The sequence below is a fragment of the Urocampus carinirostris genome, chromosome 3 (assembly GCF_059441175.1).
Source record: "Urocampus carinirostris isolate Australia breed hairy pipefish chromosome 3, RoL_Ucar_1.0, whole genome shotgun sequence".
Taxonomy (NCBI): domain Eukaryota; kingdom Metazoa; phylum Chordata; class Actinopteri; order Syngnathiformes; family Syngnathidae; genus Urocampus; species Urocampus carinirostris.
This window is the reverse complement of record NC_142351.1, coordinates 19,626,778-19,866,201: the sequence shown is the minus strand read 5'-3', so window position 1 is coordinate 19,866,201 and position 239,424 is coordinate 19,626,778. Positions and strand designations below refer to the sequence as shown.

Here is a 239,424-nt window from a genome sequence, read left to right as displayed (position 1 = left end):
TGTCTGTCTCTGTGTGCCCTGCGACTGGTTGGCAACCAGTTCAGGGTGTCCCCTGCCCACTGCCCGAAGATGGCTGGGATGGGCTCCAGCACCCCGGCGACCCTACTGGGGATTAGTGGTGCAGATAATAGATAGATGGGTGCACTGTTTAGACAACACAAAAAATACCAAATTGCAAATACACCTGCAGGTACTAATTTTTTTAAGAGTTTTAAAGAAGCTTTAGCTCCTCTAACAACTAATATCCAGGTAAACATTTTTTCAAAAAATCAAAAGCAGGACGACTTTTAAATTGTTTAAATATTCATTTAAATTTGTGTTGTTACTCGTTTGCGAGTAGCTGGAGATGCCTCCTGATATGACTCAGATAAAGCACCCTCATCATCTGGTCGCCGTTGTCTCTGATGTAAAGCGTCATTCTGCTCTTCAAAGATGAGCCGGACCTCAGAATTGACGGACAGAGGTGTGTGGAAATCCATCCATCCATCCATTATCTGCAACGCTTATCCTCAGTAGGGTCGCGGGGGTGATGGAGCCCATCCCAGCTATCTTTGGGCAGTCGGCAGGGGACACCCTGAACCGGTTGCCAGCCAGTCGCAGGGCACACAGGGACAGACAATTCGCTTGCTCATTCACACCTAGGGACAACTTTGGAAAGTGGGAGGAAACCGGAGTGCTCTGAGGAAACCCACGCAAGCACGGGGAGAACATACAAACTCCGCACAGGAAGTCCAGTAGCTGGATCTCAGAACTGTGCTAACCACTGGGCCGCCGTGCTGCCTGTGTGTGGAAATATTACCCTCTATTTACCTTGATCGGATACCAAAATTCCAAGTATCACCCACCCCGTTTTGGACACTCCTGGAGTAAAGCAAGACATCTGAAATACAAGCACGCACGAGAGAGAGACCTCTAATATCTCATTGGCTGTTAAACTTGGAGCTTTTGTCTAAAAGCAAGGAGGTGAGAACAACCTATAAGGAGACCTGCACCCTGCCCTCGCATCCCCCCAATGCCTTGCACCTTTTCTCCTATTCCTAGCAAGTCTTAGTTCCCTTTCACTATTTGTGACACATGACGCAGTCCACGTGGGCCCACGCAGCTGCACAAGCCGACTTTCCACGCCCTTGAATCCCCTCCGCATGCATTCTGCTTTCTTCATCACCCTGCACCTCTCAAAGTGGCGGACACTTTTTGCTCGAGGGGTGCTCGTTGTTCCCAGGATCGATTTATTCTGCTTTTCCTGATTATTCCAAAAGTAACCGACGATGACGAGTTTACCGGGAACCGTGCCGCGGATGATGCGCCCGGCCTCCGGACAGAATTACCCACGGGGCAGCTTCCCACTGGAAGGTACCCACGATATTTGTTTATATAAGGGTATGATAGACTAATAAAAGGATGGGGTGAATCTTTTATTCTTTTAAATTATTTTTGATTTAATATTGTTTATTTTTATACTACTGCCCTTAACTTATTGTTTTGAATCAGAATGGCTCTTTTTATTTTTTAAATTAAAAAATAGAACCTTACTTAATATTTTAAAATGCAGTATTTTATCTTATAAATTTTATTGCGTCATCAAGATGTCTTTTTTTAAATTTCGTTGTGGATTTCACAGGTTACAATAACTATAAATTCTATTCTATTCTATTCTATTCTATTCTATTCTATTCTATTCTATTCTATTCTGTTCTAAAAAAAAATACAACCTTGTCAAATTCTACGAATCTAAAAGATGAATGTCAAGGTCTCAAATTGTAGCATCGGAACCAAAAATATATTTTACATTCTGAGGCAAGAATGATCGAAAAAAAACTGTACGTATTTTGAATAATTATACTGAAGAAGATTAATATATCAAGAGTTTCTCTGGGTGTTATATGTTGTAGCATTCACTAGCGATACTAGTATAAGTTTGAAATGCCGTTTCTTTGTTTTCTAATTTTCCTTAATAGGGTAATGTTCTGTTTTCTTGTTTTGATTTTAAATATGTCCTCTCTGCAAGGACAAAAATTATCTAGGGGTCTGCACGTAAAAGCCTCTGCTTCGGCCTACTGCGGGCCGTTGGGCACTAGTTTATGTATTATAGTATTGTATCGCATATTTGTGTTTTGTGCCAATAGTTTATTCTTTCCTTTTACTAATTAAATATGTTTGTTTTTGTTTGTGTGGTGCACCTAAATAAAAACTCACACACAAACAATAATAATTGGTTGATAATATACAATTTAACTACCTTTTTTCAATCGAAAATCGACCTGTGAGTTGATTCTGTCGAGTTTGAGACCCCTTAAAAATATGATCCGTTCTAGGAGCGTACATATGAGAAATCACACAGGCGCCTGCGTTTTCAATACAATTTCGTTAACCTTTCTCGTGAAATGAACACGAATTTGCAAGCCACACACGAGTTTTTCCTCTCTTATAGTCTATGGTCAAATGATCAAAAATTGTCAAACATTTTCGTGTGTTTCTTGTCTCACCACAAACGATTCTGCTAATAGTTCTTACGAAATGAACGTGCATTTGCAACCGAAACTCGAGGTGATGTTTTTCTTCCATTTTCGATTTCATTTAAATAAACAACAGATTAAATTTTGCAATACCTTTCTATGTATTTATTGCAACACATCAAACAACTCGTTAACATTTCTCACGAAATGATCGCGCATTTGAGACCCACATTCAATACTACTTATTTCTCTTCGCATTTCTGTAAGTCATCATTAAGGAAAATTCCGGATCATCTATTGCTCCCACTTTTTGCATATTTTTGTAACATCTCAACAATTGCATCCACACTCAAAATGATGTTTTCCTTCATATTTCAATTAATTTGTGTATCATATCACTGAAAGAAATAACTTGCCTATGTTTGATAAAAGACCATTCTGTTTTGATATCCATTTTAGAAGCTTTAATCTTTAAATATGATAATTAAAATACAAATATTTTCTTTACCAAACGAAAATATGAATTCAAGTCTAAGAATGTTTTCGTTTAATATCTTAATAATAGTGTAGGCCTAAGGCCTTTACTTGAATAAAATAGAATAGAATAGAATAGAATAGAATAGAATAGAATAGAATAGAATTGAATTGAATTGAATTGATCAACGTGGTGAAACATTGTATGCAACGAGATTAGACATGGCACTCCATCTAATAGGCTCCAAAAACTAACTATGATGAAAGAGAGTCAGAATAAATCAGGGAAAATATTATAACGTTATAGAGACTGGCCCATTAATAGTACAATTAAAGAGGTGAAGTAAAAGAAGGAGTCATAATAATAACAATAACAGTTATAAAATAATAATAACATTAGTGACATATTTATCGATTTACAATTGATATAAAGATGAGGATGCATTCTTTCTTAATTCCTGTGCCACGCGCAGTGTCCACGCCTTTAGGCCAGGGCCGTGTCAATCAGCTGGGGGGCGTCTTCATCAACGGCCGACCCCTGCCCAACCACATCCGCCACAAAATCGTTGAAATGGCTCACCACGGCATCCGCCCCTGCGTCATCTCCCGTCAGCTGAGAGTGTCCCACGGCTGCGTGTCCAAGATCCTGTGCCGCTACCAGGAGACTGGCTCCATCAGGCCCGGCGCCATCGGGGGCAGCAAGCCTAGGGTGAGTCTTGGAACCTCGAGAAGGGCGCATGCGCACAAATCTGGAGAAAAGCCAAAACGTGCATTTCAAGTGGAATTCTTGAAAATCTGGAGAAAATAGCTAAAACGTGCAATTAACATTAGTGTGCATCGTGTCAAGTGACGTGGTCGTGTGTGTCGTAATGCAGCAAGTAGCGACGCCTGACGTGGAGAAGCGGATCGAGCAGTACAAGAGCGACAGTCCGGGAATTTTCAGTTGGGAGATCCGAGATCGGCTGCTCAAGGACGGCGTGTGCGACAGGACCAGCGTCCCTTCAGGTGAGACTCTCGCTGGTAAGACGCTTCACCTTCTTCTTTTCTTATACTTTCGACTTGCAAAGAAGTAGTAAGGCTCCTATAGAGCAGGGGTCAGGAACCTTTTTGACCCAAAGAGCCATAAAAGCAAAACATGTTTTAAAAATAAATTGAGAGAGCCACAGCATATATTTTCAGACAAAATTGACAAAACTGCCAAACACACTCTCTAGTCAAAAGCTAATTCTTCAGCACATTTTATTTCACTGTGTTTCATTTGATGATTAAATCAAATGTATGAAATGATAATAATGCCAAATCCTGTGTCTCAAATCAATGTAAATATGCCATTTACAATTTGTCTTCCACCTTCAGTTAAGCAATTTTTTTCCCCTGAAATTTGTCCTTAATAACGGTTTCAAAACAATGTGCATGCAAAGTTCTTTTGTAAAAATGTCACAAATTACTGCAAACGATAAGCATATCGTCATATTCACTTTCGGTGTAGACTGCACTGAGTGAGAGAGAGAGAGAGAGAGAGAGGGAAGTTCTTGCGCTGTGGGCATGGATCCGCCCACCTGTACTGCTCACCCAATCAAAGTCGTTTGCCGGGTTTTTATTTATCAGTTTAAATGGATAGATAGATAGATAGATAGATAGATAGATAGATAGATAGATAGATAGATAGATAGACAGATAGATAGATAGATAGATAGATAGATAGATAGATAGATAGATAGATAGATAGATAGATAGATAGATAGATAGATAGATAGATAGATAGATAGATAGATAGATAGATAGATAGATAGATAGATAGATAGATAGATACTTTATTCATCCCCGCAGGGAAATTCACATTTCCAGCAGCATCCCTGCGCTGAGAACAATACAATAATAAAGCAAAAGGAATACAATATACAAATACCCAAAGTGACGTGCTAATACCCACTGTAGCGTGTTGTGTAGAGTATTTAAATAGTACTACATAAAATACACACTGCAATAAAAATACGGTAATATGCAATGTAGGGGGTGTGGTTTAATGTGGGCCTTTACTCCTCCGGGTGGAGTTAAAGAGCCTCATGGCATGAGGAAGAAAAGATCTCTTCAGTCTGTCCGTGGTACAAGACAGTACAGTCAGTGGCATAGCACTGTATGCGTCCTTAATATTTGCATACATAAGGTTTCTTATCGAACTTCTGCATTAAGTAGCTTCGGCTTTACATGGACCAAAATCGGGATGAAATCACTTGACTTTGGAACGCCACAGAGGGATGAGCCATAGTTACATTTTATTTCGGAGCCATATGTATTCATGAAAAGAGCCATATATAGGATTTTTGTTCCCAAGCGGGTTAAATCAGTAAAATAATGACAATATTCAGTACTATGTTCTATCATCCAGCCCAGTGCCGTTACCAGACATGCATCTCAGGGGGGTGTATCAAATGCATGGGTGGGCACAACTAGAATGACCCTTTTCCCTCTTGTGATTGGCCAACACGCATTTTCCATGGATTCTGTGTGGTTGACTTTAAAATGTGTTGAGTATTTGAAAGGGTAAAATTGGTTTGTGTTTTTTAATGGATTTGCAAAAACATTTATTTATGATTTTAATAGTTTTTCCAGGTATGTGTTTCATTATAAGCTTTTATTAAAAAAACAACAACGGTATAGTTCATCCTATTTTTTGGTAGTTCTTTTTTGTTGTTGCACTGAAAAGTAACATTTTTAACTGACATTTCGTTGTGTGTTTTTCAGAGTTGCTTGACTTTAAAGTTGATTAATGTGAAAAAAGTTAAATGATATAAACGTTTACTGGGGAGTGAAAAAAAGCTACTTTTATAACTTGGTAGACTATATAATAATAATTCGTAATCTATTTTGTATGAAATGAAATAATCTGCATTTATATAGCGCTCTTCAAGTCAATGAAGACTTCCAAAAGCGCTTTACAATGTGCTTCACACTTACCCATTCACACACACTCACACACCGATAGCGGCCGTGCAGCCATGCAAGGCGCCAAGGGTCTATTAGGGTCTATTTTGTACATTGTATTACATTATTTTTGCTAATATACTGATCAAAAAGACCCCCCCAAAACTTGTCTTTTTTCTTTGGATCTTCTTATTATCTTTTCTTCCTTTTATTCTTTTTTGGTGCTTTTTATTGAATTATTATTTATTTCTTTTTTCGTTTATTTTTTCCAAGCTTTTCATTTCTTTTTTTCTTTCTTATTCTTTCCCTTGTTTATTTTATGTTTTTTCTTCTTCTTTTCTTTATCTGCTGGGAAGGCTCACACTCGTCCGTATCCATGCGCGCACGAAGACGTGCACGCGCGCACACACGCACGCGCGCACACACGCATTCTAACGGGTTCCCACTAACAGATGCATGCACGTGCACGCGCACAAACATCAACTCCAATGACAATTATAATGATTCTCATATAATAAAACTAATAATGACAATAAAAACAATAGCTATATAAATAATCACAATCATCATAATAGTAATATTAATAATAATGTTATAAGCATGATAAATGAAACGAAATGAAATGATAAAGAGCTTCAGGCCAAATAATACTATGAAAAATTGAGGCCTTACGATGCATGAATAAATTAAATTATTACGAGGAGTAAACAGGTACACACATATAACTACTTTACTGACCTCAATAAAATGCATTCTTCTTCCTCCGCATGTACAATTGATAAATGTTTTTAATCTTGATCTATACCTTGTTCTATTTTTTTGTAGCCCCAATGTTGGTATTTTGTCGGTAAATGCTTTGCTAATCTGCAAATTACCGTAATTTCCGCACGCTAAGGTGCACCGGATTAGGAGGCGCACCCCTAAGAAAATAGTCATATATTTTCCATATATAAATCACAACGGTCTATGAGGCGCTAAGGCCCATGACATTGAGATTACAGTAAGAACTACCGTTTTTATTCGTGTTTAACCGTTCGGCTGTTCATACTATTATAGCATATAATTCTGCAATGATCAATCAGACGATATATCGCTGATTAAAATCGCAAAACATTGTTTGAGACGGGAATCGATCACAGATTGCGGCGGTGAAGGCGCTAACACTGTACTACCAGAGCATTGGTGTTAAAGCTGATATTCAAATAGATATTATATGTTATCGGCACCTGTATGATGCAGCAGGGGTAAACCAGTGAAAGCTGTCGGGCCCTGCTGCTGAACAAAAGAGTGTGTTGTGTCACCCTGACCCGAGTGACATGGCCGCTTTCTGGTGTCCCATTTCATCTGGAGGGACGAAAGCATGACCAAGTTGGGTGCCGAGTTGCCTAACTTGTTTGGGTGTTTGGGCAATTGGGTTGGCCATGGTCCAAAAATTTTTGTGTATTTTTTTGCTATTTATTTCCCTTTTATTTTCTTTGTTATTGTATGTGTGTGTCTTGCTGTCGGTCACCCCTCTTGAGGGATATGACCAAGGTAGATAGATAGATAGATAGATAGATAGATAGATAGATAGATAGATAGATACTTTATTCATCCCCGCAGACCCTCACACTATTTTTACTCATGGTACCAGAAACACTAATCTGCACAGTGCATTCTGATAGCCTCAAGAGTCTCTCCACTCTTTAACATGTGTGTCAATAACCTCTCTGTTTAAAATATATTCGTTCGTAAAAGAGTTTCTATCATATTTTGTTGAAATATTTTCTGTATGCTGTTTCTGTCCTCCACAACGTTATTAACACAAGTGAAGTAGTGGGGAGGCACTGTGCAAAATAGTGTTTTTTGCATTGGGATTAAAAATAGTGTGATAATGAGAAATGCTCCAATGCCTTTTGGTATCTTCGTCATCTGTACCCGTGGGGTTCTAGTCGTGAAGTGTCAGAGCCATCACAAAAACGACCGGGGTCCTAATCCCATTGCATATAAATAAATATATAAAATCACAATTCATGGATCCCTTACCCACCTAGCTTGTCAGATGAACACTTCCTGTGGTGTGTCTTGGGCAAGTAAGGCCGACCCACCCCTCTCCCTGCCTTTTTGGAGTAGAGGATTTTTCCTCATGTGGAACCGGTAGTAATTGTTTCCATGGTTACTATACTAGCCCGTAAATCTTCTTGGTCTGACTCAGATGCAGCACCTTCATCATATGGTTGCCGTTGTTTTTTTTGCTGCAAAGCATCATCCCGCCCTCAGCTCAGTAGCCTAGATGGTAAGGCGCCCGCTTTGAGACTGGGAGGTCGGTGGTTCGCGCCCCGGCCGAGTCATTCCTAAGACTTAAAAAGTGGTCGGTGGCGCCCTCTGTTGGCTGCGGCTGCATCGGCTCGCTACAACGGGTCAGGTGCAATCGACATTTCGTTCTGTGTACATTGTTACACAGAATGACAATACAAGGAAATTATTATTATTATTATTATTATTATTATTATTAGAGATGACCTTGGCATTGACTGTCAGCGGCGTTTTATCATGTTTTTTTTAACGGAAGTATATTATTTAATTATCTAATAATGTCATGGTTGCCATGGCGCCTAATTGGCCCCGCCCGTGTGTCTCCAGATGCGGCTCGTTGAGAGGTTGTCTTTCTGTCTATATTAAGCCCAGCGCTCTCTTGCTTCCTTTGTCAGCCCGTCAAACGAACTTCTGCCCCACAAGACGTGGATTCTGACTCGGTCCTGTTTTCCTGTATTTCCAGTCCGGTGTTGTTCACGTTTATTTTTGTCCTGTTTAATTTCAGGTTCCAATTTTGTTTCCGTCTGTTTTTCTCCTGTTTGTTATTTTCTCCAGTTTTTGTTCCCGTCTAGTTTCTCCTGTTAATTTCCGATATCCCGATTCCTTATCTATATTGTCTGTCCCGTCCTGTCTGGTATCAACCAAGGCAATTGGAATCGATCTCGTCGGTCTCTGGCTTCCTGTCTTTCCACGCCAGACCAGCTGCCTAACGTGCATGACTCCCCATCTCCTGTAAAATAAAAGCTTGTGTCAGAACGTCACGTGATTGGGTCCTGATCCTGTTCTGGTTCTTGACAAATGTATTTTTTTATTTGAAAGGAACCATTTTATTTTTATCCATCTGTTTGTTTGTTTTTTTAATACATACATTATTTGAATCCAAAAAATATACGAAACACAAAGTTATTTACTGGACAAAGAGCATTTGGGCCTTCAATATGTCACAAAAGCAGTGTATCCTCTTCCAATCGTATCCATTATAATCTGCCGTATATAAGGCGCTCTAGGATATTAGGCGCAATTTTAAAATTCAGGCCAATTTGGGGTTTTCAGTTGCGCTTTATAGTCCGGAAAATACGGTACATCACGATTGCTTAGTTTTCCAATAAATAATGATGCTTCGGCCTCCCATCCCCCTGCAGTGAGTTCAATCAGTCGAATCCTGCGAGCTCGTTTTGGAAAAAAGGACGACGAGGACGAGGACGAGGACGACGAATGTTTCAAAAAGGACGAAGGGGAGGACAAGAAAACCAAACACAGCATCGATGGCATCCTGAGGGACAAAGGTAAGCCCGCCCTGCTCCCCCTTCAGGGATTTCCTGACAAATTGGGCAAAAGCAGGGCTCCATTTGATGACACATCCCGCCTTCCCCCAAAGGACCCCTCTTTTTTTCTCATGACTTATTGATGAAGTGTCGGGCCTGCGGGAAACTGCTTCCACGCTTGTGCCAATATCAATTATCTTTTTCGAAACTGCTGAACGAATATTCAAGAACATCGAACACAAGAATTAATAAATGTTATTTATTTTCATTTCAAAAATATAGCGAAATTGGAGTGCTGTATGTACCGTATTTTCCGCACTATAAGGCGCACCGGGTTATAGGGCGCACCCCCAAAAAATAGTTTTTGGTCCTATATTTTCCATACATAAGGCGCACCGGATTATAAGGCGCTACAATGGTAACGTTGACAAAACAGTCAGATAGTTCAGTCAAACTTATTACCCCCCTAACATTCCGAAAGCTTGCAAAGAAGCAAATACGTGTCTCAGACATGTACGGAAACAGTGTCTGTACGATGTCACCAATCACTCAAATGCATCGTTCCAAATATCATTCGGAATGTTAAAGTCTTGGGATTCAAGAAATTTTAAACATTTCTTAGTTTCCATTTTATTTTTTGCTGGCAACTGTGTGGACAGCAAAGTAAGAATTTTATTGTGCAGGGAAACGGGGTTCTTTACTGTGTATGTGACAATAAACACTTTGAATTGAATTTAGTTTAAAAATAGACTCATCACAGAAACATCAAGATCGTTCTAAAACAAGATACCGGGAAAATATAAAGCCGCACAGCTCACCTAAGTTTTCTTGCAGCCATCACGTTCATTAATGATACGTAACCATGGTCTTCTTACAACCGTGAGTGTAGTAAATCCAGGAGAATAAAATATTTACAAATACAGAATAGTAAAGCATGTTTTCTCTATGCCGTTGTGCAACCCAACGTGTGATTCACATTCATTTTTTTCGGCAAATTGCAGGCTTTGTTTCGCCCCTTTAGCCTATGTGAGCCTGTAAATGATAAAAAGGATCCGCCCCCTTTACCTCCGAATAACTTTAGCCAATAGTGACTGATTAAAATGATGATTGACACATTGGTTAGGAAATGAAACGCCGGTATATAAATCCCAGCATACACCTAGGACGACTTCGCCTTCGGGGGAAAATCTAGTTGGTGGCTGCTTGCCTTAGTTGCAAGACTTTGCGACTTAGTATTGATCCATATATAAGGCGCACTGTATTATAAGGCGCATGGTCAGCTTTTGAACAAAATAAAGGCCTTTAGGTGCACCTTATAGTGCGGAAAATACGGTAACTTGTCTTTGATGATGTTTTGGGGAGTAGATGTCCATCAGGGAGGGGAAAGGGCAGCGTATATACATAAATATACAAATATATGTATATATGTGTGTGTAAGTAATTCTATTATGTATTGACCAATTTTAGAAATGAAACGAACTGCTCTGCTCTAACTAATCTGCAGTCCTCATTTCAAGCGTCGCAAGCGATGCTGAAAAGATGAGCCCCCGTGTGTGTCTCTGTCATCTTCTAATCACGGCGAGATTTAAAGGACTACAGCTGCTAATGAAACTGTTGTCTGCTGAATAGGCGGCTGTGTAATAGCCCCAAGGCTTCGCGAGAAATATATTTATCCCCTATCAGCCCTCACTCTTACACTTCCAGGCACATGCGGGGCTCCAAAGCAGATTAAATTGAGCTTTTATTTCTTTTCACTTTCATCTTTTTGGGCAGCTCACTTCATGGTGCCAAGCCCACGGCGGGAAAAAATTCATGAGGGTTTAAGGTTTCCTTCCGTGTGCTTTGGATTGCGGGAGCAAATATTAATTCCAGTTATTGCTCTGTTGGTTTCTTCCTGTGGGAGGAAAATGCATTTCATTGGCAGCATGCACACAGAACGATATGTGATTTTGTTTATTGAGCATGATTCGGAAAAAAGCAATTATTTGGAGACATAAATCAGCAAAAATACTCAATTGAAGTGACATTTGCCTAAAACAATTTAACCGTATACAATTTTCTTAATGTTCATTTTTATATTGCAAAGTTTAAATACTCATGAGCTTCTATTTAATTGACTGTATATAAATGATCTTTTTCAAAATCCTGAACGAATGTTCAAGAACATTCTATCTAGTACAAAAATTATAAATGGCATTTTTTGTCATTATAAAAGTATAACCAAATTGGAGGGGCTGGATTTCTTTAATGATGTTTAAGGCTCTGGTGAGATACCAAGTGGAGTAGATGTCCATCTGGCAGGGGACAGGGCAGGATGTGTGTGTATATATGTGTGTGTGTGTGTGTGTATATATATATATATATATATATATATATATATATATATATATATATATATATATATATATATATATATATATATATATATATATATATATATATATATATATATATATATATATATATATAAATATATTTAAATGCCATTTTTGCCGTTCCATGTATTCCGTTACTTCCCAAGCCTGGACAAAATTTAGTCATTTTATTCATATTTAGTTTCTTTTGTCTTTTATTAGCATATTTGGTATTGGAGTAATCCAAAAGTAATTGAAAGTAATCAAGTTAAAGTAACCCTACCCAACCCTGTTTATAATTGCCTTTTCGCAAGCGTGTCGAAGTGGAGTTGAGAGCGTGAGTACTCGGGATGGGAGGAAAATGGTGGCCGGTGGCCGTAGATGGTAGCAGTTCAGCGGCGGTTGTACTGCAGCTATTATTGATAGCACATTTTCTTTTCCTAGCTGCTATCCTGGATTGCAATTGTAAGGGAACCCAAATGTTGGCTGGAGATAACACAATGGTCACAGGCTCCATCCTGGGCTCTGCTTCAGTGTTTTTGAACTAGGATTAACCTCCCTTTTCCATTCCCCCCCTTGCTGTCTCACACAGAAGAAAACAGGGGCATTTAAATGCATGCACGCTCTCGTGCAGACCAGGCTCTTAAAGTTCTCAAGTGAATGTGGATTTTTTTCCCCTCGGAACAGCCCGAATGAGTTTCATGTAAGAGTTACATTTACCTGATTTACGCTTTCAAAGGAATTTATTATCACACTATTTACACCTCGTTTTTGTTGTAAAGGGCTCATTTGCAAGTATATGTCTGTCATAATTACTGATTTGAATAAGCTGTGCCCGCTCATTTGGCGCCAACCGCTGCGGGCTCTGATTGGCTCCCTGTCCCTACTTAAGCCCTGTCCTGTCCCGGTTATCAGTCCGCCTGCAAACCTCTATTTATACAAGGCAAACCTATTTCGACCCTGACTCCCACCTGTCCCGTTTTTGCTCCCGTCTGTCTCTGGCTACTACCTGTTTTGATCCCGACCACATCTGCTCTCCCGTCCCGGATTAAGACCCATTTTTGATCCCGACTACGTCTACTCTCCCGTCCTGGCTTATGACTCGTTTCCACCCCGACCACGGTTTGCTCTCCCAGTCCCGGCTACCGACCAGTTTTTCCGTCCCTGACACCGCCTTTGCCCGCTAGGGAAGATCCACTTCCGTATTCGGATCACAATGTGATTGCGAGAGCGACTTGCTTCCCGCGTCCAGCGAGCATCGGATCGCGGGCGCTGTCCTTCCTCTTTCTTACAATAAAATTGTGAGAAAATGTTACGCGATTGGGTCTACCCTGTGTGCTGGTCGCGACATTGTCATTTTTTTCGGCATTTGTTGGGCGGAAAATAATAGAAAAGCATGTGGATGGTTTGCTTTACATGAAATAATACACTTCAGTTTCCTCCGGGCACTCCGGTTTCCTCCCACATTCCAAAAACATGCATTTCAGGTGAATTGGCCGGTCCAAATTGTCTTAGGTGTGAATGAGCGAATGAGTTGTCTGTCCCTTTGTGCCCTGCGATTGGCTGGCAACCAGTTCAGGGTGTCCCCTGCCTACTGCCCGAAGATGGCTGGGATGGGCTCCAGCCCCCCCGCGACCCTAATGAGGATAAGCGGTACGGCTAATGAGATGAGATGAGTTTCATTCAATAGAAAAAAAAATCCACTTATCATTGAAAAAGTGAGTTCTTTCATTTTGCTGTCAACGCCTCTCAGTTTGATGTTACATACAGTTCAGTGACGTGCCGTCAGGGGAGGCCGGTGAGGCTGTTCCTTTCCTGTCATCCTGGAAATATAACATTTAAAATGTATTAAATCGATATATTTGATCAGTGTTAAAGACCTTTCTCATTTAACTTCACTATTTTGGGTTTTTCATTTTCTATATTTTTACATTTTCAAAATTTAGTATGAATATTGTTCATATAATCAGTGTGTAATGTATTACTGCTCTGAATGTCTGCAGAGTGAGGCACGCTATTCCTTTGCCTCAAAGCAGAGGGCGATTGTGACACAAAGGATTTCGATTCGGCACACACCTCAGCCCCGAACGATAGAAATATTACTGAAGTAACAGCAAGTCAAGCCATCAGTTAATTTTTTTCTCATTGCATGGACTTTATGTTGAGGATCAGACAGACAAGGACCACAATTGTGTCACGTTAAGAAAGTTTATTCAGGGATGGAGGGAAATGGGAGAGAGGGTCTTGGAGTTAAGAGAAATCTCTAAGTGGAGATTTTGGACTACCTTTAAGGAGGATGGCTTGAAAGATGGAACGAAGAGCAAACCGAACAACAAGGCTGGTGTGGCAGGTCTTGGAGTAGCTAAAACACGTGTCTGGAAGACCCGGGCAGAAGAGAAGACAGAATAGCTAAACAGGTCCAGATTGAGAGTCAGAAGCGCAGAGAAACAGGTTCCGGGTGTAGGCTTTGCAGACGATCTGACGAAGGTCGGCTGTAAGGCAGGGCTTTAAATACAGAGCTTGATTGGCAGGGAATTCAGAATAGCTGGTGGTAAATGAGAATAGACAGGTGGAACAGATCAGGGTGCTCTGACAGAGCAGGGAGGTGATTGGTGCTGGTTGCCCGATAGAGAGAGAGAGAGCTCATGACACTTTATTTTTTTAATCATGGAGGATTGAATAGTTTTATTCAAAAGAAGCAGGGCACAGACTTAATTCATAAGTTAATGGTAGTGTCCATAACTTTAAAATATTTTACCTGCTGACGCCGGGCAGCACGGCGGCCCAGTGGTTAGCGCGTGTGCGGCACAGTTCTAAGGTCTTGGGAACCTCCTGTGTGGGTTCAAATCCAGCTACCGGGCTTTGGACTTTGCGGAGTTTGTATGTTCTCCCCGTGCTTGCGTGGGTTTCCTCCGGGCACTCCGGTTTCCTCCCACATTCCAAAGACATGCATTTCAGGTGGATTGGCCGGTCCAAATTGTCTGTAGGTGTGAATGAGCGAGCGAGTTGTCTGTGCCTGTGTGCCCTGCGATTGGCTGGCAACCAGTTCAGGGTGTCCCCTGTCCACTGCCCAATGATTGCTGGGATGGACTCCAGCACCCCCGCGACCCTACTAAGGATAAGCGGTGCAGCTAAAGAGATGAGAGATGAGATGAGACTTGCTGACGCCTTCTTCTGGCTGAAATCATTACTGCAGCTCCTTCTGTTGCCCGTGCAAGGATGTTAAATTTTTAGATGCGCTTGTATAAACTCTTTTTCATGTTTTTGTGGTTTGGGTTGGCATTTGGACTGTGTTTGAAAGAGTGCTTTTCTTACTTTCACCATTTTTATCCTGGGATTAAAAAAAAAAAGAAATGAGACTACCCTTGTGAGATCACTCGCCTTCCTGTATCCCCCTGCTTCCTATCCTCCAGGGTAATGTGTCACTGAAAAACAGAGGGGGAAAGTATGTTAAAAGCAGATAGGCACGTTGGGTATGGATATAAAGGCTCTTTGAACTTAGTTGGGCATTGTCACCACATACCTAATAGAGAAAATATTTAATTTAAATTTTTTTAAGGACACCACATCAACGCACCCCACCTTTAATTTTGCGATCTGACGGCGTTAATAAAGGTTTTGTGCGGATATGAAAGTTAGAAGTAATGCACACAAAAAGAAGACAGCATGCTGGTGTGAAAGATACCATGGGAGGGGTCTGCCGCAATTGCGACATTGGTGCCAAGGAAGGTGGCGCCATCCGTCTAAATTCTAATGCAGAATATCAGTGGTGACGATTGTGAATGTCCTCTGGTTTGTGTGAGGCTTGAAATGGACAACCGTAGTCACGGTTCAACAGCGATGGTGATGCGTGGTGGGTTCGAGTGACACGATTTACTGTACAACACCAATTTTCATTGTTTCTTTAACAACTAATGCCCACCCGTTCCTGTTTATTCATAACCAATCAACGCCCACCCTTCAACAATTTCATGATGTCCTTTACTACCTCTGCCTTATAACAACACCCACACACACACCCTACTATAGCACATTTAGAAGAAAATGTATTAGCTTTAAGTGCCTTGTAGCCGTGAAAACATGGTACTTTTTCCTCACATACTGTGGCCTCTCTACGAACAAGATTAATTTGTTCCGGGATAGAGCTCATATCTTAAATTTGTTGCATCTCGAACAAATTGTCCACATATGAAATAATAGAAAACCAATTAATCTGTTCCAGGCCACCGAAAATGCCTAAATGTAACCCAGATCAATGTATCTGTAATTTTCCACGGGTCTGAGCATTCACACAAAGTTGGTGAGCAACGCTTGAAACAACAGTCATCAAGTCAAGTCAAGTCATCTTTATTTGTATAGCCCTAAATCACGAAGAGTCTCAAAGGGCTTCACAGATTATTACACTATATTACACAGACTATTTTTCAGCCGACGAGAAGAGTAGGTTATTCATATGCTATGGAGTAGAAGTGAGTTTTAAGTTTAGATTTAAACATTTCCACGGAGGTTGCAGATCGGATCTCAGGGGGAAGAGCATTCCACAGCACCGGTGCCCGGATGGAGAACGCTCTCGAACCAGCAGAACACTTCTTTGCTCTTGGGATCACCAGAAGACCGGCACTCTCAGATCGTAGGCTTCGGACCGGGACATAGGGGCAAATCAGATCCGAAAGATAAGAGGGAGCAAGTCCATGTATGATTTTGTACAATACTAAGAGAACCTTGAAGTCACATCTATGGCTAACTGGGAGCCAATGCAGGTTAGCCAAAATCGGTGTTATGTGATCGTACTTTTTTGTCCTAGTTAAAAGCCTCGCTGCGGCATTTTGTACCAGCTGAAGAGACTTGATTCTAGACTTCGGGAGACCAGAGAGTAGTGCATTACAGTAATCGAGACGGGAGGTAACAAATGCATGAATTATAATTTCCGCATCAGACTGAGACAGTATTGAACGGATTTTAGCAATGTTACGAAGATAGAAGAAAGCGGTTCTAGTAATTTTCTTTACATGCATTTCAAAGGATAGATCAGGGTCAAATATGACACCTAAATTTTTAACTGAGTCACTCTGTGTGATGTGACATTTGTCAATGTTCACAGCAGTTTTTGAGAATAAGTCACGGCATTTAGATGGACCAATGACTAACATTTCGGTCTTTTCAGAGTTAAGACGCAAGAAATTGAGTTTTGGGTAGATTTTCTTGCGCACTGAGAATGTGCGGGCAGTGCGCAGCTTAGAGGGAACATTGACCCTAATAAGATACATTTTCCTTATCACTAAAAACACATTCAAATATAATTGAACATACAAGTTTGATAAATATAACGAATAAGATGATAGCCCCACCCCGGTCCAGACCTCCATCACAGGCTTGCCTTGATGTCATCCGTCCATCGCATCCCTCAACACCACCCCACTTCACCACCCTGGTTTCTCCCTAACTTCCTGCCCGTGGCTGCCAGTCCATCCCTGGGGCGTAAAGGGAAGGGGTGCATGCACGGTGAGCGTTCCCACTAAAAACCACAACACAAGGTCGCGGGATCAGATCTATATGGCAGGAAACAGGTGTTAACTGGGACGAGCATATGCTAGTGTAGAGCGGTCTCGAGCAGTTTCTAGTGGTAGCGACTGGAAATTGTCGTAACTTTGGATTTTTGCTCGAAAGACATCTCGTATCTTGACTTTGTCATGTCTCGAGGAGCTTGTACGTAGAGGGGCCACTATATGTCTTTATAGTGATGAATGAATGAAACTTATTTCGAATATGACAAAAACAAAAAACAATACAAGACAAAAAATACAAAAATACAAAAAAAACACAAACAATGTTAATGTACATGTTCGGAAGGGAGTAGGAAGAAACATATGCTCATTAAATCCTTCCCCAAGACTTCCTTAACAATTGCATCCCACATCTAGAACCCCTGTGTATTTATATGCAAAAATAACTTATGAATATACATATTTACATTGGCTCTGTGGGTACAGAGTCTTTTCATTATCATCACCATGACTACTTCCAACCCTTTTTTTTTACAACCATCATTATCATCATTTCTGTCTCCATACATTTTCAGCATACTATATAATTAGAGTATCTATTATGATAACAATAGATCTCTTGGGTGCTCACGGTGAAACTGTTTATGTGGTGTGTGTTGTCCGTCATACAAGTATCTTTGGACCTGCTACCTTAGGGGGTCCGCCCGAAACAGCAGGACCACCATTCTCGAAAGTCCTGATCTTTGCATTAAAAAGACAAGGTACGGGAGCTTGAGCCAGATGCCTCCAGCATCAAGCTCCCACTTGTCTGCCCAAACTATGAGATCTGCAGTGTAGGTTTTGTTTTGTGTTCTTTTTATGATGTATATCCATGTTAATATATCCCCATTTATTTAGTTTTTGTTTGTTTTTCACCACCCTCACCAACATATTTATTCACCTCATAGTTTTATTATTTATAAATTTAGGCCCACATTGTGATAGATTTGCATAATATGATGGTGGCAGTTATATAAAAACAATGTTCAACAATAGCAGAATACAATAAAAATACATACAATACATACAGTTAATAATGATAATAATAATAACAACAATGAACATAATAGTCATGATAGTCGATGCAATAATGATAACCTTAAATATTAGCTTGACCCATCTATTGACTGTATAAGGCTTCTGCTCACTTACATTATTTGGATACCAATAATACAAATATTGATAACAATAATAGACACATAAATGTTATACTAATAATAATCATAATAACAGTTATAATACTACCAGATTAATTTAGTTTTACCCATCTATTACCTCTATAATGCTATAGAGATCCCATTGTTAATAATCAAGATCAGTAGAGTTGCTTTAAATGCCATATCACTATTTGGCGTGTGATGAATATGCATTATGCAATCCATTTTTGGACTATAAAATAATCTTTTGGACACTATCTTTAAAACAGTGATCAGTATCAAACTGAGCCACTTGTTGACACATTCCCACTGTTGTCTCCTTTCGGTCTTATCTGGGACGTCTCACGGAAAACAAATATTTATAAACCAGAACCGCTGAGCTTGAGGCAAGAGGGGGCATTTAGGAGAAAGCGCTCCTGTGCACAAGGAAGCTCGTAATCCGCCTTTGGTTTGGCGGAGAGATGCCGTGAATCTTGTCCGAAGACCCCACGGGAGGCCGATTGGGCCACAAAGGCGGAACGGCCGACAAAGAACAAATAGTCAAAGTGGACTTGAGGGATGTCGACTGCGGGATTTCATTAACCGCCTGTAGAAGAATGGCACCGAGAGAAACGACATAAGAATATTGCAAGTGAATGTTGACAATATCTGTGTATTTTTATTTAATGCTACATCCATTGCAACCTGGTCATTTTTTTAATATACTTTAACTCATTTCATATTTATTTTTTTATTTTATTGTTTGTTATTGCAACTTCCGTTGCAGCCTGGTCATCCTGGAAGGGGGATTGTCCTAACCTTCTCAAGGTTTCTTCATTTTCCTCATGTTGAAGTTTTTGAGTTTTTCCTTGCCCTCATGTAGGTTTTAGATCAGGGGATGGTGTAATAATAGTCTGTGGTTTGCAACTATCTGTGGTCTGTGCAGCCTTTTGAGACTCCTTGTGATTAAGGGCCATACAAATAAATAAACATGACAAGAGCTACCAGCCTAACTCTGAGGAGTTTGCATGTTCTCCCGTGCCTGCGTGGGTTTTCTCCAGGCACTCCGGTTTCCTCCCGCATTCCAAAAACATGCAAGTCAGGTTAAATGGCCGGTCCAAATTGTCCCTTGGTGTGAATGAGCGAGTGAGTTGTCTGTGTCTGTGTGCTCTGTGACCCGCTGGTAACCAGTTGAGGGTGTCCTCTGCCCACTGCCCATAGACAGCTGGGATGGGCTCCAACTCCCCCGCGACCCTACTGAGGATAAGCGGTGCAGATAATGAATGGATGGATGGACAAGGGTAACCCGTAGTTGTCCTTTTGTGACATGTGTCTTAACAAATGTTCAGTTTCACATTAATCGATTACGGAAGGGGAATTTCGCCCTGTCACAAGATTTTCCAAAATGATAAAAATAAGAAACAGAACAAGAAAGGTTTGCTTTCCAGCAGTCTCAGGTTTTTAGATGACTCTGATGAAAACCCAAAGGCCAAGAATAACCTTGGCAAAAAGAGACTTCCTACTCTTAATGGTTATCTGCATCCTTTTAGTGATTTAAAATTTTTCAGTCAAGCACATTTGGCCTTAGGGTCGGGTGTACGCCCCGGGACTGGGAAGTCGCAGGTTCAAACCTCGGCTGAGTCATACCTAAGACTTACAACATTGGTACCCATTGCCTCCTTGCTCAGCCCTCGGCATTAGGGATTGGAATTGGTAGCTTGGTCACCTAAAAAGTCAGGAAAAATCCAACCCCATCAGATTTTTTTTTTTACAAAGTACGCCTGGTCCGAAATAAACTATAATTAGGCATGTTTAAAAAAAAAAAAAAAAAAAAATAGAAAATAAGTTATTAACTACACTATAAAATCACTTAGCATCATAGCTCAAATAGGGTAAACAATTGTTGTTGTTGTTGTCTTTTATTCTGAATATGCATTTCAATTATTGTCAAACTATTTCTCAAAACAAAAACCTGTAAAAATAGAAAAGAAATGAGGACGCTACATAAACCAGAAAACAAAGGAATAAAACGATCAGTTTCCTACAAAATATATCCCTTAACTCAGTTGTTTCAATTGCGATATTTTAGGTGGTTATAACAACATTTTGATCGAATCTTATTTTTTTGGTTTGGTTTAAAACAAGCTGACCCGTTTTTTTGTGAGGTTTATTTATGATGTTTGTTTAAAAAAAGTGACACCATTTTTTTCTGCTTTGTTTTGAAAATAAACAAGTCAATAAATCAAGCCGGTCTATAGTATAGTAATTTTAATCAGACCTTCCGACATTTTTTGGTAAGAAGAAAATCCGATTTCTTATATCGTTTCAAAGGGATAATGTGTAGAATTTGACCATTCGGTGTCGCTGCACAGCGTAGTGCAAACGAAAACGAGTGCTAAAAAGCACAACAAAGTGAATGCTGGAACATCCTACCCTGTCAAGACGTCCTACCCTAATTTAATTTTCTTTGTAATCAAGAACAGATCATTTACCGATGATATAAAATGCGGGTTGCCATGCATACATACACTGCATGGTTACCAGGGTTGGGTAGGGTTACTTTAACTTGATTACTTTCAATTACTTTTGGATTACTCCAATACCAAATATGCTAATAAAGACAAAAGAAACCAAATATGAATAAAATTACTAAATTTTGTGCAGGCTTGGGGAGTAACGGAATACATGGAACGGCAAAAATGATGTTGGCAAGCTGTTTGGATTTATTTTCATTTTGTTTCTGTCTCATTTTATGTTAGTTTTGCCAGAGATCAAAGAGATCAAAGCCAGGAGAGAAAGCTTACCACGTGTTGTGAGTCATCATTTTATTCATATTTAGTTTCTTTTGTCTTTTATTAGCATATTTGGTATTAGAGTAATTGAAAGTAATCCAGTTATAGTAACCCTACCCAACCCTGATGGTTACAGTAGTCAACAAACACTCTGCTAAAAAACTATCTGCGAAAAACTCGCCAGGCGTGAAACAGCATTTCAAAGCAATGAAAGAATAAAATAAGGAAGAAACGAAAATCAGAAGTTCTCACAGCTTTAAACTGAATGTAGTACAAAAACAGACAGGGTAGGAAGGGATTTCAGAACACCGGAGCATATTTTTTCTCTTTTTTTGCCCAGACTTTTGCAAGGTCTTGATTTTTTGGGTCCCCTTAGAAACAACATTCATTTCAGCTTCCTCTAGGTGAGGCTCATGATATATGAAATAAATGCCAATTTCTCTACCAACAAGGATTGAAATGATCTGCATTTATTTAGCGCTTTTCAATTCAATGAAGACTTGCAGCCATGCAAGGCGCCAACCTGCTTATTGGGGGTGTTAGGGATTCTGTGTCTTGCCCAAGGACACTTAGACATATAACACTGAGGAGCCGGGAATCGACCCTGTGATCTCTTGATCCCCAGACGAGTGCTCTACCTCCTGAGCTAATGTACTCCATCTAATATTCAGCACACCTTAAAGGGACGCTGAGTAATATTTGACCACTAGATGTGGCTGTATTGTGCAGTGTGGTGCAACAGAAAATGTGTTCTACCAAGCACAAGTATGAATACAAACTACAGAGACTCAAAGAGACCAAACCGCACCATTTTTCTTGCATTGCCTTTCACAAGGTTTTTGTTTTTTGGGGTACAGGAAGATTGTGTCAGCTACTTCTAAGTGAGACTCATGTTATGTTAAATAAATACAAATGTATTGATTTTATAAATTCAAGTCAAGTCATGTTTATTTGTGACGCCCTTAATCACAAGGAGTCTCAAAGGGCTGCACAGACCACAGATTATTGCACACCACAGACTATTATTCCACCATCCCCTGATCTAAAACCTACATGAAGGCAAGGAAAAACTCAAAAACCTCAACATGAGGAAAATGAAGAAACCATGAGAAGGGGCCAGGCTGCAACGGATGTTGGATTAACAAATAATACACAGATATTGTCAACATGAAAAATAGGTCCTTCATAAGCTATCGAATAGAAGTGTGTTTTAAACCTAGATTTAAACAGTTCCACTGAAGTTGCAGATTGAATCTCAGGGGGAAGAGCATTCCACAGCACCGGGGCCCGAATGGAGAACGCTCTCGAACCTGCGGATCTCTTCTTGGCTCTTGGGATCACTAGTAGACCAGCATTTTCAGAGCGAAGGCTCCAGACAGCCTGTGTTTTGTTATTATTTAAATCCATATTGTTTTTTGGTTTTATGAATAAAGTCCGTTTTTAAACAACATACACACTATCTCTTTGAGCAAAATTATCCTTTTTTTTAGGAGGGGAGGTGGTGGTAATTTTGAGTGCAACCCTTTAAATGCAAGAACTTCTGTCCTATAGGACATCGTCCTACATCTGTTGAAATATTCCACCGGTGCTGGAAGTTAAAGACGATGCCGGGTTATTTAAAAGCATTTTATTGCCGAACACTTCAAAGAAGTGACATGTGTTGAATGTCAGCTTCAAATGCGGCAGGGAAGAATTCATTTCGTCCTTGGAAATTACCGTCAGTGAGCCCGCCAGACAACATTCAGGGATATTTCTCGTCTTCTCTTTCGCAGTAACCACAGGATAGGAGATGGAAAAATTGACTTTCTGGCGGAAAGAAATAATTTAATTCTACGTTGAATTAACAATGAAAAAGATCCCCTATAGTGTTTTTGTGTTTTGTTTTTGTTTGTTTGTTTTTTCTCTCTTTTCTTTTCTCTTTTTCTTTCATTTTCCCTATCTCTCTCTCTAACTCCCTTTCTTTTGTTTTTATCTTTTTCTTCTTACCCTCGCTCTCATTTTCTCATTTTTTCTTTTTCTCTCTCTCTCTCTTTCTCTTTTTTCCTCTATTTCTCTTTTGCATTTTGCTTTTTTTCATTTTTTCCCTCTTTTTTCACTCCCTTTCTTTCTATCTCTCTTTCTCACGTTCACTGTTTCCCTCTCTCTCTGTCTTCTATTCTTCTCTCATTTTTTATCTTTCTTTCTGTCTTCATTTCTTTCTATTTCTTTTTCTGCCTCTTTCTTTCTCTTTTTCTCTCCTTTTTTGTCTATTGCACTCTCTCTCTTTCTCTCTCTTTCTCCCTCTCTGGCTCTTTCTCTCTGGCTCTACTTGTTCTCTCTTTTTTAATGTCTATCCCCTCTCTCTTTTGTTCTTTTTCCCTTTCTCTTAAACGTACTAGTCCAGCCCTCAAGGGATTTCCTTTCTAACATGTGGCCCCCAGGTAAAATGAGTTTAGACACCCCTGATCTAGAGCCTCCCAATGGTTGTAATGGGTCATTATGGGGAATAATTCAGCCAAAACAATCTGTACAACATGGTACTGTAAGTATAAATAGAGTATAAATGTGATCAAATTGAATGCTTATTCCTATGACATCTAGATCCCTCGCAGTCTAGTCATTACACAGTGGATTTGGGGTTTACATTATAATTATCACTATTGTTTTTGGTATCGTTATTATTACTAATGTTATTATCAGGGTTGGGTAGGGTTACTTTAACTTGATTACTTTCAATTACTTTTGGATTACTCCAATACCGAATATGCTAATAGAAGACAAAAGAAACTAAATATGAATAAAATGATGACTCACAACACGTGGTAAGCTTTCTCTCCTGGCTTTGATCTCTTTGATCTCCGGCAAAACTAACATAAAATGCGACAGAAACAAAATGAAAATAAATCCAAACAGTTTGCCAACATCATTTTTGCCGTTCCATGTATTCCGTTACTCCTCAAGCCTGCACAAAATTTAGTCATTTTATTCATATTTAGTTTCTTTTGTCTTTTATTAGCATATTTGGTATTGGAGTAATCCAAAAGTAATTGAAAGTAATCCAGTTAAAGTAACCCTACCCAACCCTGGTTATTATTGGGCCGGGCCGTGAGACTATAGTCCGTGGTACAGAAAAGGTTGCTGACCACTGCTCTACACTATATAACTTTACCCAAAGAGGTGAGTTAGTCCTTTTCTTGACTAACTTGACCATGTATTAGTAATATTTTATCGTCCATAATAAAAACAACTACGCTGACCCATCTACTCATGCCATCCGAGACGACATACATTGTGTCCATCCCAATATTGTGCGCTATCCAGCCGTTAGGGGGAAGGGGTGCGAGTTGCTCCAAGCAAAAAAAGGAGACAATGTCAAGCGAAAACTTGAGGCACGCTGGCTGACAATTTCTAAAGTGGCACGCATTGTGGCCCGAAGGCAGATGCTTGAATACCTTTGAAAAGACTCCCTCACACTGACACGATTGAAGTAGACAACAGCAAAACGCTGAAAGGAAAGCTTAGAGCGCGCGCTGCCAAGCTGATCAGCATTCCTAATGCTCCCACTTGGAATTCATGTACATCTGCAGTAGGAGGGCTCACCATGTCCACTCGCAATCTCGGCCCTCCGATGCAACTACTGGTAACCCTCGGCCGCTCCGCCCGCCATCCGCCCAGAGTAAACCAAAAGAAAATCTGACTGAGTTCGACTTTGATCACCTTGTGTTCTAATTTGGTGAGCAGATGAGTCGCCGTGAATGTAAATGTATTTGTTGGCACCTGTTGTGCGATAATAAAAACGTGTGTTATCGTTTTAAGTCAAAGTCTGGTGAGCATAATTATATATATATATATATATATATATATATATATATATATATATATATATATATATATATATATATATATATATATATATATATCACAGCCATATCCCCCTAGTGGGAGGTGGCTAGAGTCATTTCTGACTCTTTTTTTGGGAGATTGATTCAGAGGAGGGGATTCCCAGCCCCCTCGCTCAACGCAACTGAGGTGTTGGGAGTCATTAGGTAACCAAACCCCCCAATTCCAACCCCTAATGCTGAACACCAAGCAGGGAGGCAACATGTACCAATGTTTTAAGTCTTAGATATGACTCGGCCGAGGCTTGAACCACAAACTCCCAGTCTCGGGGCGGGCTCCATACCCCCAAGGCCACCGAGCTGGTGGTGAGCATAATAATTCCCCCGAAAAATGACTAAAGTAGTCGTGAGGGAATTTCCAGTTCTTTTTAGAAAATCGGCTCTTTTGGTCCCCAAACGGCTCTCCAGATTGTTTTTGTTGCTTTGATCCATATAGTGTCAATTATTCTGTAACATTATGGAAATGACTTAAGAGGAGGGGAAATAAAGCAAAAAAGACAACATTGAAAATAGGACACAAAGAAAAAAAAAAGAGGAAAAAAAAGAACAAAGTAAGAAAGACGTAAAAAGCTAGCAAGAAAGAAACCAAAGAAAACTGAAAAAATGAAAAAGAGAAATTGAAAAAAAGCAAGGAAAAAAAGAGGGTTTTAGGGGTCTCAAAAAAGGATAGTGAAACTTTGTAACACAATGCTTCTCTGCAATCGTAGGGAGGCAAGCTCTTGAGCGGGCTTGGAATGTGGGAAGGCAAGCTCTCGAGCGGGCTTCCCGGCACTAAAGTGAAGGCCTTGTTTAATAGTTAGCAGGCCCCAAAAGGATACAAATGTTGCTAGAATACAAACAGCACCTGGATATAATCTTTGCCTTCGTTAAGCCACTTTTGAAGATAACATCATTCAAAGGCACATTTAAACTATTATCAATGTTTTCAATTACACTGGCTTTCATTTATCCTTTGTGAAACATGAGTAATGCTTTAGCAACACACTTGTTTGTTGTGAAATTGTTTTCAGTTTGTTTCATGTGCATGTGCAATGGTGGTCTAGGCACAAAACGAGCAGCACAATGTCCATTGAACTCAGGCAAAAAGAAGTCAGAAAATGAGTTTATTCCTTACATTTTATGACATTGTCATTTCTTTAATTTTTAACATGCTGTGCGTTTTTATTCACCTCGAAAGTATTTTTTCTTAATAAAACTTAAAAGGAGAACGCTACAACTGTAATAGACAGATTTCCATCGACAGAAATCAGAGACATTTAACTTCGTTCCATAAATGAAATGAATGTTTCTACTGTGTAAATTTGATTCTTTGAGCTCTCTTATATAGATTGGTGTTTTGACTGGTTAATGAAATATTGTGTGAAGTAAATAGTCTTGTTTAAAAAAAACAATAAAACACACCTTTTAGGTCTTTTACAGCTTGAAAACCTTGAAAATGTTCGAATTTTTGTGTTTTCAAGACTGGAAAAGTGCTTGAATTTTGGGTGAAGTGCTGGATTTTTGTGTGACTGATATGAAAATAGATTTAGTCTGATTCTGAAATCCTATCGGTCCGCATAAAAGTAAATTTTTTTCGACTAATAATAGGTTTATCAATCGAGTACAGGACTTGTCATTATGGGTTTCAACAAACTTTATTGACACAAACACACTACATCACACTCCAACAAGGTGGCCCAATTTAGACATTACAAACATTGCTTATTCGAATATCATTACTAATGTTTCAATAAAAAAAATAATTGTGGTAGGATAACAAGGTTACCATGACAAATGAACAAGTACTGAAATAGAGGAAAACAGAATTATTAAAACAATATTAACCAACATTATTACTCGGATCCCTGCTCTAGTTGACATTGCTATTGTGATAGAAATATTTCTATTGATATTGGGGCGGCAGAAGCTCAGGAGGTAAAGCGCTCGTCTCGGAATCAAGAGCTCGCAGGTTCAATTCCCGGATCCTCCGTGTTATATGTCGAAGTGTCATTGGGCAAGCCACTGAATCCCTAATGCCCTTGATAGGCAGGTAGTTGCCTTGCATGGCTGACGCTGCTATGGGCATGTGAGTGTATGTGAAGGTCTTCATTGACTTGAAATACATAAATCCAGACCATATCTTTATACTGTTAAATCAAACATTATTATTGCCTAAAACCTTTGTGCTGTGTTTATAAACTAAATCAAGAGGGGTTCAAATATTCAATAATCACAAAATTTCCAAGCTAAAGGTACCGGTATTGGATCTGTATCGATTGATACTTCATTCTTTTTACTTAGATCAGATCAATATCAAAATTCACAGTATTGCCCAACCCTTCTCAGGACCAGAACGGAAACAGGACCTAATTGTGTAACGTACCACAAGTTTTATTGAAGGAAAGAGGAAGGGCTGCGCCCACGATCCGGTGTTTGCTGGACGCGGGAACTAGGTCGCTCTCGTACTCTGATTGTGATCCGAACACGGAAGGAGATCTTCCGTAGAGATCGATGGCGGTGTTATTGACGGAAAAACTGGTCGGTAGCCGGGACTGGGGGAGCAAGGCGTGGTCGGGGTTGGAAACGAGTTGTAAGCCAGAACGTGAGAGTAGACATAGTCAGGGACAAAAATAATTCGTAAGCCGGGACGGGAGAGCAGACGTGGTCAGGATCAGGTCGTGGCCGGAGACAGACAGAAGCAAAAACGGGACAGGTGGGAGTCAGGGTCGAAAAAGGCTTGCCTAGTATACACTGAGGTTCGCAGACGGACTGACAAAAGGGGACTGACAGGACTGGGTCCAAATAGTAACAGGGAGCCAATCAAAACCTGCTGCGGTTGGCGCCAAATGAGCGGGCATAGGTAAGTCACATCAGTAATCATGACAACCCTACCCAACACACTCATGGTCAGCCCAGCAAATGTGAGTGAACCCCAAAGTGTTTTAGCCAGCAGGCACATATCATTGAATTCTCAATTCCCGATCTCACAATGAAACAATTTCATTTCCCTTAAAAACATGCCGCTACCGCTTTCTTTAAGCCCGCGGCTGTGTCAAGCATATCTTCAGAGGGCTTCTTCTTATCACGTTTGCTCACAGCTCTAATACATATCAGTGTTTATTAATAGTCTGCCATTTTCTTTTTGTTTACGGCTATTTTTTTTTATTATCTGCTAAAAAAAGACTTGAGCACGCATGAGTCCAAGGAGGGAAGGAGATCAAGGCTTTGCATTTACTGTTTGCTAAGACATAATGCCCACAACAAGCCAGCATCTTTGTGTGGGCCGGATTTAGTTCAGTGCCACTTAAAAATAGATATATATAGAGCTTTAGTGAACCTGAATTGCCGTCCTGTTAAGACACCAGACGTGTTGTTGGTGCCATCGCCATTCGGGCCACAAAAGTTGCGATTTTCCCAAATATTTTTCCACCACAGCAGTATAATGCGGTGCAAAGTTCCTAAATCTGTTGGCACGTATTAAAGTCGTGGCTGTGAATCTGCATATTGCCGCTTACCGTCGACTTTTGCTACACGCGGCGAGTCTAAATCAAGAAGCACTGACACAAAAGCAGGAACAATGCTCAAGTGAAACAATACGAGCGTCGTGGCGCAGGTTTTGTCGACGGGGATACTTTTGGTGCCAAGTGGAGGTTTGCTTTTGTTGGAACACTTTGGCCTCATTTGGGAGCTAGCGAATTTGGAAATCAAATGTTGCACTGTAGGAAAAATGTAACTTAGTCTCTACCGCGTGTTGAAAAATCCAAAGTACATTTATTAGAGGAAGCTGTTTCAATTTGTGTGGCAGAGCAAATATGCATTTTAGCTGAGGATGCTTGATAATTATAAAACCAATATTTATTGAACTAATACTGAAAAACATACCACCAAAATAAGCGATCAGTCATTTTATCGGTGCTGTAAAATATTGTTCTGATTTTAAACACATAAAAAACTCTCACAAAATAATCACATTTTTATATTTGTTTTTTTAAATGCATATAAAGTAAATAACATTCAAATTATTCCTTGATTGGAAAAAAAACTTCTTTTTGTGAAAGTTTTTAATATTTCAATATATATATTTTCTTTAATAAAATTATAAAAATGCCATAAATAAGGTTTTTTTATTTGATTTATTAATTTAATTTGACTATTTGTACTTAGATCACAAAAACCCTACTTAACGTGATTAAAAATCAGGTAATTTTGCAAAATTTATATATTGTGTTTTAATCTTACTAGAATAAAATTTAACACCTATCTATCTATCTATCTATCTATCTATCTATCTATCTATCTATTTATCTATCTATCTATCTATCTATCTATCTATCTATCTATCTATCTATCTATCTATCTATCTATCTATCTATCTATCTATCTATCTATCTATCTATCTATCTATCTATCTATCTATCTATCTATCTATCTATCTATCTATCTATCTATCTATCTATCTATCTATCTATCTATCTATCTATCTATCTAGCTATCTATCTATCTAGCTATCTATCTAGCTATCTATTTATCTAGCTATCTATCTAGCTATTTAGCTATCCATCTAGCTATCTATCTAGCTATTTAGCTATCCATCTAGCTATCTAGATATCTAGCTATCTAGAAAGCTTGCTATCTAGAAAGCTTGCTATCTAGCTATCTAGCTATTTAGCTATTTATCTAGCATTCCTTCCATATTTAACTCTGATGTTGCTATAATTGGGCATTGCTACATCCATCATATATGCTGTCTTTTGATGTTAGTCCACCACGACTATGTCAGGTAGGTTGACCATAAATGAATAAATGAATGAATGAATGAACATGACAGAAGCAAAAACAAAACAACAAATCTAAAAAAAAATCATCACCATCGAATCACTCTGGATCACTTTTTCTCTGTGAACTTTGGGGGTGCAACTCATCTGCACCCTTGGACCTCCATTCCATATTCACTAGAGAGGTTCTTGTGCAATATGCCCAATACCTGGTTAGGCCTTTCCCAATATGCCTTGCCTACCAACATCTTGGACCTTGCTATGTTGTGTTCAACCGTCTCAGAGTTTCTCCAGACAGCCTGCTCTTGGGTTCCTGTTTGAAGTGTAGCCCCTGCCCTCTATTGCTCTAGTGTTCAAGGTATGTTCATTTGGAACCATGAGCAGTGCCTCTGTGTTGACTTTCAGTTCATCTTTTTCCAGGCACTGGTATGTTTTCTCGATATCAGCTACTCTCTCAATTTGTTTGTCGGTGGTGCATCCTATGCAAGGGCTTATTCTTACATGTTACCCTTTCCAGTTCCTGGTCCTTACTGGCCTTTTGTTGCCTGAGGCATTCATGCAAGTGTTTGCCATTAGGGGCTATCTTGATGTATCCCTGGAGGTTCACCATTTCCTCCTGAATAGTTATGATACTTACAAATCCTCAACCCACCTCCTTTCTCTTTGTGTATAATCTTCAGGTGCATGGGAAGTATATTCCTAGTATTTACACCTTTGACTTGTATCTCTCCCATTGGCCGGAATATCATGCCGAAAAGGTATCGAATCACTGGCAGGACAAAGTGTTTAAATGATTGGATTTTATTTTTGCCTTACTCTTTGCTGGCGTTTGGTTGCGGCTGACTTTCGAGCTGCAGCATCACAGTTTCCTAAATAGGAGTCCTGGGTATTTGTAGCCATCCTGCACATTTGTAATGTTTTCTTCAGCTAGGTAAACCGCTTCAGTTTTGTCTTCTGAATCCAATCCAGAGACAACTACAACTGTTCTTCCCTTGTCTCTGCTCTTTGCATTGATTTTGCCCAAATATCTTTTTGCAGCATTCTTTGATGTTACCTGCCGGTTCTCTCTCTCTCTCGTTTGCACCTCAGCTATACAATAAAAGTCTTATTTTAATGAATCTTTGGTCTACAGATTTCATTTTTCCCAAAATGAAATCTCAAATCTAGTTTTTTTCAGTCATGTAATTTGTCATCATTACCTGACCTTATTTGTGTAAATGACATCACCTGACCTTATTCTTGTAAACGGTGCCCTTGAAACCTTTGAGTCAGTCTTCAAGAGTTTGCTGAGGTCCTATGGCGTGTTTGCTTGCAGCCTTTGTTGCCGACAACCCCCCAAGGTGCGTCTTGCATTCACCCTGAAACCTTGGAGGACACTTGCAGCGCTCTCTCTCTTTTTTGAGCCGAGAGATCCCCAAGAGACATCCAAAGACTGTGACAGCTTGTCTCTACTTCATTATTTGGCCATCTATTCACTACACCGACCCAGTCTTGTTCAGGACCTTCAAATGGAAGAGTTGAAAATAGGATAACTTCACATTGAAGCTCTCAGTATTGCAACCGTAAATTAATGTTCCTAAAATTGTATTTCAAAATAAATAAGAAGCCTAAATTTCTCGTTGAAAACAATGTCAGTATTGTCTTTTCAATTATCACTCAAGTCAAAACTCAAAGAACAATCACAATGATTCTGTCCATATTTCGAAAAATGTAATGCAGCGTGTTTGAGCTTCTCCATTAAAGGAAAGATTAAAAAACGAGAAGAAGCCTTCGCCACAGAGGCGCAGAGCACTTTCCCCGTCTGAGTGATCACTCAACATCTCGATTACGTAACTCAAAATTGATATAATGATGTTAACTCGAGCAGCAAAATTGAATTCTTGTTATCATCATTAAGTAATTGGAGTGGGCCATTAAAAAAAACAATGAAGAAATGGCTTTGGCGGGAATTTGCGGCTCTAAATGAATTAGACGCGCTCTTTTTTTTCTATTGCAAGTTTTTGTGGCTGCGCACAATAGCAGGGATTTGAATAAAATCAACGCTGGCCTAATCATATTCTGACTGCGACAAGTCAGCGTGCTTGTTCGTTCCATTGTCAGTCTACTGCAGCATATTTGCAACATGTGTGTGAATCTGCATCGAGCTTCCTAATAAGACCTGTCGCACGTTGAGCCGGTCTATCTGCTCGGAGCGTCATTCTCACGATAATCTCTGGGACACATTACAATTTGAAAGGAGCGCCCCTTCTCTTCTCACTCTCCCCCCCTTCCACCAGGCTGTCAAACTTTATGCTAGGAAACCGTAACATTTATGACAATAGACTGTGTACAAGCAAATGATAGAGGATGATCTCCTTGATGTGGTCAAAATTGCTGCCTCGACACTTTTGTGTCATGAAAAGCTGTTACCAGGAAAACGATTGTATTCTCATTAATCTCCTTCCTTGGTTGTATACTGCCTAAAAGGGATATTCCATACTACATTTTCTTCAGACTATGCGCAAATCTTGAGCGTACATTGACACTGACAACACTTACAAAAAGCACTAATAAACACTTATTCCTTTTGGGCAAAAGCGACTGATGTTTAAAACAAAATATTTGTATTTCTTGACAAAATATTTTTCTTGATTTTACATTTTTCTAACGGCAATTGAATATTGTTTTTGATTTAATTGCTAAATAGCCTGTTGGCAGCTGGTACTTGTATTAGCTACCATTGCAAGTACCTATACTCTACGTTAAAAAGGCATGTATCAGCACAATTACTGACACCTGGTATCGGTACTTCCATCCGTCCATCCATCATCTGCACCGCTTATCCTCAGTAGGGTCGCGGGAGTGCTGGAGCCCATCCTAGCTCTCTTCGGGCAGTGGGCAGGGGACATCCTGAACTGGTCGCCAGCCAGTCGCAGGGCAACTAAAGACAGACGCCTCACTCACTCATTCATACCTAGGGACAATTTGAACCGGCCAATTAACCTGAATTGCATGTTTTTGGAATGTGGGAGGAAACCGGAGTGCCCGGAGGAAACCCACGCAAGCACGGGGAGAACATGCAATCTCCAAACAGAAAGGTTCAATCTCATGACCTCAGAACTGTGCTGCCCCGGTACTGGTACATGTCTGTCCCTAATTAAAGTGGATGTGTTTTTTCTAAGAGGACACTGATAAGTTTATAGTTTGGTTGACACTCAAAATAAGGAGCGAGGCTATGCATTCTAAAGATGCAAGGAGAACAGGAGAGGACTGTACAAAAAAACATCACAATGCCAAATTCCAAATCTGTTCTAAAAGCCCTCTCCTGAGCTTTTGTTTTGATGAAATTTCCTATGTTACAAAAAGCATATCTGCCTTAAAGACTGTGTGAATTAAAGAACAGCAAGATTAATGGTCAATAGTAAAACAAATATAAACTGCATAATAATCAAATATACAATCCAAGGTGTCCAATAATAAAAACAGAATAAAATTATCCGACACATATTGAAATATACATCTAAATAATTCTATCTAAATCATTTTTGTCCAACTTCAAAGCCTGACAGTGATAAAAAGGATTTTTCCAACCCAATGTTGCCTTAGAGATGAGTTTTTTTTTTCAAATAGAATGGAAGTAAAAAAAAAATCTTACCGTTGTGCAAAAGTAGAACAAGTATAGTTTTGTAAAAAAAAAGTAGTATTTGTTGTACTTTCAAAAGTATACAGTTCTGCCCATTCTTTTTTTTTAAATCTAATTTTTCCATTTGTTTAGAGTATTCTTAGGGCTTTTTATTAATATTTTCACCACCCTTAACAAGTGGGCATATGTATCTTGCCTTTTGTATTGAAAAAATGGGTATTCATATATTATTTACCGACTTATTTGGGAATTTTGTTTCTGCTTAATGTTATTGATCTACTTTTTGTTGCGCTATTGTTACCATGCACTATTCTTAATTGCACTATTAAAACGAAAGAAAATTGCACTTACAACTTAGGCCAGTCTCCAAGCACTACTTTGTAAATATTTTTGCTTATTTATCATGAGGTTATTATATCTCAATTTTCATTTTGAGGTCTTTATTACATGTTTATCTTGAAGTACCATGTCTCGTCTGGTTGCAAATAATGTTCACTACGTTGTTATCAATAAAGACTACGGTATTCTGTTCTATTCTATTCTATTCTATTCTATTCTATTCTATTCTATTCTATTTGTACTTTATTGTCTTATATTGTAATCTATTCTATTCCATTCTATCCGTTTCTAGTCTATGCGTTTCTATTCTATTTGTTTCTATTCTATTCATATTCGTTTCTATTCTATTTGTTTCTATTATATTCCAATCTATTCATTTCTATTTGTTTCTATTCTATTCTATATTCAAAGATAAATTATTCAATTCAGTTGTTCATTCATTCATAACACGTCTGGTAGTCCTGATTCAATGCAGTCATAGAATGTATTGATGAGTCTAATCATAAAAATCGAATTGGAAATTGATCTTGAATCACAATGCAAAAAAATTAAATCACTAACCACGTTCCTAGCAATTAAATGTATAAAAACATGCCAGTACAAAGTAACCGTGACTTTAAATGTATTTATTTATAACAGGCAGTCGAATGGACGAAGTTTCAGACGTGGAGTCGGAGCCCGACCTCCCCCTCAAGAGGAAGCAGCGCAGGAGTCGCACCACCTTCACGGCTGAGCAGCTGGAAGAACTGGAGAAGGCCTTCGAAAGAACACACTACCCCGACATTTACACCAGAGAAGAGTTGGCACAGATGACTAAACTCACGGAGGCCAGAGTGCAGGTAGTAAACACACACAAACACAAAAAACGGGATTTCTATCAGACCAGCTGTGACGTGTGCAGACATTTCCAGGGGCTGAAAAAGTAAAAAACATTTGTTTTAACATCAGATTTTACTACCATATTTTCCAGACTATAAGGCACACCTAAAAACCTAAATTTTGCCAGATTTTTGATAGTACGCCTGATGTACACCGCAGAATGTGGTGGATAAGATTGGAAGTATAAGCAGGGTTGGGTAGGGTTACTTTAACTGGATTACTTTCAATTACTTTTGGATTACTCCAATACCAAATATCCTAATAAAAGACAAAAGAAACTCATCTCTCATCTCATTAGCTACACCGCTTATCCTCAGTAGGGTCGCGGGGGTGCTGGAGCCCATCCCAGCAATCATCGGGCAGTGGGCAGGGGACACCCTGAACCGGTTGCCAGCCAATCACAGGGCACACAGGGACAGACAACTCACTCGCTCATTCACACCTAGGGACAATTTGGACCGGCCAATTCACCTGAAATGCATGTTTTTGGAATGTGGGAGGAAACCGGAGTGCCCGGAGGAAACCCACGCAAGCACGGGGAGAACATACAAACTCCGCACAGGAAGTCTGGAGCTGGATTTGAACCCACGCAGGAGGTTCCCAAGACATGAACTGTGCCGCACATGCGCTAACCACTTCGCCGCCGTGCTGCCACAAAAGAAACTAAATATGAATAAAATTATGACTCACAACACGTGGTACGCTTTCTCTCCTGGCTTTGATGTCTTTAATCTCCGGCAAAACTAACATAAATTGCGACAGAAACAAAATGAAAATAAATCCAAACAGCTTGCCAACATCATTTTTGCCGTTCCATGTATTCCGTTACTCCCCAAGCCTGCACAAAATTTAGTAATTTTATTCATATTTAGTTTCTTTTGTCTTTTATTAGCATATTTGGTATTGGAGTAATCCAAAAGTAATTGAAAGTAATCCAGTTAAAGTAACCCTACCCAACCCTGATTATAAGTGTGCGTTACTACATGAGTTTTCACAGTGTACTATTGTATTTGTTTAAAACCCAGTGAGTAATCTTTGAACACTAGATGGCACTGTATTGTCTTCTGTGAACAAAAAACAGTGCCAAGAACACAGCAGAGCAGCAAGATGCCAGAAAAACATGGCGGCAACTTCTAGGCAGGGATTCCACTGTGTAAAAGGACAACAAATTTCTCGACCTAGGATGTTTTAATAAAGAATAATATTGGTATGTTGAAATATAGTTCATGTATTTTTGTTTTTATTTACTGAATGAAACTTTTTTTGTACCACTAGGAGGCAATGAATACTACACACTCTCCTTTTAATATTTGCTCTATCCATTAACAACGCTGACCATTATCAAATCATTCTATGCGTACAATTAGACCAACCATGGTAGAGATAGAAAAAGGTATTAGAGCTGATCTCATTATCACACTAATTTTACTCACAGTGCCAGAAACAACGATTTTCATAATGCATCTTCTTCTGCATTCTGACACGTTACGAAGTCTCTCCACTTATTCACCAACGAAGGTTAAAGACCTTATCAACAAAAATACTAAACATGCTCTTTTACGTACGTATAGATGTTAAAAGGCAACGTTATTCACGCACAGGTAAAGAAATGGAGAGACAGAATGCAGAACCACATGGACTATAACATCAGTTTTTCTGGCACCGAGTAAAAATAGCTTGATGATGAGATAAAATCGAACGCCTTTTTGTGTTTCTTCTGAATCACTGGTGGTTTAGTAATGATTGTCAGTGCTTTCATTGCTGCAAGCTTGGTTCGAAACCTGTTGCATACTGGGTTTTGGTCTGTGACACATATCGACTGATCAATCATTACACGCAACCCTCAAAATTGTATTTTTGGGGGGTGCACCTTAAAATCCGGTGCAACTTACAGTGTGGAAAATAAGATAGTTTGAATTCAGTAGGTGTATAAGTTTTGTCCTTGTTAACGTTAACTTTCAGCTGTAATGGTTTAAAAATGATAGCATGGTGCAATTTTGAGCATGAGCGCCATTAATCCAACCACGGAAAACTCAAGTGTTTACCCTTTTTTTCCCCGTCATTTTATTTCTTTTGTCAGAGCAAAATACAGTGGTACCTGATTTACGAATTGAATTGGTTCCAGCAGTGACATTGTATCATGAAACTGTTGTAAATCAAAACACGTTTTCCCATTGAAATGAATTGAAAATGGATTAATCTGTTCCAAAGTCATCAAATGCAACCCAACCCCTATCAAGCCAACTGCAAGTGCTCTGTGGGTACACTAATGTTCATAAATATACCGCAGAGTAATAATTAAAAAAAATGGGGCTAAAGAAATGCAAAAGATGAAGTTACTGTACAGTACAAAGCTTTATTTAGCAAAAACAAAAACGAAACAAGAAAAAAACTACAACAACCAAATTAAAATGATAAAAAGTCAGTTAAAGGGATTATAAAAGACCTTTTTTTTTAAATTTGGCACAGAACGTGTAATGTTTCTCCCCACAATCATACAGATAGGTTACAAAATATTCCATGCAGCATGGATCTTGAGAAATTATTTTCAAAGTAGACAGTTTGACCTCATATCCCCTAGAGCTGCAAAGTCACCGGATGACATCGAGAAGCAAAACAAACGGAAAATCCCATTGAAAAACAGACAGCGATTGTAGTAATCAGCGAATGCATAGTGCTTATCTCCTCTTGGAGTAATTGGAACTTTGCTTACCGTGTTACTGGGGGACCTCTGACTGTTTTGTCCGAGTTGATCATCAAAGGGTACGTTTATCTTCTCTGTTCCTTTATCTTCTTGGCTCATACCTCACTGTGAATGTGTAAAACTGGAGTGTCATGCCCAATTTCGTTGTCACAATATGTTAACCCATTTTGTAACAATGACAATAAAGGTATATTCTATTCTATTCTATTTACCAGTCGTTGTGTACAGCTTGCGTTCCTTTTTTGACTTTGCCTCATTTTAGGTAGGTGATTGGGATTTTTACTCTCGGGCCATTCGTCGCTTGTCTTGCAATATATATAATATGTCCAGATGGCTCACTGTTAGTTAGCGGGCTCCCGAAGGCTTCCAATTTTTTTTCGTTTCTATTAGCCTTGTTAGAGTTGGCTAGCTGGCCAGCCTGCCGTGCTCATTGTGTTTTCTCTCAGCTGGGTTCATGTTCTTTGCCTTGGTAAGGTTTTGCTGTTGGCTTGTGGTTATCCTGGCTGCTTACTGCATGATTTCGTTTAGCCGGCCTTCTGGTTTTTTTTCGTCGATCGGTCCAGGTTCATCCTTTATAGCAGCCGGCTAGCCTGTCGTGTCCCAGGTTAAGCCCATGTTACCTCTCTGTGTGTTATTTTTGTCAGTTCGTCCCATTTTGGCTGCTCGCAATTTGTTTAACCATTGCTGCACCCAACTGTGACACAACGCCTACTCATTCCCCACAAAAACTACCAAAACTTGCCCCAAAACACTCAAAACCTTTCAACTAGTTAACATGTAAACCAATAGGGTGACTGGCTTGACAGGGTGTTGGTGTGATTCACATGACCTCAGAGCTCGGGAAGTCAAAGACAAGACAGTCTTAAAATCATTAGCTCGGAAAAAAATTGGATTAAACAAATGACATCTATATAGATATTATACCAAAAAAACATCTACTGTTTTCTCTCACTTTTGTATGTTCTAGAATTTGGGAATCCCTTTAAATGTCTTGGCACGCTTTTTAACTCACTGTGCCGGTTCAGTTGCTGTACGCTTATAATAGAGATCCAGGGATTGTTTCTCTCTAGATCTCAGAACGTATTTTAAAATGTTTCAGACAGTTTTCCCCAAACATCTCCATTGACTGTCTGCTTTTGGCTTTATCAGGATGTCTTCTTGTGATAAAAGCCTGCAGGTTTCCCCCAGCAGGCGAACGCTTCCTTGATTTCAGCCCTCGATAATGTGATCGTGTCCCCGGCGAGCTCTTTTTTGCGTATCCAAATCTTAAGAAGCTTTTCCATATTTATATTTATTGCAGTCCCACTTTCATATTTTGCGCCCTGCCTCTCTTTTCCTCTCCTATTTTTGCAGAACCCATTGCTGGAAATCAAACACTGTACTGTGCTGTAACTATAGCCGTTAACAATGTGCAATAACGGAAATGAACTGAGCCCTGGTGGCTGCAAACGAATGAATTACCAGACTAAATCATTAAGCAATTGAAGTTTAAATAAGAAGCTCAGGTTTCAGGAGGGAAAACAACCAGTGTTAAGAGTAACCGTTTAACATTGCCTCAGTAGACATATGGTCCTAAGCAGTGTTCCCTCTAAGCTGCGCGCGTGCGCAGTTGCGCACTGCTTGCACATTCTCAGCGCACAAGAAAATCTAGCCAGCGCACAAAAATGAGGGCTCAAAATTACTAATCAAGAAGCGACTCAAGTCAAGGTTACAGTGCATGAAGGTAAAAATACACGGGTTCCCCTGACGTTGTGTCCTAAATGCAGTATTTTGAAGTCAATGTCGAACGAAGTTGAAAAGTAAAGTTTGTAGAGTTTGTCAAGAACCGGCTTCTTTGGGTCGGCTCACTAAAATGAACCGGCTCTTTTGGGTCCTAAACGGCTCTTCAGGTTGTTTTTGCTGCTTTAATCCCAACATGACCAAATATTATGTAAAATTATGCACAAAATGACTTAAAGGAAGGGGGGAATAGAACAAAAAAGAAAAAAATACCAAAATGAAAACGTAGTGAAAAGCTGAGAAAAAAAGAAACAAAAGGAAGAGAAAAAAAGAAGGAAACATTTAGAAAAAAGCCAGAAAAAAAGAAAAGAAAGAAATGTAGGAAAAAAGTAAATAGAGAACAAAAAGAACAAAGTAACAGCTCGGAAAAAAATAAACACAATGAGATTTTTTTTTAAATGAATTTAAAAAAAAGTAGAAAAAAAACACGGAAAAAGGAAGAAAAAGTTTGAGTTGCATTCAAATAATTTCCAATTATATCAAGTGAATCTTGTTGCCAACATTGTACTTCCACTAAAAAATGTGATCAAGTACAGTTCTGTATCTTACAACTGACTAAATAAGCCCCCCAAAATGTTAATGTTATGCGACAAAATATATCAGGAAATAAAAAGAAATGGATATCTTGTGAAAGAATTGTAAGAACAAACGACGTTTGAAGGCCGTACAACCTTTGCAATAGTACATGAGTCAATTCATTCAAAAGATAAAAATAATTTTGCATTGCCGGAAACTCAGCAAAATGTCAAGTTTTGGACATGTTTGATAATTAATCTTGCCACACTTAGGATTATGGTTGCTCACTGTTGTTTCAAGCGTTGCTCACCGACTTTGTGTGAACGCTCAGACCCGTGGAAAATTAGAGGGAAGATTGGTCCTAAGGCCAGGACTATATGTTTACTGAGGTAGTGTTAAACGTTTACTCTTTAAGTGTCGAATTGACTCTCTTACGAAGTATACTTAAAGAGAGTTTTAAATTAACACAAAGAGTAAACCTTTGACACTACCTTCGTGAACATACGGTCTTTATTTATAAATGTTAAATTTAAACTGGTTATTTTACTGTGAAGCAAAATTATAATGCCATCAGGGAAAAGGCTGTTTTGCAGGGTAAACAGCACATTATCCTAAATTTTCCAGTTTCTTTTACATTGATCTTATATTATATGTTGCAGGTATGGTTCAGCAATCGCAGGGCCAGATGGCGAAAACAAGCGGGGGCCAATCAGCTGACAGCTTTCAACCATTTGTTGCCGAGCGGATTTCCTCCGACGGGGATGCCTACGCTTCCTACGTACCAGCTAGCCGACTCAAGCTACTCAAGCAATATTTTGTCCCAAGGTAACACTGCACATTTTTATTCTTTACGAATGTCAGCGTGATACAGATAACGATCATACTCCAATCTGTATCGTTGAAAACGTAGTAATTTAATACTGTTCCACTAGAGGGCAGAAGAGGAGTCGATTGTCCGTGCGTGTACCGTAAAGTCTGGACTGCAGAGCGCACCTGATCAAAAGTCGGAGGCTCAATTTTGTGAACAAAATTGGTTTTGCCAGCACACATGATACAGTTTTTAGCATCGTCGTTTTTCAGATCTGTTCCGAGTTGTTTACGTCATTTGATTTCGGATCAAGATGGCGATTACAGCGACGGGGACGAGATATACTACTGCGCGGAAAGAAAGTACGAATGAAGGTTCCGTCGCGTAAAATGTGAATCCTATAGAGAGTGAGAGTTGTTACCAGTAGTGATCAGCTTTTCTTTGGCTCTTGTGAGTTTCATCAGAGTCTGATTTAATTGATGAATTTCTTTTCAAAGTTACTAGCTGTCGCCACGCATAATGGACCCATTGACTTTTGCACCTGCCCAGCTGTTTGACTGACAGCATACACGAGCCTATGACAGTCGCGCACACAGACAGTCAAGCCCACTCAAACACCCCCCGTACACACACACACTCACACACTCACACACACTCACACGCTCACACACACACACAGCCCTCACCTGCCTCCGTAATAGCATTTGCTGTGTGTTGTCTGCTACAGAACACTAAACACTCCGAAAATCCGTTAAGTATCAAAACCGAAAGGGATTACTGTATATGAATGATGTTGGAAAAAATATCAACTAGTTTTTTCTCTAGAAGGGCATCATAAATGTTTTCAGACATCACCTTGGTGTTTTGTATTTAGAGCGCATGCATTGTGGTAAAGAACATATCGCCACACGGTGTTTAAAGCCCCCTTGTTCAAAATGTAGCAAAAAGTAGCATTTGTACTCCAGAATTTACGGTAAATATCACCGTCAATATGTGATTATTGGGTAGCGTTGTTTTTCACATCCGGTGTAATTTCTTTCTGTGAATATTGTGACGGATTCATGCAGATATCGGCAGTACGGTGCACCGCCCCCAACCGCTGCCGCCCTCTACTATGCACCAGAACGGGCTGTCTGCCACCGACAGCAGTTCTACGTACGGCCTAGGTAGCAACCGCCACGGCTTTACCGGCTATTCTGACGCCTTCATGGCTTCCGCGCCCAGCAGCCACGTCAACCCCGTCAGCACCGGCCTGTCCCCTCAAGTAAGTCCTACGTGTTTGCTCTTGGGCTTGTTGTGAAAAATCCTGCCTTTTGTTTCCTTCAATATGTTTACGGTGATGTTAAAGGGACAGTGCGTCGTATTTGAAATGAAATGATCTGCATTTATATAGCGCTTTTCAAGTCAAGACTTCCCAAAGCGCTTTACAGTTTGCTTCACATTTCCCAATAGCGGCCGTGCAGCCATGTAAGGCGCTAACCTGCTTATTGGGGATATTAGGGATTCAGTGTCTTGCCCAAGGACACTTCAACATGTATGCCAGGAATCGAACCTGCGATCTCTTGATCCCAAGACGAGCACTCTCCCTTCTGAGCTAATGCCGCCCCATTTAGCGCACATGTGTCAAACTCAATGCCTGCGAGGCAAATGTGGCCCGCCACATCGTTACATTTGGCCTGGGAGACAATTCTGAGAGAAGCACAAGAGAAAAATGAGCCACAATGACGGTTTTAAATAGTTCCTCTGGATGTCAAAAAGTGCCCACAGCAGCTGTATTTACTGATGACCATTAATCAACCAGAGAACATTGACGAAACCCATTCAATTGTTATTTTAATTGAAATAAAATTCACGTATACGCTGTTTATCTTCAGTATCCTCAGTAGGGTCGCAGGGTGCTGAAGCCCATCCCAACTATCTTCGGGCGGTGGGCAGGGGGATAGCCTGAACTGGTTGCCAGCCCATCGCAGGAAACACAGGGACATATAAATCACTCGCTGATTCACACCTAGGGGCAATTTAGACCAATACAATAACCTGACATGAATGTTTTTGGAAAGTGGTAGGGAACCGGAGTGCCCAGAGAAAACCCACGCAAGGATGGGGAGAACATGCAAACACCCAGGCTGGTAGCTGGATTTGTTCCTACGACCGGAACGATGCCGCTGAATATTCAAATGCCGTGCCGCCGTTTTATCTTATTATCAGACTATTTTTACTCCCAGTGCCAGAAACAATACATTTCCATAGGTTAAACAGTCTCTCCACTTCCTTACTGTCAATAACCTCTCATCTTAATATGTATGTGTGTGTAAAGAGCTTCTATAGTATTTGGTTGAAAAACTTTTTGTTTCTGTCATTCGCAACATTATTGACACACGGGTGGAGAAGTGGAGAGTCTCTTTAACCTATCAGAATGTACTATGCAAATCAGTGTTTCAAGCACAAACAGTAAAAATAACGTGATAATCAGATAAGCTTTAATGCCTTTTCATATTTCATCAGTATTACTGGTGATCCAGTGGTAAAGTATTGGCCCCCTCACTGCCACGACACGGGTTCGAATCCCATTGCATACAATGCTATTTGGGCCAGTGATATTTATTGATTGGTCAATCAAAACTTAAATATCGAAGTACACTGTAAAATCTCGTATAGGAATAAACATCAGGGTTGGGTAGGGTTACTTTAACTTGATTACTTTCAATTACTTTTGGATTACTCCAATACCAAATATGCTAATAAAAGACAAAAGAAACTAAATATGAATAAAATTATGAATCACAACACGTGGTAAGCTTTCTCTCCTGGCTTTGATCTCTTTGATCTCCGGCAAAACTAACATAAAATGCGACAGAAACAAAATGAAAATAAATCCAAACAGCTTGCCAACATCATTTTTGCCAATCCATGTATTCCGTTACTCTCCAAGCCTGCACAAAATTTTGTCATTTTATTCATATTTAGTTTCTTTTGTCTTTTATTAGCATATTTGGTATTAGAGTAATCCAAAAGTAATTGAAAGTAATCAAGTTAAAGTAACCCTACCCAACCCTTATAAACATATATAAATAAGGTATTATTTTTCTGTTGTGACTACCATATTCAGCTGTATATAAGGCACACGTTCACATTTCTGGCCAATTTGGGGTTTTAGGTTGCGCCTTTTGGTCCGAAAATACGGTACTCCAACCGCCCATCAATTTAATTATCAGTATTTTTTCTATCGGCCTGCCCCTCCGAGCTGCCCAAAACCCATTCGTCCAATTTCCATTGACAAGACAGGCAACTTGAGGATTTCTGACAGAAAAAAGGGATTTGCCGTTGTTGCAGGGAGTCGGGGATAACAGAGGTGTCTCACCAGCATGTGTTTAATCGTTTAGTAGGAGCTTAATACAACAAAAAGAACATATTGAGAGACACGGCTGCCTTCATTTAGAGAAATCTCTATCCGTAAAGAACGCCGCCTTGGTTTACACTGGGGATTACCATACAGTGGGGGTGCGCTTCATATTTTCTGCATATTGTTATGCTTATTGGTTAACCTGCGAAGAGTTTGGACTGCTTGCTTTTCTCCCACTTGGCTATTAGACTCAGCCAACCATCAAAACAACATATTTTTTCTCCGAGTTAAGAATTACAAAACAACTTTAGAACTGATCAACTGATTATTTGGATTTTATTATCAAAATAAAAAGAATTTAGCAATTATGTACAAATGTCCAATTGAAAAATTGAATATACACTCGAGTAAAATAAGTCAAATTGTCATCTTTTCAGGTACATTTTCCTCCTATTCCCATAGATATTTTTGCTCGTATTAATTGCTAGTTTTCAATTGTTTATGATGTATTTAAAAAAATAATAAGAAAATAAGAAAACTACATAAAATCTGCAAGTATTTGTGTTTATTTGATTTGTTTGTCTTTCACTGGTAAGTAAATAAGAGTTAAAAGTGAAATATAACATATTCAAATATTAAATAAGTCATGTTTGTCAAGTCATGTTTATCTGAATAGCCCTAAATCACTAGGAGTCTCAAAGGGCTGCTCAGACCACAGATTATTGCACACCACAGACTATTATTACACCATCCCTTGATCTAAAACCTACATGAGGGCAAGGCAAAACTCAAAAACCTCAACATGAGGAAAATGAAGAAACCTTGAGAAGGGACCCCACATGAGGTAACCCCCCTTCCAGGATGACCAGGCTGCAATGGATGTTGAAATAACCAATAATACACAGATTAAATATAGATCATTCGTCAGCTATATAATAGAAGTGTGTTTTAAGCCTAGATTTAAACACTCCCACTGAGGTTGCTGATCGAATATCAGGGGGAAGAGAATTCCACGACACCGCCGCCTGAATGGAAAACACTCTCAAACTTGCGGTTCTCTTCTTGGCTCTTGGGATCACTAGTAGACCAGAATTTTCAGTGCGAAGCCTCCGGACCGGAACATAGGAGAAAATAAAATCTGAAAGATATGAGGGAGAAGGTCCATGCATGATTTTGTGTAATACCAACAGAACCTTAAAATTACATATTAAGCTAACAGGGAGCCAATGCTGGTTACCGGTAGATAATAGAATAGAATAAGGGGGAATTACCACTCGTGCGGCCCCTTCAATGGTTCTTATTTTCCTCGTGCTGAGGTTTTGAGTTTTTCCTTGCCTGCATGTTGGTTTAAGATCAGTGGATGGTGTAAGTGTAACCTGTGTAGTCCTTTGAGACATTTTGTCATTAAGGGCTACACAAAGACATTAACAATTTCAAATTAACAATACATTTAATAAATACACTTGTCCTTTTGGTGTTCTCCCACATTAGTCAATGTCATGGTGCAAGGCAATCACATTTCGAATTTAGGGGGCTCAAGGCTTGGTTGGGAAAATGAAATTAAACCGCACTTATGTTTGTCTTATTTTAAGAAAACTGACATGTGTAAGAGTTTCTTTAAATCTCTTGTCATTATCTTTTTGGTTAATCCTTATTTATACACCGTGATAGCATTTGGCATCCGTGAAGGCTCAAGACTGTAGTACTTGCACAGTACCAGTCTTCTAAACTTCCTTATGACTTTTCTTAATAAATCATTGGGCGTTGTTGGCATTTTGTTCTATTTTTTTGGTATTTAATGACATGTAATCTGCACTTCTTGCTTATATCATGGGCATTCTTGGAAGGGTCTTGCCTTGGAATGAGTGGTCTAACATACAAGACACACGTGGGAGAAATCAACAGCTCTCATTCGATTCCAGTCCGACTATTCAAGTGTCATTCAACGGTTTGGAGCTCTTCATGCTTTCAACAGTTTACATGAGATAGTAGCACAACGGCACAGCATGGATTCCAATTTTGAATGGCTAAAACGACGGACGCCTTCAACACCTTACGTGGAATAATAGCAATTCGAAATAGTCTGATTGTGTTTGCAATGTACCTCACACTCCATTGGTGGGCCTCGGCTTCACAAATTCAAAAGACGGAAATCACTGTGGAGACTGCTGCCAATTCGAAGCATTGCGAAGAGAAATAAAAGCACCTTGCGATCCTCGCCGAGTAAACACTTCTTTAAAACGAGCTCACATGAATCAATCGTTCTAAAGGTAAAGTAATCCAAAACAGTTTTTTTCAGTTAGACGGAGAAGGAGTAGTGTTCTTCCCTACAACGATTCAAATATGTTGCAAAATATTCCCTATGCCGGAGGAGTCAAGAAATTTTGTCTCAAAATTGACCCATCTGGCTTGTAGAGCTGTGAGGTCATTGAAGGAAAATGGCGTATCCCGTTAACACAACATATAAGGCCAGCTCAGAAACAGGCAACGATTGTAGTGAACAGCGATTGCATAGCACTCATTTCTGCTCGGAGGCAGGCATTTGTGACTTTTCGTTTGCGATTTTGCCGCATGTGTCGCAGTTAGTATAATTTTAGCTCGCTGTTAATGGTTTTCGAAGGCTTTCCTCTTTTGTTTACTCCTGGTTCTGTGCTGGTTGGCTGTTCACCATGTGTTGTTTGGATGGCTAGCCTGGCGTTTGCCCCTGTTTTGCCGTGTCCTTTATTTTATTCCCTGCCGGCTTTGCGTTTGTCGCTGTAGCCATGGCCGCTTTTCGTTGTTGGGTCCCGCTTAGCCTTGCTGCACACTGCATGTTTTTGGTCAGCTAACCTGGCGTAAGAGCCGATTTTGTCTTGTCCCTTGGTTTATTTCTGGCCAGCTTTGTGTAATTGCTGTAGCCGTTGCCACTTTTCGTTGTTGGTTACTGGTTAGCCTTGCTGCTCACTGCATGTTTTTGGTTGGCTAACCTGGCGTTAGCGCCGGTTATGCCTTGTCCCTAGGTCTATTTCTGGCCAGCTTTGCGTCGCTGCCACAGTCGTTGCCACTTTTCGTTGTTGGTTCCCGCTTAGCCTGGCTGCTCACTGCGTGTTTTTGATCTGCTAGCCTGGCGTTAGCGACGGTTTCGCCTTGTCCCTTGGTTTATTTTTGGCCAGCTTTGCATAGTAGTCACAGTCGTTGCCACTTTTCGTTGTAGGTTCCTGGTCAACCTGATGCTCACTGCATGTTTTTGGTAGGCCAGCCCCGTGTTTTTCCGCCGAGGCTGTGGCCTCTTTTAGTTGATCGGTTCCAGCTAGCTCTCTGTTGGCGCTTGCCGTTGTTTTGTTTTTGTTTGTTGCAAGTTAGCCGCTTTTTGGCTGCTCACTCTTTGTTGTACCATCACTGCATCCACCGCTACACAACGCTTAGGCATTCTCCACAAAAACTTTGCTTAAAACACTCGTAATCTCTTCAACTAATTAACATGTAAAACATTATGGCGACTAACTTGCTAGGGTGCTGGTGTTCCTCTGATGACGTCACAGCTCAGGATGACAAAAACAAGACATTCTGACTTCAAAAGGCATTATCTCGGAAAATAATTGGAACGTATCCATGGAATATATAAAGATTTTATGCAAAAAAAAAACCTCCCATATTGCATGTTTAGGAATACAGTAATACCTCTAAATCAGGTCAGGGAAGGTGACATGTTGAGAAGAGTGACCCCAAAATTTCAATGTGTTACGCAAGAAGAAGTGAAGAAAAAGAGGTCATTTCCTCTCCAGTTTGTTGTGAGAAAAAGATTTAGTAGCCTGCATGCACTGGAATGGTGGCGCTCTCTATTTGATGTTAGGCAGAGTGAGAGAGAGAGAGAGCGAGGGGGGCGAGTAAGGCTAGAATAGAGTGGGTTCCAGTGTTGGGGGATAAGAGCGACTTTGGTTCTGTGGCTGTGTGTCTTTGATCCATATCCCCAGGCCTGCCTTCCTCGCGAGCTCAGGCCTCTGCTGGCGTTTCCAGACAACTGTCGGCCTGAGATAAGGTGGGCTGGGGGGAGCGGGGGTTTCTCTCCCCGCATAATACTCCCTCCCCCAATTTGCTCACACACTTATTTAGAAAGTGGCCAAACCTGCTGGTTTTTGATTGGATTTTATAATACAAAACGCAGAGGCTGATTTTCAATTCTTGCCCATCAAAACAAAACATGTAGAATCGAAGAGAAGAACGCAAAAATAACTTATACTTAGCCAAATTATACAGGATTACGCACTGGTCTCTCACTACTTCACAGTTTTTTTGTTGAGGATTCACGTTATTGCAGACTTTTAAATGGGTTACACGCAGGGTTGGGTCGGGTTACTTTAACTGGATTACTTTCAATTACTTTTGGATTACTCCAATACCAAATATGCTAATAAAAGACAAAAGAAACTAAATAGGAATAAAATGACAAAATTTTGTGCAGGCTTGGGAGTAACGGAATACATGGAACGGCAAAAATGATGTTGGCAAGCTGTTTGGATTTATTTTCATTTTGTTTCTGTCGCATTTTATGTTAGTTTTGCCGGAGATCAAAGAGATCAAAGCCAGGAGAGAAAGCTTACCACGTGTTGTGAGTCATAATTTTATTCATATTTAGTTTCTTTTGTCTTTTATTAGCATATTTGGTATTGGAGTAATCCAAAAGTAATTGGAAGTAATCAAGTTAAAGTAACCCTACCCAACCCTGGTTACACGTGTCAAACGTAGTATCTGTAAAATAACAAACTGACCTCTTTGAGAGGGATAAATTCGCACGTTTTGGTACGACCTTCGGGTTCGGTGTTTCTTATGAACTCTCAATTCAAGCTTTGACTTTTGTTGTGCTAGAATTTATATTGAAACAGCCGCTGTAGTTCATCGCAGATCTAGTATCTCAAAATGACTTGCAACCCCGCTTCCATTTAACGTATGTCTTAGAGATTTATCGAGAAAAAACAGTCAATGATATATTTGAATGGGACATGCACTTGAGGTAGGATTTGAAGCCAGAGACCGAGCTTGACTCTGACCAAGCCTAAAATGTCGATTACAGTGCTCCGATTGGCCCAGGCTTCACTTCAGCTGATTTTTATTCATAAATACAATATTTTTGTTCATAAATGCAGTGGTACCTCTTTATACCAGCACCTCTAAACACGAGAATTTCAGTATATGAGTTTTGTTAGCGACAAAAATCTCGCTCGCTATACAAAGGAAAATACAGTTCACGTGCAGTCCCGAGGCTACCACTAGAGACCGCTCAAGACCACTCACCGCAAAAGTACATCAGAAAAATGGGCTGCAAATTTTTTGTGTGCGTACATTTGTTTTAAAGTCGACTGAACTTTGATCTTGAGTGTACAGTAACTGCTTACAAATTATTATCAGTCTCTTGGACTCATACCTGTCAATCTACGCCATTTGCTCCCCTTATTAATGATTGCAAATCCTCCTTATCAAGCAAAAACAAACCTTACAAGCACAACGCGGCAACTATTTACTCACATCCAGACAGAATATGTAGAATACAGTGACAATATTAGCGATCTTCTATGACGTTGTCTGATACCAAGGACCAGGTTAGGGCTTTGTTTATATTACAAAACGTCTCCACCCGGGTGGCTGACAACTTTTTCGAGAAAAAAAAAAACCTTTCGTTTTTTTTTCTTCCCCCCAAATCAACCCTTTGCTTTATTCCGATTTCGAAATCTTTGTTCGGTTTGTAAATTTCGGTTCATTTGGCAATTTGCATACTTGGCAGCCAATCAGAAGCCTGCATCGAATAACTTCGTGCTTCCGGACTTTCCCGAGCGTTATAATGTCGTGCATTTGCATATCATTTTCCAAAGTATACGCACAGAGAACACAAGAAAAATGGTAAAGTCAAAACCTCAGCCCCAGAAGAAATTTTCAAAAGAAGCTAACAAAATTGATGACGCTCCAAAACGTAAGCGTACATTAAAAGCATCGTGGAAAGAGGAGTTCACGTGTCTTTTAGCAGATGACGCAACGCAAACATTGCATGAATGAAGAAGAGTAAATACAGGTACACACTGATGGTAGATGGAAAACAGCAATGTCATATATATGCAATGAATATTAGTAGATTTAGAATAAACTTAATTTTAAAGTGTTGTCCTGTTATATATATTCTGAACATCAATCCTTAATGCTTTGCAACAATGTTTTTTTTTGCGATTAGTCGTCTTATTGTGTTTCGAGTTGTGAAAAAATGGGGCTGGCAACTTTGCAGAGTTGTCTAACCTGGTGTCCGGTAACTTTTTGACATGAGTTTCAGACTATATATATATATATATATATATATATATATATATATATATATATATATATATATATATATATATATATATATATATATATATATATATATATATATATATACATATATATATATTTGTCCCTCTCAAAGAAGCCAGTTTGTTATTTTACAGATACTACGTTTGATGCGTGGAACCCATTTAAAGCTCTGCCATATGAAAGTATGAACAAAATTCTTACGTGTGTCAGTTCACAGTAATGTTTGTTTATTTTCCCCAACTGTGGTTGGGCTTCGTGTTTTTGCGCGAGCGTGTACAAACAACAACAAAAATCAAAACAAAATTCAATCTCTATTCCATTCCAAGTCTTACTGGGTGTGTTTGGAAGCTGAATGTCAATGTTAGTCTCAGCTGCTATTAAAATTTGCGGCATTAAGCCCTTTGACTGGGCATACTGTCAAATGGCACACTTTGACGTCAACCAATCAAAAAGGATGAGTGTATATATTTAGACCATCAGACTTGGAGGTTGTGAGATGTCGGTTGCTGCTTCTCTTTGGATGGAAGCTTAGCTGCCGCAAAAGAAAATAATCAGACCTGCCGCGCCAAACATGAAAGAAACTCGAGAATTATGTTTGAGGAGGGCGGTTGCAGCTCAACATTTTTAATGACACAGTATACATAAAACACACACATATATATATATATATATATATATATATATATATATATATATATATATATATATATATATATATATATATATACAGGGTTGGGTAGGGTTACAATAGTACACTGTGAAAACTCATGTAGTAACGCACACTTATAATCAGGGTTGGGTAGGGTTACTTTAACTTGATTACTTTCAATTACTTTTGGATTACTCCAATACCAAATATGCTAATAAAAGACAAAAGAAACAAAATATGAATACAATTATGACTCACAACACGTGGTAAGCTTTCTCTCCTGGCTTTGATCTCTTTGATCTCCGGCACAACTTACATAAAATGCGACAGAAACAAAATGAAAATAAATCCATACATGTCTTTTATCAGCATATGTGGTATTGGAGTAATCCAAAAGTAACTGAAAGTAATCCAGTTAAAGTAACCCTAACCCTAACCCTACCCTGTATGTATATATATATATATCTATGTATCTATATATATATATATATATATATATATATATATATATATATATATATATATATATATGTAAATATCTATCTATCTATCTATATATATATATATATATATATATATATATATATATATATATATATATATATATGTATATATATATATATATATTCCATGTGTAGACGTTGCCTTACTTACGAATGAGATTGTTCGTAATTGCTTCAGTGCTATATTTTGTATTTTTGAGGGTTATATAAGTATGTTTGAGGCTTGTATAAGTAACCTGTATTGTTTTGTACTAAAAAATAAACATTTCATAAAATACTATGCTCTATTGAGTTAAATAAAGTGTAACTTACATTTGTAAGATGGGATTCAAGAGTTTGGCGACTTCCTCCTCCGTGGCCAAACAATGCGATCCAACCATTTTCTCAACCGCATCAAGCTTTCTTATTCCACTTCCGTTTTAAATGAAAGTGCTCGCCTCTTCTTTATACTTTACACCACCCATATTGAATGGATGCAAGAGATACTAAATAATAACAACGTCAAGTTCTTAGAGCGCTGGGGGTATAGAATGGAAAGTTTAAACTCGAACTAGGAACTGGAAGCGGATTTCTTCTTAAGAGTGGATGCTAGGTGACCTCTCACAGCGCCACCACACGCTGAAAGCAGCGCACAGAAGCACTACAGTACTGTCATGAACTCGGAAAAAGGTTCACACAATACAAAATTTAACTTACAGCAATGTCCGGATATTTTTTGACATCCAGAAAAAAAATGTTATTATCTACCGTTTTTTGTAAGCCGAATGGTCGTAAGTCGGGGAGCGTCTGTATTCTAACTCTTTTCCGATATAATGCCTTTTGAAGACAGCATGTCTTTTTTTTTTGTCATCTATAGCTATATATCTAGGGTCGCAATAGTGCTGGATTCCATCCCAGCTATCTTTGGGCAGTGGGCAGGGGACTCCAGAACTGGTTTCCAGCCAATCGCAGGGCACACAGAAATAGACGACTCACTCACTCATTCACACTTAGGGACAATTAAGACCAGCCAATTAACCTGACATGCATGTTGTTGGAATGTGGGAGGAAACCGGAATTCCCGGAGGAAACCCACACAAGCACGGGGAGAACATGCCAACTCCGCACAGCAAGGCTGGTAGCTGGATTTGATCCCATGACCAAAACAATTCTGAACAATGACATCAGAACTGTGCGCGAATGCGCTTGCTGAACCTTTACCATTTAACTTCTAGTCTCCAGTTTTTGCTTGTTTTTTCCTTGAATTCTATGCATGTTGACATCAATATTTTTCAGACAATATACCAGTAGAGCTAATATTGAGCTGTTCATACACCCATTTCTGTATTTTACTCTACCTCTGGACTTAGTCTTACTCTTTAGGTTTTTCATTGTCATGCCAAAAATGATTTTGAGTCCCAAGGCGAGAGATGGTTCAATGGCGCACAGCCATTTTAGTTTTTAAATACTATCTTCCTTTTTTAGTAGAATAAAAAGCTTAAAAGTATAGTTAAGTAAGAAAACAATACTAAAATCCCCAATGTGTATTATTTGACCACTAGATGGGACTGTGTTGTGTGGTATACAGTAAGCGAGGGCCAGTGATACACAGCAGAACATAGCGGAAGGATACCGGAATAACATGGCGCAGATCCAAAAAGGGATTCCAAACTGAAAAAGAAGAACAAATTTCTCAACCAATGTTTTTTTTTTTTTTTTTTTTAATTAACAATCTTATGATAGTTCATATGCCTCTTACTGGCTGGCAACCAGTTCAGGGTGTCCCCTGCCCACTGCCCGAAGACAGCTGAGATGGGCTCCAGCACCCCCGCGACCTTACTGAGGATAAGCGGTGCAGATAATGGATGGATGGATGACCAAATTAATTCGCTTCAAAATCCGCAAAGAAGAGAACCAGCGATAACCGAACCGCAAAGTAGCTTGGGGTCTCTGTACCTTGCAGATCCCATTTTAAAGAAAAAACTACTGGGTTTTTTTTTGCAGGTGATGAGCATCCTAAGCAACCAGAGCAGTGTTTCCTCACAGCCCCAACACGACTTCTCTGTGTCGCCTCTGCACGGCATGTTGGAGGCCGCCCCGCCCAATTCCGCCTCCGGCGGCCAACGTTCCACGGAAGCGTCCATCAAGCCGGCCGATGGGCTGCCGTCCTCGCAGGCTTACTGTCCCCCCGCGTACAGTGCCGCCAACTACAGCGTGGACCCAGCAGTGGCAGCCGTGGGCTACCAGTACACTCAGTACGGCCAGAGTAAGTCGAGAGCCTTCCCGGCTTAGCGTGGTGCTCGTGGCGCACGTTAAAGCTCGTGTTTGCTGACGGGATCTCAAAGAGTATTATGCATTACGGATGTGGCGATTGTTGGTCCAATGCAGAGTCGGGAGAACGACTAGAAAGTCTCGATAGTTAAGCTTCTTTCCCCTCTCCCTTTTTTTCCTCCTATGTCGTGTTTATTATGAGTGCGATGTGGTCCAAAGAGTGAAAAAATGATTTGAACGGTGTATATATATATATATATATATATATATATATATATATATATATATATATATATATATATATACAGGAACATTGTGTTTTATTTTGCTCACGCATGTCAAATGTACAGATGATATAACGTAAATTCCGGACTATAGAGCGCACCTGATTATAAGCCGCACCCACCACATTTTAAGAGGAAAACCGATTTTGTACATACACAAGCCGCACCTGTATACAAGCCGCATGCGCCCACATTCAAAAATGTAACACAAACACAAAATCCTGCGATTGAAACTAAATGTCATTCATTAAAGTCCACAGTTCAAAATTCACAGCTGGCAAAATGAACAGAAAATGATACCGGTACTTAAGGTTTGATGCAGACCTGCAGAGTCCGGGTCCCGTTGAAAGTAATCCAAGGAAAAAAGTGTATTTTTCCAAAGGTAAGAGTGGGAAAAATATATCAGATGAACACATTTACTCACGCAACTCCTTTTTCTTTAACCAACTTTTTACCCCCTCTTCTTTCCTTGTCTGACCCTCACCTTTAGCGGTCCCCACTTAAACTCGGCACCCAGCGTTTGTTCCGCCCCTCATTTTTCGTTCACACGTGCAAAACATATCAGAATAAGTGTCTAAAATAAATACAAATAAATACATACAATACAATACAAAAATATACAGTTGCAAATACATATTATACATGGGTTACACATATTTACAAAGAAAGACGGTACACAGAGAGAGTTTTCAAAGCTTTAATAATAATAATATAGCTTTGACAGGGCAGTTAATGGTAGCAACACTCGAGCGCCGCTAGCGGCCGTTAGAAAAATTACATAAATTGGCCGCATCACTGAATAAGCCACAGGGTTGAAAGTTAGGGAAAAAAGTAGCGGCTTATAGTCCGGAATTTACGGTACTCTGGCCCGCAATAAATATCTGAGAATGTCCAAAATGAAGCGAATCTCTAGGTCATTTCAACCAAAAGTTATGATTTTTTTTTTTCAAATAAATGCATACCAAATGTTCTCTCCAGCTGCTGGTAGGTATTTTAATTTGTATAGCGTGGTGAGCGGGTTCAGGTGTAAAACGGCATTCACTCAACTGTTAAAATAAACCAGTTAAAACATCCAATGCCAAACGTGAAAATATTTTTGACCCGTTGTTTGTGAATAAATGTGTTTTGTATAGAAAATATCCCTTCTCATCCGTGATTATAATATTTAGGGTAGGTTAATTATGAAGACTGAAGGATAATGCATAATACTGAAAAACAAAGCTAAAAATTTGGAGTTGACATTCTTTGACCTCAGAACAAGACCGGATCCGGTCCCAGAGCCAAACTGAGTTTGACACCCCTGATTTAGCGTCTCCTAGTGGTAAAAAAATAAACTCTATTCATTAAAAAAAACAATAGTTTTAGGAGTATTTTTGTAGTATTACTGTTTTTTATTATTTTTTTGTATTTTTTGTACTCTCTCACAGCGGACATGCACCGACGATGAAAATTTCAGACCCCTCTATGATTTCTAAGTGGGAGAAATAGCAAAATAGCAAGGTGTTCAAATACTTATTTTCTTCACTGGATATATATACTGAGATTGCTTTGCCCGAGGGTGATAATAAATAAATGACAATATAAATGGCACATTGTACATTGTATTAGGTCTATTACATTAATCAATTTTGTTCATTTATCCTATATATTAGGTAGGTATTTATCTATACATATAGCAGAATCAGTCCTCCTTAGAAAGTGAAGAGACCCTCTTTGGGCCTGCTCGAGCATTTCACTCTCATTCAAAAAGCACCCGACAGATTAAGTATATACTCCCCTGTGAAATTTGACGCGGGGCGTGCGCTCGCAAATATTTGTGTGTGGTTTTCTCGGCTCCACCTTGGACACAGAGGTGTCTCGGCTTGACTGCTCCGCGGGGGTTTAAGGTGTAAATCTGTCTGACGGGGAAAGGAAAGCTTCACATTCAAGGCCTGGCTAAACCTCCCTGGTTCCAGGAATGCTCCTGCGCGACAGACTTGCCCGCCTCTAGATGCTCTTCTTCCTACAAGTGTGACACTTTCCTTTTCGTGTGTAGTAGCATGCTAACGGACACACACGTCTTATCCGCCAACAAACACACAACTTCACCTCACGTTGCTGTCAACGCTGCTCTCCTTCTCGTCATTTCAAAAGAAGAGAAACCATCAGAAACTCGGCGAGGGAGGAGCCCCTCGCCAAGAATCTGCTGAGTATTAGTGCCAGCTTTGGGGAACCTTAAGGGTTGTCTGTTTATTAGCTCTTGGCCGCCTTTTGTCCGTCTGTCTGTCTGTCTGACGCGCCGTCCTCTTATCGCTCGCCTTAAATCATCCAAACAAAAACAAAATGTGGGAATCTTCTGAATATTTTCGTGATGTGTTTTCCGCAGGGTCGGTTAGGGTTACTTTTACTTTCAATTACTTTTGGATTACTCCAATACCAAATATGCTAATAAAAGACAAAAGAAACTAAATATGAATACAATTATGACTCACAACACGTGGTAAGCTTTCTCTCCTGGCTTTAAACTCTTTGATCTCCGGCAAAACTAACATAAAATGCGACAGAAACAAAATGAAAATTAATCCAAACAGCTTGCCAACATCATTTTTGCTGTTCCATGTATTCCGTTACTCCCCAAGCCTGCACAAAATTTAGTCATTTTATTCATATTTAGTTTCTTTTGTCGTTCATTAGCATATTTGGTATTGGAGTAATCCAAAAGTAATTGAAAGTAATCCAGTTAAAGTAACCCTACCCAACCCTGGTTTTCCGCAAACTAGCTCTTTGAAGTCAACGCGTCTAAAATCAACCAGCTATATGTGACCTGAATAAGTTAGGAAACATTTGGCTAGACAATTCTTTGTACGATTAAAGATATTATTTTTGGATGAAATCTAGGTTGAATCTAAGTTACAAGACTATTCAAACAGAACAATGACAGGTGGGTTATACAAAAAGCCTAGAGAGTAGGTCAGCCCAACCTAAACGTAATGATTGACATCATTGGCCTGACCGGCCCGAAATTCCAAACAGGTCAGCCTTGGGCTTAATATCTTACCTCCAGGATGAAAGTGGCGGACAAAACCTTTTCCTGCACGAGAAAGGCTTGTATGCTTCTGAGAAATCAACTCAAGAGCATTCCCGCCCCCTAGGTGACGCTTCCTTACGATTGCAAGAAGGCCTGAATGTCGCCAACTATAAATCTGATCGGCTCAACCAACAGCTTGTCACTTGTTAGGTGTCATGATGACCTACAGATCTCCTTCAACGGGCAGATTTCTGAGCCACAAGTAATGGCTGATTTAACCAATCAATGGTTCCCAAATGTAGGCAGGCTGGCGCCCCCTTGGCTCCCCAGTGTATACAAGCCCCAGTTGTGGTTGGCCAAAACTCCATCACCCACTAAAAAACCTTGAAAAAAACCGCAGTGCTTTGGGAATCACTGGGTTAAATGCCCTAAATATGAAAGCAGCTCAACTAGGGAGAGGAAATGAAAGGAAGCTGACAGACAATTTGGAATTCTAAGTATTGGCAGACTAAATATAACTAACATGACGATTTTTATATTTTTAGGGCCAGCAGAGAAGGCCTTTTAGAACCTCACGCAACACCACTGGTCAAACTAGATACTCTAATGTATTTGTCATTTTGCTTCTTCTCTGCTCTTTCTACTCCGGTTGGAGCTTTTTTGTGCTGTTTGCTAAAGTGAGTAGTATACACCCTTGTAGGAGATCTTCAGTTTCTTGGCAATTTCTCGCATGAGTAGTTTGCATTTGTTAGAATTAAAATAGACTATGGGGTTTCACATAAAATTTATTTTTCCGGCCATTCTAAAGGTTGAATCAAACCCGCAAATGTGACGCTCGAGATGCTCCACCTGGAATGTCAGTTTTATAGCTTTTCTAACCAGCTAAACTTCTGTGCTAACATCGTTGTCCAATGGTTGTCTAATCATCCAATAATCCTCTAACACAACTATCAGAACACGTCGTTCTGCTCGGTGGAAATGAGCCTCTATACACCCGTGTAAAATTTGTATTTAAAAAAAAAACATTTTCAGCTAAGTCATTTACCGTGTTAACAATGTATGGAATGAATTTCTCATAAGTTTCACATTAAAGCCCCAGTGTGTATTATTCGACCACTAGATGACACTGTCATGTAATGCAAACGAAAACCAGTGCCACAGCTAGCAACAAGACGCAGACAAACATGATGGCAACCTAGTCGAAATTCTCGACCTATGATTTTTCTTTATGAATATTAGCATTCGTATGCTAGGCCATGTATTCTTGCCTGGTATTCAAATTCAAGTCAAGTCATGTTTATTTGTGATGCCCTTAATCACAAGGAGTCTCAAAGGGCTGCACAGACCACATGTTATTGCAAACCACAGACTATTAGTACACCATCCCCTGATCTAAAACCTAAATGAGGGCAAGGAAAAACTCAAATCAATGTTTTTTTTGTTCTGTACCACGCTGTTCCTTTAAAAGATATTCCTAAGCGGCCACAAACATTTTAACAATAGTCTTACATTTACATTTCAAACGTGCATTCTTTCTTTTTAATCTTATATTTCTCTTGAAAAGTCTTTAAACCCTGGAGGGCCACGTTGTAAACCAAGGTTCTCCAACCTTATTGAGGCCGAGAGCAACTTCAAGGGCATATGGATGACCCACTTCTGAAACAAGAATTTAAATTAAATTAATTGACTAATTACATTTTCTCCCTTACTGATATTTCACTTGAGAACTGATTTTTAATGATGAATAATTATTCCGAATGAGTCAACAAGTCGGAATCAGCTCAACTTCAACATGCAACATTGGATTTCTTCTTTACCTTTCTAATTGTTTCAATTACAAATGCTCAAAAGGAAACAAAACTTTAACAACATTATGTAGGAAATCTTGATGCTTTTTGAGATTATTTTGAACAGCCTTGTTTCTTCATTTTCCTCATGTTGAAGTTTATGAGTTTTTCCTTGCCCTCATGAAGGTTTTAGATCAGGGGATGGTGTAATAATAGTCTGCAGTTTAATAGTATGTGGTCTGTGCAGCCCTTTGAGACTCCTTGTGATAAAGGGCGTCACAAATAATCATGACTTGACTCGACCTTGTAAAAAAGACTGCTGTTTGCCCAAAGTTGCCTTTAACTCACGGGCCTTTTATGTTCGTGGTGCGCTGCCGGTCGGGTAATTACGGTAGCACAAATGCTTTATGGTACCCACCACCCCACCACAAAAAAAATGAATTTCCCAGTGCAATTTGTTTATTTACATAATACTGTCAACAAAAACGAGATTAAATAAGTAATTTTTATTTTGTTTCTTTTGGATTAATTAAGTGAGGAGGTATTCATTTGTTGTCTCGGTAAAATAGTTTTAACATGCTTTGTATGAGATTTGTGTTCATAATTTAGCGTTGTTAAAATAATATTTTACATAGACAACAAATTAATTCGTTTTCAATTTCATCCACCCATCCATTATATGCACCGCTTATCCTCAGTAGCAGGGTTGGGTAGGGTTACTTTAACTTGATTACTTTCAATTAGTTTTGGATTACTCCAATACCAAATATGCTAATAAAAGACAAAAGAAACTTAATATGAATACAATTACTAAATTTTGTGCAGGCTTGGGGAGAAACGGAATACATAGAACGGAAAAAATGATGTTGGCAAGCTGTTTGGATTTATTTTCATTTTGTTTTATGTTAGTTTTGCCGGAGATCAAATCCAGGAGAGAAAGCTTACCACGTGTTGTGAGTCATCATTTTATTCATATTTAGTTTATTTTGTCTTTTATTAGCATATTTGGTATTGGAGTAATCCAAAAGTAATTGAAAGTAATCAAGTTAAAGTAACCCTACCCAACACTGCTCAGTAGGGTCGGGGGGTGCCGGAGCCCATCTCCGGGCAATGGGCAGGGGACACCCCGAACTGGTTGCCAGCCAGTCGCAGGGCACACAGGGACAGACAATTCACTCATTCACACATCAATCCAAAATTTCACTGACAGCCTGACACTGACAGTGGAAAGCACGCCTCCTAGTGACACTTTACACTGCCCAACACTATCATCCACTATCTGAGTTTGACCACAATCAAACTCAGTTTTGTTCCTGGTCCTTTTTTTTTATACGCACACTTGTTTTGGTATTCAAGTTGGTCGCGTGAGACTCGAATCTAACAGGCCAGTGCGCTGTAGCGGTCGCATCCAATAGGCCAGTGCGCCATACAAGCCGACAAAAAATAATTCATACCAAGGAGGGTGCGCCCTTTAAAACAGTTCACCAAATGGGTGTGGGTGTTTATCAGCTAAAGCAGGGGTGTCAAACTCATTTTAACTCGAGGGCCACACGATAGAACAAACATTCTGTCGGGGGCCGGACTAGTGGATTAAAGAGAAAGAAAACGAGATAAAGAAATAAGAGAAAGAGGGAAAAGGAAGAGGGCAGGACAAAGAAAGAAAAAGAGAGAGAGGGAGAGAGCGTGAGAAACAAAAGATAAAAAGTTGTGAGAGAGGGGGAAAAGAAAGGGAGAGGAAGAAAGAAATCCAAAGAGAAATGGAAAGACAGAAGGAGAGAAAAGAGAAAAGAAAGTGTGAAGGGAATGAAGAGAAAAAGAGAAAAGAGAGAAAAGGAGAAAAGGAAGTTAGAGCAAAAGAGGTTAAAAGTCACAGAGAGAGAAAGAGCAACAAAGGAAGAGGAAAAGAGAGACACAGAGAGTGACAGAGACAGAGTGGGACGAAAGGGGTGGAAAAGAAAGAGAGAGAGAGAAAAATAAATACAAGTAGAGTGTCTTTGTGAGAGGCACCTGGATTTGGCAACGTCAAGTTGACATATTTCAACCTGCAGCTTGTTTTTCTCTTGTGCTTCTCTGAGTGTTGTCTCGCGGGCCGCCTGTTTGACACCAGTGAGCTAAAGAAACGGAGATGTGTAACCCATGCTTTGTCTTGTATTCCTCAGCGGCTATGAATTGTCTGGCCAAGAATGTGGGACTGTCCAGCCAGCGGAGGGTGAAGCTGTCTGACCACTCGGGTGTTTTGGGACTGCTGCAGGTGGAGACCGGTCAGGCATACTAGTCCACCCGATATGACCTCAACCGCACATGGCAACACCGGCAGTGCTATCGCCTTCTGTTTTGGCAGGAGAATAACAAGTAATCATTTCAGTATTTTAGCGGGTTCCAGTCCAAAGACTCTTGGCAATCCAAAACTTTGCATATTTGGTCCCAAACGCCGGGAGGGTAAACCAAGGTCATGGACTTTGAATATTCAACTCGACCCAAATTACAGAAAAACATTGTGATAAAAAAGAAAATGCTGGTAGACGTTGATACTTCAATTTATATGAAAGTATTTTTTACTCTAACAATCATTTTTGGCTAGCGAATTATCAGTACTCATGTGTTATATTACTGTAAAAAAATGTGTATCCTTGTAATATATTATCTTATAAATTGTCAGTTTCGAATCATTTCATATGCTTTTATGTGATTTATCAAATGTAGTTGTTAGAAGGACATCACATATTTTCAATTTTGGACATTATTTACTTCCTCAGACGGATCAAATTTGTATTATTGTTTTTTTTTCTTAATGATAATGGTGGTAGAAACCACAGTGGATTGTCTAAAGTGTGTTGTTTTCTTTGTTATTTTACTGTTGACAATCACTCATACAGTATGTGTGGATCAAGCAGATGCCCATGGCCTTCTGTAACTATGCTTCATTTGGATTATTTAATAAAAACAGTTTGAACAAATACACAAAACGCTTTTTGTTTCGTCTATATAGTGAGGAAAATAAGTATTTCAACACCTTGCCATTTCTCCCACTTAGAAATCATGGAGGGGTCTGAAATTGTCATCGTATTTGCATGTCCACTATGAGAGTGATAAACTAAAAAGAATGAAATGAACTGCATTTTTATGGCGCTTTTCAAGTCGATGACTTCCAAAAGTGCTTTACAATGTGCTCCACATTTCCCAATAGCGGCCTTGCAGCCATTTAAGGCGTTAACCTGCTTATTGGGGGTTGTAGGGGTTCAGTGTCTTACCCAAGGACACTTTGACATGTAACACGGACGAGCCGGGATTCGAACAGGGACCCCTGGCTCCCAAGACGAGCGCTTTACCTCCTGAGCTACTGCCGCCCCACAATAATACAAATCCAGAAACCACAATGAATGATTTTTTGAGGCGCTAAGTATTTGAACACCTGAGGAAATGAATGCTAATATTTGGTACAGTAGCCTTTGTTTGCTGTAGTTTTTTACCAGGTCTTGGCTCACTCCTCCACACAGATCTTCTCTAGATCAGTCAGATTCCTAGGCTGTCGCTGAGAAACACAGAGTGTGAGCTCCCTCCAAAGATTTCGATTGGGTTCAGGTCTGAAGACTGGCTGGGCCATGCTAGAACCTTGACATGCTTCTTACGGAGACACTTCTTGGTTTTCCTGGCTGTGTGCTTCCGGTCGTTGTTGTGTTGGAAGACCCAGCCACGACCCATCTTCAATGAAGGAAGGAGGTTGTTTCCCAAAATCTCATAATACACGGCCCCAGTCATCCTCTAATGCAGTGCACTTGTCCTGTCCATGTGCAGAAAAACACCCCCAAAGCATGACGCTACCACCCCCATGCTTCAGAGTAGGGATGGTGTTCTTTAGATTGTACTCTTCATTCGTCTTCCTCAAAACACACCGAGTGGAATTATGACCAAAAAGTTCTATTTTGGTCTCATCTGACCACAAGACTTTCTCCCATCACTCTTCTGTATCATCCAAATAGTCATATGGAAACTTAAAATGGGCCTTGACATGTGCTGTTTTAAGCAGGGGCCTTGCATGATTTTAAATCATGACGTCTTAGTGCATTACCTTCAGTAACCTTGGAAATGGTGGTCCAAGCTCTTTTCAGGTCATTGAATAGAAGAATTTACTTTTTTTGTCATTCTTTGTAACCATGCACACCGAACGAAATGTCGATACACCTGACCCGTACAGTTAAACTGTAGCGAGCTGATGCAGCCGCAGCCAAACAGGGCGCCGCCATTTTAGACCCAACTGCTGTGTTGGGAGTCATTAGGTGACCAAACCCCCCAATTCCAACCCTTAATGCCGAGCGCCAAGCAGGGAGGAAATGAGTTGTAAGTCTTAGGTATGACTAGGCCGAGGCTTGAACCAGCGACCTCCCAGTCTCGGAGCGAGCGCCCTACCATCTAAATTATGAAATGATCTGCATTTATATGGTGCTTTTCAAGTCAAGACTTCCCAAAGCAGTGGGCTTCACATTTCCCAAGAAACCAATAGCGGCCATGCAGCCATGTAAGGCGCTAACCTGCTTATTGGGGGTTCAGTGTCTTACCCAAGGACACTTCGACATGTAACACGGAAGAGCCGGGATTCGAACTGCGATCTCTTGATCCCAAGACGAGCGCTCTACCTCCTGAGCCACTGCCGCCCCCAGAACCCTACAGGTCTCCACCTTTCTTAGAATCATTGAGACCCCACGAGGTGATATCTTGCATGCGGCTCCACTCTGATTAAGATTGACCGTCAATGTTTAGCTTCTTCCATTTTCTAATGATTGCTCCAACAGTGGACATTTTTTCACCAAGCAGGTCCTTCAGGGTCAGAATTCTAGATGATACACAGGTGTTCAAATACTTATTTGCAGCTGTATCACACAAATACATCGTTAAAAAATCATGCATTGTAATTTCTGGATTTTTCTTTTTAGTTTATCTCTCTCACAGTGGACATGCACCTACGACGAAAATTACAGACCCCTCCATGATTTCTAAGTGGGAGAAATAGCAAAATAGCAGGGTGTTCAAATACTTATTTTCTTCACCGTCTGTGCCGTGATTCGTTGGAAATGCTTTTTATGGCTTCAGAAACAAGTACAATAATCTTAAAGGGACAGTGTGTACTATATAGCGCCTCCTAGTGGTACAAAGAAGCTTAAGCCATAGAAAAAACACTATCATACTAAATAATAAGCAAAAATATGAACTATCACATAAATACGTTTTTTTTTATATATAATCCCTTGATGTATCGCAGTTTACTTACTGCAGTTTCGCTACTTCAGCTTTCATTGTGCGTCGTGTTGTGCACTCTGATTTCCTAAACTGTCACCCTGCCCCCTTTCCTACTTGTCTGCCTGCGCGTCAATGACTATTCGGTCTGAGTTGTACTTTTAACAGCTTGACAAACCTATATTATGCATGCGCAAATCTTTTTCATTTTCAAGTTTGTCTAAAAGCCATCAATGCAACAAAACGCTTTTGACCCACAAAAGCACAAAAGGCGGCGGAAGATGCTATCTGTGACAGCAAAGTTGGACTTCTCCACCCACTGAACTTGCTCTGGAGCCAAATGTGGATCTTTGGCACTCCCTAGTGGCTGCCTGTTGCTTTAGCAAAAAGGTTTGATAATGGAAAAAAGTAGTTCATTGTTTTGGGGTGAAATGAGTTTCCTCAGCAGGGTGGCTGGGCTCTCCCTTAGAGATAACGTGAGAAGCTCTGGCATCCAGGAGGGAATCTATGTAGAGCCACTGCTCCTCCACATTAAGATTGCATTAAGTTGAGTTGGCTCGGGCATCTGATAAGGATGCCTCCTGGACACCTCCCACGGGAAGTGCTCCAGGCATGTCCCACCGGCAGGATGCCCCAGGGATGACCCAGGACACCCTGGAGAGACTATGTCTCTAGGCTGGCTTGGGAACCCCTCTGGATCTTGTCGGATGAGCTGGAAGAAGTGGCTGGGGAAAGGGAGGTCTGGGCTCCCATGTTAAGGCTGCTGCCCCCGCGACCCGACTCGACCCCAGATAAGCGGAAGATAACGCATGGACAGATGTCTCTCATCTTGCTGTTACGGGTACCCAAATGGCTCATAAAGGCTTGGCAAAAAAACAGGAAGAAAAATAGTGTGTTATGGTCACTTCGAGTTTCTGTAGTTTGTAATTACCTGGTGCTTTTTTAGCACTCGTTTTCAGCTGCACTACACCATACAGAAAAGTCTCATAGTAAAATAATGCACATTGTCCTTTTCTGACATAATTTTTCTAGATAATTTTGTGCATTCCATTATGAACCACGAAATATCTTTGAACTCAACGTTGTAACGGCAAAGCAGTGACTCTTTTTTAAAATCCATTGATTTTAATAGCAACCATTTTCACGTATTCCACCATTTATTGTTGTCATGACAAAACACAAACAAAAAAACAAAAAAAAACATTTGTTATGTGGATGTGGGATTAAAACATGACTCAATGGCAGAACATTCTCAAAGTTAACCTAATGTTATACTGTATTTGTATGTTTTTGGACTCTAGTTTAAGCAGTTGCCTTTTTGTACCACGTTTTAAATAATTCAGTGGGTTATTTTTTAGGTCATTACAGTTACATGAATAGTTTTTATAAAATTGTATATAAAAACAGCAAGAATTACTGCTACACACTCTGCTAAAGGTGGAGGCCTAACCCAATAAATCGTTTTTCAGCCGCGAGTGTGCTGAGAATTTGAGTATTGTGTGAAACTTTGCAAAATGGGAAATAAAACAAGTTAAGCTAATTGGTCCCGAAAATCACACCATTTCTGAGTCTAGCGATTGGGCATGTAATAATGCTAGACTGTATACGATGGTGGTAGCAGGACAATGAGATAATTTCAGATTTAAAAACAAACTGCTTTTGTATTGTTCAGATAATTCTGGTAGACTAACATTTACAGATAACTATCTTATATATATAAAAAAAAAAAACCTTTGAACATAACCACAGTACGCCATGTCATCTGACGTGGCTTCTGCAAAATCCAAATATGAAATACCTTCGCGATGATCAGTCCTGTTAGTACAAAATGGTCTTGACACACGAGGAGAAAAGCACAGCTAAAAAATAAAACCTTACGTGGCTACAACAATTGGTGCTTCACAGAACATACCGCATACGTTCTAAACGTGTTAATAAAACCGATCGGACCTGAAAAAAATAAATTATCTGGGAAAGTCAATACAGCCCCGAACAGGGGTAACTTGACACCGTTGAGGATGTTTTCCTGTTCTCAAAATCAGCAGAAAACAAAACCTTTTCTCCCTTCTGGAAAATGAACAAATTCATTATCGAATGAATGTTAAAGTACCGTATTTTCCGGACTATAAGGCACATCTAAAACCCCCAAATCGGCCAGGTATTTGAAAGTGCACATTATAACCTAGAGCGCTTTATATAGGGTTGGGTAGGGTTACTTTAACTTGATTACTTTCAATTACTTTTGGATTACTCCAATACCAAACATGCTAATAGTCAAGTCAAGTCAAGTCATTTTTATTTGTATAGCCCTAAATCACGAACAAAAGAAACTAAATATAAAAAAAATTATGACTCACAACAGGTGGTAAGCTTTCTCTCCTGGCTTTGATCTCTTTGATCTCCGGCAAAACTAACATAAAATGCGACAGAAACAAAATGAAAATAAATCCAAACAGCTTGCCAACATCATTTATGCCGTTCCATGTATTCCGTTACTCCCCAAGCCTGCAAAAAATTTAGTAATTTTATTCATATTTAGTTTTTTTTTGTCTTTTATTAGCATATTTGGTATTGGAGTATTACAAAAGTAATTGAAAGTAATCAAGTTAAAGTAACCCTACCCAACCCTGTTTATATACCACAGAATACAGCGGATAGGACTGGAAGCACGTACAGTTATTATAGGTATGCGTTACCATCCAAAGTTTTGCATTAATACCGTATGTGAGCAATGCTTGTGCAATGATGGATCAAATTGATAATCATTGTTGACCTAAATTGCAAAGCATTGTATGCAGCGGGAATTGAACCAGAGTAGCAGCAATGAGAGTTCCGACCACCATTGGTACAAATGACCTGAGACAAGGCATTAGAACAGTGTTGTTAAACATACTGTATTGACATTATTGTTTTGTGTTGGAACATAAATGTTGATTTATTTGAATGTTTTGTATATTTGCAAAGGTCTTTTATTTTGAAAATATGCGACCTCTGTGGGTGTGACGTGCAAAATTGCCAGTGAGCCACAGTTGAAAGGGGCTATAGCCTTGTGTGTTTTCGACAACGAAAGAGGCATTCAAGAGAAGAGCAAAGACTAAATATAATAAACTTAACTTTCTAAATATCGGTTAAAGCAGTAAAACGAGGTAAAACGTGTTTATTCATTTCATTCGTTATTTCAGTTTCATGTTAGTTTTAGGACTGATATTTTAATACCATACCTGTCAACCTCCACGGCTCCATGCCCGTACAAACTGTCATATTTTCCCATACAAAATAATCGTACACCATATTTGTTTTTTTCTGAATGATGCATGATGAGAAACCCCCAGGTAGCACAGACGCATGCGATTGACAAATTTGCGTTTTTCCCTACAGATTTCCTTGTACGTCGTATTCATCTTAAAATGCATAAAAAACGTACTTTGTACGGCAAAACCGTACAGGTTGACAGGTATGTAATACTGTGTATCATGTGTATGTTTTTAGTTTTCATGGGTTTAAGACGTTAAAGAAAACCAATTCCGTCGTCGTGCTTCGGGATGGAATTACACATACAGGTTGCGGGCCATTGGATGATATAATCCGGCCCGATGTAAATTTTCGAGTAGGGTTAAAAAGAAGCAGGTCTCTAGCTAAGAGCTATGGTTTTCTTAATAAATACACAACAAATGCTTCTTCCCGCCTCTAGAGGGCAGTAAAGTTGTGAACGATTCCCGTCTGGTTTCATGTTAAAGAAAATCTTGTAAAATAATAATAATAATAATAATTTCCTTTGTATTGTCATTCTTTGTAACAATGTACACAGAACGAAATGTCGATACACCTGACCCGTTGTAGCGAGTCGATGCAGCCGCAGCCAACAGAGGGCGCCGCCATTATACCAATTAGGTATGACTCTGCCGAGGCGCGAACCAGCGACCTCCCAGTCTCAAAGCGGGCACACTACCATCTAGGCTACTGAGCTGGTATTGTGCAGTATTATCCCAAATATGTGAGAGCTCTCGCCGCCACTACTCTGAATACAATTCCCATTGCATATAATATTTTGCAATTTTGATCAGCGGCACATATCAATGCATTGCATCAATGCACTAATATCTACCAGTACACCGTAAAGCTTCTACTGTTAGCTCAATTTCAAGGAGATTATTGCCCGGTACGCCTTTATGTATGACAAAAGACAACTTTTTAGGGGAGCACCTTCTAATCTGGTGCACCTTATAGTGCAGAAAATACGGTACGTGCAGTATCGACTCTCTTGGCTGGCACAGTCCCAAACCCCCTTGCATGCTATACGTTGGGGCTACCAACTATCTTCTTCCGACCGCACCAAACGAATCTGTGGGTTTGCTGGAATTAAGAAAAACACACACCGCAAACACAGGCATCGCATGTACGACATCCTTCCATCTCTTCCGATCCCCCATGGGGAGGCACGTTTGTATTTCACCTGTCTGTTTGCGCTCACATCTAAGACACACAGCCTTTGGCGCCTCCTGGTGGGTCACCGCTTGCCACCAAATTACAAAGTAGTCTACGTCGTCCTGCCTGGTAGTCCTCCTCATCCACGTTGACCAAGAGTTTGATGGCCTCGTGGCCCACCGCCTGTTTAAGAGAATCTGTGATGAAAACTCCTTTTAGGGCCTCCAACAAGGAGCCGTTGATGTAGTCCCTCCAGAAAGCATCCAAGTAGGTGAGCTCAGAGAACTTGATGTCACAGATGATGGAGCCCAAGTCTCGTGATTTTAGGATGGTGTTGGCCTGGTTGAAGCGTTCGAACTGCCGCTCCACCGCTTCTTGTTTGTTGGAAAAGATGTTGCCCTGAAGGGCCGAGTCGTGTGTGCAGTACTCGGCGCGGACGCGTAGGCGAATATCTGAAGATGCAGTAAACAAAGAATTATGAATCAACACTAGCTCTGTGATGAATAGTTCATGTTGTTGATTATCTTCCTCCCTCCATCTCACTATACCCCCTGCCCGCCTCAGCTCCATGGGGAGCAGAGCTTTCAGCCGCTCTGCCCCCCAGCTCTGGAACTCATTGTCGCCTGACCTCCGAAATTCTGCCACCCTGTCCACCTTCAAATCCGGACTCAAAAGTCACCTCTTCAGACTTGCCTATTTTTGACCATCTGCCTCACACACCGCCTCTTTTAACTCTAATGTGTTTTATTGGCTATTTATTACTTGATTGTTTTACTCTTGTTTAACTCTTCGCTTGTTGTTGTGTCCTATTCATATGTACAGCGACATTGGGTGTCCTGAAAGGCGCTTTGAATACAAAGTATAATTATCGATAAAAATTTATAATATAGTCGACTATTGTCAACAGAAACGTTTTTCCACCTGAAGGAGCAATCTCTCCATGACTATAATCTCTGCTGAGAGCCACTAAGCGCTATAGTGTCTCTGTCTCGAGCAGTAACAAACATACAGAAATGGCGGCATCAACATCAAGTACACCTGGATACAGCAAATAAAAACACGACTTCCAAAGTTTACAAAGCAGACCTTGCGTATCATGGCAGTAGCTCAGTGATGCATGAATATTTAAACAACATCTTGGACAGTTGAACGAAAGGGAGACTGACTCGCCTCGGTAAAATTCAACCAACATTCAACCCAATACCGTTTTAATGACATGCATTGTACATTTCTTTTGCATGTATTTCACTAGCAAAGAGCTTTATATGCCAGACTACCTGACAAACGTATTAGAAATTAATTTCATGCAGTCCGAAGAACAGAGGTCAATTGTTAAAACATTAAAAACAACAAACTCCACTTGTTATAACTGTGTGGTTTCAAATTCTTGAGAATTGTTAGGTTCTTTTGGTGCAGACTTTGTAGTTGACCACCTAATGTACTTTACAAAATATATATAATATTTGTTTTATTTACTGTTCTATTATTGCTATTGACGTGACATGGATTAAAATGTTTACTTGGCTTTTATTCATTACTAATTTGCTTCACCCTAAAAAAAACGGAGGTTTATTTATGAATTTACGTTTCTACTGCGCCTAAATTGTTTATGATAGTGCCTTTTTATTATTTTTTTTTTACGAATAAGAAGTATTTTCAATAAAAGACTTAATTTCATCAATTTTCTTGTGTTTATTGTCATTTTTCACATTAAAACAACACCATGCTAAATGAAAGAAAAAATAATTTTCTGATAATTGTTTCAGTAGTCGAGCGATACAGTTTGAAATTTGGTGGAATAAGGTTGTCGTGTTGCCTGGCTTGGTTGGCGCATGTTGTCCACACGTCACTGCTCGTTTTTTTTACTCAGACACTTAAATAACCAAAATACCGCCATACATCTTAGGATGGGGGTGCTCTCCTGTTTAGGACTGTTTTCTTTTAACCTGCTTTGAGTGGGTCTGCTGGGTGTCTTTTGTCTCTTTATCGCTCATTTTGACCTGTTGTAGTATAGTTTCGCTTTCGCTTTGTGAGCTGATCTACTGCTATTCCTGCGAAATGAATGGCTGGTCCTTGTCACCTTCTTTGTCTCCTGAATGTTGGTCTGGAACTTCCGTTTTCATTGTATTAGCGCTCTCATTTTTTCCGGTTTGATTACAGTTTAAATGATCGACTTTTCGAATATTTATATTATTTATGTTGGCAAAATTGTATAAGAATAATAATAGATATCGTTTTATCGCCCAGGCCTAATTACAGGCATGCACTAGTCGCTTTGGAACGAGGACTCGTTTTCTAGAAGAACAATCTTGCTCGACAGTAGAATATTTTTCTAGAGAAATGTATTTGAAAATTGCTGGTTGATTTTTAACATGTTATCTGTAACTACAGGGCTACCAAAAGATGGTGAAAACCAGTTATTAAGGCACATACGAAGGATCACTTATTTCTTCCCTTGTTCCCTTAAATGTTTACATGCGATCTCTGTTGAAATGAAAAACACTTTTTGTCCCTACCTCATTCAAATTGTGGTTGTTGAACACATATAAAAAACTCTTAACTATAATGGAACCGTACCACAAGTTTGCTTCTCTCTGAAGTCGGATAAAGAATGGCTTCTCTTCCACACGCCGTTTGGTACAGAAGGAGCTGCTTTCACTCGCGATGCTCCAACATATGGTCCTATAAAAGAGATGCAGAATTCTTTTTTCTATCACGTCTTACACTTTTGTCTTGCGATGAACACAAAATAAGTTTCGAGGACAAACTCACCTATCACTTTATGAGGCGCACTTTCCCTGCTTTTCGTAATTCCTCTCGGTGTAATGTAGCGCACTGACGTCTCTTCCAGGTACTTGTCAACAGGATCTGGGCACACTAAAAATACACATGTCTGTTCATCTGCAACCTTCACATTCATTGCAGTAAAAACTATAAATCATATAGGGCAAAATAAAAAGAATGAAAGCAGTGATATATGCTATCACTTACTCTCATCAAATGGCAATGGAGTAAGGGGTTAAACACTGCATTTGTAAAACCAAGTAAGCGGTACACACACGGCCACAAAATATAAAACATGATGGCTGCTTGGAGGTACAAAATAAGAGCACAAGGGGTTTACCTCATATTCTGTATAAATTGGTGACAATGTGGGTTTGTTGTTCATGGTTTGTTAAATGCATTGGATTATAACGTTACACGTGGCTTTAAGTAACAGTCATTTTTGCACAGAGTCATGAAAAAGTAAACAGGTTTCGGTCAGTCAATGAACTGAGGATTCCTTTTACCACTTCATATCTGATATTTATTATAAAATCGTCTCTGCGGTCTTGCAATGTGATTGACGTACAAACACAAAATTATTTTTCCTTACAAGTGTTAACTGTAGAAAATTTGTACTTATCCATTCTTTAAATCGTAATCCAAGATAATGCATTAAAAGTCCGAGTGAGAACTTTTGATGACGACTTTTAATCCTCTTTAATACTTTTTATTACGCTCATTGTTTTGCCGATGTTTTCATTAAATTTCCCCTTATTAAATATATAATCCAATGTTCCTTTGGTTTAAATGTTTTGCCTTCTTTTTTTAAGTAACATGTTTTTTAAAAGTAAGCATTCGTTCATTATATCGCTTTTGTCCAAGTTAGGGCCACCGACGAGTAAAGCACTCAACTTTTAACAGTGGATCCAAATTGAACATGAGTTCTTTACAGAGAATTATTCGTCAAGTATCAAGGGTCGGGAACCTTTTTGACACAAAGAGCCATGGAAGCGAAATATATATTTTTTTAAGAGCCAATCCATGTATTTTTAAAAAAAAGATCCACAAAACCACCAAGCCCGCTATCCAGACAAAGGTAATTCTACAGCACATTTCACTGTGTGATGTTTTAATGATTTGATAAAATCTATGAAAAATAATAATACCAGAGCCTGGGTCCCATATCAACAAATATACCACTTCAAACATGTCTCTCTACCGCAGTTACTTAAGATCGCTGAGGTTAATTTTGACCGTCATATACATTGGTTTCAAAACAAGGTGAGGGTAGAGTTCCTTTTCTATAAATGTCACAAAACACTGCAAACGGAAAGGATCTTAATGTATTGAGGAGTGCGCTAGGTGTGCAGAGATCCTTACAGATCTACAGTCAAAACATGGTCTGTCTGTGTAACACCGTGAATGTAAACGGCAGTTGAAAATTTGCGCAATATATTTTTGACCCAACATACAGCTTTATGTGTTGCTTTGGCTTTGCACACACTGGAATTGGAAAGTCATAGAGAAGATTACGATGGCCCTTGTTTTATACCCGAGCCAGATGTACTCATAAAAAGAGCCATATTTGTCTCGTGAGCCATACGACCCAACGACTGATGTATAGTGTGTAGTTAAGTATAGAAATTCTAAAGTGATTTTATTACTTACCAGGCTGACGTTTCTTGAGTGTGACGTAAGGCAAAAGGTCATGACGAGTAATAATCCTCAGAAGCTGGAGCACGTGTTGAAAGTTGGTCTCATCGCAACGACCCTGACGCTCCAGCGCCAACAAAAAATCTTTCCCACTCCTGATGCCACCGCGCTCGTACTCGTCGATCACATCGACAAACAAAAAGGAAAGTACTCTAACGTCCCGATGAGTGAGTTGGGCTCCAATGATGTCGAACATGCGGTGAAGCGAGTTCATTCCGTGTGACCTGTCCTCCTCCTCCTCCGGCCAAGGCTCAAACCTTATTGGTCCTTTGGATGTGCTGGAGTTGACCAAACAGGCCGAGACTCCGCTAGTCTCAGCCAAACTGGAGCATCCTGGCCGGCGTGTAAAAGTTCTGCTGTCCAGTCGTCTAGCGGTGTTGACGCTGGGATTTGAGTCCTGACGATGGGCCTGAATATGAGGTTGGGCTCGTTGAGCAGAGTCATTTTGGGCAACCTGTTGATGAATAGCCCCACCGTGGAGTTGAGGCTGCTGTGATGTCATCTCAGGGACCAAACCAATAAGGTCAACCGCAAATCCTTCTGTCTTCCTCTCTGGCTAAAGATCTTGAAAAAGGATGAACACATATTATGTGTTAAACATGACATTAGATGAAATACATCATAGCTAGTTATTTATAGTTTAGCCCAGTAAAACATTACAAATACAAAAGGTTGCAACTACAATTTCAAGGGTAGAAAAGGGCTTCATAAAAGAAATAAATGGTTAATAGAGGTTATGTAGTTTGAGTTTTCAGGTTATGTAAATTGCAAACATAGAAAGTACCAAGTTCAATGAATATGTTGAAACGTTAAGGACTTTAAATGAATAAAAAGTTGAAACAGTGCTGTGCAAAACAATATAAATGTATCTAGACAACAGGAAATTTTATTTCAAGTAAAAGGGGCAAAAACCATTCCTATTTTATATGAAAAAGTGGGTGTTATATGTTCTAAAAATCACTAGCGATAGCATTATAAGTTTGAGCATTTCTTCTTTTTTTTTTTTTTCAATTTTCCCGTGTGGGGCAAGGTTGTTTTCTTGTTTTAACTTTGAATATGTCCTCTCTGCAAGGAAGAACTTGAATAGGGGTGGGTAGATAAAAGCTTCGGCTTCAGCCAACTCGTTCTGCACACATTTATGTATTGTATTATTGTGTTGTACAGCAGTTTTTTGTGCAAATAGTTTGTTTCTTTTGTTTAAAAATCGATGTTGTTCTTTTGTGATCTGCCTATATTAAAAGCCACAAACAACATCACTCCCTTTTTCACGTGTAATAAAGTAAAGCATAATACTGTATGTTTTGTCATACGTCGACTCATCAACCCATAAGTGAATGTACTCTCACCTTACATGCCTTGGACTGGTTAGATCTAGGAAATAGTGTTTACACAGGGTGTTCCAAAAATCAGAGGCACATTTCAAGTTCCCATTTCTCCTTCACTATTAATGGTAGCAAGAAAAAGTTGTGCCATTTTGAAGTTACATTAAGATTGTTGCAAGGATATTATTTTTTTTATTTACAGACCGAATAATGGCGTTCACTCAACCAGAAAAGGCAGTTTGTGTGCTTGAATTTGTAAAAAACAGAATCATGGATTGTTGTTCATCCTGCATTTCACAGACAATTTGAAAAGGTGCCACGAGAGGGCAAGTCCATTATAGCATGGTACATTTTCAACAGATGGGTGCTTATGCCCACCTAAAAGAACGGGACGCCCTTTAACTTCAGGAGATGTCATTGAACAGGTACCAACTGATCCACCCAGATCTCACAACATGCAATTTCTTTTCTTGGGGATTTATGAAAGGATTGGTCTATGTGCCCCCCTATTCCAAGAGACGTAAATTGGCCGAAGGCACAAATAACATAAACTGTTGCAACCATTGACAATTCAATGCTGGGATGTGTTAATCAAGAATTTGACTATCTTGATGTATGTAATGTGACCAATGGTGCGCAAAATGATGATCTTTGAACATCCATCCATTATCAGCACCGCTTATCCTCAGTAGGGTCGCAGAGGTGCTGGAGCCCATCCCAGCTGTCTTCGGGCAGTGGGCAGGGGACACGCTGAATTGGCTGCCAGCCAGTCGCAGGGCACACAGAGACAGACAATTTTCTCGCTCATTCACACCTAGGGACAATTTGGACCGGCCATTTAGCCTGACATGCATGTTTTGGGAATGTGGGAGGAAACCGGAGTGCCTGGAGGAAACACACGCAAGCACGGTGAGAACATGCAAACTCCTTACAGGAGGTCCGATCTCATGACCTCAGAAATGTGCCGCACACGCGCTAACCACTGCGCCCCCATGCTGATCTTTTATCATGTCATGTGAAAATTGAGCCTACAAGTTTTCTTAATTTACCAGGTGTATTTTTAATATCTTTAATCGTTTCAGAGATATTCAATGTCAGAATGTGCCCAAGAGTTTTGTATTAAAACTTGATGAACAAGTGAGTCAGCAAGTTTGTTTTATACGCGTTCTACCCGGAACCTAGACAAGTACTAATAATAAACAAAATGATTGATCAGTCATTGTCGTGAAGTAAACATGACTTGGCGATGACTGATAAAACTAGCTACATTGCTGTTTTCAATCACGCCTTTGCAAGTGATGTATGACACATTAGCAAAAATTCAAGGAGCTTAAAGCAAAAGTGGCTTGACTAGCTTAAAACTTCTGCACAGTTCAAAGCAATGGGTCTATAAATGACCCATTAAAGCTTTGGACCTCAACGAAAAATGTATCTATGGTGTCAAGCTTTCACTTATTCGCGTTACCTAGCTAAATCCTACATGCCATTGTCGATCTTAACTGTTCCAACGTAATAATGAAAAGGGATGTACGCCTATTAGATTTGGCAAAATGTTGATTTGAGGCAGGTAACAGCCCGCTGACATGGCATTAAAAAAACATATTTTACTTAGGAGACAACTAAACAGAGCAGGTTTCAAATCCTCGTGACCTGCTCCTTATTGGGAAGGCAAGCAACCCGCAACGTAAACGCTAGCGTACATAAATTCACCAATATTTGTATTCCAGAACAATTTTGTGTCTTGAATTCGCCTTGTTAAATTAAATTGAGGAAACATTACGCTCGTTGAGTAATCGAATTGTAACACCGTGAAGACATGGCGGCAGCTAATGCTAAACTAGCTTGACGCGTCATCTGGCGATGCTTCTTCGTGGACGAATATATTCACATGAATGACTCGGGGTATACGTTCCAAAACTCTTACTTTGTGGTAAGCCAACGCCTAAAGGCCAGCAGTAAAACTTGTATTTCTGTTTTTCCGCCCTTAAACACATTCCACTTGGATTTAAGGATAAAATGAGGGCACTTCCTGTTTACAGTATTATTCATTTCCGCCCAAGTTGCATTCTTCTTCTTCAGCTTCCTTTTTTGAATGATGAATCTTTATTTGAAGGCAGAAAAAACACAACCCTCCCCTTATAAATCTTTAAAATTCCATACCTGTCAACCTGTACAGTTTTGCCGTACAAAGTACGTTTATGAACCATTTAAAGACGTGTACGACGTACGAGAAAATCTGTATGGAAAAACGCAAATTTGTCAATTATGGGTACCATCCGGCATACACCGACTATCACGAAACGCAAATCAATCAAGTCAAACGAGTTTGCCACTGAAGCCTCTATCTCGGTATCGTTTTTTCCGTTGCAAACGAAGCGAGCGTTTTGATGTAGTGAAAGGAAGTCCGTCTCTTTTTAGAGAACCGGCTTTTTCGGCTCCACTCATTAAAGAGAGCCGGCTCTCAAACGGCTCACTTGCTTTGATGCATTATATTACGAATGATTTTGTTGTATAAAGAAGTTAAGAAAAAAAGAAAGTATAAAAGGAGAAAAGGAAAAAATACAGGTTTGTGGTTATCCCTTTAATCAGTATATTACCAACAATAATTTAATGCAAAAAAAAATGAATTCATAATTTGAATAAGAAAATGTATTATTCTACTTAATCATATTTGCATGAATTGTTTCCCTTCTACAGTGAACGTCCAAACTACTTAATTGTTGAACTTTTTTTTTTATAATAAACCTCATTCATGCCGAGCAACTCAGGATCCCACAACAAAATGTTAATTAACAATATATACATGATATAACGAAACACATGTACAATATAACATGTTAAACAACATAAATAAAGAGGTTTTAAAAAAAATATGGTGTAAGATTATTTTGTATTTTTTAAGGGAAAATACGACAGTTTGTAAGGGCATGGAGCCCTGGAGGTTGACAGATATGCAATTCCCCTTAACAAACAATATTAAAACTTACAAGCATAACACACATTTACAAAAAATAATAATAATAATTCAAAAATGTACTTTAACCATGAACCATGGCAATTATGTAAAATGTTAAAATGTATTTATGATATAATTTTAGTTACTTTTTTTTTGCTAAAGACTTTTTATTTAAAAGGCTGTTTTTATTTATCGGACATTCGTTTAAGAACGTTTTACAATATGAATTTTACTTTAAATGACTTTATCATTATATATATCTGTATATATATATATATATATATATATATATATATATATATATATATATATATATATATATATATATATGTATGTTCATTTTTTTAATTGAAATATGACACTCTTGGGCTTCCATACCCTAATAATCTTTGCAGTTCCTTTAATAATTTAATCACAACAAAACAAACACAAAATGAGTAAAACGAAGAGTTAATCTGTGTAAACAAATTTATTGTATTAAAAAAATACATGGGGCAGCACGGCGGCGCAGTGGTTAGCGCATGTGCGGCACAGTTCAAGTCATGGGAACCTCCTGCGTGGGTTCAAATCCAGCTCCAGACTTCCTGTACGGAGTTTGTATGTTCTCCCCGTGCTTGCGTGGGTTTCCTCCGGGCACTCCGGTTTCCTCCCACATTCCAAAAAAAAACATGCATTTCAGGTGATTTGGCCGGTCCAAATTGTCCTTAGGTGTGAATGAGCGAGCGAGTTGTCTGTCCCCGTGTGCCCTGCGATTGGCTGGCAACCAGTTCAGGGTGTCCCCTGCCCACTGCCCGATGATTGCTGGGATGGGCTCCAGCACCCCCGCGACGCTACTGAGGATAAGCGGTGCTGATGAGATGAGATGATGAGAAAAAAATACATGCTTGATCAAGGATAAGAGTGTGATAGTGTACGGAGACAATCTCAGCAATATACGATGACGATTTCATTTGCTACCAGTGACCGAGACGATCTGGTTGAGAGCTGATATCGGTCTCCCCCCAAAAAAACAACTGAATAAAAGCAAAGCATCCTCATCTACTAGACAATGTAGGAGGTAGCAGCGGGTTATTATGTTTTCTTTCTTAATAAATGGTTGTGAAGACGTTTAAGATTCAACTGCAAAAATGAGGATCCATCCATCAATCGTTTTTTTCACGCCGTTTATCCTAACTAAGGTCGCAGAGGCAAAAAAACGATCAGAGAAATCGAATATCTTGAACACAATATTTCTGATTTTAATTATTATTTTCTTATTTCATACTCAAAAAGGTAGTAATACGTCGTCTTGTTCCATTGGCTGATGATTCTTGCTCATTTTATGTATTATTTGTGTCATTGTTTTAGAAAAAAGAGTAAAAATAGTCATTCTTGAAAACAGGTAAAAATTATAGTAATAATTACCTCCATTATTGCTCACCAAAATGAATAAGTCATTACTTATATACAGGGTTTGATAGGGTTACTTTAACTGGATTACTTTCAATTACTTTTGGATTACTCCAATACCAAATATACAAATAAAAGACAAAAGAAACTAAATATAAATACAATTATGACTCACAACACATGGTAAGCTTTCTCTCCTGGCTTTGATCTCTTTGATCTCCGGCAAAACTAACATAAAATGCGACAGAAACAAAATGAAAATAAATCCAAACAGCTTGCCAACATCATTTTTGCCGTTCCATGTGTTCCGTTACTCCCCAAGCCTGCACAAAATTTAGTAATTTTATTTATATTTCGTTTCTTTTGTCTTTTATTAGCATATTTAGTATTGGAGTAATCCAAAAGTAATTGAAAGTAATAAAGTTAAAGTAACCCTACCCAACCCTGCTTATATACTACTATACAGAACACAGGATAAATGTAGATTCCTTGTGCTGGCACACACTTGGGAGTGTTGTTTTGGTAGTTACTGGTGGAATGGTGGATAACTAAATTGTAATTTGGATGCATCATCAGTATGGTCACCCTTAATGACTGGGCGTTTCAGCCACAACACTAGACACCCTCACCAGGGGTGGTCATCCACGGGGTGATCAGCCTCGAGTTTCCATCAATCTTAATCCTTCATGAGAGTGGCTTTGTTGGACAGCAGACTTCTCATGGGACGATGCATGGCAGGAACTTCCTTTTCCCTGAGTCAAGCCGAGGCTGACCGCATACGTCCTGACTTGCTACTTGGGGGTGTTTTCTCCTGACGAATAGCCACCAGCTGCTTTTTTCCGGCTGTCTCTGATGCCGCTTTGATGGCTTTACGCAGGCTTCGACCCCAGATTCCCAGGTCAACTAATGACTTGGTGGTAAATCTTGCGACAAAGCCTTTGCAGCCCACCTCCACTGGGCGGACCTCAATGTTCCAGCCACGTTGTTGTGCTTCAGCTGTAAGCTCGGCATAGCGTAGGTGTTTTCTCTTGAAGATCTATTCCCTTCAGTCCTCCCAAGGTGCTGTGAGCTCGATGATGAAGGCTTTTTTTGTAAAGGCGACCACAGCACCAAGTCCGATCTCAGGGTGGTTATGGTGATCTTCCCTTGCTCAGTTACTATGGAGATGCCCTTGGATACCTTAGCCCCTTCACCGACAAAGGTCTTTGCCTGATGGTGGTTGACTGGTGGGGGTGGTGGTTTTGGTAGGGAGTTGGTGGCTACTCGCTTGTCTTCCAGGGTGGACGCAAGAATCTCTAAGACCTTGTTGTAGCGCCACAAGTAACGCCCTTGGGTGAGACTAGTTTTGCACCATGTAAGAATGTGCCCACAATGTCAACATGTCTGAGAGCTGCTGTTGCTTTTTCCACTTCTTTGTTCAGTTTTAATTTGCGCCCATGTTGCCAAGATCGGTGCATTGCTGCTAAGTCTCTAGATCCGTTTAGTGTCATCTGGAGTCTTTTTGCACACTTGAACTCCTCTGTAAGACTGATGAGGGGAATCTTGAGGACACCATCCCTATTTAGACCTATGGAGGTAAGGCATTGTGGAACTCCGAGCCAATTTGATGTACTCTGTTACTCTCCTTTTCAACTTCTCCAAGGTGGAGATTGGGACATCATAAACTGCAAGAGGCCACAGCATTTGAGGTAAAAGTCCAAACTCCTGGAACTAGGCCTTTATCTTCCCAGGTAGTTGGATGTTGTAGATGAATTGTTGGCCACCGCTGATATCCTTGCAGTTGTTGCACCCGGTCTTTGTTCCTCAGCCTCCTACCACCTGCCACGGTTCTTAACAGGCTGATCAGACACTGTTGGGATTGGGTCATCGCGAAAGAGGAATTTAAAATCCGAAAGCACCCCTACACAACTGAGATGCTTTGAGACTTGGATGGTTATACCTTCATACAGGCCCAACTGATGTCCCCCTCAAGTTTTCTGAGAAGCCTCCTGGTTCATAGGACAGTGGTGGTCACCATTGTAATGTAAGCTCTGAGTGGGGGGAGGCACAGGCCAGAGTCAATCCGCTGGCCAGCTACCACCCGTTTTGTAGCATGGCTGATGACCTCCATTGCCATTGTGAATGCCACGGGTGAGTTGGTGCGTCCACCATGGTGTCTACCTCCAAACTCTGCGATGAATTGGTAAAGTCAGAAGTAGTGTAGCAGAACTGTAAGTCCTGTAAGCAGAATTCAACCAGGTCTTTGATGGTGTCATGCACGTGGAATAAGTTGAAGGCAGACCACAGGAGTTCATGGGGAAGCAAGCCAAAGGCATTGGCAAGGTCAAGGAAGAATACATGAAGATGCTTCCTCCATGCCTTTGCCATTTGTATTTGGTGACAGATCATGCTGGAATGTTCACAATATTCCTGCCTTCTGACCAGATGTCAATGTACTCATTTATTCGCAGAGACTCGCCCATTCTCTGTGCAATGAACCTAAAGAAGATTTTGCCTTCAACGTAGGGGAATTCGACGGAACTGGCTGATGTTCCTTGCATTCTTCTCCTTTGGGATAAGGACTCCCCCTGCACTACGCCACATTTCGGGTATCATTTTCTTACGGCATACTGTTCTCATGAGCTTTGGGAAAAACCTTAGGACGTCTGTTGCATTCTTGTACACCTTTAATGGGACTCCATTTGGCTGGGGCCTGATGCAGATCTTGCTAAAGCACAGTCTTTTACACCTCTTTCCATCCTAGGGGGCCGGTTAGCATACGGTGTTTGGGAGTGTTGATGGGTGGGATAACTGAAGGCATGATGAGACATTCGTTCCGCTTTGGGTCGTAGTGAGTTGCTTTCAGGTAATCTTTCAGGTCTGCGGTCTGCTTTTGTTGTTTTTAGGGCTCTACTTTTTTCCTTTGAGAAGATACACTCAAGGAACATAAAGGGATCTTTGCAAAAACGTGTTACAGTTTGTTCTTTATTCCTTAAGCGTTTCCGTAGCTTCTCTGCTCGGCGAAGGGTTGCCAGTTGAGTTTTAATGTAAACTTGGAGCATATTTATTCCTTCCCTTTCATCTTCAGAGGCTTTTTATCCATTGCTTCCTAAGTTGTCTCCTTTCAAGGACAAGGCGTTTGATCTCATGCTACCTTCTGGAAACCGGTGCGGCTGAGATGTTTTCTCCATCTTTTTCACCTTTCCTTATTTGCACTCTAAAGCGTTCCGATCCATTTTAAACACACTTCTATTCTATAGCGTATTAATGACCTACATTAAATGTTGACAATATCTGTGTATTATTTGTTATTGCAACATCATGCGCGGTCCCTTCTCAAGGTTTCTTCATTTTCCTCATCTTGATGTTTTTGAGTTTTTCGTTGCTCTCATATGGGTTTAAGATCAGGGGATGGTGTAATAATAGTCTGTGGTTTGCAATAATCTGTGCTCTGTGCAGCCCTTTAAGACTCCTTGTGATTAAGGGCTATACGAATAAACATGACTTGACATATTGATCTATGATGTCCTCCATCATCTCAAACTTCTCCACTGTCCCTAGTAGTTTACCAAGGGACTGGGACAGGTTAGTATTGATCATTTCCCAAATCTTCTTTTTCACAACCCGGGCCACTTCACACACAGTCTAAGCTCTGCTAGTCTCTTTTTCGACCGCAGGTCCAAGATTTTAGGTTTTCATCAGCTATGTGTTTGCTTCCTACGTGACAGTGGAACTGATGTACTGCAAGCTGTGGTTTGCGTCCAGTTGCTGTACTGTACCAGTTGCTTATACTACTAGTATAATAATTAGGCTATGTGGTAATCAAAGATTAAAAAGAAAAACACAAAATTGGTTTCAATAATTCATTTTTGTTCTTAGAGATTTTTTTTAACCAAAAAAAGCCTCAAAAATGGAAAACACTGTTCAAAGCGACCCCACCCATCATCTTATAAAACAATGCACTAAAACTACATGCAAGTCTTCCAAAGCTTAATCATAGTTTTTAACATTGTCGCTCATTCGTGCCCAAGCTGGCACCGCATGCAAAGCAATATGCACAATTTTATTATGCAAATTTTGCTAAATGCTTATTTTACTGTCACCTTAACCATTTTTTTTAATTTACCAGTGATGTGTAAATCTATTCTATATTTGCAGAGCAATTATTTTCCAGTTTATTTTGAGAATACTGTACAAGAAACACCACTTACCCCCACCATTACTGTTTCAGGCCTGCTATTTACAGCCAAGGACATGGCACACCTAAAATAGCCCTCTATCTGTAGAACTATTTTCATGGAGTCATATGAGAGAAATAATACAGTAAAGGACAATGTAACTGAGAAAGAACTTTTGTTATTCAGCAGATAATGACAAACAGTTGAGCAGATGTAAATGACACGTTACATTTCCTTGAAAGGAAGCATACCCTTAGTCCATTTGAGGTGCCCTTGAGCAAAGCACTTAACTTCTCTAATTGCTCCCGTGGCAATAGAACCACTTCTCACTTCTTCTCCACTGCGTTAGGGTGAAATCATTTGTGCAATCTACATCTCATCTTTTACACATGGAATGCACTTTGTAGCTCCAAGACACTTGTGTGGTCTGTTTACAATAACAAATTTAGTTAGTAAGCCAGCTATGATGTTTTTATATGGCAAAATATTGAAAACACTTTCTATATAAAACAACAGTAATCCCCCGCTGTAACGCGGTTTAGCGACTTTGCAGATTTTCTTCGTGCATTATGTCGCGCATTCCGGTTGGCTAAACAGTCACCCGACCCTTTTTACTGGTGTCTTCCTGCACGTCAATGACGTTGCGGTCTGAGTTGGAGACGCACGTAAAACAGTTTGACAAACCTGAATTATGTATGCGCAAATCTTTTAAAACTTCAAGTTTCTCCAAAGGCCATCATGTCAAAATTCACAAAAGCACCGGTAGCTGGAGCAAAAAAGGAGAGGAAAATGCTTTCTATTGCCAACAAAGTTGGACTTCTCCACCCGCTAAACTCGCTTTCGAGACACATGTGTTTTTCTTGCGCACTCTCGTGACGCCATGGTGCTTTTTCAAAATGTTTTATAATGGAAAACAAAACTTGATTTCTGTAAAATGGAAACAGGACACATTCTTAACATTTTTAAATGAATATAGATACAGTACACGTTTCCTCCCTTATAAGGCTTAAACAATATATACTATATATATGTATATATATATATATATATATATATATATATATATATATATATATATATATATATATATATATATATATATATATAAATTTAACTCCACCCAGGGGAGTAAATGCCCACATTAAACCACACCCCCACATTTCATATTACCCTATTTTTATTACAGTGTGTATTTTATGTAGCACTATTAAAATAGTCTATATCAACACGTTACATTGAGTATTTATGTATTCTATATCTTTTATTTTATTATTTTATTTTTCAACACAAGGATACTGCTGAAAGTGTGAATTTCCCTACTGGGATGAATTAGGTATCTATCTATCTATCTATCTATCTATCTCTCTCTCTCTCTCTCTCTCTCTTTCTCTCTCTCTCTCTCTACCTACCTACCTACCTACCTACCTACCTACCTACCTACCTACCTACCTACCTACCTACCTACCTACCTACCTATCTATCTATCTATCTATCTATCTATCTATCTATCTATCTATCTATCTATCTATCTATCTATCTATCTATCTATCTATCTATCTATCTATCTATCTATCTATCTATCTATCTATCTATCTGTGTGTGTGTGTGTTTTATACTTGTGAATTTTGAACATTGCAGGAATTTTTTGAATTGCGCCCCTACTAAAAATGAGGGATTACTGTATTAACTTATTTACCAAATAATGTTACCTACTTTTTTCGATTCTTTTCGATTCTATTTTGCATAATGTACAACAATTAATTTGGTTTTATCCTCCACTAGTTGTCTCGTCTTGCTACAATGGCTTCATATCTCCTTTGCAATTACTCTTGAAATAGTACAACAGTCATGAAATTGGAATCTTAAACTCTTGTTTGAAAGACACCTAGATACAATATTATTTATTCTCAATGACATTAGAGACAAAGCATATAAAGATGAATATGACCCGGTAAAAGATCACTTCAATCCACCTAGAGCTTCCCTGTTCTACTTTTAAAAGGTGGCTCCTTTTGTTTTGCTATTTATAGGTCATTCACTCTCTGTTTCTGTCAATCAGCAACACCCCTCGACCATCACTCTTCAATTTTGTGGGATGGGTCAAAGGCTTTTTTGATGCTAAACTTGCTCCCGCTCCTCTGAAGTCTGAACCAGTCCCGCATTTTGTCAGAGCCGAAGAAGGACCAGCAGCAATGGATGACGTCTATAAAGCAGCGGTAAGTACGAAATATGCGGAAGGAACTCATTCTGTGTGATCATTTTGAAGGTCAAGGTAATTTTTTTGTATTTCAATGATACTCTACTGGTACCGGGATTAAAGTCCGAGCATAATCTATACAGAAATTAGCCGTTTGACTGTGTCTTTACATCATACAGCTGAGGGACAATTGTTTCCCTTCTTTCAATGTCAAGTCAATGTATGGATAGCCTTGGGAATACAGTAAGAATTGAAACACCAGAGCAGGGGTGGGCCAACTTTTGTAGTTGTGGGCGACGATGGAATAAAAATTTGGCAAAAGGGCCTCAAGGAAAAAAGATTTAATTTTTGGTATGGACTAATACATTTTAAAATCCAATACCGCGGCAATACATGAGGGGAAAGGATATTGTAGGCCCATCTCTATTTTTGCCATTACAAAAATTAATTTGCTGTTTTTTTACACCTTCTATTCGGCCTAAAAAAATGGCAAGAAAATAGAAATACATTTTTTTTAGAATAGCAGCGACAATGTGCATGAGTTATGAGTAGTAGTATCGGTGCATGTTATGTTTCTTTTTTTGTCCATTAACAAACCATTTACACAATTGGGTTTGAAACACTTAGAATCAAAGCAGAGTAATAAATGACATGCCTAAATTTGATCATATATTTTGAAATTCTAAAAATGCCTCGAAGCTAGCTAAGACGTTTTTTTTTCATTAATTTTGATAAATAACTTGATGATAGATAAAATTAACACATAATAAAAATAGCAAGCAAGGTAAAATGTAGACATTTATTTGAATGTTGGTAACCATGGTGACAAGGGTGGCACCAATTCAACACATTTCTATTAGTAGTACCTTTCTAACAATTTTATACATTTTACCATGACATATTAACAATTTTCCCCCAGATGAAAAAGCTGTATGTGGCCTGTGGGCCGTAGTTTGCACACCCATGCACTAGAGACTCTTCAGTATAAAGAACAATGAAGTTCCAGGGGATATCTGGATGAAGTGATTTAAGTTTTGTAGTTGAAAAGACATTATAGATCATATATATTCAGGGTTGGGTAGGGTATCTTTAACTGAATTACTTTCAATTACTTTTGGATTACTCCAATACCAAATATGCTCATAAAAGACAAAAGTAACTAAATTTGAATAAAATTATTATATTTTGTGCAGCCTCGGGGAGTAACAGAATACATGGAATGCCAAAAATGATGTTGGCAAGCTGTTTGGATTTATTTTCATTTTGTTTCTGTCGCATTTTATGTTAGTTTTGCCGGAGATCAAAGCCAGGAGAGAAAGCTTACCACGTGTTGTGAGTCATCATTTTATTCATATTTAGTTTATTTTGTCTTTTATTAGCATATATGGTATTGGAGTAATCCAAAAGTAATTGAAAGTAATCCAGTTAAAGTAACCCTACCCAACCCTGATTATGTATATTGTAAAAATCGACGGTGACTTACATTTTGACTATAATTAGAACATGGAGTGAGAGATTTAAAGTATCAACGGAACGAGTTTCTGTTTTTGGCTCTGGGTCCCTTTTTACATTTTTCACTAAGTAACTTCACCGTCTTTCCTAGTCTTGTGTTGTCTTTTAAAACTAAATGGAGCAACGGAGCAGTGTAACAATCGAAAAAAGAAAAAGCAGCTGCATGTAAAAGGAACAGCTGATGGTTCTGCAACACTTACGCGCCGTGCATAACCCCATGACAATCTCTTTAGTTTATGCTTCCCCACTACCAGAATAGCAGGTGAAGACAGCTCCATAAGATATCATTCATAACACTGAACTTCGGTACAATTGATGCTTGTCTTGCTCCTTTCTTGTCCCTAGGTTGAGAACTTGACCGAGGAGCAAAAAAATGGTAAGCAAATTTTTCGTCACAATATACCCTTACACAGGGTTGGGGAGTAACGGAATACATGTAACGGCGTTACATAATTAGTACACCCAAAAAACATAATTATATTCTGTTACGGTTACAGGAAATTACAAATTACTTTGCAGGATTACGGTTTGATTAAAAGTATGTACACATATACAAAATATGCCAATAGCAGTGTTCTCGTTTGCCCGCGTTCCTGCGTCCTAGATGCATTATTTTTCCTGGGGACGCAACTTTTTTGACACGAAATTGTCATTATCATTTTTTAACAAAGATTTACCGCACTCCAAACTTTAGCGGCCTGATCTGGCCCGCGGGCCGCCTGTTTGACACCTTTGACTTAAAGCATTCATATTCAGGTGGGGCTTCCAACTATTGTCCAGCTGATGTAAAAGATGTAAATCATTCTTAACCAAAATTCCCCGTCACTGCATGTGAAGAGAAATTAATTAATCTTATTTAATCTGCCCCCCTCATTCCCCAAGAGTTCAAGGCTGCGTTTGACATCTTCATCCAAGATGCAGAAGACGGCTGCATAAGCACCAAGGAACTGGGGAAAGTGATGAGGATGCTGGGGCAAAACCCGACGCCGGAAGAGCTACAGGAGATGATTGATGAGGTGGATGAAGATGGTACGTCAGAGATTATGATATAATTGTGATACACAATTCTCATACCGTTTTCAAGTGTACCTTGCAAAGACATTCGATTGATGGACTAATACCGAGCAGTACAAAAAAGTAATAGCTCATTGAACTTTCTACACACCTGATAGTTTAGTAGACACGCAAAATACGGAGAGAAGACATCACTGAATTTTGAAATTGCAAGGAGAACAGGAGAGGACTATACTAACCCCCCTCATGATTTCAATATGGAATGAATGGGATGGGGTGTATGTAAAACCCTTTTCTTTTGATTAGATTGCATAAGTTACAAAAGCAGATCCGCTTTTTAATGGTGTGAAAATCAAAGAACATGCACAATATTGGCAAATGAAATGAAAATGATCTGCATTTATACAGCGCTTTTCAAGTCTAGACTTCCCAAAGCGCTCTACAGTGTGCTTCACATTTTCCCCCAATAGCGGCCATGCAGCCATGTAAGGCGCTAACCTGCTTATTGGGGGTATTAGGGGTTCAGTGTCTTACCCAAGGACACTTCAACATGTAACACGGAGGAGCCGGGATTCGAACTGCGATCTCTTGATCCCAAGACGTGCGCTCTACCTCCTGAGCCACTGCCTCCAGAGGCAGTACAATAAATAAGAAGGAAGTACATCTATGGATTTAACCCTCAGATAAGAAATTCAAATTTGTTCTGCAAGGTCCTTCCTTAAACCGATTCTTTTTATTAAATCTCCAAGGTTACAAAAAACAGATGAGCTCTAAGGGGTGTGGAAATCAAAGAACAGCAATGTTATTCACAATGCTGTAAACAGTGCATAGTAGTCAAAATAAAGAACAACTTTGAAGCATCTGTCCTTTATCTGCAGCGTTTATCCTCAGTAGGGTCGCGGGACAACTGTGAGGCATAATAGTCAAAATAACAAACAAACCTGACATCCTATGCAATGTCTTTTGCAGGGGTCCAATATTAAAAACAGAATAAGCTTACCAATATCACTAAAATCTTTTTTTTATTAACTTTTCATAAACAGGCAGCGGGACGGTAGACTTCGATGAGTTCTTGGTGATGATGGTCCGCTGCATGAAGGAGGAGAGCAAAGGAAAACCAGAAGAGGAGCTAGCCGAACTTTTCAGAATGTTTGACAAGTAAGCTTCCATTTATTTTTCCGTACGATTCAAATAAGGAAATAGGTCACCCTCTTTTTTTTTTTTAAGGAACGGAGATGGCTACATAGACCTGGAAGAACTTAAGTCCATGCTGGAGTCCACTGGAGAATCCATCACTGAAGATGACATTGAGGAGCTGATGAAGGACGGAGACAAAAATAATGACGGGAAAATTGATTATGATGGTACGTTTTCATTACTAGAATTATTTTATTAAAGTCAATGTGGTTGCAAGTGTCCTCATAAGGTAGAATAACTGAACTTCTACCAATTACATCCTGGTTATAACATAGTAATAGCATTGTAATAACATAGTTATTTTAGAACTGCATGTCCAACTGGTAGCCCTTTGTGTCAATTAGTACCAAAAAGTAGCTCGCAGCTTCAAGACAGTTGTTGTCCCTTGGTTTATTGTACTTAGATTAAGGAGAGCAGACATCAAAATGAACTTCCAAGGATAACAGGAGAGGACACAAACCTTAGCTAAGAAATTCCAACTTGTTCTAAAAGCCCTCCTGAGTCCTTTCCTTTCAATAAATGTCCTAAGTAACAAAAGCAGATATAGCAATATTGCGAAAATGGGGAAAAAAAGCTTTACAGTAGTATTCCTAACGTTTGTTTGAAAGGACAGATTGGGGTCTAATGTGACACCTACATTTTGAAACAGTCTATGGCAGGGCTGTCAAAACTCATTTCACATCGCGGGCCACATAGGGCCTCGGTAGATGTCAAGTGGGCCGAACTATTAACATTATACACATACATTCTATGAAAAATTCCACCATACTTATATGTAGTGAGGCTGCTGACCTGTGTTCCCTCTAAGCTGCGCGCGTGCGCAATTGCGCACTGCCTGCACATTCTCAGCGCACAAGAAAATCTATCCAGCGCAATGTTCCCTCTAAGCTGCGTGTGTGAGTTTTTAAAGTTTTTTGAGAACCGGCTTCTTCGGCTCTGCTCACTAAAAGGAATCGGCTCTTTCGGGTCCCAAACGGCTCTTCAGATAGTTTTTGCTTCTTTAATCCCAACATGACCAAATATTATGTAAAATTATGCACAAAATGACTTAAAGGAAGGGGAATAGAACAAAAAAGAAAAAAATACCAAAATGAAAAAGTAGTGTAAAGCTGAGAAAAAAAAGAAAAGGAAGAAAAAAAAGAAAAATTCAGAAAAAAGCCAGAAAAAGAGAAAAGAAAGAAACAAAGGAAAAAAATAAATAGAGAACAAAAAGAAAAAAAGTAACAGCTATGAAAAAATAAACACAATGAGATTTTTTTAAAAGGGATTAAAAAAACAGGGGAAAAGAAGAAAAAGTGTGTTGCATTCAAATAATTTCCAATATACCAAGTGAATCTTGTTGCCAACATTGTACTTCCACGGAATAATGTGATTAAATACAGTTGTGTATCGTGCAACCGACTAAATAAGCCCCCAAAAATGTTAGTAGTATGCGACAAAAGATACCAGGAAAAAAAAATGTAAATCTTGTGAAAGAATTGTTGTAAAAACAAATGACGTTTGTAGGCCGTACAACCTTTGCAATTATACATTTGTCAATTCATACAAAAGTGAAACATTTTTTTGTATTGCCAGAAACTCAGCAAAATGTTACTTGATGTCAAGTTTTGGACATGTTTGATTATGACTCAGTTGCCACACTTGGGATTGCTGTTGCTCACTGTTGTTTCAAGCGTTGCTCACCGACTTTGTGTGAACGCTCAGACCCGTGGAAAATTACAGGGAACGTTGCTGCTGACTAACATCAAATCGCCCATTTTTTAAATCACCACAGTAAGGATTCGTATTTACAGAACTGTAGTCTTTATTATAAGGCAGCATTTTAATGGCGTTAGTCTAGTCTGGACTTGATTTTGTTCCCGATATTTAGCATCTTTTACGCCTGTACGAATGCTTCAATACCAGGTGTCATGTCCTGACTAGCTGACACTTTAGAATGTCATTTAAGTGCTTGTTTGTGAGCTTTAAACGCATTTTTGTTTTATTGATATTCATTACAGACAGGGTTGGGTAGGGTTACTCCAACTTGATTACTTTCAATTACTTTTAGATTACTCCAATACCAAATATGCTAATAAAAGACAAAAGAAACTAAATATGAATAAAATGATGACTCACAACACGTGGTAAGCTTTCTCTCCTGGCTTCGATCTCTTTGATCTCCGGCACAACTAACATAAAATGCGACAGAAACAAAATGAAAATAAATCCAAACAGCTTGCCAGCATCATTTTTGCCGTTCCATGTATTCCGTTACTCCCCAAGCCTGCACAAAATTTAGTCATTTTGTTCATATTTAGTTTTTTTTTTGTCTTTTCTTAGCATATTTGGTATTGGAGTAATCCAAAAGTAATTGAAAGTAATCCAGTTAAAGTAACCCAACCCAACCCTGATTACTGAGATATGTTCACAAAGGTAGGTGGCTCTGAACATGCACAAAATTCTAGCAGCAACGGATGTTAATTTGGGGAACCCCGGTAGTAGATGCTGATAAAATGTGTCCAAACCTACGGAAGCAAATTTCAAATCTGCATCACACTGCATTGATCGAAACAGCACCACTCTGCTCTCTAGTGGATAATCCATGAATTGCACCTTATCAAAAAATGTGCATTTCATGTCGTTAGTGCATTTTTCCACCTTTAATTTATCCTACGGGGGCCGGTTCCAGCCCACGGGCCGTATGTTTGACACCACTGGTCATACTTAGAAAATGCATACTCTAACCGTATTGCTAACCTTGATTTCTCTGTTTCCTTTGACAGAGTTCCTGGAGTTCATGAAAGGTGTTGAATAAAGGCTTCAGACGGCGGCCATTTGTTTTCTTCTCCCCGCTGCACTCAGTTCTTCTAATAGGCCTGTTTGCTATCTGCTTGAAGACACAATCTGTCAACAACCATCAAAACTTACTGATGAATTTTCTCAAAATACCTTGTGAAATGACCAGTACGAAAAAGACAACTTTCACAATTTTTTGAGAGGTGTCGTACATGATTTTCTATTGTTCACAGACCCATCGTAAATTAAAGTACAACGTGGATTATTTACAACCGGTTACGAGCAATTTTTATTTCGATCGAGTCAAAGGCAAGAAAGATTGACTAACAATCAATTGCTGGAGTGGTTCGTAGTAGAAGCTTGCAAAAGGTAGTGCAAGGGGTTAGTAAAATACAGCCCGTGGGCCATATGCGGCCCGTCAGGATTTTTAATCTAGCCTGCCAAATGTTAAAAAAATAATAATATGAATACACATGAATACAGAGGCTCCTCTACTTACGACTATTCGACTTAGGTAAAAAGGTAGATACGAACATTTTTTTTGGACATTGCTTTAAGTTAGATTTTGTATTGTGTGCACCTTTTTCCGTGTACAGGAAAGTACTGTAGTGCTTCTTTCCGCCGCTACCAGCGTGTAGTGGCACTGTGAGAGGTCACCCAGCATCCACGGCAAAGAAGAAATCCGGCTTCTACTTCCTGGTTTGTGTGTAAACATACAGTACTACATGTACTGTATCTCAAGTGCGCTAAGAACTTGACGTTTTTATTGTTTAATATCTCATTCATCCATTCAATATGGTTGGTGTAAAGTGTAAAGAGGCGAGGGGTTTCTTTTGAAATGAAAGTGGAATAGGAAAGCTTGATGCGGTTGAGAAAATTGTAAGAACACTTTTTTTCGTCCCCTTTTTTCCAAGAAGGAGGTTGCCTTACTCTGGAAGCACATCTTCCAAAAATAAGTTCAACTTCACTTTATTTATCTTTATAGAGTATATTATTTTATGAAATGTTTATTTTTTTAGTACAAAACAGTACAAGTTACGTATACAAGCCTTAAACATACTTATATACACCTGAAACATACAAAATATAGCACTGAAGCAACTTCAACAAATTCAACGAACGATCTCAATGTAAGTAGGGCAGCGTTTGTATATGCTAGATTTTTTTATCGGGTATTTATTGCATGGATCAAGAAAATAATCAAATGTAATGGCAATAGCAGCAAAAATATGAAAACAGATGAATACGCCTACATCATCCTTTTTCTTCATGTATTGTCCAGGTATTTGATAGTAGACTGTATTGTTATATACAAAAAAATATCAAAACATTCATTTTTTTAACCCAATGCGGCCCGCAAAGCAAATATTTTGCACACCCCTGAGCTAGTCAGAGCAAAGCAGAGGATGTTGAACTGCTGCAGCCCAAATTCCAGTCCTCGATAACGAGTAGGTCTAAGCTGTGAAAGAAAATGTGCTGTTGACTCAATTGTCAGACATGGACTTTAAATACCACCAGAAGCTAAGTACGCTAACGCAATGCTAGTCTTTAGAAAAACATCGCAGACGGATGGTAGCTGTGCACAATGCCGGAGTGACTAATCGGGAAGAACGGGAGATTTCCAAAGGGTTGGGTCATGTCACGGTCGTGTTTGAGCAGGCTGGATGACAAAAACAATTTTAATATATATATATGTTACTTGCACTATCTAACTTTACTAATGCATTTATTCTCTATTTAGCTATTTGGTCACATTCAGTGCAAACCCAACATCATAGCAGATGAGTTTAACCACCGTGGAGAATTCTCCCCTCCCAAATCTTAAGTTGGCTTGGGCCACCACCATTCTTCATTTCTGTAGTGTAATTAACGCAGAATACCGCAAATGATATGAGTCAGGTACAATGGAAGGCAGAAAGGCAGTAGTTGAAAACGAAAAAGCCAGGAAAAGAAATGCGTTAAAAGGAGGACTGATATAATTTATTCCACTCCTCTTGCACTTTTTGCCTCTCATGAAATGAAATGATCTGCATTTATACAGCGCTTTTCAAGTCAATGACTTCCCAAAGCGCTTTACAATGTGCTCCACATTTCCCAATAGCGGCCGTGCAGCCATGTAAGGCGCTAACCTGCTTATTGGGGTATTAGGGGTTCAGTGTCTTACCCAAGGACACTTCGACATGTAACACGGACGAGCTGTGTTTCCAGATTGAGTGTTGTGGTACGTGTTTGCAGAATTTAGCAGTTAACTGCCTTTACCGGGTAGCTCCTCTCACTCAAATAAGCTCATAAAGATCGGAATTAAGTCTCTTATTGAGAAGCGGAACTTTCAGCTCGGCTCACTGAAAAGAGCAGTCAGTTTTGACTCCCAAAAGCCTCTTCAGATTGGTTTTGTTGCTTTTATTCATACATTAAAAATCATTATGTAACCTCCACCCATCCATCCATTATCTGCACCGCTTATCCTCAGTAGGGCCGCGGGGGTGCTGGAGCCCATCCCAGCCGTCTTCGGGCAGTGGGCAGCAGACACCCTGAACTGGTTGCCAGCCAGTCATTATGTAACATTATGCACAAAATTACTTTTGAGGGACAAATAAAGTTAAAAAAGAAAAACAAGAGAACAATGAAAAAAGCAACAACAGAAAAAGAATAATAAAAGCAAAAGGGGTGAAAAAAGGAGACAATAAAAAAGTAAGAAAAAATAATCAAAAAGCTAGAAAAATTAAACAATTACAAGGAAAAGGTAAGAAAATCTAAGAAAGAGGAAAATGCTAGAAAAAAAGCTTGGGGAAAAAAGAAACAAAAGTATCTCTAGCACGCTAAGAACCTTTGACGCTTTTATTGTTTAATATCTCGTGCATCCATTCAATGTGGTTAATGAAAAGTGTAAAGAAGAGGCGAGCCGTTTCTGTTGAAATGAAAGTGGAATAAGAAAGCTTGATGCAGTTGAGCAAATGTCTGGAACGCTTTTTTTTTGGGCACTTTTTACCACGGAGGAGGAAGTCGCCTAACTCTTGAAGCGCAGCTTCCAAAAGTAAGTAAAACTCAACTTGATTTATCTTTATAGAGCATATTATTTTATGAAATGTTTATTTTTTGGTGAAATACAGTACAGGTGACATATACAAGCTGTAAACATACTTATATCAACCTTAAACATAGAAAATATAGCACTGAAGCTACTTCAACAAGTTCAACTCACAAACGATTGTCCGGTACATATAAGAATATAAGGAAAATATAAGAAAGAGGAAAATGCTAAAAAAAATGCTTGGGGCAGTAGCTCAGAAGGTAGAGCGCTCGTCTTAGGATCAAGAGATCGCAGTTCGAAATCCGTGCTCCTCCGTGTTACATGTCGAAGTGTCCTTGGGTAAGACACTGAACCCCTAATGCCCCCAATAAGCAGGTTGGCGCCTTGCATGGCTGCAAGGCCGCTATTGGTGTGTGGGTGAATGGGTAAAATGTGAAGCACATTGTAAAGGAAGTCTTCATTGACTTGACAAACACTATAAAAATGCAGATCATTTCATTCATTCATTTAATTTCATTTAGTCTTTTATGTCTTCTCCTTTGCTATTGAACTTTCACGACACTTTTCGTTGCTGAGCTGACGCAAAATACCACAATTTTGTATGCTTCATTCATACACAGAAATACATTTCTATTCAATGTTTATTTTTTTACTTATACAACAAAACTGCCTTCAAGCCATATACCGTATATACAATAGAAAATATGTCAACGTCACTATTTCTCATGGGATTTTCATTTAAAACTTTTTTGCTACCAAGAGCTAACAAAAAAACTACAAACTGATTTACAAAGACAAAAATGACTATTGCATTACAACAGGGTTTTGACCCATTAATATGGGTGACACTCTGGTTCAAAATAAACCTGGGTAAAATTGGCTTAACAATTCAAGGGACAATGCTTAATAATTGTCCAAAATAAGTCGCTTTGTGAGTCTTTATACTGTTTATTTTTGCCAACTGGGCTGCAACTGTAATCGCACTGTAGCAACACGATAATAATAAAGAAGATAATGATTGTAAACTTCAAAGACTAAAAGGGACCAAACTACATGATTTGTCTTCTTATTTCTTTTGCCCAAGCTTGGTCTTTGACTTTTAGGGGTACTCGTAGCAGCAAGGTGGCGGACAATTATGTCATGTCTCTCTCGTCATTTTATGTAGAATACAAATTTCTTGACCAACAAGTATTTAAAAAAGTACTTTTGTATGAGAGTTCAAGTATTTTTGCATATTCATATCAAAATGGTTTAGTTTTAATGAAGTTTTTCACCACTGGGGGGTGCTAAAATGCACAATATTCCTTTAAATGATGATTCGGGTATAAAATAATGAGTTAAGTTAGATACAGTGTGTTTCTAACTCTTAGTCTGCATGCTATGGTGTTCACTTGAATTTTGTTGGGTATAACAAGGAACACGTTTGTTTCTATAAATGAGGTGGAATAATAATCCCCCTAAAAATGTAGAGAATATATTCTACCAAGCAAAAAATGCTCGAAGTTGGGGGAGAAAAAAACAATCTCAGCTCTTATGCAGCTAACTTAATACAGATATGCTGCAGTCCTAATAAACAAAGGAATCATATAAAGCAAGGGTCTCCAACCTTCTTCAAACTGAGAGCTATGTTTGAAACAACCGATCATGTTATTACCATGTTGTTACTAGGTTATTACCAATATAATTATTGGAAGTAGGATTAAATAGATTCAGTCAACAACTAAAAAAAAAAGGTTTTACCAGAACATCACAATGTCTCAACACGGGTGAACTATTTTCAGGACAGGTCCGTGTGCACCTCAGCTGTGTAGGGGGCACCATGTTGGAGACCCCAGGGTTATATAGAGTTGGTCAACAACTAAAAAAAGTCATTTTACTAAGAAAATCAAAATGTCTCAATACTGGCAAGCTATTTTCAGAAATGGTCGGCGGGCGACACAGCGGTCCTTCGGGGGCACCCTAGTGCCCAGAGGCCCCACTTTGGAGACCCAAGATATAAAGCATATCTTTGATGAGTGGTTTGTTTGCATTGCGTTTCTATTTGAAAAGCAACGAAGAAAACCAAAACACATACTTAAACGCACACATTAATCAAGTGGATCAAAGACCAGCGGGCAAGCCTTTTTTCAGCAGAGTTGAAAGGAAGCTTCCAAGGTCTTCATCCTGACGGAATAAAAAGAAATAGCTTAGAACAATGCAAAAGGTGGATCTTTATCATTTGAATCGTCGATTAGATTCCCGACCCCACCATTATGCAATTGTCATCAGCGATAACATTTATTGACTGAGCAATAATTGGTGCTGCATTTCCAGTTTTGTCCGCACAAGGCGCACCAGATTATAAGGCGCACCTTCAAATTTCTGGCTTCTGGTCCGAAAAACCTGGTCCAGTGGGACCTCTACTAACCAACATTTATACATACATTGATTTCTACGCTATGCGGAAGAACATGGAAACCGAGCAGCCTCCGTGAGAGAATTGAACATGAATGTATCGAAGGTACGCAAGTTGGAAAAAGCTGAAAACGAATTCCGACAAGTTTTTATCTTTGTGCACAGACGCCCTCCTACTTAAGACCTATTCGACTTACAAAAACAAACTTTTTTTTCGGGATGTTGAAAAATATCCTGACATTGCTGTAAGTTAGATTTTATATTGTGTGCACCTTAATCAGAGTAAAGGACAGGGCTGTAGTGCTTCTTTCTGCCCCTACCAGCGTGTGGCGCTGTGAAAGGTCACCCAGCATCCGCCCCGGAGAAGAAATCCGGCTTCTACTTCCTGGTTTGTGTGTTAACATACTACGTGTACTGTATCTCTAGCGTGCACCTTTTTCCGAGTACAATACAATAATACTATAGTGCTTCTCTCCGCCGCTACAGACATGTGGCGCTATGAGAGGTCACCCAACATCCACCAGCTTCCTCTTCCTGTCACAGTCTCAGTTCGTGTGTAAACATACTGTACTGTATCTCCAGCACGCTGAGCATTTTGACATTTTTATTGTTTAATATCTCGTGCATCCATTCAATATGGTTGGTGTAAAGTGCAAAGAAGAGGCAAGCCGTTTGTTTTGGAATGAAAGTGGAATAAAAAATGCGGTTGAGAAAATGGTCGGTGCGCTTTTTTTCGGCCACATTTTTCTACGGAGGAGAACCTCATGAAGCGCATCTTCCAAAAGTAAGTTAAACTTCACTTTATATATCTTTATAGAGTATTTTATTCTTTATTTTATTATTTAATTTATGAAATGTTTATTTTTTTAGTACAAAACAATACAGGTTACTTATAAAAGCCTTAAACATACTTATATGAACCTTGAATATACAAAATATAGCACTGGAGCAACTTATGAACAAATTCAACATACGAACGATCGTCCGGAACGTATCTCGTTTGTAAGTAGGGCAGCGTCTGTGGAAAAACTTTCAAACCAGAAAGTTGGCATTTCAGCATTTGAAAAAATATGAAACAAAATTACAATTTTACCTGCAAAACAGGCAGAGCAAACAAATTCAAAAATACAAATTTTCAAATGCCTCTCATAAGAAAATAGATCCATATTTAGCGATAGATATTAAATTATAGATATTTTCAGACATTTTATATATATATTTTTTTTTTCTGACTCTTTCTGGGAACTCGAAACAGAGGAGGGGATTCCCAGCCCCCTCGCCTAACCCAACTGATGTGTTGGGAGTCATTACGTGACCAAACCCCCCAATTCCGACCCCTAATGCCGAGCGCCAAGCAGGGAGGCAATGAGTACCAAAGTTGTAAGTCTTTGGTATGACCCGGCCAAGGCTTGAACCAGCGACCTCCCAGCTAATCCAAAAAAAAAAAAAAAAAAAAGATTCTAGCAACCTCCCACTAGGGGGACATTGCTCTGGAATATGTATATATACTGGACTGTCTCAGAAAATTAGAATATTGTGATAAAGTTCTTTATTTTCTGTAATGCAATTAAAAAAACAAAAATGTCATACATTCTGGATTCATTACACATCAACTGAACTATTTCAAGCCTTTTATTATTTGAATATTGCTGATTTTGGCTTACAGCTGAAAAAAACTCAAAAATCCTATCTCAAAATATTAGAATACTTCCTCAGACCAAGTAAAAAAAATAATTTTATAACAGCAAAACTAAATCAAACATTTGAAAATGTCCATTGATGCACTCAGTACTTGGTTGGGAATCCTTTTGCACGGATTACTGCATCAATCCGGCGTGGCATGGAGGCAATCAGCCTGTGGCATTGCTGAGGTGTTATTGATGCCCAGGATGCTTCGATAGCGGCCTTCAGCTCATTTGCATTTGTAGGTCTGGTGTCTTTCATCTTCTTCTTAACTATACCCCACAAATTCTCGATGGGGTTCAGGTCAGGGGAATTAGCAGGCCAATCAAGGACAGTGATGCCATGGTCAGTGCACCAGTTACTGGTGGTTTTGGCACTGTGGGCAGGTGCCAGATCATGCTGGAAAATGAAATACTCATCTCCATAGAGCTTTTCAGCAGATGGAAGCATGTAGTGCTCTAAAATCTCTTGGTACACAGTTGCATTTACTCTGGACTTGATGAAACACAGTGGACCAACACCAGCAGCTGACATGGCTCCCCAAACCATTGCTGACTGTGGGAACTTCACACTGGATTTCAAGCAACTTGGATTTTGCTCTTCTCCAGCCTTTCTCCAGACTCTGGCGCCTTGACTTCCAAATGAAATGCAAAACTTGCTTTCGTCTGAAAAGAGGACTTTGGACCACTCTGCAACTGTCCAGTGCTTCTTCTCCATAGCCCAAGTCAGACGCTTCTTCCGTTGTCTTGAGTTCAGAAGTGGCTTGACCATGGGAATACGGCTATTGTAGCCCATTTCCCGGACACGTCTGTGAACTGTGGCTTTTGATACCTGGACTCCAGCTTCAGCCCACTGTCTTTGAAGCTCCCTCAAATTCTGGAAGCGGCTCTTCTTCACAATTTTGTTAAAGCTGCGGTCATCTCTCTTGGTTGTGCAGCGTTTCCGGCCACATTTTTCCCTTCCGACAGACTTTTTGTGGATATCCTTTGAAACTGCACTCTGTGAACAGCCTGCTCTTTGAGAAATTTCTTTTTGTGTCTTACCCTCCTGATGGAGGGTATCAATGATGGTCCTCTGGACAGCAGTCAGATCAGCAGTGATTTAGTTTACTGAACCAAGCTGAGTGTTTTTAAGGCTCAGGAAACCCTCGCAAGGTGTTTCGAGTTAATTAGATGATTCAGGTGATTAGTTGAATAGCCTACTTGTATACTTTTTCATGATATTCTAATATTTTGAGATAGGATTTTTGAGTTTTCTTAAGCTGTAAGCCAAATTCAGCAATATTAAAATAATAAAAGGCTTGAAATAGTTCAGTTGATGTGTAATGAATCCAGAATGTATGACAATTTTGTTTTTTTAATTGCATTACAGAAAATAAAGAACTTTATCACAATATTCTAATTTTCTGAGACAGTCCAGTATATATATATATATATATATATATAATAATATTATATGTAATATATATTTTTTTTTTACAGGAACGCATTGCTTATAGTTTGGACCTGTGTTTCATGTTGATGATATCTGTGTACTGTTTGTTGATACCCCAGCATCATCTATTGCAACCAGGTCCTCCCTGAAGGGGAGTCACCTCATGTGCCGTCCCTTCTCAAAACTTCTTGTTATTAAGGACTATACAAATAAACATTACTTGACATACAAAGGCTTCAGGTTACGAGTACTTAAACTGGAAAATATTGCCTCTAGTTACGAGGATTGCCTTTAAGTGTAAAGTAAAAAATTCAGTACAGTACGCGCTACCATTCGCCGCTCCCAAAGTTTCCCCGAACATAAACAAACTGGCTATCGCTTCAAATCTGTCTGGCAACCAGTGTGCATGCGTGCTACCAGCGTGCTCTCCGACTCACTGTCACAGTTCAAAGGTTCACAGACCTTCCTTTCTTCTAAGTATTGTACATTTTACATAATCTAATTTTAACATGTATTTGTTTCATGTACTGATGCTGTTATAATTTATTAAAAAAAACATCATAATGTACTTTTGCGGGGCTCAGAACAGATTAGTGCATTTATATACAAATTGCATCTCTATGTACGAAGCTTTCAGGTTTACGAAGCTACTCGCAGAGCAAATTAAATTTGTGAGTTGAGGTACCACTGTACTTACTTCCCTCCAAACTGTTTACCTGATAACTCCAGGAAAGCAAGATGACTTTAGTATTGCCTTCCTCTGCTGATGATGACACTTTGATGACGATGGAATCCACCATGACCGTGCCATCGAGAAGGTGCTGAACGGTGTAACCCTTTAAGACACTGCGATGAAGACAAAGTAAACCTTGTCATGATTCTGATAAGTTTATTCTGTATTTTAATATTGGAGACCTGCAAAAGTGATTGCTGCAGTTTGTCGTCTTCCCTAATGTGCACTGTTTACATTATTGTCACCATCAGCTTCTCATGTTGCTGTTCTTTGATTTTCTCACCCTTTAGGGCGGATCTGCTTTTGTAACTTGGGAAATGTAATTTAAAAAAAAAAGGCTAAGGTAAGGACTTTTGGAATAGTTTAGAATTTCTTCTCTAAGGGTTTGGCCCTCTCCTGTTCCATTGATCTCTTCTCTCTTTATTTTGAGTGTCTACCAAACCATTGGTCTGCAACCTTTTCTGTACCGCCGCCCAACTGACAGTATCCTCTCAGCCCAGCTCAATAATATCAGAAGTAATAATGATGACAACAACAAAAATAATAATAAGCCTAAATCTGCGGCGTAACAACTAAACCACTAGTAATCTAGATGACATAGGAAAAGGCATTCGATTTTTATCTCATCATCACAGTAGTTTTACTCACTGTACCATATTGTACAATGTATTTTTAGGATTTGGCGCTCGGGTTTGATCTCTGTTGCACCCAATGCTGAGCTAATGTGGTGAGCGGCAATTGTCAACGGATCAATTGATGCTCGAATACAGTAATACCTCGTGCATCCAAACGTTGAGTATTTTGGGGGGTTTAAATGAGTGATTAAACACAAATAAATACGGTGTCAAAGTAAGGCTACTTTTTCTCTATTTGTGCGTCCCTGTACCGGTCCGTGGCTCGGTGGTTGATGATCACTGTACTGAACTCTAAACATCAGATTCTCACATGTAAAGTAAGAAGACAAGGTGGACCAGTGATATTAAAGAATGAAGGTGCTTTTTTACTCACCTCTTGAGGTGTGTGTATATTCTTCGAAGCGTGTCAGGGTCGCTGTGCGGGTCATGGAGCTGAATGCGACACGTAAATCGCAACTGATGCTCATTGAGTCCAAGCTCCTTCAGTGCTTGTTCCGAGGAGACAAGTTTGAGACTCTGTGTCCAGTGGAAACAAAGCATTATTAAGCCGTTAGGTTGTTTGGTCATTATGATGAAAGTGGTCTAAAAAAGAGCTTACATTATCTTTCATGATGAGGGTTCCGTGCATGATGTGAGGCTTTTTGGGATCAGGCAAGGGTCCTGAAATAACACAATGCACAGGCCACAATGCTAAAATGGTGCTGAACACTTTGTAATTGGAAAAAAAAATAAATGTCTGCGTGTCTGCTCCTATTTGAAGATATTACAATGTGTCCGTAAAATATGAGACGGTAAGAAGATTTTTCATCTATCTGCCATTTGCCGTTTTCAAAAATCTATATCACCCAGAGTGACTCAGTCAAAAATTTAGGTGTCATAGTTGACCAATCTGTCCTTTCAAACACACGTTAAGAATATTACTAGAACAGCTTTTTTCTTTTTCCTAAAAGTCGTCCTTTGTTGTCCCAGTCTGATGCGGAGATTATAATTGACGCGTTTGTTACCTCGCGTCTCGATTACTGTAATGCACTATACTCTCCAGTCTCCCGAAGTCCAAAATCAAGGGCCTTAAGCTGGTACAAAATGCTGCAGCTAGGCTCTTAACTAAGACAAGAAAGTTTTATCACATTACCCAGATTTTAGCCGAACTGCACTGATTTCCTGTTAGCTCAAGATGTGATTTTAAGGTTCTGTTCGTAGTATACAAAATCATGCATGGACTAGCTCCCTCATCTTCCAGATTTGATTTCCCCCTATGTTCCAATCCGGAGCCTTCGCTCAGAAAATGCTGGTCTACTAGTGATCCCAAGAACCTGAAGAGATCTGCAGGTTCGAGAGCGCTCTCCATTCGGGCCTCGGTGCTGTGGAATGCTCTTCCCCCTAAGATTCGATCTGCAACCTCAGTGGAAATGTTTTAATCTAAGCTTAAAACACACTTCTATTCTATAGCTGATGAATGACCTATATTCTATGTTGACAATATCTGTGTATTATTTGTTATTGCAACATCCATTGCAGCCTGGTACTCCTGGAAGGGGGATTACCTTTAGTGTGGTCCCTTCTCAAGGTGTCTTCATTTTCCTCATGTTGAGGTTTTTGAGTTTTTCGTTGCCCTCATGTAGATTTTAGACCACGGGGTAGTGTAATAATAGTCTGTGGTTTGCAATAATCTGTGGTCTGTGAAGCCCTTTGAGACTCCTTGTGATTAAGGGCGTCACAAATAAACATGACTTGACTTGACTAGACCCAATATTTCCACTTGCTACTAAAGCAAATAATCAGAAAGGGTTTTTGGTGAACAGGTCAAATTAGAAAAGCACTAGTGTCAACAAGCCCAACAAGTTTTCTAGCATGTACCTGAAGTGCTAATCCAGGTTTTCTACAGTTTAAGATAAATTTAAGACTTCTAAACATTCAAAGAAACAATTCAGACATCCAAGTACAGTAATCTGCAGTATAACGCGGTTTACAGACGCTCCCCTACTTACGACCATTAAAATCACGTAAAACAGTAAATACGAACATTTTTTTCGGGAGCTCGAAAAATATCTGGACCTTGCTGTAAATTAGGTTTTGTATTGTGTACACCTTTTTCTGAGTACAGGACATTACTGTAGTGCTTCTTTACGCCGCTACCAGCGTGTAGTCGCGCTGTGAGAGGTCACCCAGCATCCACCCCAAATAAGAAACCCGCTTCCTCTTCCTTGTTCGTGTGTAAACATTCTATACTGTATCTCCATTGCGCTAAGAACTTTGACATCTTTACTGTTTAGTATCTTGTGCATTCATTCAATATGGTTGGTGTAAAGTGTGAAGAAGAGGCGAGCTGTTTCATTTGAAATAAAAGGGGAATAATAAAGCTTGATGCGGTTGAGAAAATGGTTAGATGGCTTTTTATCATCCACTTTATACCACGGAGGAAGTCGCCTAACTCTTGAAGCTCATCTCTCAAAAGTAAGTTGAACTTTATTTATTTTTATAGAGCATATTATTTTATGAAATGTTTATTTTTTTAGTACAAAAGAATACAGGTTACTTATACAAGCCTTAAACATACTAAATATAGCACTACAGCAACTTACGAACAAATTCAACTTACTAACGATCTCAATCGTAAGTCGGGCAGCGTCTGTACTTGACACGGTTTTGTTATTTCACGGATTTGCATCCTATAGTGTGTTCTGCGTTCTGAGTGGCTGAACAGTCTACGTGATTATTTTTATTTGACGGTACAGTAGTTAGTTGCAAAATAAATAGACAAACATTTATAGAATACTGTTATTTGTGAAACTGATTTAACCTATAAAAATTGTTTCTTTACTTATTTTGAGTATTCGCTAAACTTGAAACTTACTAACTTTGTACTGCAAAGGAAAACAACATCAACTTGAACCTTAAGGACTTTTACACATTCTACTGACTCATGAACAAATCAGACTTTTAGCCTGAAATAAAATGCATTTCGACACATAAACAACAATAAATACATGCTGCAAAGAATATTACAGTTAGACTGACCTCCAAGTGCCATTTCCCTCTTGAGCAGGTTGAGTGACATATCAACCGGCACTTTGGGATTTGTAGTCACTGTAGTCGTCTCGCCATTTGCCGGCATGTAGCAGTCGATACCTGCCGTGACACAAATCAATGTCCGAGATCTACCAAACGTGTCATGCGCATGATGATGAACTTACTGAACTCTTGCTCGATCTTGCCCTTGAGGAACTCCATCTTGACAGCCTCGCCGTGCACCAGTAGCATGTTGCGAGGTTCGGCCATGCGGATCAGCTGCATGATGCCCTTAGCGTCGGCGTGTGCGCTAAAGGACATGTACTCCACTTGCAACTTCACGTCCAGCTACCGGGAGGATCACATTACGGTTTTCGCTTGCATTGATGTTCGTCGGAAAGAAAACGTTCTATACCGACTTTATTCGTGTATAACAGGTACTATTTCTGTACCTAAAAAGAAATCACATTTTGGGTGCGAGTTGTACACAAGATTTGACGGTCGTACATTACTGTATTTGAGCAACGATCTCTCAGACGAAAACCTTTTCACATTTGATGCAAAAGAATTTGGAACAAAGATCGTTCCAGTGAGAGTGCCGATTCTGAACCACTTGAACAATAGATTTATAGATGACATAGGAAAAGGCTTTGGGTTTCATCTCATCATCACACTATTATTACTCGCGCTACTACAATGTTGAATACGTGGGTCCATGATTGAAATAATATACAACGTAAACAATGAACACAATACCAAAATAAAAATGACAATGTATTTATTTAATGTGTTTCAAAGTCTGATTCAATGTCAAAAAATGATTTAAGTCATAGCCCCACCTATTCAGCAACGTGGTACGGACGCTCCCCTACTTACGAACATTCGACTTACCAAAAATGGTAGATGCGCACAAGAAACAATTCGGGACGTCGAAAAATATCCTGACATTGCCGTAAGTTAGATTTTTATTTGTGCACCTTTTTCTGAGTACAGGACAGTACTGTCGTGCTTCTATCCGCCGCTACCGGCGTGTGGCGCTGTGAGAGCTCACCCAGCATCGACCCCGAAGAAGAAATCCGGCTTCTACTTCCTAGTTCGTGTGTAAACATTCTATACTGGATCTCCAACGTGCTAAGAACTTTGACATTTTTATTTTTTTATGTCTCGTTCAATATGGTTGGTGTAAAGTATAAAGAAGAGGCGAGCCGTTTCATTTGAAATGCGAGTGGAATAAGGAAACTTGAGAAAATGGTTGGATTCTTTTTTTTCGCCCACTTTCTACCACAGAGGAGAAAGTAGCTTAACTCTTAAAGCCCATCTTCCAAAAGTAAGTTAAACTTTGCTTTATTTATCTTTATAGAACATATTATTGTATGAAATGTTTATTTTTCAGCAAAAACAATGCAGGTTACTTATAAAAGCCTTAAACATACTTATATAAACCCTAAACCTACAAAATATAGCACTGAAGCAACTTCCGAACAAATTCAACTTACTAACGGTCGTCCGGAACGTATCTCGTACGTAAGTAGGGGAGCGTCTGTATCGTGAGTAAAAGCAGTGTGATGATGAGATAAAATCGAGTGTCTTTTCCTGTTTGCTCTGGTAGTTAGGAATCAGTGCTCTCATTTCCCTGATCCAGGTTCGAATCCCATTGCTATACTTCTCAACACAACGTTTGTGACCTACAATGCTTAGTTTGAGCAGAGAAAAAGTGAAACAATATTTTCTACCGACTTTTCGTCAAAAATTAGGAGTGCGCTATATACACAGGGGCGCATTATAAACAACTTAATATGGCATATAGAAGCGTCCTTACTGTTGCTCTGCCCTCCATCTCCAGTTTCCTTTGTCCATTAAGGATTTTATGCCCGATTGTTCCTTGTACACAGTAACCTGGCATGATGACCTGCAAAAGTTAGAAGACATCATTGTATATGATCTTTTCTTTAGTTTAGGGCTGCAACTAACGATTATTTTCATGATCGATGATTCGGTTGGTTACTTTTTTAATTCATTGATGAATCGGTTGGTTACTTTTTCGATTCATCGATGAATTGGAATTCCTAAAGACATTTTTAATTTCCTCCTATTTATTCAAATATTAAAGGTTTGGACCATATAGTAAAATAGTTTACAAAACAACAGAAGACAGTATACTAAAATATAAAACATCAAATAAATTCAAATGTTTGTTAAGTGACTTGACAATAAATACAAATATATACAAATGTATCCATCTAACCCAAAAGATCATATTACATTTGTACTTATCATAGAAAAGAAAAAAGAAAGCAATACATTTCATTTTATGCGTCGCATTTGTTTATCCACAAAAATGTATCTGCAATTGTATAACCACTTTTCAAAATATTGTCAACAAATTTGTCTTTGTGGTAAAATCTTTTAGTATGTTCAACATTCCCAAAATGAAAATTATATATATAATATGCTTAAGAATCTGCCCCTTGTGTTGAGTTAAACATGTCATTATTATTCTTATCTATATTTTACTTCATTTATTTATTTATTTTCTGATTTGTCTTTCTTTGTACTTCTGAAGCATTATCTGATCCCTTGAAAAATGTTACTTTGTTTCATTATTCAGCTATCGAGCACAACCAGGTTTAAACTTTCATGCCATGTTAATGTTTTTAATAATGCAATTTTAAAAAAAAAGGAAAAATGTAAGATAACTTTTTATAGATTAAAAAATTGCCTTAGCGCTCTCTGCAGGACTAAAGTGGTACTCCAACTCTCAGTGTGCCCTCTTATTTTTCATTGATTCAACGTACTGGCTCATAAATAACGTAATACAACGAATCGACGATCTAATGAGTTGCCAACGCTCTTAATAATTGAGTTTGAACAATGTTTCGATTAGTTGTTGCAGCCCTTTTTGAGTAAAATAGATAGATAGATAGAATATATTGGGGTAAGAAATGCTCACCATGTTCTTCTCATTACCAGCCCATTTCTTGAAAATTTGCAATGACTGTCCAGCATGCAGCATTCCAGGGGTTGCAAACACCACCTGCCAATGTGTCCACAGTACTTTATTTTTTGATATAAAAAAAAAAAAGAAAGAAAACACCCACCATCGGTCCTGGGTTGTCTGCATACGACCGGTCAAAAGCTTTGATGTGCTTGAATTCAAACATGTTCCTTTGCACAAACGTTTTTCTGATCTTCTGGTTGGTCCAAGTGATGAATAGCTTGTAGTAATGATTTGCTTTCTCCGTCATCCCCGTGGAAAAGTAGATGGGAGCCTTTAAGTTCATTCGCTCCCTGTTGGAGGAAGCTGGTTGAAATGGGAACACACCAGGGTGACTTTAGGTGTAGTGAAATTTACCAAAATGTTTCCAAAAGAATGCAGAGTTCCTGGGCTCTTCCAAGTGCAAACACCGGGATGAGAACCTGGACGGAGAGGAGAGTTTTAAAAACATGAGGAAAATTACAAAACCGCAAAGTGAGGTGAGCAATACTTTTCCTCCTCGTTCTATGCTTTCGTGCACTTTCTTCAGGAAGTCTCTTTCTCTACATCTCTTGGAGTCCCGTATGGTGGTGGCATATGTCGACTCTGAGATGAGAATGTCCGGGCGGCACTTGTCGATCCAAGCGGCACTGCCATGGAATTCAAGAATTGTGTTAAATCTACACAAAATGTTGCTAAATGTTGGTCGCTGAGACTGAAAACCTATGAAATATCACAAATGGTCACACATCAACATCTGTAGTCATGTCAACTTCCCCTTCTGAAATATAACATGAGCTGAAGAAGTATAGGAATGGATAAAAGCATTTAAAAGCTTTCGTTTTGACCTACTCCTTTTAAGTTCATGGCCTTGTACAGATAACAGTACAGACAACTTTTTCTGATACCTGCTAGTTGCACAAACAAACCATGCTAATTATTGGTGCAGTTGAACCCATTTTAATTTCCTTTCAATTGTCTGATGTGTGGTTTAACTTTATGCTGCACAGGGTTTGCATCCACAAAAGGATTGCATTTTAGATTCCAGCAGAGTTTTCAAAGCTGTTTCTATTGTGTGGGAATAGAGAAAGATATAGGACAGACGCTGCCCTACTTACGAAGGAGATTCCGGACAATCGTTCGTAAGTTGAATTTGTTTGTAAGTTGCTTCAGTGCTATATGTTTTATGTTTAAGGTTTATCTAAGTATGTTTACGGCTTGTATAAGTAACCTCTAATATTTTGTACTAAAAAATAAACTTTTAATAAGATAATATGCTCTATAAAAATACACTGTTAACTTACTTTTTGAAGATGGGCTTCAAAAGTTAGGCAACTTCCTCCTCCGTGGTAAAAAGTGGCCGATGATAGGGTTTTATAACTTTATTTATCCTACAGTTGACATTAATACGTTATATATATATATATATATATATATATATATATTCTTAGTCATTTAGAAGAAGTTCTCAGCTTGTAAACTGCTTCCAAGGTCATGAGTTGTGTCTCACATACCAACGGATGTTCCCTGACCTGGAATGACCTTTTCATGCCATAACTCAAGCCAAAGAGCGTGAAATGAAGAAAAGGGAGTCTCACCCATGACCAAAGGAAACCTTTCATCATCAGCCGGAAGGCAAGCTTTCCAAAAAAGACACTGATTAACTCTACGTAACAAAGGCAAAAAACTGGATATTAGAAGGGACGTTGGAGGAAGATCTTCAGAGTCAGCCGAGGAAACACGCAGAACGGGCGGCTCTCAATATGATGATTAATAAAGTAACTAATTATAAAGAACCGATTCTCTTTGTCCTATTTTGTAGAGTGTTTTATTATAGATGTTGGAAAATTAAACCTAACATTTAATTGGTCCTTCGAGCCGGATTCCATAAGACTAGACGATTCCAGGACGCGAGAGGAAAATCCAGGAAAAGACTGTGGCCACAGCATAAAGACCCTTTTTCCGGGACTGGACCTTCCCTCGCGGACTGGGATCTGACGGTTGACGGAAAGCCAAGGACTCAGAGAATCGTGAGTAAAATTTATTCACAACATTGTGTGCATGTAAATTACCGGTAAAAAGAACTAGGAGAATAGAACTCGCGAGCGGGGGGGGGCAGATTCTTAAAGTTTAGGAATCCTCCGTCGAAAAGCTTAGGAATCCTTTGTAGAAAAGGAAAATCTTAACAAAGTTTAAGAATCCTCCTTTAAAAAGGGGGGCAGATTCTTAACAGAAAAACCCTGACAATTCTAGACTCTATCAGGTAAATAGTTTTAGGACAGTTAAAATTCCGCGGGAGGTGTGGACTCCCCTAACCCAGCGCTTTAAAGTTAGTTAAATTTCACAAGGATGTGCGGAGTCCTCTGTCAATTGAAAATAAGTGGAAAAAGAACAAGATGTAAGAACGTGATCACGATAAAAACAAGACGTCTGTGTGATTGAGAAAGAGCGAATGAAAAATAAAGTTGCCCCTGGGCAATTGTATTTTATATAAAAATAATAATAATAATAATAAATACTCGATGAACTCATAGATGAAGGGTTATTTATAAGGAAGACCCGACCGCAATCGAGCCTCTATGTTACTGGATAAAAGTGAGAAATTTAGGAAAAAAAAAATAAATGAGCTATTTAGATGCGTTAAATCAAAATAATGCCGGAATAATACCGAATAAGATAAAACATTCCTGTTTTCAGTTCAAAAAATTGGTAAAAAAAAAAAAAAAAGGACTGGGAAGACTAGGAAAAATCTAATTGAGTGAATTGAATACACTAATTTGAGATAAGGGCATTTTTATACCAAAAATATTGAAAAAATTGTTTATAAATACTTTTTCCTCTTTCCATTAAAATGGAAAAAATGGATTGAGTAAAATTCAAATGAGTAAGATAACTCATAAATAAATAGAGGCCATTTTCACATTAAATAGGTGAAGCTAAAATAGTAGATTTAATTGGTTTAAAGAAAAAAAAAAAAGAGAGAGAGAAACATAAAGGGGAAAGTTAATTAAATATTAAGAGAGATAATTTGGTGAAAATTAAGTGAGACTAACCTTAATACAATAGATTGGAAAAAAAAAAAAAAAAAAAAAAACCTTACTTTTTCAACATTGAACTGTTTTACATCTAGAGTAAGTAAATGGGTAGTGTGGAGCACATTATAGAGTGCTGTTGAAGATCTTCATTGACTTGAAATGCGTTGTTTAGATGCAAACCATTTGTGATTTATGGCATTACCTTTGTAGAAATACCGTAATGTTTCCTAAAAGGGAGGATAACGAATATACGGGGCCATATAGTGAAACCGCGTCTCTTTACTGAGGGAGGAAGTTAGCTCGTCAAAGGAAATTATTTACCTATAGGTGAAGGGGGTAGGGTTTTACCGCCCAATTCTCAATGGCTAAAAGGCCAAGTGGACCTCCTTATTGACAGAGTAAAAAATAGATATAGATAACGATAAACTGATTGATCCTGAATAGGTTGGATCATAGGAATTTAAAAATAAAATAGCTGATTATTATCTTGAGACAGATCATGAGAATTTAAAAATATATCTGCATGGATAGAAAATAATGTGTACATGGCCATTTCACTTTAAAAATAAATAAATAAATAAATAAATAAATCAATAGATAAATTGTTCTGTGTAAAGAGTTGTTAGAACACGCACAGGTGGATTGGAGAATGACGGACATATGGTCTGAGATAATTGGTCATTGTGCAAAATTGGAGGCGCAGTAAATTCACGGGATCAAGAGAGAGTAAATCAAGAAGGAAAAGGAAAGTACATTTTGGCAGATGTTGAAGGAGGATCACAGGTCATAGCACGACCTTGGCAGTAAATAATTAAAAGAGATGACGTGATAGGAGTGAAGAAGAGAAAAGGGAGTATCTTTCTGGGTTGAATAATGGTTTAAATCTAGAAGGGGCATTCACACGTGACACCGAGCAAGCTGTGAATGATAAAAAAAAAAAAAAAAAAAAAAGGGGGGTAAATATGAGGACGCAGGAATTAAGTGGACACTAAATTAAGGAAAGTTATAATTGATACAATATTTACACAAAAATATTTGCATGTAAGATGTTACATACAGTTGAGATTTGTGTAATATGCATTTGGTGAAAAACAGCCACCGTAGTAGTAAAAAAAAAAAAAAAGGGTTGTCAACATTGTGCAAAACATGTGACAGTAATTTTATAGATAAGATATAAAAATAAAAGAACTATGTAAAGGATGAAAATCTATTTGAAGGCAAATGACCATAGACATGACATATTGTTTTGCTTTAGAACAAGAAATGAGATTAAATGCAAAGTATTACAATAATAAATTTGACTACAAAAATACTGTAGTGATACAAAAACTACACTATTTTGTTGCCATAATGAAAAATATTATAGACTAAAAAAAAAAAAATATATATATATATATATATATATATATTAGTGAACTGTCGTGAAAACACTAAAAAAGAAACTTAGGAAAAGTTGGATTTTACAGCAAAAGTGTTGCTCTAACGATATTTTTGAGTTTCAGAATTTGGTTCTTGTCTCATTTGGGCTCAACAATCCGCTGAGGAGAAAATGGAAGAACGGTGAGGGAAAAAAGTAGCATTACTAACGATGATGAAGACATTTGAATGGGATGAACGATGGTGAGAGCCAGAAAAGTTTTGTGTTCATATTCGGCCGGTATGAACCATAACTATGATAAGAAGATCTCATCTTGTTGGAATCCATTACAGCGATCATCGAGCAGCGATTGGAGGACACCCTGAACTGGTTGCAAGCCAATTGCAGGGCACACAAAGCTAGACAATTCACTAGCTCATTCACACATAGGGACAATTTGGACCAAACAGTCCATCTGAAATGCATGTTTTTTGAAAGAGGTAGGTAAATCGTAACAATGAGAGCAGCCAGTGGACACACACACCTGTTCCCAGGTCCTTAGTAATGCCGCACACGTGCTGGCCACTGCGCCACCGTGCTGCACACACACATATAATATATATATCTCATCTCATCTCAGCAGCTGCACCGCTTATCCTCAGAAGGGTCGCGGGGGTGCTGGAGCCCATCCCAGCAATCATCAGGCAGTGGGCAGGGGACACCCTGATATATATGATTTTTTTTTAACTGAACTATCAATAATGATAATATGATAGGAATTTTGAATTCCGTGTACTAGCTTGCTAAAAGATTTAAAGATCTTGGCAGAACCCCTGAAATTTAGTGATACAAAGATCGAACTTATAAATCGGTGACAGATATAGTAGATATCTGCGTATTCGTTCAGTTTTGATCATCGAATTATTAATTTATTTTCTGCATTTGTTGACGGTAATTGCGAATAACAGGCTTGTCTTTTTCCATTTTTCTACTTCTTTCTTTAACATCTTAGTACAACATAATTCGTGATGTCAATCATCAAAGCAAATGAGCCGTAAAAGCAAGCTCTCTTTGATGAATTGAACGAGGAAGAAAGCCGTTTGTCTAATAAAAAGACTGACCGTCACTCGACAAGAATTACCCACAACAATGACGTAATTTCGAAGAGACGAGATCTCATTAGCTAAGATCGGCGTGCAGGAAAAGAAAATAAAAACTCGTACAGCGAATTCGAAAATAATGACAAGACTTGTAATGCGTTAAATCTTTGTTAAAGAGTAAACTAAATGATAAGAAAATTTAAAGAAAAAAAAAAGGTTGCGTACCCAGCATAAATGATGCGTTTAAGACAGGTAAGTGAAAAAATGAAAACACTGAGAATATAACACAAGATAATTATACAGAATAGTATAAAAAGAAAGAATATTTGAGTGAACAACTAATCATTTTTCGTTGAAAATGCGAATAGCAAAGGGTAATAACTTTAAGACGTGTAGTTTTGCTCCTAATAAAGAAAGGACGATTAAAGCAATGAAGCTGACTAAAAATGGTCCATAATTTTAGTGTCAATCTTCTTGTTCGTAAATGGACAACTTCAAAAGAGGTGTATTACGTAAAAAGATTATTTCCTTAGTTGTTCTCGCATTACAGAAAAGAAGAATCGAGACTAGAAATAATCAATAACGTAGATGAAGCTATTTCAGTCACTGAATGAAATTTTTTTTCCTTTTAAACAGGAAAGAAACTAGTGTTAATAGTCAGACCAGATTTGTTTAGCTTTATATACAAGGGATTTCGGAAAGATGCTTAGAACAAAGACACTCACACACCTTGTAGCTCTTCTCTTGTTGCATGATTCACTTCAGGCATGTTGTGCATGCAAGCGGCCTAAAAACTCAGACAGGTCATAGGTAACCATGTGTGTCAACAAAATGAAACCAAGCAGCCTGCCTTTTCTTTTTTCCTGGAGGGAAACCCATCGAGGTTTTGTTTGTTTGTTTGTTTGTACATGATTCAAATTGAATCTTTTCTTCCGGCGCCGTCACGAATGGCAGCCACTCCAGCAGCTCCCATTTTATTTTCGATTGTTCTCGATTGTTCTCAGCTCAGGGATGCTGCTGGAAATGTGAATTTCCCTTCGGGGATGAACAAAGTATCTATCTATCTATCTATCTATCTATCTATCCATCTATCCGTCTATCTATCCATCTATCTATCTATCTATCTATCTAGTGCGTAGAAACAAAGATTGTTGAGCAGAATAAAAGATAATGAATAAACAAAATAGATACACTCAACAAGATAATTCATAAGTGACAAGTATGTATTGTTCTTTAATGAATCAATAACAAAAGATTGATTATGATTACAGAGATAAGAAAATACATAAGAAAAGCTATGACATTAAGTTCGATTTGGCATTTTTTGAGAAATTTTTGTTGATCTTTTGGGATTTTTGATGTTTAGTGTGAGGGTTTGGAATTTTGACAAATTTAGCCCAAAGGACAATTGGGAGGACAATTGATTACACACTGAATTTTTTTTTTTTAGAATGAGTGTTACGATTAACAAGTGTTAAGCAAATGTGTAACAAATACTGACTTATGGTTTGGTTAAGTTAAAAAGGGAACGGTTTCTATGGAAGAGAATTTTTAGAAGACAATGAGAAATAGATTGAACAATCTTGAAGAGGTTCATAAGAAATGAAAATCACGGATTAATTGATTTTGAGACATATCATGCCAATTTAAAAATAATTGCATGAGAAATAAATGGGTAGAAATTGATTAAACTAAGATAATGTCTACTAGTACTTAAATTTAGAGAAAAAAAATTTAAGACATAGAGTAATCCGGCCAATTTACTAAAAAATTCCACTACGTAAGCACAATGGTATTAACGAGACTCTCAAGTGCCAGTGAATTGCACAAAAAGACATCAGTCATCCATTGTCTGCACCGCTTATCAACAGCGAGGCCAAGGGAGTGATATGGAGCACATCCCAGCTACGCTCAAGGGGGTTGGGGGTAGCACACACGGCGAGTCAAAAGGTCACATGTCCTTGAATGTGAACAAGAAAGCTCTGTTGAGCAACACCAAACAGCGTGACTGGGTCAAGATAGTAATGATAAAATAGGGACAGTAGAACAGTATCAAAACAATGAATAGTTAACTGGGGAAGAAGGAATTTTTAATCTCGAAAGAGTTCTCTTTGAAGAAACAATCAAACCCGAAGTAACATTATTAGTTCAAGGCACTCCTGTAAAATTTCTCTGTGATACCAGGGTGTGCAGAACCACCCTTAAAGAACAAATCCCAAATGTGACCCTCGGGCCAAACAAAGTAATGGTGCGCGCAGCTCAGGGGGTATTAAAAGGAGTACTGGTGGTACGTGTTTGGACACGGAGCGTTCCAAGCGTGGGAGTATTTGGTTATAACGGAAGCAGGGGAGTACTGGACCCCAGGGGACAGCTCTGAGGCCCAGTATTTCAAAAATCGGGTTAAATTGCAGCATCAAGGAAGCAATTTACAACTGACTATAACCGTAACAAACCAGACAATTCGACCTCCGGGGTCAGATTTTTTTTTAACAGCACGTGCTGGGGTTTTTCGTTGTGGGCCTGGTCCTCGGGACTTGAACCGTTTTGTTTTCCGGTCGTGGTGTGTGTAGATGACAGTATGAAATCGACTGATCAGCCAAAATTAAGTAACTACTCTCTAACGACAAATATCACATCAGTAAGCATGTCAGTCAAAGACATTGATGCGTGGTTCAAAGTTACCACAGGAATTTCAAGGATAGATGACAACTAGTTGCTAATGGCTGAGCAGGCGGCACATGCTGTCATGATTAATTGTGTTGTGTGTATGGGTGCTCGCCTCAAAAGAGAGTTGTAAAATCCACTCTGAACTCAGAGTGCCTGATAAACGTAATGAATAATACTGTACCAAACGGAAACTGCTCTTTCTGGGATCAAACCTACCCCGGAACGACAGTTGAAAAACATAAGCCTGTGTTTTCTAAAAGAGTAGTTCAAAATAATTTTACCTGTATAAATAGAATCGGACTTTGTGATAGTCTGAATGGTATACAATGTCACCAAAATGTTGACAGTCAATATAACATTTAAACCACTCTCCCGGAGCGACATCTGGTGGTGGTGTGGAGGAGACAAGTTGTATGATAGACTACCGTACAATACCACAGGATTGTGTGCATCTGTGTCTTATTTTACCTGTGTCTATAACCGCCACCACAATCCCTGAATTGCTAACATCTGTTAAGAGCTTGTTACCACATGCATGGAAAAGTAAAGGTCTACCTATGCCTAGAGTGACAATGATCCTACATACATCGACAGCATCGGTGTTCCAAGAGGCGTACCAGATGAATACAAATTAGTAAATCAAGTAGCAGCGGGTTTGTGAATCTTTGATTTGTTATTGGTGTACAATTAATAAAAATGTTGACAGAATAGACTATATCCATTTCAATGTGCAGAAGTTAGGAAACAAAACAGAACAAGGTTTCTCCGCCATAACGAGCAACTGCTACCTCCCTCATGGCTTTCCAGAACCGGATTGCTGTTGATATGCTACTGGCTGAAAAGGGAGGGGTCTATTCTATCTTTGGTGACCAATGTTGCACGTTCATACCGAAAGACACGGCAGCAGACGGAAGTCTGACAAAGGCCCTGGAAGGCCTCAGGTCACTTAACAACAAGATGAAAGACCACTAAAGAGTTGACACACAAATGTGGGATGGTTTTGGAGATACGTTTGGAAAATATAAAAAAAAAAATGTATACTATACCCGTTTTTGCGGATATTCTCACATTGTGTGGATGTTGTTGTATTCCGTGCATAAGAACATTGCTAACGAGACTAATTACAAAAGCTCTTGCCCCAATGCAGGCAAAGATGGTACCTTTGTATGCTCTGTTGCCCTCGGATACCAATGCTGACGATGACTCTAGCAATTACCATAAAAATGATGATGGTGAAAATTGTAATGACACAAATGTTGATGATGATTGCCTGTCTCTGCATTTTCATGATTTTTACTCAGATCCTGGTCATTATGACGACAACCTCTAAGTGTAACGACTGTTGTTGTGTTCTTGATTTCTCTGTTGAAAATCGTATTGCGAAGTGACAGTTGAATGAAGTATTATGTCTCCGGTAGGATAAAGAGGAGGGAATGATAGGGTTTTATAACTTTATTTATCCTACAGTTGACATTAATACGTTATATATATATATATATATATATATATATATTCTTAGTCATTTAGAAGAAGTTCTCAGCTTGTAAACTGCTTCCAAGGTCATGAGTTGTGTCTCACATACCAACGGATGTTCCCTGACCTGGAATGACCTTTTCATGCCATAACTCAAGCCAAAGAGCGTGAAATGAAGAAAAGGGAGTCTCACCCATGACCAAAGGAAACCTTTCATCATCAGCCGGAAGGCAAGCTTTCCAAAAAAGACACTGATTAACTCTACGTAACAAAGGCAAAAAACTGGATATTAGAAGGGACGTTGGAGGAAGATCTTCAGAGTCAGCCGAGGAAACACGCAGAACGGGCGGCTCTCAATATGATGATTAATAAAGTAACTAATTATAAAGAACCGATTCTCTTTGTCCTATTTTGTAGAGTGTTTTATTATAGATGTTGGAAAATTAAACCTAACAGCCGAAAAAAAGCGATCCAACGTTTTCTCAACCGCATCAATCTTTCTTATTCCACTTTCATTTCAAAAGAAACGGCACGCCTAGCGGCATTTGTCGACTGATCAATCGTTGCTCTATTACAAAGGTATACGACCATAAAACTTCTGTATAACAAGCACCCAAACTTAGAGGGTTTTTATCGATGTGAAAAAAATGTGTGTACAGACGCTCCCCTGCTTACGAACGAGATACGTTCTGGACGATCGCTTGTAAGTTGAATTTGTTTGTAAGTTGCTTCAGTGCTATATTTTGTATGTTTGAGGTTTATATAAGTAATCTGTATTGGTTTGTACTTTAAACTAAACATCTAATAAAATAATATGCTCTATAAAGATAAGGTTGAGTTTAACTTACTTTTGGAAGACGAGTTTCGAGAGTTAGGCGACTTCCTCCCCCGCGGTAGAAAGTGGCCGAAATAAAGCGATCCAAAGATTTTCTCAACTGTTTCAAGCTTACTTATTCCACTTTCATTTCAAAAGAAACGCCTCACCTCTTCTTTTCACTTCACACCAACCATATTGAATGGATGCACGAGATATTAAACAATAAATATGTCAAAGTTCTTCACGCGCAGGAGCTACAGTATAGTATGTTTACACATGAACTAGGAAGAGGAATCGGATTTCTTCTTCGGGGTGGATGCTGGGTGACCTCTCACAGCTCCACACGCTGGTAGCGGCGGAAAGAAGCACTACAGTACGGTCCTGTACTCGGAAAAAGGTGCACACGATACAAAATCTAAATTACAGTTATGTCCGGATATTTTTCGACATCCTGAATTTTTTTGCACATCTACCGGTTTTCGTAAGTCGAATGGTCTTAAGTAGGGGAGCGTCTGTATATATGAATTACGAAACATACCCCAAATGTCTGTCTGGTGTCATGTTGTAGTCTCCCTAAATGGAACAAGACAGTAGCAGTTATTCTGAGCTCCATGTTAAGCTTTAATGCACACATTTAAAATTAAGTTTAAAGTAAGCTTTGAAACATATCTTGGTCTTCAGGGAGGCGTGTTATGGTTACAATTTATAGTTACATCTAAGGTCATGTTATTGAAAATTAACACTTACAGTGTAGACCACTGACTCCGACCCGACTCTGATGTGCACCATGGCCGCACCCAGAACATGGCCTGCGTAGTATGCCTTGATCTCCAGTTCATCGTCCACCTGCATGAACATGCAAAAAAACAAAATACAGACTATGGATAGGAAAATTATATGATGGAGGGGCACCGTTTGTTAAAAGTATGACTCAGGGCTGAAATAGTTTGAAGACCAGACCTACGGAGATTTGTGACCTAACATTATGCTTGAAAATGTACATTAAATATATGGCAAGAAAAAAAGCTTTATAAAGTAGGTTTATAAAATTGTGAAAAAAAAAGACCTTTTTTGTAGATTGTGAATTTTGGTGACGATTCACATTAGGGTCCCACCTGGACAGTTTGATGCAAGTTCAGTGGGATGACTTTCTTCATGCAATCCTTGATCATCTGCGAAGTAAAGAAGTTTGTCTCTCCCTTCTTGTCAACAGTGATTTTGCGGAAGTCCTCCAGGAGGATAGGGCAGATGGCCTTAGTGGGGTGCGTCATGTAGATGGGCCCGTCATATCCCACCATCTCACTCATGTAGGGAAGTGCTCCACAGTGGTCCAAGTGGAAATGGCTGTTAGAAGCAGAAACAGCTTTGCAAAGGCTTTCTACAGGTGATGAAATTTAAATAGTAGAACTGTCTAAACATACCTGATAATTACACAGTCTAAAAAGTCTGTAAGGCGTCCGTTCTGAATGATGTACGAGAAGTCTGGGAAACGTCTCTAGAAGGACAATTGGACTTATTTTCATTAAGGGAACAAAACGTTGTATACTGTAAAGTTCTTAAACTATTATCTATTCGCTTTTTGATCTTCCCCAACACACTTTTTTTCTATCATAATTGAGTATTTATGCAAGTAAGAACATCATAAATGTCACAGAAACAAGCTGCACGAATACAATCATCAGGTAAATGTGTGGAGACATTGATTAAAGTTTTCTAAAATCCGTCAACAGGTTTATCAGTTTAATTTCGTTGTCTGCCTAATTTATTGGAACAGAATATGGGCTAAGCATGTTATATTGCGGCAGCGCAGTGGTTAACGCGTGTGCGGCACAGTTCTGAGGTCGTGAGATCAAACTCCCTGTGTGGAATTTGCATGTTCTCCCCGTGCTTGCGTGGGTTTCCTCTGGGCACTCTGGTTTCCTCCCACATTCCAAAAAACATGCTTGTCAGGTTAATTGGCAGGACCATTTGTCCCTAGGTGTGAGTGAGCAAGCGAATTGTCTGTCCCGGTGTGCCCTGCGATTGACTGGCAACCAGTTCAGGGTGTCCCCTGCCCACTGCCCGAAGATAGCTTGGATGGGCTCCAGCACCCCCGCGACCCTACTGAGGATAAGCAGTGCAGATAATGGGTGGATGGATGTTATATTGCAAATAAAACAATACCCTGTACGTAAGGTATACTTTATGCAGATAAAACCCCAACAATCAAGTGTTTTGCAAAGAAAGCTCACGTCATCATTGTATCCCATGTGCATGCCGCAGTCCAACATGATATTTTTCCCTCCGATGGAAACTATGATGCAGCTACGTCCAACATCCTGTCCAGCACCTTGGAGAAGCACAAAATCGTCACTAAAGTACAAGCATGGCCATGGATCTCGAGTTGTTAGCATTCTAAAGACACTTGCTCGAACTTTTACCTGTGCTAGCTAAAAATTGAAATGAACTCACCGAGCGGTGTTACATTTATTTCGGGCATTTTGACACCCGTTTGATTTCGGGTGGATGACTAAAGTAATCCAAAAGTCTTATTATGAACATTAAATCACAAAAACTACATTGCATGTACACTAAAGACTGGAAACGTGCATCAGTGGGTTTCAATTTTGGAGACTCCAGCCACACAAAGACACTACCATAGTCGCAGGGTCCGGGTATAATTTCAAAACAAGTTGTGACGTGTTTTTAATCGTGACATTGTTCCGTGAAGAAAATTATTACATAAAATACTAAAATTATTTGTTATTAATTTTAATGTATTAGTAGGAATGAAAAATATGTATTTCAGATTCTATCCTAATTTGATTTAGTAATACTTTAATTTTGAAAACATGTTTCCGGTATTATATGTCTCGAGTCTGCGCTGTGGGAATCCAACCCGGAAACAAGCTTAAAATTAGGTTGGCAGGTAAGTGTTTTGTTTGATTGGATGGTAATGCAAATAAACTTGTGTTTAGCATTTATTATATATGTGTTTATACGTAACCATTGGGTAGCATGAATAGCACTAAACAGCTCATTTGGACATTTTCGCAATGAAATACGTTTTCCGTGGAATGAAACGAGATGCGTGTGCAAACAGTTTGGCAGATAGGCGACAAGAGTTCAGGTAGACGGATAAAACGTTCACTTTTATTTTTTAAAGTTGAATAGTATCATTATTTCAGTATTGATGCATCTCGTATATTTTTCTTTCTTTTTAAAAAAGAATTGCCCTTATTTCCATTGACAAGAACGTGATGAAACTTGTTTGTAACGAGATTGGACATGGCACTCCAGGATAAACACGTAATAGATTAAGTCAAGTCATGTTTATTTGCGACGCCCTTGATCACAAGGAGTCTCAAAGGGCTGCACAGACCACAGATTATTGCAAACCACAGACTATTATGACACCATCCCCTGATCTAAAACCTACATGAGGGCAAAGAAAAACTCAAGAACCTCAACCTGAGAAAAATGAAGAAACCTTAAAAAGGGACCGCACCATGAGGTAATCCCTCTTCCAGGATAAGACACAAATAAGATAAAAGAATGACAGGTCGGCAAATTTATTTATAATTTAGTGCTTGGATTCCTAAATTTTAATTGAATTGTATTGTGTTTGTTGTCATTGCTATCAACGTTGTGAAACATTGTATGCAACGAGATTATACATGGCACTCCAGAATAAACATGTAATAAATAGGTTAAAGAGAAAAAAAGGCCAAAGACTGTCAGGGGTGTCAAACAGGCAGCCCGCGGGCCGGATCAGGCCTGCTAAGGGTTTTATTCCGGCCCGCGAAAATGCTGAGAGAAGCAGTAGAGAAAAACGAGTTGCAGGTTGAAATATGTCCACTTGGTGTTGCCAAAGCCAGGTTCCTGTTACAAACGCTGTACTTATATTTTTTTCTTTCTCTCTCTCGCTCTCTCTTCCTCCCTTTTTCACTCACTCTCTATCTCTCTCTTTCACGCTGCCTGTCTCTCTTTTTCTCTTTGTCCCTCTTTCTCTCTGTATTTTCCCCTTATTTTGCTTTCTCTTCCTTTTTTCATTTTCTCTCTCTTTTCTCTCTTTCTCTTTTTCTTCCCCATCTCTTTCTCCCCTTCTCTCCTTCTCTTTTCTCTCCCCTCTTTCTATTTCTTTTTTGATTTATTTCTTTGTCTCGCTTTCTCCCCCCCTCTCTTTTTTTCTCTCTTTTTCTACCTTTCTCTTTCTTTCTCCCACCCTCTTTTTTTCTCTGCCTCTCTTTATCTTTCTCTCTAATCCACTAGTCCGGCCCCAGAGAAAATGTTTGTTCTATCGTGTGGCCCCCAAGTTAAAATGAGTTTGACACCCCTGGCTTAGAGTCTAGCCTAAGTGTCAACAATAGTGCATTGTTTTTGTTTTTTTGTTTTTTTAGAATTGTGCTTGCTGTCATCTGACGCAGAATCCATGTGGATTTATTTGATTAGAAACTTTTTTTTAAACAACAAATGTATAATCCGTATCATACAAAACCATCAGAAAGTGAAATAGAGAAAGTCCATCCATTATCTGTACCGCTTATCCTCAGTAGGGTTGCGGGGGTGCTGGAGCCCATCTCAGCTGTCTTCGGGCAGAGGGCAGGGGACACCCTGAACTAGTTGCCAGCCAGTCGCAGGGCACACAGAGACAGACAATTCACTCGCTCATTCACACCTAGGGACAATTTGGATCGGTCAATCAACCTGACACACATGTTTTTGGAATGTGGGAGGAAACCCACGCAAGCACGGGGATAACATGCAAACTCCAAACAGGAGGTTCGATCTCATGACCTCAGAACTGTGCCGCACACCCACTAACCACTGCTCCGCCGTGCTGTAAAGAAAGTCTATTGAAAAGTAAAACGTATTACAGCCAGAGGTGGTTTGTAACAGAGTACATCTACTACTATTACATTCACTTAAGTAAGTTTTGGGAAATGTTGAACTTCTAGGAGTTTTTTTTAAAATCCCTATACTTTTACTTGAGTAAACTTGTGAAGAAAAAAAACAGTACTTTTACGCCGCTACATTAAGCAAGGTTGAGTTCGTTACTTCGTTACTTAATAAATCCCCTCCACGTAAGTACGCGTCTGTCTGTCTCCGCTAAGGCGCATTCATTTAGATGCAGAACTCCGCCGGGCTCAACCACGTTTAACCAATCAAACGTAGCCGCCTCGTCACGTGACCATATTTAACTTTCGCGTTACTTATGGATGAAACAGATCAAAAATGCTTTTTTTTTTTTTATGTTATTGTTAATTAAAGCACTTAAATTTACATTGATTATTTTAATCTACTTTTAAATTAAATGTATTTTTTTGTTGATTGGATGGACTCTAAAAATTGTATCTGATTTGTTAGTTTGAAAAAAATCAATAGATATAGTTACTCAGTGCTTGAGTAATTTTTTCAACAAGTACTTTTTTACTTTTACTCAGGTAAGTATTTGGAGGAGTAATATTGTTCTGAAGTAACAGTACTTTTACTTGAGTACAATTTTGGGCTACTCTACCTACCTCTGATTAGAGCATCAAATACTTGTGGCATTGCCCAATGTTAAGGTGATTTGAACTTTACTTTTACCACTTGGGACATTTCAAATTTTTTTGCGTTTTAAAGCCTAAAATGATATTTTGCAATTATTTATTTCTTTGCATTACCTAAAATTAGCCCTATGTAATATTATGCTGCTCCTTCAGAATGTTATTTTTCCACTTTTTTTTTTCCTCAAAATATTAACACAAATGAACTAATCACATGTATCGAGCGGGACGATAGAATTTTACTTGGAAAGATGATTCTTTCACACAAGTTTTTCCCTGTTGTTTTTTCTAATCCCTTTTGCTGTCTGGTTTTGACGAAGGTTTGGAAATACTGAACTTGACACCCTTCCCACCATGGCCGATTCAGCAACCTTAGATGATCAAAAGTTCTGTTTCGACGAGGTTCTGAGCACATTCAAGGTGTGTTTGTCTCCGGATAAAGCTGTTATTCTGGAAAACTACGTGTCTGGCTGGCGTGGTCTTATAAAGTAAGTTGGAACTCGCACACCTTGTTGTTTTTTACAACCCGCTAAGCTTGTTTGCGGCTATTTGTGGCCACTGTAGATTTCCAAAGAATGATGTGAATCCATACTGAAGATTGTGTCTTGAATCCAGAGAGTCGGTATTTTCTTTTTAAATTTACAACCCTTCCAATTTTCGGGTTGAAAATCCATCCATCCATTATCTGCACCGCTTATCCTCAGTAAGGTCGCGGGGGTGCTGGAGCCCATCTCAGCTGTCTTCGGGCAGTGGGCAGGGGACACCCTGAACTGGTTTCCAACCAATCGCAGGGCTCACAGGGACAGACAACTCGCTCGCTCATTCACACCTAGGGACAATTTGGACCGGCCAATTAACCTGACATGTATGTTTTTGGAATATGAGAGGAAACCGGAGTGCCCGGAGGAAACCCACGTAAGCACAGGGAGAACATGCAAACTCCGCACAGGAGGTTTGATCTCATGACCTGAGAATTGTGCCACACACGCGCTAACCACTGCTCCGCTGCGCTGCCCTGGGTTGAAAATATCCCTGACAAAAGTTTAATGTATGTGTTTTTCCTCAGCAAGCCGTACTTAATTCGGTGCGTTGGAAATAGTAAAGACTTGTTGAAATGGTTTTACCACGTTCAAAGTTTAGTTTCCATTTTCAGGAGCAGGACGCTCTATTTATTGAAATGTAGACGTGCGTTCCTTTTATTCTGACTTCTTGATTGTAAATCATCGTAAATCGTGGTTCCCACTGTACTTTTATTCTTCATTCTTGAAAATGTTACACTGACTAGTACAGAGTTTATCTTGTAAAGTACTGCGGGCCTGTTTTGTTCATTATTCTTTTTCTTCACTTTATTAGTTGTTTGTTACTGCACATTTTTAGTTTGAGCATGCGTGGCGCTTTTATGTCTTCTGTTACGCCTTTTTTAGTCCATGGCCAAGACTTTGTGTTAAATGGTATTATGCGTTAACCATTGGTCGGAAACCGTGCGCCGCAGACTGGTACTGGGCTGTACAGAAAGAAAATCAATGCCTCTACGGTATTTATTTGTGTACAGACGCTCCCCTACTTGAGAAAATCCGGGTTACGAATAACGGTACATCCGAACTTTTTTTTCAGGATGTCGGAAAATATCCAGACATTGCTGTAAGTTAGATTTTGTATTGAGTGCACCTTCTCCCAAGTACAGGACATTACTGTAGTGCTTCTTTCCACCACTTCCAGCGTGTGGCGGTGTGAGAGCTCACCCAGCATCCACCCCATAGAAGAAATCCGGCTTCCTCTTCGGTGTGTAAACATACTATACTGTAGCTCCTGCGTGCGAAGAACTTTTAATATTTCGTGCATCCATTCAATTGGTGTGGAGTGTAAAGAAGAGGCAAGCCATTTCTTTTGAAGTGAAAGTGGAATAAGATAGCTTGATGCGGTTGAGAAAATGGTCGGATTGCTTTTTTTCGGCCACTTTTTTACCACGGGGGAGGAAGTCGCCCAACTCTCAAAACTCAACTTCCAAAAGTAAGTTAAACTTAACTTTGATTATCTTTATAGAGCATTTTATTTTATTAAATGTTTATTTTAAAGTACAAAACAATACAGGTTACTTATATAAACCTTAAACATAAAAAATAAAGCACTGAAGCAACTTACAAACGATCATCCGGAACTTATCTCGTTCGTAAGTAGGAGAGCGTCTGTACACAAATTGTTTTCACCGTGAAAAAAACCCGCTAACATTTGGGTGCATGTTTTACAGAGGTTTTACGATAGTATACCACCGTAATTGAGCAACGATTGATCAGTTGACAAATACCGCTAACCTCGTTTGCTCAGCATTGGATGAAATGGAAATCAAACCCAGAATGCAACAGAGATGGATCAGAATCCCAGGACCTAGGATACTGAGAACGTATATGACGAAAGATTTTATCTCATCATCACATTATTTTTGCTCAGTGCCAGGTTGTACAACGTTGAGATGGAGCATTATGGAAAAGAGTTCAGCCAAAATAACATTGTAAAATGTGGTACGGTGAGTAAAAAATAGTTTGATGAAATAAAATCTAAGGCCTTTTCCTATGTCATCTAGATTTCTAGTAGTCTAGTGATTACTCTGTGAATTTGAGCTTATTATTTGTATTATTGATGTCATTATTGTTACTTTTAATAATGCAAAAAAACATTAAATCAGCAAAAAAGGTTGCGGACCACTGCACCAAGCTTTGTTTTTTTTGCAGTAAGCAATTAAACAAAGTTAGGCAACTAATATGACATGAAGGTGTGCCCTTGTGGAATAATTGACTCTGCTCTGACACTGACTTTGCGTACCTTTACCAGCTTTTTGAACAGCTTGGGATCGGTCTTTGGCTTCATTTCAAAGGATGCAATCAACAAGATAAATATCCTGGAGAATTTGCTCAAAGAAGACGCAAACACTCACTACAAGACCGTGCAGTCCATGGTCCAATACGAGCTGGACAACGGACTGGTGGACCTTGACAAACGAGGCAGCCATCCTGAATCTGGCAGTCGGACTCTCCTGAGGCTGCATCGGGCGCTCAGGTGGCTGGAACTCTTCCTGGAACGCCTGAGGCTCAGCACCGAGGACAGCAAAACGTCTGTCATGTGCACCGAAGCCTACAACGAATCCCTGGCAAAACACCATCCGTGGGTGGTGCGCAAGGCGGCGGGCTTTGCCTTTTGCGTGCTCCCTGGTCGCACTGCCTTCTTCGAGGTGATGAACGTGGGGCCCCCCGAGAAAGTGGTGGCCGTCCTGGGGGAAGCCGTGCCGCTTATTTCCGAAGTGTACCGGATCACAGAGGAATTTTATGCTAAGAACAATCTGCTCGACTTGCCATGAGAAAGCGGTTAAAATGCATGGGTTAGTGCAATCGCTGCATGACGGACCACAACTTCATTCCTGCTACAGTTGTATTTTAATATAAGAGCCGTTTTCGAATTTCAGCTCAATCTTGGGAATTATTAAGAGATCTAGTGGAAGGATAACGAAGCCCTTTGCCCATCAAATAAAAGCTTTCAATGTTTACCAAAACGGCTAATTACTCGACAATTTCAGGGCTGGCCAACCCGGTCTTTAAGAGCCGTCTGTCCTGCATGTTTTTGGAGTTTCTCTGCTTAAATACAGGTAAGTTCAATCACCTGGGTCATTATCACGCTTCCACACAGCTTGCTAACAAGCTTAAGATTTGCATTACCCGAGTTGGAGAAGAGAAACCTCCAAAACATGCAGGACATGCGGCTCTTGAGGACTGGGTTGGCCACCTTAAGGAGTCTCGAACCGTTTGTCCACGGACACTAAGGCACAGTTGAGGTGCCTGGGGACCTGTCCTGAAAATAGCTCACCAGTGCTGGGTCATTGTGATTTTCTAGTAAAGCGATTTTTTTTAGTGGTTGACAGAGTCTACCTAACCCTGCTTCACCTGGTAATAACATAGTAACAGCATAGTAATGAGAAGTTATTTTAGAAATGTATATCGAATTGGGTGCCCATTGCGCTAATTAGTAACAAAAGGTAGCTCTAAGCTTGAAAAAGGTTGGAGACCCCTACTCTAACTTCTCACTTCAAAGTTCTGTGTAGATGTAGGATTTTTTTTTTAATACATTGTTTAAGCGAAATGTCAGGAAATATTCCAGTAAGTGTTTGAGCACACAAAGAAACATTAATGTATTGTCTGCACTATAAGGCGCACCCCCAAAGAACAGTCTTGTCATATTTATTTCATATGTAAGGTGCTTGAAATTGAGATTACAGTAAGAGCGCCGGTGTGCATTTTCAATGCAAAGATGGATCAGTCACCAAATGTACTTGGTATCAAACCTGAGTAGTGGTGGGGAGAGTCTGACACTTTACCAATGGACGACAAGTGGTACAAATCGCATATTAAAGGCATTGGAGCTCATCTAATCACACTATTTTTGCTTGCGGTGATTTGCTAAGTGCATTTTGTTATGCATTCTGATAGGATAAATGAAATGATCTGCATTTATATAGCGCTTTTCAAGTCAATAAAGACTTACCAAAGCGCTTTACAATGTGCTTAACATTTACCCATTCACACACACTCACACACCAATAGCGGCCGTGCAGCCATGCAAGGCGCCAACCTGCTTTTTGGGGGCATTTGGGGTTCAGTGTCTTACCCAAGGACACTTCGACATGTGACCCGGAGGAGCCGGTATTCGAACCTGTGATCTCTTGGTCCCAAGACGAGCGCTCTACCTCATTCTCTCTTATTCTTCACCTACGCATCGATAATGATTCAGTTACTATGTCTTGGTACGTAAAAGAGCCTGTACAGCATTTTGTCGAAAGACTTATGTTTTTTTTTTCTAACATTCGTTGATGAAGAGGAGACTGTTTAATCAGAATGCACTATGCAAATCAGTGTTTCTGTCACCATGAAAATAGTGTGATTATAAGATAAGCTCTAATGCCCTATTGTTGTGTCCCTGGTGGACTAGTGGTAAATTGTTGGCGCTCTCACTGCCACTACTCAATTCCTGCGGTATACAATGTTTTGCAATTTTAGTTAAGAGACCTTTAACGATTGCACAAATATTACCATAACACTTCAGACAACGCATACTTATAATTACTGTATGCATTACCAATCTTCTCCACCATATTCTGCACTGGCTTATAAAGCGCACTTTCATTTTTCTGGCCAAATTGGAGTTTATAGGTGCGCCTTGTAGTCCAGGAAATATGCCACATGTATTCACTGTATTGAAATATGTTTATTGTAGGACCATTCTGGTGATTTTGTGTTTTAAACTGAATGTTTGACCAAATGTATGTCAAGTGTCTGAGTATTTTATGCGATTACAAAAAGTTGAATCATCATAAATTGTCATGTTTGGACATTGTATTATTTTAAATCATTGCATTCAAATATAGACCCTCTATGGCCCACCGATAGCGACGGGTGTGCATGCAGAGTATTCGAAAACAGTAGGAACTGACACCCTGACGTGTTTGTTGCAAATTCAAATAATTGTGACAGTTTCTGCTACAGAGTAAAACCATCTGTAGATTATTCAAAGTCTGCTAAATACCGCCTTGTTATGTATAGTAAGCAACACTGCAAGTGGGGAAAGAACTAAAAAATATGCTAAAATAATTGTGTCATTTCTCTGGTAAATAAAACAAACATGTTTACACACACTTTCTTTGTTTTTATTCTACATTGTCTTGCTGTGAGTCATAATCAGCCCGTTTGGGGTGCACTCAAACACCTCCAAATTGAACCCAAACTCCCCCCCAACAATTATAGCATTTTTGAAATTATTTTTCTCAGCAAAGAGAATGATAGGTTTAAATATGATGCAAAATGATAGTTGTAAATACTTAACCGCCTTTACATTTTTCAGATCATTTGATTCCTAGCACTGCTCTCGAACCCTCCCCGCTCCTCTTCAAGAATAACAGTATAAGGTGTTGAATAGAAGGTATGATTGTCAAGTCCCATGCTTCTTCTGTATGGGTGAGTGTACTCTTGGAAATAAATGGGTAAAAACCTAGCGTGGGGTAGTAGTAGTATATCTGCTAACTATGTAATAAAGTGTTAACAAATGTGAAGTGACACACCTAAATCAATTTAAAAGTGTCTTATTTGACCACTAGAGGGCACAGTATTGTCTATTGCAAATGAAAACCAGTGCCAAATGAGCACCCCGTAGCAACAAGATGCCAGACAAGCATGGCGGCAACTACCATTTATAGATTCCACTATGTAAAGTAAATGTGATTCCCTCAACCTGTGAGTATTTAGAAAAATTTACATTAGTATGATAGTTCTTGGCGGCACAGCGGATGGATGGTTAGCGTGCAGCCTCACGGTGCAGAGGTTCAGGGTGCAAGTCCAGCTACCGCAAACTCCCCGTGTGGAGTTTGCGTGTTCTCCCTGCTTGGGTTTCCTCTGGGCACTCTGGTTTCCTCCCACATTCCAAAAACATGCATGCCAGGTTAATTGGCCAGTTCAAATTGTCCCTAGGTGTGAATTGTCTGTCTCTATGTGCCCTGCAACTGGCTGGCAACCAGTTTATAGTGTCCCCTGCCCACTGACTTAAAATGGCTGGGATGGGCTCCAGCACCCCCGTGACCCTACTGAGGATAAGCAGTGCAGCTAATGAATGAATGGATGGATGGATGATGGCTCATGTATTTATTAAGATCAGGGATGATTTTAGGTTTCAGAGCTTTGGGGGTGCTGAGCACACCAGTGTCTGGCTGGTTAAACTTTATTTTTTATTTTACTTAGTGATATATCACGTAACATTCAATTATCCTAACTTTTTATCAACATATTTTGCTTGAGGATTTTTTTTTGAAAGGCCGTTTTTATCAATTGAATGTTCCTATTCGCTCTTGGGCTTCCATAATAACCTACTCTCACCGTAATAACCCGGAGTATCCACTATGCCACAAGTGACACTAGCCGAGCGAAAGAGGAACGGGGAAGGTGGGATAGCGGTGCTAGAAATCAAATTGACCAAACCGTTTCAAGGTAGTAGAGTATTTCCGACGCTGGATTTTTTACATTTTTATTTTGTTTCACTTTTGTTTTTTAGCTAGCGTTTTTTTTAATCATATCATTCATTCCTGTACTTTATTAAGGAAAGTAGAGTTTTAAAAGTGCTCTATATTTTAGGATGCTTGGGTTGAATTTGGGGGTGCTTCTTAACCACTAGAGTCATAGGGGCACCGTTTTCTGTGGTGTGTCTTGTGCAAGTACAGCCCATTGGCGCCCATCCCTCTCCAGGCCAACAGTTATTTACATCGGTCCCGAACCTACACGTGATAAAAATACACAGTAGACGTATGTTGAAGTACACTTTTCATGCAGAAATTGTGGTTGGGGGTGTACCCCTTAACCACTACGGTCATAGGGGCAGCGCCAGCCCAAGGCATAAGCGAGCTAATTAGGGCCCCTCAAAAACTAGGAAGCCCCAAGGAGTGGTTAAAATTTTGGAGGCCAACATTGTCCCCATCGTCACTTTGTGTGTCCACTCAAAAATACTTCAACAGAAATGCAACAAAAATACTACAAAGTAACAACAAAACTAAATATAAAATGTAGTGCTTAAAGACAGACTTCATATTATTTTGCTTTCATTCTGAAAATAAAAAAATAGTATAGAATTACTACAAAAATACTAATACAGAATTATTTACTCCAAAAATACTACAAAAAGACAACTACAGTAGTAATACAAAAATACTAAAGCAATATGACAAAAATACGATAAAAATGCTACTAAAATACTGCTTTGGAAATACATCAATTATACTTCTATTGAAATACTAAAAATTACCAGCACATAAACCTATAATATAAATAACTAATAGAAAAATATTAATACAAAAATACTACAAGAGGTTTACAACAGAAATACTTCCAATTACACCTAGAGCGATACTACAAAAAAACTGCAGTAACACTACTCCAAAAATACTACAGAAATACAAAAATTCTTGTATGGAAATACTTCAAAATAGAACAGAGAGACAAAATTGCTAAAAAAAAATGAATACTACAGTAATACTACAGAAATTCTATAATCATAAAACTACTCTAATACAACAAAAATTCTATGAAAATATTAGATATATATCAACAAAAAACTACTTTCAAAATACAACTAAAGTACTACAAAATACTACAAAAAAGAACTTCAGAAATAGTAAAAAAAAAAAAAAAAACTACAGAAACACTCCAAAGCACTACAGAACTCCAATAAAAATCTGACTTCAGAAATACTAAATCATGTTGAGGTTTTGAGTTTTTCCTTGCCCTCATGCAGGTTTTAGATCGGGGAATGGCGTCATAATAGTAGTTTGTAATGGTTTTCGGTCTGTGCAGCCCTTTGAGGTTCTTTGTGATTAAGGGCGTCACAAATAAACATGACTTGACTAAAAAAAAAATCTAAAAAAAAAACTACAGTAATAAGTAAACAACAGATGAAGTGCTTAAAACAGGGACCTAATATACTATTTTGCTCTAATTGTGGCCGATTTAAAACCAATTTGATGAAACTAATCGATTTAAAGAGTAAAAAGTATATTGTGTCACATTCGGCCCTTGACTCCAAATAGGAGCCAATCCCTGGATTAGAACATGGAATGAGTTCTAGTAGGCATGCAAATGATCAAGTAATAGGGGGCCCCAAATCTAATTTTGCTTAGGGCCCCATGAACGCATGGACCGGTGCTGCGTAGGGGGCACAATTTCCAGTGCTATGTCCTGGGCAAGTACAGCCTGGTGGCGCCCATCCCTCTCCTCTATCCTCCCAGACAAACGAAAGGTGCTGCTAGGATTGACAAGAGCGTCAAATCTTGTCGTTGTCATGGCAGCCACGTTTCCATAGCACCGACAGTGACGCTCGTGGTAAAGCGCTTTAAATTTGAAGCAGGGGAAAAGCAACGCCGAATGCAAAAGTTGTTTCCATTCGAAAGATATGTTAACAACCGGAGCGCGGAAACGACAAAAAGTGGTTGAATAAAGCGAGGCTGATGGAATTAACGAAAAAAAAAAGTCAGAGAGCGCGGCAAAACGGGAGGCAGCTGACTAGCACAAGCTAGCGAGGCCCTCCGCCCGCCAGGCTGACGCTCACCACGGCAACCTGAATGCCAACAAGTGCGAGGTCTTCCCGGCTATCCCCAAAGGACTTCCGAGGAACTTGGGCCGCTCATCCTTGAAAGGTATTCTCAAAGACCACTTTTTTTTTTCAATCAAGCACAGAACGTCTAGTATTCCTCGCCACAACTAAGCATATATGTTGCAATATATACCACGTGCAGGAGAACTCGATAAATGTATTCTCAAAGCTGACCCATCTGGCTTGTTTCCTCTGTGAGCTATGACATCATTGAAGGAACACAACACATTCAAAATGTCATCCCGTTAACACAACATGTGAGGCAGCATAGAAACTATCAGCAATTGTCGTGAACAGCGATTGGATACGGCTCATTTCTACTATGAGAAATTGGAACTTTGTGTAACCCACTGGGTAAAGAGGGTTAACAAAACGTTTCGATTCATTTTGTATTATTATTTGATATTTTGATTTTGAGTGAAATGTCATTTTATTATGGAAACCAGAAATTTTATTTTGGAGGGTATGGTGCTAGGGACACTCAAGCTAAGCCCTCTGTTGTGTTTTAAATGCTTTTTCTTGTATGATAATTCATCAAAACCCTCAAAAACCAACAAAATATGTAAAAATATCTCTTAAGGGTTACATCGATGGAAAGGGATAGCAAACACATTCGCCTAATCTCCTGAGACATTAAAAACAAGAGAAGTCCACAAAACCACGTGGAAGTCAGGTTGACACTCCAAATAAGAGACTCCCCCAGATTGGTGAATTTTAGAAACCAAGAAAACCAAGCAGTCCCAGATGATTATAAGGTAGAGCTGGGAGTGCAAGTCATCTTCCATGGATGTTCAGACTTGATGACGCGAGATTAATGAAGAGCCGCCCGTTTTGAAGATCAAACCCTACCACCCTTTACCACCAGCATGCTCGTGGTAATATTTTCTTTCTGTACACCCTGAAAGACTCGACATTGACCAAACCCCCTACTTTACTTTAAATAAAAGCAAAGGGATCATCCATTTTTTCTTTAACTTTGGGCCCAATATTATTAAGTGAATATTGTGTGTTGTTGCATATGTTCAAAGTTCTTACTAAAGTTATTTTCTTCCAAACGTGTCATTCACTTATGGGTTTTTCGAAGCTCCTATGAACCTGGAGGTGTACATGCCCTGGAGTGGGTTACATTTGCTTACCCTGTTGCCGAGGCCTTGCTACTTGTCAAGAGTTGTGTGCCTCAACCGCCAATAGGTGCGCTGGGGGTAAGTTTACCTGCCGCTGTTCCACCGTGGTTCTTTTTTTGCCTTGGCTTCCTTATAAGTATGGGTGATTGTGACCTTTCGTTTGTGTTTTTCGCCCCGGTTGTTTTGGTTGACATAATTTTGAGCTTATCACACTATTTTACTCGGTGCTACATACAACGATTTTTATAGTGCCTTTTGTTAAGCATTCTGATAGGGTAAACAGTCTCTCCACTTTTTCACCTTTGCTTCAATAATCTATTAATTATCTGCACCGCTTATCGGCCCATCCCAGCTGTCGGGCAGTGGGCAGGGTACATCCTGAACTGGTTGCCAGCCAGTCGCAGGGCACACAGAGACACAACTTTCACACACTCTCTCTTACCTAGGGACAATTTGGACCGGCCAATGAAATCAGAGTGCCTAAAAGAAACCTATGCAAGCACGGGGAGAACAAGCAAACTCCGCACAGGAAGGCTGGTAGCTGGATTTGAACCCATGACTTCGGAACTGTGATATATCTCAAAGTCTGTGACTGGCTGGCAACCAGTTCAGGGAGTCCCCTGCCCACTGTCTTTAGATGGCTGGGATATGCTCCAACATCCCTGCAACCATTGTGAGGATAAGCAATAATAGATGGTGCCAATGGTTACCTCAAAGTTCATTTTGTTAAATAGACTATACCAACATCATTGATACCAGTTGAAGATTTTGCAATATTTGGACTGCATTCAACTGTAATGAGATGTTCTACATAATAGTAATTTAAACCCTTTTTAATACACCAAATCAGCAGATGCCGTGGACAAGCCACTTTCATAACCGCATACTTCAGATTGTAGGGTTAAGGTGCCAATGTGCAAGCGCTGTTGCTAATTGAGTGATTATGCTTGTGCTGACATTTTGTCTTATTTACGGTATATTGCATTGTGAAAATGTACATGTGGTCTGAAAAGTTTGTTTTTAAATTCTCCCACCCTGACTCCAAACAGCAATGGTTAACGCGGATTAGGATTATTCTATGTGAGACAATAACATGCACAATAAGTACTATTCATTCGTCCAAAAATAAAGGAGTGATGCAAGATTTGGGATTACCGTTTATAGGGAGCCTTTTTTTAACAGTTTGACCAATGATACCATTATTCCAACCAATAAAGCTGTGTGAATATATATTCAACAACCACCCAGCTTACCCCTGATTTTTTTCCTCACAATATGAAATACCAAAAAACAAACCAAAACACTCAAATATCATGCAATTGTTCAAACAGTAACAAAAGTAAAACAAACAGAACAACAAACAGGGAAAAAAAAACATCCAATTCTAGGAAATAGCGTCTGTCAGCACAAAAAAATAGTCAACATATAGCATCATCAATATATTGTGAACAAACTTGGAACATCTGAGCAGTCCCTGTGGTTCAGCACCAAGCGAGTCATCAGTTAAGTTGTTTTTCCATTTCGTCAATATTCTCAGTGTCCAGTTTTGGGATTCTCCTGCCTGTGGTATCAAAAGTGAAATAACAAAAGTGTGAACATCTTCATGTTCACATGCTTTTAATTATGATGCTTGCAGTGAAATGTACCGAAATGGATCTCAATTTGTCTTATGAGGTGAATGCCCGACTTGCCGTCCACCATGTTAATAGCGAACCCTCGCCTTCCAAAACGGCCAGTCCGGCCAATCCGGTGAAGGTAAGTTTCGCAATCGGCGTTGCCGTCAAGGTCGATGGGGAGGTCAAAATTGATCACCATGGATACCTGTTCCACATCGATACCTGTAGACAAAACATGATGGACTAATTAAGTAGCATGCCCTGTAAAATGTTTTACAGTGCCGTGAAAAAGTATATACTGTGTATTTTTTTTTTTTGTGTGTGCATATTTTCAAATCATCAAACCAATTCTAATATCACACAGACACAATCCAATAAATACAAAAATGAAGTTTTAGAGTGTTGATTCTATCTAAAAATAAATAAAAATGTGGGAAAAACGATGAAAACCTATCTGGCTCTATGTGAAAATGTAACTACCCCAATTTGGTCTAATCACAATGTAACTGTCTAACCAACATTTTGGGAAAGGAGAGTTCAATTCCACAGGCCAAATTAATTGCTATGAATCAAGAGATCACTTAAATTGAATCTGATAGACAGAGTGAAGTAGGCTATAAAATCTCAAGAACACAATATGGTCCCTATTTTATAGTTTAGCACTAGATTCCTAAGAAAGTACTGCTGCTGTGGTTTATGGCCAAATTTTCAAACTGTCAAAATGACAAACAGCCTTAAAATCTTCCTGTAAACTCTTAAAAAAAATCTGTCAAAGATATGACAGGGTGAAAGGGTTTAACCAAAAATTTGTTGGTTAAAGTAACCTCTGCAGACATGGAAGTTCAAATATTATACAGTCTTATTTAACTTAAGATTTCATAACAAAAGATGCGCTTTTTGTTATTAATCACCTCTCCTCACAAAAAAAGAAGTTTTGAGTTTTTTACAGACTCTGTTCAAATCAAGATAAATGGTCGGGCCCACCGTGGGTTGGGATTTAATACCCGCTGCTGTGTCAGGCTAGACTTTGTTAAACCCGAATTTACCACTATCACTCCGTCTGGTTATGTGCCACAGACAAACAGAAGGGACAGGCAGAAAATTGCAACCTGACCAAAGAACGCTGGGCTATGGTCTTTGTCTCTCACCCCTGGAACAAACATTGGTGGTTACAAGAACCTTCTCTTTGCCATTTCTAAAGCGTTGAATGACGTCTGCTCTCTGCGTCACAGTTAATTCTCCACTCAGCAGTGCCACACTGTGGCCTTCCATGGTCAGTTTAGCAGATATCCAAGAAGCAAGTCTTCGTGTCTGCACAAGGACAATTAACATTTACAAAACATACAAAAGGCATTGTTTGTGCCTGCACAGGGACAAATTAGATTTACATAAAATTGTCCAAACTCTAAATATTTTTTAAAAAATGTAACTTTTTTGAATAGATGGCAAAAATTTTACTTTTACAATTGATTCACCATTTTAGGAAACTTGCTTTTTCAGAAATATGTATCTTCTCACACTAATCTGTCCCAAAACCCCCAGAAAACATTTCAAAAAAGGTTGCCGAGCTCTGTGTTAGTTTGATCTCCTGCCATCTAGTAGTGTTTAATAGTTTTAAGCCGATGAACTTTTTCCTCAAATAACCGCATGCCACACAGTCCTTAAAGAAGGTTTTAAAATCCCCATCGCCAGTTTTATGAAAAGTTAAATTAACATGTTGCCTGAATTGACCATGAAATGATTTTCTTATCTGCCTTCATTGTCACTCAGAGGTAATACTAGTAAATCCTTTTAGTAAAATAATGATATTGTAATTAAGAATTGTATTATTTTTAACCAGTTTGTTAATTTTACTTAGTTTTGGTCTTATTTTTCAAGATAGAAAATAAAAGATACCTAAAAGCACAAATTATCTGTCAGTGGAACATTTTTTGATTGCTTTCAAATTTTTGTCTTTTTTGGTAAAATAAGAAAATATTTCCAAATTGAAAACATAATGAGTTAAAAAAACAAAACAAAACTGAAAAATGTCTTCAATTAATAACAAGATAAAACTTGATCAAATAGGATCAACATTGTAACACTTTTAATTACCTTGTGAGAAATCTGTTTTTACTTGTTTAATAAGTACAGAAAGTATACAAAAATGCTGTGCTTGGCAAAAGTGTCCTACTTACATGACAGAAAATGATGGCCTGTGCCACGGTCATACTCCCATAGAGGTCACTTAGGATATTGAACTTGTCTTCCTTTGTGTTGCAGAGGACATAGAACTGCTTGATTGTGTCCAGCGTTTCTTCTTCACGGCAAAGCCTAATGATGTTAGGCTCAGGAACTATCAATTCGGCAAACTTCCAGACCTCCTCTTCAAACGTGGCGGAAAAAAACAGCATTTGGCTGGTTTTTGGTAGGGCTCTGTATTAGCATGAAGCAAAAAGAGAAAAAACATTGGATTGGAATGATGGGAATTATGCTAAAGGTTCAGTGTTGTCCTAACCAGGATATTTTAATACTGTGCTCCTACCTATTTTTTTCTTAAAAAATATGAATAAGACTGAAAATTGATTTTAAAAATTCAAAATGTATAAAAGTTAATTTCGTCATTGTGCTGTGATTGTGGCAAGATTTCAGCCCGCCATTGCCGGCATGCGATACCGCAACAGAGCCCTCAACATTATTTAAGACTCTTCCCACCCCAGCCACCACCTCCTTGACCCGTTTCCCCTTAGTAGGGGCTACAGGTCCCTTAAAACAAGGACAGGCTCAGACTGCTTCTTCCCCAGGGCCATCACCACCCTAAACAAGCACTACTTCGCGCTCTGGTTATCGCTGGTTTACTGCTACGCAGATTTTGAATGGAACCGTCTTTATTCTCATTGATATCAACGTATTATGCATTGTGTTCAGGGCAGACAGGAAATTTTATCACAGGGGGCAGGTAAGGGAGGGCTTTGTTTGTTGGGTGGGCGTGACTGACAGGCTTGGTGTATGCTTTCAGTCACACAGCAGGGCGGGTGCACGACTCTTTTTACAAGGGATTCTTGTCCCTATTGACCGCGATAGCCGAGGGATTACCAATTTGCTCTAACTTAGACCAGTCAAAAGACAGTGTTTTTGTGTATCCCTTAACCACTACATTTGTAGGGGGCACCATTTCCTGTGCCGTCTTGGGCAAGTACAACCTGGTGGCGCCCATCCCTCTCCACGCCAACAATTGTTTCCACCCGATCTCGAACCCGGAACCTTTTGCGTGTTAGACGAATGTGCCAACCATTGGACTAAGGGGAACACTACGTTTTAAATATTTTTGCCAATTTCATTCTCATTCTTCCTTTAGTTTTCTTCGAAACATAAGACACTGGGCTCGGTGAAACTACATCTGGTGAAGGATGCACCCACCTACCAATTATTTTGCACTTTGTTTCAGAATGCTGAGTTGATGAGGATGTAGTCAGGGATCACAATGCCGCATCTACTATTGACCTCTGTGCGTTTCCTGTTTACTTGAACCAGTTAGGAGTCAAAGATGCACGGAAGTGGCCAGAGTATTATGAAGAGATATACTGAAGACCACGAATACATGCACAGGAAAAAAAAAAAAAGTAAATATTTTGCCTATTCCGAGTCTTTGATGTTTTTTCCTCCAAGTCTTTATTACATGTTTACCCTGGAGTGCTATGTCTAATCTCTTGGCATATAACTTTGATATAAATGAAAATAAAACCAATTTGATTTAATGTAGGGGAAATCTATCAGAAAAAAATGAAATGATGCACTGGTAATGCTATTGTCAGCACTTTCACTTGAAACACTGGCTGCTGAGTGCTTTTGATAACTGGGTGCTGAGAAGCACTTCATTCTCCCAACATCCTTGCATTTACTGTACATTTCTGCGATGGTCCAGACCTGTGTATACGGCAACATTGATCTCTGTGCCCTTGAGTTGCGATCATCACGTCCGCCTCATCCAGTACAAACATGCTTATCTTCTTGAGATCAATGACTTTAAACCTGTTGCACCAGTCCAGGATGGTTCCTGGTGTTCCCACGACAATTTGCTCCTGCAACTCTTTCCCTCGTTCCACTGGGAAAAGAATCAGACTAATGAGGAAAACGAGGCTTTCAGACCGTGGGCCCAAAACGTTTATTTTTACCCTTGCTGCCTCTAATTCCATATGCCAGTTTGATATCAGGGCAGCGTTTCCCCATCTGTTCAATCACTTGACCAATCTGCAGGGCAAGCTCGTATGTTGGTGCAATACAAAGAGCCTAAAAGTGGGGAAAAGTTACTTGGTAAAATAGCACACCCCAACATCCACATATACACACACATATATACATATACACATTAACAAGTAACATTACCTACCTGGGTCCATTTGTTGGCAGGGTTCACATGACTGAGCATGGCCAAGGAAAAGGCAGTTGTTTTGCCTGTGCCTGACTGTGACTGGGCAATCAGATTCTGAGGACTAAAAGGAAAAACATTTAAGTACTTTTGTGGAAGACATAGGGAAAAAAAATCTCAAATCCCCCGCCGAAATAAGAGTTAACAGAAAACAAATTGAGCTTGTTTATCTGAAAGTTGATCCTTTGCTGCACCCTTCTCTGCACCCCTGAAAAGGTTTTCCTTAGAACCCTGTAATAGCCTGCCTGTCAAAAAACATTTGGGTTCACTTTTCAGAGCAGTTTGTGTTTCATTGTTCCACATTCACAGTTCTAAATGTCATGATGAACAGCTCAACCTACTAAGTCAGCGGATTATTTTGAGATAACACGTTATTTCTAAATAAGACTGGTACATGCAAAAATTATGCATTTAGTCTGTACTTCAGGGGATTAGCAATGGAGGACAAGCATAATTTACTACTTTGTGAGGAAGATAGTTTCCAGATAAGATTTAATTCGCACATTAAGTAATTTTCTTTCTTTTTTATGAAATGTTTGGGTTCCATGTAATTTTTGTAGTTCGGCAGGAGTCAAATGCTATGCTTTCGGTTACCCCGTTCCCATGGTGACTGACCAAATCGAAGCTCCTTCCTTTGATTTGAGCGACACTGATCTAGTTGAAACTACACAAAGTTGAATTCATTCTCTTAAATCTGCAGCCTTGGCACCGAAAACGTTTTTTTCTATTTTATGCCGACACAATTCAGAAGTCAGGGTTTGATTGAGCACTGGTGAAATGGACCCTAGCTCAATTTCGTTAACAAAAAAACGCTAAAATAGGTATGCTTCATGTAGTGGTGAAGAAAAGAGTAGCAAAGGATCACCTGGGGAAGGTAAACAGGGTTTTTTTCTGAAACCACTTCTTCATTATAGTCAGACACGAAATAGATTAAGTCCCACTGCATCGGAGACTATCGTTTCAAGTAAAAATGGTTTTGTGAAATTATGTGTGCGCATTGATATCTACTTGTTGAGAGAAAAAACAAGTTATACACAATTAATATATATACTTGCGACATTACAATATCAATGGCAGCTGCAATACTGTTTGCAGCAGCATGGGTCAGTAAAGAGCTAATATGAATGAAACACTGAGCAAAGAACATTTGGCTGTAACAGTGTCCTAATGGTTCATGAGGCTTTACTATGCCCATTACTATGTTAGCTTTTATTGAGGATTAAGACCCCCCCCAAAATATTACGTGTGTGTTGGACATTTATAACTTTTTTTCCCCAATAAACAGATGGATTTATAAAATGAACATCTCGTTTGAAAATAAATGGGGGGTTTGGGGTTTTTAAGGGTTATTGATCTATCTTCGTTATTCATTATCCATTATCCGTTATCGGTCAGTTCATAATACGCTACTGATGGATTTAAACTCTAAAGATGTTATTCTACTATTGCACAAGCTTCTTTGCATACAATGCGCCTTTCTTGCTTGTGTTTGAAGAAGGAGGAAACAGGATAAACACCTTATTTGCGGCCAGATAAGGGACCTCTCTGACCGCAGGCACACCTAGTTTTTGTTTGCTATAGATAACATGTTATCGTATAAACAGGTCTCAACTGTTTGTTTTGTTACTCCCCTTCCCTTAGCAGAGGAGACCTTATGTAAATTAGGGCCTTCCGAACACAATAAATAGACAAGGAGCATAAGAATATTTCAGAGTATCCAGCAGACTGCCGTAGGGTAGACTATGGATATTTCTCCTTGCAAGTAAGTTATACTCACGATTCTTTGTGTCTTTTTGTATATAGGTTTTGTACATCTGTTGGGTTAAACCTGACATTTATTTGGTCCTTCGAGAGCCGGATTCCAAGATACCTGACGATCCCAGCGTGTGAGTAAAGATCCAGGCAAGTCTGTGGCCACAGCATTAAGACCCTTTTCGGGACTGGTCCTTTTCCTTACAAGTTGGGATCCGAAGGTTGACGGAAAGTCCAAGGACTCAGAGAACTGTGAGTAAAACTTTTATTTTAAAAAGGAATGCATGTGACTAAAGTAAAAGGGTATGAGTGTGAAGAATTCAAAACAGAGTTAAGAAAATAAATCCTAACAATCCTAGGCACTATTAGGTAAAAGAGAAACGTGGCCAGTAAGACTTAAGACACAGATAGATAGATAGATAGATAGATAGATACTTTGTTCATCCCCGAAGGGAAATTCACATTTCCAGCAGCATCCCTGAGCTGAGAACAATCGAGAACAATCGAAAATAACACGGGAGCTGCTGGAGTGGCTGCCATTCGTGACGGCGCCGGAAGAAAAGATTCAATTTGAATCATTTACAAACAAACAAACAAACAATTGAATCATGTACAAACAAACAAACAAAATATTCATGTTTCAATAAGTGAAGTCTTAAGTAAGAGGGAAAGGGTTCCTCTCCGTTTCAAAAAGAACTCAAGGGAAGTTCTTTAAGTAAGAGGGCAAGGGTTCCTCTAAGTAAAAGGGCAAGGGTTCCTCTCTGTTTAAAAAGAACTCAAGGGAAGTTCTTTGTTCTTCAAAAAGAGTGAAAGTGAGTGTGAAAGAAAATACTATTACCACTAGGTAATTGTATTTTATACCAAAGCAACAGGGAATAAATGGTGAGCCTTTGTGGATGCATGTATGCAAGAAAATTCTACCTGCATAGGTTGAAGTGAGTTTTACCACAAAAGGTTATTTATCACCATCCTGTTGAAAGAGAAACTCAGTGTTAGAATACACTAGGTATTAAAAACCACTGAGTCCAAATTTAGTTCTAAAAATGGGAAAGGGGCAAAGTAAAGCAAAACAGAAGCTTTTAGAAGATTTTTCGTGCAAAGACTGGAAAGTTATTGAAAAGGAAGATTCCTCAGCAATAGAACCCCTATGTTACTGGATAAAACAATATAACTTTAATGGGAAGTTGTCCACAGCAGGCATTAGAGAAGTGCAACAAAAAATAAGAAACAAATGCAAACAGAAAAATAATAAGATGAGAAAAGAAGGTTATGAACAGACACAAGTCTGGATAAAAATAGCAAGACAGGAGAGAGAGGATGTAGCGGAATGCATAACGCAGATAGAAAATCTAAGGCGATCTTATCATCTAAACGGAATGGAAGTACAGCAAGTTTGGATGACACAATTAGGGCCAGATTGGTTCCACGTAAAAGTAGCATACTCTCCAACTAATGACGCTAACCCTCCCGTGATACTTGCACCCGAATCTGAACGATTGACACAACAGGTGACCCCTCTCCTAGAAAGAATCAGAACTAAATACAGGAAAAGAGCAAATTACACTGAAATAGGGAGATGTAAACAAAAACCAGATGAGCCATTTGATGAATACAGAGTAAGAATGGAAAAGGTGTTTAGGGCACATAGTGGGTTAGAACCTGGTGATGGAGCTGACGAGGGCCCCTATAAACAACAATTAAAAAATGCATTGCACTCAGGCTCCTTACCAGAGATTAGTGGATGGGTAAATCGCCACTATAGAAGCATGAATGGAGGAACACTTGCAGAATACATAAATCATGCCCTCCATGCTGAGAAAGTGATCAAAAGTAAGAAAGGGGAGAAGAAGCCATCAACAATTTTCTACCAAGAAGATGAAGGAACCACAGTGTTCTTTCAACAATCTAGAGGTAGAGGCAGAGGTTTTGGATCACGTGCAAGCAATAAACCTAGAACCTGTTGGTCTTGTGGGAAGGAAGGGCATATTGCTATAAATTGCAGAGGCAACTCTTCCCCACAAGACCATCAGAGTGCATGACTAGGCCCGGAACCAGGACCAAAGCCTGAAATGAAATTTGAGATAGAGATAAAGCTAAAGGATAAAAATGAGGAAGAGGAAGAATATCTTTTCAAAACTCGCCATGAGAAATTTGAAGAACAGGTTTTAAACTTAGAAAACATACTGTATAAAGAAAAAATAAGAAACCTAAATCACCAAATTTTGTTAAATTTATTAGAAGTTTGATTGTTTGGGCCCTGTGTATGTCTTATGTTATATGTTTGTCTGTCTTACTTGTCAAAAAAAAAGGTAAGCGCTAAAAAAAGTACGTTTTCAAAAGAGCTGAGATTGTTTAAAGAGTGATATTTAAGAAGAATTGATAGAACAGATTAAAGGAGTTGGAAAAAGTAGATTTTTTGAGGAATAGGTGTTCACCATAAGGGTGTTTAACACAGGCACCGGGGGCCACAGATGGTTCTGGAGATTTTCTTGCGGTCCGAATTTTTTAGTTGAAAATCGATAAATTAAAAACTGAGAAATTTAGGAAAAAAAAATGACTGAGTTATTTTAGATGCGTTAATTCAAGACAATGACAGAATAATACAGAAAAAGATAAGATATTCCTGTTTTCAGTACAAAAATTGGTAAAATAAGGACTGGGAAGACTAGGAAAAAATCTATTTGAGTGAATTGGAATAAATTAATTTGAGATAAAGGCATTTTTATACAAAAAGTATTGAAAAAGCGTTAATAAATAATTTATTTTCAATGAATATGGAGGAAAAATGTATTGAGTGGAATACAAATGAGTAATATAACTTGTTGCACATCAATATATGTGATTTTCACATTAAATAAGTGAAAAATAGTAGATTTAATTGGTTTGAAGGAAAAAATTAAAATTAAGTGAGATGATTAAACGTCATTTTCGCATTAAACTAGTGAGCTAAAAAGCTATTGTGAGAGAGCGTGTAAGGAAGGAATGTTATGTTGAGAATGGATTGTTGGCAGAACAGGTAGGGAAGTTACAAATACAGAAAGATAAGAGTAAGTAAAAGAAGGTATAAAGGGAAAAGAAAATAAATATTAAGAAAAGGAGCATACAAAAAAAAAAAAAAAAAGAGAAACATAAAGGGGAAAGTTAATTAAATATCAAAAAAGATAATTGGTTGAAAATTAAGTGAGACTAACCGTAATACCATAGATTGGGACAAATAACTTTACTTTTTCAACATTGAATTGTGTTAAGTCTAGATGACTAAAAAAGCAAATGGGTGAGAGTGAAGCACATTATAGAGTGCTTTTGGAGGTCTTCGTTGACTTGAAAAGCGCTGTATAAATGCAGACCATTTACCATTTATAACATTACTTTTATAGAAAAGCTACTAATATAAAAGAAAATTATTTCAAGGGGATGAATATCTAATTAAATGCTAATAAGCATGGACATAATATTTTGTTTTGCTTTAGAAGAAGAAGAAAGAAATACCACAATATTTATACACAAATAATATTACAGAGGAGAAAATGTACGGTATTGGGTAGCAACAGGCGTTAACACATGGTTCAGCGATTCTACTGGACTATCCAGGAAGTCATTATTCTGGACTATAATAGTAAACTCAGGAGTACATCTGAAAAAAAAGAAGGAATGACACATTTACTTTACTAAGGAACAGCAGGAGCTATTAAAACAAATTCCTAATAAACTATGGTCCCAGGGACCCACAGATGTAGGACTAGTAAAAGGAGCACAACCTATAATAATAAGACCCAAAACAGAACATCGGCCCAGAATAAAACAATATCCTTTAAGACCAGATGCAATGGAACGAATAAAACCAATAATAGAAGATCTAAAGAAGGCGGGAGTACTAATAGAATGTGCTGAGTCGCCCGTAAACACACCGATATTTCCTGTAAATGAGGCACCCCCATCAACATGATGGACAATTGTTCAGGATTTGATAGCAGTAAATAATACAGTGATCCAAAGGTCCCTGTTTGGTGGATCCACACACGCTATTGAACTCTCTGAACCCAAAGGTAAAATATTTCACAGTGGTAGATATAAGCAACGCATTCTTCTCAGTACCAGTGCATAAAGACAATCAATTTTGGTTTGCATTTACGTTTAAAGGTAAAATATATACCTACACCAGATTACCTCAAGGGTATTGTGAAAGTCCAAGAATTTACTCTCAAGTAAGTTTCGAGCCTCTAAATAAGAGCGAACTATTAACTTATGTAGATGATATATTAGTAGAACCAGGGAAAGAAAAAGAATATTGCATACTAAAGAGCAGGAAATCTGAGTCATTTCAAATAATCAAAATTTTGAAATGAGTTTGAAAATAACGACTTATTAACACAGAAAAAGAAATCGTGAGATTGGAAATTAAATTTTCTGTTTTAATCTCTAAATGAGATGTGCTTTGTTTTTAAAAGGAAAAAAAAAATACACACAGTATTAAGTATTAATTCAGATAAGGTCATGTTTATTTGTATAGCTCTTAATCTCTAGGGATATTAAGGGGCTGCAAAGAGAAAAGACTATTGCAAACCGAAGATTATGATAATAATATAATATAATACAATGCGAGTTGATAAGGCAATTTATTAGTGACAAGTATATGTTGTTTTATATTGAATCAATGAGAAAAGATAGTTGATTATGATTGAAGAGAGAGGAAATGACAATTAAAAAAGATTTGACGTTGAGTTCCATTTGGCATTTTTGAGATTTTTGATGTTTAGACAGTGTGATGGTTTGGAATTTTGATGAGTTTAGCGCCAAGAACAAGATCCCCTAGGAGGACAACTGATAAAAAGTCCTTCAAGAGAAGGTGAAATAAGCCACGCTTAATTTTTAAGTATAAGCATGTTACAATTAACAAATGATTAATAAATACGTAACAAATGCTGACTTATAGTTAAAAAGAAACAATTTCTATGGAAGGAGTGTTTTCAGAAGATAACGAGAAACTGATTGAGCTTGAGTAGGTAGGATCATAGGAATTTAAAAATAGCAGATTAATTATCTTGAGACAGATTATGAGAATTTAAAAATATATCTGCATGGATAAAAAATAATGTCTACATAGTCATTTAACTAAAAGAAAAAAGAAAACAAAACGTGAACAAAAGAAAAAGAGGCTAAAATAACAGACAAAGTATTGTTTCATAGGAAAGAAAGATGAAACAGGAAAAAGGAGGACAGGCTATGCTGTAGTAACACATGATAAAGTATTAAAGGCAGAAGCATTAACTCAACATTGTTCAGCTCAAGCTGCAGAATTAGTGATCCTAACAGAAGCCTGCAAACTTATGAAAGAACAACAACAACAATATACACAGATAGCCAGTATGCCTATGCAACAACTCACACGTTTGCACAACACTGGAAAAATAGAGGTATGATAACATCAACAGGAAAACCAGTGACACATGCAAAACTGCTAACAGAACTATTACAAGCAGTGCAGCTGCCAAAACAGTTAGCTATATGTAAATGTGTGGCCCACACACCAGAAACAAACCCAGTTTCAAAGGGCAATGCATTTGCAGATAAAATAGCAAAACAAGCTGCACAACGAGAAATAACAGTTCTAAGTCTAACAGAAAATGCCTTAAAAAAAACAAAATACTACAAGAAATGCAACAACAATCGCCTAAACCAGAGCAAGAACTCTGGAAAAGAAAAGGAGCACACCTAAAAGATGGAATCTGTAAATGACAAGAAGATAAACCAATCCTACAAAAAAAATCTATACAAATGGGCAGAAATATTGAGACAAGGGAATACATGTCTCAACAGGAGGGATAGTAGGATTGATAAACCAGATATTGATAACCTATGGTTTTAACTCCTATTAAAATAATAATAATAATAATAAAATAAAAAATTGTAGAACATGTTTGATATGTGCAAAGCACAATGCTCAGGGTAATCTAAGACCAAAGAGAGGACAGTTTCCAAAGATAGAGAACTGTAATTAATCACCTTTTATGGACTTTATAGAACTTAACAATAGTGAAGGGAAAAAGTTATGTTTAATGATAATAGGTTCATTCTCAAAATCGATAGAGCTTTTTCCTACAAAACACCCAGATGCGCTAACAGTAGCTAAAGCATTATGCCAAGACATAATTCCATGTTATTAGATTCCAGAAAAGATCTATAGTGATAATGGTTCACATTTTGTAAATCAAAAAAAATTAACTAAAATAGGCATTTCATATAGACCTAAAAGATCACTGTGCTTATCACCCATAAAGTGCAGGGTTAGTGGAAATAAAAGAATGGAACTATAAAAAAACAGACTTAGGAAGTGTATGGAAGAAACCAAAAGACCATGGACTAAATGTCTAGAATTAGTAAAACTGTATATTAACATCATCAGTACAAATGTGCTAACACCATATGAAGTAATATTTGGTGAATTACCATTATTTAAAAATATGTGGGAAACTGATGATGAAAGTACTCTGGTTGATTACATGAGAAAAATGTTGCTGCACCAGAAGCAACTGGCGGATCATAATGATAACGATGATACACTTTTTATGTCTCCATAGGAAAGCCAATTAGTTGAACCAGGTGATTGGGTCCTGATAAAAAGCAGTAAAGATTGCAGAAAAACACATGAGCTCATTTGACACACTGTAAGAAAGTAATTAAGCATGAGTAAAATAACTGTTTCAATGTTTCTATTTTAGCATACGCTTTGATTGTTCTTAGTTGCGTCATTGTAATAGCACTGTGGTACCTACTGGAGAGCTGTTATTCCTCAACAAAACTTTCAGAGGAAGTCTGGCTACAAAGGGGGCTGCAATTATAGTTTGCAGTCGTCTCAAACCAGTGAAGATTGTCCACAACTCTGGAAGTGTTAGGAGGAATTGCAGATCTGCAGGTAGAATGCTAACAGGTAGAATGGTAGCGGTAGGCGAATTGATAGTAGCAATTATAGCAACGTTTTTATTGTTATTTGAAGAAAACCTTAATGTGCAAAAGAGAAGAAGAAAAAGTAAAAGAACTCTCAGGAAGACAACTGGGATGGCGTTCCCCAGGTTTCTCCAAGAACCCCACGGGCGCTGAGATGCTTTTGCACCCGGCAGTGGTGAAGCCATATTTGACACTCCTTGCTGAGAGCTCCAACCCTGCAACTCTGGAGGGCGCTGCAGGGTCACTTCAAAACCTCTCACTGGAAGTTTGCGGCATACAACCGTGCTGCAGTGTGGTAGGAAAAAGAACTTTCCATCCTGGTGGAGCTGCTGCGAATGGACAACGATTAATGTGTCCCAGCCGTTGCAAGCACGCATGCACCGAAAAAGGCGAATGCTGCCACCGCCAATGTCTGGGCAGCTGCACGCACGCAAACAGCGACACGGCATGCGCCGCCTGCCTGCATTATTACCACGAAGGCCGCTGCGTGCCCGACTGCCCGCCCGGCACTTTCAAGTTCGAGGGCTGGCGCTGCATCACCATGGACCTTTGCTCACAAGTTCACCTGCCCAGCGACGTTCACTTTGTCATCCACGAGGGCGAGTGCATGCCCGACTGCCCTTCCGGGTCCGCACCAACGAGAGTAATCGGATGCTGTGCAGCGCCTGCAACGGCCTATGCGACAAAATCTGCTCCACCTCCGTCATCGACTCGGTGAACGCCGCTCAGTCCCTCAAGGACTGCACCGTCATCGCCGGCAATCTGGACATCAACATCCAGCACCTTCACAACCTCTGGGACTGGACTCAGCACAACCTAACCATCCGTGCGGGACGCCTCTTCTTCCGCCTCAATACCAAACTCTGCATGTCTGAGATCCACACCATGTGGGAGAAAACCAGCGTCACGGAAAAGCCCCAGGAAGGCGACTTTCGCAATAACGGCGAAAGAGCCAGTTGTGTGAGCCACGTCCTCAGGATTTTGTCCAACAGCACGTCCAGCTATGCCATCCGCCTGATGTGGGAGCGCTACCATCCACGGGATTACAAAGGCCTTATCAGCTTTATGGTCTACTACAAGGAGGCCCCTTCTCAAGAACATCACCGAATTCGACGACCAGGACGGCTGCGGTTCCAACAGCTGGCACATGGTGGACGTGGATCTTCCGAAGGATAATAATACGGACCCCAAAGTCGCCATTCACCACCTCAAACCCTGGACCCAGTATGCCATTTTTGTCAAGGCCATTACCCTGCGGGTGGAGGACAAGCACATTCCTGGTGCAAAGAGTGACATTATTTGAATTCGAACTCGTCCGTCATTGCCGACCGTGCCCAAAGAACCCCGTGCCTACGCAAATTCATCCACGAAGCTGCTGGTCAAATGGTCGCCGCCTTTTTTTCCCAACGGCAACCTAACTTACTACCTCGTCAGATGGCAGCGGCAGCCAGAAGACCGAGAGCTATACCTGCACAATTACTACTCCAAAGAGCTGAAGATCCCGATCCGGATCCCTGCCACGGGATTTAGCGACATGGAGGAGATCAGCAAGCCCACCAAGTCGGAATTGTCCGGGGCCAAGAAGGGTCCTTGCTGCGTTTGCCCAAAGACCCCAGAGGAGAAGGACCGGGAGAAGGATGACCGCGTCTTTCTCAAGCTCTTTGAGAACTTCCTCCACAACGCCATTTTTTTTGCAAAGACCTCAAGATCGTCGTCGCCGGGACCTTTTTGGCCTAGCAAATGCCACTTCCTTACATTTTCCAGATCTTTTTTCAGAAGTTTTTGACTACGGTGAATCAGACGACAAGGTTTAACCTCTAAGTGTAACATGAGTACTATAACATGATTCTGTAACTGAAAATCGAGAGAAGAAGTTATTGGATGACAAAAAGAAATAGTGCAAAGTGAATAAACAGGAGGGAAATGATGGATTTAAACTCTAAAGATGTTATTCTACTATTGCACAAGCTTCTTTGCATACAATGCGCCTTTCTTGCTTGTGTTTGAAGAAGGAGGAAACAGGATAAACACCTTATTTGCGGCCAGATAAGGGACCTCTCTGACCGCAGGCACACCTAGTTTTTGTTTGCTATAGATAACATGTTATCGTATAAACAGGTCTCAACTGTTTGTTTTGTTACTCCCCTTCCCTTAGCAGAGGAGACCTTATGTAAATTAGGGCCTTCCGAACACAATAAATAGACAAGGAGCATAAGAATATTTCAGAGTATCCAGCAGACTGCCGTAGGGTAGACTATGGATATTTCTCCTTGCAAGTAAGTTATACTCACGATTCTTTGTGTCTTTTTGTATATAGGTTTTGTACATCTGTTGGGTTAAACCTGACACTACAAAGCCTAGGAGCCGGGACACTTACTCTCAGCCAAAAGGCCAAGCTAAGGTCCTAGCCCTAAAGCCTTGCTGCGATCATTGCGAAAATAAATGAAACTTTAAACCAAACAATTTTGGGGGGAAAGATTGCAACCGTTTCCCATAATCCTTTAATCTTAAACCCTGAGAGCGTAAAAATTGACTCACGGTTGCGCCAACATCATAGGTAAGGCCTTCTCCTGGATCATTGAAGGCCGGTTGAAGCCCATGCCATAGACCCCCATCAACAGATCCTGATGCCTATTCAAGAGGAAAACAGTAAGTACTATTTCAATTTTAAAGGGTTCAATACAGCCATGTATGATGAAGGCATGCAAGATTGAGGTCCCATTTGAGACAGAGGTTGGGAATTTAGGGCCCAAATCCAGATTTTTTTTTTTGAGGCCATAAATCCAAGAGTAATTATTTAGAACAGATACGTTGTTAATGGGACAGTGTGTAATATTCGACCACTAGATGTTGCCGCATTGTGCTTTGCAACCGAATAAGATGAAAAAGCATAAGAATACAAACTACGCAGACTTAAAGTGACCAATCTGCATCAGTCCCCCAATCCGTTTGTGAGGTTTTTCTTTTTTTAGTACCCATAGCAGCAAGATGGCTGATGATGACATCAGCTCTAAGTGTGGCTCATGTTATTTCAAGTAAATGCAAAATTCTGAACATAAAAGTAGCTATCCCTTGCTATAGCGCAGTTTACCTTTTGCAGTTGTGGAGTTTTTTTGTCTAATGGTTTTTTTTGGGGAATTGTGGTTGTCTCAACAGTCAGTTACCGGTTACTCGCACTTTATTTAATTATTCACTTTGACATTCAGAGCACCGGGCAGATATCACACCAAGTTAACATCCGCCGCTGGCCCTTGCAATTCTTTGTTTTAATTCAACAGTCAAAATACCCAGGCCAGCACCAGTTCTCGGCACCAAGGCAACCTGCTTAGACAGCACCATGCCAAAAATGTAGATGTCTCAAAAACCTATTGACAGGGATGTGATTTGACCAAAGTGAAATTATCTGAAAATTAGCCGGGGGTCTGAGGGCCGCGGGCACCCAGCTAGGTCCAGGGCAGTGCCCTGGTGGGGGGACAAGTGGGGCGAAGCCCCCCGGAGCTCATGGGTTTTCCGTGTTTTTAAGTACTTTCAATGCACTCAGATGACAAAGAAATAGACAAAACAACAGCATACATTTTCAATGTATATTGAACTATCCCATATAAAATTACAGTTTAAGTCAACTCAAAATCAGTCACATTAAAAAACATTGGACTGCCTTTGCTTTTAAAAACTATCACTGAGAATATCATCATATCTAACTAATGTGATTACTAATTTAACACATAAATCATGTTGAAGAGTTCAAATTTCATGAAGAAATAATTGTATCATGACCAAATGAAAAGTAACTCATATTAGAACATACCACAAATGTCTTTGTTATAGCAGAAGATGTTATCTATAAATGAAAATACAATAATTATAGGCCCTACAGTAAAGTGTTGGTGTAATGTACACATGAAAATCTATTATTGTAATTGTTAAATATTTATGGCCAAAAACCAAAGTGTGAAGAACGTGGCGTCTGAAATACTCCACTGCCTTGAAATGGTTCAGTCCAGTGTATTCCTAGCACTGGGCATGGCGTAGTAGTGTTTCTCCTAATCACAATTGTAATCTGATGTTCTCAAAGGTGAAGTGACACTTCTGAAAAGTGTCGAACAATCCTAAAATTACTTAAAAGTGGAAAAAAAGAATTAACCAGACACTCTGGGTGCTCAGCACCCCCAAAGCTCTGAGCCTAAACCTGCCCCTATTGGAAGATATGATATGCAGTTGTAAAGTATATTCTAGGTCTTTTTTATGAGGTTGCTTTGTTATACAGTGGGACCTCGCTACTTCGCGGTTCGACCTTCGTTGGCCTAAAAAAACAATAATAGTTAAAAAAATAATAAAAATAAAATATCAATAAAAAAAAAATAATAATAATATTGAAATTACATTAAAATTAGAAATTACATTATTTTACAAAGTTTGAAAACTAAATCTTAAATTAGAATTAGTAATTGCATCATTTTACAAAATTTTAAAACACAAAGAAATGCACGTCTACGCTAAGCGTCACGGCCATAAACGCAAGCTCATTGGCCAGCACTCGCTGAATACTCGACTCCCCATTGGCCCATTCACTACAGTAGACCACGCTTATCTCGTACGTATACTGTACAGCACAATACATTACGCTTCTCGCCATTACTGTAGCCTTTGTCTTTTAAAGTTTTGTGAAGTCCTCGTGATGGCTCCTAAACGCTCTTCATCCCTTGGTGCAGCTTGTGAACCGAAGAAAAAGCGAAAGATGCTAACAATTACCGAAAAAGTGAATTTATTGGACAAATTGAAAGCAGGAAATAGCTACGCTAGCGTAGCCCGGCAATATGGCCTTAACGAATCCACTGTTAGACACAAAGAAGGAAGAGAAGAACATCCGCAAAACTGCTGCAATATCTTTCACGAAAGATGCCAAAAGGGTTGTAAACACCCAGAATAAGACCATGGTGCGAATGGAAAATGCACTGGTTATTTGGATCCAAGATTGTAGGGCGAAGAAAATCCGCCTGGATGCAAACCTAATCTCAGGTGAAAAGAACTTATTGTAAGAGGTAAGTTAAATTTTGTTTTATTGTTTGATTGTTTAACAAGAATCTCTCTCTCTAACCGTATTCCATATGGTGTACCGTATTGTACTGTATACAGGGGGGTGTACTGCAAAGGTTTTTTTTTTTTGAAAGGGTTTTGTCCCCATTAACAAAGTCTGAAAAAAAATAATTTAGCATTTTTGAAGGGGCATCGCTACTTCGCGGATTTTCACTTTTTGCGGGTGGTTTTGGTCCCCATTAACCGCGATAACCGAGGTCCCACTGTACTGCGGATGGAATGCATCGACTATGAAAACATATTTAAAGACGCAAAAAAAAAGAATGAAATGGAGGTGTGGACAATCTCACAGGCGCAGCTCCTCGAAGGTCTTTACAGAAAACAAGGGCGAGTTTGGATCCCGCTGCAGAACTTCCACCTCGTGCCGTCCACTCACAAGAGCGCGGCGGATTAGCTTGTTGAGCAGGGACGCTTCAGCCGGGTCGACTGTGTCTCCTCCTTCATTTTCACATTTTCTCACATTCCCTACGCAGTTGGCAGGGCATCATTAATAAATACCAAATCACAAGATGGTGAACTTTTCTTACAAAAGTTTTTTTTTACCGTTTATATCATTCATTGGATGCATTTTCTGTGGATAAAATTACCAAAATGAGTTAGCACCTTTAGGAAAATACTAGCTAGACGTTTGGCTAGCTCCCATACGGATATGCAGGGTAACCTTAAATTCACCTGCGTGCTTCTTAAGCCTTGTCTGTCGGCCGCCGTCATCCAAGAATCCTGGTTCATTTTTGTTTGAATTAAAAAAAAAGTTCCAGATAACTGAATGGCGATAGAATGTAAGCGGCAAACTTTTAGAAAATATGTCGGTGGTTGATGGGGCCTAGCGTCGGGTAAATCGACTTGACCATTGATTAGCGCCGACGATAAATGACTACAACCTAGCGTTGATTGGAGTCGTGATGCTTTCACTGGCATCCGGTTAATTACTGCAGCCAAAGTGGCCGAGTAATACATCACTGCCGAGATTTGCACCCCCTAGCTACTATAACCACTTTTACCTGGTTTTATCTCACTTTTATATCACTTTTCGGGATTGTAATGGCGAACATATAACCAAAACCACTTTGTCTTGCATTTGTTGGAAATGTAATACAACTTAAACCATTCCGTCTTTGTATTTGTTCTGAATGTAATCGAACTGTAATGCACACCGTATATAAATCACTTTTGAGCAGGTAACATGTTAATTTCGCCTTTTTCTACTCAAATCGCTCGTATTTAAACTGTTATGCACTCTACCATAAAGCTTATTTCAGCATAATAAGCTTTATGGTAGAGTGCATAACAGTTGTCAAAAGTGATTTAAATACGATGTGCATTACCGTTCGATTACACTCACAACAAATACAAAGATGGAATGGATTAAGTTGTATTACATTCCTAACAAATGCAAGTCGAAGTGGTTTTGGTTATATGTTCGCCATTACATTCCCGAAAAGTGATATAAAAGTGAGATAAAACCAGGTAAAAGTGGTTATAGTAGCCAGGGGATGCAAATCTCGGCAGGGGGGCCACGTTCTAGAACAGAAACACTCATGGGGGCCGGACTAGTAGGTTTAAGAGAAATAAGAAATAAAGATAGGTCAGTAAAGAGAGAAATAAAATAAGAGAGCGAGAGAGAAGGGAAACAGAAAAACGGGGAAAGAGTGAAAGGAATAGAGAGGGCACAATAGAGAGGGTGGGAGAGGGAAGAGATACAGAAAATAAACGAAATAAAAAGAGAAATAAAGTGAGAAAGAGAAAGATCAGAGGAATGAGAGAAAAGAAACAGACAAAGAGAGAAATAGAGAGGGCACAGATAGGGGTGGGGGACAGAAAGGGAAATACGTTAAAAGAGAAATTAAGTGAGAAGTCAAGTCATGTTTATTTGTGTAACCGCGGTGTACCTGTCCCACCAAAGATCCACATTCACTGGATGATGAGGTTTTTATTACAGTTGCTGCAAATGAATGAGTCACAACACGTTGTTAGCCTTCTCTGCTGGCTTTGATCTCTTTGATCTATAAGGGGAATTAGCATTTTAGCACAACATGCAACGTCCGGCAAAACTAACATAAAAGGCGACAGAAACAAAACAAAAACAAATCTAAATCCGGCGGCGCAGTGGTTAGCGCGTGTGCGGCACAGTTCCTGCGTGGGTTCAAATCCAGCTACCGGCCTTACTGTGCGGAGTTTGTATGTTCTCCCCGTGCTTGCGTGGGTTTGCACTCCGGTTTCCTCCCACTTTCCAAAGACATGCATTTCAGGTGAATTGGCCGATCGAAATTGTTCCTAGGTGTGACCGAGCGAGTGAGTTGTCTGCGATTGGCTGGCAACCAGTTCAGGGTGTCCCCTGCCCACTGCCTGGAGATGGCTGGGATGGGCTCCAGCCCCCCGCGACCCTAATAAGGATAAGCGGTACAGCTAATGAGATGAGATGAGATGAGCTTGCCAACATGAATCACATTACTGTGCATGTTGAGAGATTTGTCAGCTGTGGTTTTAACTTTTTGCGGAGCACCAAAAGATCGTGTCGTACCGTTGACAGCTCGTTGTAGACTGCCAAAAACCCCGCCTTCTGGTCACAAGTCAAAAGCCAAACCAAACCCTACCCCATACCAGCAGGTGGCACTGTTGGACCCATCATTGCAGGACACTTACACAGAAACTATACAACATATTTCAGCAGGAATTTCAATAAAAGAAAAAGTTATTATTACACCCGTTACAATTGTGACGCTCTCAATCACAAGGAGTCTCAAAGGGCTGCACAGACCACAGATTTTTTTCAGACTACAGACTACTATTCCACCATCCCCTGATCTAAAACCTACATGAGGGCAAGGAAAAACTCAAAACGTGATGAAAGTGAAGAGACCTTGAGAAGGGACTGCACATGAAGTAACCCCCCTTACAGGATGACCAGGCTGCAAAGGATGTTGCGATAACAAATAATAAACAGATATTGTCAACATGAAATATAGGTCATTCATAAGCTATAGAATCTAAGTGTGTTTTAAGCCTAGATTTAAACATTTCCACTGAGGTTGCAGATCTAATCTCAGGGGGAAGAGCATTGCACCGCACCGGGGTCCGGATGAGAACGCTCTCGAACCTGCAGATCTCTTCTTGGCTCTTAGATCACGATTAGATCAGCATTTTCAGAGCTAAATTAAATCTGAAAGATATAAGGGAGCAAGTCCAGCCATGATTTTGTATCCTACCAACAGAACCTTAAAATCACATCTTAAGTTAACAGGGAGCCAATGCAAGTTAGCTAAAATCGGGGTTATCTGATCAAACTTTCTTGTCTTATCTAAAAGCCTCGCTGCATAAGTCATAAAATTCAAAATGTATTCATTGAAACTTTATCCGTCTGACATTTCGTTGCTGCATTGGTGACCACTCTAGACAGTACAGTTCTGCTAAGCGTGTTGGGATGGACTCCAGCTTTTGCGTTATCTACAAACAACGAATGGGTGAATGTTCATCCAATGTACACTCGTGGGAAAGCAAATGTGCATTTATTAAATAATAGTGTGTGTGGCAGTGATGCTAGGGAAGCTGATTCTTATTGGCTGCAGGTAATTCAGTTTGGAGATGCATGCACACAAACACGCATACGCACGCCAACTGGGAAATGAGTGTGTGAACACACTCCTATTGCCATGGTAGCCTTGCAAGAAAACGGATGGATCAAACAACGTGATAACAAAACACAGAAGGCAGACAAACACCCACGCGACATTTGAAACACTGAAACCCTCTTCAGACAGGCGAAGTGGTCCTTAGAGTGGGTGTGGGCCTTTACCATGCTGACCTCGCCTTTCTTTGCTGCAATGGAGGTTGCATTAACAAACAATACAAAAAAATATGAAATAATTAAAGTATAATACAAAATGAAAAATAAAAAGGATGACAAAATCATGAGCGGTCCCTTCTCAAGATTTCATTGATTTCCTCATGTTGAGGTTTTTGAGTTTTTCCTAGACCTCATGTAGGTTTAAGATCAGGGGATAGTGTAATAATAGACTGTAGTTTGCAATAAAGAAAACACAATTGCTGTCCGAGCAGCCTATGGTAGGGTGCTTCTACGGGTTAGGATGTTTAAATGGAATACCGGACCTCTGCCTTACACGCAGGCACAGGGAGTCCATGCAAACTCGACACAGGTTTGATCTCATGACTTCAGAACTACGCCGCACATGCTGTAACCACTGCGCCGCCGAGCACACAAGTCTTTTATGAAACTGAAACATTTACACGCACACTTCAAAAAATTTTGAGCAATAAAATAAAACGTTTCTCACCCCCAGTTATGTGGCTGTTTTAAAGCAAGTTCTAGGGCACTAGTGTCAAACTCCCGGCCCGCGGGCCACGTCCGGCCTGCCGTGTATTCAAATCCAGCCCGCAAGACCATTTTACATAATTGTTATTAATGGCCCGTCAATATGAGCAAAGCCATCTCATCCCTGGACATCATATTCTGACGTTTTAGTCACTGGCTCTCTCTATGAGTACCTATGGCTCAGAGACGAATTTAATTGCTTGCAAATTTTCTCCATCTCATTCAAAACTTGAGGGATTGATCCTGTTCAGATACATGCAAAACCAAACCAAAGCTGAAGTACAAATCTTTGGACTTTTCAGAATATATAGGGCACATTTTCACTACTATTTACAGTCAAAGTGTTACACAAAAAAAATTGTTTTACAACGCTAAAGAATCCTTTATATAAAAGCTCACTATATAATCTGTGTTAAGTGTTCAGATACTTTTTGATGAATCCACGGAACAAATTGTAAATACGCCAAAACACCGGAAGATAATTTAAAGTTATTTGATTGGGTGAGTGGGAGGGATGGGTGGAGCTATGCAAAAAGTGCACTCCCTCCCATCTCTCGCCCTACTCCGTCTGCGCCAAAGGTAAGCACATCAGGCTCCCTGTTCTAAGAATGTTGTGACGTTTTTACAAAATAATTTAAGTAGCATTTTCATATTTCTACTTTTGACAGGAGATATATTAAGGAGAGCAAAATCTTTTGGGATATTTAAGTTTTTTTAATATATACATTGACATAGGAGCAAAGGAATTTGAATGTTATTTTAATGTTAAGTTGTTTAAGTTAAGTTCTAAGTTGTATAATTTAACAAGATATTTTTATTTACCGCAAAATAATAAATACTGTATAAGTGATTTAAGGTTTAAATTTAATATTCCTGTCTGTTTTATTCATATTTATGTTCCAAAAACATTCAGTTTAAGTGTGTTCAATAAATGTTTATCCTGGTTGGGCCGCGACCTTAAGTGTGTTTTGAATTTTGGCCCCTTGTGCAATTGAGTTTGACATCCCTGTTCTAGGGGTTCGGCCTATCTGCAAGTATTTACACTGTGATTTTTACCTAGATAGTTACTTTCTGCTCTGTAGGTCCTCTTCAACATTCGCTCCTCATCCATCCTCTCCATGTATCCAAACCAACCGAGTACTCTCTTATCCACACGCTAAAGAGGTCTAAATATAGTGGAAGCTAGAGCTCTTGTTGGTGATAGGAATGAGTGGACAAAAGGATAGTGGGATGTTTCGACGTGTTCTAAAGAATGGGCAGGGCACCTGTATGATGCGGCAGGGGTAAACCAGTGAAAGCTGTCGGGCCCTGCTGTTGAACAGAAGAGTGTGTTTTGTCACCCTGACCCGAGTGACATGGCCGCTCTCTTGTGTCCCGTTTCATCTGGAGGGACGGAAGCATGACCAACTTGGGTGCCGAGGTGCTTTACTTGTTTGGGTGTTTTGGCATTTGGGTTGGCCATGGTCCAAAAAATGTGTGTGTTTTTTTCTACTTTTTCCCTTTTATTTATTTTCTTTGTTTTTGTCTTGCTGTCGGTCACCCCTCTCTCGTGGGATATGACCAGGTTAGACAGACAGACAGACAGACAGACAGACGGACACACAGGCAGGCAGGCAGGCAGGCAGGCAGGCAGGCAGGCAGGCAGGCAGGCAGGCAGGCAGGCAGGCAGGCAGGCAGGCAGGCAGGCAGGCTGGCAGGCAGGCAGGCAGGCAGGCAGACAGACAGACAGACAGACAGATAGATAGATAGATAGATAGATAGATAGATAGATAGATAGATAGATAGATAGATAGATAGATAGATAGATAGATAGATAGATAGATAGATAGATGGATGGATGGATGGATGGATGGATGGATGGATGGATGGATGGATGGATGGATGGATGGATGGATGGATGGATGGATGGATGGATGGATGGATGGATGGATGGATGGATGGATAGATAGATAGATAGATAGATAGATAGATAGATAGATAGATAGATAGATAGATAGATAGATAGATAGATATATAGATAGATAGATAGATAGATAGATAGATAGATGGATGAGAGTAACTCACTACTTTTGGGTGTCAGTAATCTGAGGGGTAACACAATTACTTTTTAAATGAAGTAACTAGTAACCGTTACTATTTTTTGAGAACGTGCCCAACACTGTTATGGGTAGGAAATGACAAATAAAAATAAACGTGAATCTCCCTTACCATCTGCCTCTCTGAACTCCCCCCCCACCATCTCCGTCTCGCTCGATATCTCACTGTCTGTCTCGGCAGCACTTTGAGGCGGGGAAAAGATCAAGCAAGCATTTTTCGAACCACATGTTGCCGTGCTTGATGCAAACTGCTGCAGCAGCCAAGCTTATCTCCTGCAAGCCGCGTCTTCTCCGCCACCACCTGTAGCAGCATCTCCCATTCATCGCTTCTCGTGGAAGGAAACAGAACCGTCAGAAGGTTTGCAAGGAGGGATCATAGCATTGATCAAAAGTGGACTCGTGAGTCAGAGAGCTTCTCAGCGTCATCTCGGTTGACACGGATCAAAGGTAGGACTATGCTTGTCTCCTTAGGTTTTGAAGGAGCAAATATGTGCACTCGCGCTCTTAATCCTATACAAATGAGGTGGAAAAGGTCAGTGAGAGATATAATCTCACTCTTTGATTTTGCAGCCGCCGTTCAGACTGCTTTTAACAGGTGGTTTGCCACAGTATCTGCGCTCTGTTTTGATTCTAATGAGTTCAACACGCTGCGACGATATTGATTTAAAAATTGGGGTGGGAGAACGGACTTTTAGATGAGGCGAGTGAGTCATGCAAGCAAGGGTTATGGTTGGACAGACACTAACAACAAGACCAGAAAGTGAGAAGTGCAGATCTTTTTATGGCTATATTTTTGCTGGTCATTTTGCTGCTCGAACTATCCCTAAAAGCTGCATCGTCTCTGCAGATCGTTATCTAGGAACAGTTTAATGTCTGACTATTTACAGGTTACATTAATAATAGCAACAACGATAAGCCAAAATCCACAGTGCTAACAAAAGAACACCAAGGAGCTAGATAAGTGGTTCTGACCCAGTCTTACTTGAGGACCCACCATCCCACCCTAATTACAACCTGAGACCAATGTTCCCTGTAATTTTCCACGGGTCTGAGCGTTCACACAAAGTCGGTGAGCAACGCTTGAAACAACAGTGAGCCACGGCAATCCCAAGTGAGGCATCTAAATCATTATCAAACATGTCCAAAACTTGACATCAAGTTACATTTTGCTTTGTTTCCGGCAATGCAAAAAAATGTTTCACTTTTGAATGAACTGACTAATGTATTATTGCAAAGGTTTTACGGCCTACAAACGTCATTTGTTTTTACAACAATTCTTTCACAACATTTTCATATTTTTTTCCTAGTATCTTTGACGCATGATACTAACATTTTTGGGGGCTTATTTTGTCGGTTGCAAGATACAGAACTGTATTTAATCACATTTTTTTTAGTGGAAATACAATGTTGGCAACAAGATTCACTTGGTATAATTGGAAATTATTCGAATGCAACACAAACTTTTTCTTCTTTTTCCCTGTTTTTTTTCTATTTTTTTAGTCATTTTGTGCACAATTTAACATAATATTTGGTCGTGTAGGGATTAAAGAAGCAAAAACAACCCGAAGAGCCGTATGGGACCCAAAAGAGCCGGTTCTCTTTAATGAGCCGAGCCGAAGAAGCCGGTTCTAGAAAAACTCTACTGACTTTACTTTTCAACTTCGTTCGACATTGACTTCAAAATACCGCATTTAGAAAACAGCGTCAGGGGAACCCGTTTATTTTTACCTTCATGCACTGTAACTTTGAATTAATTTGCTTCTTAATTAGCAATTTTGAGCCCTGATTTTTGTGCGCTGGCTAGATTTTCTTGTGCGCTGAGAATGTGCAGGCAGTGCGCACGCGCTCAGCTTAGAGGGAACATTGCCTGTGACCCAATTAAAAAAAACTGTTCCCGCGTGTCAATTTCTTTGAATGAAAGACAGTTCAAAACAGATATTGTAGAACATATTCAACTTTGTTTCTTTAAACACAACATAACCAGGAAAACCAAAACGAGGTGGGAGGTGGCTAGAGTAAAAAACACATTAACATTTTTGACTCTTTCTGGGAGATTGATATCTATGAGGAGACTCCCAACCCCCTTGCTCCATCTAACTGATGTGTTGCATCGTCTCATTGGGAGTCATAAGGTGACCAAACCCCTTAATTCCAACCTCTAATGCCAAGCGCTAAGCAGGGAGTCATTGGGTACCAATGTTGTAAGTCTTAGGTATGACCCAGCCAAGGCTTAAACCAGCAACCTCCCTGGCTTGGGGCAGGCACCCTACCCCCAAGGCCACCAAACTGCTTAGTTACCTGTATTTTTTGCAGAAATAAGTTACAAATAGTTATTGGTCATGGCGGTTGATCTGCAGTCGACCAAAAAGTGAACTGCACTCAAGAGGACGGAATCCATCATCCCCGATCGCATATTGTTGAGAGCTGGGGCTGTGTAAGCGAATTTTTTTTCTTTTCTTTTCGCCAAAAACAACATCCGTGAGGCCGTGATCCATTATCTTGGGTCCACTCTTACTGCAAGTGGGGGATGTTAAAGTGGTGTTATATGTGGCTACTGGCAGATTAAGGCATATTGTGGGGGGTTCTTGTCCCTATTTACCGCGATAAACAGACTACAGTGCCTGGGTTTCGTCTTTCCCAATATGTGTTAAAAAAAACTTTACCGGTCTTTTTCTGTCGTGCGAAAAAGAAGGTGTAATCTGTCATTAGCACCATCTACTGTTAAGGATTGTTTTTGACACTCAATATTTTCGTTTTCGTAGCAATGTTTTGCTAAGTTTAAGGCCTGCGACCCACTGAAAGCAGGCCCATGACCCACCAGTTGAGAAAAACTGCTCTAGATCACCTAGAAAAAAATCATTCCATTTTTTGTCATCATGATACTACATTTACCTGGGGTACTACTGTGTAGAACGTTGTTTCAGCTGAACTCTTTCCCATAATGCTCCTTTACTCACAGTGTAGCACAGTGAGTAAAAGTTGTGTGACGATTAGATCAAAGTAAATGCATTTTCCTTTACGAATACAGTTAAGATCTTAAAATGGAAGTCACGCATAAAAGAGAGCTCTTTTGAATACTGTACTTTTTTTGTCTTCTTTCTTATCCTCGTCTTCTTTGTCTTCATTTCATGCTCATCTTGATCTTCTTCATTTTTTATGGCGACGAAAGTACCGGTACTCGATACCAGTATTCAAGGGCGTAGGTTTTTAAATGATCTCATGATATTGGTCGGGACAAAACAATGATTGCTCTATATTTGTAGGGACACGTCCCCTGGCCCATGCCAAAACTACACTCTCGCCAGTGTAGAGCAAATAAGCCCAGCACATAAATGACGACCAGATTTTTTGTTTCAAATAACTCAGTTTGGAATGGATGGAACGACGGCGTCCCCTTTTGGACAGTTCCCAGGCGTATCAATTCACCATGTACCATAATGAAATTTGATAACAAGAAGTTTTGAATGTAATTAAAACATCCAAGGCAATGTATTGATAAAATTATGTTCTCACGGTACGTAATTATGTCAATTGGAAGGACATTCTCAAGTACAGAACATGACGCAAATATCTCACTTCTTTGGCTTTCTAACAACTTTATCAACTTCAAACACCGTCATCCTATCCTGGTGGTCTCAGATATCAGAGACCACGGCCGAATAGGCATGATCTGGCCATGCGTCCCTGGTCCATATAAAAATAGTAGCTAATCGATAGCTCACCCTCTTTTCTCTTGCCTGCCTGGCTGTTCGTATCGTATGACAGACGCTTGACCGTGCGGGCCTGCACTGCGGCCAATAATTCAGCACGTGGGCCATACGTTGCCAGCCTTTGGAGCACTAGACCAAATCTCTCCAAAACGACAAGAAGGTGGCTTCAGTTTTAACTCCATGTTTGCTGTTTCCCGGGAAAGAGCGTTTTTTTTTTCTTTTTGTGCTAGTAACTTTTAGACATTCATCGGTCAAAAACTCCCATAATCATCGGAACCCCCACCTTTTTTTCCCCTATCATTAATTCTCTATGTTAATAAATTGTGTGCCCTATTTCAACAGGCCTTTTTTATTGAATCAATTTTCTTGGGATTAGTAATTCATTTCAGAACTTAAAGTTCTGTATCTTTTTTTGATCATTGTAGAAAATTCTAGCATCCTTCAGAGAATTTCAAAGATTTATGGTGGAGCACAAACAACACATAGTGGCAAATTCGTTTACTGATTGCAGTAAAGTATAATCCGTTTCAATCCAACGATTTTCAAAATTGAAGCTAGAAAAATCACTACACCAGTGTTATTCTCATTGAAAGGTGTCGAACGAACAATTAAATTAAAAAGTGCCATACTGAAGTGCAAGATCATTAATAATAAGATCAAATACTACAGTACTTACTTGCTGAAAGCAACTCAACATCAGTATACTAAACAAATAGTAACAATATTCTGTGAAAAAAAAGGACTAAATCATCACTTGGAACTATTGCGCAATCCTCTTCCTGTGGAAAGCACGATAACCAGTGTTTTGTGGCATTGAGGGTGATTATTGCTGTTGGGTAGGAGCTATTTTGGAAACTGTTATAAACATGATGTTCCCTTATCATCTACCTGAGCACAACAGTTCAAACATTGAATGTCTGGGGTGAAAAGGGTCCTTCACAATTTTCTTTGCTCTTCTATTATATTATAATACCACAGCCATATCCCCCTAGTGGGAGGTGGCTAGAGTCATTTCTGACTCTTTTTGGGAGATTGATTCACAGGAGGGGATTCCCAGCCCCCTCGCTATACCCAACTGAGGTGTTGGGAGTCATTAGGTGACCAAACCCCCTAATGCTGAACGCCAAGCAGGGAGGCAACGGGTACCAATGTTTAAGTCTTAGGTATGACTCGGCCGAGGCTTGAACCACAACCTCCCAGTCTCGGGGCGGGCGCCATACCCCCAAGGCCACCGAGCTGGTATATTATTATATCAACAGCCTTTTTCAACGCGTCAGTTCGGAAAATTGTAACTGATACTAGTATCGGCAGCCTTCTAATATGCATTTGAAATTCAGGAACCTGAGATTATTGGAATAGGGTTTAATCAGGGGTGGGCGCACTGGAGCCTGCAAGGCAACATACGGCCCATCAAGCTTTTTAAAACAAGTATAACATGAAATATAACACTTATAGGTAGCTATATTCATGAATATATAAAGTACTTCATAAACCCTGATGTGTGGGTGAGAGTGTGTGCGTGTGTGAGTTTGTATGTGACTTGGCTCCAAAATACAAATTTTAATGAAAATTTACACGGTTTTACTTTAGGCCTCCGCAAGTGTCTTTAGCTAAGTTTCAAAGCAAGGAACCCCCAATAAATACTACCAAAATTAATAAACATCTGCTTTCATTGTGTGTGCTTTTGTGGGGTCTCTAATGCCCTCTGGTAGCATAATTGGGTACTGAAGCTTCCGCCCACCGATTACTCCAAACAGCCGATTCCAATCTTCTATCAACCTGGCAACACAGAGCAATTTTGATTATTAATGAATAGATGCAAATATAGATACAATATTAAAAAGTGATATCATGCTGGGATTTAAAGATATTTATTTAATAGAATATCTATTTTTGGGGAGAGGTAAGGGAATGTTATGGACTAAAAGTATTGGTATATGGTATCAACGATTATAAAAAAATTGGTTGTTATACTGGTCTGAAAAGTATTGGTATTAAAAAAGGTCTAATTACCGTAAATTCCAGACTATAATCCACTACTTTCTTCCATAACTTTCAACCCTGCGGCTTATTCAGTGATGCGGCCAATTTATGTCATTTTTCTAACGGGTGCTAGCGGCGCTCGAGTGTTGCCACCATTAACTGCCCTGTCAAAGCTAGATTATTATTATTAAAGCTTTGAAAACTCTCTCGGTGTACCGTATTTCTTTGTAAATATGTGTAACCCATATATAATATGTATTTGCAACTGTATATTTTTGTAATGTATTTATTTGTATTTATTTTAGACACTCATTCTGATTTGCACGGGTGAACGAAAAATGAGGGGCGGAACAAACGCGGGGTGCCTAGTTTAAAAGGGGACCGCTAAAGGTGAGGGACAGACAAGGAAAGAATAGGGGGTAAAAAGTTGGTTAAAGAAAAAGGAGTTGCGTGAGTAAATGTGTTCATCTGATATATTTTTCCCACCCTTACCTTTGGATATATACACTTTTTTCCTTGGATTACTTTTAACGGGACCTGGACTCTGCAGGTCTGCATCAAACTTTAAGTACCGGTATCATTTTTTGTTCATTTTGCCGGCTGTGATTTTTGGACTGTGGACTTTGATGAAGGACATTTAGTTTCAATCGCGAGGACTTGAAGTCGGGTTTGGGTTAATTTTGTGTTTGTGTTACATGTTAAATTGGGGGCTCATGCGGCTTATATACAGGTGCGGCTTGTGTATGTACAAAATCGTTTTTCCTCTCTAAGTGTGGTGGGTGCGGCTTATAATCAGGTGCGCTCTATAGTCTGGAATTTACGGTAAGTTTTTTTAAAACCGTAATAAAATATATGATGAAAATAGAAAAAATAATCAAAAACGTTTCTCATTCAATAACATGCAAAACTGTGATCTGGCTTTCTGGAATAACCAGTGACTATATGATAAATAACACTTGAATTACTTTAACGGAAATGCTGGAATTAAGTAATTAACTCAAAATAGTTGCATTGCGTCTATACACACTTACACTGAGAAAAGTTTAAGTGTTAACGGTGAGCATTATTTTATTAATGAACATGTTGATTGCCTTTCCATCAGTCGGCGTGCAAATAGGAAAGCCCACCACTCGATGTTTTCTGCATGACCTCTGCAAGCGCTTGCAAATCCAGCTGTCTCCTGGTGTTGCTTTAGAAACAAGAGGCTGGCGGCTCACTTACGGTCAGTCTCCGGGCTATCATGCCGAATCGTCTCTATGGAAATGGCTTTCGTCATAAATTCCCATCTAGCACCACGTTGAGCTCTGTTGTGTGTAAGCCTTACATTACAGGTGCAGGATGCAACATGATCAATGATGTGCATGCACAAGAGCAGTGGGGGATTCATCAAATTCATTCCTCTAATTGAGGATGCTGTTTTTTTGCCCGCATGAAATTTTATACAGTGAAACCTCGGTTCTCGACCATAATCCGTTCCAGAACCCTGTTCGAAAGCCGATTTGTTAGATCACCGAAACCATTTTTCCCATTAAAAATAATGTAAATCGTGTTAATCCGTTCCAACACCCTGAATGTTTACCTTGAATGTTTAACGTAAACATAAAGCTAACCCAGGCTAATCGTACGTCCGCGTTATCGTAATCTTCCGTACGAAATATTACACTAACATGAAGGTGTAAAAATAAAAAAATCAGGTCGATTACAAGTCATTTAGTACCCAGGTCTCCACAACAAGTGGTGAGCGGTTCATTGAAAAGGGGGCTCTGTTCCAACACCCTGAATGTTTACCTGAATGTTCAACGTAAACATAATGCTAACCCAGGCTAATCGTACGTTTGTAATCTTCCGTACGAAAGATTATGCTAACATGAACGTGTAAAAATAAAAAAAAGGATAAAGAAAATAAATCTGAATAGGATTTCTTACCTTTGTGGTGGTCAGCAGAAGGCGCAGGTGGACGGTGGTGCTATTATTTCTTTCTTAAATGGAATAGTTGTACGCACTACTTTTCTTTTTTCACCTGTAGCAACTTTGCTGCTTGCACTGACTTTCTTCGGAGGCATAATTAGGGGCTAAAACACTTGGTACACCTATATTAAAAGTGAAAGCAAAACAAAGCACGTCCGCACGCGATAACAGTTGGTCACGAAGAGAGCGATCTACACCCGTACTCATTCACGCATTACCGGCGTTCGAACTTTTTTGACCGAACAGCGAAGCAAGAATTTCTCTAAATTTTTGGTCGGACTCCAATTTGTTCGGACTGAGAGGCATTCGAAAACCGAGGTTCCACTGTACATGGTTGCAGATTATCTAGTGGATGGATAGTTCAAATGATCATTCAAAAAGTAAACTTTGACGCTTCTGAAGTTATAATTACAATTGTCTCTATTGTTAACAACATTGTTTACAGCGAAATTAGATAGATAGATAGATAGATAGATAAATACTTTATTCATCCCCGTAGGGAAATTCACACTTCCAGCAGTCTACCCCGTTGTTTATTAACAGATGAACATGATGCCCTAGGGGTGCTTGTAGCGAAGTGGATGACGTCACGCCAGTCCAAAAATTCGACATCCCTGCGGCAGATGGAAAACTTTTCTTTGTGAAAATCCAGGGATACACCACCTCGTGTTAGCAAGTCCGCCTCCTCTCCGATTCCCCCGGCTTTCGTGTCTCTGTTTAGCGGCGTTGAAGCCGGATTGCTCCGGGTAGCTCCGGGTGGCTACACGTTAGCGTCCGGAATGCTAAACGTGAGCCACGTTTCCGCAAAACACAGCAACTGCGCTCCCTGTGCGCTTCGATGTTTTCCACCAGCACTCGATGATCTTATTTGGTCGTGAGTTCGCATTTACCATGATTACGGATGGTACGAAGACTTATAACGCCGCTAGCCGCTTCGCTAGCTCCGGCTTTTCTTCCACGATAGGCCCCTTCATCACGCCGGCACGAGAATTTTTCAGGGCAAGGAGTTGAAATTCCTTGAATACACGCATTTCTTGTGCGTTAAAACCCATGTCCATAGGATAGAAGTAATCCATAGTGTAGTTGTCAAAACGGGAAGAAAAAACACCGAAGATAGGAGCAGACAATAAAACAATAGGGCAGCTGCTGGAAAAGGCAGCCGCTCGTGGCAGCGCCGCTTTGATATATTAGACATGACACTCCAGGAAAAAACCTGTAATATAAACTAAAGAGATAGAAATAAGATAAAAAGAATTTCAGTATAAGTAGGCTAAAAAAATAAAAGGTCGTGCTATGCTCATGTTGTAAGTGCATCAGAAATAGTCCAATACAAATAGTGCAATAGTGGCAAAAAATCTTGCTTCACACTTACCCATTAACACACACACTGATAGCTGCGTCAGCCATGCAAGGCAACTACCTGCTCATTGGGGGCATTAGGGATTCAGTGTCTTGCCCAAGGACACTTTGACAAATAATATGGAAAAACTGGGAATCAGACCTGCGACCTCTTGATCCCAACATGAGCGTTTTACCTCCTGATCTACTGCCGATATGAATACCCATTTTCAATATTTAAGAAATATATCAAGAGTACGCAGTCTTGTGCGCTTGTTTAAGGGTGCTGATGGCCCGAGGGTGGAAACTGTCACTGAGTCTGTTAGTCCTTGTTTTAAGGGACTTGTAGGGGCACCAAGTCAAGGATGAGAGGAGTCCTTTATAATGTCATCAGCTCTTATGAGGTATCACAAGCCAGCAATGTCCTCCAGACTGGGCATAGAGCAGCCAGTCAATGACTTTCTGGAATGTTTTGATTACTCTCTTTCATAAGTTTTGATGCAACTGTTCCTTTGATGTTTTTTCTCCAGTTGCTTATGTTTTAGGTGTCAGTAATTCAATTATTTTCTTATTTCTTTGATTGTTGTTGTCATCTCATGACTATTTATTTTGTCATGCTCCGAAATGCAGTTGCGATGCCCGGTCTCATCAACAAGGAAAATCGCAGCCCTCTACCTCTCAGCGTCTCTGACATCACTTCCTGTGTCAGGGGTTATACTCGGGCCATGACGGCATCCATGACTTATGAAAATATTGAAGATCATGCCATTGAAGGTAAAGTTATTTTCAAACTCCTTGAAATAGCCACTCATGCTGGATCGAATCTTTCTATTTTTCCCGCGGCGCGGCCTTGCAGGTATCTTCATCTATCCGCTGGAAGAAAAAAGCATTGTGGTGGGCTTTGAGGCAATGATCTCCACTCAAATTGTCACACTGCAAATTAAGGACAAAGCCAAGGTTGACGACTGTTACCGCAATTCATGCGGCACACCAAACGGAGCACCGCCGAGTGGTGTTGGTGAGTTGGGTTCTCCTGTATAGATTGTATTGTCAGAATGCATTGGTGCTTTTATAAGTCGATTAGATGGCGCTTATTTTCTGTGCACTATTTTCCTGACTAGTATCGATCTTCTACTGCACGCTGATTGAGTCCATGACTAAATTGTAGCAATTTCTGAAATAGTGAGGTTTGCAATGTTAGGGGGAGTGGTCATAGATGGTTTCTGGTGTGACCAATGAAAGTGTCTCCTTTCAGGTTTTTTACCCATTAATGATTAAAACGCAAGGTGCTACTTGTCTCTAAGAACTGACAGTTGCTTTGGACCGACCCATGAATAACGTTTTTTATTTTATTTTAATTCAACTATTTTGTCAACTAACCAACTATTGATATATCAGTCCTTGAAGCACACAGAAACATAAATTTGGTACTTTGCATCGGTGGCATTCACACCAACATTACTCTATTATTATAAACCCTGCATATGTTTTAAAAAAATAAACAAACTTAACACAGGTAAATCTATCCATCCGTCCATTATCTGCACCGCTTATCCTCACTAGCGTTGCGGGGATGCAGCTATCTCTGGGCAGTGGGCAGGGGACAGCCAGCCAGTCGCAAAGCACAGGGAAATCCAATAAATATTTAAATGTGTGAACAACCCAGACGTCCACATGTTTTTTGTCTTTTACATTTATATTTCATGTATTGTGTATGTATAGGTTTATAGTTTGATAGGTAATCAAGTAATGGATATTGAACTTGCATGGAGAACAGGAAAGTGCACAAACCGCAGATAAAAAATTCAACCTGTTCTAAAAGCCCATCCCTGAGGCCTTTCTTTTTATGGAATCTTCTACGTTACAAAAGCAGATCCAACCTAAAGGGTGTGGAAATCGAATAACACTAACATAATTGGTGCATAACAGTCAAAACAGCAAACAACAGTGAGATCTGATAGTCAATATAACGAATTAGCATTCAATGTGATCCGACTTCCTTGCATCGGTCCAATATTAAAAACATAATAAACCCAACAATATTGTTTTTCTACGTGAGAAGCTAATTGATTTGCACCCTTTCTCACTAAATGGCTAAGCTACAAATTCGTATTGGTATTATCTGCGGTCATTTTTGTTGCCCGAGTATCAATGGTAGTTCAAAATAGGGCGATCCCAGAGTTTTTCTGTAATAAATGTGACTAAATACGACAAATGAGTAAGGTATGGGTTTGTTACCTTTAGACCTGAGACGTGGTTCTTTGTGCTATATTAACATCGAGAATTCTGAGATAATTATTTGTTCTCCAGGCCGTCATGAGGCCATCAATTCTCAACATCTTCTTTACCTAAAAATTACGTATTGAGCAAAAAAACCTGAAAAAGCATTTAATTATTAGTCTGGATCAGATGGAAAAAAAGGCTACAAGAACTAATGCAGTTGATGTTTCAGGACATATACTTTTGGATGAGAATCTGGAGAGGACAGTGCTCGTAGTAAACCTGGGGATTATCCCTCCTTTGGAGACGGTCCAAATTCTGGTCAGTACCTCCTGTGAGCTGTCCACGCTGCCAAGCGGGGGCATCAGTGTTACTACGCCGCCAGTGTGCACACCTCGTGTACAAAGGAGCATCAATGAAGAGCAGGGCTTGTCTCCAAACTTTCCCAGAATGTAAGAAAAAACAAAGAAATGGTTAAAATGAAAAATTACCTTTCTCATAAAAAGCAAATATCCAGTCAAGAAACTTCATGTATCTTCTATTTCTGCTCTCCCAAATCCCTTTTCATGTAGAAAATGTATTGCGTGGTCGTTAATGTGCTCCTTTCCAGTCAATATTTTCTTAATTTTAGGAGGGACAAACATCACTGCGGTTCTGGCCCTCATGATCGTACTCCCAACTCAGCTTACTTTTGCTTGTCAGCTCTGCTGGATGAAGAGGCCATTAATTCCATGGACTACCAGTTTAACTTCCAACTGGAAATACGAGCCCCCTACCTCCTGGCAGGTCAGAACTTGAATGATTAATTGTAAGTTGTTATCAGAGTGTATGTATGGGTAGAGTCAAGTGAAGTCATATTTATTTGTACGGTATAGCCCTTAATCACAAGTCGTCTCAAAGGCCTGCATAGATTACAGATTATTGCAAACTACAGACTATTATTACACCATCCTCTGATCTAAAACCTACATGAGGGCAAGGCAAAATTCAAAAAGCTCAACATGAGGAAAATGAAAACACCTTGAAAAGGGACCTCACATGAGGTAATCTCCCTTACAGGATGACCAGGCTGCAATGGATGTTGCAATAACAAATAATAAACAGATATTGTCAACATAAAATATGGGTCATTCATAACTTATAGAATAAAAGTGTGTTTTAAGCCTAGATTCAATTAGTTCCACTGAGGTTGCAGATCGAATCTCAGAGGGCACAGCATTCCACAGCACCGGGGGCCGAATGGAGAACGCTCTCAAACATGCTGATCTCTTCTTGGCTCTTGGGATCACGAGCAGACCAGCATTTTCAGAGCAAAGGCTCCGGACCAGAACAGAGGGGGAAATTCAGTCTGAAAGGTATGAGACTGAGAGAGCATAGGTCAAATTTGAGCAATGTTGCGAAGGTGGAAAAAGCTGTTCTAGTAATATTCTTAATGTGCGTTTGGAAGGATTGATTGGGGTCAAATGTGACACCTAAATTTTTGACTGAGTCACTCTGGGTGGTATTACTTTTGTCAATATTCAGAGCAGTTTTTGAGAACAAGTCACTGTTTGGGGTATATTTCTGGTTAGTTTCATGTTATTTTCATTGAAAAAAACAGTCCTTTATTTCAGTGACCCCAAACTTTTGAACAGGAGTGTATTTTCTCAAGTTTCTTAGAACTATAGAGTGAAGACAATTGAAAAATAAGGTTGGAAAATGTACATTGAAAAAAACACCTTGCCAGGGGCAACAAAGAGACTATCTGAAGGGCATATTGATTTTGTATCGAGTGTTGAAGGCCGAAAAATACAATAAATGACGTGACTTTTTATATCTGCGCAGGTGTGGAAAGCCCATCTCACGCCATTCGAGCAGACGCGGACCCTTCTGCTCGCTCAGCCACCAGCGTTGTTATCACGCTAGCAGACAAGTACACTTACGATTGTCCTGTTAAGATCTTCATCTACCCCAGCGGTGCGTCTATAAGGCCACACTCGAGTTGCTTAGAATTTGTTTGTGTGCTTTAGTTGAATGCATGATGGGAGCAACAAAGTACTTGTATTGACTCCATCCAAGGATGGCACTGTGTGGGTTTGAGGCTTGGGTCTTTTGTTGTTGTTCTCTGCCTGTGTGGTCTTATTGTAAAGTACCCGTGGGCTGCTCATCTCCCACAGGCAACAAGCTTCTCCGCTGAGCCGCTATTGTCTCATGAAGTCTTTACTGGTAAACAAAAACCTAGCCAGGTAGATAAGTGGTTTGAATAAGTGGATGGATGAAAATAGAATGTATTCAGCCAGTAAAATGATGTATTGGATTTCATATTATGAGTGTCTAATAATTATGAAGCTAATTATTAGACACTCAGACACTTAATTTCCAAAACAAACAGACATGATTGACATATCCTTTTCATTTTCTACAAAGACAACTGTTACTCTTTGTGATTCACTGTTAAAACTTCACTGAAATAAAATTCCAGGGAGCTCACAGTTGCAGCACTATCCATCAGATTAAGAGTCTCATCTCATCTCATTATCTGCACCGCTTATCCTCAGTAGGGTCGCGGGGATGCTGGAGCCCATCCCAGCCATCATCGGGCAGTGGGCAGGGGACACCCTGAACTGGTTGCCAGCCAATCGCAGGGCACACAGGGACAGACAACTCGCTCGTTCATTCACACCTATGGACAATTTGGACCCACCAATCCACCTGAAATGCATGTCTTTGGAATGTGGGAGGAAACCGGAGTGCCCGGAGGAAACCCACGCAAGCACGGGGAGAACATATAAACTCCGCACAGGAAGTCCGGTAGCTGGATTTGAACCCACACAGGAGGTTCCCAAGAACTTACAACTGTGCCGCACATGCGCTAACCACTGCGCCGCCGTACCAGATTAAGAGTGTTTAAGAGTGTTTAACCTTTTTTAATTTCACATATCACTTTGGTCGATTTAGGGAAACATCTTATTTAGAAATGACCAGTAGATGCTCTGCTAGTTGAAGGAACTGGGACTGCTAAACCCTTGCAAATAATCAACCTTAGAGTGCGGCTTACTCATACAAAAAGGTTTTTAATTACGTGCAAATTTCACAAGTATGCATCCTTTCATAAAGGTAAGCCCAAATTCTTAAACATGTAAAATGTGAGGAAAGAGTATGTGTTTTTTGCATAAAATTGATGTATAGTTAATCAGTATATTCCAATTCCTTTCCGAGATAATGCATTTTGAAGACAGGATGTCTTGTATTTGTCCTCCTGAGCTGTGAAGTCATCAGCGGAACACCAGCATCCTAGCAAGCCAGTAGCAAAATTGTTTTACGTATTAATTAGTCAAAGAGGTTATGGGATTTTTAAGCAAATTCTCTGTAGTTTTTGTGGAGAATTCCTTGACATTGTGATGCAGGTGGCTGAAGTATTGGTTAAACAAAGAGCGAGCAGCCTAAAAGTGGCTAACTGTCGAAAAAGACAGAGAGCCCTCAGTGGGAAGCTAACCAGGACAAATTAGCGAAAAGTGGCTGCAGTATTAGCGAAAAAACTGGCTCACCAAAAAAACGTGCAGCGAGCCGCGGGAATAAACAATGAAAAACGGCAACAGCTACGGCAGCCAAGAACAAACTAAGCTCAACAACAAAACCGGCGCTAATGGCAGAGGTCCCGATCGAAAAACACGTCGTGACTAGGCTGGCTAACCAACAACGACAAGCAGTAATGGCTACAACAATAAATGCAAAGCCATCAGCGAATAAACCAAGGGACATGGCAAAACTGTTGCCAACGCCAGGCTGCAATGGATGTTGCAATAAACAAATAATAAACAGATATTGTCAACATAAAATATAGGTTATTCATATGTTATAGAATAGAAGTGTGTTTTAAGCTTAAATTTAAACATTTCCACTGATGTATACAGTATTTTAAACCAGTCTATGTTTTTTTGGGGGCGCACCTTCATCAAAGGAACTTACTGACCGAGAAAGAGGTAGAGAAAAGACAGAGAGGGATCAGATTGAAGCCGTCTACATATTTGAAATTATTCGATGTTTTTATTTTTTGGGGCACACTTCGATCAAAGTCCTGCCAACTAAGAGCGAGAGCTAGAGAGAGAGAGAGAGAGTCAACCAAGGGTTCGGCAGATGTATAATTTATGACGAAGGAAGTGGGCCACAAACTCTTCTCAGTGAGATGCAGTGAACGCAGAGCAGGTGTCCGATCACAGTACAATATGAAAGATGCTAATATATGTTATGGCCAATCGGCATCGGAGATCCCAAATCGGGGTTGCTTGCCAAACGGCATGAATCTTGGCTGTACAAAACGTTCCTCCATTTTTTTTAATTGAATTTTATTATTTTTAATTTAAAAAAAAATCACTTGAAAGAGTGACCCAGTGATAACTGAACCACGAATTAGCGAGAGGTCTCTATTTATTTTAATTTTTTTGTAGACATTTTTTTATATGTGGAAAAATGTCCATTTTTCAAAGGTGTTGTCCATAACTTCAAAATATTGTACTTGCTGATGCCATCTTCTGGTTGAAATACTCATTGAAGCCTCTGATAAGCTGATTGGGTGGCACTTGCATGTACTGTACGTGCCATTCTTAGATGTTTTCCAACAGTGTTCTCGTTTGCCCGCGTCCCTGCGTCCTAGATGCATTATTTTTGCTGGGGACGCAACTTTTTTGACACGAAATTGTCATTATTATTTTTTAACAAAGATTTACCGCACTCCAAACTTTTCGTAAGGCAGATCCGGCAGATGTTGTTTTGGTCTCGCGGTTCGAGTTTTCATCTGCACGCCGATCTCTAGTTCGAGTTGTATAGTGAAAGTCCGTCTCTTTTTAGAGAACCAGCTTTTTCGGCTCAACTCATCAAACAGAGCCGGTTCTCAAACGGCTCACTTGCTTTGATGCATTATTTTATGAATTATTATGTGATACAAAGAAGTTAAGAAAAAAAGGAAGTATAAAAGGAGAAAATGAAAAAAGACAGGTTTGTGGTGATCCCTTTTAATGAAATGAAATGAAATGATCTGCATTTATATAGCGCTTTTCAAGTCAATGACTTCCCAAAGCGCTTTACATTGTGCTTCATATTTCCCAATAGCGGCCGTGATCTGTGCAGCCAATCAGTATATTACCAACAATAATTTAATGAAGAAAATGTATTATTCTACTTAATTATATTTGCATGTATTTTTTCCTTCTACAGTGAACGTCCAAGCGACTTTATTTTAGAACTTTTTTTATGATAAACCTCATTCATGTCGAGCAACTCAGTGTCCCACAACAAAATGTTCATTAACAATTTGTATGATATAAGGAAACACATTTACAATATAACATGTTAAACTACATAAATAAACATGTTTGAAAATGATTTTTTTTGTATTTTGTAAGGGAAAATACGACAGTTTGTAAGGGCATGGAGCACACTAAATTTTGGGGACCCATAGATCTCTGTTGGGACCCATAGATTTTTGAGCATGCGAGTCCCCGAGACCCATCACTTTCAGAGGTAAAATGAACACTGTTTTCAAACACGTTTATTAAAATCTTTTGGGTGTTCGGGTTAGCACTGGACTGTATTTGAAACAGTCCTTATCTTAGTTTCTCTATTGTCATCCTAGAATAAGATAAAACAACAAGTACGCGCATTAAATCGCTCTACTCCCCCTCACGCCTTTTTTTTTTTTTTTACAGAACCTCACGTTCCACATGTTCTTGTAGAAAGTGGAGACATGACGCAAGAGGAGTATGATGAGTTCATCCACAGCCGGAGCGATTTCATCAAGGCCACCAAGAAGGACTCGAGCAATGAGAGGAAGGTAAGAGTGTCATTTAGCAGCCGAACTGGGCGGATGAGATGAATACAAATACCGTATGGGCTTTGACCCAATACACACCAGGGGTCCATTTCACAGAGAAGGTTTGGTTAGAACCCTGAGTCTTTTGAGACCAGAACAAGTGAAACACTGAGTTTTCCTTTACACAAAGCAGGGTAACTCAAACCAGAAAAAGAGGGATAAGTCACAGTTTCATAAAGAGAGATAACTTGATTATTTCGACCAGTTACCATAGTAACAGTTTTTTGAAACTATCCTGCTCAATTACAGTTTTTTTCCGCAATGAATCTCAAGATTTCTCTGTCACCACCTCAGCGCGGCACGTGTGTAAGGAACGATGCTCATTATGCCGAATCCTTTTATTCATTTAGACCGTACTTCATGCGCTAGGGCGGGGGTCGGTAACTAGCGGCTAAGTAGTCGCATACGGCACTTTAGCGCAAGTGAGTGGCTCTCTTGCGCTTTTCCAAAAATGTGAACAAATTGATAAACATTGGGGAGGGAAATATATTTTTCTATTAATATGGTTTTCCTGTTCGGACAAACTTGACACAAACACTTTTAATGTTTTCCAACGCTGTAAAAATATGTAAAATAAATATTATATTTCAACTACGGTTGTAACTCTGAGCTGGTACAAGTGCAGTTCCCTTTCGCTTTGTGGAGCAAATAAGCTCAGCACAAAAATGACTTCCACTTTCTTTGTTTCAAATAAATCACTTTGGAATGGATGGAACGACAGCATCCCCTTTTCGACAGTTACCGGACGAGAAAAATTATCATGTACCATAATGAAATCTGATAACAAGAAGTTTTGAATGTACAGTGGAACCTCGGTTCTCGACCATAATCCGTTCCAGAACTCTGTTCGAAAACCGATTTGTTCGATCACCGAAATCATTTTTCCCATTAAAAATAATGTAAATCGTTTTAATCCGTTCCAACACCCTGAATGTTTACCTTGAACTAAAGCTAACCCAGGCTAATCGTACGTTCGCGTTATCGTAATCTTCCGTACAAAAGATTACGCTAACATGAACGTGTAAAAATTAAAAGATCAGGTCGTTTACAAGTCAAATAGCACCCAGGTCTCCACAACAAGTGGTGAGCGGTTCATTGGAGAGGGGGCTCTGTTCCAACACCCTGAATGTTTAACTTGAATGTTTAACTTAAACAAAGCTAACCCAGGATAATCGTACGTTTGCGTTATTGTAATCTTCCGTACGAAAGATTACGCTAACACGAACGTGTAAAAAAAAAAAAAAAAGGATAAAGAAAAGAATTATGAATAGGATTTCTTACCTTTGTGGTGGTCAGCAGAAGGCGCAGGTGGACGGTGGGGTATTCCCTAGCAAGATCAGCACACCTCCTTCATATTTGGCTATGATTTCTTTCTTAAATGCAATAGTTGTACGCACTACTTTTCTTTTTTCACCTGTAGCAACTTTGCTGCTTGCACTGACTTTCTTCGGAGGCATAATTAGGGGCTAAAACACTTCGTACACCTATATTAGAAGCGAAAGCAAAACGAAACACGTCCGCACGCGATAACAGTTGGTCACGGAAAGAGCGATCCACACCCGTACGCCGCTCAGCATCGCATCCTAGCGTACGCACTCACGCATTACCGGCGTTCGAACTCCGATTTTTTGACCGTACTGCGAAATTTTGGGTCGGACTCCGATTTGTTCGAACTGAGAGGCGTTCGAAAACCGAGGTTCCACTGTAATTAAAACATCCAAGGCAATGTGTTGATAAAATTATGTTCTCAACGTATGTAATTATGTTGATTATGTTGATTGGAGGGACATTCTCAAGTACAGATCATTACGCTAATTTCTCACTTCTTTGGCTTTTCAACAAGTTTAGCAAGTTTAAACACCGTCCTCCGATATCTGAGACCACGCCCAAAGAGGCATGATTTTGTCAAGCGTCCCCGGTCCATATAAAAAGAGTAGCTGATCGATAGCTCGTCCTCTTTTCTTCTCCATGCCTGGCTTGTTCGTTTCGCATGACGGCCGCACCAAGCTGCTGTTCGGGCCTGCACAGCGGCCTTTAGTTAAGCACGTAGGCCATACGTCGTGACCATAAGGAGCATGGAACCAAATCTCTCTACAACAACAAGTAAGGTGATGGCTATAGATTTAACTCGATGTTTGCTGGTACTTGGGAATAAGCGTTATTTTTTTCTGTACAAGGGAATCTCCCAAAATCGTCAAGCATTATAGCGGAAACTTCCCTTTTGTGCTAGTAACTTCCAGACTTTCATCTGTCAAAAACTCTCGTAATTTCCGGCATGAAATCCCCCACCCCTCCGCCCCCTTTTTTTCCCATAATTAATTCTCTGTGTTAATAAATTGTGTGTCCTATTTCAAATAGCCTGGTTTATTGAATCCATTTTCTTGGGTTTAGTAATTCATATCAGAACTCAAAGAACTCAAAGTAATAACGTGAGTTAATTTTTTTAATCAGTGTAGGAAATTCTAGCATCCTTTAGAGAAAAAAAGATTTATGGTGAAGCACAAGCAACATCTAGAGGCAAATTCGTTTACTGATTGCAACAAAGAATAATTCGTTTTAATCCTAACGATTTTCAAAATTAAAGCTAGAAAAATCCCTTCACTTGTTTTCCTCTCCTGTGTCCACTGTGTGAGAGCTGACTGTGCTGCACAAGCCCCTCCCCTTTTAAAAGGGCCGTGTCCTGTGTGTGAGCTGCCATGGATCTTATAGTGAAGAGAAAAAGAACTGCACAACAATCAAACTCAAACTAAATTATTGTGATTTTATTTATTTCCCCTTTTCAAAAGGTTGCTATTTGTCACTTTTTTTATTGCACAGATAAGAGGCACATTATGCACATTTTTTTTTTTATATAAACTATTAAAACATACTGTAATTCATTAATGTAGTAACAAATTTAAACTTGAGGTGGTATGCTACAACAGAGTAATCACGTAGTGCAGGGGTCGGGAACCTATGGCTTGCGAGCCATATATGGAGCTTTCTATGAGTATCTGTGGCTCAGAGACCAATTTGATTGCATGCAAAATTTCTCCATCTTGTTCAAAACCAGAGTTGTCAATCCTATTCAGGTACACGTAAAGCCAAACAAAGCTAAATGCAAAAGTAACACTTCGCAGTATATATAGGGCACGTTTTTCACTACAATTTACAGTCAAGGTGTCACACAAAAAAGGGGGGAAAAAAAACTCGTTTTGGCTGTACAACGCTAAAGAATCCTTTATTTAAAAGTTCACTATATAATCTGTGTTCAGTGTTCAGATACTTTATGATGAATCCACAGAACTGTAAATACGCCAAAACACCGGAAGAGAACTTAGTCATTTGATTGGGTGAGTGGGAGGGATGGGTGGAGCTATGCAAAAAGTACAAGCATTCCCTCCCATCTCTCGCCAAAGGTAAGCACATAAGGCTCCCTATTCTCAGAATGTTGTGACGTTTTTACAAAATAAATGCTTGCATCTGGTTTTGAAACCAATATGTATGAGAAAAAGGGTCAAAAGGAGTTTAACCGATCTTGAGTAATTGCAAGAAAGAGACAAGTTTAAAGTGGTCTGTTTGTTGAATTTGGGACAGGGGCTCTGGCATTATTCTCTTTTCATAATTTTGATCAAATCATCAAAAATAAATGTGCTGAAGACTAAGCTTTTGTCTGGGGCGCCGGTTTAGCAATTTAGTAAATTTGTCTCATAATATATGGTGTGGCTCTTTCCCAAAATAAAATTAATATTTTTTGCTCTTATGGCCCTTTGAGTCAAAAAGGTTCCCGACCCCTGACGTAGTGCATCATTCTCCATGCTTCATCCAACTTTGATTTTGATAGTAGGCTAATATAGGTATAGTACATACAACATTTGTATTCATTATAAGGCTTATATAAGGCTTTTAACCTTTTGTGGCTTTTGACAAATTTGTTTTTTTTTAGTCCAATATGGCTCTTTCAACATTTTGGATTGCTGACCCCTGCACTAGGGAATTCTTGTCAAACTCATGGCCCGTGGGCCAAATGTTGCTTGCCATATCATTTTATGTGGCCCTTAAAATGTCTGCTCATCTAAAAATAAATGGGTGAAAAGAGTACTTTAACCAAAAATTATTTTACCAACAATGCCTGTCGAATACAATATATCCACAAAGTGACGGCACAGCGCCACCACATGGAAGTGTTTTCTCATCAAATATTTTGAGATTGATGAAAAAATGATCCCCAAAATGTCAATTTTTCAATTGTTATTTTTTGTAAATTAATTTATCTTGCATTGGCTTCCAGTCAGATTAAAATATTTTTTTTTAGATTTTTTTTTACAGTTTTTATATTAATGAGTTATTTTTTGACAACTTTTTTCATATATTGGTATTTTTTAAACATTCGTTTAAGTTTTTACTTAACTTTATTTCGAGTTTTCCAAGTTTTATAATTTTTTACTTGTTCATTTCACTTTTTTGTTTTCTTTTTTTATGTATTATTTATTTTATCTTTTTCAATTTTAAAAAGTAGCTATTTCTTACTTTCCTCATTTCTTTCTTTGTTTCTTTGTATCTTTCTTTTTTGTTTCTTTGTGTGCTTCTTTCTTCCTTTTTTCCTTTTTCCCCCTTTCTTTCTATTTCTTTCTTTCATCTTTCTTTCTTTCTTTCTTTCTTTCTTTCTTTCTTTCTTTCTTTCTTTCTTTCTTTCTTTCTTTTTGTTTTTCTTTCTTATGTCATGCCCAGCTTTTATAAGCTTTATAGTTCTGGTGGGAGTCAAAAATAATACCCTCGGCTTCCCAGTTGCCATGGTAAGTTGTCGTATTGGACTTTATTTGGGGTCTATTTCAAAGACTAAGTGAACCAGGTAATCAAATCAGAACGTATTTATATTGCACTTTTCTTACAACAAAATGCAATTTAAAGTTCTGTAGAAAAACATTCGATGTACAAAAAGAAAAGTCCCTCTACTCTTCTCACCCAACATCTTAAAAAAATACTTGCACAAGCATGCACTGGCACTCACGTGCACATTCACACTTTTTGAAAGACGAAAATAACATAATGGCAAGAATTATACCGGTACTAACCATGTGAGAAAAGGCCCTGAGAGAGGCCCTTCCACACTGTTAGGGATCACAGGAAGTAGTCTAAAGCCCTGCTCCATTTAGCCAGCTATCCACACGCTACCAGTGCTGAGACCCCCCAACACTGAAGTGAAAAAATCCTTAAAAGAAATGCTTGACTGTTAAACAACTAGAGACCTGAAACATTATTGAGTGAAATAGAAAGTAAATTGTAGTACAAAAACATGTGTAGGAATGATAAAACTTAAGGTGATCAATTAACATTACGTAGAAAGGATGTATTGATCCTACTCTTTAAAATATAAAAGTTTCCCGCATACCAGAAGTCCCTCAGCAGACTGTTCTATAGGCGAGGGCCAAAGTGGCTGAATGCTGCTTCATTATAGGTCTTAGTATCCACCCTTGGAACAAGTCATATCAAATCACATTTATTTGTGTGGTCCTCAATCAGAAATGTCTCAAAGGTCTGCACAGGTTACAATTACACCATCCCCTTAAACCAGGAGTGTCAAACTCATTTAAGCTCGGGGGCCACACAATAGAACAAACATTCTCTCGGGGGCCGGTTTCGTAGATTAGAGAGAAAGAAAAAAAGAAAGAAAGAAAGAAGATAACGATAGGGAGAGAAAAGTAGAGAGGGTGGGACAAAAAGAGAAAGAGAGAGAGAGAGAGAGAGAGAGAGAGAGAGAGAGAGAGAGAGAGAGAGAGAGAGAGAGAGAGAGAGAGAGAGAGAGAGAGAGAGAGAGAGAGAGAGAGAGAGAGAGAGAGAGAGAGAGAGAGAGAGAGAGAACGTGAGAAACAAGAGATAAAAACAGAAATAGTGAGAGAGGGGGAAGAAAGAGAAATAATGAAATCCAAATAGAAAGAGAAAAAGAGGAGAGAAGAGAGAATGAGAGAAAAAGAGAAAGTGGAAAGACAGAAGGGGAAAGCAAGAGAGAGAGAGAAAGAAAGAGTGAAGGAAAAAATGAAGAGAGAGCAAAAGAAGGTAAAAAGACATAGAGAGAAAGAAACAAAAAGGAACAAAGAAAGAGAAAAAGAGACAGAGAGAGTGAAAGAGAGAGAGAGAGAGAGAGAGAGAGAGAGAGAGAGAGAGAGAGAGAGAGAGAGAGAAAAATGGAGGAAGAGAGAGGGAGAGAAAGAGATTAGAGCGAGAGAAATACAAGTGCAGCATTTGTGAGAGCTACCTGGCTTTGGCAACATCAAGTGGACCTATTCCAGCTCTCTTTCTCTTGCTCTTCTCTGAGCGTTGTCTGGCCGGCCAGATCCAATCCCTTAGCGGGCCTGATGTGGCCCGTGGGCCGCCTGTTTCACACCTGTGCCTTAAACCAACACGCAGGAAAGGAAAAACTCATAAACCTAAGCATCAGGAAATTAGGAACTTAGAGCAACGACAACTCAAACCTGTAAAATTGTCCAAAAAGTCCATGACAGCAACAACGCAGCTTCCCAACTCTGCCGGCTGTTCGATGAAGACCCTGACATGCTTCAGGTCCAGATGCTGGTCTGCTGTTTATCCTTGCCAGAAGATTCCGAGGCCTGCGAAGGCGGATACAACAAAAGCTGGTATAAATAAAACAGTATAAGACCGTTAAGGCCTTTTAAAAGCTTTTAGAGCACCTTAGAATGAATTCTGCTACTGGGATTTGATGTTCTTTTTGGAAGTCCGGAGAGCAGGAAATTACAATAATCTAAACAAGAGGAAATAAAAGCCTTTGCTACCGTCTATGTATTAAAATATTTCCAAGATAAAAGTGATGATGCGTTCAATTTGTTGATTTTTACATTTATTCAGACGTATCACCGTACACTATTATGAAATGCAATGAGATTCACCACTTGTTTCTGCTCTGAGTCATTAGCCTCCAACCTCAATTGAATTCACCAAATTTGCATCATGCCGCCTTCACTGCCACTTACATGTGCACTTACCAGGTTCTAATTTAAGTCTTATTAGTGTACCTTTTGTCATCAATTTTCCTAATGCGCTCAGGGGATGAGCCATCTCAGTGCCCTGGAAAGTCAACTGAGGCGGACACTGAAAATATCATCTGAAGTATTTTCTTATATAAGATAATACTACCTAATATTGGCAAAGTGGTTTCATTAGGCAGATCATTTTGCTAATTTTAAATATTACCCTGGTAAAAAGAAAACTGATGAGAAAAAAATATTTCCAGATTATTTAGCTCATTTTAAGTATACACCTTCTCACTGAAAAATAATCCAAACAGAAAAAAGGGAAAAAAATATGTGTTAAACAAAACGAAAATATATTGTAAGTAAAATTGGTAAACTTATAATTTCCAGTTTTCTTCTTACCACATTACTGTACTTATTGCAATCATTGCATCAATAAAATTCACAAAAATGCTCATTTGCCTCAGCACAAAATCTGGCATTATTTTCCAAAAAGTGAACTGATACTCTGACTCCTTAAAGTCACAATTTTTTGTATAGCCCTTAATCGCGAAATCTCTCAAAGGACTGCAAGGGTTACAATTACACCATCCCCTGATCTTAAACCAACATGCTGGCAAGGAAAACTTAACACCTCATTATGAGGAAAATAAGAAACGTTGAGAAGGGGCGATCCTCCTTCCAGGATGACCAGGATGCAATAGATTTTGCATTGGGTAATGTTAGGAATTTATTATTAAAATGTACTGTTTACCAAATTGTTCGAATTAGTTATCTGACTCCAGTAACCAAACACAACCTATATTCACCTAACAATGCGTGCTCGTTTCTTGATGGAAAAATGAACAAGAGACCGGCATTTCCACAAGGGGCAGATTTAATTTCTTAAATAATTTAGCTAAGTTAACTCCATCGAATATATGGCCGAATTGGTGCCGCTCGAGTCTCCGTCAAGCCTCCTCTCGATCTTCCGCCTTTCTTCCTCTGCCCACGTGTTTTTTCCGCAAACTGGTGTGCCTGCTCCTCCTATGGGTGTGCCAATGAAAGCCCCCACGTGGGGTCCACCCTCTCGCCTTGATGTCTGGAGAAACTCAAAACAACACCGAGCGTTTATCAAAACAATGCCTTTGTCAGAGTCCCGTTATCAAAATACCCCACCCAAAACATTCAGAATTTGGAACAGCGTGACCTGAAGCCCACTCAGTGAAAATCTTCATTGCACTCGATACATGTAACTTGTATTTAATCGTATAAAATCCTTTATAGTAAAATGTATAAAATCCTTCAGTAGCAATACACAAAACATAGTAAACATCAATAAGAAAACTATAGGTAAGATGTAGAAATTTGTCCAGAAAGTGCATGACAGCAACGATGCCACGAGCCTGTAAAATAGTCCGAAAGTCCATGACAGCAGCAACGCCATGAAGCCATGAAGCCCAGCTCCCACCGCTCTCCTCCCGACTTCAGCTTGCCAGCCTGATAATTGGTTCCACCTCCCTCCCAATGATCACAGGAGAGTACTCCTCCAAAAGCACGGTCCTAAATGCCTCAAGAGAGAAGACTGACGTAATTCCACAACCCCCATTTTATCCTCTCTCAACCTCACGCCAGTGGCCTCGGAGTCTGTACATGACCCTAATATTCCGTGGCCTCTGGCGCCCCCACCACCCATCCATTTCACCCCTGTCCCAAAGTCCGCATCCCCTGCCCAACAACTTGCCACTGCAGAGGAAACACTTGCGGATCTGGGCCAAACCGACTTGTATATTTTCACCGATGGCTCCACCCTCAAGAGTACGGAGATTGGAGGAGCCGGAGTGGTTGTCTTTAAAGGCAACACACTAATCAACTCCTGGCATGCGCCAATCGGGGCCTTTAGCAGTTCTTTTCAGGCCGAAAAGTCTGCCATGATCGCTGCAATCGCCTGGCTAGACCACAATAACGACTGGTCCTCAGCCTCCATCATCACGGATCGCAAGTCCCTTCTCCAAGCTCTCTCCAACCCTAATATAACAGACCCCTCCATGCTGTCCCTTAACTCCTCAATTGCGGCCTTCTCCCCATCCAAGAGCATCCAGCTTATCTGGGTCCCGGGTCACTGCAACCTCCCGGGTAACGACCTTGCAGACGAGCAGGCTAAATTAGGCTCGGCCCTCCCTCAACCTACCGCCCCGCTAGACCCACAAACTCGGCTCGCCATTATTCGCAGGAGCTGCAAACACCCCCCATCTACCCACCCACGTCTCATTTCTCTTACCTCTTCCCCCCACAACCCGGAGGAAGAATCCCAGCTCTCAAAGAAAGACCTTGTCGATCTTATACGATTCCGGTCCGGTCATCACCCCTCCCTCCGAAGATGGCAATATTTGACGGGGACATGCGAAGACGATCGGTGCCGTCTCTGCGGTGAGGATGAAGAATCGGCCGAGCATCTCTGGCTACGGTGCCCTCCACTCCAGTTCGCCCGATACCACCGCCAGCTGGGATTCGCCTTCGGAGAAGTACGGAGCCTCCCACAAGCGAGTCTAGCGCTACTAAGGATTATCCTTAGGCGCCTTGAGTGACTCAACAACAACAACAACAGCAACGCAGCTTGAGGTGCAGGCACTGGTCCGCTGACTCATCTCGATATGTCCTTCCCTCTCATCTTACCACAAGCCTGGCAGGACAAGAAAAGAAAAGTATGAGGTGGGCATCAATCATAATCTATAGAATAGAAGTGTGTCTTAAGTCTAGATTTAAAACTACCACTGAGGTTGCAGGTCTAATCCTCAGAGGCAGAGCATTCCATAGCACCGGGGCCCAGATGGAGCACGCTCTCGAGCCTGCATACTTCTTCTTGGCTCTTGTAGTCATAAGTAGACCGGCATTTTCAGAGCAGAGGCTCCGTGTAGGAACATAGTGGGAAATCAAATCAGAAAGATAAGAGGGTGAAAGTCCATGCAAAGATTTGTTTGTTAGTAAGAGAACCTTAGTCACATCTTACGCGGACTGGGAGCCAGTGCAAGTTAGTTTATACAGGAGTAATAGGCTCGAACTTTAGTCCCTTTTCAAGGTCTTCTTCATTTACCTCATGTTGAGGTTTTGAGCTTTTCTTTGCCATCATGTAGGTTTTAGATCAGGGGATGGTGTAATAATAGTATGTAGTTTGCAATAATCTGTGCTCTGTGCAGCCCTTTGAGACTACTTGTGATTAAGAGCTATGCAAATAAACATTACTCAACTTGACTTGACTTTATCTTAGTCAGAAGTCTCACTGCCGCATTCTGAACCAGCTGCTAACTTTTGATGCTAGACATCGGGAGACCAGAAAGCAATACATTACAGTAATGAAGCCGAGAGGTAATAAATGCATCAATCATAATCTCAGCATCTGAATGACACAGCATCGGGCAGATCTTCCCAATATTACAGGGGTGGAAGAAAGGTTTTCTAGTAATATTTTTCACCTGTAACTAAAATGAAAGATTATGATCAAATATATCACCTAGATGTTTGATTGAGTCACTATGGGTGATATTACATTTGTCGATGTTTAGAGCAGTGTTTGAAAACAATTCAAGACAATGAGCTGGAACAACAATCAACATCTCGTTTTTTTCTGGGTTAAAGCACAAAAATTTAAGTGACATCCATCGTTGTATCTCAGTAAGGCAGGCCTCCAAATTTCAAAAACCTAACGGATGCTGTTGTCTAATTGTGGCAGTTACATGCTTTCAATGCTGACTCAATGCATCTGTCTATGATTGTGCAGTCCGAAGTGACGTCCGGTTCATTCAAGAAATGGACCACATGACCTGCATTTGTTTCAAAAGCTCTTAAAAGCTGCCTGTTTCCATGCTCCTGCAATAAAGAGTGCGGCAAAATCAGAAACAAATATAGTTTTATTATATTGCCGGTACAAATCTTCCCAGCATTTGTAGCTCTGTGTTTTCCATTATATTGACTAAACTGAGTTGCCAGAGCATCTCCATTTTTGCGGGAAATTATTTGGTTATTTAGTAGTTTCTATCCTTTTTTTGCCTATTCACTCTGCAACAAATCTCCACTCGGACATTTCATGTAAGACAGGGGTCACCTTTTTGAAGCTGAGAGTTAATTTTCGTTACTGATCGGCACATAAGGCTACTAGTCGAATATGCATTTCTAAAATGACAAATCATATTATTACTATGTTATTACCAGGTTTTGATTATTAGAAGAGGAGTTAAATCAGGCGCAGTCAACCACTAAAAGAGCATGCCAGTTAGAAATCATCGAAGAGGTCTCAGCTTGAAAGTTTGTAAGAAAATAAAGATAGTAAATCTTTTTAATCTAATGTAAAAAGTATAGCATTCCCTTGTTTTTCACAGAGGTTGTGTTCCAAAAATGTTCTGTGATAGTCAATAAATCGTTATTTATTATACGATTGATTAATTCATCAAATTATTTTATTTGTTCATACATTTTTGTATTTATTTATGTGTTTATTTATCTTTGTATGTGTTTGTTTGTTTGTTTGTCCATTTATTTATTTATTCATTTATTTATCTATTTGTTTATTTAGAATTATTTATTTATTTCTTAATTTAGTTAACAAATACTCTATTATACAGGGAAAAAGAAAAAATCCTAGTTTACAGGCTCGAGCATTTGTTTAACAAATAAAAACACAGCGCTTTATCAACGTTTTTTTTTCTCGTTTTGTTTCCCAATAACATCTGTACTGTAAGATTGTAATTTAAATTATAATATTTTTCACAAAGGATGAATTGATTTCAGGACTCCATGTTTTTACTTCACATGATACTTTGTCGCCATCAGGTGGTCCTTATCGAAAACTATTAAAGCAAGGGTCTTCAACCCAAAGTGTTGAAAGAGCCGTATTGGACAAAAAAATAAAAAGAAATTCAAAATTTGTCTGGAGCCGCAAAATTTTAAAACCCCTACATAAGCCTTTTGGGGAAGGACACATATACTGTATTTATATCTATAGTCATTGGAAAACATTAAGAATGTGTCCTGTTTGTCCTACATTAACCATAAACTTTTCCATTATGAAACAAATTGAAAATGCGCCAAATAGTCAAGTTTAACGGGTTGGGCAGAATAAATTTGTTGGCGATAGAAAGCATCTTCCCCTACCTTATGGTGCTTTTGTCATGATTTCAGATGCGAGGCAGCTGAGTCCGATCTTTTGGCGGCAACTGCCTCGGACGCTGATTGGCCGCTTATCTCTTTTTAAACCCCTGTCTTCCTGTCACCCGTTGTCTGTTCATCTGCGAACCTCAGCTCCTGCTAGTCAAGCCTTTTCGACCCTGACTTTCTCTTGTCCTGATTTCTGTTTGATTCCCGGCTCCAACCCTTTTTCTGAATTCGATTACGTTTTTGCTCCACGGTCCCGGCCATCAATCTGTTCTCCCCGCTCCCGTCACTGCCTTCGCTCGCCAGGGAAACACCTGCTCCCCACAATCAACGATCTACAGATCCCGTATACTACCCTTTCCCTTCTTCCTAATAAAACTAAGAGAAACGCATGCAAGTGGGTCCTGTCTTCGTTCCGGTCCTGACAGCTTTTTTCCATCAAGAACAGTTCGTTGACATGATGGCTTCTAGAGAAACTTTAGCATACGTAATGCACTGGTAGGTTCGTCAAGCTGTCATTGATCCACATGCAGAAATACGAGGAAAAGGGCGGGGCGTCTGTTTAGCCAATGACAATGCAAAACACAATGCAAAGTAAAAATCTGCGACATAGTGAAACCGGCAATGGTAAACCGTGAGACTGCAAGGGATTGGTTGATTGGTTGGTTAGTTGGTTCCCATAACAACTAGGGTCGTCGGGGCACCATTTCCATGTCTTGGGCAAGTACATCCTTTTCCAGGCTAACATATGTTTGCACCAGGTCTTGAACTGAACCACTGCAAGAGATTACTATACCAATATATGCTTGTGAATTGACAAAGTACGGTCTTCAACTACAAACCCTATGTGCAGCATATTTTAAAAGACAAAAGCGTATTTGTTCTCCAAAAGGTACTTTGAAGAATGAGCAAAACCCCTGGTCAGTTGTTTCCATAAAAGCACACACCTGCAGACAAAGCCTAAATTGTGCGGCCATTTGCCCCTTCTCGCCTCAGTGCGACGAGCTTTACAATCAAATCGCGTTTCTATGGAAACAGATTCGGCACACGGGGCTTGGATTTTCGCTGTCGTTTCGAGCTCTCTCCTCACGACATTTCACCCTCCGTTAGGTGGAGGCCATACACAAGCGCCTGCACAAAGACATCCTGCACAACCCTGTGGTCATGCTCAACTTCTGTCCCAACCTCAAGCTGGCCTGCTCCGACCTAGGGACGGTTCATGGGGAGTTCATCTTTCTCATTGATCGAAGCGGCAGCATGAGCGGAGTCAACATCAACCGTGTGAAGGTCTGCCATGTTCGATCAGTCGAGCTCAAATGTCATGTTGAATAAATGTCTGAACAAAATTGATAAAGAATGCAATTGCTTTTCAGTGGTTAGATGGTCTAGAAAGAATCAGAGGTAATTTGGCATGACAATTTCAGCAGATCAATTGGGAAGTCTGCTGTGTGCGCGACTACTGTTACCATGTTTTTAACATGACAATGCACTTGTACGTGGTAAAATCATTATTCGTGGCCAGATAACAAAGAGCAGGTATTGATTTTACCTTTGACTGTTTTGGTTGTTGCAGCACAGAACGCAGTGGAAAACATCCAATCTGCATATAGCCTTCATGTCTTATGTTGTTCTTTTTCCAAGCTTTTTCTCACATAATTTAACTGTCACTCTCTGTCCCAGGATGCAATGGTGGTAATCCTCAAAAGTCTCGTCCCAGGCTGCTTGTTCAACATAATAGGATTTGGCTCCACCTTCAAATCTCTTTTTTCCGGCAGTCAGACCTACGAAGAGGTAAAATGTTTCTTTTTGTTGACATTACCAGCACTTTTTACTGTTATTATTACAGTACACAGATTGTCGTTCAAAGGGACACTATCCATCCATTATGTGCACCGCTTATCCTCAGTAGGGTTCCAGCTATCTTCGGTCCGTGGGCAGGGGACACCCTGAACTGGTTGCTAGCCAGTCGCAGGGAACACAGACAGACAACTCACTCACTCATTCACACCTAGGGACAATTTGAACCGGCCAATTAACCTGACATGCCTGTTTTTGGAATGTGGGAAACCTGAGTGCACGGAGGAAACTCACGCAGGCATGGGGAGAACATGCAAACTCCGGACCGGAAGGCTGGTAGCTGGATTTAAAACCATGACATCAGAACTGTGCCGCGGACGTGCTAACCACTCATCTGCCGTGCGGGCCTGTATACCTAGATATTATTATGAGTAGAGGACTTTCTTAAACGCAGACCAAGTTGCACTAAATTGATGGTTGATAAGCAAACCATTTTAAAAAATGTATTTGTTTTAAGCTCAATAATTTCATTTGTTTTGAAGATTTGGGATTACGGTGTGTTGAATCAGCTTTCTGTTTTTACCCTCAACAGACAGAGAAAAGTCTACATAACAAAGCAGTAGCTAGCTTACTGAAGTTTTTTGCCGATGAAGTTACATGACAGTCGTTTTTGTTCATTTGTAATTTAGATATCGTAAATTAAATTTGTTCGTAAGTTGCTTCAGTGCTTTATTTTGTATGTTTAAGGTATGTATAAGTATGTTTATAAGTATCTTTTTATATTTTTTTAACTTTTGTTTACCCCTACAGTTAAATGTGTAACTGGAGTGCCACGTCCAATTTCGTTGTCACAATATGTTCAACCCATTTTGTAACAATGTTAATAAAGGTATATTCTATTCTATTCTATTCTATTCTATTTTATTCTATTAAGGCTTGTATAAGTAACCTTGATTGTTTTGTACTAAAAAATAAACATTTAATAAAATAATATGCTCTATAAATATAAATGAGGTTCAACTTACTTTTGGAAGATGGGCTTTAAGAGGTCATCCCCGTTGGTAGATAGTGGACGAAAAAAAAACGATCTAACCATTTTCTCAACCGCATCAAGCTTTCTTATTCTACTTTCATTTTAAAAGAAACGGCTCGCCTTTTCTTTACATTTTACACCAACCATATTGAATGGATGCACGAGATATTAACGAGTAAAAACGTCAAAGTTCTTGGCGCGCTGGAGATACAGTACAGTGTACGTAGTATGTTTACACACGAACGAAAAAGAGGAAACTGATTTTTTTTCTTCCGGGTTGTAGCGGCGAAAAGAAGCACTACAGTACTCTCCTCGGAAAAAAGTACACACAATACAAAATTTAACTTACAGCAATGTCCGGATATTTTTCGACATGCCGAAAAAAATGTTCGTATACAAATTTTTCCCTAAGTCGAATGGACGTAAGTAAGGGAGCGTTTCTATCAATCAAAATGAGTATTTTTATTCAGTCAAGCAAAAGATGAAAGAATTTTGAGGCTGCACTACTTAGTGTTAGTGTTTATCAGACATGGGGACTTGAGACTTAGTGACTTGGACTCGAGTCGACTCGAGTCGCTGTTTTTATGACTTGTGACTTGACTTGGACTTGGCAATCTAAGACTCGGGACTTGACTTGTGACTTGACTTGCCCAAGAAAAAAATACTTGGGACTTACTTGGGACTTGAAGGTGAAGACTTGAGACTTACTTGAGACTTGCACATGTGTGACTTGGTCCCATGTCTGGTGTTTATCCATTACAACCTTTAAACCTTTTTTTTGAATACTTAGTAACAAAGTGTATAATTCCTTTTTGAGGCCAAAAGTTGAGACTAAAAGGCAAGACACAATTTTATCGACTGCAGGAAAGATTCATTCCTTTTTTGTGGCATTTACAGTGCTGTTCAAAATAATAGCGGTGCGATATGACTAAACAGATTATCTCAGATTATAGTATATTTTCATTGTTACACGCCAAACACCCATTTTAACGCTTTGTTGGTCATTTTACCCGAACAGCCAACTGTTTTTTGCAACTCTTTATAGTTTCCTCCGTTTCCAATTAACTTTTTAATCAAAGAACGCCGTTCTTCGGAGTAGGGTCTTGAACAACTCATTTTCCTCAAATGTATGTTCAACCTGTGCTGGCTTTATCATCCTTAAATAGGCGCCACCCGATTCACACTTGGTTCACACCCAATGTTCCCTCTAATTTTAAACAGGTCTGAGCGTTCACACAAAGTCGGTGAGCAACGCTTGAAAAAACAGTGAGCAGCCATAATCCCAAGTGTGGCAAGATAATTAATTATCAAACATGTCCAAAACTTGACATCAAGTTACATTTTGCTGAGTTTCCGGCAATGCAAAATTATTTTTCTCTTTCGAATGAATTGACTCATGTACTATATTGCAAAGCTTGTACGGCCTTCAAACTTCATTTGTTCTTACAATTCTTTCACAAGATATCCATTTCTTTTTATTTCCTGACATATTTTGTCGCATAATATTAACATTTTTGGGGGCTTATTTAGTCGGTTGTAAGATACAGAACTGTACTTAATCACATTTTTTAGTGGAAGTACAATGTTGGCAACAAGATTCACTTGATAAAATTGGAAATTATTTGAATGCAACACAAACATTTTCTTCTTTTTTCTGTTTTTTTTCTACTTTTTTTTAAATTCCTTTAAAAAAAATCTCATTGTGTTTATTTTTTCCGAGCTGACATTTCTTTCTTTTCTTTTTTTCTGGCTTTTTTCTAAATTTGTCCTTTTTTTTTCTCTTCCTTTTGTTTCTTTTTTTTCCCAGCTTTTCACTACTTTTTCATTTTGGTATTTTTTTATTTTTTGTTCTATTCCCCACTTCCTTTAAGTCATTTTGTGCATAATTTTACATTATATTTGGTCATGTTGGGATTAAAGAAGCAAAAACAACCTGAAGAGCCGTTTAGGACCCAAAAGAGCCGGTTCCTTTTAGTAAGCCGAGCCGAAGAAGCCGGTTCCCGACAAACTCTACTAACTTTACTCAACTTCGTTCTACTTCGACTTGACTTCAAAATACTGCATTAAGGACACAACGTCAAGGGAACCCGTGTATTTTTACCTTCATGCACTGTAACTTTGACTTAAGTCGCTTCTTAATTAGTAATTTTGAGCCCTCATTTTTGTGCGCTGGCTAGATTTTCTTGTGCGCTGAGAATGTGCGAGCAGTGCGCAATTGCGCATGAGCGCAGCTTAGAGGGAACACTGTTCACACCTGTTTTTGTTTTTTTTCTTCCCCAAAATTGATGAGCTCAGAGATTAGTTGCCACACTGCCATTTTTTATGCACACCCCTTTGAACTATTTGCCTGATTGCACAGCCTTCAGAGCGTGTCTATTACGAATGCTGGCTCTTGTTTGTTTTCTGAGAATCTACTGCACCTCCTGGTAACTTGTCTGGCATGTAACAATAAAAATAAACTAAAAACCAGGGATATTCTTGTTAGTCACATTGCACTGCTATTATTTTGAACAGCACTGTACAATATTGTCTCTGTGCTATATTTCAGACCTGTCAGATTAGATGTAAAGGGTAACAGGGGGACTTTTTGTCCCGTTATTGGTTTGGAACAATCGCTGACATATTACCCAAGTGCTCAAGAGGGTGCCAGGAGAAATAAAACCGGCAAACAATGAAAAATGAAATTCTTTTAGTGTTTTTACTGTTCTTAAAGGCAGTGTGCGTCGTTTGAGGTGTCCTCATAGCCCCATTGTTTAATATTTGCCCACTAGATGGCACTGTATTGTCGAATGCAAAGAAAAACCAGTGCCACAGAGCACAGCCGAACTGCAAGATGACAGACAAACATGGCTGCGACCTCTAAGTAAGGATTCCACTATGATAAGGACATACAAATTTCTCAACATAGGATTTTTAATAGAAATTAATATTGTTGATGGTTCATGTATTTTGCCTAGTATTTAAATCAATGTTATTTTTAGAGTTCAAGTTTACCACCAGGAGGCAGAAAATATTAAACATTGTTCCTCTAAAAGTGGGGTGTGTCATTTGAGGTGTCCTAAAAAGGTTGAATGTTTTCTCTATTAAGTATGTTTTAACAATGCCCAACTGAGTTCAAAGAGCCTTTTTACATTTGTTTCCACCTTGCCTATCTGCTTTTATCTTACTTTTAGCAAGACTGTTTTGGACTGGCAATACATAAGAAAGCAGCATAGGGCGGGGGGAAGAGTAATTCCAAGCTTGTGCTCACGGTTTTCTGTTAGCGTAGCATGGAATTGCTGAAATTAGGAAAAGGACTGTTTCAAATACAGTCTAAATGCCAAACCAAACCCCCAAAAAGATGAAAGTTATTTGAGCATGTCTAAGAAATGCACGTCGTTGCATGTGCTATGCAAGCAGCTTGACTGAAGCTGCAATGATGCTTCAAGCCAGAAGATGGTGTCCGCAAGTACAACATTTTCAAATTCCGGACGGCACATTTAAAAAGTTGAAAGCTAAATATTTTCTATATTATGTATGTGTTGACAATACCAAACTGAGTTCAAAGAGCACTTATGCTTAATTTTCCTCTGTGATGGGGAGTGCTAGAGAGCAACGTCATGGTCGTCCATGCAGTTTAGAAAAAAAAAAGAAAAAAAAAAAATATACGTATATCTCATCTCATCAGCCGTACCGCTTATCCTCATTAGGGTCGCGGGGGGGCTGGAGCCCATCCCAGCCATCTCCGGGCACTGGGCAGGGGACACCCTGAACTGGTTGCCAGCCAATCGCAGGGCACACAGGGACAGACAACTCATTCGCTCATTCACACCTAGGGACAATTTGGACCGGCCAATTCACCTGAAATGCATGTTTTTGGATTGTGGGAGGAAACCGGAGTGCCCGGAGGAAACCCACGCAAGCACGGGGAGAACATACAAACTCCGCACAGGATGTCTGGAGCTGGATTTGAACCCACGACAGGTTCCCATGACATGAACTGTGCCGCACAAGCGCTAACCACTGCGCCGCCGTGCTGCCCTATATACGTATATATATATATATATATATATATATATATATATATATATTCAGTGGAACCTCGGTTCTCGACCATAATCCGTTCCAGAACCCTGTTCGAAAACCGATTTGGTCGATCACCGAAAATCGTTTTTCCCACTAAAAGTAATGTAAAATCGTTTTAATCCGTTCCAACACCCTGAATGTTTTACGTAAACAAAGCTAACCCAGGCTAATCGTACGTTCGCGTTATCGTAATCTTCCGTACGAAAGATTACGCTAACCTGAACGTGTAAAAATAAAAAAAGGATTATGAATAGGATTTCTTATTTTTGTGGTGGACGGTGGGGAGAGAAAAATCATCAAAAGTTTTTCAACCTCTTACAAAACTTGCGGCAGTTGCTTGCTTATAGCGTTAACTTCCTTAGCCGCATCACTCAAGTCACAGCCTCCTTATTCTTTACTATCGTACTGATAGTGGATTTAGCCATGCTGTATTCACTAGCAAGATCGGAAATTCGTACACCTCTTTCATATTTAGCTATTATGTCTTTCTTAAAGGCAATAGTTGTACGAACAACTTGTTTTTCTTTTCATCTGTCCTGCTTGCACCGACCTTCTTCGGAGGCATAATTAGGGGCTAAAACATCCGTACGCCGCTCAGCATCGCACCCTAGCGTACCGGTGTTCAAACTCCGATTTTTTTGACCGAACAGCGAAGCAAGAATTTCTCGAAATTTTTGGTCGAACACCAATTTGTCCGAACTGAGAGGCGTTCGAAAACCGGGGTTCCACTGTATATTCAGTCAGTGTAGCATGGTGAAAATAAGAAAATGTCTGCTTCAAGTAGAGCTCAAGCAGCACCTCAAACACCAACGAAGATGAAAAGAGAAGAGTTTATTTGAGCCTGTCTAAGAAATTCACACATTTGCATCATGAATAGGCTGACTGAGGCTCCAATGATGATACAAACCGTGAGATGGCGGCAGATAGTAACAAAGTTCCAAATTCTGTATTTCTCCTATAACATATTTGTGATTTAGACTCTTTGTTGATTCTGAGTGTAAACCATTCCTTCGATTAGATCATAAAATTGTTCATGCTTTTATCGGTCAACATGATCCAGGGCACACTGAGCTTGGCCTGCGAGTACATTCGGAAGATCCGAGCCGACATGGGGGGGACCAACATCCTGGCACCCCTTAAGTGGCTTCTCAGACAGCCAATGTTTCCAGGACACCCGCGTTTGCTCTTTCTGCTGACTGACGGGGCCGTAAGCAACACGGGAAAAGTCATCGAGCTGGTGCGCAGCTATGCACGCTACATCAGGTCGGTCAAGTGCACGCCAGCGTTATCGTCTTGTTTTTCTGTTTGTTGTGCAAATAGTGCATGCTTATTAATCCATTTGTAGATCGGCGTTCGAGGGATTGTCAGGTTTTAATTGCAAAACCTCTTTATTAATGGACATTTTATCTTGTCAAGAAGCAATTTCTGAACATACAACAGAAATAGCATATTGTCTTATAAGATGTCAAAGGCAACGAAGATGCACTGCACCTTTGGAATTCATCTTGTTTTCCTGCTAAGCTGCCAGTGTTGAAATCCTTCGCTGGAGTCACTGTAAAAATTGTGCGGGCCTTCTTTGTGCATTCGATGTTATTAAGGGCCAGCCTTAAAATAGACACAGCGAGCTTACCAGTTCAAACGTTCGATATGTCTCCCTTTTTATATATAGTTCCATTTTTACTTCAAAAGGCTTATTTTTAGCTCATAACTTGACAATTATATTTTTGTCACAAGAGTATGTCCTGCAATTAGACGATAATTTTTACTCTGCCAAAACAAAATGTTTTTATTTATATGCTGAAAAGCACACGCATCACATATTTACTTCCATTCAAACACCCATCATCAATCAATCAACCTATCGATCAACCAACCAACCAACCATCCATTCAGCCATCCATCCATCCATCCAATCAATCAATCCATTATTCCACCAACCACTCAATCAGTCAATCAGTCAGTTAATCAGTCAATCAATCAGTCAGTCCGTCCGTCCGTCCGTCCGTCCGTCCGTCCATCCACCAACCCACCAGTCTGTCAGTCAGTCAGTCAATCAATCAATCAACCAACCAACCAATCAATCAATCAATCGGTCGCTCACCGACACCCATCTGTCAATTCCTTCATGCATCCTTTTTTCATTCCTAGTTACTACTTAGTGCTTGTAGTAAACATAAGTACTTGTGTCAATTGTTTTTAAAAATCTTTCATTGCTTTTTATTGAATTGTATTGATGGGTTTTTAAAGCATCAGTAATTCTCGCAAAAGAACATCTTTTTTTTTCTTCTATTTCGTCCTTTTATAAAGGTTGACAAAGTCTGGTAAGAAAAGCTATGACTAGAATGTTGTTGCCATCATCAGAAAATTGTCTCACATCCTGCATTCTTGCAAACAGGGCTGCAATCATTTGTTTGGAAATCTTTGGATTGGTATGCTATTCAACATGTTTCAGAAATAATGTGTAAGTTCTGTTTGCACAGATGCTTTACGTTTGGCATTGGGCAGAACGCTTGCAGGAGGTTGGTGCATGAACTGGCAGCGGTGTCCCGAGGCACAGCCGAGTTCCTCTCCGAGGGCGAGAGGCTCCAACCAAGGGTAAATCGTCTTACCAATGTTCAGAACATCTCTTGCTCAGTTCAGTTGTGAACTAACGTCATTTGATTGAACTACACTGGGTAAAAAAACCTATGTGCAGAAATAATGAACTTCGCTTTACCTGATGACCAGCGTAAGGAGTCAGGTCCCCTACCATCATCGTTGATGAAATTTGGTATTCCAGTCCCTTGTGAATTCAATTTTTTATCCATCGTAATGATGCAGAACTTACTCACCTAAACAATATACTGTGATCGCTTAATCACAATCAATCACAGCTGGAGTGTCTGTGACTGGAACTTCATTCCAAGTTAGGTGTCATTCTTTTTTTTTATAATGAAAACAGTTGTAATAATTACTCTCTGAATGTTATATTAGTTGTTTGTTAGACATCTCTGACACAATAATCCATTCAGTTGTAATTCCGGGAGTGGACATGCAAAAGAAACATCTTCCATTGGTGATCCTGTCATCGATCCTGACATATTTTGTTGTCTTTGCAGATGATAAAGTCCCTGAAGAAGACCATGTGTCCAGTCCTCAGCGACATCTCTATCGATTGGCTCTTTCCGGAGACTAAGGAAGTTCTGCTTTCACCAGTGGGCAACACCTTCTTGTATCCTGGGGACAATCTTGTCGGGTACGCTGTGGTTTGTGATGCCACCCGATACCACGCAAACCCTAAATCTGTAAGTATAATGTTTTTATTTTCAGTGCCATAGAACTGGACACGACACAACATGCTCATTGCCCCTTAGTGGTCGGAATGTTGTGGATTTTGGTGTTAAAATAAAATCAAGGTTCTGCAGATAGTGCTTGGCTTCTAAGGAACATTCAAGCTAGAATCTATTTGTTTTTAAACAGTCAAAAAGAACAATGGCTTCTTCAAACAATGCATCACTTCTCTCATGATGGACAGGACAAAAGACGACGATACAGCATGATGCGCTCCGTCGGCTCTGGCAGCTCTGTGTTTTATCATTCTCAAGAAGAGGACCTGCTTAAAACCTCAATTGATGATCAGGCTTCATATCAAGAAAACCTTGCTGGGGCTCACCATGACTCCTACTTGGACTCCAGGATAGATGCCGCTTTTGCTTCAAGTGAACATGAGAGTGGTGAGAAGTTGAACTACCTCTTTTATTGGTTATACTTTTACACGTTTTATTTGAAGATTATTCTGGTTATTTCTCTTTTAAGCATTGGAGGCAGCAGCAAGAAGGCGGGCATATAGCACCAACCAGATAACGGAGCATTTTCCAGCTAAGAAGTACACATGCAGTGATCCCAGTTCTGTCATGCCCAAAAATCCTCTCAGGCGAGCCAAAGCACAGGAACTGATAGGACAATTGAGCCCGGAACTTGAGGCTCAGTGGAAGAAAGAATATCGTGTATGCCCTCTTCAACACTCCAGAACTTTCAGGATAACGCCAATGAGGACTTGAATGACTTTGTTTTTCTTGTTTTCAAAACACATTTCAGCCTCAGCTGGTGAATCTGTGCGCCGGGTCTTCAAATGAGTATCCAGCAGGTGTTGCCGTTCCACTCCAGCATAACCCGTCTGAGGAAGCTGGCTTGGAAATGATCTCACCAGTAGCAATTTGTCAAGCTGCCAAAGAGGACGGCTCTAGATCATCTACGGATAGTCCATCTTCAGGAAGTTTTGGAGATACAGGTGAGGGTCCTTAGGCCAAATCCAAATGCGGGAAATTTATTAAACTTCACACTCACATACATTCTACCGTCCTTCAATTCAGTGACATTTAGTGCTAGAGAGCCTGACAGTTTTCTTATTAATTCAGGTCATGACATTCCCATTGACTTCTTCTGAAATAATTGCTGTGTAAAACAATTCTTAGCACACCTTACTAAACAGGATGATCCTCTGCGCTGCCAAGTAATCCGGTCCTACATGAAAATTGGCAGTTTTGATGAATTTGGTTCAAACAAGCCAGATGACCTTCATGTAGGAATCATTCTCCTTTGCCGCAGATGGATACAGCCACCAGCTGTGTCAGGCTGAAACTCCCCAAGACAATCGCGGCGTGGACTCCAGCTTGTTGGGCCAGCTTCGAGGAGAGTGCAAGGCTGTGGTGTCGGGCCTGCTCTGTGGGAAGGCCGTTCAGTGGGAGGTGATGTTTGATGTCGAGCCTTTCCTGAAGGGACGGGAACGTGAGGAGAAGGTTCACGAGGATCTGTGGAATGAGACCTTCCACCATCTGGCTGCACGTTCCATCATACATGACTTTGAGCACATGGCAGAGAGGGAGTGCGACATTGAGCATGGTGAGACCTAATTATAACTGATTGAATAATGTGGATAAGGTAAAGATTGTGACATTATATATATATATATATATATATATATATATATATATATATATATATATATATATATATATATATATATATATATAATCACACTCTTCTTCTCGTTCTATTTCCCACCACATCTGCACTACATACTCTATTAGTCAAACACCCTTCATCCGTTCTTTTTATATGTCCAGTCCAGCTCAGAACATTTTCATTAACCCTCTCAGGAAGCTCTCTCAACACACCAGTTCTTTTCCTTACCTCTTCATTCCTTAACCTATCCAGTCGTGTCACTTCACACAAACTACGCAAACATCGCATTTCAAAGACTTTTAACCTATTGCGCTCATTTACTCTCAAACCCCACGCCTTTTAGCCATACATCACTGTTGGTAGCACCACACCTTCATACAGTCCTTGCTTTGCATCCATTCGCAGCTCTCTACATTTGAATCCGTTCAGCACACCTATCGCGTCTTTCACCCACCCTCTTCTTAACATCCTCCTCCAAACTACCACCTTCTGCACATCTCATCTCATCTCATCTCATTAGCTGTACCGCTTATCCTTATTACGGTCGCAGGGGGGCTGGAGCCCATCCCAGCCATCTCCGGGCAGTGGGCAGGGGACACCCTGAACTGGTTGCCAGCCAATCGCAGGGCTCACGGGGACAGACAACTCACTCGCTCAGTCACACCTAGGGACAATTTGGACCGACCAATTCACCTGAAATGCATGTCTTTGGAATGTGGGAGGAAACCGGAGTGCCCGAAGGAAACCCACGCAAGCACGGGGAGAACATACAAACTCCGCACAGTAAGTCCGGTAGCTGGATTTGAACCCATGCAGGAGGTTCCCACGACCTCAGAACTGTGCCACACAAGCGCTAACCACTGCGCCGCCGTGCTGCCCTCCTTCTGCACATATGAACTGAAATACTTAAAACCATCTACCTTCTGCTACTTTACACCATTCAACATAATATTTTTTCCACCTACCTCACCACCTCTTGAACACCTTGATACCTTAGTCTTGTCTGCATTCATCTTAAGCATCGCTCTCTTACACACTCTATCAAACCCCATTAAAAAAGCACTCACCTTCTGCATAGTCATGCACCAAAGCAGGGTCATCTGACTTACATGCAACGAAACCTCACACAATATACTTCTACACAGTTCCCTATTGGAATCACCCGATTCATATGTATAAATGTGATATAATGCAGCAATTTCCTCTGTGACTTAACAGGCTCGGGCAGGAAGTACCACCTTTACGCTATTCACACCAGCAAAGCGTGCAACATACTAAGCAAATACACCATTTTAGTTCCTGTCGATCTGGACACAAATGAGTATCTACAAACGTGTGTTGACTACATCAACGTTGGTGAGTGTGTAGAATAATTTAGCTCCTAGTATCTGTTTTTAACATACAATGCATCATTATTGAATCGTGATATTTTTAAGTTATTCTGTTATTCTAATATGTTATGTTTGGAAATGTTTACTTTTCGAGGTGAGCAGTTATTGGCGTTTTCATGCTCTGTTTTTGCGACAGGTAAAAAAGTTGCAGATAATCGACCAGTAATTTCAAGTATGGTCTAATAATGAAAAAGCAAGGGAAGCATGCACTCAAGTAACACTTGTATAGAGACGTGTCCCTGTTGCGACAGGCTTTGGAGATGCGATGCGACAGGAAACTTCTAGGCATCAGCTACTTAGCCGATGTGTCAAACGAAATGGTGCGCAACACCATCAGAGGCAATATTGGAACCTACTAAGAACTGTTGTCAACTGTGCGCAGACGGAAATTAAGCGGTATGGTCACGTCAAAAGATCATCAAGACTGACAAAGATAATTTTCCAATAACCGCTACAATAATTGGTTCCCTAAATGTATACATTTTTTTTGTTCCATTCAAATTGTGTAAAACGTATATGTGACACCAATTTGGCATAGGTTGTGAATTTGATCACAAGAGGGAGTATGTCACCAGTGCATAGTGTTGATGTCAAGCCACAGTACAATGCATCAAAAGCTTGTAAATGAAAACAAGACTCGGAAACGTCTCGATACCAAGCTCGAACAATGTAGCACCATCAAAGTCCAATCCAGCCTGGGCTTCATTTGCAGGACCGAGCCTAAAGCAAACGAGAAATTTCATATTTTATTTGCGACGTCTATGTGGGTAAGATTTTAAGACTGTCATTTTGAGGGGGTGAAAATTGTGCCATAAACCACCGGGATAGTGTGTCCCTAAGTATCTATTGGAACACTTTAGGCAAGAGAGAGGCAGAGAGACAAAGAAGAACAATGACGGTTGAATAATAGCCAGAGACAGGAAAAAGTTATGTGGATTGACATTGCAAGAGTTTAGTTCAATTGAGGCGACTTCTGTTTTTTTGCAGACCATGGTCTCTCATGGCCTCGAAACACCTTAGCGCACTGTGATGTTATAATAGCAAAAAAAAAAAAAAAAAGCCAGTGAAACAGGATCTCAGCCCGGCCCAATGTAATGACTCACATTTTAGGCCTGACCTGACCCAAAATTTGGCCCAGGTTGGGCTCGGACTCGAACTTGGGCTTAAGATCTTACCTTAACCTGACTGAGACACATCCAATATGGCTGCTGTATCGATTCCATAGCAGATATACCGCATTTTCCGCACTATAAGGCGCACCGGGTTATAGGGCGCACCCCCAAAAAATAGTTTTTGGTCTTATATTTTCCATACATTTGGCGCACCGGATTATAAGGCGCTACAAATGGAACGTCGACAAAACAATCAGATAGTTCAGTCAAACTTATTACCCCCTTAATTTTCCAAAAGCTTGCAAAGAAGCAAATACGTGTCTCAGACATGTACGGAAACAGTGTCTGCACGATGTCACCAATCACTTCCAAATATCATTCGGAAGGTTAAAGTCTTGGGATTCAACAAATGCCAAACATTTCTTAGTTTCCATTTTATTTTTTGCTAGCAACTGTGTGGACAGCAAAGTAAGAATTTTATTGTGCAGGGAAACGGGGTTCTTTACTGTGCATATGACATTAAACACTTTGAATTGAATTTAGTTTAAAAATAGACTCATCACAGAAACATCAAGATCGTTCTAAAACAAGATACCGGGAAAATATAAAGCCGGATAGCTCACCTAAGTTCTCTTTCAGCCATCACGTTCAATAATGATACGTAACCATGGTCTTCTTACAACCGTGAGTGTAGTAAATCCAGAAGAGTAAAATATTTACAAACACAGAATAGTAAAAAATGTTTTCTCTATGCCGTAGTGCAACCCAACGTGTGATTCACATTCATCTTTTTCGGCCAATTGCAGGCTTTGTTTCGCCCCTTTAGCCTATGTGAGCCTGTAAATGATAAAAAGGATCCGCCCCCTTTACCTCCGAATAACTTTAGCCAATAGTGACTGATTCAAATGATGATTGACACATTGGTTAGGAAATGAAACGGCGGTATATAAATCCCAGCATACACCGCAGACTACTTCGCCTTCGGGGGAAAATCTAGTCGGCGGCTGCTTGCCTTAGTTGCAAGACTTTGCGACTTAATATTGATCCATATATAAGGCGCACTGTATTATAAGGCGCATGGTCAGCTTTTGAAAACAATAAAGGCTTTTAGGTGCGCCTTATAGTGCGGAAAATACGGCAGTAATTTTCGATCAAAGTCAGGAACCGCTTAGCTCAACTGAAGCTCGACAGAAAACAACACTGGTGTCAATGGTAACCTTGTTCATTTTCGTCAATTCATTTCTTTCTCTTTTCACAAAACTCAGCTGTGTGGACAGGAACTGCATTAACGCTAATGCTTTCTCTCCACTGTTCTCTTTCTTATCTTAAGGAGAAAGTTTGAAGAGAAGCTCACGGTCCAGTTCAGGAAGCAGAAAGAGCCAAGCTTACTCTATCGGATTGGGCCGCTCTCAGTCTGGTGGCGTGTCGGAGGAAGCTGAAGATGTCTTGTCCAACAGTAATCTGCTTTCAACATCATATGAGATTATTTTCCGTAATATCAATAGATGAGTAGATGACACTTTTTATTATAAGGTAGTGTGATTTTTTTTTTAAGATTAGCAAATTTGCCAATATCGGATCCACCCCTAAATAAAATGTTAAATGTACAGAATCAATACCTGTTTTTTGTAATTTCCATATTGACTAAATGAAAGTCATAAAAGCCAAATGTAAAACATAAATCCGGATTTCTTTTATCAGGTGTCGAAGAATGCTTATCTCCCTGCAGCACGCCATCCTCATCTGGCTGGGAGAAAGGAAGCTTCACGGAAGGTACACACAGGGAAATTTTTCAGGTTGTTTTAAAGTGGCGAAACTGGAACGTAGAGGTAATTGAAGAAGCAGGTCATGGGAGGCAAAGCTTGTCGTTTTGGTGAGTGAAAGTCCTCAGGAATCAAAATGGTTAAGCTATGTGATGTGGGAGCTCGGGGTATTCATAGCAGTGGTCCGTATTACAGAAAAGGTTGCGGACAGAAAAATACATAAATAAAAATAATTCTTAGTCTAATTTTTACGGTCAAAACTACTGTCCTATTCTATCGTAGTTGAAATGTTTTGTAGTCTTGGCTTGACTTTATGTTATCAAAACAAGGGACAAATGAGGACTTAAGTAACCGCGGTGTACCTGTCCCACCAAAGATCCACATTCACGCTGGACTGGATGATGAGGTTTTTTTATTACAGTTTCTGCAGATGAAACGAGTCACAACATTAGCTTCTCTGCTGGCTTTGATTTATTTGATCTTGTTGGCAGCTCGCTCTGTAGACTGCCCAAAGCATATCAAAGAGCTTTCTTTTCAATTTACATGAAATACATTTTAGAATATCACAATACATTTTTACATCCATTTTAACAAGATACTTTTAACAAGAGATCGTATAGTGTTTTTTTTAACGTTTACAATGAATTCAACATATTTTTCTTTAGTCTGAATTTTAACCAACATCATCCTTTTTATATATATGACAAAATAGAAATAAGAAAATGAGTATAAAAACGGGTACAATTTACCTGCAGATGAAATGAGTCACAACATTAGCTTCTCTGCTGGCGTTGATCTCTTTTATCTCTATAAGGGGAATTAACATTTTAGCACAACAGAAACAAAACGAAAATAAATCCAAACAGCTTGACAACATCAATCACCTTACTGTGCATGTTGCGAGATTTGTCAGCTGTGGTTATAATGTTTAAAATTAACTACTTTTGTGGAGCACCAAAAGATGTGTCTTACCGTTGGCAGGTCGCTCTGTAGACTGCCAACAAAACCCTGCCTTCCGGTCACATGTCAAAAGCCAAAACAAACCCTACCCCATACCAGCAGGTGGCACTGTTGGACTCATCATTGCAGGACACTTACCAAAAACTATACACATATTTCAGCAGGAATTTCAAAACAACAAAAGTTATTATTACACCCGTTACACTTATACTGAATCAGTACCGATACCAGACTTTTTTAAGGCATCGCTCCTCATGGTGAGAGTTGATACTTGAAATGGCTACTTTTATTAGTCATATGGCAACCATGAACAATAAAATAAAAGAGTGGTATTTGTACCGTATACTGTATATGTACCAATGGTATCACAATGCATTATTGGTGTGGAAAAATGTGACCTGGATAATCCTTCATTCTTCCCTTTGCTAAAACTGTCTAGTGAGTTAAAAACCAACGGTAAATTAACATAACACAGTTGCATTGCGAAATATAGATGTCAAAAATAATTAAAAATAACATTTTTCTTTAATTCCAAATGCTCTTTGTTTTATAGGCAACCATAATTCGTTTTCTTGCAGTCAGTTAAAAATGTCTCTTTGTTGTGTTTGGTTTCTGTTACCTTTTATTGTTGTTTTCTATTATATCCACCTTAAAACTCACCCAAATACTGCAACTACACCAAAATGAGTCCCCTCCCTCCCATCTTGTCCTAGGAACTCAAAGGAGTCCATCGGTGACGTCAGACCAGTCTCAGAAGTCCGTTGAAAGTCTTTTCTCAGCCAGGTGAGTGCTTATAAAGAACAATCAGTACATTGTTTCCCTTTCTTCCGTCCATCGTTTTTGCCCTCTATCGAGCCTCAGTCTTCCATTGCCTTTTCGCCATAGTGCTGGCTCAATTTGTTCTCTTAAACGTGTGCTGTACATTTCTTTTTGTTTTTTATAACCCTGACTCGACCGACCAGGTTGGCGCTCAGCAGGACTCGTCTCCTGACCAAAGCTGCCAAAGGCTTCATGACCCGATCCCACAGCAAGTCGGGGGACTCGATAGGAGAGAGCGACAATGAGAACAAAGACTACATTCCTCTGGTGGGTACCTGAACTAAGCAACCATAGAAGAGCGCATAATTGCAAGAAACTATCGTGTGTATTAAGAAATATAAGAACATAAGCCAAATATGAGACATTTGCAACTGCCTCAGATTTTCAAAAGAGAATGCAGAATGTTCACTGTATAAAGATCAGTCTCATAATTTTAAAGGGATTACGCTTTTATTTATTAATTCGCAGTTCATTGATTTGATGAAAATGTATTAATCCGCTCAAAAACACACATCCATCCATTCATTATCTGCACCGCTCATCCTCAGTAGGGTCGCAAGGGTGCTGGAGCCCATGCCAGCCATCTTCGGGCAGAGGGCAGGGGAAACCCTGAACTGGTTGCCAGCCAGTCGATTGGCACACAGAGACAATTTGGACCGGTCAATTAACCTGACATGCATCTTTTTGGAATGTGGGAGGAAACCAGAGTGCCCGGAGGAAACCCGTGCAGACACGGGAAGAACATGCAAACTCCACTCGAAGGAGGCTGTGGTAGCTGGACTTGAACCCTGAACCTCTGCACCGTGGGGCTGCACCACTCATACGCCGTGCTGCACTCACACACATTGATTGATAAAAATAAAATTGGTTTATTCAACCTTAAAACTAAAAAATTTCAACTACCTGGATTTGTGCGCCCTATTAGCAAAAGGGCACCACTATACTCTTGTCAAATCCAGTACAGTGGTACTTCTTCATACAAGCTTAATTCATTTCAGGATCTTGCTTGTGTTTTGAATTGCTCATGTATTAAGCGAATTTCCCCAATATAAAACAATTAAAAACTCATAGGCCGGTTCCTGACCTCCTAAAAGCATAAAAAAGCAGTGACATAGCACGAGAGATGTTCCGTAAGCACTTACTGTATACACTCAAATTTAAAGTTACTGTGACTTTAAATAAATGTGCACACAAATTATTTTACAGCATACTGTTTTTATTTTCTTGCTTTTATTTAAATGAAATAAGGTTCTGCACAAACTCTTCCGAGGCTTTGTAATCTGTACTCACTGCATATTCATGCCAAACCACAGTCAAGAGTCCTCTTCTTAAATTTGTCAAACCAGCCATTGAACTCCATTTCAGTTGTACCTGAGGCTGCCTCACATTGTAGGTCCTGTACAGTAGATAAACAACAACTTCTGCTCTCTGTCACTATCTCACGCTAGCTCCTTGTTAGGAATCCACAATAAAAAGTCTCTTCATTTCGTTATTAACAGTGGTTTCATAAATTTGAAAGAACAGTCACTGCCCTGGTCGGTTTTTTAGCCTTGATGACATTTTTCGGTTTCAATAACGTACATATTGGAGCTGTTGACCGCCTCCTTAGCTAGGTCACCTACGCGAACATAATTTTTTCCTGCTTTGTTTCAATTTACATCAATCTCTTTTTGTCGGAAAACACCTTATCATGTCCCCCTCCAGAACTCATGGCTTGTGTCACAAAAAGCTATTGTTTTCCAAATAATACTTATATATTAACATTTTCATGTTTAGAGGTGGTCATCTAAAGCGGTACCACTCATCAAGAACCCACTTGGGGTGGAAGTAAAGTGCAGATACACTGGTCAGTACAGCAAACAGATGGCGTTTATTTGGGCAGGGTTTGGTACGCTTGAAGTCAAGAAGTAAGGGGTCAATCGTGATCCAGGATATAGGTGAGGGTTCTCTGTTCCAGTAAGGACTACAGTTCCTGAGTTTGTTAGGCAGTACACGAGTTCCAGGAGGGCAGGCAAGGGTTTGGTACACTGGAATGACAAAACACTGGGACATGACATAAAGGCAACAAACTAGCATTACCCTAAGCATACACTGTTTAAAGAGGTGTTATTGAATGGTAAGCAGGACAAGTAACATAAGGTGTGGGATTTGAAATTAGCGCTAGGAAGTAAATGACCAAATAGAATAAGGGCAAGAGAGAGAGAGAGTGAGGAAACCAAACCTCAGGATTGTGACACCACTGAAAAGACTTTTTCTGACAGGCCAGTTCTCATTTAATTGGACACCTGCGACAAACTAGGAATGCCTGGAAACATGCCAACAGCTTTTTTCTGTACCAAAGGTGTTGCTGCAGCTGGCGAGTGGAGCTTTCCTGCTCGACCCTAACCTGTGCGACACCATCAACGTGCCAATGGACAAACTCAAGTGGACGTCTCCCTTCACCAGCCACCGTAGCAGCCTCGGACACGCATCCCACTCAAGCGCCCGTCGCACGGGGAGCTCAGAAGACCAGTTCGGACCACTCTCCGATCCGTGTCTGAAAATTCCTGACCCGATGGACGTCCCGGAGAGCGCCTCTCCAGGTGCAGCAGACGTGGAGAGCCTGGTGTGGGCCACTGCTGTGGCCCTGGCCTGGCTGGAACACAGCTCAGCCAGTTACTTCATAGAGTGGGAGCTGGTGGCCGCCAAGGCCAGCATGTGGCTGAGCCGGCAGGAGATCCCGGAAGGCCGCGATGTGGCGACGGTTAAGGCGGCGGCCAACCAGCTCTTCATCATCCTCAGACACTGGGATGACAACCTGCAGCTCAACATGCTCTGTTATAACCCCAACAGTGTGTGACGTTGTTGCGTCTGCTCGTCTCTCCGGTCTGTCAGTGTTGTGAGTAATGTGCATGCTCTATTTAAATGTGTGTATGTGTGAGCGTGTGTGTGTGTGTGTACACTACCGTTCAAATGTTTGGGGCCACCCAGACAATTTTGTGTTTTCCGTGAAAAAGTCACATTTTTATTTATCAGATTGTTCAACATCTGTTTTTGCCTATATTAATCTCTTACCTTGGTTGGCCAGTCTCAGATATGGCTGTTTCTTCGCCACTCTGCCTTGAAGGCCAGCATCTCGGAGTCTCCTCTTCACTGCAGATGTTGACACTGGTGTTTTGCGGGCAGGGTTGGGAAGATTACTTTAAAAATATAATCCTATAAAGTTACCAGTTACCTGCTGAAAAATGTCACCAGTAATGTATGTAAGTGGATTACTCCAATCACAAATATGCAAATAAAAAGACAAAATCTATCTATCTATCTACCTTGGTCATATCCCTCAAGAGGGGTGACCGACAGCAAGACAAACACATACAATAACAAAAAAAATAAAAGGGAAAAAATAGAAAAACCATGGCCAACCCAATTGCCCAAACACCCAAACAAGTTAGGCACCTCAAAACAAAATAAACAATATAAATAATACATTTTGTTTAACATGAAGAAAAATGTAACCCTGAAAAAGAACTGGAGGAAACCAAGTTTAGGTATATGCTTGTAGTCTACAAAAAAGTGCTCAAATTTTAATCATGTAGTATGGCTTATTAAGCAAAAATAGCACTGTCTCTTTCAACAAGGACAGTACAAACATCTTCTTTGTTCCTTTATCTTCTTTGTTTTCTTTATCCTCACTGTAAAACGTGGCCCTGGAGTGCCACGTCCAATTTCGTTGTCACAATATATTTAACACATTATGTAACAATGTTAATTAAGGTATATTCTATTCCATTCTATTCTATTCTATTCTATTCTATTCTATTCTATTAAGGCTTGTATAAGTAACCTTGATTGTTTTGTACTAAGAAATAAACATTTAATAAAATAATATGCTCTATAAAGATAAATGACGTTTAACTTACTTTTGGAAGATGGGCTTCAAGAGGTCATCCCCGTTGGTAGATAGTGGACGAAAAAAAACGATCTAACCATTTTCTCAACCGCATCAAGCTTTCTTATTCTACTTTCATTTTGTTGTATCAATGACAATAAAGGTATATTCTATTCTATTCACATGGCAGACAAGATATGCTCTGTTTTTGCTTGCGTGAAGAGCACATTAAAAAAAAAAAAAAATATTGTTTTAAACGTTCACTTTCTAAATTTCCAACAAACCCTTTTACTTATTTGAAGTAGGGATACCAAACCTTTTGAAAGTATTCAGGTTTACTAGGCTAAGTTAATCATTCTCACAATTTAACAGTACACAATATAGTGCATTTTGAACAACAATTTACTGCAAAACGCAAAAAGAAGAAAATTAAATTTCCTAAATATCACTGAACAGACTATTAGACCACAACAAAGTTGCAGAGTGCCTAATAAGCACATGTTAGCAGTCTCACGAAATTGCAGGCTAGTGCCAATTAAACAAAATGAGTGCTACATTGAAGAAATAAAATACAGACAATACAAAATGTGGTTTTACCTGCAACACAGTGTGATAAACAACGTGTGGTAAATGAGTTTGCCATTTGAACATTCTGCGCAACAGATATCGCTTGCATGCAACTTGTTTAATCATCTCTCTCTCTCTCTAGTGTCAGTGATTGAAATTATGACACACTTCGTCTATTGGCGCATTTTGTCCACAAAATAGTTTAAAAAAATATTGTAATTCTACAATGTCATCCTTAGTTTAATTAAATATACCTGTTATTTGATTACGACTTTTATTTTCTGTAACTAACGGAATACAATGACATTTCTTTGGTAACCTAATTACGCGTTACATGTATTCGGTTACTCCCCAACCCTGTTTGCGGGTACTATTTAACCAAGCTGTAGTTGAGGAAATGTAAGGCGTCTATTTCTCAAACAACAGACTCAAATGTACCCCTCTTGCTTGGTTTTGCCTCCCACTTGCCCACTTCTCTTTCTACCTCTGGTTTTAGTCTGTTTGTGCTTTTCTCTGAAGGGAGTAGTACACATCGCTGTAGGAGATCTTGAATTTTTGCATGTAATAGCCTTTATTTCTTAGAACAAGAATGGGATGTAGAGTTTTACATTAAATTTCATTTTTCTGAAAGTTGAATCACACCCAAAAATGTGATTCCCTAAAGGAAGGTCACTTTTATAGTTTCTCTAAACAGCTTAACTTTTTTCTGTAGTGCTTACATCAGTGCAACACAATTAGCAAACACAATGTGTTCGTTATATTGAAATGGACCTCCATACACCTAAGTATATATTAGAATAGAATAGAATAGAATATACCTTTATTGTCATTGTTACAAAATGGATTAACGTATTGTGACAACGAAATTGGGCATGACACTCCAGTTTCACACATTCACAGTGAGGTAAAAAGCCAAGAAGATAAAGGAACAGAGAAGATACGGTTATAAAACAAGGAGGATAAGGCTATAGTTATCATTTACATGATATTTACACAAGAAATGTCGGCATGTAGGATGTTACATACAGTTTGTATCGTAAGGGTTGTGCAATTTTGCATTTGGTGCAAAAGTCATCATAGTGCAAAAAAAATAGTCAACATATGCATTGGTGCAAACATAGTCATCATAGTGCAGAAAAAAAATTGCAGTAAGAAAAAGACATTTGCACATAAAATAGTCGTTAACCACATTAACAATGTGTGGGGTGTATTTTTGATAAGAATCCTGCTGTTTTCATTAAAAGAACAGTGCTTTTCCTTCTAAAATAAGGCCATTTCTAGCGACACCAAACTTTTGAACAGTAGTGTATGTATGTGATTGTGTGTACCTCAAAACATATCAGTCAGTATGTTTACATGGAAGTCTAACTCAACTGAGGTATTTACCACAATTGTTATTGATCATCTGTTCATGATAATGGCTTTTGTCCAAAAAAATGACAAACGCACACTGTAATGTGCATGCCACACTTGTAGTTGGCAACATCAGTTTAAAACTACATGCACGATCAACAAACGCTTGTTCTCAAAAAGTACTTTTTTGCTGTTGCGGCGTAATTTGAGTGACTTAAAGGCATTTGTGGGGTCATCAATCATGTACACTTGGGTTGGGACGTAAATGCGACAACAGCGGCGTGCATGTTCTCGTTACACGTTTTAAGTCTTGACGTTTTCAGGTTCTCAACTGCTGCACAACCGAACAATCCATTTTCGGAAAGTCGTATTATACAGTGATAGGTCTACGCACGGGCTTACTGAAATACGAGAAATTCGACATAAGAAATGTATTTCCAGCAAAAATCTGGCAGGGTAGAAAAACTTGCAGATGCTACCACTAGAGATAGCTCACCGCCTGCATCAGCTTGTCCCAGTTAGCATGTGCATTTTCCGCCATACAGATCTGATCCTGCGCGTTTGTGTTTTTTTTTTAACATTACATCCCTCATGTTCACAGGCAGGGTTGGGTAGTGTTACTTTAACTGGATTACTTTCAATTACTTTTGGATTACTCCAATACCAAATATGCTAATAAAAGACAAAAGGAACTAAATATGAATAAAATGATGACTCACAACACGTGGTAAGCTTTCTCTCCTGGCTTTGATCTCTTTGATCTCCGGCAAAACTAACATAAAATGCGACAGAAACAAAATGAAACTAAATCCAAACAGCTTGCCAACATCATTTTTGCCGTTCAAGTTATTCCGTTACTCCCCAAGCCTGCACAAAATTTAGTCATTTTATTCAAGTATTAAAGTAACCCTACCCAACCTTGACTGCAGAATATGGTGGATAAGATTGCAAATACTTCATTTTTACAAGTGTGCATAACACACATAGTTTATTTCAGCATTGATGAATTGATAACCATAACTGGCTCAAATCGCAATCCATTGTATGCACCGGGATTTGAACCCTGGTCATGGTGGTGAGGGTGCCAGCACTTTACCACTAGACTTCTGGAGGTACAGCGAAAGGCATTAGAGCTTATCTCATGATCAAACTATTTTGCCAGAAACAATGATTTGCATAATGCATTTGGATAGGTTCCACCTCCTCAACTTTGTGTCACGTTGTGAAAGACAGAAACAAAAAGTCTTTCGACAAGATACTATACAAACTGGTTTACCTACATATACATAATAAACTGAAAGGTTTATTGACGCACAGTTAAAGAAGTGGAAAGACTGTTTAACCTATCAGAATCACTATGCAAATCGGTGTTTCTGGTACTGTGAGTGAAAAGAGTGAGATACGCTCTAATGCCTTTTCATATGTCATCTATGCTACTAGTGGTGTAGTGTTAAGGTATCGGCACCTTCACTGCCGCGATCCGGTTTCTAATCCTGTTGCAAACAATGTTTTGCAATTTTAATCATTGGTACTACAAATGATTAATCATTGAACTATCATATGCTGAAAGTGTATAAGGAGCCCAACAGTTATACTCGGATAAACACGGTAGCTCTTACTCTAGTGTCAATTTAATGCGCCATATGTATGAAAAATATATGACAAGAGACAATGTTTTTGGAGGGTGCGGCTTATAATGTGGTGTGCTTTAAAGTGTAGTAAATACGCTAATTCTAAAACCATCTCATTTCTGTATTTTATGTTCAATTACTATTTGAACATGTTTTCGTGATTTTTATAGCTATCCAAGGTAAACTTGGAATGCTTTTAGAAGGCCGGGAACGGATTAATTAGTTTTCAATTATTTTGTATCAGGAAAATTCGCTTAGTATACGGGCAATTTTAGAAATGAGCACAAATCGGGAATTAATTAATCTCGTTGAAAGAGGTATTACTGTACTGTCATTAGTTGTGATTGCTTCAGCAAGGCACGACTACATTGCCAAGTGCTGGGCGATGTAGGCGAAGCAAGCACAACTAATATAATCCCCCGTTTTCTTCTTATTAGTTGTGATTGCTTCAGCAAGGCACGACTACATTGGCAAGTGCATTTGAGATGGGCCCATAACCGTTAGCGACAAGGATATGCCTTGTGCAGGTCTAAAAAATCACATTCATGGTAATAACATAGTAATAACACTGTTATTACACTTTCAAAACATTTAAAATAGTAATAATCAAGTAAAAACATGACAAAAACATCTCTGTGAGTTAAAAAGTTTATGCTAACTCATAATGCTAACAACCGGGGTTATATATACATGCCAGGATCATCTTCCAGATCGATCACAACTCTTACAATTTATCTACTTTCCTTTCGCAAGAGCTCAGTTTTGTAAAATTTCAGATGTGTTCATGTATGCTAACCAGTGTTGATCAAGTTGAAGCTTGGATGTTGGATTTGAAGGGACATTGTGTATTATTTAGCGCCTCTTAGTGGGGAATGTATTTACACAATTAACAAAAAAAATGCATGTACTATCATAATAGCATGGATTGTTTTACAGACTCTTAGGTTAATGAATTTTATTTCATTTAACATAACTTAAACTTCAGCTAGAGGGAGCTGACAGTTTTCGGCCATCTTGCTGTTACGGGAACCCCCAAAAAACGATACCTCACAAAAGGCTGGCCAGAAACATGAGAAAAAATATTGCGGTAAGTCGCTATTGTTCTTTGTTCTTTTTAGAACTTGTTTTTAGTTGCACTTGACTAAATAATACAGCGACATTCAGAGGGCAAATGACACATACTGTCCCTTTAACGCAGCTATTACTCTTATATAAATATAACTATATTAAACCTGCTTTAACTCTAGAGTAATATTTAAATATTTTTGTATCTTTGACAGCATTAATTGTGCGGACATAATAATGAGGAAAACAGTTTTATGTTTGTATCTACTAATTACCAAAGTCCATGTAAACAATTAATTATGTAGCGACACAAGACAAATTAAAATGCATTTAAATCAAAATACATCAACAAAAACCAATATGAAGAGTTGAAAAACTGCTTTATTGTAGAAAAAGTAGCACGTAGTAGAAATTCTTCACCTACTCTATGAAATATAATTAACTCATCACTGTCATTATTAACCAAAACAATCAAATTCAGGGGTCTCAAACTCAATATATCTAGGGGTTCCTGGAGCTCGAGTCTGGCCGTGATTGGGCAATGTTCGGTTTAAAAAAAAAAGCTCCGACAAAATCATTCATGATCTGCACTGCCCATCCTCAGTAGGGTCACGGGAGTGCTGGAGCCCATCGCAGCTGTGTTCAGGCAGTGGACAGGGGACACCCAGAACTGGTTGCCAGTCAGTCTCAGGGCACACGGAGACAGACAACTCACTCGCTCATTCACGCCTAGGGACAATTTGGACCGGCCAGTTAACCTGACATGCATGTTTTTTGGAATATGGAAGGAAACCCATGCAAGCACAGGGAAAACATGCAAACTCAGCACAGGAAGGCTGATAGCTGGATTTGATCCCATGCCCTCAGAACTGTGCTGCGGACGCGCTACCCACTCTTCCGCCGTGCCGCCCCTGATAAAACCAATGTACTGAAATATTCATTTTCATTTTTTTTCACAAAATAAGATGAAAAATGTATGAAAACAATTACCGTCTAGATCACTGGTGTCAAACAGGCGGCCCGTGGGCCAGATCAGGCCCGCCAAGGGATTGAATCCGGCCCGCGAGACAACACTCAGAGAAGCACAAGAGAAAAACAAGCTGCAGGTTGAAATATGTCAACTTGATGTTGTCAAAGCCAGGTGCCTCTCACAAAGACACTACTTGTATTTATTTCTCTCTCTCTGTCTCTCTGCCTCTCTCACTCTCTTTCTATCTCTGTCTCTCTCTCTCTTCCACACCTTTTCTCCCACTCTCTGTCTCTGTCTCTTTCTCTCTCTGTGTCTTTTTAACTTCTTTTGCTGTAAATTCATTTTTTCCTTTTCTCTCTTTTCTCTTTCTCTCTTCCTACCATCCGCACTTTCTTTTCTCTTTTATCTCCTTCTGTCTTTCTATTTCTCTTTGGATTTCTTTCTTCCTTTCCATTTCTTTCCCCCTCTCTCACACCCTCTCTCCTTTCCCCTCCCTCTTTCTCTTTTTTCTTTATCTCTTTTTCTTTCTCTTTAATCTACTAGTCCAGCCCCCAACAGAATGTTTGTTCTATCATGTGGCCCCCAAGTTAAAATGAGTTTGACACCCCTGGTCTAGATTATTTCTATTTATCTTTATCTACCCTGGTCATATCCCTCGAGAGCGGTGACCGACAGCAAGACAAACACATACAAAAACAAAGAAAATAGAAAAAGACAGCAAGATGAATTTAATTACAGCAAATAAAAATGACTTGATACCATATGCAGTAGTTGTTGAGAAGATTAGATTCAAATATGTGAGTAACTATTTAGCACAGAGGTAATAATAATAATAATAATAATAATTTCCTTGTATTGTCATTCTGTGTAACAATGTACACAGAACGAAATGTCGATTGCACCTGACCCGTTGTAGCGAGCCGATGCAGCCGCAGCCAACAGAGGGCGCCGCCGACCACTTTTTAAGTCTTAGGAATGACTCGGCCGGGGCGCGAACCACCGACCTCCCAGTCTCAAAGCGGGCGCCTTACCATCTAGGCTACTGAGCTGGGTAGCGGGCCACACTAACATTAAATTATATTATTATATATAATTTTGGTGGCACGGTGGCTAGGCAGTCAGCGCGCAGCCCCATGGTGCAGAGGTTCAGGGTTCAAGTCCAGCTATCAGCCTTCCTGTGTGGAGTTTGCATATTCTCCCCGTGCTTGCGTGGGTTTCTTCCTGGCACTCCGGTTTCCTCCCACATTCCAAAAACATGCATGTCAGGTTAATTGGCCGGTTCGAATTGTTCCTAGGTGTGACTGAGTGAGTGAGTTATCTTTCTCTGTGTGCCCTGCGACTGGCTGGCAACCAGTTCAGTGTGTCCCCTGCCCACTGCCCAAAGATAGCTGGGATGGGCTCCAGCACTCCCGCGACCCTACTGAGGATAAGAGGTGCATATAATGGACGGATGAATATAATTATATTAAGGCCACGGCCCCCAAATACTCACCTTCAAGCAGCAGTTGGCCGCGTGGTTGAGACCCCTGGAAAGAAAAATAACGCAACATACGCAATCTATATTTGATTTATGATGTCATTTTTGAAAATCTATTTGAGAAATTTGACCTTTTTAGTGGCCCCAAAATAAAGTTGGAAAATTACATTTCCACTTCTGCAGTATTTCGTATTGTAGTTTGTTGAATGCGCATGCAGCTTTACCATATGTGCCTTTATCGAGACTAAAGAAGTCCAAGCACCCAACATGTGTTATTCTTATGTTCTAATGTGTACTCAGACACATCAATCGCCATGCCTTCTGTTCTCTGTGTGCACAGTGCTGCTGTTTACTCAGGTATCCATTCACCGCGCCTGTGGCCAATTGCATCATTTTGCATGAGCTTACGTGGCCCATTTGTGCTGCCTCAGTAATGTTGAAATTGTAATTGTTTAAAGGTATTCCCAAACAGATTTTTTTTCACTTAGGCACAGAATGTGTTCTGTTCCTTCACATAATTATGCCAAAAAGTTCCAAAATATTCCACGAAGTTAGTCCCAAAGTTGACCCATTGGGCTTGTGTCCTGTAGCGGGGGAAGGCGTTAAAGAAACAACACTTTGAAAATGGGGGATCCCATTAGCACAATATGTGAGGCCAGCTCCGAAATAGACAGTGATTGTAGTAGCAGCGATTGCATACTGTTAAATTCTGCATCGACGTAGGGGATTTCAAACAAAATGAAAATAAATCCAAACAGCTTGCCAACATGATTTTTGCCGTTCCATGTATTCCGTTACTCCCCAAGCTTGCACAAAATTTAGTAATTTTATTCATATTTTGTTTCTTTTGTCTTTTATTAGCATATTTGGTATTGGAGTAATCTTAAAGTAATTGGAAGTAATCAAGTTTAAGTAACCCTACCCAACCCTGGGTATTAAATACCTTATACAATATGGCGCCTGGCTTGCTAGGGTACTGGTGTTCCTCCGATGATGTCACTGCTTAGGATAACAAAGAAAATACTTGCTGTCTTTAAAATGCAGAAAATAATTGGAATTTAACAATTAAATATATAGACATATAATTTATGCAAAAGCTATGTAGTATTTCTTCACGTTTTGCATGTTTAAGGATTTGGGATTACCTTTAACAACAACAGCGTTAATACTGTGTGATGTAATACTCACCTACTGTATTTGAATTGTGGTTGCAGTAATGTGTGCAGCTGTCATGGAAATGACTTCTATTCTAAAGTGAACTTGCTCTGTGTGCCTTTGAGAAAGATTGTCAAAGTTTCTATTGATTCTCAACCTGGCTCTAAGGGTGCATGTAAGAAAATCGAAAAAATAAATATTTGTATTTACCCTTCATATTATTAGTGAACTTGTCTGAATTTAGGTTATTTTTTTACGCCAGGGTTTCTATACATTTTTGGAGCCAAAGCATATTTATTTAAAAAAAAATCTCAAGGCTTACCGTACTTTGAAAATGTTTAAAAATTAATTCCTGGTACCACCAGTTTTCTTTGAAAACATAAAGGGACAGTGTGTATTGCTTGACCACTAGAAGTCACTGCTAACGAATGCTAAAACGGAAGAATACACACTAGGGAAATTCAAAGTGACCAAAAGGCACCAATTTACTTATCTGTTTTCTCCCCATCCTATTTGAGGGTTTGGGTACCTGTAGCAGCAAGAGGGCGGACAGTGATTTCAGCTCCCTCTAGGCGAGGCTCATATTATGTAAAGTAGATTCTAAATTTTCAACCTACGAGTACTTAAAATAATGCATATTCACATGATATATCTTGTTCTTGCCTATTATTTAATTCAATATTGGTTTTATTTAATGGAGTTTTTTTTAACCACTAGGGGGCGCTCAAAAATACACACTGTCTATTTTAAATTGCTTATCGTTTGTACTAATTGTGGCTTAGGATGTAGTACAGATTAGTCATTTTGGTTAATAATTTTGCTGTGCTTTCTGCTTTTTCAAAGTTTTTGGACTAAAAATGAGCAAATATGATTTTCCAGTGGAACAAAAAGTTTTTCTTTCTACGTTCTAACTTTTTCCATTTTAAAGTAAAATCATTAAAATTATGTGCAAGATGTTTACTTTATTTGATACTTTTGCTGCTAAGGGTACCCCCAAAATCCAAAAACCTTGTGAATCGGCTGAGCAAAAAATTGTGTTTTTAAAAATGCTGCGTTTGCTCACGTTGAGTCACCGTAGCTTGTATTTTTCTTTGTGCTTTGTAGCACTTGTTTTCAGTTGCACTTCACCATACAGTGTATTTTCTAATGCGAAGGAAAAGCACTGCCAAATGACTGGACAGCAAGATGCCAGTCAGATAGGAAATAGGATTACCAGAGAAGAGGGTTGGGTAGGGTTACTTTAACTTGATTACTTTCAATTACTTTTAGATTACTCCAATACCAAATATGCTAATAAAAGACAAAAGCAACTAAATATGAATACAATGATGACTCACAACACGTGGTAAGCTTTCTCTCCTGGCTTTGATCTCTTTGATCTCCGGCAAAACTAACATAAAATGCGACAGAAACAAAATGAAAATAAATCCAAACAACATCATTTTTGCCGTTCCATGTGTTCCGTTTCTCCCCAAGCCTGCACACAATTTAGTAATTTGTTTCATATTTAGTTTCTTTTGTCTTTTATTAGCATATTTGGTGTTGGAGTAATCCAAAAGTAATTGAAAGTAATCCAGTTAAAGTAACCCTACCCAACCCTGCCAGAGAAGACAGTTAAGGAAGGAAATTCACAAGTCAGTTAAGATATATCATGGTGCGTTCTATTGCACTCGGAATTCGGAAAGAATTGTACTGCCTTTCACTAACTAACCAGCATTTAATTTACGATACAAATTTCGTTTAAAATGATTCACCCCACCAAACTGCATACAATGGTACCCGTTGTAATTTCTGATGGACCCAAACGCAGGATGCAGGTTAACTAACAGTACTCAAAAAATAATTGTATTTAATTAAAATTAGTTGCTCGATGAAATAAAAAACAAAGGGTCAAGAAACACAGTTAAACTGGTCCGAATCATGAAGCAATAAAACAAACCTCAGAAAGCAGGATGGACTGGGTAGACGTGATAATAAAAAACAAAGGTGGAATTTAAAATCACTCGACACAGAATGTTGTCCCAAAATGTCCTAATTAAGGACACGTGTAGGGTGATGGGACTCACCTGTCCCAGTTACAAACTAATAGGTGGACTAACCTGCACTTATAAATGTCTTTTCAAAGAAAAGTTTGAGGTTACGAAGTACCTGAACGGGACAATATTGTCTCGAGTTACAAAGCCGTTTCAGGGTACGAAGTTAAAAATACACTACTGTACAGTACGTGTTGCTATTATCTGCTCCCCAAGTTTGCCAAACGTAAAAACTGTCTATCACTTAAAATCTGCCTAGCAACCCAGCGCGCATGCATGCTCCCAGCATGCTGTTCGTGTCACCGACAAAATTCGGACGATGACGACGATGAGGTATTTCGGCAAGATAGCGGGGAGGAAGACACAGTCATCATTCAATCAGCCTAAAATAAAGACATTTTAACAAAACTCCATGATGTATTAGCATTTCTGGAAAGGAATTATCCGTACAAAGTGTTGACAGGTCGGTTTATTGCTATGTCTGCCTCACGCTTTTCTGACTGATTGGCAAAAGCAGACGTCATTGAATCAGTTTTTCAAGAAACACGAGGCAATAAGGTAAATGAATATTTTTATTATTCCCTCTAGTCTACGTTTTTTACATTATGTGCCTCTCGTTTTAAGTTTATTGGGCGATAATCTATTTTCAATATGAATTTTTTTCATGTTCTGAGGCTCTTTGATTTATTAAAATAATTATCGTACTGTACATATGATCCGCTTGGAATGAATTAGTACTTTTACATTTAAAAAGCGTCTCTACTTACAGATTTCAGGTTACAGAGCTACTTCCAGAACAAATTAAACCGGTAAGTAGAGGTGCCACTCTACTGCAAACTGGTTTAACAAATATATTGATGTTATAAGTACATTTTATTTTGCTGACTGTGAAATTGTAACATTTATTTAGGCTCTGTCCCACAGTGATAAAATCTGGTCCGAAATCTGTTATTTTATAACCGATAGGATTGACAATAGGTTCCAACCATTTTAGAAATATAATGCACTTGGAATATATATGACTCAGAAACGTTTAGGTTAAAGCCCCCCAAAACGTTTAATGTCAGTAGTATTAGCATTGTAGCTAAATTCTACATTCACAAATGCTAATCCCTTTCATTGCCTTCCAATGCAAAGTAAAAATATACATTTTATCCATAAAGCTTTAAAAACTAGGACATTGAAACCAATAATATTTTAAAATCGTTTGGTATTTTGATGTATTTTTTCTTTTTTCCCTTGGCAAGTTTATTTTATTTTTCTGGTATTTTGGTTTGTTGTGCAGATTTCCTTGTACTGCTAACTTCAAGTACATTTTTATACGAAAATGTTTTTGCGTTTTGTTCAATAAAGCATTTCAAAATCCGTTAAAGTAAATACAAATTGAAAGGCACAGATTTTGTGCTGCAATTAGCTAGATTTTCCACAAGATGGCTGCAGTGTACAAGGAGATTTTTGGATTAAGGAGGCGGTTGCAGAAAATTAAAGGGCAAATACATTCAATTTTGTCAGTCCGACATAGAGTTGCTGATTTTAATATGTGGAAGGGGCTTAATGTAAATAAGGTTCAGGGCTTTGGGGGTGCTGAGCAACTGAACGGTCTGTCTGGTTGTTTTCTTTTTACTTCAAGGGTTTTAGGATCATGCCCTGCGACTGGCTGGCAACCAGTTCAGGGTGTCGCCTGCCCTCTGTCCGAAGATAGCTGGGATGGGCTCCAGCATCCCCGCGACCCTACTGAGGATAAGCGGTGCAGATAATGGATGGATGGCTTTAAGATCATTCAACACTGTTCAGAAGTGTCACTTTCTATTTGTGAACATCACATTACACTTTGTGGTTCATAGAAACACATACCCAGTTTTACTCATTCCTTTCCTAATAGAGTACACACACGCTTACACATATAGAAGAAGCAAAAACATGGAAATATTATGAATGAAACTTTGTTTTGAACATGAAAAAAAAATCAAAACAAGTACAAAAAAATCCATAAAATAAAAACAAAACAATGTTAACTAAACCTGTTTGAAAAGGAATAGGAAGAAACATGCTTATTTTATCCTACTCTTTCGACTTTCTTAATAATTGTGTCTTACGGCTAGAACCTGCGTGATTTTAATATAACAAACCCTCTTGAATATATTTACATAGGTGCTGTGGATGCACAGTCATTACCATCACTATTTTCACCGTCATCATAGTCATCATTGCTGTTTCCATACATATAACAGGAGTATATATTATAATCACAATGATTCTCATTTGTGCTCATGGTTAAGATTGACTGTTTTGTGGTATGTGTTATCTATCATTCAAAGTATCTTTGGACCTGCTGCGAGAGGGGTTCTGCCACTAGGTACCTATTCCTAAGTATCCTGATCTGTGCATTAAAAAGAATATACATGAGGGAATGAGCCAAATGCCTCCAGCATCAAAGCTCCCACTTGTCTGCCCGAACTATGAGTTGTGCAGTACATGTCAGTACATGCCGAAGTCCAGAATCAAGAGTCTTCAGCTGGTACAAAATGCTGCAGCGAGGCTTTTAACTAGGACAAAAAAGTCCGATCACATCACGCTGATTTTGGCTAACCTGCATTGGCTCCCTGTTAGCCTAAGATGTGATTTCAAGGTTCTCTTAGTATTATACAAAATCATACATGGACTTGCTCCCTCATATCTTTCAAGTCTGATTTCCCCCTATGTTCCAGTCCGAAGCCTTCGTTCTGAGAGCGCCGGTCTTCTGGTGATCCCAAGAGCCAAGAAGTGTTCCGCTGGTTCGAGAGCGTTCTCCATCCGGGCACCGGTGCTGTGGAATGCTCTTCCCCTGAGATCCGATCTGCAACCTCAGTGGAAATGTTTAAATCCAAGCTTAAAACTCACTTCTACTCCATAGCATATGAATAACCTATACTTATTGTGGACAATATGTCTGTATTATTTGTGATTGCAACATCCTTTGCTGTCTGGTCATCCTGAAAGGGGGATGCCACATGTGCGGTCCCTTCTCAAGGTTTCTTCATTTTCCTCACGTTGAGGTTTTTGAGTTTTTCCTTGCCCTCATGTTGGTTCCAGATCAGGGGATGGTGTAATAATAGTCTAAAAAAAATAGTCTGTGTAATAACCTGTGAAGCCCTTTAAGACACTTTGTGATTAAGGGCTATACAAATAAAAAATGACTTGACTTGACATGTCTGTTTTGTGTTCTTATTTTCTATTATTAGAAAATGATGCATTCTATTCAACAATTTCTAACTGCAACTTGCATTTGATTCAATGCAGCTAAAATGTCGACTAATATCTGTTGGTGATAACAAAGTCATGGTATCATATGGTAAAGTAGTTGTTCAACATAACCACTTTATAACATACTTACTGAGAAAATGGAACCTCCACAGACTTTACCGCTATACCACAAGTGACACGAGTTCGCCAAGAGGAATCAAATCGACTGAACCATTTCCAGGCAGTGGAGTTTCCGATGCACCAGGAAGATAACAAACTACAAAGACTCAGAGTGATCAAAATGCAGCAATTTTACATTTTTACTCAGCCTTTAACAAGATGTTTTTAAATACCCTTAGCAAGATACCAGACAATGATGTGAGCTTCTTCTAGGTATGCAAAATAAATTCAATTATCTCAACCTATTAGTATTTAAAAATGCCCCTTTACATAATAGTTCATGGACAATTCAAATCAATACATTTTATTTTAATTAATGACCTTTTTACCAGTAGGTGGCACTAAACCATACCTTTAGACGGGGGAGGGTCCCAGACTTGTGGCCAGTGGGCAACATGTGGCTCTTGGGATGCTAGTTTTATTAAATTACAAATTTATTTACAGATGCCCCCAATAAGCAGGTCGGCGCCTTGCATGGCTGCATGGCCGCTATTGGTGTGTGAGTGTGTATGTGAATGGGTAAGTGTGAAGCCCATTGTAAAGCACTTTGGGAGGTCTTCAGACTTGAGAAGCGCTATATAAACGCAGACCATTTACCATTTACTTATTTATTACTACTACTACTACTAGTAGTAGTAGTAGCCCCCTAGTTCTAACAAGGTTTACTATATATTGAGGACTTATTTTGAAATTAAATGAAATGATCTGCATTTCTATAGCGCTTTTCAAGTCAATGACTTGCCAAAGCGCTTTACAATATGCTCCACATTTCCCAATAGCGGCCTTGCAGCCATGTAAGGCGCTAACCTGCTTATTGGGGGTATTAGGGGTTCAGTGTCTTACCCAAGGACACTTAGACATTTTAAGGAATACCGTGATCCCTCGCTATAAAGCGGTTTATTTATCAGAGTTTCCCCTCTTCATACGTTTACATTGAGCATCGTGATCTGCATTGTGATTAGCTAAACAGTCCTGAAGATGGTAATTGCCAATAAATAACTGTTTTCAGTGTACAGTACTTTTTTTGTTAAACAAATTCATGGGACTGTAAAATGGTTTGGTTCTTTGATTTCAAAGCAACGTATAGTATTTATTGTACAATAATTATATAAAAATTATAAAGGTTTCCACTTTATGGATTTTGCTGAATCATTTTAGATCCTACCACCCGCAATAAAGGAGTAATCCCTTTATTAGAGAAGACTGTTTTTTATCAGCGATTTTGCTTTTTAGAACCCAACATGGCCACTTCAACCCAGACCACCAAGAAAATAGAGTTTGAACTCTTTAAAGCCCCAGTGTGTAATATCTGACCACTAGATGGCACTGTGATGTAATGCACGGGCACTCTAATGCGAATGGAAACCAGTGCCACAGAATGCAAAAAGAGGGCAAACAATCCAAGTAGAGATTCCACTATGTGAAAGGAGTACAATTTTTTTTATCATTCTATTCTTTTGTTTTTTTGTGCTTTTCTTCATTCTTTTTTGTGCTTCTTTTTTTCTTTTTCTTTTCATTCTTTTTTTGCTTCTTTTCTTTTTTTCTTCTATTCTTTCCCCTTTTTTTGCTCGCTCGCTCTTCTTTTATCTCTTTTTCCTTGTTTTTAAATTATTATTTTAATTCTTTTTGTGGGCAGCACGGCGGCGCAGTGGTTAGCGCTTGTGCGGCACAGTTCATGTCATGGGAACCTGTCATGGGTTCAAATCCAGCTCCAGACTTCCTGTGCGGAGTTTGTATGTTCTCCCCGTGCTTGCGTGGGTTTCCTCCGGGCACTCCGGTTTCCTCTCGCGTTCCAAAAACATGCATTTCAGGTGAATTGGCCGGTCCAAATTGTCCCTAGGTGTGAATGAGCGAATGAGTTGTCTGTCCCTGTGTGCCCTGCGATTGGCTGGCAACCAGTTCAGGGTGTCCCCTGCCCACTGCCCGGAGATGGCTGGGATGGGCTCCAGCCCCCCCGCGACCCTAATGAGGATAAGCGGTACGGCTAATGAGATGAGATTCTTTTTGTAAATGTTGTTTTAAATTTTATTTTATTTTTTTCTTCGCATAAGACCGGCCCCGTCTAGTGGTAAAATATTACACACTGTCCCTTTGACTTGACCTTATTGTGTCGGGGGCTTGTTTAAAAGGCCACAATAGTCATGCTCCCCCCCACAACTCTTAGCCATTGAAGTGATGGGACGACTGAGTCTCGTGTGTCCTTGACTTCTGTTAAAAGAATCCTGCTGATATAGATCAAGAAATGCGAGATTATTTACAAAATCCTCGCCAGTTGCCATTTTTAGATCAGAAAAAGTCGATGTGCTGGGGGATATCCGGACATCTGGCGGTCCAAGATAACATTTAAAAACCATACAAATACAATATACAGAAGGGGGAAGAACTGAGAGCCTATGAGAAACTATGAAAAATAAGTCAAATTAAATGCAGATAACAGCTACAAGAGGAAATGATTAAAAAAAAAAAAGCTAAATAGGGAGAAACAATTGATGACACACAAAGTTTTGGATGACTTGCCTCAGCTTGTTTTAGCGTTTCCTACAGTGACACTTTGTGAAGCTCACGCATGATTTTTTTCGTCCTCTAGGTAGTGCTCTTGGCTTCAAGATGCAATGAAAATGGACTTTTTCTGCTTGTTGAAACCAAGAGCGCCGACTAGAGGCCTCAAACATGTTTAGTGAAGCCTCATTTGCTAATCAGTATGGGATCTAATAGTTACATTTGACTTGGAGATTTCAAAACGTGTGCTTCTCTTTAGTTTAAAAATAGATAACAATTAACGGACTTAATTCGGCCCGCAAGACAATGCTGAAAGAAGCACATGAGAAAAAAGAACCACATCACATCAAACAATAGCCTGCTGTTTCAAATATGGCCACCCACTGTAGCTGTATTTAACACCCATCCCTTTGGTATTTTACTTAAGTAAGAAGTCAAATGCGCTGTTTAAAGATATTCCAAAAAATTATATATATAGTTTTCAATAAGGGACAGAAGGTGTAATGTTCTTACCCCAAATTATGCAAATATATTGCAAAATATTCCATGCGCCGGGGGGACTCACGAAATTAAGTCTCAAAGTTGACCGATTTGGCTCGTTTACTGCATAGCTGTAACGTCATTGAGGGAACAAACTTTCAAAATGGATTATCCCATTAACACAACATGTGAGGCAGCTCCAAAACAGACACCGATTGTAGTAAACACTAATTGCATAGAGCTTAATTTTACTTGGAGAAATGTTGTTGTTGTTTGCTGCCGGATGGCGCTTATTTGACCAGCTAGCCTGGTGTTAGCGCCTTATTTTATTTTTGTTGTGTGTTAAGTTGTGTGTTTACCACCGTAGTCGTTGCTGCTTTTCGTCTTTCATTCCTGGTTTGGGTAGGAGTTTGCGCCCCCACCAGTAATAGATAGTACTGATTTTAGAGGTAAAATCGGGCTTGCAAAAATGTAGCCCGACTTGACTTATGCACATTTCGGCGACGTGCAGCGATTGAAAGTGAATGTGAAACTGAAAGAAATGGCACCGAAAAGAAAATCAAATTCTGCAGATGACAAGATGCAAATAGTAAAAGATTTGGCCAAAAAGCAGAAAGAAAGTTTGTAAGACTTGTGAGCTATTTGCAAGAATCAGAAATTATGTCTGACCGGAGGGAGGTGGATGGAGGAAGCTGTGCGTCTTTTACCCCAACACTGAGGAGGAAAATTTCTTTGGATTTGGCGATTTTGAGTTAAACTGATGGTTTGGTAAGCATTTTCTTTTAACAAATAATTACTTGTGTAATAGTAAGCGTATCTGGTGTAGATCCGCCGCGAAGGGGGAAAAACAAAAACAATAAAAAACCAGAAGCCCGACCAGCCCGACTTAATGATTGACATTTTAAGCCCGAAATTTGGGCAATGTTCGGGCCCAAGATCTTACTTCTAACTTTCCATCGTCATTAGTAAAAGGAAAAGCCTCATGATCTGTCTCAGATACAGCACCTTCATCATCTGGTCGCCATTGTTTTTTTGTGTGTAAAGCGTCATTCCGCTCTTCAGAGATGAGCTGGACCTCGGCATTGACGGGCGGCAGTATGTGACAACATTGATACCTGATCCTAAATCACTCTAAACTATTTTGTTTGCCACATGGACACAAAAACTTTTGAGGTTTGGGGGGCAGTCACATTTTCATGAAGTGCTGTGCAGTTGTACTTTATCTCCAGACTTGCACAACAATACAGTAGAGCCCTCGGATATACCAATGAAATATATATAAATCTAATGCAAAGATATCCTCACATCTTGCATGTTTAAGCATTTGGGATTACCTTCCATTGATTAGAAATGATTGGATAGGACCTAAATTAAGGTATGGCACCTTTGGAGTTTAAATACATTTTTGCTCCTTTCTATAATAGATATGACCTCTAACAGCTAAACTCCTAAATCCAGGTAGACATTTTCATGAAAATAATAAAACATACAAAATAACCGTTAAAACATTTTCACTTTGTGTTTTATGGTATTTTTGGCACTTTTCAGTTGCCATGGGATTCCCTTAGTTAAATTAACCCGAGTGAAAACTATATTACAGACGCTGCCCTACTTACGAATGAGATTCCGGACGATCGTTCGTAGGTAAAATTTGTTCGTAAGTTGCTTCAGTGCTATAGTTTGCATGGAATGCATGTTTAAGGTTCATATAAGTATGTTTGAGGCTTGTATAAGTAACCTGTATTGTTTCGTACTCAAAAATAAACATTTCATAAAATAATATGCTGTATGAAGATAAATACTTTTGGAAGATGCGCTTCAAGAGGTCCTCCTCTGTGGTAAAAAGTGGCCGAAAAAAAGCGTTCCAATTATTTTTTTCAACCGCATCAAGCTTTCTTATTCCACTTTCATTTCAAAAGAAAGGGCTCCTTTACACTTTACACCAACCATATTGAATGGATGCACGAGATATTAAACAATAAAAATGTCAAAGTTCTTAGTGCGCTGGAGATAGTCTAGACATAGACAGTATAGAATGTTTACACACAAACTAAGAAGAGAATTTTTTTTTCTTCGGGGTGGATGCTGGGTGAAAAAGGTGCACACAATACAAAATCTAACTTACAGGAATGTCCGGATATTATTCGACATCCCGAAAAAAAAGATCGTATCTAACGTTTTCGTAAGTTGAATGGTCGTAAGTAGGGGAGCGTCTCTAATCGTTGTTGTTTTTACAAATATATAGTAGATTAAGGGCGGCACGGCAGCTGGGTGTCTAGCGCACAGCCCCACGGTGCAGAGGTTCAGGGTTCAAGTCCTGCTACTGCAGCCTCCACGTGCGGAGTTTGCATGCTCTCCTGGTGCTTGTGTGGGTTACCTCCGGGCACTCCAGTTTCCTCCCACATTGCAAAAACACGTATGTCAGGTTAATCGGAAGACCAGTTTAGGGTGTCCCCTGACCACTGCCCGAAGACAGCTGGGATGGGCTCCAGCACCCCCGCGACCCTACTGAGGATAATTGGTGCAGATAATGGATGGATGGATAGTTGATTAAGAGGAAAAGAGATACATTTTAGGTGAAGGAAAAAAAAAAGAGAAAACCCTCATTTATAATCAACTCTTACACCCATCAATCATACTGAATTATCAGCTCAATATCTAAGGCACACTTTTTAATGCCATTTATTTACTAGTCCGGCCCCAGTGAGTGTTTTTTCAACTATGTGGCCCCTGGGCTAAAATAAGTTTGACACCTATAGTCTTAAAGCAAGTCTGTTGCTTTCACAAATGCACTTTTAAAACAATGGCGGTATCTTCCAGTGTGGTGCTCAGATGAAATACAATTTGAAGAAGACACGGAGACGTTGTGCGCTGTTCAGCCATGTTTACTACGGTAAATGTTCCCCATCTACATTTATCATCACAGCTCGTTGATTTTTTTTCTCTTCCTTTTTCATTTTTATTTAGAACACTGTCAAGAAGTTTCACTTTGAAGATTATGATGCGGCGGGATCAACCTGCTTTAGTTCAAGCGCACTTTACATACAACACACGCTCACGCACATCCTAGTCTGTTACAGTATTTACACATACACTAAATGCGTAAAAAAATCGACTTTTTACATTTCAATGTAAGTTATACCAAAGATATGGCCACCAACTGGATAAACAATAGAAATAGATATAAAACATACAAAAATAAATTAAATACTTGCATCAATTAACAGAATATGATTGAACTTTTTTTCTTCTTTCTAAATCTTACGTTTATAAATAATCACCACACATAAACAAAGTGACCGGTACTCGAGAGAGTGAAGCCCCGTCCTTGGATGAGAGACAACTTTTGTACATTATCATGTTTGACATGATTGTGAGAGAGGAGTGGTTGGGGGACATTGGGGGACAGACACTGAGTTGTTTTGTGCAGCACCAGAAATATTGTCATCAGCATCCACGAATTGGGTTACCGCGACGATATCACTCATTTGATACGAGAGGCTGTTTGAAAAGTAATTTATATTTACTCTCACATGAAACGTCATACTTTCACATACACACGCACACAACTATATTCTCATTCACACAGTACCGTGCAACATTACGATACTTTCTCACATGTAACACTATACATACACTACTATGCTTTCACACGCTATTATACTCTCATACTACTATATTTTCACACACTACTATACTCTCATACACACACTACTATGTTTTCACACACTACTATACTCTCATACACAAACCACTATGCTTTCACACACTATTATACTCTCATACACAAACTATGTTTTCACACACTACTATATTCTCATACACACTACCATATCTTCACACACTACTATACTCTCATACACACACGACTATGTTTTTACACACTACTATACGCTCATACACGCACTACTATGTTTTCACACACTACTATACTCTCATACATACACTACTATGCTTTCACACGCTATTATACTCTCATACACAGACTACTCTGTTTTCACACACTACTATATTCTTATACACTCACTACTATATTTTCATACACTACCATACTCTCATACACGCACTACTATGTTTTCACACACTACTTTACTCTCATACACACACTACTATGTTTTCACACACTACTATACTCTCATACACACACCACTATGCTTTCACACACTATTACACTCTCATACACACACTACTTTGCTTTCACACACTATTATACTCTCATACACGCACTACTATGTTTTCACACACTACTATACTCTCATACATACACTACTATGCTTTCACACGCTATTATACTCTCATACACAGACTACTCTGTTTTCACACACTACTATATTCTTATACACACACTACTATATTTTCATACACTACCATACTCTCATACACGCACTACTATGTTTTCACACACTACTTTACCCTCATACACACACTACTATGTTTTCACACACTACTATACTCTCATACACACACTACTATGCTTTCACACACTATTATACTCTCATACACACACTACTATGTTTTCACACGCTACATTACTCTCATACACACACTGCTATGTTTTCACACACTATTATACTCTCATACACACACTACTATGTTTTCACACGCTACTATACTCTCATAAACACACTACTGTTTTCACACATACAACTATACTCTCATGCACACACTACTATGTTTTCACACACTACTATGCTTTTAAACACAGACAACTATACTCTGACACACATACAACTATACCCTCACTCACATAGAACTATACCCTCATACACACTACTATGCTTTCACACACATTCAGCTTTAGTCTCACATACATACTACACTTTTACACACATACAACAATACACTCGCACACATACAACTATACACACACACACACACACACACACACACACACACACACACACACACACACACACACACACACACACACACACACACACACACACACACACACACACACACACACACACACACTACTATAGACTCTCACACGCATTAATATACTTTATACAAAATATCATACTTTCTCACACACACACTACTATTCTTTGTCACACACCACTACAATTCTAATCTGTGTGTATATGTTTTACAGTCCAACTTCTAACTGGAGTTGCTCCCAGTAAAGTAGCATGTGTGAGCATAGTAGTATATGTGTGACAGCATAGTAGTGTGTGCATGAGTAGTATTATGTGTGAGGGTATAGTAGTGTATGTATGAGAATATGGTAATATGAGTCAGTGAGTATAGGAGTGTGTATGAGAGTATAGTAATGTGAGTAAGAGTACAATAGTCACAACTGTACTATATTACTCATATTCCTATAAACTCATACACACTAAATGTGTGTATGAGTGTATAGTCATACAAGTGAGAGTATAGTACTGTGTGAATGAGAGTATAGTAATTTGTGGGAGTATGGTAGTTTGTGTGAGTGTGTGTCTGAGAGTATAGTAATATGTGTGAGAGGATATAGTTGTGTGTCTATGAGAGTATAGGAGTACAATAATTGTGTGTCTGAGATAATAGTAGTCTGTGTGATACTGTGTATGATACAATAGTGGTATATGTGAGAGTATACTAGTATTTGTGCATGGGCATGACTGTGTCTGCATGAGAGAATAGTTATGCATGTGTGAGAGTATGATGTTACATGTGAGGGCAATTACAATCTCCTTCTAAAACGGCCTTTCCTGATTAGATCTTTGCACCCTTCATCTCGACACACGACCTCCTTGTGCTGTCATTGGTTATGTACATTCTCAGAAGCGAGGAGACGCGAGGGAATTCAAATAGCAGCAGAAAAACAAAGCAAATTTTTGAGTCTATGAAGGACAAAAAAAAAAAACAATAAATACATTAAATACAATAAACTGTGTGCCTTTTAATTGTCTTTAGTAATCTCAACTCTGTTCATCTGAAAACATTCTGCAGAGATTACAACTTCCCTAATGCAAAAATTGCAAACTATGCATTCAGAGAATTCCCAGCTGCTAATCGCAAGTTGAAAAATAAACTGACAAATGCTTACACTCAAGATACTGTACACAATTTGGACAATACGGTATTCAACAAATTGAGCATAATCATTTGAGGATTGTCGGAAACTTGCGCAAGTTCCAAAACACCCATAAAGCTGTGACTGATGCTAAGTAGTGAATTGTACATCAGTGTTTCTCAAACTGGTGGCTCAGGAGTTATTATAGAGTCAATTGCAGGGCTTAGCAATAGATGGCACTAATGCTCTGAACATGCGAGTTATCGTCCGCCATTTCATTCCACTGAAAAAAGGGTAGTTTCTTTACTCATGTTAAGCAAGTCCGCTTGCAGACACATAACCATATGAGATGTGGGTTTTATTATATTGAAGACTAAGATACAAAAGGGAAAGGTTTAGGATTTCGTTAAAAACACAGATAATTGAGCATTCAAGGAATACTATTGCTTAAAGTTGTTTTGGTTTTGCGGAACATTTTTGTCATTTCTCCCAGAGACTGGGAGGTTGCTAGTTCGAGCCTGGGTCTGGTCATACCTAAGACTTACAACGTTGGTACCCATTGCCTCCCTGCTTGCCGTTCGGCATTAGGTGTTGGAATTGGGGGATTTGGTCAGCTAATGACTCCCAACGAAATGTTGCAACACATCAGTTGGGTTGAGCGATGGGGCTGGGAATCCTCTCCTCTGTATCATTCTCCCAGAAAGAGTCAAAAATGTGAATGTGTGCTTGACTCTAGCCACCTCCCACTAGGGGGATATGGCACTGGTATATGTTTTTATATAATATATATATATATGTATACATAAAACATGTTGAATATATATTATGTCTGGTTTAAAATACAAAATCCCTTCATTTGATTAACTTAAGAAGTAGAATTATTTTATTAATTTGGGTCGCAGCTGGTAATTAGGGTTGGATGGTGGATGCTGAAGTCCAGACCAGTTGAGAACCACTGCTGTATATCAAACCTTTCCAAGTGCTTGACAAAAAATAGTGGAATTAATTGTAGACCTAGTTTATGTGACAACAAAAAAATGCAATGAGGCTTTTTAGAAAAAAATACACAAAATGCAAAAAACTGCTTTCAGATTTTTTTTGTCACTTTTCAATCCAGCTTTGCTAGACGATGAGCACAAGGTGAGTAAAAGGGAAAGGAACAGCCTGAAATGTTGATATGAATAACGGTAAAATTAAAATAAACACTGATCAGTAAGGTCGTGTCTGGTGAGGCACAGTCCAATTTACAAATGCACCACCCTACATCTTATTCAACATTTCATTAGCAGAGCGAAATATTAACGGCAACAAAGAATTTTCTTTGTCACTCTCTTGCCTTAACTGATAAATGAAGCTTACGCGCTGCTCCTTTTGAATTGTTTTCTTCCACGATCAGCTGAGGAACTGTCACACTCATCCACATCAGTAGGTGGCAGCAGATTACATTTTTTTTTTACTAATTATCTGCTCATTTGGTTGCAATGGGGAAGTATATTAAATATTTTTTGGGGTTTGATGAAACTGTTAAAGATGAAAAAAGGTGAAACCAAATGCAGTAGAAAGCATGCACATATTCTACTATTTTTTATATATATTTTTTTTTAATTAAAATTATACAAAATCAGTAACCGAAATGAATAATCTGTATTACTTCCTGGGCCACAGTGACCAAACACGTGATAATGTCTATTTAGGCAACATGATAAAATAAGCATTAAAAAAATGCCGGGATTCTTTGTAGCTTAATGTACTCCTGCAGTTTTTTTTATTGTGAATGTTTCTTTAATATATAATAATAATAATAGTAAAGGCTGGTATGTGGCTGTCATTTAGTAAACAACGATCTTCAGAAACATATAAACCGCCCATCTTGAAATGTTAGCCTGTTATATTTTTGTGTCTGCTATTCTAAAACGAATTCGTAATCGCTTTTGTCATTCTAGCATGTTAGCCTAGCTATTTGGCAACGTGAGTTTGAGAGGCCTTACTAGGGCTGCAACTTACAATTATTTTAATAATCAATGAATCTGATTAAAAAAAACATTTTTAAATTTCCTCCTCTTCATTTGTATAATGAAGTTGCGTACTGATCGAAAAATAATGCAGAAAATATAATAAGACGTAATATATAAAACAATACAAATTCGGAATGTTTGTCAAATAGTGCAACAATCAACAAAATTACATACAAATGTATGTTATACAACTGCAAACATGTAATTGTTTAGGCGGCATGACAAAAGGTCGAGGGTCATAAATTCTTCTCAGTGAGATGTAGGGTCGCGGAGCAGGTGTCCAGTCACAGTAGAGTATGAAAGATACTATGATATGAATTGGCAAATCGGTAGCAGAGATCTCAATTCAAGAGATAATGGACAATCGTCGTAAATTTTAGCTGTCTGAAACCTTACTTTGTGGTTGCGGGAAGCAATAATTTTTGTTGATTTTTTTTGGGGGGGGGGTTCTTTTTTTGTTTTTTAAATTGTGAGGCCAATCAGATTGAATCTTTGATGCCCTAAACATTTTTCAGTAGTGCGAGAAGCACGCGTTTTTTAGTAGTCTCTCTCTTCTTTTTTTTAATTAATATTTTTTTCCTGCCAAGGAGAGAACCAGCGATTACTTAAGCGCAAAGAAGCGAGGGCTTTCTGTACTTGTTAGCCGGATCAGATGTCACGCAACAAAATGTGGTCTTGAGTCGCCCTCTGCTGGATTAAGGTGGTACTACAAGCATGTCCCCTCAACAGCCGAACTATATTGCTTAACTATGAAATTCAATGCAGTGAATTACTGAGTGTCGCTTTTAATGTTCAATTTTATTGATTTGTTGTTGCAGCCCCAGGCATTATAAACCAATTGTTTTATTTCAAAAGACAACAAAACCATCCGCTCATTACTATTCGATGACACGTGGTAGCAAGTGATCTGCTTGCAGAGCCATGGTGGACTATCCAGAAGTCCTCTCTCCCCCCAAAAAGTTAAAAAATGAGCACAAAGAGAGAATAATGAACCCCGCGATAAATCCCCTCGCTAAGTATCGACTTGAAAAAACATTAAGACTCTGGTGAGTCACTTGTCACCTACAGCAACTACATGTTTTACTAGCTTATATCTGACATTAGTATTTACTTGACTGTACAACAAAGTGAGGCGGATCTGAAGTCGCACCGATTCGTGGTCATGTGATGTAAACGCTTCATACCATAGTCTGGTCCTAAGAGGACCATGGTTTTGATACTTTCAGGTGTCAGAAGAGTGTATCTATGACTCCAAGTAGTCAGACAATGGCCATGATGAAGTTTGAATTGCATTTGAAGTGATGCTGAATTGCCATTTTTTAATTTACCGTATTTTCCGCACTATGAGGCACACCGGATTACAAGGCGCACCGTTGGAAATGAATCATTTGCAGTGATGGGAATGTTACTTTAATAAAGTAATTAATTGAAGTTACTCCAATGCTTTCAAAAATAACTGAGTTTGTGAATAAATTACTCTATATTAAAAGTAACTAGTTATCAGGGAAAGTATGGGTTTCCGTTACTTTAAAAGAAGTTGGTGTATGCCAAAGAATTTGAAATTTTCCGAGCAGTATTTAAGTCAGCTCTTCAGGTTGTTTTTGTTGCTTCCATCCATACCTAACCGATAATTATGTAACAGTATGCATCGAATGACTAAAAAAGGATGAAAAAAAAGACAAATATTGAAAAAGAAAAGTACAATAGCAAAAGGGAAAAAGATAAAAAAAGAATACATACAGTAGCTCTTACTGTAGTTCGATGCGCCTTATATATGAAAAATATGGCCATTTTTTGGAGGTGCGGTTTATAATCTTGTGCGCCTAATAGTGCGAAACATACTGTATTAATTAATATTTCTTGTGGCAGAACATTTTTCCACATGGCGTGAGAAAAAATAATAAACTTTACATTTTTATACAAACACATTCACACTAATATAACAAGAAATAAAATGAAGATATTTATAAATCCATAAAAAAAAGATAAAATACAAATCCATTTTTCACCTTTTTATGCTCAATACATTAAAAGTCAACGACAAAGAATCCTCCGAAAAATGCATATAGACCAATCATAAGAGAAAAAGGCGTCTTGGAGGGAACCAGCTATTCCAAACGATACTTGGCAAACGATACTTTGCTAACGATACAAGTCGGTTTGCCACTGCATCCAGGAATGTCAGCAGCACTGGGGGCTCATTTTATCAGCGACTTTTCTTTTGGCACATTATGAAATACCATATTCATAATCGTTATCCAACTATATGGTAGTCTCTATTTTAAATGGTGACATGATCCGAAACTCGGAGAGCTGAAAAACGCTTTATTCAATGTAAAGCACTGCTTTTGCTCGTCGGTCACGGTAACGGCGGGAAAAAAACTAGTTAGATTACCTGTTGCTGAAGAAAAAACGTAGTTACGTTACGGCGTAACGGTAATAACGGTGTTATTCCCAACTTGTGATTTATTTTTCATATATATATATGGCGCACTGGACTATAAGGCGAAAATGATTAAAACTGCAGTAAGAGTTAGATTTGCACAAAAACTACCATATTTGAGCATCAATTGAGCAGTCAAAATATACCATTGATCACAGTTGCAAAAACTGGAAAGTAGAAATCAATCTTGGATCGGTAGGGAGAGCGTTTGATTCCATCCAATAGACAACTAGAAATACAGACGATGCAGATGACAGAAGAAGGCATTAGCTTTTAGGTCATCATTACATTTTTAGTTACAGTACTACATTGTGTCAGGCCATGAAAATATTGTCTGACGATAAACCGGTACGTGGTACAGAAGAGGTAAGGGAACCACGGAAATACACGATTGTATCGCCGACTCGCAAAGTATTTTCGATGCGCACAAGATCCTGAACTGGTTGAAGAGAAGAGGCATTGTGGGAAGTAATTCAGTTGTCCTGATATACATAAACACATGGTCGCACATGTTTTCAATGCTGTGAAAAAGTATTTGCCCCCTACCTGTGTTTTTTGCATATTTATAATCAGATCATCAAACTAATTGTAGTATCACACAGAGACAACCCGAGGAAATACAAAGTGCAGTTTTGAAATGTTGATTGCCTTTATTAAAAAAAAATCAATAAAAACCTATCAGGCCCTATGTTAGAAATGAATTGCCCCCTAATACCAAGTTGTGCCAGCTTTGGCAGTGATAACAGAAATCAAATGTTTACTAGAATTGGTAATGAGTCTGCTGTGGAGGAATTTTGGCCCACTCTACTTTGCAAAATTGTTTCAAATCTTCTATATCAGAGGGTTTTCTTGCATGAACTGGCAAAGGTGAGATGACTATTTGTGATCTTTTTTGACAACAGTGGTTTTCTGCCTGGGATCTCTCCCGTCGATGCCATTTTTTGGCCAGTGTCTATCTTAAAGTGATGTCATGAACACAGACCTTAACTGACGCCAGTTCCCGGAATGCTTTTCGAGGTTCTTTTGTAACCTCCTGGATAAGGCATCATATTCTTGGAGTAATCTAAGTTGGTTGACCACTCCTGGGAAGGTTTGTCCAGTGTTTTCCATTTGTGGATAATGGCTCTGACAGTGGTTTGCTGGAGCCCTAAAGCTGTGGAAATGTGTGACCTTTTCCGAACTAGATTTCAATCACTTTATTTCCCAATTTGTTCTGTAATTTCTTTGGATCATGGCATACCAATTATGTTCTTGAGATTTTGCAGCCTTCTCCACTTTGTCTAACATATTCAATTTAAGTGAGTGGTGGTAATCAATTTTGGGTGTGGCCTGTGGAGCTTTCCCAAAACCGTATTGCGACAGTTACATTGTGATTTACCAAGGGGGAGGTGGTATTAATTTTTACAGAGGGCCAAATAGGCCAATTTTTTTTGGCCTTAAAGGGACAGTGTTGAATATTTAGTGCCTTCAAGTGGTATAAGAAAAACCTTCATTCAGTAATGATAGGGAAAAGTACACGAACTATCTTACTATCGTAAAATTATTTTACTTAGAGAAATCCATAATTAGTAGTCACCGCCATGTTCTTCTGGCATCCTGCTGCCCTGCGCTGCTCATTTGACACTAGTTTTTGTTCTCATTAGACAATACAGTGCCACATAGTGGTCAAAAATTGCAGAATATACCTTTAATAAATTG

The 239,424-nt window shown here is 39.4% G+C and overlaps 7 protein-coding genes and 1 pseudogene across 8 annotated transcripts; 5 read left to right on the top strand and 3 right to left on the bottom strand.

Moving 5' to 3' along the window:
* The first annotated feature begins 981 nt into the window (after positions 1–981).
* LOC148369029 (paired box protein Pax-7-like) lies at positions 982–61,589 on the top strand. Of its 2 annotated transcripts, none has more exons than XM_088330946.1 (9): positions 982–1,353; positions 3,404–3,639; positions 3,806–3,950; positions 9,293–9,436; positions 34,473–34,672; positions 40,371–40,536; positions 41,587–41,783; positions 53,313–53,574; positions 60,817–61,589. In XM_088330946.1, exons 1-9 carry the CDS (start codon positions 1,269–1,271, stop codon positions 60,930–60,932), a joined length of 1,551 nt encoding a protein of 516 aa, XP_088187072.1. In that variant the 5' UTR covers positions 982–1,268; the 3' UTR covers positions 60,933–61,589. The 2 variants fall into 2 exon arrangements, with proteins under 2 accessions (XP_088187072.1, XP_088187073.1); XM_088330947.1 differs by having other exon boundaries at positions 3,806–3,935; positions 60,817–61,588.
* Positions 61,590–65,027: 3,438 nt separating this feature from the next.
* Positions 65,028–76,179, bottom strand: dedd (death effector domain containing). The gene is made up of 5 exons (XM_088330944.1): positions 76,040–76,179; positions 72,749–73,357; positions 71,087–71,191; positions 70,892–70,996; positions 65,028–68,766 (listed from the first exon to the last, which is right to left on the bottom strand). Exons 2-5 carry the CDS (start codon positions 73,293–73,295, stop codon positions 68,363–68,365), a joined length of 1,161 nt encoding a protein of 386 aa, XP_088187070.1. The 5' UTR covers positions 73,296–73,357; positions 76,040–76,179; the 3' UTR covers positions 65,028–68,362.
* Positions 75,928–91,538, top strand: LOC148369027 (troponin C, slow skeletal and cardiac muscles-like). The gene is made up of 7 exons (XM_088330945.1): positions 75,928–76,045; positions 84,677–84,833; positions 86,672–86,702; positions 87,209–87,355; positions 88,384–88,498; positions 88,568–88,704; positions 91,303–91,538. Exons 1-7 carry the CDS (start codon positions 76,008–76,010, stop codon positions 91,332–91,334), a joined length of 657 nt encoding a protein of 218 aa, XP_088187071.1. The 5' UTR covers positions 75,928–76,007; the 3' UTR covers positions 91,335–91,538.
* Positions 91,539–94,969: 3,431 nt separating this feature from the next.
* Positions 94,970–120,293, bottom strand: ints11 (integrator complex subunit 11). The gene is made up of 17 exons (XM_088330943.1): positions 120,109–120,293; positions 119,889–119,986; positions 119,079–119,152; positions 118,773–119,001; positions 118,405–118,503; positions 118,196–118,230; positions 107,720–107,858; positions 107,587–107,651; positions 107,333–107,522; positions 107,185–107,268; positions 106,054–106,143; positions 104,420–104,582; positions 104,244–104,354; positions 101,824–101,885; positions 101,599–101,741; positions 100,574–100,703; positions 94,970–96,509 (listed from the first exon to the last, which is right to left on the bottom strand). Exons 1-17 carry the CDS (start codon positions 120,134–120,136, stop codon positions 96,447–96,449), a joined length of 1,803 nt encoding a protein of 600 aa, XP_088187069.1. The 5' UTR covers positions 120,137–120,293; the 3' UTR covers positions 94,970–96,446.
* A 202-nt stretch (positions 120,294–120,495) lies between these two features.
* Positions 120,496–127,486, top strand: cptp (ceramide-1-phosphate transfer protein). The gene is made up of 3 exons (XM_088330942.1): positions 120,496–120,565; positions 123,506–123,673; positions 126,015–127,486. The coding sequence occupies exons 2-3, from the start codon at positions 123,540–123,542 to the stop codon at positions 126,535–126,537; spliced, it is 657 nt and encodes a 218-aa protein (XP_088187068.1). The 5' UTR covers positions 120,496–120,565; positions 123,506–123,539; the 3' UTR covers positions 126,538–127,486.
* A 7,138-nt stretch (positions 127,487–134,624) lies between these two features.
* Positions 134,625–154,215, bottom strand: LOC148369023 (ATP-dependent RNA helicase DDX19B-like). The gene is made up of 11 exons (XM_088330940.1): positions 153,971–154,215; positions 153,842–153,869; positions 153,589–153,763; positions 150,740–150,832; positions 139,466–139,568; positions 139,251–139,365; positions 139,003–139,180; positions 137,274–137,511; positions 136,245–136,407; positions 135,127–135,318; positions 134,625–135,041 (listed from the first exon to the last, which is right to left on the bottom strand). The coding sequence occupies exons 1-11, from the start codon at positions 154,025–154,027 to the stop codon at positions 134,980–134,982; spliced, it is 1,404 nt and encodes a 467-aa protein (XP_088187066.1). The 5' UTR covers positions 154,028–154,215; the 3' UTR covers positions 134,625–134,979.
* On the top strand, positions 147,558–150,015 carry LOC148369024 (insulin-like growth factor 1 receptor pseudogene; annotated as a pseudogene).
* A 5,861-nt stretch (positions 154,216–160,076) lies between the features above and the next one.
* vwa5b1 (von Willebrand factor A domain containing 5B1) lies at positions 160,077–209,609 on the top strand. Its single transcript, XM_088329866.1, has 22 exons — positions 160,077–160,171; positions 169,354–169,497; positions 169,580–169,741; positions 171,176–171,395; positions 171,575–171,729; positions 172,768–172,899; positions 176,628–176,752; positions 189,997–190,173; positions 190,567–190,677; positions 196,842–197,044; positions 198,262–198,376; positions 198,880–199,065; positions 199,296–199,494; positions 199,577–199,767; positions 199,859–200,051; positions 200,369–200,662; positions 201,944–202,081; positions 204,559–204,684; positions 204,930–205,001; positions 206,665–206,734; positions 206,914–207,037; positions 209,112–209,609. The coding sequence occupies exons 2-22, from the start codon at positions 169,359–169,361 to the stop codon at positions 209,607–209,609; spliced, it is 3,630 nt and encodes a 1,209-aa protein (XP_088185992.1). The 5' UTR covers positions 160,077–160,171; positions 169,354–169,358.
* Positions 209,610–239,424: the final 29,815 nt, after the last annotated feature.

Bases quoted from the DNA above. Each gene is read 5' to 3' on its own strand.
- LOC148369029 (XM_088330946.1), top strand. From the start codon at position 1,269: ATGACGAGTTTACCGGGAACCGTGCCGCGGATGATGCGCCCGGCCTCC. The intron at 1,354-3,403 runs GTACCCACGATA...TGCCACGCGCAG, and splicing joins GGGCAGCTTCCCACTGGAAG to TGTCCACGCCTTTAGGCCAG. The intron at 53,575-60,816 runs GTAAGTCGAGAG...TGTATTCCTCAG, and splicing joins GTACACTCAGTACGGCCAGA to CGGCTATGAATTGTCTGGCC.
- dedd (XM_088330944.1), bottom strand. From the start codon at position 73,295: ATGACATCACAGCAGCCTCAACTCCACGGTGGGGCTATTCATCAACAG. The intron at 71,192-72,748 runs GTAAGTAATAAA...GTGTATTTTTAG, and splicing joins ACTCAAGAAACGTCAGCCTG to TGTGCCCAGATCCTGTTGAC. The intron at 68,767-70,891 runs GTACGGTTCCAT...CTGCATCTTCAG, and splicing joins CAGAGAGAAGCAAACTTGTG to ATATTCGCCTACGCGTCCGC.
- cptp (XM_088330942.1), top strand. From the start codon at position 123,540: ATGGCCGATTCAGCAACCTTAGATGATCAAAAGTTCTGTTTCGACGAG. The intron at 123,674-126,014 runs GTAAGTTGGAAC...TACCTTTACCAG, and splicing joins GGCTGGCGTGGTCTTATAAA to CTTTTTGAACAGCTTGGGAT.
- LOC148369027 (XM_088330945.1), top strand. From the start codon at position 76,008: ATGACTCGGGGTATACGTTCCAAAACTCTTACTTTGTG. The intron at 84,834-86,671 runs GTAAGTACGAAA...TCTTGTCCCTAG, and splicing joins ATGACGTCTATAAAGCAGCG to GTTGAGAACTTGACCGAGGA. The intron at 86,703-87,208 runs GTAAGCAAATTT...TCATTCCCCAAG, and splicing joins GACCGAGGAGCAAAAAAATG to AGTTCAAGGCTGCGTTTGAC.
- ints11 (XM_088330943.1), bottom strand. From the start codon at position 120,136: ATGCCCGAAATAAATGTAACACCGCTCG. The intron at 104,583-106,053 runs GTAAGGACGCTT...TCCTCCCGGTAG, and splicing joins AGATGGAGGGCAGAGCAACA to CTGGACGTGAAGTTGCAAGT. The intron at 104,355-104,419 runs GTAAGTTCATCA...GTGTCACGGCAG, and splicing joins CAAGATCGAGCAAGAGTTCA to GTATCGACTGCTACATGCCG.
- vwa5b1 (XM_088329866.1), top strand. From the start codon at position 169,359: ATGCCCGGTCTCATCAACAAGGAAAATCGCAGCCCTCTACCTCTCAGC. The intron at 199,768-199,858 runs GTATGCCCTCTT...AACACATTTCAG, and splicing joins AGTGGAAGAAAGAATATCGT to CCTCAGCTGGTGAATCTGTG. The intron at 202,082-204,558 runs GTGAGTGTGTAG...TCTTATCTTAAG, and splicing joins TGTTGACTACATCAACGTTG to GAGAAAGTTTGAAGAGAAGC.
- LOC148369023 (XM_088330940.1), bottom strand. From the start codon at position 154,027: ATGAACCAGGATTCTTGGATGACGGCGGCCGACAGACAAGGCTTAAGA. The intron at 150,833-153,588 runs GTGAGATTGTCC...CCTCTTGAATAG, and splicing joins ACCTTCGAGGAGCTGCGCCT to GCATCAGGATCTGTTGATGG. The intron at 137,512-139,002 runs GTCTGGACCATC...ATGCTAATACAG, and splicing joins CAATGTTGCCGTATACACAG to AGCCCTACCAAAAACCAGCC.